This window comes from Bos indicus x Bos taurus, chromosome 2 (assembly GCF_003369695.1).
Source record: "Bos indicus x Bos taurus breed Angus x Brahman F1 hybrid chromosome 2, Bos_hybrid_MaternalHap_v2.0, whole genome shotgun sequence".
Lineage (NCBI taxonomy): Eukaryota > Metazoa > Chordata > Mammalia > Artiodactyla > Bovidae > Bos > Bos indicus x Bos taurus.
In genome coordinates, this window is record NC_040077.1 from 4595630 (window position 1) to 4882594 (window position 286965).

General features: G+C 46.6%; 5 protein-coding genes, 1 non-coding gene and 1 pseudogene across 19 annotated transcripts; 3 read left to right on the forward strand and 4 right to left on the reverse strand.

Annotated features, from left to right (window-relative positions):
- Positions 1-1995: 1995 nt before the first annotated feature.
- LIMS2 (LIM zinc finger domain containing 2) lies at positions 1996-46093 on the forward strand. 4 transcript variants are annotated; one of them, XM_027554795.1, is made up of 10 exons: positions 1996-2120; positions 28430-28589; positions 30638-30704; positions 30904-31024; positions 41858-42007; positions 42529-42679; positions 43598-43690; positions 44237-44285; positions 44462-44537; positions 45266-46093. In XM_027554795.1, the coding sequence occupies exons 2-10, from the start codon at positions 28434-28436 to the stop codon at positions 45411-45413; spliced, it is 1011 nt and encodes a 336-aa protein (XP_027410596.1). In that variant the 5' UTR covers positions 1996-2120; positions 28430-28433; the 3' UTR covers positions 45414-46093. The 4 variants fall into 4 exon arrangements, with proteins under 4 accessions (XP_027410596.1, XP_027410590.1, XP_027410605.1 ...); XM_027554789.1 differs by lacking the exon at positions 1996-2120 and adding an exon at positions 7357-7685; XM_027554804.1 differs by lacking the exon at positions 1996-2120 and adding an exon at positions 23061-23084.
- GPR17 (G protein-coupled receptor 17) lies at positions 32664-39518 on the reverse strand. Its single transcript, XM_027554816.1, has 2 exons — positions 38647-39518; positions 32664-34956 (listed from the first exon to the last, which is right to left on the reverse strand). The coding sequence occupies exon 2, from the start codon at positions 34926-34928 to the stop codon at positions 33909-33911; it is 1020 nt and encodes a 339-aa protein (XP_027410617.1). The 5' UTR covers positions 34929-34956; positions 38647-39518; the 3' UTR covers positions 32664-33908.
- A 546-nt stretch (positions 46094-46639) lies between the features above and the next one.
- Positions 46640-151055, reverse strand: MYO7B (myosin VIIB). 2 transcript variants are annotated; one of them, XM_027554777.1, is made up of 48 exons: positions 150705-151055; positions 133546-133587; positions 128110-128223; positions 126879-127031; positions 125081-125265; positions 116653-116774; positions 115522-115664; positions 113260-113373; positions 111643-111796; positions 109127-109203; positions 107568-107687; positions 107134-107276; positions 103106-103316; positions 102390-102525; positions 97963-98126; positions 95633-95770; positions 93631-93783; positions 92988-93086; positions 91276-91370; positions 77553-77637; positions 75806-76024; positions 74561-74731; positions 73496-73696; positions 73194-73361; positions 69421-69498; positions 69145-69272; positions 67740-67866; positions 66179-66298; positions 64717-64890; positions 63863-64090; positions 62304-62471; positions 57137-57254; positions 56924-57050; positions 55445-55611; positions 54296-54477; positions 53251-53381; positions 52572-52729; positions 52218-52371; positions 51639-51794; positions 50930-51035; positions 49859-49972; positions 49585-49672; positions 48941-49047; positions 48306-48491; positions 47983-48099; positions 47717-47800; positions 47422-47541; positions 46640-47012 (listed from the first exon to the last, which is right to left on the reverse strand). In XM_027554777.1, the coding sequence occupies exons 2-48, from the start codon at positions 133561-133563 to the stop codon at positions 46911-46913; spliced, it is 6423 nt and encodes a 2140-aa protein (XP_027410578.1). In that variant the 5' UTR covers positions 133564-133587; positions 150705-151055; the 3' UTR covers positions 46640-46910. The 2 variants fall into 2 exon arrangements, with proteins under 2 accessions (XP_027410578.1, XP_027410570.1); XM_027554769.1 differs by having other exon boundaries at positions 46920-47541.
- Positions 151056-172895: 21840 nt separating this feature from the next.
- On the forward strand, positions 172896-222390 carry IWS1 (IWS1, SUPT6H interacting protein). Of its 7 annotated transcripts, XM_027554859.1 has the most exons (15): positions 172925-173241; positions 175200-175318; positions 192064-193213; positions 194223-194415; positions 194965-195022; positions 200325-200422; positions 201526-201676; positions 203527-203609; positions 204616-204745; positions 205617-205734; positions 207888-207999; positions 208953-209009; positions 213757-213868; positions 214354-214512; positions 218625-218712. In XM_027554859.1, exons 1-14 carry the CDS (start codon positions 173208-173210, stop codon positions 214480-214482), a joined length of 2544 nt encoding a protein of 847 aa, XP_027410660.1. In that variant the 5' UTR covers positions 172925-173207; the 3' UTR covers positions 214483-214512; positions 218625-218712. The 7 variants fall into 7 exon arrangements, 5 of the variants coding, with proteins under 5 accessions (XP_027410641.1, XP_027410660.1, XP_027410675.1 ...); XM_027554840.1 differs by lacking the exon at positions 214354-214512 and having other exon boundaries at positions 172896-173241; positions 175203-175318; positions 218625-218992; XR_003513291.1 differs by lacking the exon at positions 214354-214512 and having other exon boundaries at positions 207888-208013; positions 218625-222390.
- On the forward strand, positions 212307-212378 carry TRNAE-UUC. The gene has a single exon. It is a non-coding gene; the product is annotated as a tRNA-Glu (tRNA).
- A 20775-nt stretch (positions 222391-243165) lies between the features above and the next one.
- On the reverse strand, positions 243166-244636 carry LOC113901041 (annotated as a pseudogene).
- Positions 244637-262746: 18110 nt separating this feature from the next.
- On the reverse strand, positions 262747-273318 carry PROC (protein C, inactivator of coagulation factors Va and VIIIa). Of its 4 annotated transcripts, none has more exons than XM_027554908.1 (10): positions 273214-273308; positions 272298-272434; positions 271808-271898; positions 270214-270380; positions 268623-268647; positions 268442-268504; positions 268131-268265; positions 265617-265765; positions 264563-264680; positions 262747-263432 (listed from the first exon to the last, which is right to left on the reverse strand). In XM_027554908.1, exons 1-10 carry the CDS (start codon positions 273257-273259, stop codon positions 262855-262857), a joined length of 1509 nt encoding a protein of 502 aa, XP_027410709.1. In that variant the 5' UTR covers positions 273260-273308; the 3' UTR covers positions 262747-262854. The 4 variants fall into 4 exon arrangements, with proteins under 4 accessions (XP_027410709.1, XP_027410700.1, XP_027410720.1 ...); XM_027554899.1 differs by having other exon boundaries at positions 268367-268504; XM_027554919.1 differs by lacking the exon at positions 272298-272434 and having other exon boundaries at positions 268367-268504; positions 271808-271894; positions 273214-273318.
- Between the last annotated feature and the right edge of the window lie 13647 nt (positions 273319-286965).

The window sequence follows — 286965 nt, forward strand, 5'->3', positions numbered from 1 at the left end:
AATGAACACCTTAATGCCAGACAATATTGAACCCATGTAGCCTGATTCCGTGGTTTATACTCTTCAAGTCACTATGCCCCACTGCTCTTAAGAGCATGGATTTGTCCACTTGTTGCAACATTTCTAAGCTTCAGAGTAACCATTAGATGCAGGCCCAGCCCTTTCCCCCCCAGGTGTCTGCATCCTTCTTGCCCAGCAGAATCCTTGGGTTCCAAGTGTCTTCATATGGACATCCTTTGGGTGGCCCTAGGGAAAAAGATGTACAGTTGACTTCTGCTTTGCCCTCATGCTACCCCACATTAATGGACTCACACCTAACTGATAGATGTGCAGGTGGAATTATGGCTTCTCTGCATGGCACTGGCCAGAGGCCTTGCCCCTCTCTGTAGCTGGTCGGTCAGTGAAGCAACATTAGTGCTGGTCAAAATTACTGTGCCTTATCCAGTGGGCGGGAGTGTCCCCAGACCTGCTTCTCCTGGGGCAAATCTCAGACCAGTGAACTGCTATGAAAATCCAGCATATGTAAGATGAATTTGAGCGTCAACTGCATTTTCAAACAGATTCCAGTTTTAAAAAAATACTTTCCATCAAGACTTCTTCAAATTACAGATTCACTTAGGTGTAAGTACACTTTTTTATTTATACAAATTCAGTTCAGGAATTTATGTCTTGAGTAAAATGGTATCTGAGATGCTTCCAGCAACAGGAGTGTGATACGCCGTTCACAATTAGGCAGCTTATCATATATGTACAAAACTTACCAAGAATATTCAAAATAGTGTTAATCTAACAGATATTTACTGAGCAGCTTCTCTGAGTAGAACCCTGCCCTTGGTTCAAGGGATAGAGCAGTGAGCAAGGCAGGAGTCTGTCCTTGGAGAGTTTACGTTCTGGTGTATAGCACATTCCTAGCATAAAGACAAGTCATTCTAAACAACACGGCAATAGGGCGTAACGTCACTAGCTCTGGAGAACAGCCGAGCGCCTGCTCTGTGTCTAGGCAGCCCTCTGCTGGGTGCTGTTTTGTGTACATGTTAAACAGTTCCAACCTTGAGGTGTGTTACATTTGACTGAAAAATGAAAACCCGTTATCCTCATAAAAGTTGTGAACACAGCGCACATGAATGCCGGCCCGCCCCTCGCAAGCAGACGAGTCCAGGGAGATCCCGGGGCAGCATTTTTGCACAGCACAGTGTGACTAATGCTCAGCGCTGGACAGCGGGGCAGTCCGGCTCAGGGCCAAACAGTGTGGACATCTGCCATGAAGACACAGAACGTGGAACTGGGAACACAAATGAATCACAAAATAACTGCAAAAGGGTCACAAAATAACTGCAAGGGGATCACAAAATAACTACCCAAATAAGACTGGAAGCAAAGCGTCATTCTCATCTTGGATGATGCAGCTCAAGGTAAGTTTTCTTCTTACTGCCTCTGGGCGGTTCCCGATACATGAAATTTTTATAGCAGAAAATTATAATTAATTTGATGTGGTAGAAATAATCCTAAGAATTCCCTTCTTTGGGGACAACAATAACTGACAGGGAGGTGTCTTAGTAACTTTTCTTAGCTTACTCCTAGTGATTGCAGATTCTCTCATGTCCTCGTAGGGGGCAGCTTTAGGGTGTGTGCCTGCTCTAAGCGTCAGGCTTCCCAGGGGCTCATTAACCCCATTTAGCGAATGCTTGGTTTAGTGGCTGCACGTGGAGGCCACTCTGGCTGCTGTACCTTTGCTGGCTCCTCTGATTTCAGAGGGCAGCTGTTGCTCCCTTTGTCCTGCAGCCCTAGCTCCTGGCTCCTGGCCTTCAATGGCCCGCCCAGCAGGCACCTCCCCAGGGAGGCCGGCCCTTCCTTCCTTGGCTTCCTCCATCCTCTTTGGCCCCACAAAGTGCCTCTGGCTCCGCCTCCAGCTCTAGCCCAGCCTCCTGTCCAGGGAGAGATGGGCCAAAATGCCTGGGTACCTGGTGGTGGCCGGACACTCCCAGCCGCTGCCCAGGCTTCTCCATGTGGCTGTGCCAAGAGGGCCGAGCAGCTGCTCTTCCCCAAAGAAGTGACTAGCAGCACTCCACTCGGGGCAGGGAGCAGCAGGAGGAGGCCGAGGGGCAACTCAGCCCTCTGAGGTAGAGATATTTCATAGTGCCCACTGAGTGGTGCTTGTTGCTCTCGAGATGTGCATGGGGCCCAGCCTGGTTCTCTCTGCCATTCTCTTTACGGCTTCTAAGTGGTCATGCTACTGTTGGGATAAAGGACCAGCTGCAGTGGGAATGCCTAGCTCATCCTGGCTGGATGCTGGGCCTCCTGCAAGTCTGGACAGGTTGGGGGTGAGGGTGGGGAGCAGCTGATCTCTGTTGTAGACACAGGCTGGAGATGCTCCAATGGAAGGGTTAATGGTTGGCTGTCCTCATGAGAAAGGGGAAGCAATGTGAACCTTATCGTGCGGAAGAAAGGTGCTTTTGGAAGCAGGGGAGGCTGATGAAGAACTCTGTGGTCACTGTGCACAGGTGGTTTCTTGTTGGGTAACTGAGGCCAGGACGCTTTGAGGTGCAAAAATGTGGCATTGCTGCATGCCAGCTAGAGGCATTCTGGGTCCAAACTCGGCCACTCTTGGTCCAAACCTGGGAGTTGAGTGAAGTCTGTCCCAGAGCTAAGGTAAGAGTGAAATACATTTCTCTCTTCAAAGTTCAAGGCAGGCAGTCTTTGGAAAGGAAGCAGAGCCATGAGCGGTAAAGCTCCTGGGCTCAGCTCCACCCCTGAGTAAACAAGATCTGAATAAGGGTCCTGTGTTCTCTTTACATTGAAAAACATCTCTGGGTCTCAGTGGTAAAGAATCTGCTCTGCCATTCCAGGAGACGTAAGAGATGTGGGTTTGAGCCCTGGGTCGGAAAGATCCCCTGGGTGGGGAAGATCCCCTGGAGAAGGAAATGGCAACCTATTCCAGTATTCTTGCCTGGAAAATTCCATGGACAGAGGAGCCTGGTCCATGGGGGGTCACAGAAGAGTTGGACACGACTTAGCGACTAAATAACAACTTTGTTTTTCTACAAGTGTTAAAAGAATTAGTGGGTTATGATACCACCAGCTTCTTTCACTGAGTTCTGCATGGTCCAAGAAGTAAGTACATTTTGTGCCGGTCAGACGCTGTGTTCTGAGGGCATGCTCACATTTTAAAATAGAAAAACCTAGGGATTCCCTACAGTCAGAACTCCATACTTCCACTTCAGAAGGTGTGGGTTTGATCTCTGGCGGGGAAACTAAGACCCGGCATGTCGCGTGGCACAGCCAAAAAGAAATATTTAAAATAGAAAAACATGTTTGTTAAAATGACAGCTGTCCTGGTGTGTGTGGGTGCACGGAGGCGGGTGTGCCGCTCACTGTTTGTTTCTCTGCCTGGGGAGAGGCTCCCGCTGGAACAGGCCAGGTGCTTCCCCGCCCTTCCCCAGGGATTCTCACAGGCCACTTCGGAACAAACTTCAGGCTCGAAGCAGCTGGCTGATTTGAGTTATGTATCCCTACTCTACGAGGCTCAGTGTTGGACCATCCCCAACACCCTGAGAGGGAAATACCCAGACCAGTTAGAGGGAGGGGGAGCCCCTGGGGCACTCACATCACATTGGCCATTATTAACTAGGCATGATACTGGTCCTGCCTGCTGGGAAGGCACTTTGCTCCTGAGAGGGACCTGAGACCTCCTCCTCCTCCACCCACACCACAGCCCCACGTGGCTCTGGGGAAAAGGCCGTTTGCTCAAGGCAACTGGAGGCCCCAGTTCTCACTGCTGCTGCCATGGCCATGCAGGTCCAGGGAGGCCCAACCCCTCCTTTGGACCCCATGACCGCCTCCCTCTCCTCCTGCCGTGGGACCTCCAGGGAACTGAGTTAGCTCAGCTGTGGCAGCATGCTGGAGTGGGGAGTGAGAGGGTGGTGTGGGGCAGCCAAGGAAATCCCCTGGGAAGGGGTTGCTCACAGAGAACCTGAGACCCAGAGGGCATGGGGCCTGCACCTAGAGGGACCTTGCACCTCCCAGTCTCTTCTAGGACAGCTGTCACGTTGTCCACTGCTTGCTTTGTGGCCCAGCCTTGACCTCTGACATCTCAGAGCCTCATCTGTCCTGCTCTGAATCATCACATGCAGTGGGTGATTCAATCCTCACTTCTGAGTGTCAGCAGCTCTCTCCCTGTCAAACCCCAGCCTCCAAACTGCACCCTTTCCTCCTCCCTCCCTCACATGACAACTGCCCACTTCTCTGCTCTCTTTAGAGCAGGATTTCTCCAAGCAGTTATAAAGTTCTCTGCCATCTCCATTGCCCCCATCGGGTGCTGTGTTCCCCACCCCAGGGAGCGCTGTCTGCAGGACCACAGGACCGTGGGAGAGGGCATTGCAGGGCTCTGCCTTACCCAGGTGGCGCTAGTGGTAAAGAACCTGCCTGCCAATGCAGGAGACGTAAGAGATACAGGTTCAATCCCTGGGTCAGGAAGATCTCCTGGAGGAGGGCATGGCAACCCTCTCCAGTATTCTTGCCTGCAGAATACTCCCATAGACAGAGGACCCTGGAGGGCTACGGTCCATAGGGTTGCAAAAAGTCAGACAGACACGACTGAAGTGACTTCGAACACAAGCATGCCTTATCCTTCCAGCTTGTCCCCTCACTCCCATGGGTCTCCTCCTGACACCAAACCCAGGTCCCTCCCTGACCTGCACCTGAAGCAGCTTGCACAGGGAGCAGAGAGTGGTCGTGCTCTCTGGGCTTCTGTGACACCTCACCCCACCTCCACACCCTGGCTTCCCTCCCTCACTGGGACCCCTGACCTCTCATCCTTAGAGGGCTTCTGACTCAGCACAGACACCTTCAGTGACATGAGCCCCAGGGTTGAAACCCTATCTGCACAAAACCGTCCACATCTTTGCAGAGATGGGACCTCGCTGAGTTCCAGGTTCAGGGCACCCACTCCCCTCCTACCTTCCCTGGGATGCCCAAAAGGCTCTTCAGTGTTACATACCCCTCATCTGACCTGCCCCAGCTGTCCTGCCACATGGCCAATAAGCAGGAGAGAAAGAAAACCTGTCAGTCATCTGGACTCTAAAAGAAATCACATCCACGCCCGCCACAAACACCCCAGTCAAGCATTCAGCAAAGCTCAAAGAATTTTACCACGAATGCTCAGATACTCGGGCTTCCCTGGTGAGGTGGGTTCAATTCCTGGATGGAGAAGATCCCTGGAGAAGGAAATGGCAACCAACTCTAGTATTCTTTCCTGGAGAATTCCATCAACAGAGGAGCTTGGCAGCCTGAGTCCACGGGGTCGCAGAGTCAGACTCCAGTGAACGACTGACTAGAGCAGAAAAACTAGTCAGCGGTGGAAAAAATTCAGGATGGTGGCTACCTCAGGGAACTTCAACTAACGGAGCAGGCCTCTTTTGCTTAAGGCTTCTTTCCGAGTAATGTCTGGAGATTCACTCACGTTGGTGTCAAAGAGTGTTGTGTCCGGCGCTCAGACTCCGCGCCTGTGCCCTGACCCTGCCCTCTCCCTTATTTCCATGCCCTGCCCTCGTGTTCTCCTATCACCTTCTTTCTGACCTCAGGGTCCCTGCACTTGCTAACTTTTTTCCTCATTCAGTCGTCACCACCACTTGCCTCTCCACTCTACAGTGGCCCTGTACACTGCCTCTTCTTTGCAGTACTGTTGCTGACTGAAATCGTATTTATTTGTTTGCAGTTTGTCCCACATGCCAGCTAAACTCAGTGTGAACCTGGCCCAGGTCCTCTTGTTCACAGCTGACCCCCCAGTGCTCATAAACCATAAATATGGTTTGACCATAAATATGGTCTTGAATGAAGGGGTGATGAGTGATTGAACATCTGAATAACCACTGCCAAGCAACTGCCAGCTCTTTCCTGCAAATCTGACCTGTAGCAGCTCTGTAGGAGGCTGGCAGACAGCTCCTTGAGGCTCCACCTCTGAATGATGGCACAGTCGCCACCCAGCTCTTGCTGAGTTTGCCCAGGCCCAGGGAAGAGGCACTCTGCGTGACAGGTGAGCAGCAGAGAGCTCTGGTTTGGCCACAGGTAGATCCCCCCCTGCTCAGTGACCATACAAAAGGGGGCTAGAAGGCTGGAGGGCAGGCATGGGATCCCCAGGTAGGGAGCAGGTCCCTTTGGTGTTCTGCTCTCTACTTTTCATCCCCTTTGGTTCCCACAAAACCCCAATATTTGATTAAGCATCCAGTCCATTGCTGGTGCACAACCTCCAACACATTTGCATCTCTGTGTTGGCAATTATGAAAATCATTTCTATATCAACAGGCGGATGACCCAAGAAAGCATCCATACTTTCCACTTAATCATCAAATTGCAGTTAATCAGAATCAGCCAAGACACATTTGCAAAAAGAACTGCAAACCACAATAGTTTCAAGATACCAGCTACTTAGGAACAGGTGCCTTTCCCAAGCTTGCTCTGCAGGTATAATGCTGCACGTTACTATCAATTCATCGCTCTGAATTCCACTGTTTATTTGTGAGTTGCTACTTCGCATGGCCATTTCTAGATAGTTTTTGTCTGTTTCCAAGAAGTAAGGCAATGTTCAGTTGGTTTAACAGACCAGGCTGCTCAGTTTTATTCCAGCCTTGGTATTTGGGCTGCCTTGAATTATGAGCTACACTCCACTGCCTCGCTAGAAATTTCTGCCTTTAGGTGGAGTAAAGGTTTTGTTTATTTAACATTTTTATTCAGAATATGTTCCCTAAATTTTTATATTTCTCCAGGTCAGTTTAATGACTCCCCTCTAGCTTTCCTTGGTTCTCCTCCTCAACTTCTGGCGTTTGGTTCATCTTTATAGAGTAACTTCTGCTAGGTTAGGGGGCGGCTCACAGACTCGGATGACTTGGGTATCTCCGGGGGAGGGCACTGGCCTGTAAGTATGCAGAATCAGGCTCCTGACTCAAAGGGGGCGCCCCTCGACCTTGACTTTCCTGGAAGCGGGACTCCGTGGACTGGGAGTCCCCAGTGCCCGGGGAGGGAGTCGGTGTCCAGATACGTCTGTCTGCAGAATTAAAGCGTGAAGGTGGCCCCTTCTCCTGCCCGGGGCCGCAGCGGGGCCTCGGGGTTGGGGGCCAGCGAGGAGGTGGCTTCAGCATCTGTCCCCGTTGCTCCTTCCCCCGCACGTGTTCGCGTTCCAGGGCAGCCTGGGACAGCCGGGGCGGGGGAAGCTCCGGGCGGGGCGCCCCAGCGGGGCAAGGGGGCTCGTTCGTGTTTATTATAACTTCACTCCCTTTTAAAGGAAAGCTATGCCCGGAATCCGGGAGGTGGCGAGAGAAGCCGGCGGGGAGGACGTGACCCGCGCGCTCCGCAGGCCGTGTTCGGGTGTCCCCAGAGGCGAGGCTGCGAGGGTGGCGCGCGCCCCCTCCTTGCCCTCCGGCGCGCTGTGCCCACCGCCCCCCCCCGCCTCCCGCACCCCCACCTCCTGGGCGCGGCGGGCCCACCCCACCCTGCCCTTCAGAGCGAGCCCCCACCTCCGGCTCGCCCGGCTGGGCGGGGCGGGGCCGGGCGGGCGGAGCGGCTCCGGCCTTTTTTGGGCGTCTCCTTGCTCCGGGCGCGGACCTGCCGGCGGGCGCTCCGCGAGCGGCGGCGGCGGCTCAGGGGTCCCGAGGCGGCCCGGGTTCGGCGTGCGCAGCCACCATGACGGGAAGGTAACTGCCCCTCCCCGCGCCCCTGGGCGGTGGGCGCCGTGGGCCCGGGAGGGGGCGCCTGGGGCGCCAGGCTGGGCGGGGCTGCGGGGCAGGACCCCGGCCAGCCCAGACCCCTGCGGGCACCCCGGTCTCACCAGGCCCCTCCCCGGGTGGCAGCGCTGGTCAAGTCAGGGGCGCCTGCCCCGCTCCCGCGTGTCCAGCCCTCTGGCCGGCCCAGGGCAGCGGCAGGTGAACGGTCTGTGCTGTCCCGGACGACGGAGCCATTACCACACCCGCCCTCTGCTCCCGAGAACTAGCGCTCCGAGGGGCCAGGGACTTGCTCAAGGTCACTACCAACTGAAAGGCACGGCGTCAAAATCCAGGCGGTCGGCTCCCGCCGGCTTCCCTGTCCCCTCGCTGGGTGACCCTGGTGACAGGTCACCTCTGGAGCCTTCTGTTTCCTGCTCTGTAAGATGGGGTGGTAAAAATGGTAAACGGTCGGTCTGGGGACCTAGCCAGACCTGCCCCCAACACAGGCTGCACAGGGATGGGTTGAACCCCAGAAACTCCCCCAGGCCTGGCCCGGTTTCCACTTTTATATCCCTTGTGGCCATTTCACAGATGAGATGACTGACGCCCCATAGGCCAAGTGACTCACCAGGCCAGTCACATGGCCACCAGTGTCTGGCTAGTGCTGGCCCCCGCAACCCTTTCTGGAACCTGGCTGGGTACAAGTGCATGACTCAGGGGTGGGAGGGGCTGGTCTCTGAGGCCCACAGGCCCCCTTCCAGCCAAGCCCTGGGAGGAGGATGCTCTTCTTTATGACCCCTTGACTTGGGGCTGGAGGCTAGAGGGGACCCCGTGGCTTTGCTGGGGAAAGGAGCTTGGAGAGGCAGTACTCAGAAATGGGGAGCAGCCACAGAGGGCAGAGTGGTGGCCCCAAAACCTAGGCGATGTGCAGGACAGTCACCCAGCCTTCAGGGTCACACAGATCGCTATGAAGGCTATGGCCTGGAGTCCTAGGGCAGTCCCAGGAGCCAGCACAGATCCTGTTAATGGGGAGTCCTGTGCTTCACATGCAGTTTACTGCCCACTTCCCAGACCTCCCACCGCAGCCCAGGTCTGCCGACAAAACCCGCTCCCAGTGCTCACCCCTCCTAGTGTGCTCTTGCCTTCCTGTCCCTCGCAGGGCACCCCTGCCGGCTACCTCACTCCCCACCCTCTAAGCTCCCGAGGAAGAAAAGGGGGAGAGAACAGGGACAGAATCAGGAGCAGCGACAGATGGGTGTTGGTGTGGGGCTGGGATGCGTGACAGGTGGTTTTCCAGGCAGAGCGGAGATCGTGTAAGGCCGAGCTGCAGGATGTCAGCGTCTATAGTAGCTTCAGCTCTGATGCTCTGGGGTGGGGAGAGGCAGAAACCAGATGCACCTCTGTTCCCTCAGCAGGAACTCTTTCCCCCCTGAACCCCGGGGGTCTTCCGGGGAGAGGGGGGTATCAGGTTGGCCAGAGGATAGCGCCGCAGGAGAAGCTGGGAATGCAGGCCAGGGTGGGAACAGGGGCCAACCTGCTCCAGCTGCTGCCCGGCTCCAGTGGGCACCCTGAGCCCAAAAGATGCTAGTCATCAAATGACACAGGGACTGGAGTGAGCCTTGGAGAACTCTGAGTTGGGTTAAAAGTAAAACTGCTTATCTTAGAGAGTTAGGGAGTTAGTAAAGAATCTGCCTGCAATGTGGGAGATCTGGGTTCTATCCCTGGGTCAGGAAGATCCCCTGGAGAAGGGAATGGCTACCCACTCCAGCACTCCTGCCTGAAGAATTCCCTGGACAGAGGAGCCTGGCAAGCTACAATCCACTGAGGTTGCAAAGAGTTGGACACAACTGAGCAACTAATACTTTCACTCCCTCACTAGGAAAAACCCAGAAACAAAGAGGTAACAGAAACGTTAACATAAAGAAAGAAAGAAAATAGCCTGTGGTTCCACTCTTCAGAAAAGCCCTCAGTAACATTTTGGTGGTTTTCTTCTCTTCTTGTGTATTCTTCTGCTCTTTTCTTTTTCACAAGCTGGGAGTGGTCTGTGAGCCCATGCTCCCATCCTCCTTTGAAGTTGGCCTACCACATGTGGCATCCATGCCAGGAGCGGCTGATCTCCCTTCCACATGCAGGCATAGGGGCCAGCCTGGCAGAGGAATGGACGTCCGACCCAGCCTTTGGGGTGGGTGAGGTTTTTCCTGTCCCAGAAGCTGTGGAGTTTCCTTTTCATTCTGTTTCATGCCACTGTGCCCTCTACACATCCACTACCCCCATGAGATGCCAGGGCAGTTCTCACACCTGGATGCTGGTTTTCCCCACATTATCCCTTGCTGCCCAGACCAGACTGATTTTTGGAAATTACCCTCTCCTTGTACACCTCCTGCACCTTCTGGGCTCTCCCTGGCAACAGTGTAAAGCCCCAGCCCTCCAAGCAGGTGAGACAAGAGGGAGGTCAGTGGGGGAGCCGCTGAAGTGACCTGGAGTGCCATGCATGGCTGGGCACTTTGGAACTACTCCTCTGAGTACTGTTAGGAAAGGGGCTGCTGAGGAAGAGACAGGGAAGGAGACCAGCCAGGTGGCAAGCAGTGATGAAGCCTCTCCTTGGCAGCCATGGGGCAAGAGAAGAGGAGAGCGATTCAGGAGACCTGGGAGGTGGAGTCTGGACCCAGGGCAGGTGCCCAGTTTGTGGTGGCAGGTGTGGGAGTGGACACAGAGCTAGTTTGGGCCATGAAGCATTTGGAGAGCGGTGGTAAGTCTCAGGGGAAACCCTGAAACTGGACATGAGGGTCTGTAGCCCAGGAGAGGGCTGAGCTAGGCCAGAAGAGTGAATGAGGCCTGGGACATGGGCGTGGTTATTTAGGGAGCCTCCATGCTGTGGGAAGAGGCTCAGCCCTGGCTGCAGCCCCGAGAACTCTGGACTTAAAAACACCGTGTCTTTGTCCCAGCTGAAGGGACCTTTGACGTCAACGTTTTCCAACCTTGGGCGGGTTACCTCCCCTGCCCAGGGAGCTGACCTGTCAGCGGCTGTCCTCCAGAGGGAGCCTGGGGCACCATGCACACAGCTGTGACTCAGTGGCTTGGCCTGTTGGAGGGGAGGCCCACCCACCACATGACCGACACCCACAGAGGCCGCCAGCTCACAGCCGGGCCCCATCCTTGGCACAATGCAGAGTGGGGCTGCTGGATCCCTGTCCTCACACCTACCAGCCCCCTCACCCTGTCCACCACACCCCCTCAGTGCTCCCAGATGCTCCCCACCCTCCTCAGGAATATGCCCAGTGACTCCCTCAGCAGAGGAGTTTGCCAAGGAGCAGCTAGGGTGGCAGCCAGAGGCCCTGGGACAGCACATGGGGCTGTGATGGACTCAAGGGTTTAAGCAAAGTGTGAAGCAGGTGACAGGGGATGTGCAGCTGGGCCCTGAGCCCCAGACTGGGCCCCACCCATGGCCCTCACCTCCTCCCTTTTCTTCTTCTGGTGGAGACTCCCCTCTCTGGCTGGCCAGGGGAGTGCCATGGGGCCTGATCTATAGGGTGTGCACAGTTCCATGCTGTAACACCTCTTACTTCAAGAGGTGTTGGGCTCACTTCAAGCTACCAAGGTGATGTGAACCAGTTCCCAGAATTCCTGAAAACTGAGGACTCGGCACTTGTGAGCTGGCCTATTGCTTGAGGAGGGCCTGGGCTCTCCCTGCACAGCAGTTGACCTACCTCTCCAGCCACACGTCCGCTCTCTGCTTCCATCTACTACGTAGGGTCACACTTAAACCATCCTTAGGGCTTCATTTCTGCCGGGGGGTGGGGGAGGAAGGGAGGGGAGCAGAGGGAGGCACCTGAACAGTCCTTCTTGTTCTGTTTATTCAGATCTTCTAGATTTTGGATGATGACTATTTATTCGAGATGACCTGATAAGATGATCTTAATGAGACGCTCACGTGAGATGACTGTATCTCACTAAGATGAGATGTCTCATATGCGTGTATATAAAACCAAACATACATGCACCGTAAGAAAATACAATCACTCAGAATGTCCTGATGAAATTATCATTCATCTCAGCCATGCCAAAGGATCTGGGCGAGTTGTCTTCAGTCCCCCAGTGAAACTGGCTCTGGCAGAGAGGCTGCGGTGGTATCGCTGGCTGCCCTGGGGATGGCACTCACCGCCCAGAAAGAGATAGCAACCCCGCCTCCCAGCTTCGTGCTGCTTCTGGGGCTCTTGTCTCTTAGTAAGCAGCATAGTTGCATTCTTCACTATGTGTGTGCTGCTTTAACATTTGAGATATGAATCCCATGCCATGAAATTCACTATCAGAGTGTGCAGGTCAGTGGTTTATAGTATATTTACCAGGTTATGCAACCATCACCACCAATTCTGAATATTTTCATCACCCCCAAAAGAAACCCATTTGCAGCTAATCCCTTCTTCCCCCAGCCCCTGGCAATCACTAGTCTGCTTTCTGTCTCTACAGGTTTGCCTGTTCTGGACATTTCATATAAATGGAGCCATACATTATGTGGCCTCTTTTTTTTTTTTTCTGCCTAGCTTCTTTCATTTGGCATAATGTTTTCAAGGTGCATTTATATTGTTGTATGAATCAGTACTTTGTTCCTTTTTTGACCAAATAATATGCCCTTATATGGATAAACCACATTTTATCTGTATATTCATCTGTGGTGGAAATTTCGTTTCCACTTTTGGCTCTTATGAATAAGTGCTGCTGTGAATATTCCTACATATATTGTCTACTATCTGGAGAATATACCTAGGAGTGGAATTTGGGGGTCCTATAATAACTTTATGTTAAACTGAGGAATTGCCAAGCTGTATTCCAAGTAACTGCATCAATTTTACATTCACATCAAGAATGTCTGAGGGTTCCGTTTTCTCCACTTACCGTTATCTGTTTTTGTAGGTGTAAAGTGACACCACATTATGGTTTTGACTTTTATTTCCCTAGTGACCTGTGATCTTGGACACTTTTTCAGGAGCTTATTGGCTGCTTGTTGATCTTATCTGGAGAAATGTCTACTCAAATTCTGTGCCTGTTTTAAGATTGTGTTCTTTTTATTGCTGGATTGTAAGAGTTCATTATTCTGGATACTAGATATTTATCAGATATATAATTTGCAAATATTTTCTGCTGTAGGTTGTCTTCACTTTCCTGGTAGTGTCCTTAAATACACAGAAGTTCTAAACTTTGGTGAAGTTCTACTTATTTCTTTGTGCCTAGAGTCTGAGCTGCAGCTGCAGGGTCTTTTGTTGCTGTGTGTGAGCTCTCCAGTTGTGGCACATGGGCTTACTTTCTCTGCAGCTTGTGGGGTCTTACTTCCCCTACCAGGGATGGGACTGCACCCCCATGTTGCAAGGCAGATGATTAACCAGAAAGTCCCTATTTATTTATTTCTAATGGCTTGAGTTTTTTGGTGTCATATCTAGGAAACATACCTAATTTATAAATATTTACACATATGTTTTTTTTTTTCCCCCTGGAGTTTTTCGTGTTAACTCTTTAATATTTCAATTTTCAGTACCTGAGTCAGTTTCTATATATGAGTCAGTTTTTATATATGACCTGAAGTGGAGGTTTAAAATCATCCTTTTTTTTTTTTAATTTTTAATTTTATTTTATTTTTAAACTTTACATAATTGTATTAGTTTTGCCAAATATCAAAATGAATCCGCCACAGGTATACATGTGTTCCCCATCCTGAACCCTCCTCCCTCCTCCCTCCCCATACCCTCCCTCCTCCCTCCCCATACCCTCCCTCTGGGTCGTCCCAGTGCACTAGCCCCAAGCATCCAGTATTGTGCATCGAACCTGGACTGGCATCTCGTTTCATACATGATGTATAGAACAGTCTTATGGACTCTGTGGGAGAGGGAGAGGGTGGGAAGATTTGGGAGAATGGCATTGAAACATGTAAAATCATCCTTTTGCATGTGACTATTCAGTGGTTCTAGCATCATTTGTTGACAAGACTATTCTTTTATCATTGAATTGTCTTGGCAGGCTTGTCAAAAGTCAGTTGACCCATAATAAAAGCCATATATGATAAACCCAGAGCAAACATTATCCTCAATGGTGAAAACTTGAAAGCATTTCCCCTAAAGTCAGACACAAAACAAGGGTTCTCTCACCACTACTATTCAACATATTTTTGGAAATTTTACCCACAGCAATCAGAGAAGAAAAAAAAACAAAAGGAATCCAGATTGGAAAAGAAAAAGTAAAACTCTCACTGTTTGCAGATGACATGATCCTCTACATAGAAAACCCTAAAGACACCACCACTGATCACTAGAGCTAATTGATGAATATAGTAAAGTTGCAGGATATAAAATTAACACACAGAAATCCCTTGAATTCTTCCACACTAACAATGAGAAAACAGAAAGAGAAATTAAGGAAACAATTCCATTCACCATTGCAATGAAAATAATAAAATAGGAATAAATCTACCTAAAGAAACAAAAGACCTATATATAGAAAACTATAAAACACTGATGAAAGAATTCAAAGATGACACAAATAGATGGAGAAATATACCATGTTCATGGATTGGAAGAATCAATATAGTGAAAATGAGTATACTACCCAAAGCAGTCTATAGATTCAATGCAACCCCTATCAAGTTACCAATGGTATTTTTCACAGAACTAGAACAAATAATTTCACAATTTGTATGGAAATACCAAAAAACCTCGAATAGCCAAAGCAATTGAGAAAGAAGAATGGAACTGGAGGAATCAACCTGCCTGACTTCAGACTATACTACAAAGCTACAGTCATCTAGATAGTATGGTACTGACACAAAGACAGAAATATAGATCAATGGAACAAAATAGAAAGCCCAGAGATAAATCCACACACCTATGGACACCTTATCTTTGACAAAGGAGGCAAGAATATACAATGGAGAAAAGACAATCTCTTTAACAAGTGATGCTGGGAAAACTGGTCAACCACCTGTAAAAGAATGAAACTAGAACACTTTCTAACACCATACACAAAAATAAACTCAAAATGGATTAAAGATTTAAATGTAAGGCCAGAAACTATAAAACTCGTAGAGGAAAACATAGGCAAAACACTCTGTGACATAAATCACCGCAGGATTCTCTATGACCCACTTTCCAGAGTAATGGAAATAAAAGCAAAAATAAACAAATGGGACCTAATTAAACTTAAAAGCTTTTGCACAACGGAGGAAACTCTAAGCAAGGTGAAAAGGCAGCTTTAAGAATGGGAGGCAACAATAGCAAACGAAGCAACTGACCAAGAATTAATCTCAAAAATATACAAGCAGCTCATGCAGTTCAATACCGGAAAAATAAACGACCCGATAAAAAAAGTGGGCCAAAGAACTAAGCAGACGTTTCTCCAAAGAAGACATACAGATGGCTAACAAACACATGAAAAGATGCTCAACATCACTCATTATCAGAGAAATGCAAATCAAAACCACAATAAGGTATCATCTCACGCTGGTCAGAATGGCTGCTATCAAAAAGTCTACAAACAAACAAACAAACAAAAAAAAAAAAAAGTCTACAAACAATAAATGCTGGAGAGGGTGTGTAGAAAAGGGAACCCTCTTACACTGTTGGTGGGAATGCAAACTAGTACAGCCACTATGAAGAACACTGTGGAGATTCCTTAAAAAACTGGAAATAGAATTGTCATATGACCCAGCAATCCCACACCTGGGCATATACACTGAGGAAACCAGAATTGAAAGAGATACCTGTACCCCAATGTTCATCACAGCACTGTTTACAATAGCCAGGACACGGAAGCAACCTAGATGTCCATCAGCAGATGAATGGATAAGAAAGCTGTGGTACATATACACAATGAATATTACCCAGCTATTAAAAATAACACATTTGAATCAGTTATAATGAGGTGGATGAAACTGGAGCCTATTATACAGAGCAAAGTAAGTCAGAAAGGAAAACACCAATACAGTATATTAACACATATATATGGAATTTAGAAAGATAACGATGACTCTATTTGTGAGACAGCAAAAGAGACACAGACATAAAGAACAGACTTTTGGACTCTGTGGGAGAAGGCGAGGGTAGGATTTGAGAAGATTGCATTGACACATGCACATTACCATATGTGAAATAGATCACCAGTCCAAGTTTGATGCATGAAACCAGGCACTCAAAGCCGGTGCACTGGGACAACCCTGGGGGATGGGATGGGCAGGGAGATGGGAGGGGGTTGCAGGATGGGGGAACACATGTACACCCATGGCTGATTCATGTCAATGTATGGCAAAAACCACTACAATATTGTAAAGTAATTAGCCTCCAATTAAAATAAATAAATAAATTTTAAGAATCAGTCAACCATGGATGTGTGGGATTATTTCTGAATTCTCAATCCATTCAGTTGATGTATCTGTCTGTCCTTATGCCAGTACCTTACTGTTTTGATTACTGTAACTCAGTAGTAAGTTAGGAAATTGGAAAACGTGAGTCCTCTGGTTTTGTTCTTCAAGTTGTTTTCAATAACTATTCTGAGTTCCTTGTGTTTATTTCCATGTGGATTTTAGGATTACCTTGTCCATTTCTATTAAAAAGGCAGTTGGAATTTTGATAGGGATTGTGTTGAATCCATAGGTCATGTGTGGGAGGGGGAAATATTGCTGTCTTAACGATGTTAGGTTTTATAATCCATGAACAGGGGATGTCTTTCTGTTTCTTTAGGTATTCTTTAATTTCTTTTAACAATGTTGTGTAGTTATCAGTATATATAACATGTGTGCAGGCTCAGTCATGTCTGACTCTTTGCAACCTCATGGGCTAGCATCCTCTGTCCATGGAATCTTCCAGGCCAGAATACCAGAGTGTGTTGCTTTTTCCTACTCCAGGGAATCTTCATGACCCAGAGAGTGAACCCACGTATCATGCGCCTCCTGCATTGGCAGGCAGATTCTTTACCACTGTGCCACCTAAGGCTGACACTTCTTTGGTTAAATTTATTTCTAAGTATTTTTTCCTTTTGATGCTATTTGATCCCATGGACAGAGGAGCCTGATGGGCTACAGTCCATGGGGTCACAAAGAGTCAGACACTACTGAAGCAACTTAGCATGCACACATAGCCATTCCTGTCTTCTTTTGGTTGCAGTTTGTATAGTATATCTTTGACATTCTCTTACTTTCCATCTTTTTGTGGTTTTGAATGTAAAGTGAGTCTCTTGGAGAAAGCATATAATTGGATCACCTTTAAAATATTCATTTAAAGAAAGTTAAAAAACTTTCTGATTGGAAAGTTTAATACATTTCAATTCAGTTCAGTCGCTCAGTCATGTCTCACTCTTCGTGACCCCATGGACTGCAGCACGCCAGGCTTCCCTGTCCATCACCAACTCCCGGAGCTTGCTCAAACTCATGTCCATCGAGTCAGTGATGCCATCCAACCACCCCATCCTCTGTCGTCCCCTTCTCCTCCTGCCTTCAGTCTTTCCCAGTATCAGGGTCTTTTTCGATGTGTCAGTTCTTTGCATCAGGTGGCCAAAGTACTATTGGAGCTTCAGCTTCAGCATCAGTCCTTCCAGTGAATATTCAGGACTGATTTCCTTTAGGATTGACTGGTTTAATCCATTTAGTTAATGTAATTACTGATAACTGGGGTTTACATCTGCCACTTTGCTATTTTTTTCTATATATCATGTCTTTTTTTGTTTCTCACTTCCTACACCATTGCCTTCTTTTGTGTTAAATTATGTCATTATGCAGTCATATTTAAGCCAAATGGGAAAAAAGGTTTACAAGCAAAAAATACATTTGTATTGTCTTTTATATTTATCTTATGGTTAGTGTTACTGCTCTTAGTTTCTTCATGTAGATTCGAATTGTTGTCCAGCGTCCTTTCATTTCATCCTGAAGAAATCTCTTTGGTATTTCCTTTTAACTCTAGGATTTCTATTTGGTTCCATTTTATCATTTCTATCAATTGATATTCTACATTTGATAATGCATCATTTTCATGCTTTTCTTTAGGTTTTTAGACGTGGCTTCCTTTAGTTCTTTGAACATATTTAAATTAGCTGATTTGAAGTCTGTCTAGTAAGTCTAACATCTGGGCTTCCTCAGGGCTTCCTTTCTACTCATTGCTTTTCTTTTTTTCCCCTGTGTCTAGGTCATTTTTGTTGTTGTTTTTTTTGCATGTATTTTAACTTTTGCTGAGAATGGAACTTCTCAAATAAAATAATGTGGTGTGGCAGCTTTGGAAACCAGATTCTCCCTAATCCCCTGGTTCTGTTGGTGCTGCTTATGATTTGTTTGTTTAGTAACTTTCCTGAACTTACTCTGTAAAGTCTGTATCTCTGTCATTTGTGGCCACTGCAGTCTCTGCCTGATTAGTTTAGTGGCCAGCTAATGACTGGACAGAGATTTTCTTTTTTTTTTTCTTCAACCATGCTGCATGGCCTGTGGGATCTTAGTTCCCTGACCAGGGGTTGAACCTGAGTCCCCTGCATCCCTGCATAGGAAGCTTGGAGTCTCAGCCACTGGACTATTATGGAAGTCCTTGGATAGAGATATTTTTGAATGCCTGAAACTGTTGACTTAAAAAAATGCACAATGTGTGAGTTGTGAGTTAAGTTTTATCTGGGTCAAAGTGTGGGCTATACCCCGGGAGACAGCATTTCAGATAGCTCTGAGACGTTGCTCTCAGTGGGGTAGGGGGGAAGGTCAGTATACTTAGGATTTTGGTGACAGGATAACACGTGCAATTAAGCACTTTTTTGGGGGGGGAGGGCAAAGGGTTTCTGCTAGTCATGAGGAACTGCCGTCACCATGAAGGATTTTAGTGCTTTTCTCGATATGAGAAGATATCTAACTATAATACCTGTTCTACCAGTTTTTCTCAGAGCACAGAGTGCCTCACTTCTGCTCTCCATCCTGATCTCCTTTCAGAGAGTATTAAAAGTTAGCAGATACAGCAGCACCTGATTTAACCCTTGTAGAAGTAGATGGCAAGTGCCGATGGCAAATGCCAAAATTTGTAGTTGACAAAATCAGTGTCTCCCAGCTTTTACAGAAGGCTCTGAATGTATTTTTGGGCACGTTTTCAACATTCAACCTGGCATTTTACAACTCTGCCCTAGTCCTCATTTCCTGCTGTATGGAGCTAAAAGGATCTGTCAGAAGTGAAAGCTTAGGACCTTCTAAGGTCTTTCCTGAGCATACACACAGCCCTGGGCATGTGCATGGCCTTCTAGTTTCCCAGAGATATGTCAGTTCTTTTCAGAGCTCCTAAGCACATCTAATTCCTTGGTTTTTCCTTTTAAGCTTGTTTAAGTTAGTCATCTGTTTGCCCAACTGTTATCCATTGTCTGTGACAATGACATCATAGGTAGTTTTGATAGTAATATATTTGAAAAACTCTCCCTAGGAGAGGCTTTCAGCCCTGGGTTGATATGACTGAGGTCACATAAAGAAAAGCCTTCAAGTGTGATCTTCAAGGGAAGACCAGGTCATTCTTTGGGAATGAAGCCTTGAAAGAATTTCAGCCCTCTTCTCCCCCATTACTGGGAATGTCGGCAGTTACTTTTCTAGGTAGCTATGGAGTTAGGAATTGGGGATTAAGGTACTAAGATAAATTAAAATACCATAAAAGTGTTTTTATGAAGATTCAGCTTTTTTTTTTTTTTTTGCTTTTATTCCCTCCCAGTTATTATTTTTTTATTTTTTCTCCCAGTTATTTTTTAGCTTATGTATTTTTATTGAGATATAATATTAATTTTAGAAAATGCGCAATATAATGATTTGATGTTTGTATATATTGTGAAATGATCACACAGTAAGTCTAGTTAACACCTGACACCATAATTATAAAAATTTTTTTCCTTGTGATGAGAACTTTTAAGATTTATTCTCTTAGCAACTTTCAAATATGAAATACAGTATTATTAACTATAGTCACCCTGCTATACATTACATCCCCATGACTTATTTATCTGATAAATGGAATTTTGTACTGTTGATTCCCTTCACCCATTTTGGCCACTTCCCATCCCCCACCTCTGGTAGCCATCAAACTATTCTCTGTATCTGACCTGGGCTTTTGTTTCTAAAATTCCACATGTAAGAATAAATAAATCCACACATAAGTGTGATCATGCAGTATTTTTCTTTCTCTGACTTATTTCACTTAGCATATGCCCTCAAGTTTCATCCACATTGTAGCATATGGCAAGATTTCATTCTTTTTTTTTTTTGCTGCACTGAGTCTTCATCGCTGCTCGGGGGCTTTCTCTAGTTTTGGGGAGAGAGGGGCACTCTTCATTGCGGTGTGCAGGCTTCTTATTGTGGTGGCTTCTTGTTGCAGAGCATGGGTTCTAGGCACAGGGGCCTCAGTGGTTGCAGCACACGGACTCAGTGGCTGCAGCTCAAGGGCTCAGCGGGTGTGGCTTGCAAGCTGCAGAGCACCGCCTCAGTAGTTGTGGCACACAGGCTTAGTTACTCTATAGAATGCGCAATCCTCCTGGACCAGGGATCAAACCCGTGCTCCCTGTGTTGGCAGGTGGGTTCTTAACCACTTCCACCAGGCAAGTCCCTTTTGTTCTTTTTTATGGCCAAATAGTATTCCATTTCATTTGTATACCACATCTTCTTTATCCATTCATCCATCAATGAACACTTTAGGTTCTTTCTATACCTTGGCTTTTGTAAATAATGCTGCAATGAACTTAGGGGTGTGTATATCTTTTCTAATGAGTGTTTTTGTTTCCTTCAGATAAATACCCAGAAGTGGAATTGCTGGATCATATTGTAGTTCTATTTTTAAATTTTTTTGAGGAAACTCTATACTGTTTCCATGGTGGCTGCATCAATTTACATTCCTTTGAACAGTATGCAAAGGTTCCTTTTCCCCACATCCTCACCAATACTTGTTATTTCTTGTCTTCTTGGTAATAGCCTTTCTGACAGGTGAGAGGCGATATCTCATTGAGGTTTTGACTTGCATTTTCTTAACGATTATGATTATAATATATTGAGCATATTTTCATGTACCTTTTGATCATGCATATGTCCTCTCAGCTGTTTTTCTTGCTGTCTGCTTACTGCAAGTCTTTGGTTAATTTATAGAGTTCTGACAAAGGGGACTCTTGACAGTTTGTGCTAGTTTTTTCATTGCTTTTGTGGTTGTTGTTTAGTCCCTAAGTTGTGTCTGACACTTTGCGACCCCATGGACTGTAGCCTGCCAGGCTCCTCTGTCCACGGGATTTCCCAGACAAGGATACTGGAGTGGGTTGCCATTTCCTTCCCCAGGGTATCATCCTGATCCAGGGATTGAACCCATGTCCCCTGCATTGGCCAGCGGATTCTTTATTGCTAAGCTACCAAGGAAATCCTTCATTGCTTTTACGGAAGGACAGACTTTCAGAGGTCCTTATTCTGCCATTTTTGCTGACATCATTTTTGCTGTGTTTTTGCAACTGTGTTCTCTGGAGCCAGAATGCTAGACAGGGAGGCCTGCATGACTGGCAGCCTCACCCTGCAAGAGAGGCTGCAGAATGGGAAAACAAGGCTATGCAGAGATTTGGGATTTGGACTCAGTCACTAACTTTCTCTCAATTTCTAGCCTGTGGTGCCCCTTTTACAGTAAATATTTGTTGAATCAATCAGTGTTTGGTAATCTTGGACTTGAACTTCATTTAAAATGGTGATGTGCAAAACAGTTGTGGCTATAGCCTCCCTCCCAGGTCTATCCACCATTGTGGACGTGTTCCCTCATTAAACGTGACTCTGACTCTGGCTGAGAGCTCTGGGTTCTAGAGATCAGAATTTCCATATGGGTCAGGTTGAATGGAGGCTGGTAAGAGGGGCCTAGGCCCTGGGCCATCAACTTGAAGCTGCCCTAGGAAAACTCTATACCCTAGCTTTCTTAAGCATTCAGCTCTAAATCAGAAGGCAGGAGGTGATCCTTCTAGTTGTCGGCTCCAGGCTCAGCTTCTCTATGCCCTTTTAGCCCCTGGTGCCACCTTTAAGAAAATATTTATTGAATTGATCAGTACTTGATACCTTTGGAATCAAGGTGTATTGACAAACTGTACTGCACACGGTGCTTGTAGTCACCTGGCTATGTTTGGGGGTTGACTCCCAGAGCGGTTAAGGAGCACTTACTTCCTCGAGTTTGAATTTATTGGGCGATGTTCGTTCTTTGATGTGTAGGCCCAGCATCTGAGTGCTGATCGATCCCCTCTAAAGTTTCCTCCTTTCCCAGTGTCAGAAGACCTTGCTGTCTGGAATGATGGAAGGCAGGGGAAGATACTGCTCATGCTTTCTGACCTCACTAGAGAGGTTTTTCAGGGAAATGGAATCAATGTGATAGATTTCTGTGAGTGCTGTGGATCCTTATTAAATGCTGATCGTGGTTCTTCCTTGGCCATCAGTGGCCACAGTTCAGATGCTGGTCATGGGTGTTTGCACATAGATCACAGTAGCCCCACCAATAAATACCTTTAGATAAAAATGCATGGAAACCATGGGGGTCTTCCATCAGAACCTGCTGCTTCTGCTCTCCATGAAGAGCTGGGGGACTGCATGCCCTCCAGGTTTTGACCGTGTGAACTTCTTTTGGAGTAGATGGTTATTTGTTGGCCAGGTCCAGGGACTGGGCTGCCCTGGTCTGGGTCTCCTGTGCTGTACTTAGTAGCTCAGTCATGACCAACTCTGCGACCATGGATTGTAGCCCACCAGGCTCCTCTGTCCCAGGGATTTCCCAGGCAAGAATACTGGAGTGGGTTGCCATGCCCTCCTCCAGGGGATCTTCCCAACCCAGGGATCCAATCCAGGTCTGCCGCATGGCAGGCAGATTCTTTACTGTCTGATCCACCAGGGAAGCCCAAGAACACTGGAGTAAGTAGCCCATCCCTTCTCCAGGGCATCTTTCTGATCCAGGAATTGAACTGGGGTCTCCTGCGTTGCAGGCAGATTCTTTGCCAGCTGAGCTACCAGGGAAGCTGGGTCTCCTGGGTCTCCCTGGGTCTCCTAGGTGGCTGCACTTTCTCAGGGAAGAGACCAAGGCAGAAAGTGGGCACGTGTGTGAATCTCTCATCAGCTTCTTGACTGCAGGATTCGTAAGCTGGCTCAGGTCCATACTGCCCTCCTCAAAGGAGGACATACCATCCTCAGGGTGTTCAGGGGGCTTAGGATTTCCTCGGAGGCTCCTGGCAGCCCGGGATCTCTAGGCAGCCTGCCCTGCCACTGTGGACTCACCTCTGTGCTCGTTGGGATCTTCCCAGCGCGTCTCCTCCCCAGCCGGGACCCAATCCTGCTAGCCTCAGCTTTCACTGCGCTGCCCCCGCGGCGGGAACAATATCCTTTCTATTTGGAGTTGACTCCGCTGCCCTTTGGAGATCGCAGTGCGTAACGTGAGCTCCGGTGCAGACGGGTGGGTGCCGAGGGAGCCCCCTCCTGCAAGCCGGGCGTCCGGGCCCCGGTGTCCGGTCGTTGGTGGCTGCCCGTGGCAGCACCCGCCCTCCGAGCCTGGGGTCCCTCGACCCGGCGGAGCGGGCGGCAGGAGGGAGGGAGGCCCGTGCCATGGCCACCCGGCTGGGCGCGCTCGCCGCGTCGGGGCTGTACCGGCGGCGCCAGCACCGGCAGAGCCCGCCGCCCGCGGCGCCAGGGTAGGTGGCCCGGGGGGCAGGGCAGGGGCGCGGGGGACAATGGCCGGAAAGCAGCGGCCGCGGGCCTTTCCTCGGACACCCTGCCTGGCCCTTCCGACGGCGGCGGCCGCCCGGCTGCCCGCAGCCCGGGGCGTGGGGGCAGCGCCTGGCTTGGCGGCCAGAGTGGAGGCAAGGCGCGGCTTCATCCAGCCGGGGTTACTGATCTGGGATCAGCACTCTTGGGCAGGGCGCTGAGCATGGGGCGCTCAGATAAGTTGTCGAAGTAACCGCCACTACCGCTTTCAGGCTCCTCGGAACTTTTTGGCCGCTTTCTAGCGGATGGAACTGAGCGGTCAAGGAACCTGCCGGACATCACTCATCTATAAAGGGGGCTAAGCGGTGAATTGAAGCCAGGCTGGACTGACTCAAAAGCCTGAACTGCTCTATCCTGGGGAGAACTGCTGGGGTAGACCAATGATGAATGCTTCCTTTGGGACTGGGAGGAGGAGCCTCTGGGGCTCAGAATGGACCTCAAGGTGTCTCTGAGGATGAGTTAATCTGGCGTGGAGAGAGTCTGAAGGGCACATAGATAGTGGAGCCCTCCGAGTGGGGGCTGGGGGAGGGGATCCTGGACTCCTTGCATTTGCAGCATCTCAGGGGCCATCTGGATGGAAAGATCTGCTAGAAATTGGGGCAAGAGAGCAGTGGGAGCTGTGGGTTTGTTGTCTTTTGCATCAAAGTAGCAGGTGGGAACCCTGGGGGTGTGGGGGCAGAGTGTGGGGGAGGACATGAAGGTTGGGAGGAAGGGGTAGGGATTCAGGGATGAGACAGAGCAGCAGTCATAGAGGTGAGGTGCCTGGAGGACCTGGGGAGAAGAGGAGGTTTAGAGGCTGATGCTCAGCGGTGACCACAGAGCACCGTGGTGGGTGCCTGGGAGGGGAGTGAGCCCGCAAAGATGTCTGGGAGTATGAACGCAGCAAGCAAGAGGCTGTCATGTGGGGAGTGGAGAGCAGAGGCTGCAGAGAGGCACCTGTGGGATACCTGTTGCAGCTGGACTTGTATCCGCACCAGTGTTGCAGGTTCCTCAGCAGGGGCCACACCAGGGCAGGAACTGGATAAGCCCACTGCTCCGGTGGGGGACTCGGGGCTTGGGAGGCCAAGTGACTTCCCTGAGTGAACAGGAACCCTCACCGGTTGGTCTCCGGATGACCCTAGATGTGAGTGGAGGGAGCCATGGGGCAAGGAGTGGGTGACAGGGCACTGATGGGCCAGAGGCCCGTGTGGAGGCTGGTTTCACGGTATGAATGCAGCACAAGAACTTGGTCTAGATGCAAGGAGGACAGGGCTGATAGTGAGGATCAGGCATCAGGAATGTCCCCCACACGCACGCACGCATGCATGTTCATAGGCTAAACTCAACTTCCTATTGCCTTGAGCTTCTGGCTTGTGACCTGGCCTCACCAACACTGACTCACCCTTGAGTGTGGAAAGTCCCCTATGGCTGGCCCTGCCTGTGCCCAGGCCCTTTAGCTGGCTTTCCAGGGTTGGGTGGGTGGGAGGCTGCAATGGAGGTTGGTCTGAGGTTGTAGGAAAAACAGTTTTGCATGGTCGTGCCTGCGTGATGCCACCAGGAGCTGAGGGGACAAGAGAGCACAGATCCAATCCCGTGTGACCTCAGCAGGTTTCTGACCCTCTTGGTAGGTCAGTTTCCCTATCTGAAACCAGCAACCTCCCCTCATGAGGACCTGGCTCAGAAAGGACCCCACCCACCACACCCCAGGCTAGAGCTCCAGATGTCTTGCATCAAATTCTTTTATGTTGGGTATCAAGACAGAGTATTTGGGGATGCTGGGGAGGGTTGGAGAGGGGGACAGGGTGGGGTGACCACCTACCTCTGGCCCCACTGGCTGCCCCAGCTCGTCTCAGGCAGTGTGCACATCTGTGGGTGAGTCTCCACGCCCGCCCCCCGCCCCCCACCCCCAGCAATGGGGTTTGGCTTCTAGGTGCTGGTGGGGCGGTGGTGTCTCCCTGATGTTAACTGGGCAGACTGCGCTCCCTGTTCTCGGGCAGAATGTGAAGGAGGACATGGAATCCCTGCCTCCCCCCTTTGCCGTCTTGCAGGGAGCACTGCTGGGCTGGGCGGGAGGTCCCTGGGCTGCTGGAAACAACAGCTCTTTTATCCAGCGCTTGGCCTGTCTGGCCCTGTGCTCCGCGTGCTGTCTGCTGTAGGCAGCAAGTTCTTTACTTCAGTTCTGAGTGGCAGTTCCTGCTCCTCTGGCCACCTCCTTGCGGATGAGGAAACGAGGCCCCAGGGAGCTGGTACCTTTCTCCAGGGGCACAACTGGTGGCTAGAGCTGTCAGGCCTTAAACACAAGAAGTTGAGCCTGGAGCGGCTGCCTCCTGCAGCTGGCATCGTCTCTTATGGGGCTGTGATCCAGTTATCGGGCACATGGGCTTGTCTGTCCATCCCCCGTCTTTGGTCAGTGGGTTGGAGTACTGTGTTCCCAAGCAAGGACCATGGGGATGCAGACATGGAAGTGCCATTGGGGGTGCTACTGACCAAGACTTGGGTTGGGGCCACCAGCGGGGCGGGAGGTAGGTGGTCTCCCCCATGCCCCACCTACCTGAGAGGCGTGTAGGGGACAGATGGCAAAATTGTTGATCTGAGCCTCCTAGGGCCCCAGCCAGGGAGCTGGACCCAGGCAGAGTGCAGAGCCAGCCGCTCTCTTAGGGGCCAGCTGCTGTGGCCATCACGTGGAGATGCTGTCTCCGAATGTCTGCCCTGGGGTAAGGCTGGGGCTCTGTAGGGGCAAACTGACAATGGGCCTGCTGCACGCTCACTCGGTCAGGGTCCAGACGTCTGGAACAATCTGAAAGCCTGGGGCTGGACTTGAATATGTGTTTTGGCTGCATTTTCTGGGTTCTTTGGGTGGGGAATTCCAGGCCCAGAGTCACAGGATTTCCTGTTGATTTCTGATTTCTCCAAGACCCGCCAAGGTCTTGTTCATGGCCAGGCATTGGAACTTCCTCCCAGCTACCTTGGGTGTGTGTTTTGGGAGGACAAGGCCTCCAGGTTCACGGTGACCTTGGGACAGGAAACTGTGCCTGTGTTGAGAGTCCAGCCCAGCTCCTGAGGGCCTGGGTGATCAGTCCCTGTCCTGTCTGTTCCTCTACATGGTGACCAGCAGTGAGCCGGAAAGGAAGGTGGTGGCCGCTGCGTGCAGAGCCTCCCTGTCGACTTGGGCTCTGCCCAACCCCTCCTGCGTCTGTCCTGCTTCCTCACCCCTTTGGCCTTAATGTGGACATGGGAGGTGGCTTTGGTCCCCCAGGGATGCCTGAGGGCAGGCGGAGGTCTGCTTGCCTGACAGGGCTTGCTGAAGAGCATTCTGGCCCTTTGCCTGCCATGAGGGCTCCTCTGGCAGAGCAGAGAGGAAGTTCTACCTGGGTGCCCCAGCCCAGCTCCCCTTCTGTGTCTGTGGCAGCACCTTCTGCTAGATCCACTGTCCACAGCCCCCACCTGAGAGGCAGAGCCCTAGCCTGCCTCCCGGGCTCATCCTGCCAGGGGACTCCAGCACGAGCAGTGTCACTTGAGACTTCTCATGGCGCTGTAGCCCTGAGAGAAGGCTGGGGTTCAGCATGGCGGGAGGCAGAACAGGCTGGAAAGACGTCCTCCAAAGATGGGCCGAGCGCCACTGCACGAGTCTACATGACACGCCGATTGGTTGCGTCTCTCATCGCTGAGCCTGACCTCCCTTCTGCGCCCACCCTTCCAGGCAGCCACCACAATCCACTGGAGCTGACAAGAGACAAAGTCTGTTTGCCGCCTTGTAGTCAAGGTCGCGGGCATTAGGATGCTGGGAATTTGTAGAGGCTCTTGTGGCTGACCGCAAGGTTTGTCCTCCTCTCTGAGATGGGGCCCTAGGCTGGAGCCAGCGTGTGTCTCTGTAGCGATTTCCCCTGGAGTTCAGTTTGGCTTTCACACCTCACATAAGGACAGCCATCACTTGCCCTGGGGACAGCAGTTGCCCGCTTCCCATCCTGCTCCCATTCCCAAATATTCATAGTCTCACCTTCTCCGTGGTAGGGTGGTTTTGTGTTTGGAGGGGGGTGGGGCAGGGATGAATCTAACTCGTGGTGCAGGGGAAAGAGTCATTGAACTCGGTCCAACCTGAGTTCACATTTGGACTTTGTCATCTGCTCTGTGAGTTTGCTCAAGTTACTCAATCTCTCTGAGCCTTAGAAAAGCAGGGTGACCTCAGGGATGAAATAAGTATGTGAATCCCAGGCTGCTCCCCTGTGCCTGGATGATGCTTTGTACCCGAGACACTCTGGTTCCCTGAGTAGGAGACAGGAGGCGCAGGAGGGTGCCCGGGTGTCCCTGATGCCCTGAGAGATGGCCCAGCTCCACAACTGAGTAGCTTGGGGGCCAGGTCAGTGACAATGACAACCACAACCCTGTCCTCTGCAAGCTTACAGTGGGCCACGCACCCCATAGAGAGCTTGTATGTCCGCCATCAAAAGGCCAGAACACACGCTCATGGCCATGATTAGGGTCCTTCTCTGGCTGGGAGCCTGGGCTTGGAGCACGAGGGCCAGCCCTGGCTGCACCACGAGTGAGGGCCCGGACTGGAGCCCTGACTGCTCTGGCTGGCATGAGCCCAGCGGTGGCCTGACCTGCACCTGACCCTCCATGAAGGGCACTGGGGGCTGCAGGGTATAGGGAGAGACGGGGCTCCAGGGTGAGGGGCTTTGCCTCTGCCCACTGTGGCCCGGGGGGGTCACTCTCTCCAGGTGTCCGCTCGTCCGTCTGTGAGCTGGACACGCTATGCAGGGCTCGCAGGGTTGTCATCGGGGAAGGCCACTGCATCCTGGTACACACTGGCACCTGGTGTATCCTTGGCACACGGTGGCTACAGGGATGGGGTGTAGACAGCCACCCGGGGTGACCCCAGCCGGTGCAGGGCAGCGTGGACCGACTGCGTGACTGAGTCTCCAGGGCGCCAAGGCCAGCCTGGGGTGGGGATGGTGCTGTCCTCTGCCCTGGAAAGCGTGTCCCTTGAATGTGGCCCGCAGGTCCTGACCTCTTCCTTTTTCCTGCCCAGCAACATGTCCAACGCCTTGGCCAACGCCGTGTGCCAGCGCTGCCAGGCACGCTTCGCCCCTGCCGAGCGGATCGTCAACAGCAACGGGGAACTGTACCACGAGCACTGCTTCGTGTGCGCACAGTGCTTCCGGCCCTTCCCCGAGGGGCTCTTTTACGAGGTGAGCGTGCTCCCTAACCCTTGCCTCTGCTTCCCGGAGCCCAAGCCCCTGACCCAGCTCAGGGTCTGCCCTCTGGCAGCCTGCGGGCCTCGCCTGGCCACGGCCCTCCAGTGACAGACTGGCAGACGTGCCGGGCCGTGAGCTGGTGGTGCTCCTGCCAGCCCAGAACCTTGCTGGCCACCCCGCGGGGGCCCAGCCCTCACCTCTGTGAATGGTGCTCTCCTGGTGTGCGTGGTGCTGAAGGAGTCACCGTTCATCCTGTCATCTGGGAGGCCCTGGGGTCCGACAGTAAACACAACCAACATACACCTGATGCTGCTAAGTGCTCAGGTTATGAGGAATCCTGGGGGTGGGGGCCTGAGCAGGGAGGTAATGTTTGAGCAGGCCTGAAGGAGGTGAGGGAGCGTGTGTGCACCTACAGGAAGAGCTCTCAGCAGAGGGCACAGCAAGTGCAAAGGCCCTGAGGTTGGGGCGTGTGGGTTTTGGAGCAGTAGGAGGCTGACGTGATGGAAGCAGAGGAAATGAGAGGGCACGGTAGAAGATGAGGGAGGGCAGGCAGAATCGTTTAACCCTGTGGGCCTTCATGGGGCCTTAGGCTTCATCCTGGGAAGGGCAGGACCCATCCTGTCTGTCTGTCAGTAGAAAAGGGCCTCCCTGGTTGCTATGCAGAGGAGACACTGTGCAGGAGTGGGGACAGAAGCTGGGAGAGCAGGTGAGGCCAGAAGCCAGTTATTTCTTTGGTAATCCAGATGGAAGGCAAGGGACCTAGGCTGAGCTGCCCTCGGTCCCAAGAGCAGATGGTTAAATTTTCAGCAATCCTGCAGGCTGGTTGCTAAATACAGTCATTATTAAAAGTTAAATGATGTATACATACAATGAGATAAAATTTTATTAAAGACAAAAATAGCAGATACTCAAAACTCATCACTTCCTAACTGTTTTATTACATTTCACTACCTGTTATTGTGTTTAGGTGCTGGAAACGCAGTACCGTGGTGGCTACTGACATCTCTTCTCAATTCCATGTCAGCGTCATTTTGGTAGCTTCAAACTGACCACGGTGGGACTATTTACACCACAGAAATTGGCAAATGCTGCCAGGCTGCCTCAGGGCTGCCTGTTAAGCGTTTATAGGCACACCACGGCAATGCTCAGAGGCTGGCTAGATTTTGAAGCTGAGGGGACTGGCCGACAGACAGTGTGTGATCTGCCTGACTGAACAGGAGCTGCCGTTCCCCATGGTGCCTCCTGAGAATTGCTGGCCAGTGGTGGAGGTGGGGTAAAGGGGTGGAGTGGTACCGGGCTCTGTGGATGTGCCTATGATGATTTAGATTCCCGCTGCCCCTGCTGGGTAGGGCTCTAGCCAGGTGCAGCTTAACAAGACACTCTCAGGGAACAGGGGACACCCAAATAAAATTGTCAAGGGCGGAAAGGCAGAGGCAGGTGTTGCCTTGCCCAGACAGATGGGGACAGCGTGCAGGGCTCGGGGTGCTCTGGTGCACCCCATTCCTGTGCCTCTTCTTCTGGGTCCCTTCCCTACATCTTTTGTGGTCCCTGGGGGAGTGTACCTCTCACACACGAAACAGGGCCAAGGGACACACAGAATTCAGCCTTGATCCCTGGGCTTCCCAGCATAAACATCCACCCCCAGCCCGCAGCCTGCCCCTGGAACCAGCAAGGCCAAGATCTTCAGCAAACAGCGGAGGCCCTCTGAGGGGCCAGCCTTGCCGAGTTGCCAGCTTCCTCGAGGTCCCTCACTTTGCACTGTCCCCAAGTCAAACAGGCCAATCCCGTCCCGCCCTCAGGCCTTGCACTGACTGCTCCCTGTGTGGAAATCCCTCTTCTTAGTACCCTCCTCCCCTTCTGTCTTTCCACTCCTTATCACCTCCTTCAGGAAGTCCCCACCCTTGCTTCCTGTGGTGGTAGCAGGTATACAAAGTGGGGTGCTCATCCAGCCTCCCCGAGGGCAGGTCCTCACCCCACCGACCGGTGCAGCTCAGAAAATGACAGTGCCTTCCTTGTCCTTTCTCTGCTGGCCCCATTTGCAGTTCGAAGGTCGGAAGTACTGCGAGCACGACTTCCAGATGCTGTTTGCTCCGTGCTGCGGGTCCTGCGGTAAGGCTTCCACGATGCCTGGGAAGTGGGGATTCGAGAGTAGGGGGCCCTGTCTGAGCACTGGCCTTCGGGCCCCTGTGCTCATCATCTTCCCAAGCTCTGGGAGCGGCGCCCTGGGGCCAGGCAGAGCCAGGCGGGCTCCAGTGCAGGAACTCTGGAGGGGGAGGGCACAAGGCCAGCAGGGACATCTCTCCTCCAGGCGAATTCATCATTGGCCGTGTCATCAAGGCCATGAACAACAACTGGCACCCTGGATGCTTCCGCTGTGAGCTGTGCGACGTGGAGCTGGCTGACCTGGGCTTTGTGAAGAACGCAGGCAGGTGAGACGGGCATCACCATAGGCCCAGGCCTGGTCCAGGCGCCTCGGGCTGCCAGTGGGGCTGCCACCCCCGCCGTCCCTGTGAGGCGGGCAGGAGAACTCTCTCTGGTTTACGGGTGACGACGGAGGCTGGAGAGTGAGGGGTCAGGAATCGGGGCTGCCCCAGGCTCAGGGCTGCTTCCTGGAGCAGGCTGACAGTAGACAGCCAGCAGGCAGGCAGCCGAAGCCGGAGCTGTTGGTGCAGTGTGAGAATGAGGAGTTGTGAGTTAAGCTCCTGCCTGCCTGGCCACCCAGGCTGCAGCCGTCCCCCGTCCTCAGACCCCACAGGGGCTGCTGGGAGAAAAGCACTCAGTTGGGGCCCAGCGGTGCTCCAAACTTCAGGCCCGGGTTCCCTTAGCAGGCTAAACTGTCACCTTCCACGAAGACCTGCTCTTTCTCCTCTTCCTCCCCTCCCCTCACTGTCCCTGCACCCCACCCCCGCAGCCAGGACCTCCCTTCCCCCTGCCCTGCCCTGCCCTGCCCTCCCCTGCACCTGTGTTTCCCTCCCTTGTCGCAGCGGAGGCCGTGTCCCTGCACCCAAAGGCCTGCTCACTTCCCGCTCCTCCAGCGGGGCTCACAGCTCTGGACCTCTCTGGTCCCTTTCTAATGGCTCAGGCGAGGTGGCCCCTGGTTCAAGGCACCCTGTCAGCCTTCACTGCACAGCGACTCCCTGCAGCCCTTCCCAGTGCCCAGCCGGTTCCTCCACCTCCTCCCGCCACCCAAGCTGCTCAGGGCTCCCGCAGCCTGCACTGCCCTTCCCACTTCTCTCCGGGTGCCCAGGAACCCATGGGGTCTCCTACCGCATGGCTGTGCTGTCCCGGTTCCCCTTTTTCCACCCGTCTCTCTATGGCGGGCTCCTTTGGGGCTTTGCATTTGGCCCAAATGGCATATCTGTGCTGGGTAATCCAGATGTAGGCCTCTACCCTAGACCTCTCCCTCGGAATACCCCATTGCCCACATGCCATCTCCACAGTGTCTGGCAGGCATCCCAAATGCCATAGAACCCAACAAGCCAACTTTGAGTTTCTCCTCTGCTGGCAGTCAGGCCTCACAGAAGCACACACCTGCCTTGCTAGCAACACCTCAGTTGTCTGTCTGCCTCCCGCTTCCTCCCTTATCTGGGCGCTGGGCACCATCTCCGGCCCTGTTGGAGCCCCACTTCCTAACGCTGCTGTAGTGACCTTGTCCGTCTGCCTGCTCCTCCAGAGACATGTGTTGTTCATCCTGGTGTCTGCAGGGTGCTCACTAGGAGCCTGAGTGTTGAGTGCTGATATGAGTGGCCTTGAGGGGCAGACAGTGCAGCAGGGTCCCTGAGCGTGGGCCTAAGCTGCAGCTCACGCTGGGACTCCTGCTCTAGTGTTTGCTGGAAAAATCCAGAAGAGGCTGGACTTGTTCAGGAAAGTAAAGTATTGCTGTGGTGACAGGCAGGTGGGGCACCCTGAAGCCCACAAGGCAGAACGTCAGCGTCTGTGCGGGGCGGGCCGGCTGTGGCGCCACCAGAACCACAGTGCACACTGCTGCCTGCGCCGCCACTTTGCCGTTCTTGGGTCGGAAGGGAGAGAAGTTCTGGGGAGGGAGTTGCATTAACCAAACAGAATAACTTTCAGTTATTAAAGTACAGTTATGTTTATGATCAGTATGCATGCATGCTAAGTTGCTTCAGTCGTATCCAACTCTTTGTGACCTGGACTGTAGCCTGCCAGGATCCTCTGTCCGTGGGACTTCTCAGGCAAGAATCCTGGAGCGGGTTGCCATTTCCTTCTCCAGAGGATCTTCCTGACCCAGGAATCAAATGCAGGTCTCCTACATTGCAGGCAGTCTCCTGCATTGCAAGCAGATTCTTAACCAACTGAGCCACCAGGGAAGCCCTTATGATCAATATAACCAAGTACATAAAAGAAACCGTGAGGGGCATACAGGCCACCCTCTAAGCAAAACACCTCACAGCTTGGCCAGCCAGGCGAAGACCTCTTGGGGAGGAGTGGGACCCTGCCCCTGCTGGGTCTGGGTTAGGGGGAGATAGACTCGTGGGCCAGTCTGCGTGCCCCCCACAGCCGGCAGTGACGAAGCTGGGCTTCCCGTGATGGCGCCCCATAGTCTGTGCTCGCCCAGGACTCAGGAGGGACAGGGCAGCTGCTGAGAAGCACTGGGGATTGTCGGCACATGCAGGTCTGTGTGTGGCAGGAGGGACCAACAGGCCCTGTGTTGCTGGACGTCACCTGCAGATCACCCTGAAACGTGCTTAGAGTGTTCGGCTCTCATGTACTGCCTGTGTCCCCTAAACACAGGGGCCTTTGGGAAAGGGGGCACAAAGGGAACTCAAAGCACCTTGCACTTGAGAGGAAATCTCTAGACACCTTCTCCTGACCCTCCACCGAGCGCCGTCCCCACCCGTGCCCCCTCTTCTGGCAGGCCGTTCCCCTGTCTCCTGAGTTCTCTCTGCCAAGCTTCGCAGCCATGTGTTTCTACTGTGAGGAGGCCCAGAGCCTCGCAGAGGGCACTTGGGAAAGAAAGACGCTCATTGTTCAGAAATGTTCCTCTGGCCTCCTTGCCCCTCACCGGGGGAGGCGGGGTGGGGTCCAAGTCACTGAGTGTCTCGTGGCTGTGAATGAGCAGGGTCAGCCCAGTCCCCGCAGAGGAGCGGCCGTCTGGGCGCTTTGGTGCTGCCTCGCCAGGGATCTGCTGACAGCCAAGACAGAACTCGGCGCTGGGTGATGAGTTCGGACCTGGAGCAGGTGATGGTGACCGGCCGAGGTTTCGGTTTCTTTTCTCAGAGGAGGTGGGCTCCTCCTCGGTGACTCTGCGGGGTGGTCCTTGTGGGGTTGGGGAGGGGGCGGGGCCCAGGCTCACAGCTCCGACCTGGCGCTCAGCGAGCTCTCGTTGGTCCTCCCGTCGGCACTGGGCGGCGGCCCTGGGAGCCGCTTGCCACACAACAGGCTGCACAGGGCATCTCGGAACTTCTCGGCCACGAAGAAGTACATGACGGGGTCGAGCGCGCCGTTGAGGCTGGTGAGGCAGGAGGTGATGCGGTTGCCGAGCGCCAGCGCGCGCTGGGCGGCGCACGAGGTGCGGTGGCCGCGGTAGCGCAGCACGTAGACGGAGCGGTGGACGTGATACGGCACGAAGCAGATCAGGAATATGGCCAGCACCGCCGCGATCATGCGCACCGCCTTGTTTTTGAGGCGCCGCTCCACGCGTGGGCCCTGCCGCAGGCTGCGGATGATCAGCAGGTAGCAGGTGACGGTGGTGACGAACGGGAAGGTGAAGGCCACAGCCAGGGACGCCAGGGCATGCTGGGAGGCCTTTTCCCTGTACAGCTGCAGGCAGACCACCGTGTTGTTGGTCCGCACGGTCTGCGGGCTCACCAGCAGCGGGGCCATGGCCACGGCCACCACCACCCAGAGGAAGGCGCAGGCCAGGTGGGCGTGGAGCGGCCTGCGGAGCTTGAGGGACTTGACGGGGTGCACTATGGCCAGGAAGCGGTCGGCGCTGATGCAGGTGAGGAAGTAAATGCTGGCATACATGTTGAGGTAGAAGAGGAAACCCGTGAGCCGGCATGGGATCTCCCCGAACGGCCAGTGACTCCCTGAGAAGTGGTAGACCAGGCGGGTGGGGAGGACCAGCACGCAGGACAGGTCGGCCACGGCCAGGTGCATCAGGAACACGTTGGCCGGGGTGCCGGACTTGTGATCCCGGATGAAGAGCCACAGGGCCAGGGCGTTGCCCACAAAAGCGAGGATGAAATCCAAGAGGTAGAAAGAGGCGAAGAGGACGTTCTCCAGGGGCGTCTCTTGGCCGCATTGCTCCATAGGGGCCAGGGAGGAGTTGGCCAGTAGCCCTGGGGAGGCCACCTCGAGGCCATTCATGCTTCAGCCAGAGGCAGAGGCACTGAGCCTGGAGGGAACAAGCAGACACCCCAGCTTCAGAGAGCCTGGGACAAGCGAGGCATCACCCTCTGTAGACATGAGCTCTTGGAAGCCTTTAGTACCTGCTGACCCCTAACCCCTTAATAGGCTGTTCCATGCTCAGCATTGCCTCAGGGGCTACAGAGCACCTCCTGTGTCCAGCTGGGGGTGGGCAAGTGTCACAGTTGTGTCGGACTCTTTGCGATCCCATGGACTGTAGCCTCTGTCCATGGAATTCTCCGGGCAATATTGGAGTGGGTTACCATGCCCTTCTCCAAGAGTTCTTCCCCACCCAGGGATGAAACCCTTTCTGTTTTATGTTTTGATTTTTTTTTTTAACCTCAAGGCATGTCTTAGCTCCCTGACCAGGGATCGAACCTGCACCCCCTGCTTTGGAAGGCTGCAGAAAGCAAAACCAAAACCAGGGCCTGGGTGCCAAACTAATGCTGGGGTCAGCTCCCCACTGTGCGGCCGTGTCCCTGTAGAGCATGGAGAGCTCTGGGCAGAGCCCTGGTGTTCCTGAAAGCCACCTCTCAGACCTAGGGGATAGAGTCAGCACCGCAGGGAGAGAGAGCATGGTGGCCTGTCTGTCTGTCTGAGGCCCTGGGGGGTGTGAGGGCTGAGGGAGGGGCCCTCATCTTCTGTCCCTCTCCCCTGTGTGCTGTCTAACCGGTGGGGTGCATGAGTCCCCTGAGCCCTGCTTCTCGTGGGTGGGGCACTTTGGCCTGAGAGCCCAGTGCGGGGGGCTTGGCCAACGCCTCCTCAGCATCAGGTGAGCCCTGCTCAGCCTCCCTGACCCGCCTGTCCACTAGGTCCCCCATGCTCCCAGCACCAGCCACGGGAGGGCCTCACGAGCAATGCAGTGTCCTGCTCCGTCTACAGCACCCGAAGGCTGTCCAGGCCAGCAGCCAAGGTCGTGAGCTTTTTGAACTCAGCCACCAGCCCTGCTTTGGGCATATTAGTGGGCGGAGACTTGTGTCTTAGAAAGACAAGTGTCTTAGACTTGTGCCTGTGGGTCCAGGCCTGCATTGGGTGTTTTACTACCTGGAGTAGTTTAACTAGAGCTTCCCTGGTGGCTCAGACAGTAGAAGTATCTGCTTGCAATGCGGGAGACCCGGGTTCGATCCCTGGGTGGGGAAGATCCCCTGGAGAAGGAAATAGCAACCCATTCCAGTATTCTTTTCTGGAAAATTCCATGGATGGAGGAAGCTCATAAGCTACAGTCCATGGGGTCGCTTTAACTATCAGGAGGCAGATTCTTTTCCAGGAGAGGAAGAGCCATATGTCCCAGAGGTGGAGAGACTGGCCGTGGTTTTCTGGCCAAGATCTGCAGCCCCAGAGAGGCCAGGACCCAGGGAGGCGGCCTGTCTCTGCCCAGCCTTGCCCACCTGGTTTACCCTCAGCATAAACCAAGGGGCGTGGCTCGGAGCCCTCCTGACCTTGGAAACAAACCGTTTCTGTCTGGTGACCCCAGTTCTGAGTGGGTCACCGGTGGTCCCTCCCCAACAGACAGAGTGACAGATTTCCCATGTTGATTTTGGTCGACTCAGGAGATTCACAAAGGAGAGGAAAGGTCCAAACGCCCTGCCTCCCCCAGGCCTTGGACAGGTGTGGGCAGGAGAAGGCCAGACGGCACGCAGCCCGCAGCCCCACGTTGGCTTGGGGGGCAGCTGCCCGTTTCTTCTCAGGGCACCTCTGCCTACAGTGCAACTTCAGGGGCTCCCCTGAACCCTGCCTCTCAGCAGCCACACTCCCTGCCTGTGGGCCACAGAGGGGGCAGGAGAGGGGCTCACAGGAGCAGCGGGGATGGACCGGAAGCAGCAGTTGCATACACGAGCCACAGGGGACCTGGAGCAAGTTCTCTGTAAACTCCTCCTGTCCTCGGGTCCTCTCCTTTTAATGACCAAGATAATAGTCCTGGCGGGGGCTGGCAAGTGCTCCGGGAGCACGGGGACGTTAGCGCTGGCAGTCCCTGAGTATGAGGCTGGGCGCCATCCCCAGGTGTGGGTTCCCGAAGTAGACGGAGCAGGGCCAGTGGTTCAGACTCTGGCAGCTAGGAGGGCAGGAGGGCAGTGTGGGTGGTGAGGAGCTGTCGGGCCAGGCAGCAGCTTGACCCTCCGCTTCATGCCTCATCAACCACCACTGGGGTCCCTGGGCACCCCTGGCACCCCCGCTGCCCCACAGGTGGCTGAGCAGGAGGAAGTCAGGGGTGGTGAGCATCTGGCCAGTCATTCTCAAGCCAGCGGAGACGCTCGCCTGATCACATCACGTTTTGATTATTGGAGAGATCCAGGGATGTCCCCTTGCCCAAATCTCTCCTGGACCCAGAGTGGTTCAGGTTCCCTAAATTTCTAATACAGAGATTATTTCTTGTTGCTCCCAAGTGTGTGCGACCTGAGGCAGTGGGGGAAGTGGGGGAGGCCTGGAGGCCAAGTGAGGGAGGGGTCTTGATGGGGATGGGGAGGGGCTGAGCTGGGTACCCTCCACTCTGGGCTGCTCTGAGGCCCAGACTCTGCCCACCCCCCTGGTGGTACAGTCATCACCCAGCCCCTCCGTGAGGTCTGCTCACAGGTACTGACCATCTTCTCTGCCTGTCGCGAGGCAGGCCTGCCTGGGCACTGCCCACCAGTCCTCAGGGGCAGATGTCCACTGCCTCATTTTACAGATGAGGAGGCTCATTTTACAAATAGAGGCTCAGCATCAGCTAACTTGCCCAGGGTCGTTTGGCTAGGGCAACAGCCCAGGGGTAGGAAGCCAGATCCGGAAGACCCAGCAGGGACAGCCAACACCTCTGCCTGCTTTTCCTCCAGGGGCTGATGGGTCCCTGCTGCCAGGGCTGGTGTGGAGCTGCCTCCCAGGCTCAGTGCCTCCCCCGCGGGCCTGGCCCCAGGCACAGCGACACAGTCTGCACCACCCTTTGTTCAAGAAGCAAGGCTTTCCAGATGGTGACAGTAGAGCAGTGGCCTGAGCGTGGGGCCCTGCGTGTGCGCAGGTGGCACCCGTGGGCTGCCTGGCACCTGGCTTTCTGCTCTTGCCCAGGGCCTTCTGAGTCCCACCACTAGGCCGCATGCCCCGTGCTCTCTTTGGGTGCAGACTTGATTTCAGAATGCTTTCAGGCTTGTGTGAGGTCTGTTGCGTTTTCTCCACCCTGCCCCTGTGTTACGAGTTTTGGTGCTGGTTTTGGAGTAGGTCTGCGGGGGCTCCTGCTCCTCTCCACGTGTCCCTAGAAATGCCTGCTCTCACTGTCTCTCGACGTCTCACTCTGCTCGGAGCAGGGCGGCTGGGGGGCGTGGGGCCCCCGACCACGGAGCAGGTGCAGGGCTCCGCCTCTGTGAGGGAACATGGGCGGGTGTGTAGTGGGAGGAGGCTGAGGTGGCAGGAGGTCTCTTGGTGTTGCCGGCACCTGTCCCTCCTGCCTCCTCGTTGGGCCCCTCCAGGTGCCCTGGCTAGAGGAGAAGAGTGTAGGGGCATCGCTGCAGCCATGGGGCCACAGACTGGGCACCCACTCTTCTTTTAAAAGCCCCCACAGTGAGACAGGAGCACCGCCCATGGGCTGCTCTAATTCAAACCAGGGAGGCCTCGGTAAATAGGTTGAAGCGAGATGGCAGAGATGGCCCTGCTCTGCTGGGCCCGCGCTTGCCCCGCACCCCCGTGTCCCGCTCCCCAGCCCTGCCCTTACCTCTCACAGCAGGTCTGGGGCAGCAGGTGGGCTGCGGCCTGTGGGTGGGTGGTGGCTCCGTGCGGCCGTGGTAGAGGCCGGCTGGCTATTTAAGGAGAGGCGGGGAGGCTGCACCCCCTCGGGCCCTGAAAGGCTGCTTCATTCCTGAGGGGTCCCCTGTGTGGTGGGCCACTCCTCTGGCTGCCTCTGCTGCCGCTGGGCTGTGAATATTCCAGTGTGTCCCAGCACCCCCCCCGCCCCCCAGCTGGGCCGCCAAGCATCACAGAGGCCGAGTGTGTGACTGTCTGCGTGTGACTGTCTGCGAAGCCGTGGAGTGGGCGCCGGCTGGGTGGGGGGCTTGGCTGGGACCGACAGACAACAGGACGTTTCAGAACAGGGTAATTTCCTATCAAGGGGAGGGGGCCTGGGAGGGGCTGGTTGCCATGACAACGGGCCTGGGCACCCAAGCCTGCACTGGCCATCGGCGGCGGGGGGGTCTTGTGAATGGGGAAGGGTGGGAGGCCGAGGAGTCTTGTTTGGTCAAATGAGAGGGGATTCTTTCAGGACACTTGCTGTAGGGTCCTTGTGTCCTGCCCTGTATAATGAGGCCCCCTTTGGGTGTGCGGAATAAATCATGGCCTTTATCTCCAGCAGGGCCCAGCTGCAGGCTGCCTCATAATGGGGCGCTGTCTGTGCCTGTGGGGACCCGGAGGCCTGGCCCTCGTCTGTGCAGGCTCCTCCTCTGGACAGGAGGCCTGGGAACAGAGCCACTGCTGCCTGCCCCGTGCTGCTCCCCCAAGGCTCCTCCTGGGAGTCTGGGGGGTGGCTGTTTGCATGTCACCAATGGCTACTCCAGCAAAGTTGGTTCTCTCTGTCTTTCCCAAAATGATACACCCAGTAGCACAGGTCACCAGACCACTATTACTTGTTTCAAAAGACTTTACAACTTTTTAGTTAAGATGTTTAAAGATGTACATGCTATCACTGGGAGGAACCTCCCACAAGTACTCTCTGAAATGTCTTCTTTCATGCAGTCCTGTGCACTTGGGATTACTGCCCATTTTACAGACGAGGAAACTGAGGCTCAGAGAGGTGACCTGACTGGCCAACCACAAACCAGTGAGCCAGGATTTGGACTCAAGCATGTGTCGCTCTAAAACTTAGGCTGCATGTGTGTGTGTGTTGTTTTGTTCTCTTCTTCTGTTGCACCTCAATGGTAGAATTCCTAGGTTCTATCTTCATTCTACCTTGGAAAAACTCTACTGGTTGTCCTTAGATCTGGTGCTGGGATCAGGTCCGTTGAAAAGATATTTCACATCTGAGGTTCCTCTGAGAGAGCGGGGTTCCTCAGTTCTGTCTTGCTCCGGAGCTGGTGGGGTGTGAGGCTCCCTCCCCACTGTGGCCCAAGGTAGCTGTCTAGGAGAACTGGCTCATGGTGGCTTGAAACACGGGAATCTGGCCGGCTTCCCTGAGTGCACATGTCTGTTGTTGGATGATTGATGACAGTGTTTAAGGGCACAGGGTGTTGCAACCAAATTTTGGGGAGTTGCGCTCATTTCTGTAAACTTTGAGGCAAAAATCTTTCCATATGGGTTGAATGTTGTCCTGCTGCTAAGAGGACTCTGAATCTGAGAGTTAATCTTTTAAGGAGACTCCCTGTGCGTGCTCAGATGCTCAGTTGTATCAGACTCTTGGCGATCCCATGTTCTGTAGCCTGCCAGACTCCTGTGTCCATGGGGTTTCCCAGGCAAGAATACTGGAATGGGTTGCCATTTCTTCCTCCAGGGGATCACCCCAACCCAGGGATCGAACCCGAGTCCTCTACATCTCCTGCATTGGCAGGTGGATTCTTTACCTGACCTGCCTCTGAAAGAGGCCAACGCTGGTATCAGGTGGGCAGGAGGCTGGTGGGAGGGTTGGGGGCCTGGAAAAGGGAGGCAGGAAGGCCCAGATGCCGAGAGCACCGGCAGATCAGGTGGCAGGTGGGGGACGGGAGCAGGTCACTGCAGCCTTTGTATGAATGCATCTTTGCCCAGGGACCCTGAGTCTAAATCCGTGCTGCCTGTGAGGCCCAAGGAGACAGAAACCATGTTGATTTCTCTCAGTAGAGACCACAGCTGTCGCCCAGAGGAGAAAGTACCATCAGAAATTACTCGGAGGTCTTTACAAAAAAGACTCTGTAATGACAGTTCCTAGGTCTGGGGGCCTCCATCTGGCACAACCGTGCTTGTCTTTGGAGACAGAGCGAGCCTGTAGACGTCTGGGTTCCTCTTTGTTGGGAGGACCCCTGAGGAAGCAGGCCCCGAGTGCCCGACGGGCCTGGCACTCCTTGGCTCCTTGACTGGGCACAGTGGGATGGTAACACACTGCACAGTTACTCGTATGTGTTCAAAGATATTTGAAAAATAAAGCGAATTTTTGAGCTGCTCTTGTCCACGTGATGTCCTAGGTTCAGGAAAAGCATAAAGAAGAAAAACACCACGTTTGCCTTGCTGTCCAAAGACGTCAGCTCCAGCTTGCTGCCGTGTCTCCTTCTGCTCTGTCCTGTGCCAAGGCTCCTGTTAGAGGGCTCACCTGTGGCCTTCCCAGCAGCAGGATTGTTGGCTGACTTTTCTGGGCCACTGGGCTGAACCCTCAAGGCTTCCTGGCATTTGTTCGGGCTGTGGGGGTGAGGGTGTTGTTGTTCAGTCGCTCAGTCGTGTCCGACTCTTTGTGACCCCATGGACTGTAGCATGCCAGCCTTCCCTGTCCTGCACCAACTCCCAGAGCCTGCTCAAACTCATGTCCATTGAGTCGGTGATGCCATCTAACCACCTCATCCTATGTCGTCCCCTTCTCCTCCTGCCTTCAATCTTTCCCAGCATCAGGGTCTTTTCTAATGAGTCAGCTCTTTGCATCAGGTGGCCAAAGTATTGGAGCTTCAGCTTCAGCATCAGCCCTTCCAATGTATTGATTTTCTTTAGGGTTGACTGGTTTGATATCCTTGCAGTCCAAGGGACTCTGAAGAGTCTTCTCCAATACCACAGTTTGAAAGCATCAATTCTACAGTGCTCAGCCTTCTTTATGGTCCAACTCTCACGTCCATACACAACTACTGGAAAAACCACAGCCTTGACTAGACCTTTGTCTGGGGTGTTCAGGGATGTCTTCTCCAGGGAGGTGGCCCAGCTGTCTGGGGGAGGGTGCTGCGGAGGGGCGGCTGTATTCCTCACACCTGCCTCACTCCCCACAGACACCTGTGCCGACCCTGTCACAACCGCGAGAAGGCCAAGGGCCTGGGCAAGTACATCTGTCAGCGCTGCCACCTGGTCATCGACGAGCAGCCCCTCATGTTCAAGAATGACGCCTACCACCCTGACCACTTCAGCTGCACCCACTGCGGGTAGGGGGAGAGCTGCGTGGAGGTGGGACAGCCACCCAGGGCAGTTATGGGGCTGGAGAGGAGGACCAGGTGGGCAGAGGAGCGACGGGAGAGTGGGGTGCAGGGGAAGGTAGAATGGGGGCCCGGGGGCAACCGTGCAGGAGACTCCTCTCTTTGGGGCTCCGTTCAGGGAGGACTGGAGACTCAGAGTTGCACGAGGGACGAGAGAGGAAGGAGAGGCTGCAGAGCCCCACCTGGGGTCTGTCCCAGATGCCCAGTCTGATCTAGGGGCGGAGGGGCCGAGAACAGATCTGTGCCAAACACAGGCCTCCTTCTGCGAAAGCTGAACGGGAATCCCATGCCCCGGGGCGTGTCTGGGGCACAGGAAGTCTCCAAAGAGAGCAGAGATGAAAGCACCCCCTGCCTGAGGGGCTCTGCAGGGACAGAGCTGGAGGTGGGGGCTGTCTGGAAGCTGCTTCCTTGGGTCTGCAGGAGCGGGAGCTGGGCAGCGCCCTTACCGGGGGCTCTGCATTGTCTTCCAGGAAGGAGCTGACCGCAGAGGCCCGGGAGCTGAAGGGCGAGCTCTACTGCCTGCCCTGCCATGACAAGATGGGGGTCCCCATCTGCGGGGCCTGCCGCCGGCCCATTGAGGGCCGGGTGGTCAACGCACTGGGCAAGCAGTGGCATGTGGAGGTGAGTGAGGCCGGTGTGGACAGCAGGTGGGGGCCCCAGCTCACGCTCACACTCCCTCCCAGCCCTGGGCCGTGCGGCCGGCTCCCAGAACTGACCTTCCTCTTGGGTGCTGCCCTTCCTGGCCCCTGGACGGGGACAGGTCAGTCCCTGGGGCCCAGAGACCTGGGCACACAAAGCATGGTCAAGCAGGCACACCACCCCCCAATCTTCCTTTCCCTCCTGGCCTTCTAGAGGATTCCAAAGTCCTGAGACACCCCCACCCGTCCTCCCTTTCCTGGTCTTCTAGAAGATTCCAAAGTCATGAGAACGCCTTGGGGACACAGGTCCGGGGCGCCCTGTGGGATTGTGGTTGATGGAAGTGGCTGTGTGTACTGTGCAAACGGGAGCTCAGCCCACCTGCGGGCAAGATGGTCAGGTGTGTCCCACTGGGTCACACTGGGGGCTCCACTGGGGGCTCTGGCACTCACAGTCACTATCTGGAAGAGAGGCATGCAAGCCCGTGGCTAGGCCAGCTCTGTGTCCCACAGGCTCTGCCTTGGGTGGCCCCTCTGTGAGGGTCCTGATGTGGCCCCTGGCCCCCAGCCCCCCATGGGAAGGTGAGTCATCACACCCAAAAGCCTCCCTGAGTAGGAAGATGTGTCTGGTGACTCTGGGCTTGTAGAGACAGAGGAGTCTGCGGGAGTGCAGCCCTCTGTGCTCCAGGCACCTCACCAGCACCTGACCCCTTGGGCTGCGGGTGCCTAGCAGCGAGGAATGAGGTCTGCTGAGCAGGGTCAGCTCACGGAGGTGTCGGCCCCACGGCCCTCCTGTGGGTCCACCCCATCAGCCTCTGGGCTGCCTCCTGGGGTCACTGCCGTCTCCTGGGGAGGTGGCTCCTGCTCCGACTCTGCCATCCCTGCCCCTCGCCCCCCTCCCCAGCACTTCGTCTGCGCCAAGTGTGAGAAGCCGTTCCTGGGGCACCGGCATTATGAGAAGAAGGGCCTGGCCTACTGTGAGACCCACTACAACCAGGTGCGGCTTGAGGCAGGGCAGTGGGATGCGGTGCTGCGGGGAGCCAGTCAGGGCGGGCTGGCCGGAGAGGGTATGGGGCAGCCTCCTCCCCTGGGAGCCCCCGTGGTGGGTGCTGAGTGGGGGCTGTGCCACAGGCCTGTGTGCTGAGTGTCTCAGGACCTGGGCAGCCCCTGTGACCTCAGTGTCTCCGTTTGGGAAATGTGCCCTGTGGCCAGGCCTGTCGTGGGGACTGAGTGAGATGGCATGTGGAGTCCTGGGCTCTCGGGGTGACCTGCGGCAGGCCCCCTCCCTCCTACCAGGCCCAGAAAAACCGCCCAGACCGCGCCCCTCAGGACACCAGGGCGGCGGAGGGGGCAGCACCTCCACCTGTGTTTCCTGGGGTGGCGGTGATTCTGACCAGCCCTCAGGCCCGGGAGGCCTAGGACGGCCGGGAGGCCCTGGCAGATGACAGGAGCTGCCCTTTGGGGTGGGGTGGGGCCACACCCCTGGCCCAGGGCCGGGGGCATGAATGCCAGCAGCCTGTTTAAGCCCCTGCTCTGTCCACAGCTCTTTGGCGATGTCTGCTACACCTGCAGCCACGTGATAGAGGGCGATGGTGAGGCCCGCCCCACCCCCCGCCCCGTCCCTGTGCCGACTTCCTGCCCCAGCCCCTGTCCCCCGCACTCTCTGGGCTTGTGGGTCTTGCAGCTGTGTGCCCAGCTGCCCCTCCCTGCGCACAGGGGGCCCTGTGGCTGACCTGTGGGGTCACTGAGCCTGCATCTGCCCCCACAGTGGTGTCAGCCCTCAACAAGGCCTGGTGCGTGCACTGCTTCTCCTGTTCCACCTGCAACAGCCGGCTCACCCTGAAGTAAGTGGCGTGCCCACCTGCCACCGCAGCCTCGCCCCGCCCCACCCCCACTCCCGCGCCCCGCCCCCGCCCCACCCCACTCCCGCGCCCCGCCCCCGCCCCACCCCCACTCCCGCGCCCCGCCCCCACTCTCGTCCCCCGCCCCCCCCTCCCCCTGCCCCCGGGCGGGAGAGGAGCCACACAGCGGAGACCCACACAGCACCCCTCTCCTCCCCTTCCCGCTCCTGGAGCCTGCTGGGGTCTCCTGTTGGAGTTGGCTTTCCGTGGTTTCTCCCCTTCATTGGGCCTTACCCTGAACGCCCACTGACATCGGCCCCTGGGGATGCAGTGGGCACAGGGGCAGCCCCCACCCCGAGCAGGGAGGTCCAGGGACCCTCAGGGCCCAGTGGGAAGAAGAGTCACACTGAACTTTGGGGAAGGAAGAGCCCGGAGCAGCACGCTCAGAGCCAAAGGAAGCAGACCTCCTCGGAGAATGAAAGGGGCAGGACAGCTGGAGCTGGAGCCTGGTTTCCCTGGACAGCAGGGAAGGTTCTGGAGTGTCAGCATTCAAGAAAAGTCTCTGGGCAGAAAGGGAGGCCTGGAGGCCCATCTCCTACCTCCAGAGGTCTACCGTGACCTCTGGCCACAAAGTCACGCCCAGGGCGGGGGACAGGCTGCTGTGTGGGAGGCGGCCTGCTCCGGGCCCAGAGGAGACCCCACCCCTCCTGACCACTGCCCGTCCTCCCCAGGAACAAGTTTGTGGAGTTCGACATGAAGCCCGTGTGTAAGAGGTGCTACGAGAAGTTCCCGCTGGAGCTGAAGAAGCGGCTCAAGAAGCTATCGGAGCTGGCAGCCCGCAGGGCTCAGCCCAAGTCCTCGGGCCTCCACCCTGCCTGAGAGGCCCGCCCACCTGGCTGCTTCCTGCTGGGTGCTCCTCTGCTGCCTGAGGCTTCACTCTGCACTTGGGCTCCCTGAACCTGCGGCATCTCGCTCCTGTCTCTGTGCTCAGCATCCCTCCTCCTCCCCGCCACCTTCGAGCATCCCTTCTCTCCCTCCTCCCAGGAGGCCATGGGGCAGGGGCCTGGGTGTAGTGAACCTGTGACAGGCCCACATCCACAGTTTCGGCCCAAGGTCCTCCAGGGCCAGGAACAGATAGGGGCCGGTGCCACCTGACTCAGCCTACCCTGCCCTGGCCTGTCCTGTCCCATCCCTGCAGGAGGCCTCCTGGCAGCGTGGCCAGCCTCCGCCCCTCGTGGCACAGATGGAGCCCCCAACCGGGCAGCCGCCCTGGGCCCTAGGCCACGTGGGTGAGGGCCCTCCGGTAAACTGTCCTATCCCCACCACGTGCTCACTCAGTCAAGGAGGATCCCAGGACCCAGACCAGGCCGGCACATCCTGCACTTCACCCCACACAGCAGCTGGAGGGGCCTGGCGCACCCCGCCTCTGGGGCACATGCTGACTCCCTGGGTGCAGTCTGGAGCCAGGAGGCAGTGGGCCCCAGTGGGTGGTTTGTTCCTGCCCTCCAGGAAGGATGTTACACTCGCACAATGAATGAAGGCTTCTTTACACCACCGCAGGGCCTGTGTGGTTTGTGGCATCAGGGTGGACGTGCTACCTCAGTGAGAGAAAGACAAAGACCAGACTGGACGGGCATCCCAGGGCCAGGCTGCAACAGGGCCTGGAGACAAGCTCAGCAGAGACCCTCAGTCCTTGAGGGCTGGCCCCGTGGGTGGAGTTGGGGGACAGGCCGGCTGGGGCGGTCCAGGGCGAGCCCAGGCTCCACAGCCCTGCATGCAGGTCTGCCCTGTGTGTGGGCAGAGGGGCCCACAGCTCCTCCAGCAGACCCCCCGGCAGCCTCCCGTGCTCAGAGTCCTGCTGGGGACGGGGGAGAGGTGTGCCAAAGGCCCATAGGGAGTCTGAGAAGCAGGAAGGGAAGGAAGTGGAAAGAAGGGTGAGACATGAAGGAAGTCATTCTCTGAGGATGAAGCTGTCCTCCCTTGTCCCTGGGGGGATCATAGTGCTTTTTGCTTTTTGCAGAAGGAACTTTTCCTGGCCAGCACCTCCTGGATCTCCTGCCCATCTAACCCGCAACCCTCTTCTCTCATCGACACACACACCCCAGTGCTCCATGAACGTTTATTGAACACTTCTACGGGGGTCCTCTCCATCATCCACCCATCAGCTGGGAGGCCTACCACTCCCAGTGCTGCCCTGGGCTCCTGCCTTTGCCCCTCATAGTCAGCACCCAGGGGAGGGACCCACTGGGGTGCCAAAGGGTGGGAGGGGGTGTTCTGGGGAGAGGGCAGGCCTCAGGCCCAGAGGAGGGCCCTGGGTAAGCCCCACAATGACCCCTGACTGGGGAGGGCGGCTGAGTGGGCCAGAGGACCCTGCTGCTACGGGTGGCTTGGGACTGAGCCGCGGGGGGCCCGCTGCCGGTTCACGGCGCTTATCAGCTGCTGCACATATGAGGTCAGCAGGTCATCCATCTTGTAGCCCTGCGTTAAGGAAAGGTGGGTTATAGTTAGGCAGGGCGTGGACCAGGGCTTAGGGGGCCCAGCTGCCTCAGTGACACCCCAGGCAGACGTGGTAAAGAGAGAAGCAGGACTGTGTCTGGGCCCTGAGTACTCATCCCTCCTGGGACCACAAAGGCCCCTGCCAGGCCTTGATGCCCCCGAGTGACATGCCCAGCCCTCCTCGCACTGCACCTCCGTCGAGTCCTCCACCAGCCCAGCCTGGCCTGTCCCTGCCAGGCGTGGGAGCCGGGCCCTCCCATGAGCAATTCACCCGGTGGCATCAGGGGTCAGGCTGAGGGAAACCTAGTGTCCAGAGCCTCTGGGCGCTTTGTGTCTGGGCTAGGAAAAGGGACCTGGGGCACTTGGAAGGCCCCCCAGGCCTGGAGCTCACCAGAGAGGTCTCACACAGCAGGCGGCTGCCCCGGCCCAGCCCCGCCAGCACCATGTGGAAGTAGGTGCTGCCGCTGCTCCAGCTGGCGATCTTGGTGAAGGGGTAGGTGGTGAGCAGGTCCTGTGGCCACAGCAGGCGGGTGGGTCAGAGCCAGCCCAAGCCCAGGAGGTCTGAGGGGCCCCGGGGCTGCATTGCTGCCCCGGATCCTCTAGAGCCCAGGGCCGACGTGTAGGAGGACGGGCACCCAGCCCCCCTGCACGGGGGCCCCCCCGGTCCTGCCAGGGCCCTCTGCTACCTTGGTCTTGGGGTGGATGAGCAGGACCCCGTGCCGGTTGATGGCAATGAGGATGATGTCCGGGTGGGAGGGCTCCGAGGTTTGCTGTGGAGGGAGGGTGTCACGGGGATCACAGCCCCTCCCTGAGACGCAGCCACGCATACGTGCCCTCCCAGACCTGGCTGTGGCCCTCCCTGTGGCCTGTCTGCAGGAGAAGCTCAGGCTGCCGGGGCCAGAGCTGTGTGGGGCCTGCTTGGCCAGGACAGCGGGTCTGGGGTGCCACCTACCTTCACCTCAAAGAAGGCAGACCCAAAGGTGGGCCACCGGCAGATCCACTTCAGGAAGGCCACCTTGGCCTCCTCCACCGTCTTGTCCTTGTGCTTGTTGCAGGCCAGGAGGATGTTCTAGGGGAATCCAGGACCAGTGAGGTCTCAGTGGAGACCACAGCTTGGCTGGCCCACCACCCGAGGCTCTGCGGCCCCAGCCAGAGCAAAAGCCGCTGCCCGAGGCCGGGGGTGGCAGACCCAGTCCACCCTCCCACAGCCACACGTGGGCAGGACCCCTACAGGGGCAGCAGCCAAGGGCCCCCTCCCCAGCCCCCAACAAGGACCTTCTTCCATTCCTCTGGGGACATTAGGCGCGTGAGGTTCTCAGGCACGAGTTCCCGCAGGATCTTGGGGATGCTGGCTAGCTGGGGCCGGTCATCACCAAACCTGGCCTTGTAGATTAGGCCGGCCAGGTGGATGGCATCCTCCCTGGAACACTTGTGGAACCCACGCAGGTACTTGGGCAGCTCCTGGGTGAAGGAAAAGCTGGATTTTAGGCTCCTGCCACCCCCAGCTTTGCGCTCAGGTGGTAGCCCAGTAGAATGTAGGAAACGGAGCCTGCAGAGAGATAAGGTCCTCAGGGTTAGGTTTCCAGCAGAGGGAAGATGGCTGAGCGCCTCGCTGGAGAGCCGGGCCTGCTCTACCCCTTCGGGGCAAGGCCTAGCACTTGGCAGGCTCGGGACCCTCTGGGTCCTCCCCTCGCCGGTAGGCATGTTGCAGGTGAGGGTACAGCCACTGTCTGCAGGTGCCGCTGCCCCAGGCAGTGCTCTCCATCTGCTCCTGGCTCCAGAACCCTGACCGACCACGAGGCCCTGGGCAGGAGGTGGGTGGCCCTGGGCAAAGAGGCCATGCCCCACTCTGAGGGCAGGTGTGACTGAGAAGAGTGGCCCCAACACCCCCAGGAGGGGCAGCCCGGTACCTGGTGGTAATGAAGGATGGTGTCTGCCTTCACATCTTTCCCAGGGGCCACGTTGAGCCACAGTTTCCGCATGAAATATACCTGATAGGGGATTGTCACAGGGGCCCCTGGGCAGGGGCAGCAGTGAGCACAGAGCCTGTCCCTGGCCAGCCAGGCTCTGAGGCTTTACCCCCCACTCCTGCACCCTGCCACTTGGCCCTCCCATGTCGCTGCTGTGTCTGCTACCATGACCTCCCCTTTGGAAAGCCCCCATACCTCTCTCCCTGGCCCCCAGCCCTTCCTCAGCCTTCAGGATGAGTGGGCGCTCCTGGATCTCCCTGCGGGGTCAGACTCCCTTCTGCCCCTGTGCACCCTTCATCACCCCAAAGTCCGGCCATGTGTTCCAGGCCTGCCCCAAGCCCAGCCCCTGCCCGAGCTGGTAGAGTTCTCAGGGCAGGGCCTCACTGCCTGGCCCCAGGCCTGGCCACACCCATGAGCCAGGGGACCTGAGGAGAATGAATGAATAAATGGGCATAGGCCATGCGGGAGGGTCCCGGGGAGCTGTCTGACCCTGGTCCAGGAGGCAGACAAGCTCTGCTTCACCTCATATCCCAGCAACACCCTCCTTTGTGGCCCCAGCCTGGCTCTCAGAGCCTTCTGCTCACCTTCCTTCTGGGGCTTGTTCTTCTTTACCCAGTCGGACACATGCCGCAAGGAGTCAAAGAAGAAGTCTCCCTCCTTCTGGCTGATGACCTGGGGCAGGTGGAGAGGAGGGTACAGGCAGGCAGGTGTGCAGGAGGCCAGGTGTCACCCTGGGGCTCTGTGACCCCTCTCGCCTGTGTGCCTGTGAACCTCGGCGGGGCTGGCCCAGTGCTGGTGGGAGACCCCCACCCGCCTTAACCGCCTTCCTTCCCGCCCCCTGGCCTGCGGGCCACACACCTTGTCTGCGATCTTGATGAAAAGGCTGCAGCCCTCCCAGGAGGCAAGCTGCAGCCGGGCGGCGATGCTGTCACAGGCGTCCCGCACCCGCGTGTTGGCACCCACCTCCAGCATCTGGGCAGAGAGGCAGCCCGGCTCAGCTCTGGATAACCCTCTGAACCCTGCTGGCTAAGGCTGGGCGTGCCCTGTCCTGAGAAGGGTGAGACTACCCCTCTAGAAACCTGGCCAGATGTGTGCACTATTCTGTCACAGGGCTCACTGTCTCGGGGTACCCAAGAGGCCTGGCTGTTTCAACTTGCTCTGAGAGCCTGCAGCCAGACTGGGAACTTCCCATCATGGGCTCTGCCATCTCTAGGCCACAGTCCACTTGGGGAGGGCCGTGAGGTCATCACCCCCACTTCCCCTCCCTCCACTGCTGCCATTTAGCCAAGGTCTCCCACTGGAGGAATGGATGGCAACCCACTCCAGCACTCTTGCCTGGAGAATCCTTTGGACAGAGGAGCCTGATGGGCTACAGTCCATGGGGTCGCACAGGGTCAGACACAACTGAGTGACTTAGCACGCACGCACACACTCCCAACTCGCACCTGGCTCTTCCGCTGTCCCCAACAGCCAACTGGGCTCCATCCATAGGCACCTCATGGGCTCCCTGCTCACTGTGGCCCCAGGGCTGGGTGGAAGCCCCAAGGGGCCTCTAGGCCCTGGAACTCAGCCTCGTTGCCCAGCCTCCTGGCCTCCTCACTCCTGTGCCTGGCCTGGAAGGCCCCCCACGCCTTTGGGACATCCCAACTCCCCGCCATACTACAACCTGCCCAGGGCCAGTAGTCCCCTGCATGGCGCGGAGCTCCTGAGGGCACCCAGCACTCAGTTCATGCTGGTGGGGGCCAGCAAAGCAGAGCAGTATTTTCACAGGAGAGGGGCTAGGAGCGCACAAGGGGAGACAGTCCATTCGAACTCACACAGCTGTGTCTGTAGGCGTCTCCCAGCCCTCCTAGAGTGACCCCAGTGGGGAGGTGCCTTGCTCTGGCTGTGAGCCCCTGGTGGTGTGGGGGGCGGGGCGGGGAGGCTCACCTCACTTGTGTCGTTGGGCAAGTAGACCTTGTGGCAGATGCGGGAGACGTTCTGCTCAGCGGCCTCCACCTCCACCTGGTGCGGCGGCTGCTTCCGGGGCCCTGTCCTGGAGCCAAGTGCGTGCTGCATAGGCCACCCACCACCCCCACCCAGGCCGGGCCCCAGCACCAGCCTCTGAGCTCAGCTATGTGCCATGCACACAGCAGAAGCTAACCCCAGAGACATGCACAGTGGTGCCCAGGTCAGGGCGGGGAGCTGCCCTGTGGAGGCGCTGGGCACATGGCCCATAGGAGGCGGCAGAGGCCAGCCTGGCCTCATCTCCCAGGAGCCCCGAGGTTTGAGGACACGTGGGGAGAGGACCAGGCTGGGCAGGCCACCAGTGGGCAGGGCGGGTCGTGTTCCCATCTTCACATAGCTGGGCATCGGGTATGGGCCTCTTCATGACCCAGGTGGCCACTCGTGGCCAGGAACTCTGCCAACCCCTCCAGCCTCCCCACAGCCCTCCTGGGCCTCTCTTGTGTCTTCCTCCCTGGTGGCTAGGACCGGGTCCTATCTCCCCGGACTGACACCACTTCAGACAGGAAGCTGAGTCTGGCTCCTCTGGCAGGTGTCCCCACTGGAACATGATCCTGGGAGACTGGAGGCTCCCCGCCTCGCCCGGCACTCCCAGACCAACGTTCCAGGGGCACCTAGGAGTTGGTAGGCTCACCTCAGGACCCTCTGGATGCGGCGGCTGCAGTCAGGGGCCAGCACCTTCCTTCTCCGCGTGTCTATGAACTTCTGGGCGTGCGGCAGCAGCGCCTTGCCGGGTGGGAAGAGGCCGGTGCAGAGCCATAGCAGCTGCCAGCCCCGCTCCTCGCTGTACCTGTGGGCGGCAGCACAGGTCAGCCCAGGAGGGGCCCCTCCTGGAGGCCCGGCCCGCCAGCACTGCAGGGAGATGGGGCTCTTTGTAGGATTATCATGTGAGCAGAGGCCTGCCTGAGGCCCTGGGCAAGGAGGCCACTGCCCTGCTGCCAATGTCACCAAAGCCTTCCTGCTCACAGGAAGGGAGGGAGTGCTATCATGCCCATTTTGTGAAGGAGAGCACTGAGGTTTAGAGAGGCCAGGGGACAAAGGAGACAGGGTCGGAGAGGCATGGCTCAGGGCAAGAAGTCCCAACACCCCCCCCGCCACAATGTTACAACGAAGGCTGCCTTTACGAGGTGGGGGCTGGGGGAAGGACCAAGGGGGCCCTGGGCACAGCAACCCTGTGCCCACTGCCTTCCATCCCTCCTTGCTGCCCACAGACCTCTTGGTGTTGTGCGTCAGCTGCTTCAGGATCTGGCAATAAACCTCATCCTGCAGGACGGCCTCCTGGAGGGCTGATGAGAAGATCTGGTCGGTGAGCTCCAGGGAGGTCCAGGCCTGCCGAGAGGGGTAGTCACCCATGTACCTGAGGATGGGTGCAGCCGTCAAGGAGCAGCGCCTCTCACCACTGATCCTGAGTCTGGCCCGGAGCTGATCCCGCGCCCCTGCCGGGGCACTTCACTGCCTCCGGAGCAGCCCCCTGCCCTGAGAGGCCTGGCCCTCGGGTGGGCTGGCCGTGGGGCCCGTGCCCACAGGCTTGGCGTGGGGTTGGGGCAGGCCGGCCGGGAAAGGATATCGATGAAGATCTGACAGGCAGCATCCCGCAGCTCAGCGTTGGCGTGGACACGCCGGAGCAGTGGCTGTCGCAGGGGCTCGGCCGAGTGGGCCCACAGCTGCCCGCGGGTTCGGGCGAGGGGCAGCACGGCTCTGCTGACGGTCTCCTTCTCTGGGACCCTGTGGGGGTGGGGGCCAGGTCAGGGTGTGTGCTGCTGACAGTCTCCTTCTCGGGGACCCTGTGGGGTGGGGCCAGGTCAGGGTGTGTGCTGCTGACAGTCTCCTTCTCTGGGACCCTGTGGGGTGGGGCCAGGTCAGGGTGTGTGCTGCTGACAGTCTCCTTCTCGGGGACCCTGTGGGGTGGGGCCAGGTCAGGGTGTGTGCTGCTGACAGTCTCCTTCTCTGGGACCCTGTGGGGTGGGGGCCAGGTCAGGGTGTGTGCTGCTCCTTGCTCCAACCCACCATGGGCCGTGCACACACAGTGCAGAGAGAGCCCAGGGTTCCAGGGTGGGCCCCCACGGGGATGCCCTCTGCACCCACAGCACTCCGCTAAGAGACAGGTGGGTCATGTCAGGGTCAGAGGGCCCCCTCCCTGCCCAGGGAGCCCACGTGGGCACTGCTTCTGCTTTCATGGACCTGAGTCCCCAGGGAGCACAGAAGGGCTGGTTGGGGTGGGGCCTGGGATGGAGCAGGGTGGGCACCTAAAAAATTCATAGGAGAATTCCTCCAGGGTGTGCAGGTTCTCCTCGGGCTGCTCCTCGGGGGGAGCCTCTGTGGGCCTCCCCTCCTGGGCCGCCAGCTTCCGCTTCTCCGGTGACATGGCCAGCAAGCTCTGGGGGTGGGGGTGCACAGGTATGGTGTCCAGAAGGCCCCACCCATGGGCTCCTCCTGGCCAGGTGTCCTCAGAGACTTGGGAGGGGCCGGGCCACAGGGCTGGACAGGCCTGGACCTACCCGTCCTGTGTCACCTGCTCTAGAACCCAGGACCAGTGACGCGATGTTTCTGAACCTGTTTCCTTTTCTTCAGGGGGCGCTCAGGCCCACCAGGCTCCCCTCTCCTGGGGCACTTCTCTTCAGGGGTATCCCTCACCCTGGCCCTGCTGGCCTGGCCCCCCACCTCCTTCGGGCCTTGTCACTGAAGTGTCTGTCCCTCAGGGAAGTCCTCCTGGACAAGGTGAGCCCCCTCCTAGAATCTGCTCCTGTAACAAGTGCTGCTTCTTGGTGGCACTTTGCACACTTGCCATCAAGTCGTCATTCATCCAAGTCTCCTTGAAGGTGGAGATTCTACGGTGTTTGATACTGTATTGTGGTACAGGGCATGCAGTTGGCACTCATACATGCATTTGGGAGGCCTATCTGTCCTGTCTCCCTGGGCGGGGGCTGGGGGCGCTGGTCTTGGGGGTTAGGGTGGAGTGGTTGTCAGGGGTAGGGAGACTTGAGCCCCCTTGGGTCAGGGTTTTTAAACGACATTGAGGCAAGATGGGTTTACCCCCAGGATGCTCCCTGGTGGGAGGGATGCGCACTGATTGAGCACCTGCTGAGTGCCAGGTGACGCCCCAGCCACTCACTGCACAAGCACTTCCTGCCTCTCCCAGAGGGGCGGCAGGGCTGGCAGGGCTGACATGACACCCAGGCTTTCTGGGGGGTAGGCCCAGGCACCTGAGCTAGGACCCCAGGCCTGGCCTCTCAGCCTCTTCCACAGGTGCCCAGGGGTGCCAGGCTGAGGGCAGGCGAGCACGTGAGTTACCAGCAGCTGTGCTGAGGGCTTGGTGACTGTCGGGATGGTGTAGAGGCAGGAGGTAGGCACCAGTCCCGTCTTCTCGGTCCGGTCATTCTGGGCCAGGGTCCAGTTCTCAGAGGCCAGCAGCCCCTGCTTCTTTGTCAGGATCAGCAAGTCCCCCTTCTTGAAGGGCAGGAGGGTGGAATCCTCTACAGTCACATGGACACACACAAGAGACAGAGAAGACAGTTTCCCCAGGGTTCAGTGGAGGCCAGAGGCCCTGCTGGCATCCTGTGGGTGGTCCCCTCTGACAGGTGAGGAAACAGGGACACAGAGCAGGGGGCCCAAGGCCACCCCGAGAGTGACTGGGGGTGGGATTCCCTGAGCTCAGGCACTCGGGGGGCCTGGACAGGCACAGCTGGGCAGGCAGAAGCTGGGGAGACCTGCTCAGAGGCCTGACCAGGAAGTGGCCAGGGAGCCGTGAGGCAGATGGACCAAGGGGACAGAGGACTGGCAGGCTGTCACCACACCTGCCCAGGAGCTAAGTGACCCGTCTGAGCTTGTTTCCTCAGCTATAAGATGGAGAATATCACCCTTCCCTCCTAGGGCGGCTGTGAGGATGGGATGGGCCATGGGGACAAAGCTTCTGCTGATGTTTCCAGCGCAATTAAGACCCTATGCACAGCCCTCCCCTGCTCCCCTACTTTCTGAAGCCTGATTTCCAGCTGTGCTGAGGGAAGCTGTGGCCATCAACGAGACCACCAGGGCTCACCCCGCTCCCATCCCCACCCGCAAGCTAAGCGGCCCTGGACAAGCTGCGTTCCTCCTCTGAGCCGCCAATCCTTGTCTGCAACACTGGATAACCGTGGCTGTGGGGACGGTGTGCACTGCACGGGCTGGTGACCTGGCTGGCTCTCCCCCTGCTTCCAGAAGAAGGGCATCCCTCAGTGCCCTTCACTTTAGAGGGGCTGAGAGCCCTCCTAAACTCCCTTATCTTGGAGGAGGGAGGGCCTTGCCCATGGGTGACCCTGAGTGCTTTGTGGCCTCTCCCTCTCTCTGCTCAAGTCCCTGCCCTCTGCCTGCTTCATGACCACCAGGGCCTGGCACAAGCAAGCCGCCCTCCAACCAGCCACATGAGTAGCCCCTCACCAGCCCCCTCCCCACCTGGCTGGGTACCTGTGGCCTTCCTGTCCTGCAGGGCCATGGCGAACACGGACCTCTCCTTCAAGCCCTCCAGAAACATGGCCACCAGCTCGGCGACGGCCACACTGCTGGGGGACCGGAACTCATACTCCTCTTCGTGCAGCGTGGACAGCATCAGCCTCTGCCCACCCCGGGCCTCCCTGAGGGGGAAAGAGGGCAATGTGACCAGAGGCCTGCCCCACCCTCCCCCTGGGTCAGCCCCTCAACAGCCTGAGGGGTGACCTGCCCAAGTTACAGAGTCCAGAGTGCCAACCATCACACCATGAAGCCCTCTTACAGATGAGGAAACTCCAGTGTGTCTGGAGCCATACAGGGCCTGGGGCTGAGCATGGATCTGCCCTAGGCCCGGACTCTCTGTGTGCGTGGGCAGATGAGCCAGAGCTTAGGGTCCTGTTCTACGGGCTTCAAAGGCAGTGGTGGTGCCAAGCCTGTCTGTGGAGTCAGCTCTGGGCAGGCAAGGTGGTGGCCAGCGTGCAGGGCCACCATGGGGCCACTGCAAAGAAAGTTGGTGCTGAGATGGAGCTCCAGCCTGGGTGAGTTTGGGTGAGCTACCCAGCCTCTGTGGGCTTCCCTGGTAGCTCAGCTGGTAAAGAATCCACCAGCAATGCAGGAGACCCCGGTTTGATTGCTGGGGTGGGAAGATCCCCCGGAGGAGGGCATGGCCACCCACTCCAGTATTCTTGTCTGGGAAATCCTATGGACACAGGAGCCTGGCGGGCTACAGTCCATGGGATCGCAGCGTAGAACGCGACTGAGCAACTAAGCACCTACCCTCTGCATGCCTGTTTATTCATCTGCAGAGTATGGAGTGATGGGGGGACTTATTGGAATAGAAGAGAGCACCTAGCACAGTCTGCCTCAGTAAGTGGTACCAGCATGTGCCCTGCACACACTGGGAATGACCTTAATGGTCATGCCACACTAGGGTGTGTTTTAACCAAGGAGGGGCTCTGGCAGGGCACAGGCAGGCCTTCCAGAAGGGCGTGGAGGCCTTCTCAGTAGATGAGAGCCGGGGGCAGGGTGTCTGGGGCACGCCTGGCATGCAAGGTGGTCCTCACTCTGCTCCATGCTCTGCACACACAGGCCTGTCCCTTGCTCCCTCTCCCAGACTGCTGGCACCTCCATGTGAGCAGTACCCACCAGCGAGAAGAGAAGGAACCTATAAGTGAATGGACGCCCCAAAGGCTGCAAGCTTATGTGCCTCTTTCCAGGGGAGCTGGGCTCTAGAGGAAATTTGAGAGGGCAATCGGTGGTGTGTGGACACATTGCTGACCACAGGACAGTAGAGGGCAGGGCCTGAGCCAATAGCCATTATGCCACACATATGATGCAGTGTGAGTCAGTCGGGCCCCCAGTAACAGTGTGCCCCATCCCTCTCCTGGTCTCTCCTGGAGCCCCAAGGACTGAGGTTGTGGGAAGGAGCAGGTTTGGGGCTTCCCTCGGAGCACCCACCTGTTGGTGATCAGACTCATGACCTCAATGAAAGAGAGTTCTAGGAGCACCTTCTCTTTCTGGTCCAGGAAGTACAGCCCCTTCCAGTTAACAGCCAAGATCAGCTGAGTCTTGGGCAGTTGGGGGCCTGGCAGAAGGAGAGAGGGGTATGAAGCCAGGGCTGGTCCAGGGTGGGGGCCCACTGGCACCCTCTTACACATCAGACACCATTACCTGAGAGTGTGGTGACTTCAAAGAGCCGAGAGAAGAGCAGCGGCCACTTCAGGCAGGCAGTGTCCACCACCTGCTCCTGCACAGTCAGTGGCCTGGCCCGCTTCTGGGTATAGGGTGCCTGCACGGAGGTTGCGATGATGAGTCACCTCCATCACTTATCCCTCAGCTAACTCCTCACCCGGTGCCCAGGGAGCTCATTTGCTGGATCATTCTGTGAAGTCTCTGCCTAAAGCCAGGCCAGTGTCCGTGAGAGTCAGGTGAGGGACTCTGGTGGGCTGGGGAGGGCCCATCACTGGTGGTTCTGATCCCTGCTTTAGAATCAGAGCTCCCAAGGGCCGGAGGGCCAGGCTGCTGCTCGCTGCCTGAGCCTGGAAGACAATGAGGGGCACGTGCAGCTATCTGTGGGCCCCCATCTGCGGGCTCAGACGGGCTCTCAGCAACACCGGCCTCCTGGGGCTGCGTGTTGCTCCGTGCTCAAGGCCCGCATTGGTGTCTGTGTCTGTGTGTTGGTGCTCCACTCTGCCTCTCTTCTACACTTTGGGAGGCATCTTTCAGGGACCTTCACCTCAACCCCACTCCCCAGTCCTGTCTCACCTTCCTCCCTCCCTCACCCTTGGCTCTATCTGACCTTCACCCTTTCCTCTTCCCATCTCCACAGATCTGTAACATCCAGCTGGAAAATCGCCGGCTGTAACATCCAGTTGAGCCTTCCTGTTATGATTTGTTGGATAAAATGTTGTTTCTCTTGTTCCCTCTTTAAAAGGTGGTTGGGTAACATTCATATACTGAATCAGGGGATGTAAACGGACACATCCTGAGATTTGGTGCTTTGCAACACATATCAAGGATTTTAGAACATTCATGCGTGCTCATTCACTTTAGTCATGTCTGACTCTTTGCAACCCTATGGACTGTAGCCTGCCAGGCTCCTCTGTCTATGGAATTCTCCAGGCAAGAATACTGGAGTGGGTTGCCATGCCCTTCTCCAGGGGATCTTCCAAACCTAGGGACTGAATCCAAGTCTCTTATGTCTTCTGCATTGGCAGGCTGGTTCTTTACCACTGGCACCACCTGGGAAACCCAACATTTGTACACTCTGAAATCCCTTTTCAAGAAATCAATCTTGATGAAATAACCATCAAGCATATAAAAGGTGTACAACGAGATTCACTTCATCGGTTTAACAGTGAAAATGGGACATGACCTTAAAGTTCACCAGTGAATGAATTGTAGCTCATGAATACAATACTATTCAGCCCTTAAAAACAGACTGGTATTTAGTGACACAGAAATAAGGGCCCAAACTATTAAGCGAAGTGAAGAAGTAGGTTTAAAGCTGTCTAATGATGATCCAATTTTTATTTTTAAAAAAGGTGTGTTTCCTAACAATGAGAAAACAGAAAGAGAAATTAAGGAAACAATCCCATTCACCATTGCAATGAAAATAATAAAATACTTAGGAATAAATTTACCTAAAGAAACAAAAGATCTATATATAGAAAACTATAAAACACTGATGAAAGAAATCAAAGAGGTCACAAATAGATGGAGAACTATACTATATTCATGGGTTGGAAGAATCAATATAGTGAAAATGAGTATACTACCCAAAGCGATCTACATATTCAATGCAATCCCTATCAAGCTACCAACAGTATTTTTCACAGAACTAGAACAAATAGTTTCAGAATTTGTATGGAAACACAAAAAACCTCAAAAGCCAAAGCAGTCTTGAGAAAGAAGAATGGAACTGGAGGAATCAACCTGCCTGACTTCAGACTATACTACAAAGCTACAGTCATCAAGACAGTATGGTACTGGCACAAAGACAGAAATATAGATCAATAGAACAAAATAGAAAGCCTAGAGATGAATCCACGCCCCTATGGACATCTTATCTTTGACAAAAGAGGCAAAAATACACAACAGAGAAAAGACAATCTCTTTAACAAGTGATGCTGGGAAAACTGGTCAACCACCTGTAAAGGAATGAAACTAGAACACTTTCTAACACCATACACAAAATAAACTCAAAATGGATTAAAGATCTAAATTTAAGACCAGGAACTATAAAACTCCTAGAGAAAAACATAGGCAGAACACTCTCTGACATAAATCACAGCAAGATCCTCTATGACCCACCTCCCAGAGTAATGGAAATAAAAGCAAAAATAAACAAGTGGGACTTAATTAAACTCAAAAGCTTTTGCACAATGGAAAAAACTATAAGCAAGGTGAAAAGACAGGCTTCAGAATAGGAGAAAATAATAGCAAATGAAGCAACTGACCAATAATTAATCTCAAAAATATACAAGCAGCTCATGAAGCTCAACATCAGAAAAATAAACGACCCAGTCAAAAAATGGGCCAAAGAACTAAATAGACATTTCTCCAAAGAAGACATACAGATGGCTAACAAACACATGAAAAGATGCTCAACATCACTCATTATCAGAGAAATGCAAATCAAAACCTCAGTAAGGTACCATCTCACGCTGGTCAGAATGGCTGCTATCAGAAAGTCTACGAACAAATGCTGGAGAGGGTGCGGAGAAAAAGGCACTCTCTAACACTGTTGGTGGGAATGCAAACTAGTATAGCCACTATGGAGAACAGTGTGGAGATTCCTCAAAAAACTGGAAATAGAACTGTCATATGACCCAGCAATCCTACTGCTGGGCATACACACCGAGGAAACCAGAATTGAAAGAGACACGTGTACCCCAGTGTTCATCGCAGCACTGTTTACAATAGCCAGGACATGGAAGCAACCTAGATGTCCATCAGTAGAGGAATGGATAAGAAAGCTGTGGTACATATACACAATGGAATATTACTCAGTTATTAAAAAGAACATACTTGAATCAGTTCTAATGAGGTGGATGAAACTGGAACCTATTATACAGAGCAAAGTAAGTCAGAAAGAAAAACACCAATACAGTATTTTAATGCATATATATGGAATTTAGAAAGATGGTAATGATGACCCTATATGTGAGACAGCAAAAAGAGACACAGACATAAAGAACAGACTTTTGGACTCTGTGGGAGAAAGCAAGGGTGGGATGATTTAAGAGAATAGCATTGAATCATGTATATTATTATATGTGAAATAGATCACCAGTCCAGGTTCAATGCATGAAACAGGGCACTCAAAGCCAGTGCACTGGGATGACCCAGAGGGATGGGATGGGCAGGGAGGTGGAGGGGGGTTCAGGATGGGGGACACATGTACACCCATGGCTGATTCATGTCAATGTATGGCCAAAACCACCACAATATTGTAAAATAATTATCCTCCAATTAAAATAAATTAATTTTTTAAGTGTGCTTCTTGCATTCCAATCATATGCACATGTCAATTGTGTACATGTGAGTACAGCAGTCTAGAAGGATATGTACCACAGTGTTAAGAGGGATGAGCTCTTTGTTGTGATACTATTGGTGGTTTCCCTTTTTTCTTTGTGTTTGTCTTGTTTTCTGATTTATTTGTTAATGTCCACATTTTAGTGTTTACTGAAAAAAAATCAGTGAAACTTATGTTCCCTTTGGAAAAAACAGTGGCATAAATTTCCTAATTCTTTATTCTCACCCTATCTCCCCTTTCCCCAAATGATGATGCCACTTCTTACTCAAGTTCATTCGGGTTCATGTGCATCTCTTGTCTCCTCTGCTAGCCCTCGTACTAGCCCTAAAAAGTCCATGGCCTCTCCCCTGTAAACGCATCCACTCAGGCTGGGAAACAACAAAAATAATCCACAAGGTTTGCTTCCCCAAATTCCTGTCCAAGGATTGTCCCCAAGAAATGATAGCGACCGCCTTGGGGAACAAAGCTTCTGTGGTGAAGCTTGTGTGAGGAATATTAGGCAATACAATTGGGTTTCTCTCTTGCAGGACTCCTCGGAGCCTTTCCTCAGGGCTGTGCACTGTGATTCCTGAAGAGCAGGACAAAGCAAGCTGCATTCCCCCACTGCAGACGTGCACAGGACCCTTGTCTGCAAACCCACACTGAGTACCTCCTTTCCTGTGGCCGGAATGCAGACTGCATTGGTCTACCCTCCCTGCCCCGCTCTGAACTCGGGCAATGCCTGCTATCTGAGCCATGCACCTGGGACTCATGTCCTGCAGCCAGGCTGTCAATCCCTGACGAACCAGCACTGCATTGCCTTTGAACTGCCCACTGCTTGTCCTGCTGGTTCTTGGCTCCCAGTGCCACAGGGTAATTGAAGCCGGGAAGGCTTCCCTGGTGGCTCAGATGGTAGAGAATCTGCCTGCAAAGTGGGAGACCCGGCTTTGATCCCTGGGTTGGGAAGATCCCTTGGAGAAGAAAAGGGCTACCCACTTCAGTATAATTGCCTGGAGAATTCCATGGACAGAGGAGTCTGGCAAGCTACAGTCCATAGGGTGTTAAAGAGTCAGACAAAACTGCGTGACTAATACACACACAAGCATTAACCAAAGGGCTTTATCCTCCCCCTTCCACGCCCCCTCACCCCATGCACAGCTCTTCTGCACCACCAGCTGCAGCACGGAGCCCACCAGCCCTTAGAGATCCCTTTGCACTCTCAGGACACACTGCAGAGCAAAGCACCCTATGAGGAAGGAGGCTCTGACAGAGGGGTGGTTTGGGACAACCCTGTGGGGAGGGGAAGAGAAGCAGGGGGACCAAGTCAGAGGGCTGTCTTCTTGGGGAAGAGGCTGTGAGCCTTCAGGAACCATCTTCACTTGCTGTGGGCTGACCAAGCAGGGGTAGAGGAGGGGCAGCCCTCCCTGCCGTCCAGGCCAGCATCGGGCATTCAGGGCCCAGCAAGGGGACACCAATAAGGCCCAGGGCGGAACTGGGGCCAAGGTGAGGGTGTGCGCGTGGTCAGCAGCTGGGGATGCCTTCTTGCACCCAAAAGCCAAGGCCCAGATTGAGCCTGTAGTAGAGACCAGTGGAGGACTGAGCTGCCCAGACCAGCCAAGATACCATCTTGTGAGGGGGGTGAACCTGAACAAGATTGTTTAAACCTAGAGACTTAGGGCTATGCTGACCGGGAGGTTAGTCTCTATCCCCTCAGTGAGTAGGGACTCATAATGGGATCTCCAGCCCCTCTAAATACCAAGGGGCCCACCACCCCCAAAAAGAGCTTCATAGCCAGAGTACACAGGCTCTGGGGAGGCTGACCTTGGCATAGGTGGTGGTGACCAGGCTGGCCCACTTCTCTGGGGTCTTGGTCCTGTACAGCTTGGAGGGGACACAGCTGGGCAGCAGCTCCCGGATGGCCTGGCTCCCGGCCGAGGCACCGAGCTGCACGTAGCAGTGCTGGGCCAGCAGCTCCACCAGCTCTTCCTCCTGCACAGCCCAGGCACACACACGGGAGCATGTGGGGTGTGCATGTGCGAGCCCACTCTCCCCCAGGAAGCCTTGCCCCTGCTGAGCGCTCACCCCCCACAGCTGAGGTGAGCAGCCGCCTCTGCTAGGCAGGACCTGCCCCTCCCCCAACATGGCAGAGCCCCTGGGTGCCCTGACTGGGCCCAACACGGGCTGCGCTCCTGTTGGCAGGCCGGAGTGTCCCAGCAGCCCAGCCTGAAGACAAGGCGGGTGTCCTGCATGTTCCTTGTTCAGCCCTCGTGAGCCAGTGAGTGTGTGGGATTGAGCTCTGGGGCCTGGAGCCCCAACACTGCTGAGTGAGGTGAGTGCTGTTGTTCAGTCACTGAGTCATGTCCAACTCTTTGTGACCCCGTGGACCGCAGGACATCAGGTTTCTCTGTCCTTCACTTGTGGACAAGGCCTTTACCCTGTCTCCCCCAGTCCTCACTGGGCAAAGGTGATCTCCCTAGCCATTCCTGCAGAGCCTCTGCTAGGATTCATGTGGGCAGGAGCCTGTGTAAGTCACTAGCACGCCCAGCACACAGAAGGTTCCCTGCTCCAGGTGCCCTACAGGGACAAGCTGCCCTGTTCTTTCCAAGAAGACAAACCTTGCCCAGCCATCTATTTGCCTGCCGTCTGTCCCCACGACCCCTTTGCCCCCACCTCTCCCTGCCCACTGCCCTGCTCCAGGCAGGCCTCCAGGACTGCCACAGTTTCCTCCAGTCCCCAGCTCATCCTCTGGATTCAGGCCCAGGGAGGTCTGCACCCGCTGAACAGGCACAGCATTGCCCAAGGAGGTCAGGTGCGTGAGCTCCCCTACCCTGAGTCTCACAACCACACAGAAAGCTCTGGTGACTGCACCTTCCAGGAGAGAGCCAGAGGCTCAGAGAGGTGACCTAATGTTCCAAGGCCACACCGCCAGGAAGAGGCGTAGGTGGGACCTGAATTCAAGCGCTGGGACTCCAAGGCCGTGTTCCTGACCCCCAGGCCCTGCTGCCCCATGAGCAGCTGCTGTGGTGAGGCTAGGTGGGCCTGGGGCTGATTGCAGGGGCAGGGGGCTTTGCTGCCGGCCCAGGTGGCTCAAACCCCAGAAGCTTGAGTGAACCTCTGGCTAAAGGAAGGGATGGAGGCTACTGGGCAGGAACAGCTGCTCCCAGAGGGCCGCAGGGACCTGTACTCACAGATACATCCTGGGCCCACTCCTCTCCCTCAGCTTCCTGCCCTCCATGACCCACACGGGCTCCCCAGGGACTGCCTGGTGCCCAGCCCAGCTGCCCTTGTTCTGTCCCAAAGTCCCTGCCCTAGAGCAGGGCCCTTCCCCAGGCAGTCTGAGAGGGGGGTCTTTGGGGCCCTGAGCGCTGTGGTCCCCTCACCTTCTCGAAGGGGTACTCGCCAAGCCAGACTCCATGGAGGACTTGGCGGTAAATGAGATGGGTGCTGACCGGGTCCTCCTGGGAGTCGTGCCATGGGGTGAAGAACTCCTTCCGGAAGTAGATGCGCCAGGGCGCCTGGCGCTCACTCTCGCCCCTCTCCCGGGCCAGTTGCTCACACTGGGCCAAGGCATCCATCACGTGGTCACGCCCGCTGCCCAGGGACCAGAACTGAGACCAGAATCAGAGCGGCAGGGGTGAGCGACTGCTGCGTGTCAGCCCCCCAGGGACACCTGCCTTTGCCATACCCATGTGGAGGTGTGGACATCAAGAGGACAGGAACCCTTCAGACTCCTCCCCATTGGGCGTGGCCTGTCATTCACCCCTAAACACGCCTACACTCTCCCCCTGCCGGCCCCTCTCACAGGAGGCTCATGCCCATGTGACTGGGTTCGAATGCCTTGATTCATTGGCCTGTGTATACCTGGTTCTGAGCGTAGGAATCAGGGCATCTGGGTGGGGCGACGATGTGGGGTCAGGATGGGGCAGTGCTGGTGTGACCTCCACATGGATGCATGGGATTCTGAGCTCCTCAGGGTGAGGGGCTTGGCGCAGGATGTAGGCACAGCAGGGGACCTTCCAGGTGTGTGTGTGTGAGATACTAGGCTGAGTGTGTGAGTGTTTGGCCAGGGGGCAGGCTGCCTGGTTAGGAGGCACGTCTGTAAGCGGGAGTTTGTGCTCGCATCTGTGTTTGGCAGCTGGGAAGGTGAGTGGTGCCTAGGCTGGCATGATACAAGGGCTGGTGCTGCCCTGCGTGTGTGAAGGAGGCGGGCGGTGGACGGGACCCTGGCCAGTACCTTGTCGTACACGGCGACCTGCAGAGAAAAGCCCAGGTGGTCGCTGAGGCCCTGCTTGCGGGCGATGTGCAGGCAGACTTCCCGAGACGTTGAGGCTGAGTCCACCATGACCATCAGGCTCTCTCCAGTCGCCAAGCTGATATGGATTGGGATGTGCTTCTTGGACTTGACAGCCTGGGGACGGACGAAGACTCAGGTCCTCTGCCCAGGAGGCCCCTCGGCTCAGCTGCCTGCGCTGGAGCTCCTGGAACTCTGTGATGGGAGGCTGGCCCACCAGCCCCTCTTTCCAACCCACTGCCCCTGCGGGCGCATTCCCATGGGTTCTGGGGGGCGGGGCCTTCTGAAGCCCCGCCCAGCTCGGCAAAGCGTTTACACAGTCCTGGCCAGCAGACATCGCTGCTGAACTGAGGGACCCACCAGGGCAAGAGCTGTTTAAGCACCGTGTCCATGGGGTGCAGCCTGTACTGGAAGGCCCCATTTTAACATGAGTTCCCTGAGCTTTGGCGAGATTGGGTGACTCAGGATCACTGAGAAAAGGTCTCGGAGATGTCTGAGTCTTGGACTCTGGAACCTTTTGGGTCAGAGGAAGCCACTGTTATTCTCTGTGTACAGCAGGGCTTGGCACAGGCCACACAGCTGCAGCAAGTTCACTTTCAACTCCAAGGCTTCTGGGCAGAGCAGGTAGATGAGGTGGAGGAGGGAAGTCCCGTGGATGTTGGTGGCAGAGTGAGAACAGGACGGGGTGTGGTGGGAGGTGCTCTCTGTGTCCTGGTATAGGGCACCACAAGGCATAGAGCATACCTTCCAGGAGCCACGGGTAGAGTGGGGGCCAGACCCTACCTGTGTCTGAAGTACCGTTCCTGAGGATCCTGCAAGAACTCACAGGTTCCAGAATGCCACCTAGGTAGACAACCTTGCATGACCATATAAAATGCAAGTGTCTTTGGGAGGGGTAAGCTTTAGGCAGTTAGCAGCCACTCACACCCTGCAGCTAAGGAACTAAGACTGATTTTCCCCTTCAGCTAGAAGGGCCCTAAATGAAAGAGAAAGTGTTAGTTACTCAGTCATGTCTGACTCTTTGCAACCCCATGTAGGCCGCCAGGCTCCTCTGTCCATAAAATTCTCCAGGCAAGTATACTGGAGTGGGTAACCATTCCCTTCTCCAGGGGATCTTCCCGACCCAGGGATTGAACCCGGGTCTCCTACATTGCAGCAGATTCTTTACCATTTGAGCCACCAAGGAATATCAATTTAGATGTGGGGGAGGTGGCACTTCTGAAGCCTGGACTGGGTCTGGGGAGGCTGAGCCCCAGCTGGGGCTCCCAGGGACCACTGGCCCAGAAGAGCGGGGAGAGGCCCAGAGCACATACTTCCTGTTGGCAGCCCCATGAGCTGAGCTGGAGGAGTTACGGGGGCTGCCACCACCCCACACTGGCTGCCTCCCATCCCCTCCAGCCCCTACCTGCAGCTCCAGCCAGGAGGGGGGCTCTGTGCGCACGCCATTGGCACAGGTGCGTCTCAGGCGCTCAGCGCAGAAGGGCCCGTAGCCGACTGGTCCTTGACCAATGAAGTTCAGCAGATACTGGTGGATGAGGAAGGGAGCGGCACGAAGATACTTAGAATGGAGGCCACTTTCTATTCACTGTCCAGATTCTAGGAACTATGATACTAATTGTAATTATGGATGATGTATTACTTGGCAATCATTTTACAATACACACCTATATAAAATCACAACACTGTATACCCTACATTTGAACAATGTTATATGTCAATAATATCTCAATAAAACTGGAAAAAAGCTAAAAAATGATAATAGCTGTGGCAAAGGTGCATTAACATGGGGCTGTCACACTATGAGGAGTATCAGTTGCACAGCATTTCTGAGGACCCATTTGTCAATATGTTTTAAATAGTACATAATTTTAAAATGTGTTCACTCTTTGACCTAATTTGGTAAAGGTAAAAATAATTTGGTAAAGGTAGATGTATAGTTTTTAATCATAGTGGTGTTTATGGTGATGGGCAATTGGAAGATAGATCCTAAGTGTCCATCAAAAAGTGAAATATGCATTAGGAACACTAGCAAATGGCATTAGCACTGCCATTTGGGGACAGTTTATGACGTGAGAAGACGCTTATAAGTGAAAGCTGCAGGAGAGCCGATGTTCAAAATATGTTCCATGAGATGTTGAAACAAGGTGTTGAAAAGCTTTTTGTCTCTCAGAGAGATTCTTTGAGAAGATGCAGCCTGGAAGGATTTACTGCTGTCAAGGCTGCCCCAGGGCACATGGCCAGGGTGATCAGACTTCCTGCTGTCCCTGGAGGCATGAGAGATAGTGAGATTGTTTTCTGTGTGATCACAAGTATGATTCTCTCACATCACAAAAGGTCAGAAACCATAAGGCAAGTTGCCTCTGGGTGTGAGGATGACTTTTATCTTCTATATAGACTTTTTACATTTCCTATACATTACTTTTTTCTCCCTCTTGGCTGCAGGCATATGGGACCTTAGTTCCCCAACCAGAGATTGAACCTGTGCTCTCTGCAGTGGAAGAGCAGACTCCTAACTACTGGATCACCAGGGAAGTCCCCCCTACATATTACTTTTATATTCAGAACCAAAAGGTGTATTAGAGTAGCGAAGCCTGGGGCCTCCAACACTTGGAAACATCTCTCTTGTTAGTTCTTAGGCCTAGAGAGAGATGCTGCATCCAGCCTCTCATTGGTACCCATTCCTCAAACACTTTTGTCTTTTCAATGCCCATTTCATCCACCACCTCACTGTCTTTTGGTGATGGAGCCCAGGTGAGATGGCCCTGCAGATCCTGATTAGGGGCCAGAGGAGCATCCTCTTTTATAGACGTGAAACTGAGGCCCAAAGAAGGCCAGGCACTGCTGCCCATCCTGGCCTGCACGAGCAGAAGAACCAGGCCATGGGCTGGGGTTTCTCCATCTGCTGCAGGGCCCTGGGCCCACCCATGCTGCCCCTGCCCTCAGCTCCTGCCCCTACCCCTCCCCACCTTCAGGAACCTCTCAGAAGGCGGGAAGCAGCCCAGGCACAGGCCAAGCAGGATCCAGCCCCGGGCCAGGCTGCTTGTTTTGTAGTTCTCTGAGAGCTGCTTGCAGATCTGGCAGTAAATTTCGTCCCTGAAAGACACAGAGCGCTGGGAGGCCAGGCTGGGGGCTGGTTCTGGGGGAGGGGAGGAGCCCTATACTTTGTATATAAACTCTTCCTAAATCTCTGACTCACCCCTCATCTACACATGTCTGAGGCAGACTCCAGGCAGCGCAGCAAAGGCTAAAATAACTGCACAGGGATTCCAGCTGCTGCTTACCACAGGGGGACAGAGTTTGAATCCAACCAAACTAATTGCCTCCCAAAATGAAAAGTCTTTGAAGGAATGTAACAGATTCCAGAGTCTTCAAACATATCATCCCCAAAGGTCTAAGATAACAACCCCAAAGTATTAGGCTACTGAGAAAATAATAGTCAAGGATCAGACATATGAGGAGACAGGAAAACATGACTATTCTCAAGAGAAAAGGCAGTCAATGGAAACTGACCCCAAGATGAACCAAATATTGATTTATCAGGAAAGGTTTTAAAATTACCATGACTATGATCAAGGATATAAAGGACATTATGCTCATAGTGAATGAACAAACAGGAAATCTTGGCAAAACAGAAACTATTTTAAAAAAAGAGTCAAGTGCAAACTCTAGAATTGAAAAATATAATATTTGAAATTTTAAAAAATAATTGGATGGGTATAACAGCGTACTGGAGAACACAAAACAAAAATCAGTTAATATGAAGACAGATTAATAGAAAATATCTAACCTAAAGAACGGAAGGGGAAAAAAGAAAGCACAGATGAACAGACCCTTAGGGATGTGACAGACAATATAGAAGTCTTCTACAGATTTAATTAGAGTTCAAAGGAAAAGAGAGAGAGTGAAGTAGAAAAAAAATTTGAAAAAATTATGACTCAAATTCCTTGAGTTTGGTTAAAAATATTAATAATAACTTAAAATATGTGAACTCCTGAAATACAGTAGTCTGTCCTTGTAAGCAGTATATATAGTTCTTAAAATTTGTATAAAAACACAATTTCTGTAAAGCAAATTATATATAAAGCAAAACATATATAGAATAAATGAGGAACTTGCCCATTTACAGGGTCTTGCAGTAAAGCTGGTTATAAGATGAATCAACAGCCCATGATAAGTCTGTCTTCCTAAAACTGGGTTTTACCCAGGGGTTTTAATGCAGAGCATTAGAGAACCCCTGGTGGTTGTACCATCTGCTGTCCTGAGAGCCAGCCTGCAGGCTCCAGGGTGGGGAGCAGGTTAGGGATGGGGCCCTGGGCTGAGAGCTAGTGAGGGGCTGTGTTCTCAGGGGGCGTGATGGGGGTGGGGACTGACCTGAGGTCGGGACGCAAGATGGCGTAGCCCACAATGAACTGCACCTTCTCCAGGTTGGACATGGGTCGGTCTGAGAGGGGGCTGTCCTCTTCAAATGCCTCTTCTCCAATATTCAGCTGGTTGGCCACCTTGAAACCCAAAGGTGGCAGTCAGGACAACCAAGATCACTTCCATTTGCAAAGAAGGAAACTGGGTGAAAGCCTGGAACGCTGCAGCCGGCCGGCCAGTGGGCAGCAGAGCTGGGAGCAAGCCTGGGCCCCCTGGCCCTGGGCTCACCTGGCCTGTAACCCAGGAGGACCGCTTCAGCTTCATGGAGGAGATGTCCTTGGTCCCTCTGTCCCTGCGGCTGGGCCTCTGTGGAGGGAGACAGCTCCTGAGGGAAGGTGAAGCCTGGGCAGCACCTCCAAATCTAACCCAAGACCCGCCTGGGTGGGGCTCATCTCTAGCTCCCAAGCCTTTTCCCAGCCTGACTCATAAAGCAGCGTGCACTCCCTCATCTCCACCAAGCCGTGCAACGCTGACAGGTGTGCACCGCCATTCTCACTGCGGGACGAGGAAACAGGTGAGAGAACGTGAGAAACTGGACAAAAGCCGCTCGGCCAGACACCGGTCCTCCAGGAGGGTTCAGGGCTGCTCCGATTCCAAAGTCTGGACCTCTCACCAGCCGAGTGGGCTGGGTCTGAACCCAGGCGCCCAGGACAGCCACAGGCTACAGTCATTCTCTGTGACGATGTGGTAGATGAACCGGAATACATTCTGCCCACTGCGAGGTCAGAGTTTTGCTAGAGACTCAGAAGACTAGACTTTGGGGCCCGGGCCCACTCCCAGCCATCAGGATCCGATGGTCTCTGTAAGCAGGGGTCACAGCCTGTCCTGATGGTGTCATGAGAAGTTGCTGCCAAAATGAGCTCAGTGTGGGACTGGGCTTGGGCTGGGATGAGCCAGGTCTGGAGCTGAGCACGGGCTTCTATGTGTGCATTCTGTGTGCTCAGCTGTGTCCAACTCTTCGCCGTCCCATGGACTATATAGCTTGCCAAGCCTGTCTGTTCATGGAATTTTCCAGGCAAGAATACTGAAGGGGCTGTCATTTCCTCCTCTAGGGGATCTTCTCGACCCAGGGGTCGAACCTGTGCCTCTTACATCTCCTGCACTGGCAGGCAGATTCTTTGCCACTAGTGCCACCTGGTTTGCCACACAGGGACCAAACTGAAAATATATTAGCTGGTGAACGAGGGTGGGCAGGGCTCACTAAGCCCCCTCCTCCTCCCTGGGGGCACACACACTTAATAAGCGTGCAAGAAGGAGCACTGGGGATCTGACTCTGTGCTTACCTTCCAGAGGTGCCGGCAGCTCAACCACCTCTCAATGTCCCCTCCCTGAGTGGTGGCCAGCCTCCAAGGTGACCCCCAGGGACCCTTGCTTCCTGACATTCTCACCCACGATGGCATGCAGGCAATGAAGCCTCCTTCCTGCTTTCTCTCTTAAGTCACTCGTCATGGAGGAAGCAAATTGTGAGAACACTCAGGCAGCCCGGTGGAGAGGCCAGGGTGGCCAGAGCTGAGGTCTCCCACCAGCAGCTATGTGAGGGAGCCATTCGGAGGCAGATCTTGTGGCCCTGGTCAAGCTTTAAATGACAGTTTGGCTGCAACTTTGTTAGAGACCTAGAGCCCGAACTAACGAACTAAGCCACTCCTGATCCTCAAAAACTGTCTGAGATAATGAATGTGGGCTGTCTCATGCCATCACATTTAGGGGTTCATTTGTTGCACAGCAACGGATGACATTACACTAGGCAGAGTCCACGTCTCTAGAGGTCAGGGAGTCAGGGCTTGAGCTTGGGCAACTTCCATGTAACCTCTGGACCAGATTTGACCATGTGACCCCAGGCTGCAGACCCGCTTAGATGTCTGTGCAGTTGCTCTGCTATCTGAGCACCTGATGCTTGGGGGCCTGTGATATTTCAGTTTATAATAAGAAATAGATACTTGGTCTTTGTCCCCATTGCTGGCACAGAGCTCCTAAAACCCTTGGAATCATCTGTGATAAAGATGTCTTTTTATGTTAATGAGGTGACTTTTAGAAAGCACCTAAGAATGGGGGCAAAGCTTTGGTTTTTCCAGTAGTCATGTATGGATGTGAGAGTTAGATGGTGAAGAAAGCTGAGCACTGTAGAATTGATGCTTTTGAACTGTGGTGTTGGAGAAGACTCTTGAGAGTCCCTTGGACTGCAAGGAGATCCAACTAGTCCATCCTAAAGGAGATCACTCCTGGGTGCTCATTGGAAGGACTGATGCTGAAGCTGAAACTCCAACACTTTGGCCATCTGATGTGAAGAACTGACTCATTTGAAAAGACCCTGATGCTGGAGAAGATAGAAGGCGGGAGGAGAAGGGGACGACAGAGGATGAGATGGTTGGATGGCATCACCGACTTGATGGACATGAGTTTGAATAGGCTCTGGGAGTTGGTGATAGACAGGGAGGCCTGGGTGTGCTGCAGTCCATGCGGTTGGAAAGAGTCAGACACGACTGAGATACTGAACTGAAGGATGGGGGCTGGTGGCTAGTGGTCAAGGGGAGGGGGGAAGGGCGTGAAACTGAGCTCAGCTGGCTCAATGGCCAGTGATTTATTTGATCATATCAATGAAGTGAGGCCTCTGTAAAGACCCAAAAGGACAGGGGTCAGAGTTTCCAGGCTGGTGAACACGTGGAGATTTGGGGAGAGCGGTACCTGGAGAGGGCATGCAAGTTTCTTAATCTTTTTCATATCTTGCCCTGTGCATTTCATACCTTGCCTCTTTCATCAGGCTGTAGTGACTTGTATCCTTTATAATAAACCAGTAGGCTAGTGAGTACAATGTTACTCTGAATTCTCTGAGCTGCTCTTGCAAATTAATCAAACCCAAGGAGGAGGTGTGAGAATGTCTGATTCAAGCCAGGTAGTCAGCAAATAAAGACCAATCTGAACTTGCATTAAAGTAGGGGTAATCTAGAAGGACCGGGCCCTTTGTGGAATCAGACACTATCTCCAGGCAGACAGTATCCAAACCGAGTTGAATTTTAGGACACCCAGCTGGTGCTGAGAAGTTTTGGTGGAAAAAACCCATATACATTGGAACTGGTGTCAGAATTACAGGCCGTTGTGGGGCTCCCGTTGCTGGTGGGCCCAAGTGCTGTCACTGGTGTGTCATTCCTTTGAACTATTCTTGGTTAATTCCACTAGGATGACATCATGAAACTGAGGCCTTAGGAAGGGCTTCTGACCAAAAATGGATATAACAGCCTTTCATCAGAGGGCAGTGTAGAAAGATTCAAAGAAAATTCAAAGAAAAATTCAAAGAACTGGGTCTTTGAATTCAGTGGAGTGGATTCAAAGCCCAGCTGTGTAACATGTATTCACTGTGATTTGGGGGCAAGTTACTTAACTTCTCAGTTTCGTTAGCTACAATAAATTTAATAATCCTACTTTGTAGGGATGGCTCCTCTGGAAATTAACTGAAGAGAAGTAGCCGGCATACAGCATGTTGACAGTCGGTAACATTTGTTGTTATTATTACTGGTCTATGCATTTGAGTCCTGAAGGGCTTCCCTGGGTGCTCAGACAGTAAAGAATCTGCCTGCAATGCAGGAGACCTGGGTTCGATCCCTGAGTCGGGAAGATCCCCTGGGGAAGGGAATGATTATCCACTCCAGTATTCTTACCTGGAGAATCCCATGGACAGACGAACCTGACAGGCTACAGTCCGTGGTGTCTCAAAGGGTCAGACACAGCTGAGTGACTAAGCACCAAGTTTGACTAAGTCAAACTCAGTGTTCAGCATCTGAAGGACCTTCTCCAATAATGACTGTATAATTCACAAAGTCCTGGGTATAATGCCTGACTCATGAGTTCCCGAATGCAGTTCAAGACTGAAAACCCTAGGGGTCCCTAGGTCCTGCGGCCGATGCTCACTCCACACTGTGCCTCCCCTTTCTGGTCCAGCTTCTCCAGGCCCTGGGCCTGGGGACACCGGGAGGGCATCTCCCCTTGGCACCGCCCTCATGGCGCACCTGTGCTGATCTGCTGTGTTGTGGAGGCTGGGTGCTGCCCTCCTTGCCCAGGGCATCGTGGATCTGCCGCATCACTGAGCCGCCACGCAGGGTGTTCCTGGTGAAGAGAACTGGCTCCGGAAGGTCGCCCATGAACCGCAGGATGATGCTCCATATAGCCAGGGCAGCCTGGGAAAACGGAGACAGAGCCCCCGCTTGGAACCCAGCTCCATGCAGCACAGAGCCCACAGCATCCTGCCCCTTTGTTGCTCCCGCAGAGTCAGCGGGAGGCCTGAGCCACTAGAAAGCACGGGACCAGGCACCGAGCAGTCAGTGTCATCCTCGTGGTAGAGCAGAGGGTATCGGAGGGGCCGCCGGATGTGTGTGTGGCTGGCTGATTTCTGGAAGTAGGTCACAGCGAACTTGGGAAAGGTGTACTCAGCCAGGTCATCCTCAGGCTCCTCCATCATGGGGACCGTGTCTAGGTCAACCTCAGGCAGCTTCTGGGTCATCTCCTTCAGATCCTGGGACAGAGACAAGGGTCCACTCTCGTCTGAGATGTGATCTGCCAGTGTGCACATCCTGGGGCCAGGGAGCCCCAAGAAGGGCCTGCCTGGTTTGTGACAGGGTGCAGAATGACCCACTCCCCCTTGTGTTAGGGATCGCCCCCTGCCCACACCCTCAGTGCGTCCCTAGTGGGCTGCCAGGTGCTGGGTGGGCCTTGATATGAGAGCCCCAGGTACCTGGCGGCTTGCCCTCAGAGCCCTCCGCCTGTAGACCTCAGCTCCCCAGACACCCCCACTCCTTGCTGCCTCCTCTGCCTGTAGACCTCGGCTCCCCAGACACCCCCACTCCCTGCTGCCTCCTGCCTGCCTCCCTTAGGTGCCCCTCCAGGGGAAGTATGCTCAGCTGCTCCCACAGCACAGACGGTTTGTGGGTGGGTGGAGCTTGGAGGAGCAGGCATGATGAGCTCCTGAGGGATGCAGTGAGAGTCAACAGGACGGCCCTGGAGCTGCCCTCTCTGCCCAATCCTCCTGCTCTGCTCCCCACCCCTAGTCCCGCAGGTCTCATTCTGCAGAGCAGCAGCCAATGAGATGCTCTGTGACAGCGGCCAAATACAGGTGGGAAACACTGCCCAGTTGAAAGCCCAAGAACATTTGCATAGTAAAGGCTCTAGGAAGCCTTGCAGCTAAGACACCTCCTTAACTTGAAAGGGGCTGACCACAGAGACCCTCGCTCCTCTTTTCTCTGCATCTTCACCCACAACCACAGAACTCACTCCTCGAGCCAAGTCGTGGCTTTTCAGTAAAGCCTAGAGGTTGGCTGAAGCCTGGGACTGGGCAGGCACCCCACAAGATCCCATGCTGGGCTGGCAGGGCCCAACTTACCTCAATGTCCGGTGTGGCCGGGCTATCCTGCCCACCAGTCAGGGAAGGCAGGAAGCCAAACACCTGCTCCACCATCTCCGTGTCAGTGATGGTGTCATAGATGGACTTACGCTTCCTTTTGGGTACAGCGCTTGGGCTCTTCTGCTCTTCAGCTGGGATGACGAGGGGCACCTGCACAGATAACCCATGGGGCCACAGTTGCCACCAGCCCAGCTGGGGCAAGCCCCTCACAAAGCTGAATAAACCTTCTGCTGCCGTATTTGTCAAAATCAATACGTTTCCTTTTAAAATCCTAGGTTTCAATAGCTAGAGGGACTGGAGATCAACCAGCCTGGGCTTCCTGTTTCAGAGAAGATGTAAAGAAGGGACATGCTTGCTTGTCCCCACATGGGACCACACCAAACCCCACAGATTCCCAGAACCTAGTTGCAAAACCCACTCAGGCCCACGTGGTCCCTTCACTAAAAGCAGGGAGAGGGCCCTGGCCCGCCTGGTCTGTTGCTTGTCCAAGGCCATATAGGTGTAGGAGCATCTGCTGACATGTCTGAGGCTCTGCACTCTTTCTCGCTCTGGCCACTGTACCAGTACTGTGCTCAGGGGACCTGTATTATCTATGGAGCAGGAGAGAATTTCACCCTAGCCCCCTTCTTTATCACCATTGCCAATGAGTGAGTTCTGAGGAGTGAGGTTGAGTCTTGGGTCCTCTCTGGATGGAGGGAATGGGACCACCCAGGGGTGAAATGTCACAATGCAGGGATACACATCTCAGTGACATTTGTTTGCCCCCTGCCCTCCCATCTCTCCTGCCCACACTCTCTTGAAGGCTACTCTTGGTATTTCTCTGCCCTAAGCTATCAGACCCGCCCAGGAACCAGGCACCTCCACCCTCCTCCATGGAGCTGTGGCCTCCCATAGCTCAGCTGACTCTGGTTTCCTGAGCCTTCCTGTGGACTGATCAGTGCTGCTGAGAAATCATCCCCAAAACTAAAGGAAGGGGACCAAAGAACTTGAGTTCCAGATTCCAGGTATAAGACTGAGATAATCCATCTCCCATGCTGCATCCTCAGCACCCAGGGTATGAGCTGGGTGTGCCTGATGGTGGGGGCCAGTACAGTAGTAACTTTGGACCCAGAGGGGTCAGGAGTGTCTGATGATGGTCTTATGTTGCTGCCCACTCCTTCTGCATGCCCTCCTTCATCTGCGCCCAGCCATCCCCACCTGCCCGAGAGGGCAGTGACCACCTACATTGGCTTTCTGCTGCCGGAAGTTCCGTCGAGCAGCCATGCCCCTGGCATGTGCCTGGATGACCACCACAGCCCTCCTCTTGGCCTGGACTTGCTGGCGCACCAGGTAGCCCCTGCAGAGGGCCTGCAGCCTGACCATCCTCTGTCGCAGGGCCTGGTACTGCTTTGCCAGCAGATGGCTCCGGGCAATGGCCTGCAGACGCTCAAAACCCAGGAGGATCTGCAGAGGCAAGAAGGGCGTACACTCTCAGAGGGGCCTGGGACTGGCAGGGCACAGAGCAGAGAAAGGCTTCCTGAGGGGACAGAGAGCGAGAGGTAAGGTGTTCTCGCAAATTAGCTTTACAGTTACATGCTTTTTGGCAAAGTGCTGGTGCTAAAATTTTGCACACCTGTGAGCACAAGCAGATTAAGTGACTTATACTTGTAAAGCAGTTAGAGCCTGGCATGAAATTGGTGCTAAAGAAGTACTTTTACATGGCATAAATGATAGAGTGGTCTTCTGATGGCTGCTGCTGCTACTAAGTCACTTCAGTCATGTCCGACTCTGTGCGACCCCATACACAGCAGCCCACCAGGCTCCCCCGTCCCTGGATTCTCCAGGCAAGAACACTGGAGAGGGTTGCCATTTCCTTCTCCAATGCATGAAAGTGAAGTCGCTCAGTCGTGTCCAACTCCTAGCGACCCCATGGACTGCAGCCTACCAGGCTCCTCCATCCATGGGATTTTCCAGGCAAGAGTACTAGAGAGGGGTGCCATTGCCTTCTCCCTTCTGATGGCTAGTGACAGAGAACTGGGCTGGAAGTCACGTGGGTGGCAGGATTGCAGAGGTCCTGCTTTTCACACCTGCAGCCAAGTACAGTCAGCTCGTGTGGGGCTGTGACCTGGTGGAGGCCTTTGGCCTGCTCCATCAAGCAACTCCCTCACAGGGAGCTTGAAAATAAAGAGGAAATAATAAACTATGAGCACGCACTTCTATGCTGCAAACACACTCTGGGCCAGAGGTCTCTGAGCCTCTGGGCTGACTTCTATTGGCTTTTCAAAGACCAACCCTGGTGCATGCTGTCTGTGTGGGGTCATGCTTCATTTTACAACCGTCAAGTCACACAGACCTGCATCTCAGCTCCAGCTCTGCTGCTTACTGACTGCGTGCTCTTGGGAAAATGACTTAATTTCTTTATGTCTCAGATCCATGACATGCAGTGTCGGTTTAATAATAAATAAAATGATGCACATAGAGCAACAGGCCCCATGTAGCCTTTCCATCTGCGTGTTCCAGCCATAGTCATGGCCATGACCAAGGCAAGCAGTCAAGGAGGCTCAGCAGGGCATGTTAAAGGTGCCCCTGGTTTGTTTGCTTAGCAGACACTCATTACCAGTGCCTGTGGTCAAGGAAAAAATTTGGAAGAAGTGCTTGAAACAGAGAATAATCAATCCGTTAACTTCTATTGCTGCCTGCAAAGTAGGGGGAAAAAACCAGCCACCGTCTCATTTCAGAGCAGGACATCTCATTCTAGCTCTGGAGATGCCTCAGATCCTGCAGGAGAACACTTGAAACCCACAAACACGTGACCTGACACTGCTAAGAAGAGTGTGGGGTGCTGAGGTTTGTGACTGGTGATGCTCCTTGCCCCAGCGCTCACATTCATAAATAAATGTCTCACACTCACAAACAAAGGTCAATATTGGTTTCTAACTGGACAGGTGTCCCCTGCCCCTGCAGGTTCCACCTCCCACATGAGTTCTCTTACCAGCTTGAAGTTCTGCTGGCTGTAGTGGCCTCTCCACCAGGCCTGGAGGGTCACAGCTGCCCGCCTCTGCCTCAGGAACTCCTTCCTAGAAGGGGAAATGCAAGTCAGTGGTAACAACCACAGGTATTTTAAAAGCCTCCGGGGCTGGGGGTGGGGCGGGGAGGGAAACTGATTTTGAAGGGAAGAGAGAAAACAAAATTTGGGTAAAAATGAATACACGTGGTATTTCTTTTCCAGAAGACTTTATAGGCTGAAAGGTTAGGAACAAAAAATCTACTGCCAACAAATAAATTTGTGAATGAGGACAGTCTAGTTTCTGTTATTTATTAAATTTATCTTATATCTTTTATTTATTTATTTTTGCCATGCTATGCAACATGTGGGATCTTAGTTCCCTGACTAGGGATCAAACCTGTGCCCCCTGCAGTGGCAGTGTGGCGCTCTAACCCCTGGACTGCCAGGGAATTCCCGAGGACAGTCCAGTTTTTAGAATGAGGAGGAATGATTTCCTCATTACCCCCAAAGATCTGTGAAGGTATAAAACTGGTTTCCAACTTTTTATTCCTTGCCCCCTCCTCTGGCCACTAGCCCAGGAGTCTACTGAAATCAGGTCAGAAATCTTAGTACCAGAGCTCCTTTCTGGGGACAGGTCAAACCAGAGGGCAGCACCCAGGTGCTGGCAGCCTGGCAAGTGCCATCTAACTGCTCCCTCCACAAGGAGGAAGTGCTAGTGCTAAGTCACTTCAGTCGCGTCCGACTCTGTGCCACCCAATGGACTGGAGCCTGCCAGGTTCCTCTGTCCATGGTTTTCTCCAGGCAAGAATACTGGAGTGGGTTGCCATGCCTTCCTCCAACAGAGAGGGAAGTGGGCTGAAAATGGAGGGATGATCTGAAACCTGGCCTTTGGAGAGTCAGAGGTGCATATGGTTGTATCTCTCTTCCCACACTTAACTGAGTTTTCTTATCACTTCTAATAATTTTTCAGGGTATTTTCTTAGGTTTAGAACAGTAGATTTCGATCATATTAAAAGTCACCCTCAGGGAATAGGGGAGGGGGATTTAGATGAAGGTCATCAAAATGTGCAAACTTCCAGTTAAAGGACAGAAATGGTATGGACCTAACAGAAGCAGAAGATATTAAGAAGAGATGGCAAGAATACACAGAAGAACTGTACAAAAAAGATCTTCACAACCCAGATAATCACAATGGTGTGATCACTGACCTAGAGCCAGACATCCTGGAATGTGAAGTCAAGTGGGCCTTAGAAAGCATCACTACGAACAAAGCTAGTGGAGGTGATAGAATTCCAGTTGAGCTATTCCAAATCCTGAAAGATGATGCTGTGAAAGTGCTGCACTCAATATGCCAGCAAATTTGGAAAACGCAGCAGTGGCCACAGGACTGGAAAAGGTCAGTTTTCATTCCAATCCCAAAGAAAGACAATGCCAAAGAATGCTCAAACTACCGCACAATTGCACTCATCTCACACACTAGTAAAGTAATGCTCAAAATTCTCCAAGCCAGGCTTCAGCAATATGTGAACCGTGAACTTCCAGATGTTCAAGCTGGTTTTAGAAAAGGCAGAGGAACCAGAGATCAAATTGACAACATCCGCTGGATCATGGAAAAAGCAAGAGAGTTCCAGAAAAACATCTATTTCTGCTTTATTGACTATGCCAAAGCCTTTGACTGTGTGGATCACAATAAACTGTGGAAAATTCTGAAAGAGATGGGAATACCAGACCACCTGATCTGCCTCTTGAGAAATCTGTATGCACGTCAGGAAGCAACAGTTAGAACTGGACATGGAACAACAGACTGGTTCCAAATAGGAAAAGGAGTTCGTCAAGGCTGTATATTGTTACCCTGTTTATTTAACTTATATGCAGAGTACATCATGAGAAACGCTGGACTGGAAGAAACACAAGCTGGAATCAAGATTGCCGGGAGAAATATCAATAACCTCAGATATGCAGATGACATTACCCTTATGGCAGAAAGTGAAGAGGAACTCAAAAGCCTCTTGATGAAAGTGAAAGTGGAGAGTGAAAAAGTTGGCTTAAAGCTCAACATTCAGAAAACGAAGATCATGGCATCCGGTCCCACCACTTATGGGAAATAGATGGGGAAACAGTGAAAACAGTGTCAGACTTTATTTTTCTGGGCTCCAAAATCACTACAGATGGTAACTGCAGCCAGAAAATTAAAAGACGCTTACTCCTTGGAAGGAAAGTTATGACCAACCTAGATAGCATATTCAAAAGCAAAGACATTACTTTGCCAACAAAGGTTCATCTAGTCAAGGCTATGGTTTTTCCTGTGGTCATGTATGGATGTGAGAGTTGGACTGTGAAGAAGGCTGAGCACCCAAGAATTGATGCTTTTGAACTGTGGTGTTGGAAAAGACTCTTGAAAGCCCCTTGGACTGCAAAGAGATCCAACCAGTCCATTCTGAAGGAGATCAGCCCTGGGATTTCTTTGGAAGGAATGATGCTAAAGCTGAAACAAAGTGGTACTTTGGCCACCTCATGCGAAGAGTTGACTCATTGGAAAAGACTCTGATGCTGGGAGGGATTGGGGGCAGGAGGAGAAGGGGACGACAGAGGATGAGATGGCTGGATGGCATCACTGACTCGACGGACGCGAGTCTGAGTGAACTCTGGGAGTTGGTGATGGACAGGGAGGCCTGGCGTGCTGCGATTCATGGGGTCGCAAAGAGTCAGACACGACTGAGTGACTGATCTGATCTGATCTGAGGGATGAAATGCACGTGGCGACCCGAGTGAACACGGCTCCAAGGCACATATGAGAGTTGTTAGAGCAAACCCTAAGAAGGATTCTCATCAAAAGGAAAACAAATTTTCTTTTGTTTTTGTATCTATATGAGAAGCTGGATATAATAATAACTCTGGTGGCCCAGTGGTTAAGAACCTGCCTGCTAGGAGGCGGTCCTAAGATGGTGGAGGAATAGGATGGGGAGACCACTTTCTCCCCCACAAATTCATCAAAAGAACATTTAAACGCTGAGTGAATTCCACAAAGCAACTTCTGAATGCTGGCAGAGGACATCAGGCACCCAGAAAAGCAGCCCATTGTCTTTGAAAGGAGGTAGGAAAAAATATAAAAGACAAAAAAAGAGACAAAAGAGGTAGGGACGGAGCTCTGTCCTGGGAAGGGAGTCTTAAAAAGAGAGGTTCCCAAACACCAGGAAACATTCTCACTGCCGAGTCTGTGGCGAGCCTTGGAAGCACAGAGGTAACATAACAGGGAGGAAAAATAAATAAATAATTAAAACCCACAGATTATGAGCCCAACAGTAACTCCCCCAGTGGAGAAGCAGCGCAGATGCCACTAGTCCCGCCACTAGCAAGTGGGGGCTGGGCAGGGAGGCCCGGGCTGCATTGCTTAGAGTAGGAATCTGGCCTGAATGCCCCGAGGGCAATTTGAGCAAACTGACTTGGGCTAGCAAACCCGACTGTGGGATAGCTGCCATGCGAAAAGCCCTAAGACACCACCAGGACCGCTCATGGAACAAAGGACTGAACAGAACTAGCCAGCTGCAAACCATCCCCCTCCAGTGACAGGCAGCCAGAGCCGGAAGGGGGCAATCGCAGCCCCAGAGAGACATTATCTACCAAACTGCAAGCAGGCTTCTTTGCTAGCCAATACTTCTTGGGGTTCTGGACAGTCAACATCCGCCTGTGAAGGTGCGCCGGTTGTACATCCAGAAAACCGAGAGGCAGGGACGGGGGAGGCGATAAGTCTCAGTGACCACGCTCGCCAAACACCTCATCACCTGAGCTGCTTGGACCTGGGAAGGGCACAAAACTCAGGCCCAACTGAGTCTGCGCCTCTGAGGACTACCTGTGTGCCTGAACCTGAGCGGCTTAGACCCGGGAGGTGCATGCAGCCCAGGGCTGGCCTCAGATGGTTCCCGGTGGAGCAACCTAGAGCCTGAGCAGTGTGGGCAGGGAAGGCACACGCGCCGAGAGCAGGGGCAGACCCAGTGTGGCTGAGACACTGCGAGCACACGCCAGTGTAATTTGTTTGCAGCGTCCCTCCCTCCCCACAGCACGACTGAACAAGTGAGCCTAAAAAAGTGTCCACCACCACCCACTATGTGTCAGGGCAGAAATCAGACACTGAAGAGACCAGGAAACAGAAGAAGCTATAACAGAGGGAACCGCCTTGGAAGTGACAGGTGCAATAGATTAAAACCCTGTAGTTGGTACCAACTACATAGGAAGGGCCTATAGATCTTGAGAAATATAAGCCGGACCACGGAACTATCCAAAAATGAACTGATCCCACACTGCCCAACAGCAGCAGAGAAAGTCCTAGACATATTTTTACTATTTTTATGATCATTCTTTTTTTTTTTTTAAATTTTTAAAAAATTTTAAGTCCTCTATTACTCTTTTAATTTTCACTTTTATAACCTACTATTACTTTGCAAAAAAAAAAAGACCCTATTTTTTAAAAGCAAACTTCATATATATATATTTTTATAATTTTTGTGACTTTTTTTTCTCTTTTTTTTCTTCTTTTCTTTAATATTGTATTTTTGAAATTCCAAACTTTACTCTAGATTTTTAATCTTTGCTTTTTGGTATTTATTATCAATTTTGTACCTTTAAGAACCCAATCTTCAGTACCAATTTTCACTTGGGAGCGAGATTATTGGCTTGACTGCTCTCTCCCCCTTTGGACTCTCCTTTTTCTCCACCAGGTCGCCTCTGTCTCCTCCCTCCCCCTTCTCTTCTCTACCCAACTCTGTGAATTTCTGTGTGTTCCAGACGGTAGAGAACACTTAGGGAACTGATAACTGGCTGGATCTGTCTCTCTTCTTTTCATTCCCCCCTTTTATCCTCCTGGCCACCTCTTTCTCCTTCCTCCCTCTTCTCTTCTCTGTATAACTCCGTGAACATCTCTGAGCAGTCCAGTTGTGGAGTGCACATAAGGAAGTGATTACTGGCTAGCTTGCTCCCTCCTCTTTTGATTCCACCTCATCTCATTTGGGTCACCTCTAACTCCCTCCTCCCTCTTCTCTTCTCCATGTAACTCTGTGAACCTCTCTGGGTGTCCCTCACTGTGGAGAAACTTTTCATCTTTAACCTAGATATTTTATCAATGGTTCTGTATAGAAGGAGAAGTCTTGGGACTACTGTAAAAACAAGACTGAAAATCAGAAGCAGGAGGCTTAAGTCCAAACCCTGAGAACACCAGAGAACTCCTGACTCCAGGGAATATTAACTGACAGGAGCTCATCAAACGCCTCCATACCTACACTGAAACCAAGCACCACACAAGGGCCAACAAGTTCCAGAGCAAGACATACCATGCAAATTCTCCAGCAACACAGGAACACAGCCCTGAGCTCCAATATACAGGCTGCCCAAAGTTACTCCAAAACCACTGACATCTCATAACTCATTACTGGACACTTCATTGCACCCCAGAGAGAAGAAATCCAGCTCCACCCACCAGAACACCGACACAAGCTTCCCTAACCAAGAAACCTTGACAAACCACCTGTACAACCCCACCCACAGTGAGGAAACTCCACAATAAAGAGAACTCCACAAACTGCCAGAATACAGAAAGGCCACCCCAAACAGAGCAATATAAACAAGATGAAGAGACAGAGGAATACCCAGCAGGTAAAGGAACAGGATAAATGCCCACCAAACCAAACAAAAGAGGAAGAGATAGGGAATCTACCTGATAAAGAATTCCAAATAATGATAGTGAAAATGATCCAAAATCTTGAAATCAAAATGGAATCACAGATAAATAGCCTGGAGACAAGGATTGAGAAGATGCAAGAAAGGTTTAACAAGGACCTAGAAGACATAAAAAAGAGTCAATATATAATGAATAATGCAATAAATGAGATCAAAAACACTCTGCTGCTGCTGCTGCTAAGTCGCTTCAGTCTTGTCCGACTCTGTGTGACCCCATAGACGGCAGCCCACCAGGCTCCCCCGTCCCTAGGATTCTCTAGGCAAGAACACTGGAGTGGGTTGCCATTTCCTTCTCCAATGCATGAAAGTGAAAAGTGAAAGTGAAGTCGCTGAGTCTGCGGCCCACCAGGCTCCTCCGTCCATGGGATTTTCCAGGCAAGAGTGCTGGAGTGGGGTGCCAAAACACTCTGGAGGCAACAAATAGTAGAATAACAGAGGCAGAAGATAGGATTAGTGAATTAGAAGATAGAATGGTAGAAATAAATGAATCAGAGAGGAAAAAAGAAAAATGAATTAAAAGAAATGTGGACAATCTCAGAGACCTCCAGGACAGTGTTAAACGCCCCAACATTCGAATCATAGGAGTCCCAGAAGAAGAAGACAAAAAGAAAGACCATGAGAAAATACATGAGGAGATAATAGTTGAAAACTTCCCTAAAATGGGGAAGGAAATAATCACCCAAGTCCAAGAATCCCAGACAGTCCCAAACAGGATAAACCCAAGGCGAAACACCCCAAGACACATATTAATCAAATTAACAAAGACCAAACACAAAGAATAAATATTAAAAGCAGCAAGGGAAAAGCAACAAATAACACACAAGGGGATTCCCATAAGGATAACAGCTGATCTTTCAATAGAAACTCTTCAAGCCAGGAGGGAATGGCAAGACATACTTAAAGTGATGAAAGAAAATAATCTACAGCCCAGATTATTGTACCCAGCAAGGATCTCATTCAAATATGAAGGAGAAATAAAAAGCTTTACAGACAAGCAAAAGCTGAGAGAATTCAGCACCACCAAACCAGCTCTCCAACAAATGCTAAAGGATATTCTCTAGACAGGAAACACAAAAAGGGTGTATAAACTTGAACCCAAAACAATAAAGTAAATGGCAATGGGATCATACTTATCAATAACGACCTTAAATGTAAATGGGTTGAATGCCCCAACCAAAAGACAAAGACTGGCTGAATGGATAAAAAAACAAGACCCCTATATACGTTGTCTACAAGAGACCCACCTCAAAACAGGGGACACATACAGACTGAAAGTGAAGGGCTGGAAAAAGATTTTCCATGCAAATAGAGACCAAAAGAAAGCAGGAGTAGCAAGACTCATATCAGATAAAATAGACTTTAAAACAAAGGCTGTGAAAGAGACAAAGAAGGACACTACATAATGATCAAAGGATCAATCCAAGAAGAAGATATAACAATTATAAATATATATGCACCCAATATAGGAGCACTGCAATATGTAAGACAAATGCTAACAAGTATGAAAGGGGAAATTAACAATAACACAATAATAGTGGGAGACTTTACTACCCCACTCACACCTATGGATAGATCAACTAAACAGAAAATTAACAAGGAAACACAAACTTTAAACAATACAATAGACCAGTTAGACCTAATTGATATCTATAGGACATTTCACCACAAAACAATGAATTTCACCTTTTTCTCAAGTGCACACAGAACCTTCTCCAGGATAGATCACATCCTGGGCCATAAATCTAGCCTTGGTAAATTCAAAAAAATTGAAATCATTCCAAGCATCTTTTCTGACCACAATGCAGTAAGATTAGATCTCAATTACAGGAGAAAAACTATTAAAAATTCCAACATATGGAGGCTGAACAACACGCTGCTGAATAACCAACAAATCACAGAAGAAATCAAAAAAGAAATAAAAGTATGCATAGAAATGAATGAAAATGAAAACACAACAACCCAAAACCTGTGGGACACTGTAAAAGCAGTGCTAAGGGGAAAGCTCATAGCAATACAGGCATACCTCAAGTAACAAGAAAAAAGTCAAATAAATAACCTAATTCTACACCTAAAGCAACTAGAAAAGGAAGAAATGAAGAACCCCAGGGTTAGTAGAAGGAAAGACATCTTAAAAATTAGGGCAGAAATAAATGCAAAAGAAACAAAGGAGACCATAGAAAAAATCAACAAAGCCAAAAGTTGGTTCTTTGAAAGGATAAATAAAATTGGCAAACCATTAGCCAGACTCATCAAGAAACAAAGGGAGAAAAATCAAATCAATAAAATTAGGAATGAAAATGGAGAGATCACAACAGACAACACAGAAATACAAAGGATCATAAGAGACTACTATCAGAAATTATATGCCAATACAATGGACAACGTGGAAGAAATGGACAAATTCTTAGAAAAGTACAACTTACCAAAACTGAACCAGGAAGAAATAGAAAATCTTAATAGACCCATCACAAGCACGGAAATTGAAACTGTAATCAGAAATCTTCCAGCAAACAAAAGCCCAGGTCCAGACGGCTTCACAGCTGAATTCTACCAAAAATTTAGAGAAGAGCTAACACCTATCCTACTCAAACTCTTCCAGAAAATTGCAGAGGAAGGTAAACTTCCAAACTCATTCTATGAGGCCACCATCACCCTAATAACAAAACCTGAAAAAGATGCCAAAAAAAAGAAAGAAAGAAAGAAAACTACAGGCCAATATCACTGATGAACATAAATGTAAAAATCCTTAACAAAATTCTAGCAATCAGAATCCAACAACACATTAAAAAGATCATACACCATGACCAAGTGGGCTTTATCCCAGGGATGCAAGAATTCTTCAATATCCACAAATCAATCAATGTAATACACCACATTAACAAATTGAAATATAAAAGCCATATGATTATCTCAATAGATGCAGAGAAAGCCTTTGACAAAATTCAACATCCATTTATGATAAAAAAAAAAAACTCTCCAGAAAGCAGGAATAGAAGGAACATACCTCAACATAATAAAAGCTATATATGACAAACCCACAGCAAACATTATCCTGAATGGTGAAAAACTGAAAGCACTTCCCCTAAAGTCAGGAACAAGACAAAGGTGCTCACTGTCACCACTACTATTCAACATAGTTTTGGAAGTTTTGGCCACAGCAGTCAGAGCAGAAAAAGAAATAAAAGGAATCCAAGTAGGAAAAGAAGAAGTAAAACTCTCACTGTTTGCAGATGACGTGATCCTCTACATAGAAAACCCTAAAGACTCCACCAGGAAATTACTAGAGCTAATCAATGAATATAGTAAAGTTGCAGGATATAAAATCAACACACAGAAATCCCTTGCATTCCTATACACTAATAATGAGAAAATAGAGAAATTAAGGAAACAATTCCATTCACCATTGCAACAAAAAGAATAAAATATTTAGGAATATATCTACCTAAAGAAACTAAAGACCTATATATAGAAAACTATAAAACACTGGTGAAAGAAATCAAAGAGGACACTAGTAGATGGAGAAATATACCATGTTCATGGATCGGAAGAATCAATATAGTGAAAATGAGTATACTACCCAAAGCAATTTATAGATTCAATGCAATCCCTATCAAGCTACCAATGGTGTTTTTCACAGAGCCAGAACAAATAATTTCACAATTTGTATGGAAATACAAAAAACCTCAAATAGCCAAAGCAATCTTGAGAAAGAAGAATGGAACTGGAGGAATCAACCTGCCTGACTTCAGGCTCTACTACAAAGCTACAGTCATCAAGACAGTATGGTACTGGCACAAAGACAGAAATATAGATCAATGGAACAAAATAGAAAGCCCAGAGATAAATCCACGCACCTATGGACACCTTATCTTTGACAAAGGAGGCAAGAATATACAATGGATTAAAGACAATCTCTTTAACAAGTGGTGCTGGGAAAACTGGTCAACCAGTTGTAAAAGAACGAAACTAGAACAACTTTCTAACACTATACACAAAAATAAACTCAAAATGGATTAAAGATCTAAATGTAAGACCAGAAACTATAAAACTCCTAGAGGAGAACATAGGCAAAACACTCTCCAACATACAGCACAGCAGGATCCTCTATGACCCACCTCCCAGAATATTGGAAATAAAAGCAAAAATAAACAAATGGGACCTAATTAAACTTAAAAGCTTCTGCACAACAAAGGAAACTATTAGCAAGGTGAAAAGGCAGGCTTCAGAATGGGAGAAAATAATAGCAAATGAAGCAACTGACAAACAACTAATCTCAAAAATATACAAGCAACTCCTATAGCTCAATTTCAGAAAAATAAACAACCCAATCAAAAAATGGGCCAAAGAACTAAATAGACATTTCTCCAAAGAAGACATACAGATGGCTAACAAACACATGAAAAGATGCTCAACATCATTCATTATCAGAGAAATGCAAATCAAAACCACAATGAGGTACCATTTCACGCCAGTCAGAATGGCTGCGATCCAAAAGTCTACAAGCAATGAATGTGGAGAGGGTGTGGAGAAAAGGGAATCCTCTTACACTGTTGGTGGGAATGCAAACTAGTACAGCCACTATGGAGAACAGGGTGGAGATTCCTTAAAAAACTGGAAATAGAACTGCCTTATGATCCAGCAATCCCACTGCTGGGCATACACACCAAGGAAACCAGAATTGAAAGAGACACGTGTACCCCAATGTTCATCACAGCACAGTTTATAATAGCCAGGACATGGAAGCAACCTAGATGTCCATCAGCAGATGAATGGATAAGAAAGCTGTGGTACATACACACAATGGAGTATTACTCAGCCATTAAAAAGAATACATTTGAATCAGTTCTAATGAGGTGGATGAAACTGGAGCTGATTATACAGAGTGAACTAAGCCAGAAAGAAAAACACCAATGCAGTATACTAATGTATATATATGGAATTTAGAAAGATGATAACGATAACCCTGTATGTGAGACAGCAAAAGAGACACAGATGTATAGAACAGTCTTTTGGACTCTGTGGGAGAGGGAGAGAGTGGGATGATTTGGGGGAACGGCATTGAAACATGTACAATATCATATATGAAACGAATCACCAGTCCAGGTTCGATGCATGGCACTGGATGCTTGGGGCTGGTGCACTGGGACGACCCAGAGGGATGGTACAGGGAGGGAGGAGGGAGGGGGGTTCAGGATGGGGAACACGTGTATACCTGTGGCGGATTCATGTTGATGTATGGCAAAACCAATACAATATTGTAAAGTAATTAACCTCCAATTAAAATAAATTTATATTAAAAAAAAAAAAAAGAATCTGCCTGCCAATGCAGGAGATGTGGGTTCAGTCTCTGGGTTGGAAAGATCCCCTGGCGAAGAAAATGGCAACCCACTCCAGGATTCTTGCCTGGGAAATACCATAGACAGAGGAACCTGGCAGGCTGCAGTCCATGGGGTTGTAAAAGAGTTGGACGTGACTTAGTGACTAAACAACAGTCTCACTGTGGTAATCGTTTCATGATATAAATCAAATCATTACGTTGTTGTTGTTCATTTGCTTAGTCATGTCTGACTCTTTGCGACCCCATGGACTGCAGCACTCCAGGCCTCCCTATTATGTGGTACACCTTAAACTTATATGGTATTGTATGTTAATTATACCTTAATAAAACTGGGAGACAAAAAAAAAAAAAAAACAAGAAAAAAATCTTCTGGAGAGCTTCAATATTTATTGATGTCTGGGTGCCACCCAGTCCAATTAAGTCAGAATCTTTGTTGATGGGCAAAGAATATATGCATGCACATATAATAGTTTTAATGCATGTACACACACACGTACATGATGATTCTAATATAAGGCCAAAGTAAACAACCGAATAGTCTAAAGAAAATTTTGTCTCTTTTCGAATGTACCAGTGGTCCTCAGTTGGGGGTGATTCTGCTCCCCAGGCACATTCAGCAATGTCCAGACACATTTTTGGTTGCCATGACTGAGGGGTTGGGGAGGAGAATGCTACTGGCATCTTAGTAAGTAGAGTTTAGATGCTGCTAAACATCCCACAATGCCCAGGATGGCCCTCTATAATGAAAAGTTATCCAAGCAAAATGTCAATAGTGGGACTTCCCTGGGGTTCCAGTGGTTAAGAATCCATCTTGCAATGCAGGGGACATCAATCCAATCCCTGGTCTGGGAAGATTCCACATGCTGAGGGGCAACTATGCCCATGTGCCACAACTACTGAGGCTGTGTTCTGGAGCCGGCAAACCATGCTCACCCACCCTAGAGCCTATGTTCCACAACAAGAGAAGCCAGTGCAGTGAAAAGCCCGTAGACTGCAACCACAGAGCAGCCCCCAGTGAGAAGCCCGTAGACCGCGACCAGAGAGCAGCCCCTGCTCACCACAACTAGAGAAAGTGTGTGTGTAGCAGTGAAGATCCAGCACGGCCAAAAATAAGTAGATAAAGAAAATAAATATCAATAGTATTGAAGTTGAGAAACCCTGATTTCTATTTATACCTTTTGAAAAAAGTTCTTGTCTAATTGCATTGGCCAGAACAGCAATAACACTGCAATTATCAATAGTGATCAGTTCTGGGTAGATGGAGTAAATATAGTTTTCCTTACCTCTCCTGCTAACTATGACTAAAAACCCTTAGACATTATACATAAAACAAATATGAAGAAGACCCTGAAAGATGGAGGATGAGAAGGAAGACAAGCTAAGGATCTCAGACAGTGGTAACTTCTCTGAGCTTCTTTTTGTCTCATGAACCCCAGACTAGGAGCTAAAGAAGTAGAAAATCCAGATATAACAATGGGAACAGACCAAAAAAAGCCAAGAAAAGCCTTCTCTCTCCAGTAAAAAGACCAGAAAAAGGACAGTTTAGCAAGACACAAAACTTTTAGATAATAACCAGTCTGCTCCAGTGAAACACCATTTAAACAACTGTGGTTCTCACCCCCAGTTACACCAGAAAATGCCCAGTGGGAAGCCTAGATTCCCACCCTCACCTGTATTGTGTCAGAAAAGGCTAAGCAGGAAGTCATCCTCAATGGGCAGCAATGAGTCCATCCCCCACAATGTCACTGGAGACCACTGGGGACTCCTGCACCTGTATGGCCTTCCAAGCCACACTGCTCTGCCTCCTGACACTTCTTACAGGTGCCCACAGCCTCTGTTCCTGTGACTCAGCCACTTCCTCCTATTTTGTCCTGTCTGGGTTTCCAGGCTTTCCTGTGGTTGGTAACAGGCCAGTGGAACAGCAGGGAACAGCATCGTGGTATCTGCAGAGTCCTCTGAACATGGTGAGGGTCCCCTGGAGAAGGGATAGGCTACCCACTCCAGTATTCTTGGGCTTCCCTGATGGCTCAGCTGGTAAAGAATCCTCCTGCAATGTGGGAGACCTGGGTTTGATCCCTAGGTTGGGAAGGTCCCTTGGAGAACGGAACAGCTACCCACTCCAGTATTCTGGCCTGGAGAATTGCATGGACTGTATAGTCCATGGGGTCGCAAAGAGTGGGACATGACTGAGCAACTTTCACTTTCACTGGACATGGTGAGGGTCAGGGAGGCAGTAATATGGCTGATTGGCTGAACCTGGGCTGAAATTCACACGTTACCTATTTACTGACCAGGGAACTGAGTCAAAGATGGTTCTTTTCTTCCCTCCAAAACCAACCACCTCATAAACCCAAATCCATATGTTTTCTAAGATAATTGAAGGAGAATCAAAACACAGTCGAGACCACACTGGTAGATTCTGCCCTTCACCCCTAAACATTCAAATTGTGTATTAGAAATTCTCTGCCAACACAGACGGCAGTGTCCCTGGTCAGCAGGTCGCAAAAGCTCTTCTGCCTCAGTCACCCCCAGAGAGAGACCAGTGGGAACATGTGACCCTGGTTTAAGGGGTACAGGCCTGCCCAGGGGACAGGGCATGTGGATGTGTGGGTGGGGAGGGGCTTGGGGCAGGGCCTGCACCTGTGTGTGTAGCCCCGCAGGACTCTCTGGATTCTGATGGCAGCCTCGTCCAGGGCCTGGCTCCTCTGTACCTCCAGCAGGGTGTCCTGGTTTTCCTGGAACAGAAGAGTTCTCATCGCATAATTGCCCTGCCTCACCCTCAAGCCCCGACCTGCAGCCAGGGCTCTGTCTCCAGAAGTCAGGAACTCTCAGACTCTTCCCAGGAGAAGCAGGCAGGGGTTGAAAGACATGAGGTTGAAAGATCTGCTCTTAAGTTGCCACTGATGTGGCTCTGAGCCCAGAGCCGCAGCCCAGCCCTCAATCCAAGAACTTCCCATTTTAGCTCTTTCTTCTTGTTAATTCAATCTGGAAAATTTCATTTCTGCTCTGAAGAACCCAAGAAGGGGGAAAAAACTGTCCCCGAAGCTGTGCTTTATTTCCTAAAAATCATGTGAAACACGCATTCAGCTATAATATAGACGCATGCTTGTTTCAATATTAGCATGTTTCCCCAGCTTTTGCAGAGAATTCAGTGTGAGGTGATGGACTGTATTCATCCCTGAGTGGTGACATTCCCAGGCCCACCTTGATGCTCCCCCTGGATCCTGGTTTCATGGAAAAGACAATTTTTCCATGGATTGGGTTTTTCATGGACTGAGGGGTGGGGGTGGTTTGGGGATGATTCAAGTGCATTACATTTATTGTGCACTTTATTTCTATTATTATGATTATATCAGCTCCACCTCAGATTATCAAGCATTAGATTCCAGAGGTTGGGGACCCCTGCTTTAAACCACACCTTACTGGGTAGCACCCTGGGATTCCCCAGACCTCTTCCCTCTGTGGAGTCAGCTGCCCCAGTGGAGTCTGAAGCCCCTCTGCTTCTTTCCTTTTTAAGCCCCACAGTCCCAGCTCTAGCCTAACTAGTGATGGGTCGACAATAGGCCCACTGGAGAGCTGGGGCTGGGAGGACAGACAAGGATTGGTGGGCAGGCTCCATGGGGTAAGAGGAGAGAGTGGAAGCCTCAGGAAGGGGCAGTGGGGATGGGGTGTGGTGCCGGGTGGGCTGGCAGAGCCCTGATTCTGGCCCTGATCTTCTCTTGTTCCTCCTCCGCACCCTGCTGACCTACCCAAGGTGTGTGGGGCTAGGAAACACTGACACTCTCTCCTTTAGACCCAACTCAAAATCTTGCAGGGCCCGAAGGCCAGCCTCAGGGGCTGGAGGCTGCCTCAGCTGTGACCCTGGGCCTGCCTGTAAGTTGATGGAGAGGGAGGTGGGAGGTGGGAAGTGGTGCTGCTTGCCCGACCCTGCCAAGGATGAGCTGTCAAAGGGCAGGGTCCGCACTGCCACCTTCCCTGAAGCTCCGCCTCCCCAGGGAGGCAGGGGCGGGGCTTCCCCAGGACTGACTGCAGACTTCGCTTCGGCTCCGGCTCCGGCAGCAAAGACTGCTCCGGGGCTGGGGGACAGTGGAAGACCTCCCTCAGGTCCTGTTTGCTCTTGCCCAGTAGCTTGGAGGCAGCCCCTCTGTCTCCTTAGGTCTTGTCCTAAACGTCCTCTCCTAAGAAGCCCCCTGGGCTTTCGCAGGCTGGGCTGGGCTGGGCCCTTTCGGTGACTCCCTGCCTCCCTTTCCCCTAGCATGGCTTTCTACGACCAGGCTCCTTGAGGGCAGGGGCTAGGCATGCAGCAGGCACCCACGGGCACCAGACCAGCCACACAGGCTTCAGGTTCTCACCTTCAGAAAGATCTTGGTCTTTCCCATCTTCCATTCTTTATCTGTCCCCAGCCACCTTTCGGCGATGCGCAGGGTCATTTGGCGAAACTTGTTCCGGAGCTGCCAGGAGGAAACGAGTGGCTCAGTGGAGTCACGCAGGAGGCTGAGGTCCCTCCTCAGGGCCTTCGTAGGGATCGGGGTCTTTCTGCTCCCACAGTGGTCACCTTCAGGGGCTGCTGGGCCAGGGCACAAGCCCCCAGCACCCTGGATCAAGGATGGGGTCCAGAGGATTACGAGACCACAATGCCCCAAGGGTGTGGGGTCTCAGTGTGGCCCTTGGACACGGGCAGTCCAAACTTCAGGATGGCTGAGTGTTTGGGGGAAGGATAGGACGACCACACATCACCTCTGTGACATTCTGCCCTAAAAGGGAATATTTGCTTTAAACTTTGGTTGCTCCTAGAAGCAACATATTCAGCCGCTAGCCTCCTCCAGAGAAAGGAAGCAGGAACAGGGGTCATTTCAAAGCTTCGGCCCCTGGGCATCAAGAAGGGGCCCTGAGCCCTCTTGGAACTGGGAGGTTGGGGGCGCCCAGGGGCGCCCCGGTTTTCAGGATGCGCACGCAGCGTCTTGCGGCCTGCGGCCAGGCTGCGGGGACACACACCTCCATGCGCACGGCACTGGGCAGCAGGACGCGGAACCTCTGTGAGAACTCCTCGAACGAGTAGCGGATGGGGAAGCCGGATTTGCGGATGTGCACGGTCTCCATCATCCCCGAGTAGCGCAGCTGCTGGATGCACAGCTCCCGGTCGAAGAGCTGCGGGTGCAGAGGCGAGGGGCTGATAGCACGGGCCGCCCCCTTCCCAACCACTCGCCACCAGCTCTGAGCCACCACCTCTGCCGCTGTCCTCAAATGCAGGAGAACGAAACAAACACTTGGTTTCATAAAAATTCTATTCTGAAGAGATATATTTGGTTGAAGAAGCTGAAAGTCCTGGAAGTGTTTCCAAGGAGATAAAAGTCCATCACATACAAACTGGGACATCCATAAGAAGAGCAAAATTTCCCTCATTTTCAGGATATGCAGAGTATGAGGAATAGAAAATTTTTTTGCATATGTCACATTTAAAATATTGTTAAATGCCCCCAAACAGTGATCCCAAAGAACACGGTTTCCTCCTGACCTTGCCAATGTTGGGGTGACCACTGCCCCTGGGGTCCTTCCGGCAGGGGCACCATTATGCCTCCCACTCTAGTGGAAAGAAGAAGTACATTCCCTACTTAGACTCAGAAAATATTGTAATGGATTTAGTCTCTGCATCCTCCAGAGATAGCTATTTGGAGAGGAGTTTGGTCACAATGCTTTGCACAAGGGTATGGGGTCTCAGCCATGGCTGGCACCCTAGAGGGGCCCCCTCCACCTGGAAGCAGGAGTGTCTGGGGACTAGGTGCATGCCCTCCAATCTGGCAAGCCTACCAGCAGGCAGTCACCCACTTGGAAACATGGAGGGCCACCGAGGCAACTGCTAATGGGGTCAAGGACCACCCAGCAGTTTTGGGAAACTAGATTTCTTCCATTTGTCCAGTATTTCTGGTGCACCTGGTATTTCTTGTTTAATCTTTACAACAGCTCTACCTGGATGGGGCACTTAGCTCCAATTTAAAGATGAGGTGCCTGAGCCTCAGAGACATATTCTTAAGTGGCAGAGCCAGAGTTTCAACCTTAAGCCTGCCTGGCCCCTCAGCCTGGGTTCCCCTATACCTGCACAGGAGCTGCGTCTCCCAGGGGTGTTTCAGCCAGGGGCACCCACAAGACCTGAGCATGACCCACAAGCCTCTGTGGCAGAGGGCCTTTGGGAGCACTGTTACTATCTAACATCTGTGCACTGTGATTTAAGGAAGATGCATTTTGGATTTCCTGGGCCAGCCTGAAACTCATGTAATTTTATACTTTCAAAAAAGAAACTTTATTTAATGTAATATTATTTTTTTCTTTTATAAGACATTTAAAAAAAAATCATTTTATCTCCTTTCAGATGGCATCTTCCCATGTCTGGAAGCCTTTAAATTTGTGGTCTCTGGGTGGGATTCCCAAGCTGGAATCCCAGGGACTGGGTAGGCAGCAGGCTCCCACCCAGCACATAAGTAGATACAGTCACTTTCCAAGGGTTTAATGGCCTCAGGTCTCGGTGACCAGTAGTTGGTGTCAGCCTCTAAAATCACAGTACTGGTTGCTGCCCTTATGGAATGTGGCTTAATTATGCAGATATGGTGCACGCACACATACATACACACACACACACACACACACACACACACACACAAAGTCATGTGCAACCCTTGCTGCTCCCCGCAGGCTGGCAGATCCAGAATTTATGGAAGAGAAAACTGAGGCTCAGAGAAGCAACACACTTGGCCAATGGCAAGCAAATGGCAGTGTGGAAACAGTTGAGGTCTGGGAGATCCAAAGCCTTGAAGGTCACCAACCTTCAAATGGTCTAGACTGGCCACCTTGCCTCAGTGTCCCCATCTGTAAAATGGGGGCAGATAGCTTCAAAGCTGCCCAGGCACTGGTGAAAGGAGAGACATGACTCCAGATGCCATCAGATTCATTCCCTTAGATACCTCCCCTCGTCCTGTGCAGGTCCCCAGACTCCCCTCATTACCAGCGGCTTCTTGTAGTCATTAGGTTTGATGCAACGGATGAAGTAGGGCTGGCAATTGGTGAGGATTTTCATCAGCTGGTCCAGAGACTGCTTGAACTGGCCAGCCAAGGTGGAGGGCCGCTTGCTGGAGTCTGCAGACTAGACAGAGCACAGGGCACAAGTGGAGCTCGGTCCAGGGCACAGCTGACTCAGGGCACAGCGAGGGCTTCTGCTGAGGTCCCACAGGTGGGCAGGGCTACATTCATCCAGTAGCTCATCCATTCGTTTAGCATAGGTTCCCCAAGTGCCTACTGTGTGCAGGCACCCAGGAGACACTGGGAACCCAGAGGCAAGTAGAGCTGGGCAAGCCTCCTGTCTAGGAGTGGGGACCCCAGAGTGAGATGCACCAGGGTGAGGAGACAATGTCAATTTTTACCTTGCCATTCTACATTTTTCAGTTTTTGTATAGATTTTGTATGCTCTTTTTGAATGTTATGTACTGTACATTGTAAGCATTACTGTAAATGTATACAGTATTTTTTTTAATGTATTAAAATGATGGATGCAAGAGAAAACAAAAAACCCAGGCCAAGAGTGCGTAAGTGGGTGCTCAGTCACTTCAGTCACGTCCGATTCTGTGAACCCATGGACTGTAGCCCACCGGGCTCCTCTGTCCATGGGATTTCTCAGGCAAGAATACTGGAGTGGGTGGCCATGCCCTCCTCCAGGGAATCTTCCCAACCTAGGGACCGAACCCTAGTCTCCTGCATCTCCTGCATTGCAGGTGGATTCTTTATCGCTAAGCCACTGGGAAAGCCTTGGGCCAAGAGTAGTGTGTGCTTTTGTGCCATACTGATCTTGGTGATGCTCCTTGATCAAACTTTTTCCAAGGTCAAATGCGCTTGGCAAACATATGTACTGACAAATTGCATCAGTTTGGAGACTCAAATTCATGGTTTAACGCCTCTGAGAATAGGATGCAATCCCTGGCAGGTATAACAATGGGCAGCATTCTCCTGGGTTTAAAATAATGCATTTTCCTCCTGTTCCGGCTCCCTGAAACCTGTGGACATGCCTTGGAGGCCCTACAGGGCCAGGATCAGGCTGTGCTCCGGCCTCAGCTGTGGAGTCCAGCCTGGCTCCACGAGGGCAGAGGATCTGGCTCAGCTTCAGCTGGTTCCAGACCTGGGTAGTTCCTGCAAGCCTCATAGCTCCTTGGTGCCTCTCTGGGCTGGCTCTGCATGTGGTCATGCTGTGGGCCCTGGGCACTAAAGTGTTAGGAGCTCCTGTGGGGGTGGGGGTGGGGTGCCTCAGTGTGGACTACAGCATGGAGTAGGGGGCAGGAGGTTCCTATGCCTGCACCCACAGTTCCTGTGCCAGTGTGCCGACCCCGTCTCCCAGCCCAGGGGTTGGGGAGCTCCTCATCAGATGACCGACAGGGCTCTTCTGGAACAGTCACTGTTAAGGGGTGAAGGGAGACCCCCACCCTGCCAGGATGTCCTAGGCTGCTCTGAGGTGCACCAGGGGCTCTCTGCCCCCTCCTCTCTGGTCAGCAGGCCCAGCGCTGTTGCCACCACACCACACACACACACACACACACCCCACCTACCCACACCCACACACCCACAAAACACACAAGTACTCCACATATCACACACACACCACACCACACACACACACCCCACCTACCACACACACACCCACAGAATACACAAGTACCCCACATACCACACACACACCACACACACACAGCCCACATACCACACACACACCACACACACACAGAATACACAAGTACCCCACCTACCACACACACACCCACAAAACACACATGTACCCCACATACCACACACACACACACCCTCCACCTACCACACACACACGCACCCACAGAACACACATGTATCCCACCTACCACACACACACCCACAAAACACACAAGTACCCCACATACCACACACACATACGCCCCACCTACCACACACACACACCCACAAAACACACATGTACCCCACATACCACACACACACACACTCTACATACCACACACACACACACATACTAGACACCACACAAAGCACACACATATACCACATACACCACACCCCCCCCCATAAAACATACACAGAGACCAATATAGAAAGAAATAACACAAACAAACTCAGTGAGCCCTACAGAGACCACTGCTCACTGGAAGCAGGCAGAGCCCCATGCTCCCGCCCCTGGGCACTACCCCCACAGTACCTCAGCCCCTTTGCAGTCACCTCTGCACCCCAGACTCCAGGCAGCGGGGCTTCTCCATGCCTGTCTGCCCCCCAGGCCCTGGGCAGAGCAGGGCCACCAGAGCCCACCTTGAATTGCTGGCTGCTTGACTTCACCCGGACGATGCTTCCAGGGCCCCGCCTGCTTTCCTCCGACTCCAGCCCAAATATCTCCCGCAGGAACTTGTTTTGGGAGGAGTGGACCAGGGCGAGGATGTCCCTGTTCAGCACATCCCGATTCTTCTCCAGGAAGCCTGTGGGGAAGCAGAGCCCCCAGCCCCCGCCAGCTCAGACCGGGGAGGGGAGGGTGAGGCGCAGGCAGAAGGCCACCATGCCCACCTCCACCTCCCCACGTCTTGGCATCCAGTGCCTCCGCTCAGCACCAAGTCATGTCACATCCACACCCTGCAGCCCCCACAACCCACCATCCCCACCCCAAACTCCCCCATCCAAGCTTGCACCCCACCCCGGGGGTCTCCTCTCCCCTAGTACCTGTGCCCCACCCCACGGGTCTCCCCTCTCCTGATGGCCTATGGCCCCCAAGAGATCTCTGGGGCGTTCTTCCCTTCTAAGCCCTCCAGGATAATGCTGGCTTGTGCTTCAAGGACAGCTCGAGCATCATCTATTCCGGGAGGCCCTACTGACCCACACGTGGCTCCCACCTGCGCCGTGTGGCCCTTCACCTGGGCCCTGTCATTCAGCTCAGGGAAGCCTGAGGCCTTCCCCTCTGTTCTGTCAGCCGCAGCTCCCCGGGTGGACTACGGGTGGGAGCGAGCCCCTTCCCCTCAACATCCTGGCCCTCCCAGCCCCCGCTGTCACTCCCGCGTCCACGTAGGAGCCCACTAGCAGCACAGCAGACGGACTGTGCAATCATTGTGCGGTTTGGACCTCCCGAGGGTGGAGCCTGTGGATTCTCGTCAGGGCTCTGAATTTCTGGGGAACCCTGGGCAAATCTGATTGAGCCAACCGCTTGTCTACATAAGGGAGCAAAACAGAAGAGAAGGAAAAGGAGAAAGCGAAGAAGGCTGCCCAGCCCCGTAACTTCCAAAAATCTGGCAACCTGGTTGCGTCCAGGGAGCTTGCAATCTGGACACTCCTGCTGGGAGGCCCACCCTTCCCCAGCAGCCTGTCTGAAAAGGAGCAGCTGCTTCACATGTCCCTGTGGAACCAGCAAGGGGGAGAAATCGCTGCTTTGCTCTTCCTGGAAGCCCAAAATGGGGAAAGGAAAGAAATTAAACATGACTTGGCTTCCTGGCTTCAAGGATAGGGGGCAGGGGTAGGTGACTTGCTGATTATGAGGTCCTAAAATGTATTTCTTTCCTCATTATAAGTATAAACTGCATTGGTCTTGGAACTGAACGTGTGCCCACAGGCAGTGTGTGCACATACACGCGAGCACTTGTGTGAATGCACATGTGCAGGCACATGCGTGGGCCTGGACCCAGTAGGTTTGGGAATGAAGCATGTCTGCCGCTCACTAAGGAGACCCTGAGGGCCTGGGTGCCCCAGGGCCCTTCTCTAGCAACATGCTAGAGTCGGAGGGCCCTCCAGCTTAAGGAGTGAGACTCTAGAAATTAGGAAGGGGGCTGTGTATGGGCTGAGCTGTTTGCCCCCCAAATCCATATGCTGAAGCTCTAATCCATAGTACCTCAGAATGTGTGTGGAGAGAGGGCCTTTGAAGAGGTCAGGGAGGTAAAATAAGGCTGTTAGGGTGGGCCTTAACCCAGTCAGAGTGGTGTGCTACAAGAAGAGGAGATTAGGACACAGACACGCATGGGAACAAGAGAGACGCCAGGGAGAGACTTCAGAAGGCTCCAGTCCTGCTGACGTTTGTCTTGGACTCCTGGCCTCTGGGACCATGAGAAAATGCATCCCTGTATCTATTTGTGGAACGTTGCTATGGGAGTGTTGGCCAGGGGACACAGCGTGCGTCTGGGGATGAGTGGACAGCCCATCTTCCCTCCCGCCGTGGGAGAGAGTGGACCTGTCTGAGGCAGGGCATGGAACGGCAAGAAGAAGGCGCCAGAGGACGGTTGCTTCTCAAAACCAGGCCAGACGATGACTGGGGGCCTGCTGAAGGCTGCACCCCACAAGCGCCTGACTCCAACTTGTCTTCTCCCTTTAAGTCACCCCTTTTTAGTGGGGTGCTCTGTGCATGCCTGCACAGCCTCGTGTGGGGTCTGGGAAGGCCATGTCAATGGTGGAAGAGGAAGCTTGATTCCCTCTCTGCCAGCAGGTGCTATGAGAGGGGAAGACTGGACCAAGAGCTCAAACCGAGCCGCCCTCACCAAGCTGAGTGTGGTGACAACAAGCTTGCTTTCCCAGGCTCCAGGGCCACCTGACGAGGAGGCTGGCACATAAGCCCCTCTCTCAGCCCTATGCTGGAAGACAGCCTTCTGCAGACGGGGCGAGCAGGCACGTGATGTTACCCTGTGCCCTTCCAGGCTTAGACAGAGCCTCCCAGCCCCAGGTGCTTTTGGGGGGATGATTGAGGCACACCTGGGCCCAAACCTCCCCCCACCCCATCCCCGCCAAAAGACAGAGTAATGGGCTTAGGTCATGAAGATAGCAGAGCACTGAAAAACACCCAGCAGGCTCAGTTTCCAGGAGCATTAATGGAATTCTGTGCTCCGAAAGCCTAGAAAGAAGCGACCTTACTCTTAGCATACATGGAAGTTGCAGTTCACTTCAAAAACTAAAACTTGGCCTTGAGTAGCCCACGGAGGTTGATGTGCTCAGTGTCTCTGTGTTCTGGAATTCTGAAGTCCCACTAGCTCTGGGCTCCCCCTTTCGGAAAAGCCCCAAAGCCAGGATCTGGTGGGAGTTATAAAGGAGCCCCCCCTTACCTCCTCATTTCTCCAACAGAAATAATACCCTGGTCTCAGAACACCTCCCTTCCTCCATGTGAAAACAGCAGCCCCTCCTGCTGCCTTGTCCCTCCACCTGAAAAGTGTACTTGGAGCATCCCTGACTCCAAGTTTCCAGTTAGACCACAGTAGCTCCTCAGTTCTCCTTACAAGCCACACAGAGTCACCCTCTGGCTTCCCGCCTCATTTTCCTGATCACAGCACCCACTGGCCACCTCTCCCATTTTTCTAAGCACACCAGCAGCTTGACCACCTCAGCCCCTTATTTCTCTAATCAAAACTAGGCTTGGGACTTCCCTGGTGATCAAGTGGTTAAGAATCCACCTGTCAATGCAGGAGACATGGGTTATATCCAGAGTCCAGGGAGATCCCAAACGCTATGGGGCAGTTAAACCCAAGCACCACAACTACCGGGGCCTGTGAGCTCTAGGGCCCACAGGCCACAGCTACTGAGCCCTAGTGCCGCAGCTACTGAAGCCCTTGCTCCCTAGAGCCTGTGCTCCGCAACAAGAGAAGCCCCCACACTGAGAAGCCCTCACACCACATGCAACTAGAGAGGACCCCTTGCTTGCCACAGCCAGAGAAAGCCCACGTGCAGCAATGAAGACCCAGCACTGCCAATAGATAAATAAAATCTTTAAAAACATGCCTGACCTTATCTCCACATATACACTTTCACTACCAAGAGAGTGAAAAGATATCCCAAAGAAGAGGAGAAAATATTTGCAAATTCTATATCTGATGAGGTAATTACAATAAAAAAAAAAAACAATTAACATATGTTGGTAAGGAGCTGTAGGAATTGGAAACTGCATACATTGCTAATGGGAATGTAAAATGGTGCGGCCACTTTGAAAAACAGTTTGGTGCTTATCCCAAAAGTTAAATAGAAATACCACATGACCCAGCAATTCCTCTCTTAGGTATGTGTCCCCAGGAAGTGAAAACGTATGTCCACATAAAAACTTGTACATGAGTGTTAATAGCAGCGTTACTCATAATGGCCAAAAACATCCATCAGTTGATGAAGGGATAAACAGAAAGTGGCATATCTGTGCTGCAGACCGTTGTATGCAGTGTGAAGAACCAGTACAGAAACACGCTACAGTGTGAATGAACCTTGAAAACGCCATGCCAAGTGAAAGAAGCCAGTCACAAAGGCCGCACGATGCACGATTCTGTTTATGTGAAATGTCCAGAACAGGCAAATCCACAGAGACCGAAGTTAGCAGTTGCTGGGGTTGGGGAGAATTAGGAAGCAATGAAGAAAGACTGCTAATGGGAGTTCCTTTTGTTTTTCTGAACGCAAGAATGGAGTCTTAACCTTTGGACTGCCAGGGAAGTCCCTAGTGGGGATTTCTTTTGAGGGGTGATGTAAATGTTCTAAAATTGTGGCAACAGCTACGTAAGTCTATGAATATACTAAAAAACCATTGAGTTGTAGACTTCAAATGAGTGAATTCTATGGATGTGAATTATCTCTCAGTAGAACTATTACCAACAAAACAAAACACAAACATACATGCCTGGTCCATTCCATTCCCTCTGTCCCATTGCTGGCTCTGCAAAATGACCTAGCCTTCTTTCCATGGCCTCCCTGGGGTGCTCCAGATTTGGAAGGAAGGGACTGTGGAGAGGAGCTTCACCTACCTTCTACATGGTAGTGCACCTCGCCAGCAAAGTGGGCAATGCCAAATTGGGCATCGTGGATGTTCTTGGGCTGCAGGAAGCCTTTGTTGTTAGCGTGGACACTCTTCAGTTTTTGCAGCAAGGTGGTATCTGTCCCCTGGAAGAACGGATGCCCTATGGGCCAAGGACCCACAGCCCAGCCACTGGGTACACCCCCAGGTCTCAGGGGCTCCCTCAAAGGGCAAAGCAACTGGGTTCAGAATGACTGAGGGCCTTTCTACAGACAGCAAGAGGATGTGTCAGGGGCAGGGGTTTGTTCCCTGAGTGAGGGCCGAGGCAGGACGAGAGGCTGCCAGCTCGCTGGCTGTAGCCTTCCCCGGGAGCAGAGCATCTCCTTTCTCTGGATCAGAGCTCTTACTGACTCCCTGAGAGTCCATCTCCCCAGAGACATGCAGAGTCCCCCAAAGCAAGAAGGAAAGTGTTGCCTCGTCTTGCACTCCATGCAGCCCTTGGCCCACAAGGCTCAACTAGCCCTCTCTGGGGGTGTGTTCCTGAATCTAAATAATCTATGCTGAGGAGCAGAAGTGAGGGCGGACTCAGGTGCCTTCCTCCAGGAGGCGAGCCTTGAGGGAGAGGGAGGCTGGAAGGCGGGGGCTCCTCTGCCAGCCCCCGCGGTTTCCGGGCAGTGGAGTTTCCCAGGCAAGGGGTCTCCCCCGAGGTGGGTGGGCCCAGGGCACCTGTGGGAAGCGGCTCTCCTCATCCAGGAGGGAGATGACGCTCATGGGCTTGAGGGCCAGCAGGTCCAGGGTAGGCCGGTTGTCGGTGTAGTGAATGTAGTCCCAGGCGATGCTCTCCGCGCGGTACTCCTCCTGCTCCACGGTGAACACGTGCTGCACAAACAGCTGCTGCAGGTGCTCGTTGGCCAGGTTGATGCAGAGCTGCTCGAAGCTGCAGGCGCAGCACCGCCCCAGGGGGGCAAGGTTGGCCTGGCTGCCACTGTAGCCAACCCCTGGCACACAGCCCCACACATGTGTACCCACAGAACACACCCCCAAACACCATACAGGCCGAGAGATAGCCTCCCTCTTCCCCTGCCTCTGCCTCCATCCCCTCCTCCATCCCACAGCAAACAGATTCAGAGAAATGTGGAGGCTGCACTTAGCATCAAGCCCTGACTTTGACTCCATAAGGTCCCCAGCAGGATCCTCTGCCAAACTAGGCTGTCCTGACATGGAGACAATCTCTGGGGGCCAAGGGTCCAGTAGCCACCCTGCCCCATGGGCAAGTGGCTTGGGTATTAAGACAAGCTTCTGGAGACCCGTCATTGATGGCTGGGCTCCTTTGCATCAGTCAGACATACCCCTTTCCCCTCCCCGAGTCCTCCCACTCGTTCTTCCTCCTGGGCTCCATTTCACCTCCTGAAGTGGCCCCTCCACTCATCACCCCGGCTCAGGTCAGAAACCAGGCCGTCATACCTGACACCTCTCCCTCGTTCCCAACTCCAACCCGTTGCCAAAGTCCGGCTGCGCTCTCTCCAACACAGCGCCTAACCTGTTTACTTCTTTTCACTCCCACTGCTGCTCCCTTAATCCAGGTCACCCTCTTTCTCACCTGGAGTGCAATAACAACCGCCTCATGGCTCTCTCTGCCTCCAGCCTCACCCCTCCAACCATTCTCTGTGGCCACCAGACAGAGGTTTCGGACGTGCAGAGCAGGGACCTGCTCTCCCCCTGCCTTGAATCCTTGTGGACCTGAGCTCCCATTATTTTCATGATCCAGACAGACAGTGACACAGTGGAAAGCCTGCCCAACACAGCCAGGGAATGGACGCAGGGGACTCTGTGAGTGATAGTTGCTCAGCCATGTCTGACTCTTTGTGACCCCATGGACTATAGCCTGCTAGGCTCCTCTTGTTCATGGAATTCTCCAGGCAAGAATACTGGAGTGAGTTGCCACCTCCTTCTCCAACAGGGCGCCCTGCCCTTCTCTAATTCTAAGTCTTCACACATGTGAGACCCTCCTTTCTCTGACCTGCTCTTTTGGTTCATCCTTTGGGTCTCACTTAGGCATTTCTTCCTCAGGATGGGTTGCCCATTTATGCAAAACCTTATGGTTCCTCAGGCTGGTTGTTCAGGTCTGTTAACCCAAGAGAGTTAACACACTGCCTGGACATCGTGGAGTGATGCTGTAGCCATCAGCGATTGCAGCCACCCCGGACAATGAGCCCTGAGGGAACTCAGGATGGAGACCAGGAATACTGGCCACCTAGCAGTCATCAGACTGCCTGTGTGCTCAGTCACTCAGTCACGCCCAACTCTTTGAGATCCTTTGGCCTGTAGCCTGTCAGGCTCCTCTGTCCATGGGATTTTCCAGGCAAGGATACTGGAGTGAGTTGCCATTTCCTCCCCTAGGGGATCTTCCTGACCCAGGAATCGAACCCACGTCTCCTGCATGCAGGTGGATTCTTTACTGCTGAGCCATTGGGGATGTCCCATTAGATTGCAGCCACTCACAACAGTAGAGCTTGAAGAAACTCAGGATGTGAAAACACAGAATGCTGGCCCCAGATATCTGAGATACATATCAAAGGAACGATTTCAGTGAACCCAGACTCTTGCATCTTTCCATACACAGAAAAGTGCCAAATACCTTAACTTGGGATATCTAGTTTTCTTTTATTAACAATAATCTTTTGATGTTCTACCTGCCCTTTGTTGCAAAAAACTCCTATATATCCTGGCTCTACCCTCGCCTCCTCGGAGCATTTTTCTCAGAATTATTTGAGATGCTGTCTCCTGGGCCTGAAGTTCTAGGAATGTCTGCTGAATAAAACACAAGTCTCAACTTTTAGGTCATGCACTTTGTTTCAGTTGACAAGAGTACTCGGTGCACCCTTGCAGAAGGCAGTTCGGGTAAGTGACTGGGTGCTGAGTGACATGGCCCTGCTCCTTCAGGTGGCCCCCAGACTGCAGCCCTGCCACAAACCCAGCTTGTGGCTTCTTCACAGGGGGTGGAGGGGAGGGCGTCCCTTAATAAATGGCCAGATCCCCCAAAATAAACTACTCATCCAGCTCCACAGTGGCCAAAGATATGCTTGGTCTGCTTAGCTGCCCCTCTCAGGGCCAGAAACCAATGATCAGAATCATTTTTTATTTTTCTGCTCCTTAGAGCTTCCGTCATGTTGGGCTGAGTTCTGCCAGCCCTGCCCCATTCCACCTGCCCATGGTGAGCTGGTCCTAGGAGCCTGCAATCCCAATGTACATGCACTCAGAATGGCTTGCATCTTGACCAAGGGGCCTTCTCAGCCTTCAGCTGGAGACAGGGCCTTGGGCAGGGGCATGCCAAGGTCAGGACAGCCCTTTGGCACCTCTGACAGTGCCCGGAGACCTCCACTTGGGACTGAAACCAAGCAGAACCCTGTGGGGCCCTCCTGAATACAAAACTCCCTCCTTGTCCCCCATTTCTTATTTGTAGCAAAAGGCTTTAGTCTCCTATGACATCTCTGAGTCCTAAGAGCAGACTCAAGACCAATTAGGGAAGTGAAGAAATGCAGTCAAGAAGCAATAGTGCAGTGATAAAACAGAGTCCTAGTTCTTCCTCAAGGGATCTCTTAGAGTTGTTTTGCAGAAACTAAGACCCCTGCCCAGGTGGAGTATGGTGACTACATGCTGGTCACAAGCATGTAGACCCCAGACTGGTTGGAACCAGATGTTGATGATTAAGATTCCCTAAACATCACCCCATTACCTCACCACCAACCAATGAGAAGAAAGTCCACAAGCTGATTGTGTACCCTGTGACTCTCACTCCTAAAACTGCCTTTAAAAAACTTTACTTGAAAGCCATCAAGGAATTTGGATTTTGAGCTGCCTCAAATTTGGATGAGCTGCCTGCTCTCCTTCTCGGCCCTGCAATAAGTGTTGTGCTTTGCTTCACCACACCCTGGTGTCAGTACACTGGCTTTGGGGTACTTTGGGTGAGCAGACCTGAATTCCATTTGGTAATGGAACTAGGCCTAGGCTCTGTCTCACCGATGCTTTAAACGAGCCAGGCTCACGTTGGGAAGCTAGGTTGCACTTCCTGCTTGCTTGTCCCCCGTCCTTGTGTCCTCTTCTGGCCCTTTGATGATACTTCCGCAGAGCATCACCTGCCCTCGTCCAGCTCCACGGCCTGGCTCCCCTTGCTGCCTCTGTCTACTTCCACCCCAGTCTTCATCACAGTCTTTGCTGGGAATTACTTTTCTGACCTGCTTCATTTCTCTAGCTCTTCAGCCTCCAGGCTGGGACACTGGGTCAGAAGTGTCCTGCCTCACCTTACCCTTGTCAGACTGAAAAATTGGGGATGGGCCACAAATCCCCTGCCTTCCCCATCACCTAGTATGATAGCCCACCCAAGGATGCAGTCACATTAGTGTCACTGATTTCCACTTTCGCCTTAACCACACGTGATAATTCACTCTAGTTTGTGAGAAGGAAGAGTGGATAGCTCGAGATGGGCAATGAGTGCTGGAGTGTCAGCCTGACTCTCATGATGCTCTTAGCTATATGGCCTTTTCTAGACATCTTGTGGATGCCAGGGGATGAGCGTAGACTGCCTCACTGAGGAAGGACACAGTCTTGCTGAGGGACTCACCCTGGCGTCTGTGAGCGGAGGCGAGGCCCTGCTCCCAGCCAGTCTGGGGAGGAATGGCTGAGTTCCAGTTGGCTCAGGGAGGACCTAAGCTTATCTCTCATTTTTCTGAAAACAGGTGCGGGGACCTCCATACCTATTTTTCTGGAAGTTTTCAAAACCAAATATGTCCAGGAGGCCGATTGTCCTTTGCACATTTTTGGGGTCCTGGGCAGGTGGGGTGAAGATTGCAGCATTGATCTTCTTGACAATCCACAGGAAGAGATGCCCATAGATGCCCTGTAGAGACATGGGTAGAACCCACAGGCTTTGATGCACGAGAGGAAGGTGGCTGCTTTCTCCAAGTTTACCTGGAAAGGCCGCAGGCACACTGGACCAACTGAGGGAGATTACCCCTACTTTACGGCAAGAAACCACCCTGGAGAGCCTGGGCAGCCCACGGTCACCAGCCAGGGGACTGGCAGAGTCAGGACTTGCCCAGCTCTCTGCCCTTTCCTGCTGTCCACTCACCAGGCAAGGAGCTACACTCAATACCTAGACACGTAGGCCCCTTCTCCCACAGCTCTGCACCTTGACAAAGGCGTCCCTCCGGTCTGCAGCCTGAGTGATGTTCAGGGGCCTGGTGACAAACTCCCCGCGGATGATGATGGAGTGCTTGATAAGACAGTCTCGGAGGGCCTGGTCCTTCACCTGGAAGGTAGGTAGGGGCTGGCATCACAGCTGATAGAGCAGGGCCTGGTGCCAACATGCTCTCTCATAACCAAACATCCCGTGCCCAAAGCCTGAGGATGGGAGATGCCTGTGACTAGGACCAGAGTCAGGATGCTGGCAGGACTGGTCCAGCGTCAGTCTGAGCATGGGGATATCAGTGTCAGGGAAGGATGCGCCAGTTGGGTGGGCCCTGAGCATGCTGGCTGCTTGGTTGACCAGTCTTGTGCTGGTCTCCTGGTACTGGGCCCACCATCCGGTGGACCCTGGAAAACAGTGGCCATGGAGGACTCTGAGGCCTGGCCACTGACATCTGAATACACCTCAACCGAAGGCACTCCTGCCTGGAATCTGGAGGCCCAAGTTAACAAGAGGAGTCTGGATGAAGTGCCTCCCACATGCAGAGAAGACTTGGCTGGCAAACCCCCAAGGTTTCTAAGAACCCTGCGACCACATGAAAAACATTAGCAGCAAAATGTGCCTACCTAATGTGATTGCCTTCCCCCCCCCCTTTGATTCTATTAATTTCCCACTGAACCTGTTAGTGGGGTGTGATTACAAAGTCCCATCACTTGTCCTCCAAGTCAAGGCTCTATCTGATCTCTTTAATAATGTGCAGGGGAATCTTCCCTGGTGGTCCAGCGGTTAAGACTCCGTGCTTGCAATGCAAGGGACACAGGTTCTATCCCTCATTGGAGAACTAAGATCCCACATGCTGTGTGAAAGTGAAAGTGTCAGTCGCTCAGTCATCTAGCTCTTTGCAACCCCATGGACTATAACCCACCAGGCTCTTGTGCCCATGGAATTCTCTAGGCGAGAATACTGGAGTATGTTGCCATTTTCATCTCCAGGGGATCTTCCTGACCCAGGGATTGAACCTGAGTTTCCTGCATTGCAAGTTATACAGAAAGTACAAGTATCAGCGGTCACAGCCTAAATGCCTACAGGGCCAGCAGGTGTGGCAAAGCCAAAAACTAACAGCAGCAGAAATAACACTCAGGGGGAATGGTCTGAGTACATTCCGTCAGCCCAGAAGAGCACAACTCATGGAGAAGCCCTGGGGACCAGGATATGGGGCGAGGATGTCTTGCTGTATAGGCATCAGATTGGTTGAGTGGGGACAACCTGGGGAATGGGTGAGGTAAAAAGTTGAGCAAAGGCCCTGGAAGAGCAAGAAGGTCAGGGAAAGGGCAAGAAACACATGTTCAAGCCAAACTGATCATTTCCAGGACTTTGTTAATGATTAGCTCCACAGGCCTGATTCCCATGCCTAGGGCCTGCAGTGCTCCACAGGGGAGTTGGAGGTGAAAGGGTGAGCGAGAGCCTGGGAGGCAGGAACTGGAGACTGGCAAGGGCTGCCAGCCCAGGCCCTGGGGCTGCTCACAAAAGAAGGAGGCTGGCGGACAGAAGAGCAGAGTTACCTCCAGTAACTTCATCACAGTAGGAAAGGCAGGGGTCTCCATCACATCAGAGGAGTCCAGGTTCTCAAAGACTGCAGCTGCAGAGAGAAGCAATTGACCCTGAGAGGCAAAGTGGCCTGAAGGGATGGGACAGAGGCCCCGGGGAGGCTGTTCCAGATGCATGGCTCAGAGACAGCCATCCCTGGGTGCCAGGCACTGCCTCTCCCAGGCCCCCTCTGAGAACCATGGCCTCTCTGGGGACAATCAACACTTTGCTTCTAACCACTGTTCACAGGGTATGTCCCCCGCTGCCCAGATTGAGATCCTGACTCAAAGGGGAGTGGGAAGCTATCAGAGGGAGAAGTCTGGTGCCAGTGGGGCGGGTGGAGTCTATCAAGGGAGAGGAAGACCCATTGGTCTCCTTCCATCCACTCTGCTGTCCTTAGAAACCCAGGTGTGTTCAGGCATTCAGCAAAGGAGGAAGCAGGGCCCAGCTCTGCTGCAAGTCTCCTGACCCACCTCCTGGTTCAATCCCTCCCCTTTGAGTCCCTCCCTTTAGGGCCGCTGAGCTGCAGGGACGGAAGAAAGCTGTTTCTGTCATTTTTTTTCCTTCTTTAGACTTACAAATTGTAAACTAACGCGTATGGATAAGAAATGCATAAAACCCAAAGGTATGTTATAAAGGATAATTATTATGTCAATATTGTGAATCAACCACTAAAGCCAAACCCAGAGCTTCACGAACAGCCGGGGCCTCCCACGACCTTTCCTGCTCAGACCAGTTCCTCCACCGAAGGCAGTATTCTCCTGACTACCACAGAAACCACTTCCCTGGTTTTTCCTTATCTTTTTACTGCCTATATGTTAATCCCTGTTGTTGTTCAGTCTCTCAGTCGAGTCTGACTCTTTGTGACCCCACGGACTACAGCATCCCAGGCCTCCCTGTCCCTCACTGATTTAACCACTAAGCTGCATTTAATTTTACCCGTTTACTTATGTGTCATCTAACTACCTGCATTCCTTTGTAGCATTTCATTAAAAAAAAAAATGTTTATTTATCTATTTTTTGCCATGCCGGGTCTTGGTTGCTGCACCGGCTTTTTCTCGTTGCAGAGAGTGGAGGCCACTGTCTAGTTGCAGCGTGTGGGCTTCTCTTGCTGCGGTTCCTGGGCTTTAGGGCACAGGCTCTAAAGCTGTATTTTAGTTGCCCCGCAGCATGTGGGATCTTCCCAGATCAGGGACCGAACCTGAGTCTCCTGCTTTGGCAGGCAGATTCTTTACCACTGAGCCACCAGCGAAGCCCTGTAGCATTTAATTTTATCTGTGTTTAAATTTTGTGTGTGAGCTCTCTGCGTTCTTTTGCCTGGTTTCGTCTCCTCAACATCACATTTGGTAGTATCCCACGTCCTGACGCGCCCTGCTTGTCAGCACCCCTTTTTACCAGCAGAGGTGCCCGGTTTGGTGGATAGATTACATGGTCACCCAGCTGCAGCTTGCTGGAGTAGATTTCCTTATATGATCTGAGATAGTGGTTCATGTTTTCTACATGAATACCCAATCGCTCTGGAAGAGTTTATTGAAAGGTCTGTCTTTTCCCCACTGCTGTGTGAGTTGGTGTCTTTCATTAGCTCTAGAGCCAGCCATAATCTCTTCAGGTGCTGTTGAAGTCCCAACCCTCTCTTATCCTTTAGAACTCTAATTAAATGTATTCTACATCTTCTCACTCTATCTTTGAGGTCTCCTACTCTGTGTTTTATATTTTCCATCTTTAAAAAAATATTTACTTATTTATTATTTGGCTGTGTTGGGTCCTTTAGTTGTGGCGTGTGAACTCCTAGTTGCCATGTGAGACCTAGTTCTCTGACCCAGGATCGAACCTGGAAACTCTGGATTGGTAACATGGAGTCTTAGCCACTGGGCCACTAAGCAAGTTCCCATTTTCCATCTTTCTTGCCTTTCCATGCTGCACACACAGTTTCTCTTTCCCTTTAGAACTCTAATTAAATGTATACTTTATCTTCTCATTGTATCTTCTAGGTCTCCTATTTTCTCTTTTATATTTTCCATCTTTTTTGTCTTTCTGCGCTGTACACACAGTTTTTTTCTGACCTTTTCTCCTTTTTCACATTATAAAACTGGTGGTTAAACTCATCCATAGAGTTCATTTTGGTTTTAACATTTTTAACTTTAGAATTTTGATGTGGTTCACTTTAAAATCTGTAATGTCACTTTTTTATACTTTGCAGCTTGCAAGTTCATGCATGGCTTTGCTTACTCCAAGGTGTTTACTCTTTGGGTTTCCAGCCAAAAGTTAGGGATGATTGATCAATACCCTCACCTTTGGAGGGCCCTAAGCTTTGGCATCTTCCCCCTAACTCCACAAGACCCCCAAAATTACAGCTAAAATTCCTAATGCACTTTGCCAGCACGTTGTGACTTTGATGGGCCCTTTGGATGAGAACCCACAGGGATTTCTTCCTCCTCTCATCCCCATTTTTCCTCCCCAGGGGGTGTACTTTGGCTGGAAGCAGCATTACCCATGAACTCCACATTCCCCAGGTGGAGAATAGTGGCCAGCAGCTTGCTGAGGTCCCAGTTCTCCGAGTCAGAGAACATGAGTATCTTCATGGCCGAGCGGACGTGGGCATAGTCCTTGGCATCATTGCGCCCCTCACAGGAAGTACAGTTCCCCTGAAAGATTGAACACATCAGCTTTGGGGGGCCTTCTCCACTGTAGGGCCAGCAAGGCAGGGATGTATCAGGGACTCAGCCAAAGGCCCCTGGTAAGTGATACTTCACTGGCTCTGGGTGGGTCCCATGGGACCACCTGGAGGACCACACTCATAAAATACACAAAGGTATTTCCAAAGGCAGAATTATGGTGATATAGACCCAGAATTCTATAGTAGCTTGATAGCTGTGTGGCCATAGCTAAGTCACTCAGTTTCTCTGAGCCTCTGCTTGTCAACCATCCATGGTAATGCCTGCCTCAGTCTCTCGGGGGAATACCTTGGGTTAATTCCTTTAACAAACACCTTCTAAGGCTCACTGTGTGTCAGACCCTGGGGTACTTACTGGGAATTCATTAATGGAGAGAGCGGGCCCTGTTCTGCATGCTGTTGCATCCAGGAGAGGAGGCAGAAAGATTATGTCATAGGCTTTTACAGACGCTGAGACAAAAGGGGGCTTGGCCAGCCCTCCTGGGAACTGGGGAAAGGCTTCCTGGAGGAGGCACCTGAGCTGGTTCCACAGGTTGAGCTTTATAGTAGCACAGGGAGAGAGGGTTTTGGCAGATAACAGCTTGAGTTAGGCTGTGAGATGGGAGGCAGGAAGGTTGCAAAGAGGCTGGGGTCATGTGGAGGAGGAGAGATTGGCAGATGGTGGGATCTGGAGGGACTTGGAAACCTTGCCAAGGAGCCACAAGGAACTTCCAAAGAGCTGTGACCAGGAATATGGTCTGCCAGGCGCCCTGTATGGGAGATCTGGGGGGTGGATGATAGATTGGGGCTGAAGTCTGGGGAGAGGGGGCACCCAGTAGGAAAGTAGCACCATGGTCTAGGCAAGAGATGATAAAGTCCTCAGGCAGAGACAGGGGAGACAGGGGTGAGGCAGGAGAGAACGTCAAGAGGTGGATCTCATTCATTTTCTTGTCAACAATGCAAGCCCAACTTGTGAGACTGCTTGTGTGACAATGTTCCAGGCATGGGGACACAACTGAGCAAGGCCTCTGCTCTCCTGGAGTTCAAGTTCTAGGGGCACCCAGGAGGACGGTGACTGGGATGAAATGAGGCAGGGGCTACAGGGTGGCCAGGAGCCTTCTGTCCATTAGGAACCAAAGGAAGGTGAGGCTTGTGGGGCAGGACTGTAGGCTCTGCAGAAGACAAGGAAGCACATGGACAAGGGTAGGGCTCTGATGGTCAAGAGTAATCCTCTGGTGGTTGTAACGTGGATGTCAAACACAGAAGGGAGGGGTGGAGAAGGGGAAAGGGAGCCCCCAGTCCCCGCCCAGGGGCCTACCCGGAGTCTGGGCTTTTATGAGGCTGTAAACCAACGCTGAGCAAGAACTGGCCCTTCTTACTTCTTCCTCATTGTAAGAGGCAGGGCAGGGAGAGGTGGGAAGGGGAGGAGGGTCGGGGAGGGGGCAGGCGCCTCACCATGGTGAGGTAGTGGTACTCCGAGGGCGTCCCCAGGCACAGCAGCTTCTTCTCCTCGGCGCTCATCCCCAGGAGCATGCAGTAGAAGATGTGGTAGTTCCGCTCCTCCGGGGCCTGGCAGGCAGGGAGTTCAGGAGCTTGTCAGCAGCTTCCCTGAGGCTCTGGGTCCTCAGGACTGTCTCCTGGCTCCAGCCCCGTCCCAGTTTCTTGCTCCCCAGCCAGTAGGGCTCTGGCATTGACCCAAGGGATGAGCACGCTCAGTTGCTGTCCTCACCCAAGGCCAGTTCATCCTGACAGCTCCGTGCAGAAAGTCACTCCCTGGCACTTCCCTGCAGCCTGACTGCCCCCGCAATCCAGAGTCACAGGCAAAGCAAGGTGTCAGGATTCAGATCCAGGCTCTCTGACTCAGAATTCCCAACTCTACAGTCTAGGGAAAGCCTTTCCTGGTGGCTCAGTGGCAAAGAATCTATCTGCTAATGCAAGAGATGTGGGAGACACAGATTTGATCCTCCAGGAAGATCCCCCAGAGAAGGAAATGGCAACCCACTCAGTATTCTTGCCGGGGAAATCCCATGGACAGAGGAGCCTCGTGGGGTCGACTTAGCAACTGAGCAACAATAAAAACAACAAAGCTTTCCTATCACCTCGTGACCCCCAGGGACCTGACTTCCACAGGTTTACCTAGCTGGGTCTTCTGCATTTTTAAACATTATTTATGAGCACATCTCTGTTGTGAAATTCAGGCAGTTCCAAGTATAGAGTGTTAAAGGGGGAGTTTCTCTTCCCCCCGCCTTCCCACTCCTCAGACGACCTCCTCTTCTTCCTCAGAACCATTGGATGTCCTTTCTACACATCACTAGAACGTTTACTGAGAGTGCGTGCATGCCTGCTCCATTGGCGTGTCCACCTCTGCGATCCCACTTACACACCAAAAAAATTTTTTTGACGTGGACCGTTTTAAAAGTATTGAATTTGTTACAATATTGCTTCTGTTATACATTTTCTGGCTCCGAGGCATGTGAAATCTAAGCACTCTGACCAGGAATCAAACCTGCATGCCCTGTATTGGAAGATGAAGTCCCAACCTTTGGACCTCAAGGGGAGTCCCTCCACCACCCCCCATCCCCACAAAATTTTTAATCTTATCATGGACAGGACTTGTCTCTGATCTGCTTTAGAAGTCTCCTGTTCATTCTGGGATGCCTCTATGAGGACCAAGTTCCATGAATTCACCAACCACTATGTGAAGAACTATAAGCTTCTGGAAAGGGCAAACTTTGGAGTCAGAGAGATTCTACCTTCTACTAGTTCTGGGACCTAGATAAGTTACCCTGGACTCGGTTTCCTCATCTATGCAATGGGGACAAAGAGACCTGTCTCCGTGGTTGTTGTGAAGATCTAATGAGATAACACAGGGGAAACCCCTGGCATCAGGCAGGGGTCACTAAAGGTGAGCTTCCTTCTTCAGCTTGCCACAGTGTCCAGGTGTCTGACTGTCCTCATACACATCTCCAGCCCCTTCAGTGGCATGGCCCCATTCTGAAACCTCATGAGCATGCATACACACGCTTTAGGGGTTATACCATTACATGAGAGGAGTATCCTACCCCCAACAAGGCTGTGTTAACTCTGCTGATGTGGCTGTCATACTTTGGGGTCTTTGTCAGCCAGGACTGTCTACTTGATCTGTGGGGCACAGTGCAAAATGAAAACATGGAGAGTCTCTCTAAAAAGTTATTAAGAATTTCAAGATGGTGACAACAGAGCATTAAACCAAATGTGGGCCCATGTGAGTACGAGGCCCATGTGACGACACAGACCATACGCCACCTCATTTCCTGGCCAGCGGTCTTTTGGACGGTGTCATCTAGGTCCTTCTGACAGGGCCCCCTATACATCTGAAGACACACCCACCCCCAGATGAGGACTTACCTGGCCTCAGAATTAATTCTAATAGAGGTGAGGAGTAGTAAGCACCAAATAATGAAGGCAATTGTATAGAAGGAAATTTCAAAACAGAAAATCCTATCATTTCCTTGAATATTGGGAAAGAACCATCATTACCCAATTCTAGGGGTCCCTGGCCCATCTCAGGCCAGAGTTCAATGGCAGTGAGACAAGGCCTGTGGGAGTCCCAGGAGGAGGGAGAGAGGTATGAGAGTGATGGAAAGGAACTCTCTTGGAAGCCTCCCCAGTCCCCGGACTCCTATCCTGGGGCAAGGGGAGGTTCCCCAGGACCAGGGTAGTGGGCAGAGGCCTTACCTGCCGGCAGACCCGGGATTTCTCCAGGAGAAACTGCTCGATGCGCGCCCCCTCGATCACCCCACTGGCGTTGAAGTAGATGTCAATGTACTTCCCGAAGCGGCTTGAGTTGTCGTTTCGGATTGTCTTGGCGTTTCCAAAGGCTAAGGGCCAGAGGATGATGCCCACGATGGGAGCAGAGAATAGAAATTTTACTTTTAGTGAGATCTTCTGGGAAGGTTTCTCAGAGGAGGTAGCTAAGCCCAGAATTGAAGGATGGGTAGGCTCACACCAGACAGTGGTGGCGGCCAAGGGTTTGCTAAGAGGAAGTCAAAGGGCAGCTAAAGGTTAGGAGGTCAGAAAGCATGAAGTGTGCTTCAGGAAGGGAAATTCGGCTGGACCACAGGATACAGGAGAAAAGCAGAGGACGATGGATGGAACCATTCCCAGGTGGGGCCAAGTAGCAAAGAACCTTCAACGTGAAGCTAAGAAGTTCAGAATTAGCCCCAGGGGCAATGAGGGAAGCAGGAAGCCTCCGGAGGGAGTTTGGGTGCATTTGAGAAAGATTGCTCAGGCTGCAGGGTAGAGACTGGGCTAGAGAGGGCCGGCTTGCAAGGAGAGTGACAAGGGCTGGTACAAGCCAGGGCGTGGATAGGAGGTTAGACCAGATGGCATTTGGGTTGCAGTATGATCTGAAGTGCATTCCATAGAGCTGTTTGATGATGCGACTGCATAAAGAAAGATCTTTTTGTGCACACATCCTCACTTGTATGGGTAAATGAAAAAAAATAGAGGGTCTGGCTACTTTTATTAGCATAATACATTTGGGATCCTTCTGTGTATCAATAATCCATTCCCAGAATCTCCCAAATTGATTTTATCTTGGATTCTTTTTTAAAGGAATGCTTAAGATCCCGTGTGTGGAAAACACACCTGTGAAAGCTAATAAGGTTGTCAGTCTTTCTTTTCTGTGCTTCCTGGCAGCCACACTACCATCCACCCCATCCTTGTCTTTCATGTCCTGGCGAATCCTGAGAAGTTGCTGAAAGTTTATGGCTCACCCTCTCCTTCTTCCCCACGAGCACCACCTGGCAGGAAGGTACCAGCCTGCAGAGCCTGGGAAGGAGGCTGGTCTGGTGGGTGACTGCTTACCTTCCAGGATGGGGTTGGCTTCCAGGACCTGCTGCTCAATCCACGAATGCTGGCCGCTGATGGTGGCCAGGAACTGCAGGATGAGCTTGGTGGTCTCTGTTTTCCCTGCCCCAGACTCGCCACTGCAAAGAGGCGTACAGGTACATCAGTCAATGAAACAACTATTTTTCAACATCTCTTGACTCTCCTGCAAACCCACCACAGGTCCACTTTCTGAACAAAGATGCTCTCTCCCTGTGCAGAAATCGCACTGCGTCCGCCCTGACATCCCCTGCTAACTTTGTGCTAGTTATTGGTGTGTTCATCTTTCCTTCTCTGCTCAACTGCACAGTCCTGCTCATATCTGCTTCATCCCAGGGTCACGGCTCAATGTTTAGTCACCTAGATGAATGAATGAGACTGGGCGATGCCACGCCCCGATGTAACCTTGTCTCCATGAGCAGCAAGGTCATGCTGGACAAAAGGGAAATGGCGTCAGTCCTTCAGGAAAGTAATCTGGCATAGTTGCAAGCCCCTTCAGAATGATGTCGCCTTTAGTCTAAAGAGTTACCTTTTTGTTGACAAATTTAGTTTACCTTAAACCTAGGCATAATAAAAGTATTATATAATGTTGATGACTTAAGACATCTTAATTAGATTAGCAAACAATTATATTTATATTTAAATAAACATTATATTTAATACTGAATTTTTTTTTTTTTTTAGTTCACGTGAGTTTGAATTTAAATAGTGCTCATTAACTTCATATTATCTAAAAACAAAGCTAGTATATCGAGGGCAGCACTGCCAGATGTTGAGGGTTTCAGGTAAAAGATGGAATTTGCCCCAGGTTTTTGCTGAAGGGAACTGGGGGGTCCCCTGCTTGGAGTTTCCTGGAATAGGTTTTCCTTCAGTGTCAAATTTAGACTTACAATCTTTGGCTCAATGTATTTCTCTATGGCAGCGAGGGCAGATTTTTGGAGGTTTTTTATTTTTATTTTTTCCTTTTTTCTTTTTTTTTTAGCTTTCTTAGGGCAGTCCCTTTTTAAATGGTTCTTATTTCCACATGTAAAGCATCCTTTAAAAAATAATTGTATTTTTAGTAGAATAATCTATTTTTATAATCTAAAATAATCTCTTAGGATTGGGATAACTTAAATTTCTAGAGTTGTACTAAACTAAATAATAAAAGTTTATTAAATAACTAGGTCATTTCCAAATAAAATAAGATTTTAAAACATTAATTACTAAACATTAACTTCCTCTTACAAAAAGTTTTTCTTACAGGAAAACTAAAGATATTTTAAACTATTAATAAGTATATTATATAATGTATAATATATTGATATATATAATAAATATATATATTATAATATGATATAATAGGAGAAGGCAATGGCACCCCACTCCAGGACTCTTGCCTGGAAAATCCCATGGACGGAGGAGCCCTGCAGTCCATGGGGTCGCTAAGAGTTGGGCATGACTGAGCGACTTCACTTTCACTTTTCACTTTCATGCATTGGAGAAGGAAATAGCAACCCACTCCAGTATTTTTGCCTGGAGAATCCCAGGGACGGGGGAGCCTGGTGGGCTGCCGTCTATGGGGTCACACAGAGTTGGATACGACTGAAGCAACTTAGCAGCAGCAGCAGCATGACATAATAAATATATTCACCAATCTATAAAATGCTAATATAAAAGACACTTCATAGTTGCTAAGGAAAAGTAAGATATACGCTTTTAATAAAAAGATATAAGATATGGCAAGCTCAGATATACATTCCACATTTTTCCTGGGGGCCACTGCTCATTTAACAAACAATACAATTATTAAAATAACTTGGAAGAATGACGAGCCTATTTGGACAGAGCAATGGCCCCTCACAAAAGAGAAATTACAGGTGGAGAAGGCAATGGCAACCCTCTCCAGGACTCTTGCCTGGAAAATCCCATGGACGGAGGAGTCCTGCAGTCCATGGGGTCGCTAAGAGTCAGACACAACCGAGGGACTTCACTTTCACTTTCACTTAGTCTAAAGAAAGAATCTTAAAATCAGAAAAAGCTTTCTCCACAAATACTTCCTGCTCTATAAAGCATTATTTTTTGTCATTGCAATTGTGGAACATTGGAAGTAACATAAATGTGGGAAATTATGGTCCATCTAGTCAGAGAATATAGTGCAGCCACTTAATCCAGGTCTGCACAGAGCAGCAACATGAGCAATGCTTACTAGTTAAGTGAAGTGATAAATGTAGGCACTGTTAAGTAAAATTTATCCAAGAGAGCTGCAGATGGAGATTGCAGCCATGAAATTAAAAGACACTTGTTCCTTGGAAGGAAAGTTATGACCAACCTACACAGCATATTCAAAAGCAGAGACATTACTTTGCCAACAAAGGTCCGTCTTGTCAAGCTATGATTTTTCCAGTGGTCATGTATGGATGTGAGAGTTGGACTCTAAAGAAGGCTGAGCACCGAAGAATTGATGCTTTTGAACTGTGGTGTTGGAGAAGACTCTTGAGAGTCCCTTGGACTGCAAGGAGATCCAACCAGTCCATTCTGAAGGAGATCAGTCCTGGGTGTTCATTGGAAGGTCTGATGTTGAAGCTGCAACTCCAATACTTTGGCCATGTAATGTGAAGAGCTGACTCATTTGAAAAGACCCTGATGCTGGGAAAGACTGAGGGCAGGAGGAGAAGGGGATGACAGAGGATGAGATGGTTGGAAGGCATCACCGACTCGATGGACATGGGTTTGGGTGGGCTCCAGGAGTTGATGATGGACAGAGAGGCCTGGCATGCTACGGTTCATGGGGTCACAAAGAGTCGGACACGACTGAGCAACTGAACTGAACTGAACTGATCCAAGAGAGTGGAGGAAGACTTCTCTTCCAGAAATGTCTAGCAATTTGTTTTCTGAGAATATTTATTTTTCTGAAAATTTTGGAAATTTTCATGGTGAATATATATTAATTTAATAATAGCGAAATATGAAAAACAGTTTTAAAAATTACTTATGGCCATGGACTAGCCAAGATGGTGATGTATAAAGACCCAGAGCCCACCTCCTCCCATGGGCACATCAAAGTTACAGCTATTTACAGAGAAATTATTGATGACAAAAACTGGAAGACTAACAGAAAAGAAATGTGTAAATAATACGTAAAGAAAGAACCATAGCACAGGGAACTCTACTCAGTATTCTATGATAACCTATATGAGAAAAGAATCTGAAAAAGAATGGAGAGATATATATATGAATTACTTTGCTGTATACCTGAAACTAACACAATTTTGTAAGTCAACTATACTCCAAGAAAGTTAAAAAACCAAAAACAACAACAACGAAAAAAAGCAAACAAAAGACGTTTACTTCATTGTCTCAGGACTAAATGTTAAATGGCATTATGTTTATATAAAATATATTTAATTCACAGCTAAAATATATCAACAAACAAATAAAAACAACAGCAAAAAAGAAGGACCCACAAGGAGACAGTCGGAGGAGGGGCAGAGATGCAGTAAAGTCGAGACACATACCCCCGGTAGGTGACCCACAGATGCGAGAAGAACAACCACACAGGTTCTCCCCAAGGAGTGAGGAAGCTTTGAGGGTCAGTGGGGCCTACTTTCAGGACAACCAGAGGGCTGTGGGAAATGGAGTGTCCACTTGTAAATAGTGCACATAAAATCTCACGTGCCCCAGGACCCAGGGCAGAAGCAGGGATTTGAAAGGAGCCTGGGTCAGACCTGCCTGCTGATCCTAGTGAGTCTCCTGGAGACAGGAGGCAACTGCAGCTCGCCCTGGGACACAGACACTGGGGCAGCCTTTTTGTGGAGCTTGTTGACCACATGGCCCCTGGTGCTCGTGAGTGCCAGGGTGGAATCCCCCCTCTAGCTTATTCAGCCTGGATTCAGCCCTGGCCACCAGCCTGTTGGTACCAGTACTAGGACACCACATGCCAAGCAATGAGCAGGGCCAGGCACAGCTCCACACATAGCAGGCCTCCTGCCTTAAGGCCCCCAGAGCACACCGCTGGACAGGACCTGGCTCGGTCCACTAGAGGACCCAGAATACAGCCTCACCCACCAGTGAGCTGGCACTACCCTCAGAAGCCTCTGGACTCCAGTCCCCACCCACAATCAGGCCAACACCAACCTTGAAAACCCCTGGACCCTGCCTACCAGCAGGTTGACACCAGCGCTGAGACAGCTTGGAAGCCCAGTTCTGCCCACTGTGAGCCAGCACTTGCGCCAGGACACCCCAAGGCACAGCCCTACTTGTCAACAGGCCAAAGCTAGATTTGGGACATGCCAGACCCTGCAGCGAGCCATGTCAGGAGCCAGCCCTGCCCATCTGTGGGCCAACACTGGGTCTGGGATTCCCGGGCCTGCCACCACCCATTCCAGAACCCTGCCCTGCTCACCACTAGTCCCAGGACCCCTCAGGGTCCTGCAGCCTGCAGCCTTGTGACAAGGCTTCACCAGCTGTCAGTAGCCTTCATATGAGGCGGGGCCTGGCAACAAACTGGACCAGGGGCCAGTCACACCTATTAGACCACCTTCGGCAGGCAGCCCACCACAGTGGATGACCCAAGCCGCTCACATAGAGGGTACCGCCAGAGCACAGAGCTCTGGTGATCAGAGGGGAGTGTGCTGTCTCCTATAAAACGCCTCTTCTCCAAAGTCAGGAATTGTAACCAACCTAACAGATACACAGAAATAAAAACAACAAATTAGGCAAAAGGAGGCAGCAGAGGAATGTGTTCCAAACAGAAAAACAAGAAAAAATTCCAGAGGAGCCAAGTAAAGTGGGGACAAATAATCTGCCTGAGACCGAGCTCAAGGTTATGATTGTAAAGATGCTCAAAGAACTCAGAAAAAATGCATGAACACAGTAAGAAGTTTAACAGAGAGTTAGAGCATATAAAGAAGAACCAAACAGATCTGAGGAATACAATAACCAAATTGAAAAATACAAGAGAAGGAAACAGCAGTAGATCAGATGATACATAGAAATGCATGAGCAAGCTGAAACTGCAGTGAAATTCACTGATGCGCAACAGAAAAAAAGAATGAAAAGAAACGAGGACAGGTTAAGAGACTTCTGGAACAATATCAAGAATACTAACGTTCACTTTATAGGGGTCCCAGAAGGAGAAGAGGGAAAGAAAGGGGGCAGAGGACATATTCGAAGGCATAATAGCTAAAACTTTCCCCAACCTGGGAAAGGAAACAGACATCCAAGTACAGAAGCAGAGTCCCAATCAAGATCAACCAATAAGGACCAAACCAAGACAAATTGTAGTTAAAGCGGCAAAAATTAAAGACAAAGAGAAAATACTAAAAGCAGTAAGAGAAAAACAGTAAGTGACATACAAGGCAACTCCCAAAAGGCTATCAGCTGACTTTTCAGCAGAGAGTCTGCAGGCCAGAAGGGAGTCGCACAATATAAAGTAGTGAAAGGGAAAACATACAACACAAAATACTCTACAACACAAAATACTCTACAACACAAAATACTCTACAACACAGAATACTCATGCAAAGCACAACATGATAAATGTAATTAGCACTGCTGTACGTCACATATGAAAGTTGTTAAGAGAGTAAATCCTGAATTTTTATCACAAGGAAAAACATTTTTTTCTGTTTCTTCAATTTTGTATCTATAAGAGATGATGGATGCTCACTAAACTTCTTGTGATAATCATTCCATGATGTATGTCAATTAATTATGCTATACACCTTAAACTTAACTTATAATTAACTATATGTCAAAACTTAACTTATAATTAACTGTATGCCAAAACTTAACTTATAATTAACTGTATGTCAATTATATCTCAATAAAACTGGAAGAAAAAAAGCATTAATATATGCCATAAAATAGTAATCAGAAAAAACAGCCAAAACACACACTGTGTTCACACAGAGTTTGGGGAAAAAACAAATAATCCAAAAATAGCCAAAATACTACTACAAAATATAACAAGGAAAAAAAGCATTCATAGAAAAAATAGGGCATTACATAATAAAAGAAACCATTCCCAGAATATCAATATCACAAATTTGTATGCACCTAATAACACAGCCTCCGAATACACAAAGCCAACTTTGGAAACTAAAAGGAGGTTTTAAAACATTTTTTATCAGAAATCTAAAGCATATAAAAAGCACTAATAAACTTAAACTAATAATTATTTATAGACTCTTGAACTAACAGAGAACATATAAATGTCTTGAAACTCACATAAAATAGTCACAGATTTGACCAAGTAATAGGGCTGTAAAAGAAGTCAATGTATTTCAGAGTCAATAACATATAGAACATACTAATCATAATGTGATTAAATTAGAAATTGAGTTAAAAGGTGGAAGTATTTTTATATTTAGAAATTACAGGCGCTCTTCTAAAATATAATGAATTAAAGAGGAAACCAAAATAAAACTACATGCTTTAAACCTTAACAATAAAATAATTAATCAGTATAAAGATAAAAATTGCTTAGAGTGTTTAAATTGAAAACTATACTTATGTCTGGCACATAGCATACACTCAGGGTTGCAGTAATTAACACTATTATTATTATAAAGGGAGAAATGTTGCTTTTATGAACTTTTTTAAATTATAGAAAGCGTCAAACATTACAAATGAAGGCAGAATGCTGCAGTATGCTGCTAATAAAAGTATGGCCTATATGCCAGCAGCGCGTGCTGCCTAGTTGGAAATGCAAACTTCAAGGCTCCCTTGCTCTACTCAGCCAAATCTGCATTTTCACAATGCAGATTGTGAAATGCCCCCCCAAGGGGCTCCTGCACCTTACAGTCTTCTTAATGAACTCCTAGCGTCCCATTCCCAGCTGCAACTCCTGACCAATTTTGATCCCATTCTGTACAGATTTTCCCCCCACATTGTGCAGGATGCTAGTTCCTCGAGCAGAAATTACACCTGCAGCCCCTGCACTGAGAGCACAAATTCTAAACCCCAGGACTGCCAGGGACATCCCTCTTGTACTACACTGAAGCAAATTCCGGACAAACAAGGTTTCATCTGAAAGTATTAAGTTTTTAAAAAGTTTTGATCCAAATGTCCATCTTCTCTGAAGGTGTGTGTGACATAAGCAGTGACACTTCACATGATGCCCCTGCGTGGCGAGGTGGCTCTGAGGGCGGAGGACTCAGGGCCTCGCCCACGTCCCAGGTGCCCTGGGCTCTTCTGCAGGCACTGCTGTCCAGGGGATATCGCTTCCTGGCCAGGCCACCTCTCCGTCTTCTCTTCCAGAGCTCTGGGTTTGCTGCTCCTGCTTGACAGCTGTGTGTCACTAGGAAAGAATATCCACCTCTCTGGTGGGAGGTCTCCCCAACAGTAAACCGGGAATAGGAGTACCTACTTGAGAGAGTTGCTGAGAACATGAAACAGGATAACCTACACTGTAGGACCTCATCTAATCTCTGCTCCAATGGCCCCTCCTCGGAGAGGCCAACCCAATCTGCCCTTCCACCTAGGGCAGTGACCCCATCGCTCTCTTTCCTCTTTCCCTGCAGTGTTTTTCTTCAAAGTTCTTATTATCTGCCAAAACAATTTGTCTATTTATTGCCTGTCTCCCCTTCTAGAATGTAAGCTCCATGAGGCAGGGATTTTAGTCCCTTTCCTTGGCTGCTGTCTAGCCATCTTAGGACAGAGAAGGACACACAATTGGAGCACAGCAGAATCTTGAATGAATAAATGAATGAATGAAGAGATGACTTTACTAGAGCCCCAAGCAAGGGGCCCTGAAGCCAAATTCCCTCTCCCCCTTCCTTTCCTGCTCAGCCTCCCTTCCATGAGTGCTGGGAGGGCAGGAGGCAGAGAAGCCAGGCCAGGCAGTGAGTCTCTCTCTGAGTCAGGATCAGTGTCTGGACTGGAGAGGGACACATCCCTTCTGGGTCCAGCAGCCTGAGAGCCATCCTCTCTGAGATCTGCCTAAAGTTGTTCCATTTTTGTTTTTTATTTTTGGTAGCAGCATATGAGATCTTAGTTCCCCAATCAGCAGCTGGATCCGAGCCCCCTGCATTAGAAGCAGGGGCTCTTAACCACTGGACCACCAGGGAAGTCCTCCTGAGGTTGTTTTTCAGGGATCTCACCTGTTTGATCCTTGCACCCCAAGTGCCTATCCTGGGTCCCATTTCTAAACCAACCCATCCCCATTCTTCCTTTCTTGTCTCAGGAAACATTCACAGAAGGCTGGGGCTATTCAGGCCCTGATGATAGGAGAAGAGTAGGTTCTGAAGGAGGACACCTCGGAGGGACCTTTCAGGGTGGAGGAGCCGCAGGCGCCAGACGCAGGGGGAGCTCATTGATTGGGGGTCTCTAAGTCGCATGCTGGTCTGGAGAGGTTTTGGGAGAGGAGACGCTCCCTTCTTTACGAGATGCTCAGAAATGGTGGGTGGCCCACCCAGAACCTCACCTGATAATGCAACACTGGTCCCTCTTGTTCTTCTTCATGTTGAAGTAGCAGCTGTTGGCAATGGCAAAGATATGCGGCGGCAGCTCGCCCACATGGTGCCTGTAGTACAGCTGGACCTGCTCCACGGTGTAGAGGGGCAGCACCTGGAACGGGTTCACCGCCACCAGGATGGAGCCTGTGTATGTCTGGGGAAGGGAGGAGGTGGTTAGTGGCCCCTAATCTGAGGATCGGTGCTGACTTTGGATGTCACGATGGCACCCCACTCCAGTACTCTTGCCTGGAAAATCCCATGGGCAGAGGAGCCTGGTGGGCGGCAGTCCATGGGGTCCCTAAGAGTCGGACACGACGAGCGACTTCACTTTCACTTTTCACTTTCATGCATTGGAGAAGGAAATGGCAACCCACTCCCGTGTTCTTGCCTGAAGAATCCCAGGGACGGGGGAGCCTGGTGGGCTGCCGTCTATGGGGTCACACAGAGTCGGACACGACTGAAGCGACTTAGCAGCAGCTGCAAGGGCACCAGGCATGGCTGACTCTGGCAGGGAGGCGGGGACTGATTCTGGGCTGAGAGATGACACTCCTGGCAGCTCAGATCCTTCCCCTGGAAAGGATGCTCACCAAGAACAAGAGCTCCTGGGTGAGGATGCCTTCACAGGAACATTAAATGAGGTGGTTTATGTTTAGCACTAACATTAACACTGTGGTTAATGTTTAGCGCTCTGTCTGGGATTTAGAAGAGGCTCAATGAAACTAGACTGAATGTATGAACCAAGTCTTCACCTGCCTCCCACAGGGGCCTCAGTGAGGCTGGGCCACCATCGGAGCCCTCAGAGTCCTCCTGGACCTTAGTTCAGGGTCACTTGCCCACGTGCCAGCCCCTCTGGATTGGGATGGGGACAGTCATCTCAATAGTCGTGTACAGTGCCTTCGTTTTCATTTTAGGGAAGGAGAGGACTCAGGACTATGACAACCAGATAAAAGAATGCAAGCGTAAGCTCTTCGGTAAAGGATAAGCTGCAATTCAACTTAATTTATTGCTGTTATTAGTCCCAGGAGCCGAGGCACACTCAGCCAGTATGAACTCTGAGTGCCTGGTCCCTGCCCTCCAAGGCCTCTCTCCTCCTCTCCCACCCTGCCCTCTATTCAGAGGCCCCTGCTCTGAGCATCCCATGATCAGGGCTGGTCAGAGGTCAGTGAGCCGCCTCTCCCTGTGAGAGGCCCAGGTAGGTGGTGACACCCCTGGGTCACACCCACTCACGGCAAGGCTGGTGTCAGTTTTGGAATACCACCTCACCTGGTAAGTCTGCATTGGAGCAGGGATGCTAGCTTTGCATCCATCACAAGGCCTTGGGAGAAGCACCTGCATCTACCTACACGACCCTCCTGGTCATCACTTCATAGAAGGGCAGGGCTCTTCTGCTTGGTGACCCTGGCTCTGCCACGTAACCGGAAAGAAACCAGGCAGAAAACTACTCTCCCACAGCCTCTGATCCCCTTGGCCATCAGAGCAGGCCTCTTCCTCAGCCACGGATGCAGGAGAGAGGCAGCACTTAATCTGTATACTGCATCCTGTGCACTGTGCTGGCACATGCAGGTCAGCTTTCTGCAACCTTGAAGCCTTTATGCCCCTGCTTATTTCGGATTGGGGAGCAGGGATTGATGAGCATCCTCACACCGTAAGGGTGTGGGGCTCAGGGACTAAGCCAGGCGTGCCTGGGGCACGGTTTGCTTCCCCAGCCGGCGCAGCATGTGTGGCCCAAGCATGCCGTGGGGGCACACATGGCCAAGGGAGACTCACGTAGATCTTGTGCTGCTGGTAGCGGATCAGGAGGTTGTGCACCATGCCTGCCTCATTCAGGTCCCCCAGGCGGATCATGTCATCCACGCCCTGAGCTGAATTGGGGTGCATGGAGCTGAGAGTGCCAAGGTCCTCTGCTTGGATCCAGTGTTCCTGCAACAAAGGGCACAGGCTCTCCTGAGAGGTGACCTCTGCCAGGGCCAAACTCTCCTCCATGTCCTCAATGGACTGGCTGACCTGGTGGCCCGCACCTGGCCAGGGCTGGTCTGCGGTGAAGGTCAAAGGATCAAGTCAAGCAAAGGCTGGAGTCAGCACGTGTCTAGGGCCAGGGGTCAGTGTGTACTGGGGCTAGGGGTGAAGTTCAGACCAGGGTCAGAGGAGTGTAGAGCCGGGAGTTAGATATGGCTACAATTGTGATCGGGGCAGCTTGCAGCTGGGGTCTCACAGATGGCTGGGATAAAAGTGTGCAAGAAAGTGTTTTTAATATAAATGATGTTATGTCATTTTGCAAATAGGAGACATTATTGTTAATATTTGACTGACTTACATACTATAGGGTTCACAGGTCACACTCTAGAATTTTCTCCTCGGAGGCCAAGTCTCTACATGCTTCACTTTGCAGATCCTCAGCAAAGAGGGCTGCCCAGGGAGGACCTCAGTGACCAGCTGGAGGCCCCAGTCTGCAAGTCCTTCCCCTCTGCCCCTCCCCTGCTCCTCCCCAGCTTGCCAGGTGACCAAGCTGATTCCCCAACAGGTCACCCTGAGCTTCCTACTCTCTCATCTGGGCTGCTTTGCTCATGTGAGATGGGTCTCCTTCTCCTCCTCATGTGCTGGGGGGCCCCCATCCAGGCATCTTTCTCATGCACCTTTCTCTCCCTCGCTTCTCCTGTCCTTCCTGCTCGCCTTGCATTACTTTGAAAACAAGTTTCTGGCCCTTCCCCTTCTCTGCCCCCACCCTTTTCCCACTTCACTCTTTCCTGCTCCCCTAATTGTCCTAATTTTCCGTCTTCCAACCTGCTCCCTGCTTCTTCCCTATAGAAACAGTTCCCTAGACAGACACACAATGCCCGCCGTGACAGGACTCCCCTGTGGTCTATCCTGCCACGTGGTTCCCAGACTTGGGCTCTAGAATCCCTGGTGTTGGGAGCAGCACCAGAGAAGGGAGGGGGCTCAGGGTTCTGGACAGGAGCTGAGACGGCTGAGCCTCTGAGGAATGTATAGCCATACTCACCTTGCCCTCATCATCTTCAACCAAAATTTTGCCAGGCTTGGTTTCTTTGATGATGCCCCCAATGGCCACCCTGGTCTTGTCAGAAGGGGTGGGGTTCAGCCACACGTGGTCACCCTAGAGGGCAGAGAGGTCAGATCCATGTTCCACCTTCCACTTCCTGCTCAAGATTTACCTCCCTGGGGGCTGTCCCTTCAACCAAGAGATGCCAAGTGACTGGGATGTGCTCTCTCTCCCTTGCCCTCCCTGCTTCCCCTTCTCCTCCTCTTGTTTTTCCTTCTTCCCTCTCTGCTACCCACCCCTCCCCAGTCCTTTCTTGTTCTTGTCAAGATGTTGATGGGTGATGGCAGGGGAAGCCCTGTTGGCCTGGTTTTTGCAGGAAAGTGTCCCCCGTGAGGTGCAAAAAGAGAGTCTCTGCCCTTTGACTAGCCCTATAGTACCCAAACCCAGTGTCTGCTGCTGCTGCTAAGTCACTTCAGTCGTGTCCGACTCTGTGTGACCCCATGGACGGCGGGGAAAGCAAAGACTAAAATCTCACTAGGTTTCTTCCTGGCCTGCAACATGGCATTAACCCACGTGAACCTCTTTCTGATTCAAGAAAGCTCACCCTACTCAAAGAGGAGTAATCCCAAAGGAAAAAGCACAGGTCTACACACAAAGATAGTGAAATGTAAAATGAGGAAAGGAGCATGAGTAACACTCACCAGGGGAAAACCAAATGCCACAGAACAGTGCAAAGTCATACCCAAGTATCTCACCACTATTTCCAGAAATTTACTGAGCTCAGATATTAGACACCGAGACAGCTGAAAAGGATGAGACATGAATTCGCAGAGCTCAAAAGAGAAATGGAGGAAAACAAGTAAGCATGGGCCAGAGGTGAAAGCAAACTGGAAGCAACAACAGGGAGATAAGCACTGCTAAAATCAGGGTAAAGGTCACGGGTGACAGGAGAAGAAAAGGGAGCAAAGTGACAAAGAAATGCAAACAATCAGGATGAGGCAGAAGAGCATAGATATGGAAGGCAGGCAAAAATACAAATAACTTAAGTGCACAAAGAAGGAAAACAGGGGGAAAAAAACAGAAAAATCACTTAAAGATATAATTCAAGACAACTTTCCAGAAATTAATGAAGGTTTGGATCTATGGGTTGAAGACACACCATCCTTTCTTTGAAATGATGACAAAGAAAAATCAACTCTAGGACAGATACTGATCCTAGAGTTAATTTTTTGAGGGGTAGGCAGATAAAAAGACAAATGCCCTTATAAGGAGATAATTCAGGACAAATTCAAATCATATGAGGGCTGAACAACTCATACAAAGACCTCAGGAAAAGAGCAATACAGCTATCAGAATGGCCGTTATAAAAAGAACAGAAAATAACAAATGCTTGTGAGGATGCAGAGAAACTGGAGCCCTTGTATAGTGTTGGTGGAAATGTAAAATTGTGACACCACTGGGGAAAACAGCGTGAAGGCGCCTCAGTACACTAAAAATAAAATTATGATCCAGCAATTCCACTTCTGGGTAAATTTCCAAAGAAATCAAAGCAGGATCTCAAAGACATATTTGCATTTCTATGTTAACTGCAGCATTATTCATAATAGCCAAGAGGTAAAAGCAACCCAAATGTCCCTCGGCAGATGAATAAATAAAAATGTAAAATACACAGTCATCGTTCAGAATCATCAGGGGATTGATTGCAGAAGCCCCTGCAGATACCAAATCCATAGATGCCCAAATACCTTATATGAAATGATACAGCACAGCAAATAGTACACTATGGAATATTAGTTCAGTTCAGTTCAGTTGTTCAGTCGTGTCCGACTCTTTGCGACCCCATGAACCACAGCACGCCAGGCCTCCCTGTCCATCACCAACTGCCAGAGTCTACCCAAACCCATGTCCACTGAGTCAGTGATGCCACCCAACCATCTCATCGTCTGTCATCCCCTTCTCCTCCTGCCCTCAATCTTTCCCAGCATCAGGGTCTTTTTCAATGAGTCAGCTCTTCACTTTGAGATTGCATGCAGCCTTAAAAAAGGAGGAAATTCTGTCATATGCTACAATGTGGGTGGACCTCAAAGACATTATACCAAGCAAGAGAAGCCAGTCACAGAAGGACAAAACTGTATGATTCCATTCAGAGAAAGTGTCTAAAGCAGTTAAAATCACACAAACAGAGAGTAGAAAGGCAGTTGCAGGGGCTAGAGGAAAACAGATGGAGAGTCATGTTTAATTAGTGAAGAGTTTCAAGGGCACAAGATGAAAATGATCTCACATCTGTCACACAGCACTGTGAATATATATAACAATATTGAACTGTATACTTAAAAATGGTTCAGATGGAAAATTGAATGTGATATTTTTTTTTTAATTTTTTTTTTTTTCAATGGAATGCTATGGATTTATTTCACGTTTTCAAGGCTATTTATAACATGGAAATAACATGTGAATGTGATATTTTTTTTACCACAATTACAAAAATAGAAAAAAGAATCCAATAATTTTTTTACCCAGCCCATTTGTCATTTCTGTATAAAGATAATAAACATTTTTAGATGAATATTTTCTCATAAGTCTTTTAGAAAAAATAATTAGGGGACAAATTTAAGTCAACAGTACCAAGAATGAATGTAAATCCACACCAACATACACAATGATGAAGTTTCAAAATATTTGGGATAGCGAAGAGATCACAAAAACTTTCAGAGAGAAAAATTAAGTTTCATACAAAGGCTCAAGAATTAGAAGGGTTTCCAACTTCTCCATAGCAATGCTGGAAATCAGAAGGAGTACATGTTTTCACAATTTTCAGGGAAAATTATGTCTAGTATGGAATCCTAAGTCCAGCTAATATTCAAATGTGAATAAACATAGTTTTAGACGTGCAAGTTGTTAAAAATGTTTACTTCATATGCAGCCTATCTCAGGAAGCTATTACAGGTCGTACTTGATCAAACCAAGGGAGTAAACCAAGAAAGAGAAAAACCTTGGATCCAAGAAAAGGGACTCAGGTAAAGGAGAGGTGAAAGAAATGTCCAGGGTGGTTGTGAAGGAGACCCCATGATCCTGAGGCGTGTGCCTCAGAAGTATGAGATGCGAGTTTAGATATGGCATTGGCAGCTCTGGGAGAAAGCTCCTCCTGAGGATGACATTGACTGAACTCCCAGATGAATCATTTTACAAGAATGTTGACATACCTGGGAGAGAGCTGGGTGGGGGTAGGGTGAGGCGTGGTTATGTTGTGATAAGTACAGAGAAAACAAAGCAGATAGGGAACAAGATAATTACAGTCTAGCACTTAGAGTACACTTCAGGTCTCAACTGAGAGGAACATTTTCTTTTTTTTTATAAAAACATTTTCTTTTATATTGGAGTATAGCTGATTAACAATGTTGTGTTAGCTTCAGGTGTATCACAGAGTGATTCAGTTATACCTATACATGTATTTATTCTTTTTCAAATTCTTTTCCCATTTAGATTGTTACATAATATTGAGCAGAATTTCCTGTACTATACACCAGGTCCTTGCTGGTTATCCACTTTAAATACATCAGAGTATACATGCCAATCCCAAACTCCCTAACTAGAATAGCCTCTGCTCACCACAACTAGAGGGGAAAAAAAGCCTGCACAAAGCCACGGAGACCCAGCGCAGCCAAAAATAAGTAATAAATAAATAAATGATTTAAAAAAAAAGAAGAAATAGAGCACGAGGGACTTCCCTGGTGGTCCAGTAGTTAAGACTCCACACTCCCAAAGCAGGGGGACCAGGTTCCATCTCTGATCAGGGAACTAGATCTCAAACACTGCAACTAAGAGTTTGCATGACGCAAGTAAAGATCCCACATGATGCAACAAAGATCTTGTGGGCTTCAACTAAGACCCAGCACAGCCAAATAAATAAATAACATTTTTAGAAAAGAAATAGAGAATGAGTCACAGAAAGCAGAGGGGTCTAGGTCTTCACTGCTCTTTGTGATAAGAAATACCCGACAACTGACTTCTGCCCGTGATGCAGAACTCCTGCCCTAGCCTGAGACAGAAATCACTACGAGGAATCTCAAAGACACAAAGAATCCACTTCCGAGAGACCTGATCCTCAGTCTTCCGAGGTGGGCTGGCTATTCCAGCCATTGGCTGAAATGCTCACTGTGGCTTGTCCCATGCGCCTACCCACCAGGCTTTTCTTCCCACAGGAGAAAAGATAGGCCTAGAAGTAGCCCTGGGCTGCCTTTATTTAGGTAAGTGGAGAAGTTGACAAATAAAAAATACTGTTGTCAAGATATTTTTTTCTAGATTCTTTTATTTTTCATTTTATTTTTAAAAATTTACTGAAATACATTTGATTTACAATGGTGTACTAATTTCAGGTGTGTAGCAAAGTGATTCAGTTATATATATATTCATGTAGTTATATATATATTCATGTAGTTATATATATATATATATGTATATGTATATGTATATTCATGTACGGATGTGAGAACTGGACCATAAAGAAGATAGAGTGCCAAAGAACTGATGCTTTCAAACTGTGGTGCTGGAGAAGACTCTTGAGAGTCCCTTGGACTGCAAGGAGATCCAACTAGTCCATCATAAAGGAAATCAGTCCTGAATATACATTGGAAGGACTGATGCTAAAACTGAAATGCCAATACTTTGGCCACCTGATGAGAAGAACTGACTCATTGGAAAAGACCCTGATTCTGGGAAAGACTGAAGGCAGGAGGAGAGGGGATGACAGAAGATGAGATGGTTGGATGGCATCACCGATTCAATGAATATGAACTTGGGCAAACTCTAGGAGTTGGTGAGGGGCAGGGAAGCCTGGCATGCTGCAGTCCATAGGGTCACAAAGAATCAGACCAACTGGTGACTGAACAACAATTCTTTTTTTACATTCTCTTCCATGATAGGTTATTACAAGATATTTAGTATCTTATCTTACTGTGCTACAGAGTACATCCTCGTGGAACACCTATTTTAAATATAGTATGTGTTTTGTCAAGACATTTTAAGCCCTGAGTACAAGTGAAGGATTACTCTGTGCATGTGGCCATCCTGCCAAGGCCAAGTTTGGCCAAACTCATTTTCTTTAGGTAATACAATCTGGTGGTTCAGCTGGTAAAGAATCTGCCTGTAATGTGGGAGACCTGGGTTCAATCCCTGAGTTAGGAAGATCCCCTGGAGAAGGAAACAGCTACCCACTCCAGTATTCTGGCCTGGAGACTTCCATGGACTATATAGTCCTTGGGGTGGCAAAGAGTCAGACACGACTGAGTGACTTTGACTTTTCCCTCAAACTCCCTGTGTCTGGTATTTTCCTTCCAAGGTCACATTGCCTTACTTCTTCTTTCCTTGGGAGTGGTTTGAGTCAGCATTTGGCAACTCCCATGAACAACCCTTTGATGGAAGAGATGCAGTTCTTACCAGTCTCAACCCTGACATCCTGAGGCAGCAGCTCCCGACAGCCTGTGTGCAGAGAGAAAGCAGAATGTCAGTCTTTGTGACTATGAGTTGGAGCCCTGGCAGGTAGGGGCCAGAGTGCTTATCAGTGTAGCTCTGGGTGCCTGGCATGGGGCCAAGAAAGGACTCTTGAAAGAATGGATGGGTGTGTCATAGCCCCATGGCAAGTGTTGGAGGAGACTCTCTCAGTTTCTTCAGTCCTATCTCATCTTTGAAGTGAAGTGAAAGTCACTCAGTCGTGCCCGACTCTTTGCGACCCCATGGACTATACAGTCCATGGAATTCTCCAGGCCAGAATACTGCAGCGGGTAGCCTTTCCCTTCTCCAGGGGATCTTCCCAACCCAGGGATCCAACCTAGGTCTCCTGCATTGCAGGCGGATTCTTTACCAGCTGAGCCACAAGGGAAGCCCTATCTCATCTTTACTGAACGCCTATTTTGCACTCAGCACTCGGCTCAACATAGGGAGTGGGGTGGTTCTGAACAGCCTCAGAACAGCATCTCTGCCACCCAGAAACGCAGACTGTGTCTGGTCAGACATCTGTGAACATCAGGCATTACCACACGCCACACGGAGTGCTGAGGGAACCAGCCAGCAGAACTTGAGATGCAACATACTTGATCTAAACCTCATGCACCCACAAAACACTGATACCCCCATTTCATTCATGGGACTCAACAAAGGAAAGGTGACCCATTATCAGTAGCACAGCTGGAAATTCAGTCTGGACCTGCGTCCTTTCAAACCTGTCTCAGCGCCTGGCTACTTCCGGTACCCTGGGAGCATCAGGCAGGCCTGAGTAGCTGCCCCCTAGTCAGGGAGGGAAGGCGGGGCCCTGATCTCAGGGGGAGCCCCGCCCACCACCAGCCCCGCCCTCTCTGCATCGAGCATCCTGACACAGAGGCTGGCTTTTTTGCTGGTCACATACTCCCTGCTTGTAACGCAGACCTGCCCCTGGGAGGAACTTAGGAAATATCTGTTCAGTGAAACAGAGAAGGAAGCCCTTGGAGAGGGTGTCCTCTGACGTTGGCTTTGTCAGATGAGCAAGAATTCACAGTGGAAAGAAAGGGGCATTCTCTAGGGATGCTGTAACTTTAGCAAAGGCAGAGGGAAAAGTACAGAGGATGCGCGGTCAGCATGTTTGGGTTGAGTGGACTGTGGGGAGGTGAAAGAAGTGTCTCGTTGTAGGCAGCGGGCAAATGTGACAGAGAGTCTTTGCCTCTCTGTTCTGCTGAATAAAGAATTTTCTCATTCCATTTTTACTTAGTGCATGGGCATTAATATGTTTATGGCAATCTATACCTCCCAGCCTTTGCTGAGCACCTAAAAAGTAAAAGGCGATAATCAGACTGAGATTCCTTGAAAGAGGCTACAGCTCTTTCAAAGAGAGGCTGGTCCATCTTTGGGGTAACCTCACATACCCCAGTGAGGTGGCAAGTGGGGAAGAGGCAGGGGGCATTTTCTACCTCTGACTACCCACTGTGGCCTGGCCCAGGCTCCTCACTTCTCCCCCCAGCTAGGAATTTGAGGCCTACCTGTGTTCTTCAGTGCCCTCACCCATGGCACTGGCCTCCGTGGACATCTTCCCTCTCCAGCCTCCAGGATCTGCCCCACAGGCGTTCCCCACCAGTCCTGCCATCCCTGGGGGTTGAGCCAGCCGTGTGTCCTGGACTCCCAGACTCCACTGCCTCCACTTCCCACAACTTCCCCTGGTCTTCCCGTGTCCCAGAACTTCTCCACTCCAAAAGCCACATCCTCTGAGGGGTTCCCTGGCAGTCTCCTGGTTAGGACTCCATGCTTGCAGTGCAGAGGCCACATCCTCCAACTGCCACTCTCTTGCCACACCCCAGACCAGCACTGGGCCCTCTGCCCATGGCAACTGTTCCCTCATTTCATCACAACTCCTCAGCTTTTGCTTTTCTCCCCAGTCTGTCAACTATCCTAGCTTCATTTCTATCTCAACCAGCCTGGAAACGGAACTTAAATCTGTTTTGGAACAGAGTAGTTTTGTAAGTACCCATAAATGGAATACAAGCAGTACAATGAGCTGCACACTCTGTGGACCCCTCTGTCCACCTTCACTCCTGTCCTGTGAATGTTGTTGAGTCCTGCTCTCACCTTGCAAAGTCCGAGCACTGAGCTGAGCATTCCAAGAATGGGTCACACCATCTTGACAACAGGGGCCAGGGAAATTTCATGACCTGTACCTCCCCTAAGACTCTAGAAATGCTTGGGGATCCTTGAGTGGGCTCTAGTCAGCTCTTTCTGAAAAAAAAAAAAAAAAAAAAATCCCTCCAATTTCAAGGCTCCTTCCCACTAATCACCCTGCAGAACTTGATCTGCATCACTGAAAAAAGAAAGAAGTCACCCTCAGCTTCCAGCTCTGTTCAATCCCTGCCTTCTCCTATACCTGTGGGCACGTAAGGGATGCCCTGGGGAGGGGCCGCTGACAGCTCCACGCTAACCCTTCCAGCCCTGCCCTCTCTGGCCTCCTCCATCAGGGCTTTTGCTTTATCGATTATTGTGGTGATGAAAATATGCCCACATATTCTTTGACTCCGCCCCCTTCCAAAGATGGATTCATTCGTTCTCCCTACCATGGGTGTGGACGTAGGGACTGCCTTTTAACAAATAGAATAAGATGGGAGTGATAGAGTATAGCTTCCAAGACTTGGGGCTTCCTCCTTGTTCTCTCTAAGATTGCTCGGCCTGGTGAAACTTGCTGCCATGTCATGAGGACACTCAAGCAGCCCCACGGAGGTCTCTAGTTAACAGCCAGTGATCTTGGAAGCAGATCTTTCAGCCCTGATCAAGGCTTCAGATGACCAGAGCTCCAGCCAGTGTCCTGACTGTAACCTTGTTGAGTATTGAATTGTGTTCACTCCCCCTCTCAAGTTCATAAGTTGAAGTCTTAACCCCAGCATCTCACAGTGGGACTGTATTTGAAGATAAGGCCTTTAAAGAGGTGGTGAAATTAAACTGAAGTTGTTAGGGGGGGCGTAATCCAATCTGACTGGTATCTTTGTAAGAAGAAAAAGAGATACCAGAGCTGTGTGTGCAAAGGGATGATCATATGAGGACAGAGTATGAAGAGGGTAACTGTCTGCAACCAAGGAGAGGGGCATCAGGAAAAACCAACCCTGCCAGCATCTTTGGTCTGGGACTTCTAGTTCCAAAATTGTGAGGACAGAAATGTCTGTTGCTTGAGCTGCCTAGTCGGTGGCATTTTGTTATGGCGACCCTAGAAAATGAATACAAATCTCATGAGGGGCTGCCCTGGAGGCCCGACAGCTAAGGCTCTGAGCTGTCAGTGCAGTGGGCCTGGGTTTGTCCCCGGTCAGGGAGCTAGATCCCACATGTGGCAACTCAAAAAAAAAAAAGATCTTACATGCTGCAAATATGCTGGCTTACATGCTGGCTCAGAACCACCCATCTAAGCCACTCTTGGATTTCAGAAATTGGTGGGAAAATAAATATTTGTCATTTTAAGCTGCAAAATTTTGGAGTAATTTGTTATGCAGCAGTAGACAACTAATACAATCACCCCTCTCTCTCACATCTTCATTCGTTATTTCTCTTCTGACCTCCTTCTTACATAAAAATGCAAATTTTGTCTATCTTTTTTTTTTAGGGACTAAGGTGGAGTTTGTTTTTATTATAAAAGAAAAAAACTCGGGAATCTTAACCAAGGAAGGGAATATTTTGTACTCAGAGAATAGATACCAGAATACAAAATTACAAGTGTTTGGACTCCAGACCTGTTCCCCTCTCCTCCAAGAGTAGAGATGGGAAGGAGACAGCTGAAGCAAACAAGCAATTCTGTAAAGCAAAACTTGGGAATCCTATAAATATGATTAAAATCTAAACTTCTGTTTTGCTTTAAAATTTTTTAATGTATCAAAAAGCCTGCTTTAGTGACATGATAATTCCACCAGAAAATAACTCCAATACCCCCTTGTCAGTAACATTTTCAAGCTGAAGTTTTGATTATCTTAAAATGAATTTTCTTGGCCTCCTGACCCCTCCAGATACTGCCTTCCTCTTGTTCCTACTCCACAGCTGAACTGCCTGAAACAGTTGCCCTGTCTCCACCCTCTCGCCCTTCACACCTTCCCAAGCCTTGGGTTGCATGTGCATACCCACCAACACTGCACTGATCCCTCCAGGGACACCACTGCCCACGTTAGTGCCAGGACTCTCTCAGCCATGCCCTGTCCCCTGAGCTCGCCCCTGTGACTTCTGCAGGACTGCACTTCCCTGTCTTTCCTTGTATTCTGGGGTTGCCCTCAATCTCCTCCCAGGGCTCTTTCCCCTCACTTTGATCTCTTGATGTCTGAAGGAGATGCTGATGCTTTCAGTCTGCCTGATATGCTTTCCTCTATTTTCTTTCAGGGAAATTCTCCTCCCTTTGCCCAAAATGCTTCTGAGAGACGGGGTGTGATGCAAGGAAGGGCCAATCACAGGCTTTCCCTTGAATGTTCTGAATTGGAACTGGGGATTGATGTTCCTCTCTAGTCGCAAAGTTTTGAAATATGATTCCAGAACTGCCAGGGGCTATGGTTCTAGTGTCCCAAAAATAGCTGATAGGAGAGAATAAAGTTGGCAGGCCAAGAGGGAATGAGACAAAGACAAAATGTTGTCTTTGCAGTTTGTTGCTTGAGTGAAGCCATCTGGACTCTGTCATTGAAATCAAAGAATTCTATCAACCTAGTGGTCCTTATTCTGTTCTCTCTCAGTCTGCCCACTCCCCTTGTGCATGCCCATCCTTTCCCAGGGCCACTGACAGGATCAAAGCTCTCGACTGTATTCCACATCTCTAACTCTCATCTCTGTCCTGAACTTTAGATCCACCAAGACTCGAACCCCTGGACATCTCCAGCAGATAGGCCATGGGCACAGCACACTCAACATGAATACACATCTCCTCTGTCTTCTATCTGCTCCTGCCTCTTCATTTTTCATCTCAGTGAACGAAACTATCAATTGTTGAAGAAAACATTTGAGTCATCCTTTAATCCTCATATCCGAATGATCGCTAAGATCCAAAGATTTCATCTTTTAAAAGCGTGAGGCTTCCAACCATATGTTGTCTACAAGAAACTCACTATAAATATAAAGACCCAGATAGACTGAAGATAAATAGAGAAAAATATACCATGTTAAAACTAATCAAAAGAAAGTTGGAGTAGCTATACTTAATTAAGACAGTGTGGACTTCAGGGCAAGGACAATTATGAGGAATATAAACAGGAACAACCTAATAATAAAGTGGCCAACTCCCAAAGAAGATATAACATTACTTAACATGTATGTGCCTAACAGGGAATCATAATACATGTGGCAAAAAACTGGTAAACCTACAAGGAGAAAAAGGTAAATCCAATATCATAGTTGGAGACTTCAACATGCTTTTATCAGTTATTAATGTATTTGGCAGGCATAAAATCAGCAAGGACATAGTTGAAATGAATACGATTGTTAGTCAACTGGATCTAATTGACATTTATAGAATACTTCATCTAATGAAAACAGAATATACCTTCTTCTCAAGTTCACATGGACCATTCACCAAGATAGAACACCTTCTGGGTCATAAACACTCCTGAGCAAAATTTTAAAATAAAACCCATACAATGTCTGCTCTTAGACCACAAAGAAAATAAACTATAAATCAAAATAGCTGGAAAATCCCCCAATATTTTGAGATTAAGAAACATAAATAATACAAGTCAAAGTCTCAAGAAAAATTCTTAAAGTGTTTTCAATTAAATGAAAATGAAGATACAACTTATTAAAAGTTGTGGAATGCAGTGAGAACTTGCTTAGAAGGAAACTTATACTGCTGAAAGACTATATTAAAAAAGATGAGCATCCAAACCAAGATGGCAGAGTAAACTCACCTCCCCCCACGAACACACCAAAAATACTTCTATGTGTGGAAAAATTCTCACAGAAAACTAACTGGAGACTAACAGGAAGACTCCTGTATGACCAAGACTCTAAAAAAGATATACACAGAATTGGGTAGGAAGATAAGAGAAGTGATCAGGTTGGAATCTGTGCCCCTAGGAGGGGACTCAGAGGAAGAGAGGTTGCATAGGCAGAGACCCTCCCTGGAAAGGAAGCAGTTTGAGCCACTCATTGGGTTCCCCAGCCCTGGGTATGACACAGGGAAGATGAGCCCCCTTGGCTTGCTGGCGGCTCAGCGGGACTAACAGGAGGGCTGTGGGAAGAGTGGACTCTGCTTGTGAAGAGCACATTAACATTTGCCTGCTCCCAAAGCGGACGGGAGAGGGCAGACTGAGATCACGCAGTCAGCTGACGTGTTTCCCAGCACCACTCCAGAGCACGCCCTGGCCTGAGCAGAGTGAATGCTCCAGCCCTGCTCCCCTCCTGTCACAGCTCCACACAGGAGGAAGGGCTGCCATAACCAGGGCAAAGGCTTGGCCGTGAGACTCTGGCAGCTCCAATGCTAAGCAGCTTCCTAGCAGGGAGGGGGCCGTCCTCACTGGTGATTGCACAGGTGTTACGTGAGAGCCGGTCCAGGGCTCTGACTGCGGCCGTATCACCATACTCTCTGCCCAACCTTTGTTGAATGCCCACACCTGCTCTTGCTCCAGGGCTGTTCCCTTCTGGGGCTGAAGGTGCTGGTGCTGGGAAAGGGAAAACACACACGCTGAAAGGGGACTCAGCCAGATCACACCTGCCACACGGGGCTTCTGTTCCAGCAACTCGTTACCTAACCTCACCCTCAATAAGGCAGTATTAGCCACTGAGCAAAGGGGAAGACCCACTTCGCACCTGGCTCTAGCCCTATCCGATCTTTCTCCAGTCCCGCCTAGCACCACGGTGATAGCTGCCAGCACACCCTGAGGAAAAATGCCACTTGTGCTCATATCAAATCCAAATCTCACAGCAAAGCCACTGGGCGTAGGCAAAGTGTGCAGGGACACTCTCCCATAAGAACACCACTTCAAGACCACCATGTGTAACAATTTCACCTAAATTCATAGAGACAGAGAAAGATAATTAAAATGAGAAGAGAGAGGAATTTGTCTTTATTGCAAGGGCAAAAGGAAACCCCTAAAAAAATACAACTAATGAAAGAGAAATAAATAATTTACTAGATAAAGAACTCAAAGCATTGGTAATAAGACTCCTAAGTGAATTAGGGAAAAGAATAGATGAACACAGGGAGAATTTTAACAAAGAACTAGGAAATATAAAAAGGAACCAGTCAGAGCTGAAGAATACAATAACTCAAATGAAGAGCACACAGGAAGGAATGAACAACAGACTAGATATAGAAAATGCGTAAGTGATGTGGAAGGTAGAATGATGAAAATCACCCATAAAAACAGTGAAAAGAAAAACGAATTGAAAAAATTGAAACAGAGTAAGCGATCTTTGGGATAACATCAAGCATACCAATATCAACATCATAGGGGTCCCAGAAGACAAGATAGAGAAGAAAGTTAAAAAAAAAAAAAAAAAGCATTTAATAAAATTATGACTGAAAACTTCCCAAGCCTGAAGCAGTAAACAGATATCCAGGTACAGGAAGCATAGAGTCCCAAACAAGATAAACAGAACAAACCCACACCAAGATTTAGCATAACTGAAATGGCAAAAGTTAAAGAAAAAGAGAGAATTCTAGAGACACAGGAGAAAAAACAAAGAGTTATGTACAAGGGAAACCCCATAAAACTATCAACTGATTTTTCTGCAGAAGCTTTACAGGCCAAAAAGAAATGACATGATATATTTAAAATGTTGAAAGGGGAAAAAACCATGAAATCAAGATACTGTATCCACCAAGATTATAATTTATGATTTAAAATTGAAGGAGAGGTAAAGAACCTTTCAGATAAGAAAAAACTAAAACAAGTTCATCAATACTAAACTAACCCGAAAAGAAATGTTAAAGAGTCTTTTCAAAGAAACGGAAAAAGTTATAAGAAAAAGTAAGTACCTATAAGAAAGGAAAAAATCCCACTAGTAAAGACAGATATATAGTAGAGGTTGAGTATCAACCATTTAAATAAGTTATTATGAAGATTAAAAGACAAAAAAAGGATAAAACTAAGTATAACTACAATAATCAGTGAAGGTATAAACATGAAGATGTGAAATATGACACCAAAAACACAAAATGGGTTGGGGGGGGGAATTTTTAAGCATAGATCTTTTACCGTAAGGCAGTCAAAATGTTGGAGAAGGCAATGGTACTCTTGCCTGGAAAATCCCATGGACAGAGGAGGCTGGTAGGCTGCAGTCCATGGGGTCGCTAAGAGTTGGATACAACTGAGCCACTTCACTTTCACTTTTCACTTTCATGCATTGGAGAAGGCAATGCAACCCACTCCAGTGTTCTTGCCTGGAGAATCCCAGGGACGGGGAGGCCTGATGGGCTGCCGTCTATGGGGTCTCACAGAGTCGGACACGACTGAAGTGACTTAGCAGCAGCAGTCAAAATGTAAAAACTTCCAGTTATAAGATAAATAACTCTGTACAGCATGGTAACTACAGTCAACAACCCTATATTGTATATTTGAAAACCTCTTAGAGAGTAGATCTTAAACGTTCTTATCACAAGAAAAATCTTTTGTAACTATGTGAGTGATTGATGTTAATTAAACCTGTGGTAATCGTTTAAAAAAAAAAAGAGTAGATCTTTTAGAATGTGTTTGAAATCAAAGGGCTACCTGTTTAAAACAGATACAGTTATAGGTCAACATGCATGAACCCTATGGTAACCACAAATCAAAAGCCTATCATAGATACTCAGAGGCAAGAAAGAAAGAACAGAAGCATACTACTAAATAACATCGTCAAACTACAAAGGAAGAAACTAAAGGGGAAAAAAAGGAAGAAGATTAGGGAAAGACTACAAAATCAACTGGAAAATAAACAATAAAATGGCAATGCTCCAATCAAAAGGCATATGGTGGGTGATTGGGTTATAAACCAGACTCATCTATATGATATCTGCAAGAGGATCACTTCAGAGATAAACACATACAGAGACTGAAAGTGAGGGTAGGGGAAAAGACATTTGTGTAAATGTAAATAAAAGACAGTGGGACTAGCAATACTCATCTAAGAAGAAGGAGACTTTAAAAAAATGTCTGTAACAAATGACAAAGAAGATCATTATATAACGGTAAAGGGATAAATATAAGGAGAGGATATTACATCCATTAACATGCATGTACCCAATACAGAAGCACTTAGAAATGTAAAGCAAATATTAACAGACATAAAAAGAGAAATTGACAACGATACAATAATGGTTGTTGTTGTTCAATCACTCAGTAATGTCCGACTCTTTGCAACCCCATGGACTGCAGCATGCCAGGCTTCCCTGTCCTTCACAATCTCCCAGAGCTTCCTTAAACTCACGTCCATTGAGTTGGTGATGCCATCAAACCACCTCATTCTCTGTCATCCCCTTCTCCTCCTGCCTTCAATCTTACCCAGCATCAGGGTCTGGCTCTAGGTTAGTAATCAAATCATCACTATTATCTGGGTCATGAAGATCTTTTTTGTACAGCTCTTCTGTGTATTCTTGCCACCTCTTCTTTAATATCTTCTGCTTCTGTTAGGTCCCTACCATTTCTGCTCTTTATTGTGCCCATCTTTGCATGAAATGTTCCCTTGGTATCTCTAATTTTCTTGAATAGATCCCTGGTCTTTCCCATTCTATTGTTTTCTTCTATTTCTTTGCATTGATTGCTGAGGAAGGCTTTCTTATCTCTCCTTGCTATTGTTTGGAACTCTGCATTCAAATGAGTATATCTTTCCTTTTCTCCTCTGCCTTTTGCTTCTCTTCTATTCGTAGCTATTTGTAAGGCCTTTCTGCATTTTGGAGAAGGGAATTTTGCCTTTCTGCATTTCTTTTCCTTGGGAATGGGCTTGATCCCTGCCTCTTGTAAAATGTCACAAACTTCTGTCCATAGTTCTTCAGGCACTCTGTCCATCAGATTTTATCCCTTGAATCTATTTGTCACTTTCACTGTATAATCATAAGGGATTTGATTTAGGTCATATCTGAATGGTCTGGTGGTTTTCCCTACTTTCTTCAATTTGAGTCTGAATTTGGCAATAAGGAGTTCATGATCTGAGCCACAGTCAGCTCCTGGTCTTATTTTTTCTGACTGTATAGAACTTCTACATCTTTGGCTGCAAAGAATATAATCAGTCTGATTTTGGTATTGACCATCTGGTGATGTCCATGTGTAGAGTCTTCTCTTGTGTTGTTGGAAGAGGGTGTTTGCTATGACTAGTGCGTTCTCTTGGCAAAATTCTGTTAGCCTTTGCCCTGATTCATTCTGTATTCCAAGGCCAAATTTGCCTGTTACGCCAGGTATTTCTTGACTCCCTACTTTTGCATTCCAGTCCCCTATAATGAAAAGGACAGCTTTTGGGGGTGTTAGTTCTAGAAGGTCTTGTAGGTACTCATAGAACTGTTCAACTTCAGCTTCTTCAGTATTACTGGTCAGGGCATAGACTTGAATTACTGTGATACTGAATGGTTTGCCTTGGAAATGAACAGAGATCATTCTGTAATTTTTGAGATTGCATCCAAGTACTGCATTTCAGACTCTTTTGTTGACTATGATGGCTATTCCGTTTATTCTAAGGGATTCTTGCCCACAGTAGTAGATATAATGGTCATCTGAGTTAAATTCACCGATTCCAGTCCATTTTAGTTCACTGATTCCTAAAATGTCGATGTTCACTCTTGCCATCTCCTGTTTGACCACATCCAATTTGCCTTGATTCACGGACCTAACATTCCAGGTTCCTATTGCTCTTTGCAGCGTCGGACTTTACTTCTATCTCCAGTCACATCCACAGCTGGGTGTTGTTTTGCTTTGGCTCTGTCTTTTCATTCTTTCTGGAGTTATTTCTCCATTCATCTCCAGTAGTATATTGGGCACCTACCAACCTGGGGAGTTCATCTTTCAGTGTCCTATCTTTTTGCCTTTTCATACTGTTCATGGAGTTCTCAAGACAAGAACACTGAAGTGGTTTGCCATTCCCTTCTCCAGTGGACCACATTTTGTCAGACCTCTCCACCATGACCCGTCCAACTTGGGTGACCCTACATGGCATGGTTCATAGTTTCACTGAGTTAGACAAGGTTGTGGTCCATGTGATCAGATTGGTTAGTTTCCTGTGATTGTGGTTTTCAGTCTATCTGCCCTCTGATGGAGAAGGGTAAGAGGCTTATGGAAGCTTCCTGATGGGAGAGACTGAGTCAAGTACTGTGTCTCTGTACTTGATCGGAAATGAGTTAGGAACACATATACATGCAGACATGTACTCACACACAGGCACACACATCTCACATGCAGCAGCTCTTTCTGTATCATCACTTACTTCTGCTTTTTGTGTCATTGTATGTGTTTCTCCCACATTTGTGAGATACTTAGGAGCAAAACCTTGCCTTACTCATTCCATAAAGAATTCACAAAATGTTTGCTGAATGATGGATGGATGGATGGGTAAATGTATGGATAAATGTGTGGGTGAGTGGATGGATGGATGAAGAGATGGATGGATGGGTGAATGGATGTATGGATAGATGTGTGAGTGGGTGGGTGCATGGATGGATAGATGAGTGGGTGGGTGGATGAATAGCTACCAGGAGGATGGAAGCAGCCTGGTACCCATCCCAGGAAGGCAGGTAAGGGGTTGCCTATGAGGTGAAGCCCAGGAGTATTTGCAAGTCCCTGCCCTTTTGAAGTGAGATGTTTCTTCTTAGCTCAGGCCCCCTTGTCCAGCTCTGAGGCTGGTCAGTATGAGAATGTGGGGATCAGTGTCCTGCACTGGACCCAGAGTTTGCCTAATCTTAAGAATCAGAATGGCATTGACTATAACTTGAGGGTAGAAGGACAAGCTGCTGGTTCCCAAAGACCTCCTCAGAGCTTTTGGAAGTCTAAAGCCACAGGACTCACATGCATTTCTGGGGCATCATTGAAGTGGATTGTGTGTAGCGGGAGTGGTAAGCAACGCTAAAAGGTGTGTGGGAAGGTAGATCTGGGGAGAAAATCAAAGTGCTGCAGGGACCAAAAAGGACAAAGGGCTGTGTGCTAGGTGGTGTGGGCGGCATATTTCAGGAGATCAGGGTCTAAAAGGCAAAACCCAAATGGAGACTCTGGTCTATGAGCTGCCAGTCCAGAAGGAGCCCTCTCCTGGAAGACTAAAAAGCATTTCCCAAGGCAGGGATGTGAGCATTTTGGGGCAGAAAGGATTGGGTCACAGAATGAGAACCTTGGAAGGTATGCTATGCCACCAGCTAACTGCCTATTCTCCACTCCTCCCCCCCAACCCTGAGCCTAAGGTCCCTAGCCTGGAATCCATCACTCCAAGGAAAACAGAGCCTGCATGGGCTGGTGAAGGCAGAAAGGGCCACTGCTCTGGAAGTCAGAACCATCCAGCAGGCGATAAGGAATCTGTGCTGGACCACCCAGTCAAGACGTCAGGAAAGTCAAATATTGGCAGTTTCATATGGTTCCATCTACATACATATTGATATATGACTATGTAATAGAAACAAGCTATATTTTATACAATTATGCCATTTTTGCCGTGGACTTCCCAGGTAGCTCAGTAGTAGAGTCCATCTGGCAATGCCAGAGATGCAGGCAGCTTGGGTTCAGCCCCCAGGTTGGGAAGATCCCCTGGAGGAGGAAATGGCACCCCACTCCAGTATTCTTGCCTGGAGGATCCCATGGACAGAGGGGACTGGTGGGCTACAGGCCATGGGGTAGCAAAGAGTCAGACACGGCTGAGCATAAGCACAAGACTGCCATTTTTGTTTTAAAATATAAGATATATTTGGGGGAGATACATCCTTTTTAAAGGTAATTACGGTAAGCCGTTGACAGTGGTTTTTCCTGGAAGGGGAATCGGGATAGGGAGCAGAGAGAGATGGGCTTTTCCATATCCAGAGATCGCTTTCCATTATTTATTTCACTGTTCACAGGATTGTCCACGGGCCTGAAATCAGCTCCACCCCTTTCCCACAGTGATGACTCCCTGCAAAGATCAGCCACCAAGCTCAGTGACAGAGGGGCATGGAGGAGCTGATGGCAGGATGCCAGGAATACCTGTGACTGGCCACCCAGGAGGTGTACGGAGGTGCCCCGACCTGGAGACACGATACTCCTGGGTCCTTTCTCTTCTGCTCAGGTGGCCCAGGGTGAGGATACAAAGTTTCAGTCCTCCTTCCCATCTTCCTCTAGTGGGCACAGGGGCTGGCCACCCCCACGGCCAAAGCCCCTGAAGTGTGAGACCATGCAAGAACTGGCTCCCCCAGAGCCTGGGTCCTGTTCCCTCCCAGGAAGTCAGAGATGGCAGGCTGACTCTGGTGAAGAGTCGCTCCCAGGGGAATCTCTCTTCCCAGCAGGGCTCTGCTCCCACTCTTGAGGGCCAACGCACTTGTGGGGAACTTGACAAGCCTGCCAGTCCTCTGCAAAGTCATGAGTAAGTGAATTAAACCACGTTTATCCCATCCCTTCTCACACCTGGGTTCAGGTGCTTTCTGGTTCCCTGCAGGTATAGGTGAAGTCCCTGCCTCTCCAGCCTCATCTCCAGCCCACTATTCCAGATCTGGCTTAAGAGTCCCCTTGCAGATAGTTAAGGGCTTTCAGAAGGTCATGTACATACTGCTATATTTAAAATGGATAACCAACAAAAACCTATTGTATAGCACAAGGAACTCTGCTCCATGTGCCAGTTATGTGCCAGTCTGGATGGTAGGGAGGTTTGGGGGTGAACGGATACACGTATATGTATGACTGAGTCCCTTCACTGTTCGCCTGAAACTATCACACTATTGTTAATCAACTATACCCAAATACAAAATATTTTTGGTGTTAAAATAAAAATAATATTTTTTTTAAAAAAAAAAAAGAGCCCCCTTGCAGCCTCCCTGATGCTGTTCTCAGCCACCCTACCTATTATCTGTCGCTCTCTGGTCCCGGAAGACCCTGGCCAGCCCTCAGGAAGGGCATTCACCACCCTGAATTGAAACCCATCGTTTATACCTGTCCAGAGAACATTTCTTTTCTTGAGATTCACTTTGGCAAGGTGCTGTCAGCCTGCCTGGAGAGATCTTAGCAGGGATGGCTCTTGAGAAGCCCTCCTGAATTTACTTTTTTTTTGTCAATAGCATGTCCTTATTTGATATCCCCTTCCTGGTATCCCATCAGTGCTTCTTCTCAGAAATGGTCTTGTTCTTAACTTGAGGATGTTATTATTCTTGTCACTGCTTGTATTTTATTTTTGATCATCTGCCAGAAAGCCCAGAATACATTTGGTAGCTTTGTCTAGCAAATAGATGGGAACTTTGTATGAAACTTTTTCCAGCTGCATCACGTTTACCTTAATTTTCCTTCATCTTAGTTTCTCATTTCAATTTTGATTCCTCTGCCTTACAGGTATCTCTGTAAGCTATCTCAAAAGGCTCTTGTTTACCTTTAGAATAAGGCAGGAGATGGATGAGAGAGAAGTTGACAGATACATCCACATGTACATGCCAGTACCCCACTGTGCCATGGCACCTCTCTGTACCCCCTCAACACTCCATCCCTGGCCCCCAAAACAGAGTAGGGGTGCATAATATACTTACTTAGAGTTTTGAAATAGTAGTTCATTAGTTTAATCTGTACAGTAATGCTGCAAGGTAAGTGATGTGGTTCCATCTGACAGTTGAAGAAACTGAGGCTTCAGGTACCACCCTTGGTAAGTGGCTGAGTCAGGATTTGAACCCACGCCTGTTGGGCTCTGTTTGTTTATTATACTTCACCTCTCTGCCAAGTCTGACATGCTCTGCTCTCTAGACCTGTGAGGCCCAATATGGTAGCCACCAGCCACATGTGGTGCAGTGGTAAAGAACCTGTCTGCCAGTGCAGGAGATGCAAGAGACACGGGTTCTATCCCTAGGTTGAGAAGATCCCCTAGCATAGGAAATGGCAACCCACTCCAGTCTTCTTGCCTGGAGAATTGCATGGACAGAGAAGCCTGGCGGACACAGTGCATGGGGTTGCAAAGAGTCAGACACTTTGAGCACAGCACAGCACACAGCCACATATGGCCATGGAAATTTAAATTAGTCTTAGTTAAAATTAAAAATTCTTCAGGCCTGCTGGCTGCACTTTCAGGGCTCTGTAGCCCTGTGTGGCCAGTGGCTACTGTATTAGTACAGAAAAGAGTGCCATTCTCAGCACGGAAAGAGCATTTCCTGCAGCCTCCTTACACCTGCACTAGGGTCCTGCCAGGAGCCAGCAGTGCCCAGGCTGGACTTGTACTTTCTTTCCTCTGCATCTTTAGGATGTTGTTTTCTTAGCCTGGGCATCCTAGCCCTCCAGCATCGTCATCAAGCCATCCTTGCCTTTGCAGCCTGCTTCAATCCCTCCCCTTCCCCACCCGTCCTCGGCCCCAGACATCTCCACCTCTGACTTCCTGATGCCTGAGGTCTGTGCCCCAAGGTGGGTGACTTTTCTTTGGCACAGCCTCACCTCACTCACCCAACAGTGCAGAAAAGAGATACACGCTGCTTGATTAATTGAGGGGGAAGACAAGAGAGTGTAACATGAAAATCGACTAGAAAACATGACTTTGTCCCAACCTCTATTTCTGCCACTCATGACTCCACTCCCCAATACAGCTCTCTGTCCAGGGCCTCTTCTCCTCCAGGCCGTGGGTGGGTGCAGGGGCCTGAGAAACTGTGAGCAGTTCCAACCTGTGCCCTCACGGAGCTCATCTCCAGTGGCTTTGGGTGAAGGATTTTACCCTCCTTCATCCCAATGTCCTATGAAAAATTTCCTGTATTGTGAAAAATGTCCTGTAATTCCTGCTGTTCTTCCCTGGAGGGCTTGTCACAGGGACTGAGAATGCAGAAGCCAGGGCCTTCATATGACATGAAAAGCACTCAGTTATAAGAATGTAGCTGGGAAATTGGGAAATGTTCAACCCTGCTGTGTCACCCTTACATCGAGCTGTAACTCCCACCCCCACTGTAAGCCGTTTTGAAGTGGGGGTGCAGCAGGGCCCAAGACCCACACGGACAGCTCCCCTGGGAGAAGGCAGTGGGGCCAGCGTTCAGCTCCCAGTGGGTTCAGAGAGACGGGGGTGCCACTGAACTGAGTGGCTCTAAACAAAAGTTCCTTGGGGGCTTGTGCTCCAGGCCGATAGCTGCACACAGAGTTTTGGTTTTCTTCAAAATAAAACCCTGAATGGAGTTCAGGTTGGGACAACGTTTAAGTCCAGAGTTAGAGAGTGGAGACTGAGGGGAAGGCCTGGCTGTGGGGTTAGGAGGTTCAGGATGGGCCCCACCCCAGCCTGTGTCTGTGTCAGATTCCCTCCTGTGAGAAGTGAGGACGGTGCCCAGCACCCTGACAGCTCGAGGGAGAGCCGGGGAGTGTTCCTCCTCTCAGAACGCCGTCCCGCCACAGCCCAGCACCCCACCCAGGGGAGGCTTTGAGGCCTGGCAGGCAGGGTCCTGCCTCACTCTGGGGCCCAAGCTGTTCAGAGATGATGAACACACTTGTCCACAACTGTCCAAGAAGGTAGGTGGTAACTCAGGTCAGCCCAGACCAGGGCATCATGTCCCCCCTTTGCTTCTTCCTGTGGGCACTTCATCTTTCATGGACCTCAGTGTCCTCGTCCATGAAACAGAGGCAATAACACCCCAAGTGCGGGGAAACGGCACATATGACACGGCTGACATTGCCCAGTACCCGGGCCTCGGGGCCGAGGCTTCACACCTCCTGAGGCCACCCGGAGGCCCCCCTTCTGGGGGAAGGCAACCCCACACTGCCACCCCCTCTACTCTTGCACCTGCCTTCCTGGAGCAGAGGCCCAGCACACCCCCTCCTCCTGCTTGGGCCCCACCAGCCCTGCGGCTGCTGGGATGGCTCTCTGGGCTGGAGTTCCAGGCTCCTGAAAGGGCTCTCACGCTCCCTCCTCATCACCTTGTTCCCTGCAGTGCTTTCCCAAGGCTGTGACTCCCAACCCACCCCTGCCCGAAGACCCTCCTTCCACCCTCCCAGCTGGCAGAACACAGGTTCGGGGCAACCAGCCCACAGAGAAGGCCCCAGAAGTGCCCTTACCTTGTCAGGGTAGGGGTCTTGTTGCTTGCCTTCCCCTCCACCCAGGTTCTCTGAAATGAGCTGGGCAGAAGACAGTGCCAGGACTCTGGGTGTGTTGGAGCGCACGAAAGAGTAGGAAGAGGAGGAAGGGCCCCAAGAGGAAATGGCCGAGTCCTCTGGGCCCACGTAATTTATGACAGGACTTTGTCCTTGAGCTCCAGGCACACCCACTCCCACAGGGCTCCTGCGGCCCCAGCTAGCAGAGCCTCAGAGCGGTCCAATCTTTAACCCTGGCCTCTTCGTCAGAGAGTCTCCGTGGGCCGTGAGAGCTTGATTCTGTGCACCTGTTGCTGCTGCTACTGCTAAGTCGCTTCAGTTTTGTCCGACTCTGTGCGACCCCAAGGACTGCAGCCTACCAGGCTTCTCCGTCCATGGGATTCTCCAGGCAAGAACACTGGAGTGGGTTGCCATTTCCTTCTCCAACGCATGAAAGTGAAAAGTGAAAGTGAAGTCGTTCAGTCGTGTCTGACTCCTAGCGACCCCATGGACTGCAGCCTACCAGGCTCCTCCATCCATGGGATTTTCCAGGCAACAGTACTGGAGTGGGCACTTACAACCAGCCAAATCCCCTGGTGCCCATCCATCCAGGGAGCTGAGCATCTTTCCAGGGATCACGGGAACTCCAAGACTGCCTATGCAGGAGTTCTACTCCCAAACCCCCTGTCCTAGTTGAGAGCACCCACAGGAGAGGCCAAGGAGCCTTGCACCAGAGCTGAAGGCCACTGGGGCACCTAGATTCCCAATACAGTCTCTGGGAGCAGAGGGGGCTGACTTGGGCTGGGACTTGAATAAAGGGGGATTTTTCCGATGAGGCAAATACAGATCTTTCAGAAGTAAAGAGCATGCAGCAGTGCACCCTGGGAGAGGCCAGGTTGGAGGGGACAGGCAGTCCCTGGAAGCGATGGTGAGGTCTTTGAAGGTGGATTAAAAATGAGTCCACAGGAGATGCCTGCTGACTGCAACACTATCCCTGGGCAAGGAGAGGCCTCAGGGGTACTACTCAGTGACCCAGCAGGAGCTCATCGGGTTCCCTCTCTTTCCCAGGACTTGGCAGGCAGAGGTGTGGGAACTAGCTGTCATATTTATTGGTTTATTTGGCTGCACTCAATCTTAATTGTGGCATGTGGGATCCTTAGTTACGGCATGTGGGATTTTTCACTGTGGCATGCTAACTCTCAGTTGTGGCATGTGGGATCTAGTTCCCTGACCAGGGATGGAATCCGGAACCCCTGCATTGGGAGCGCAGAGTCTTAGCAACTGGACCACCAAGCAAGTCCCTGCTGCTGCTGCTGCTGCTGCTGCTAAGTCACTTCAGTCGTGTCCAACTCTGTGACCCCATAGACGGCAGCCCACCAGGCTCCCCCGTCCCTGGGATTCTCCAGGCAAGAACACTGGAGTGGGTTGCCATTTCCTTCTCCAATGCATGAAAGTGAAAAGTGAAAGTGAAGTCGCTCAGTCGTGTCCGACTCTTAGCGACCCCATGGACTGCCGCCCACCAAGCTCCTCCATCCATGGAATTTTCCAGGCAAGAGTACCAGAGTGGGGTGCCATTGCCTTCTCTGAGGAAGTCCCTATCATCTTCTAAATAGGACTGAGGCCACAGCAGGGTGACAACCCTGACCTTGAGCCTCTTTGAGAGATGGGAACCAAATGCTGGTGGAAGGGAAAAAGATAAAGTTGAAGAGCCATGGGGGAGCAATCATGTGGCCCTGGAGAGAGACAGTGGCCACTGCTGTCTGAGCTTTCTGTGGGTCCTGCTGTGGGCTCTGCAGAAGCCCAGCTTCCTGCTGCTACACACTCCATTGTTGAGACAGCTTGAAGGCATTTCTGTTCTTGCAATCAAGCAGCCCAGGACAAAGGTTCAGTCTCTCAGTCGTGTCTGACTCTTTGCAGCCCCATAGGCTGAGGCCTGCCAGGCTTCCCTGTTCTCCAGCATCTTCTAGAGCTTGCTCAAACTCATGTCCATTGAGTTGGTGATGCCAGAGGTAGGAACGTGAATTGGGAGGTGACTTAGAAAGGGCCATTAGGAGGAGGCATGTGCTCTGAGGCATCCAGTCAACTTCCCACCCACTCCCCAAAAGTGCTGTGCTCAGGTTCTGTCCGGCTCCAAATAGCTTCCTGGCCCCTAAAACCTCATCCAGTTTCTGGGTCAACACTTGCTTTGGGAGGGTTTCACATGGCAGTTGGCTGTTCTGGTTTAGAAAGGAAACATTTCACTCCCACAGAATGGGTGCTGCTAATTCTGGCAGCTCCTGGAAATGATAAGCCCCCTACTTTGGGACTCCTGAGACCAGACTGGGTCCTTTGTGGCTCTCATTCCACTGTCCTCTTCCAAAAAAAAATAGTGGAACAGAATATTTGTGTAGAACAAAATGATTCATAAGACTTTTTTATTCCAGAGCCTGTCTTAAAATTTGATAGAAACACATTTTGGATACTTACAGACTTGTCTCCTGCTTTTTTTTTTTTTTTTTACTAGTTTGACATTAAATCATAAATATTTTCTTACACTATAGCAGATATTAACCATGAGTCTTCAAGTCAGCATGGTCAAAGACAAATATCGTATGATACTTCTTATATGTGGAATCTAAAAAAATGGTACAAATGAACTTATTTACAAAACAGAAGTAGAGTCACAGATGTGGAAAGCAAACATACAGTTATTAAGGGACAAATGAAAGTCAAAGTGTTAGTCGATCAATAGTCACTCTTTGTGACCCCACAGACTGTAGCCCGCCAGGCTCCTCTGTCCATGGGATTCTCCAGGCAAGAATACTGGAGTGGGTTGTCATTCCCTTCTCCAAAGGATCTTCCCAACCCAGGTCTCCGGCATTTCAGGCAGATTGTTTACTGCCTGAGCCCCCAGGCGAAGAGAGGGGGGGTTAAGTTGGAAGATTGGAACTGACACATTCCATGGGTGCTAAGTTGCTTCAGTCATGTTCAACTCTTTTTGACCCTATGGTCTGTAGCATGCCAGGCTCCTCTGTCCATGGGATTTCCCAGGGAAAAATACCAGAGTAGGTGGCCATTTTTGTCTCCAGGGGAACTTCCCCACCCAGGGATCAAACTCACATCTCCTGCATTGGCAGGTGGATTCTTTACCGCTGAGCCACCTGGGAAGCCCCACTTTGCTGTATAGAAGAAACAATTACAACATTGTAAATTAACTATACTCCAATAAAAATTAATTTTTAAAAAAGGCAGCATGGTCCATGCTACAAGTGGTCCATCATTTATGTAACCATCATCCTTGGACGGACACGGGGTGGCAGTCAATCCATCGCTACCACCCACAACACTGCAGTGTACAGACCTGTGCTCACAGCTCTGTTTGCAATATGTCATTACAGGGAAATTCCAGAAGGGAACTTACTGGGAACTTACTGAAACAAGGGGCCTGAATGCTTTGTCACTAACCTTTCTCAAGCAGCACATCAAGTTGTCCCTCCCAGCAGACAGTGTCCAGGAAACCTGAAGGACCTGGCCTGACTGCCACATCAGTTGGTAGAGCTCAAAGGGAACTCCTGAGGGGCAGTCCTCTGAGAGCCTCGGGTTTTCTGTTGCTGAGGGTACCCCAAGTTCTGGGAATCAAGGAAAGAGTCTGGGAACTCAGCCTGCCGCAGCCTAAGAACTCTTATCTGTCACACATGTGGCCAGACTTGACTGTCCCACAGGCTAATGTTACTTCCACAATTCTCCTCAAGATGCAGAGTCCGCTAACCTTTAAAAATATGTTTCTGACTTGAACCAAAAGGCCTCCATGAGACAACCTATGTTCCATTCCATTCTATCCAAAGGTCAAGCCCACTGTAGTATCTGCATAGCAGCTAAAAGAGAGCGCAGTGAGCATTGCTTTTTTTTTTTTAAATAAACTCTTTATTTTGTATTGGGGCACAGCCGATTGACAATGTTGTAATAGTTTTAGGTGAACAGTGAAGAGATTCAGCCATATGTATACATGTATCCATTCTCCCCCAAATTCCCCTACCCTCCATCTGTCATGTAACTCTGAGCAGATATGAGAGTTCCATGTACAGAGAGTATTTAATTTCAGCTCTGCCAAACCCATCATAGAGAAACCGGAAGCAGCTTGTCTCCTAGTGGCCCTGACCTTCCCATCCAGCCTACCGAAGCCAGAGTTACCCATTAACACTATAAAATGGCACAGCTGTAAGCACAGGCCTCCAGGACTGAGTTACTGTTTACAGAGTTTTACAATTCTCCATCTCAAAGAAAATGAGCATTTAATAACTGCTTTCTGTGGTGTTGGAGAAGACTCTTGAGAGTCCCTTGGACTGCAAGGAGATCCAACCAGTCCATTCTAAAGCAGATCAGTCCTGGGTGTTCTTTGGAAAGAATGATGCTAAATCTGAAACTCCAGTACTTTGGCCACCTCATGTGAAGAGTTGACTCATTGGAAAAGACTCTGATGCTGGGCGGGATTGGGGGCAGGAGGAGAAGGGGACGACAGAGGATGAGATGGCTGGATGGCATCACTGACTCAATGGACGTGAGTCTGGGTGAACTCCGGGAGTTGGTGATGGACAGGGAGGCCTGGCGTGCTGCGATTCATGGGGTCGAAAAGAGTCGGACACGACTGAGCAACTGAACTGAACTGAACTGAACTTCTATGTAATGGGTTCATTGCATATGCCACTCATTCAACTTTCATCAAAACCCTACAAATTAGAGGTGCTTATCTAACTCTTTTCACAGTAAGGAAATTAAAACCAAAGAAGTTAAAAAACTTGCTTAAGTCACGTGGCTAAAAGTGGTGGAGGCAAGATTTGAATGGAGGTCTGCCTGACTCCAGGGCCAGGGCTTACCGCACTATATTACACCACACCAATCTTCAAACAAACCTGGACTCCCTCAAGTTTGAATAAGACATCCATTTTTAGAGATTTTCGGGGAAGGTGCTTCTCCAATTTGCTCATCCTAGCATAGGATCCCGGAGAAGGCAATGGCACCCCACTCCAGTACTCTTGCCTGGAAAATCCCATGGACGGAGGAGCCTGGTGGGCTGCAGTCCATAGGGTCGCAAAGAGTTGGACACGACTGAGCGACTTAGCAGCAGTAGCAGCAGCAGCATAGGATCCAAAGAGAATTTCTCCTTTAATTTCTGTGATCACCAACGTCCTAGGACAAAATTATCCGGGAAGAAACCAGGCCTAAATGCTTCCCTGGAAACAGTTGTGTGTAGTATGGAAGACATTCTATCTTGTGGGTCAGACTTTCTTGACTTTGGCATTATTGACACTTCGAACTATACTATTCCTTATGGGTGTGTTGGGAGGAGCTGTCCTGGGCACTGTAGTATTTTTTTAGCAGCATCCCTGGCCTCTACTCACTATGTGCACTCCCCAAGTGGTGCAATTAATTGCTTCCAAGTATTTCCAAATGTCTCCTAGAGGGGAAAATCAGCTCCCATTGAGAACCAATACATGGCTCATAGGTTCGAGTACAATTAAGGCTGGAACAAAGAGGAGGCCAGCAAGGGCTAGATGGAACGGCTTCTTGGAAGAAGTGATGCCAAAATTGGCCTCCTTGAGTGGCAAAAAGATCCAGCTCAGAAGATACGGGAGATAGAGGGAAGGGGCTGGTGCTCCCTAGAGGATCTTTGTTCTGACACACCAAGAAAATGCCTGTATCGACAGAGAAGTCTTAGTGCGGCCTCCTCCCTGGATCAGTACCATCACTAGACTGGGCAAAGCCTGGAACCCAAGTCCTGATGGGTTGGGGGTGGGTGGGGGGCGTCCACTACCCCTATCCAGGAGAAATGACTCATTCTGATTGGGCTTTATCATAACCCATCTGAAGGACCCACCCAGAGGTTTGTCCAAAGGTTGGGGTTAGAGTTAGGCAACAGGAGGGGCACAATTGTGTTATAACCTGCTCTAAGGCCCACACTTGCCCGGCTTTAAGACCAAAGAAAGAGCTCGGAGTCAGCGACAGTGATATCAATGGTTTAATGGATGACAGAGTCAGAGCGAGGTCCTTGAGTGACACCCCCACTGGATGTGGCTAACAGCAGGCAGGACATGACAGCCAGTTATACGGTGAAATTGACATCAGTTTGACTTATTAGTTACCAGGGAAACCAGCAGAGGGACACGCCCCTCATTGCCTCTTTGATAAGAGCGATCACTAGCCAGGGACTGTGGCAAATATGTAGGAAGGTCAGTCCTGTGAGTAGGATATAGGTGAAGGAGGCCCTGGTCCAGCAGGGGATGTACAGAGAATAAGAAAACAGTCGTCTTGAGTAACCTGACCACAAGGGCACAAAATATGTCACTCTCTGGAAAACCGTGGCAGTCCAGTGAATAAATCTCGGTCTTGGGCCCTGGCACTTAAAGTCCAGTTACTGGTCATAAACAGGGGGACCTGTGCCCCATGACCAGAGTCAATAGCATCTCAATGACTAATATGATTGCCCTGGGGAGTTGAAGTAGTGGAAGGAACAGCAAAACCTGATTACGTGGCAACTCAATAAACCAGCTAAATGATGCTGATGATGGTGATTGTGATAATGATGATCATACTTTGTCCAGGTCTTGGAAAAGGTTAAGGGTGAAAGGTCCTTTGTTAAAAGCTATATTTCTAAAGAAAAGAAGAAGAAGAAGCATTAGGATAGATTTCTTACCACTGACTGGAATGCTTTGTGTACACCAAGGTTAGTTTCTTTTCCTCCTGGTTCCACAGCTGGAATACTCTTTTCAGCCTCACTCATGATTAGGATCAACCATGGAATGAGGGTAAGTAATATGCTTCACTTCCCTGCCTGCCCCATTTAAACCTGCACTAGCCTGCACAGTCTCTCTTCTCCTCTCTGTTGGTGGCATGCGGAGCTTCCAAGAGTGGATTCTGAGGCCCTAGGGGGTGGTGGAGCCACAATATGGAAAAACCTTGGGTTTCTGAATGACTCTGGGATGCAGAGTTCCACCACTGACCCCAGTACCCATTTACAAGGACAAGAAATAATTTTTTTATTTCAAGTCACTTAAATTTGTTGTTGTTGTAACAGTTAATCTACCATCTTTAAAACATGATCCTTCTGCCATCCAAATCTGCCTTTGTCTTCCAAACACCAGCACAAGCACTCCTCCCAGGAACTTGGCCCTGACTGCCACTCTAGTCTTGCCCCCCTTTTAATTTCTAAGGCACTCATTACACACATCACATAACTCATCTGTTAGCATGTATTTTTTTTCAGAGTAGGACTTCCTGATGGATGGTAAGTTTCTCAAGGCAAGAATCATATGGTACAGTTTTTTGTATCTTCACAATTCCTAACAATAACAATTCCTAATAATAATTAATATATATATTATGTCCCAGGAATCATTATTTATATATAAACACATTTCATTTCATAACAACACTATGAGATGAATATTACTATTATCCCCAGCTTATAGATGATGTTTAAGCACAGAGAGGTTAAGCAGTCTGTCCAAGGTCATCATAAGTTAGAAGGGGACAGAGCTAGGATTCACACCTAGAAACCTGAGTACTGAATGAGTGTCCAATAATTATACCATCTTAACCATAATTGTTAAAGGACTGTTAGCTTGTATGTCCAGTTAAATTGCACCCTGGTTGGACAGGGAACATTGGTACTGATCTCACTTGTTCTTATATCTGAAGCTGGCCAGGTGCAGAGGAACTGTCATCCCCTCACCACTGCAGGCCAGCCGGAAGCCAGCTGTGTGGGCAGGGCAGGATTTGCTCTTATGCTGTCTGTATTTACCACCGAGAGCCCTGGAAAAGGTGTCAAATAATTCAGGAAAACTCACTGCTGCTTTAAACTAGTTTTGGAAAAAAACAACTAACCTTTTTTCCTGCATAGTCCCGAAAGCAGAGATTATAAGTTTTAGCAACTTCTCCTAAATCTTTTTTAAATATGGTTAACTTTCCAGCTTTGTATCTCCTGTTAAACCCTGACTATTAGAGCCAAATGGAAGTCTAGGGTCTCGAGGTAGCCCATTATGGAACTGCATTTGAGATAGGACCTTTAAAGAAGTAATAATTAAGGTTGTGTGTGTGTGCACGCACACTCAGTTGTGTCCAACCTTTTTCAGCCCCGTGGACTGTAACTGCCAGGTTCCTCTGTCTATGGAATTTTCCAGACAAGAATACTAGTAATTAAGGTTAAACAAGATCATTAGGGTAGAGCCTTACTTGGTCCCATCTGACTGATGTCCTTAGCAGACTGAGACATAGAGATGAGGAGGGACAAGGCAGTGACAGGGGAAAGGCAGCTGCCTACAAGCCAGGGAGAGAATCCTTAGGAGAGACCAGCACTGCTGGCACATTGATCTTGAACTTCCCACTTCCAAAACTGATAGAATAAATCCCTGTTGTTTAAACTGCCCAATCTGTGGTATTTGTGCAGCATCACTATCAGACTAATATACCAAGTGATCAAGTTTATCATTTCCTGAGATACATCATATTCACAGGCTGTGATGAGAACAGTATTTCATCTCTGTGGTATTCTTCCCCCAAACCCACAATCCCAGTCTAATCATGAGAAAAACATCAGACAAACCAAACTGAAGGACATTCGACAAAACATTTTTCCAGGATGCCTCAAAACTGTCAAGATCATGAAAAACAAGAGAAGTTTGAGAAGCTGTCATAGACCACTGGAGACTAAGACAAACATACAATACTATATCCTGGTTGGGGTCCTAGGACAAAGGGAGGACACTAGCAGAAAAACTGTTGAAATCTAAATAAGGTCTTCTTGTGTTGTTGTTTAGTCGCTAAGTCATGTCCAACTCTTTTGCAACCCCGTGGACTGTAGCCTGCCAGGCTCCTCTGTCCATGAAATTTCTCACTAGAGTTTAGTTAAGAATATGTATCAGTGTTGGTTTCTGGCTTTTGAGAAAAGTGATGACAAATGGTAATGTAGGTTGTTAATATTAGGGAAAACTGGATGAGGGATATATGGAAATTAAACTTCTTTGCAAATTTTCTGTAAATCTAAAATTATTCCAAAACCTAAAATGTATTAAAAGACAAAGAGTCCATTTGAGTTTCTGCTTTCAGTTCTTTGGTATCCATACCTAGGAGTAGATTTGTTGGGTCATATGGTAATCCTAGGAGAAGGCAATGGCACCCCACTCCAGTACTCTTGCCTGGAAAATCCCATGGACAGAGGAGCCTGGTGGGCTGCAGTCCATGGGGTCGCTAAGAGTCAGACACGACGGAATGACTTCACTTTGACTTTTCACTTTCATGCATTGGAGAAGGAAATGGCAACCCATTCCTGTGTTCTTGCCTGGAGAATCCCAGGGATGGGGGAGGCAGGTGGGCTGCTGTCTATGGGGTCACACAGAGTCGGACACGACTGAAGCGACTTAGCAGCAGCAGCAGCATGGTAATCCTATGTTTAACTTTTTGAGGAATGGCCAGGATTTTCCACAGTGGGTGCACAAGTCCCACCAGCAACTGTACCAAGATTTCAATTTCACTGTATCCTCACCAACACGTGTTAGTTTCCGTTATTTTGATTACAGCCATCTTAGTTGGTGTGACATGGTGTCCCACTGTGGTTTTGATTTGCATTTTTCTAATGACCAGTGATGCTGAGCATCTTTTCATGTGCTTATCGGCTACTTGTATATCTTTGGAGTAATGTCTATTCAAGTCCTTTGCCTGTTTTTAAATTGGGCTGTTTGTCCTCTTGTTACTGAACTGTAGGAGTTCTTCATATGTCCTAAATATTAAGCAATTATCAGCTACATGATTTGCAAAAATGTTCTCTTCCATGGATTATCTTTTCACTCTCTTGGTAGTGCTCCTTTACAGATGTTTTTCATTTTATGAAGTTCACTTTATTACTGTTGTTACCTATGCCTTTGGTGTCATATTTAAGAAACTATCACTAAATCTAAGGTCACGTAGATTTGCTTGTATGTTTACTTCTAAAAGTTTTATAGCTTTAGCTGTTACATCCAGATCTGTGATCCATTTTGAATTAATTCTTGTATACGGTGTTAAGATAAGGGTCTAGTTTTTTTGGTATGTTGATGTCCAGTTTTCTGTCACCATTTGTTGAAGGGACTGTTCTTTCTCCACTGAATGGTCTTGGCATCCTAGTCAAAATCAGTTGACTGCAGATGTGAGGATTTATTTCTGGATTCTCATTTCCATTCGACTGGTCTATATGTCTGTCCTTATGCCAATACCACACTGCTTTGATTTATGAAGGTTTTTAGTAAAATTTGAAATCAGAAAGTGAAAGTCTCCCAACTTTGTTCTTATTCAAAGTTGTTTTGACTCTTCAAGATTTCCTTGTGATTGCATATGAATTTTAGGACTGGTTTTTCCATTTCTGAAAAAAAAATACTGTTGGGGTTATGATAGGGATTGCATTGAATCTGAAGATCATTTTGGGGTAGTATTACCACTATAAGTCTTCCAATCCATGTACATGAGATATCTTTTTATTTGTATATTCTTTGTTTTTAGAAATGTTTTGTATTTTCAGTGCACAAGTCTTTCACTTCTTTGGCTAACTTTATTCCTAAGTATTTAATTCTTTTTGATGCTCTGATAAATAGAATTGCTTTCTTAATTTCTTTTCAGATTGTTCATTACTAGTGTATAGAAAAAAACTAATCTTTGTGTGCTGATTTTGTATGGCAATTTTGGTCTGCATAGAAGTATTATTCACCGTAGCCAAAAGGTGGGAAATATGCAAGTATTCATCAACAGAAGAATGGATAAACAAAGTATATCTGTGCTTTGTATATATGGATAAATATGGATATCCACATATATGTACAGTTGAATATTATTTAACTGTTAAAAATGAAGTTCGGACACGTTCTACAACATGGGTGAACCCTGAAAATACGCTAAATGAAATAAACCAGTTACAAAAGGGCAGACATTGTATGCAATATAAAGAATAGGCAAATTCATTGAGAAAACAGATTAGAAGTTATCAGGGGCTGTGAGTAAGGCAAAATGAGGAGTTACTGCTTAATGGGTGCAGAGTTTCTGTTTGGGATGATGAAAATTTTTTGAAATAGTAGTGACCGCTAGGTAACATTATACATATAATGAATTATACACTTAAAATGGCAAATTTTATTATGTTATATATATTTTACCAATATTACAAACATTTAAAAAAAGACTGTGAAGTTCAGTTGGTCCAACCATGATTTCACAGCTGACCCCCTTTATGACATACTGACGGTCTCAGCTCCCACACTTCCGAGGAGGCGGTGCTCATCACAAACCAAAACCAAAGCCAACAAAAACAAAACAAAATAAAGAGTCATTTTGTAACTTAAAAAAAAAATTCTTTTAAGTTGATTAAGTCTTTATTTATTTATTTTGATGGCATGGCATGTGGAATTTCCCGACCAGAACTCCAACCCACGGCTTCTACACTGGGAGAGCACAGTCTTAACCATTGGACCATCAGGGACGTCCTTCCTTTTGTAACTTGGATAATTATTCAGCCACATACATAACTGCATGTTGAAGAGGCTGTGCTCAGGACAGGGCACACATCTATACAAAGATGGTTTCTATACAAAGCAAGACCAGAATCCGTGAAGATACCTCTGCCTGATCCCCAAGCATAGCAAATTGGTCTGGTTAGCTTCCACATCATGATCAACTGGAGACTGGTACTTCTGGTTTTCAGGTTATGAATAGTCAGCCCATTAGTGGGGTGTGAAGTTAATTTGATATGCTGACCTAAAACAATCAGTTATTTTACCAGCAAAATAGTTTATTCAGGAACAGCAAAGAATTGCAGTTCACGACAAGCAATCTATGGTGAACTGCAGGTATATCCAGAGAACCAAAGAGAGGACCATTTTCTTTATAGAGGAAGGGGTATTGGGAGAGGCTGTTAAACAGAGTCCACTGAATGAAACTTCTAATTTGAAGTGTAGCAGCTTTTCACTGGCTAAGTTGTGATGGCTTCTCATTGGCTGATGATTGCCAGCCCAGGAAAAATTCTTCCTAGCTCCTGCTGGGTAGTAGAGCAGTAATCTTCTTCCTGTTGGAGATGTTAAGTTACTTCTCTCTCTGTTGGGTCTGTAACTGATGTGAAGCGGTAGAGCATTAGAGCTCCCCTTTCTGGCCTACTGACTCCATTGAGGCTTCTGCTTATCCATTTCACAGGTATAATATGACAAAATCAGAGCTGAGTAGAAGTTATCATGTGGAACAAGAGTAAGTGTTTCATGCTATTAACAACCTTAGAAGCTTATTTGCACCATTTTCCCTTGTCCTCCCTTTCCCCAACAAAAAACCAATGTTTTGTTTCTTATACAATCTCAGATTAAAAAAACATAGTTAAAAGCAACAACAAATATATGTACTCTTCCCCTTTTCACAAGCAATAGCATATTCTGTTCTGTGCTTTGCTTTTTTTCACAGTTTAGAAATCTTTTTATGTATCAATACATAATAGAGTTTCTTTGCTTTTCACTATAGCTATATAACATTCCATTGTACAGATGTATCATAATATTGTGATCATTCCTGATTAGATATTTAGGTTATTTCCAGCATTTTTCAATTAGTGCTGCAATAGTTAATTTTGTAGATACATCATTTGTACATCAGATCAGATCAGTCGCTCAGTAGTGTCCGACTCTTTGCGACCCCATGAATCGCAGGACGCCAGGCCTCCCTGTCCCTCACCAACTCCCAGAGTTCACCCAGACTCACGTCCATCGAGTCAGTGATGCCATCCAGCCATCTCATCCTCTGTCGTCCCCTTCTCCTCCTGCCCCGAATCCCTCCCAGCATCAGAGTCTTTTCCAATGAGTCAACTCTTCGCATGAGGTGGCCAAAGTACTGGAGTTTCAGCTTTAGCATCATTCCTTCCAAAGAAATCCCAGGGCTGATCTCCTTCAGAATGGACTGGTTGGATCTCCTTGCAGTCCAAGGGACTCTCAAGAGTCTTCTCCAACACCACAGTCCAAAAGCATCAATTCTTTGGCACTCAGCCTGCTTCACAGTCCAACTCTCACATCCATACATGACCACAGGAAAAACCATAGCCTTGACTAGACGAACCTTTGTTGGCAAAGTAATGTCTCTGCTTTTCAATATGCTATCTAGGTTGGTCATAACTTTCCTTCCAAGGAGCAAGCATCTTTTAATTTCATGGCTGCAGTCACCATCTGTAGTGATTTTGGAGCCCAGAAAAATAAAGTCTGACACTGTTTTCACTGTTTCCCCATCAATTTCCCATGAAGTGATGGGACCGGATGCCATGATCTTCGTTTTCTGAATGTTGAGCTTTAAGCCAACTTTTTCACTCTCCACTTTCACTTTCATCAAGAGCCATTTTAGTTCCTCTGCACTTTCTGCCATAAGGGTGGTGTCATCTGCATATCTGAGGTTACTGATATTTCTCCCGGCAATCTTGATTCCAGCGTGTGTTTCTTCCAGTCCAGCGTTTCTCATGATGTACTCTACATATAAATTAAATAAACAGGGTGACAATATACAGCCTTGACGTACTCCTTTTCCTATTTGGAACCAGTCTGTTGTTCCATGTCCAGTTCTAACTGTTGCTTCCTGAACTGCATACAGATTTCTCAAGAGGCAGGTCAGGTGGTCTGGTATTCCCATCTCTTTCAGAATTTCCCACAGTTTATTGTGATCCACACAGTCAAAGGCTTTGGCATAGTCAATAAAGCAGAAATAGATGTTTTTCTGGAACTCTCTTGCTTTTTCTATGATCCAACAGATGTTGGCAATTTGATCTCAGGTTCCTCTGCCTTTTCTAAAACCAGCTTGAACATCAGGAAGTTCACGATTCACATATTGCTGAAGCCTGGCTTGGAGAATTTTGAGCGTTACTTTACTAGCGTGTGAGATGAGTGCAATTGTGTGGTAGTTTGAGCATTCTTTGGCATTGCCTTTTTTTGAGATTGGAATGAAAACTGACTTTTTCCAGTCCTGTGGCCACTGCTGAGTTTTCCAAATTTGCTGGCATATTGAGTGCAGCACTTTCACAGCATCATCTTTCAGGATTTGGAATAGCTCAACTGGAATTCCATCACCTCCACTAGCTTTGTTCGTAGTGATGCTTTCTAAGGCCCACTTGACTTCACATTCCAGGATGTCTGGCTCTAGGTCAGTGATCACACCATCGTGATTATCTGGGTTGTGAAGATCTTCTTTGTACAGTTCTTCTGTGTATTCTTGCCATCTCTTCTTAATATCTTCTGCTTCTGTTAGGTCCATACCATTTCTGTCCTTTATCGAGCTCATCTTTGCATGAAATGTTCCTTTGTTATCTCTGATTTTCTTGAAGAGATCCCTAGTCTTTCCCATTCTGTTGTTTTCCTCTATTTCTTTTCATTGATCGCTGAAGAAGGCTTTCTTATCTCTTCTTGCTATTCTTTGGAACTCTGCATTCAGATGTTTATATCTTTCCTTTTCTCCTTTGCTTTTCACTTCTCTTCTTTTCACAGCTATTTGTAAGGCCTCCCCAGACAGTCATTTTGCTTTTTTGCATTTCTTTTCTATGGGAATGGTCTTGATCCCTGTCTCCTGTACAATGTCACGAACCTCATTCCATAGTTCATCAGGCACTCTATTTATCACATCTAGGCCCTTAAATCTATTTCTCACTTCCACTGTATAATCATAAGGGATTTGATTTAGGTCATACCTGAATGGTCTAGTGGTTTTCCCTACTTTCTTCAATTTAAGTCTGAATTTGTCAATAAGGAGTTCATGGTCAAGTGTATTTGTAGGATACATTTTCTGAAGTTCAATTACTAAGCTAAAGAGTATATGCATTTGTAATTTTTATAAATATTGCCAGCTTACTTTCTGGCAAGTAGTAAGAAAGTAAAGGCTTCTGTAATATACTCCCATTAGTACCCTGGGAGAGGGCCTCTTCCTCCATGGCCTCACCAGTGGAATGCTCTCAGATTTTTGCAATCTGAGAAGTGAAAAATAATATCTCAATATAATTTTAATTTGCTTTGATCTTGTTTTAAGATATCTTTTATGAATTTTAGAGCCCTTAATATTTTCTCTTTTGTGAATTGTCATATCTTTTGTCCATTTTTCTACTGGTTTATTGGTCTTTTTCTATTGAGTTATTGATTTCTAGGGTCTCTGTATTCATTAAGGAGATTAACCTTTCGTTCTATAAATTTTTTTAAGATTTTTTTTAATGTGGACCATTTTCCCCTTAATTTTATTTTTTTATTGAAGTATAGCTGATTTACAATGTTGTACCAATCTCTGCTGTAGAGCAAAGTGACTCAGTTATATACATATAGACATTCTTTTTTTAATATTTTTTTCCATTATGATTTATCACAAGATCCTGAATATAGTTCCCGGTGCTACACTGTAGGGCCTTATTTATCACAAGACATTTAAATTCAACAGCCTGAGGCTTGACTTTTCCCCAGTCCTTGCTCAGCACAAGTGGAAATGTTAAACATCATCCTTAGTAATAGATCTGTTGATGTTTATAACTGAGTGAATTGTACCATACTGTTCTGTTAGTAATAGAGCAGAACAGTACTGAAGACCTGAGCCAGGAAATTCCCTTTTATCAAATGACACAAAGTCCACCCTCTGGTTTAAAAGTTCCAGGTAACAAAATGGAAAATAAATTCATATTTAAAACATAGCCCACCAGGCTCCTCTCTGTCCATGGGATTTCCCAGGTAAGAATATTGGAGTGGGTTGCCATTGTCTTCTCCAGGGTCATGTGGACCATTTTAAAAGTCCTTATTTAATTTGTTACAATGTTGCTTTTATTTCATGTTTTGGTTTTTTGGCCAGGAGGCATGTGGGATCTTAGCCGCATGACCAGGGATGGAACTTTACCTAGAAGGTGAAGTTTTAATCATTTCTCTTAACCACATAGAGAAGGCTCTATGATAGTTGAATACACATTTTTTAAATTCCTAGTCATTTATCTTTTGGTTTTGTTAATGGTGTGTTGTTTCTGCCATGCATATGTTTTTACAATTGTTTTACTATTGTGTTTAATTTTTTGTGTGTAGTCAAAATTTTCAGACTTTTATGGCTTTTGGCTTTTCAATCTTTGTCTGAAAGTTTTTTCCCTCTATTTTTGTTAGGGAATTCTTAGGTGGGGTTTTGGTTGTTCACACACAGTTTTGCCATTTATAGTGTTCTATGACTATTTTGTTAATTTCATATATTCTGGCCATCCTTCCATGTGAGGGCTAAAGATTTGATTAGCTAGTATTAGTGGCGGTGTGGTGTGCCATGGTATTGATGTTTAATGATTCATTATCCTCTACTCATGGGCTTTCAAGTGGGTCCAACTTTTCAGTATTCTGAACGATGTGGCAAGGACAAATCTCGCATGTGTCTTAGTGAGTGGTGAGTCTGGGATGTGCGAACGCTGCACAGAGCTGGAAAGCAGGCTTAGAACGCACTTGTTTCTTTTGTTTCTTCACCTGCAGGGACCCCTAGCGGCTCAAGCACAAGAAGGCAGGTCAGACTTGGAGACAGCTTCTCTCACAGAGAATAATAAGATAATAAAGAAACAGAGATTAATGAAAATAGTGGTCACTCACCTAGAGCCAGACATTCTGGAGTGTGAAGTCAGGTGAGCCTTAGGAAGCATTACTACGAACAAAGCTAGTGGAGGTGATGGAATTCCAGCTGAGCTATTTCAAATCCTAAAAGATGATGCTGTTAAAATACAGTATGTCAGCAAAATTGGAAAACTCAGCAGGGGCCACAGGACTGGAAAAGGTTAGTTTTCATTCCAATCTCAAAGAAAGGCAGTGCCAAAGAATGCTCAAACTACCGCACAATTGTGCTCATTCCACGTCCTAGCAAAGTAATGTCATTTAAAATCCTTTCAGCTAGGCTTTAGCAGAATGTGAACTAAGAATTTCCAGATGTAGAAGCTGGATTTAGAAAAGGTGGAAGAATCAGTGATCAAATTGCCTACATTCGTTGGATAATAGAGAAAGTAAGGAAATTCAAAAAAAGATCTGCTTCACTGACTATGCTTAAGCCTTTGACTGTGTGGATCACAACAAACTGTGGAAAATTCTTAAAGAGATGGACATACTGAACCACCTTATCTGTTTCCTGAGAAATCTGTATGCAGGTCAAGAAGCAATAGTTAGAACCGAACATAGAGCAATGGACTGGTTCAAAATGGAGTACGTCAAGGCTGTATATTGTCACCTGGTTCATTTAACTTCTGTGCAGAATATGCCGTTAAAATACCAAGTTGGATGAATCACAGCTGGAATCAAGATTGCCAGGAGAAATATCAACAACCTCAGATATGCAGATGATACCACTCTAATGGCAGAAAGTGAAGAGAAGCTAGAGCCTCTTGATGAGGGTAAAAGAGGAGAATGAAAAAGCTGGCTTAAAAACTCAATACTCAAAAAACTAAGATCATGGCATCCAGTCCCATCACTTCATGGCAAATAAAAGGGGGAAAAGTGAAAACAGTGACAGATCTTATTTTCTTGGGCTCCAAAATCACTGTGGACAGTGACTGCAGCCATGAAATTAAAAGACACTTGCTCCTTGGAAGGAGAGCTATGACAAACCTAGACAGTGTACTAAAAAGCACTTTACCAGCAAATGTCTGTATAGTCAAAGCTATAGTTTTTCCAGTAGTTAAATGTAGATATGAGAGTTGGACCATAAAGAAGGCTGAGTGTCAAAGAGTTGATGCTTTCAAATTGTGGCACTGGAGAAGACTCTTGAGAGTCTCTTGGACAGCAAGGAGCTCAAACCAGTCAACCTTAAAGGAAATCAACCCTGAATATTCATTGGAAGGACTGCTGTTGAATCTCCAATACTTTGGCCACCTGATGGGAAGAGCGGACTCATTGGAAAGGACCCTGATGCTGGGAAAGACTGAGGGCAGGAGGAAAAGGGGGCAACAGAAAATGAGATGGTTGGATAGCATCACCAACTTAATGGAGATGAGTTGGAGCAAACTCCGGGAGATAGTGAAGGACAGGGAAAGCTGGCATGCTACAGTCCATGGGGTTGCAAAGAGTCAGACATGACTTAGCAACTGAATAACAACAACAAGGGTCTTGAAATCTTCTGATTCAACTGCATCATCTAACACAATAAACTCAGAGCTTGACACATAACCCAGATTTCTGACCCCCGAGTCTGAAGTTCTGCCAGTGCCAGGCTGCTCTTGATATCGTATGACTTTTCACTCCCAGAAATATTCAGCAAGTTGCAGTGTCTCAAAAGACTGGGAGGATAATTCTTGCATGGTTATCAGTCAAGGGAAACAGTGTTCAGGACTGCCACAAGCTCATTTCTCCCATGTCTCTTCTCTGTCTTTAGTATCCTTAGGGGGAAAAAACAGCCTCCCTTCTGAGTGGCCTCTCTACCACCAGCTGTGCTGGGACTAGAACAAGGAGTGGAGAGAGATGGTGGTCTTCAAAATGCAAGGCAGCCAAGACTCAGAAAGTGTATCTGTTCTGCTCCAAGATCTATCCTTTGGAGGCTCTGAAAGACAGCCACCTGGTGGAAAGGGGCTCTGGAAAACTCTCCCGGAGCTGTGTTTGCATTTGCAACCACAATGCTTTAACTAAGACATACACTTATTTCAAAAAGCCTGTCCTATCTCACTAAGTTAATGGCTTCTTGAGTACAAAACATAGATCTGACACTTCCTTAGACCCCTCTGGCTCTCTGCACATTATGGTGTATTTGGTCTGCTTCTATTTCTCCATTCTCTAAACCATCAGGACAGTTAGAATTTTTATGTTAAAATTCAGTCATTATCTTTTTGTAATTGCATTGCTTAGGCCAATTACTTTCATAGCTGTTGGTTATGTATGTTTGGTGAAACTACAAGATCTTTATTGACAGGATTTTCAGTGTGTTCTCTTCTGGATTTCTGCCCTATTCACTCACCTTATTACACAGGTACAACCTCTTAGAAGAGAGGTTGATCTCTTTGGAAGAGAGGTGAATCCTGAGCCCTTTTCTACTAAATGGAAGGGAATGAATTTTAAAATTTTCTACCTTTAGTTCTAGGCACTGTTAATTCCTTGCTCTTATGATTCTCACAATAGCTTAATAAGATGTCATTCCTACAGCTGAAGGGGTAGACTGGGATTTCAAAGCTGTTTTCCACTGTATGTACAGGGGAAAGACTGCCTATGAACTCTCTTGCAAGAAAATGGTAATTTCTAGAGAAACCATCCCTCTCTCTTCCTTTCCATGTCCTTTTCTGGAGCCTAGAACTGGGTTCTGCCAGAGTATTCTGACTGCCTAACAATGGTTCCAGGATTATCAAAGCTGGGATGTGGCTTCACTAATGACATTCTGAGAATTCACAGCATAGCTAACATCATAAAATTCATAAATCTGAACTCCAAGGTAGAATGTGGACTTTTCAGGGCACCACATGGGTCCTTACAGCAGGCGAGATATGCCTTGAAATCCAGTCCAAGATGTATGCTTTACCAACTAACGAACGAAATGCCCTATTTCTGCAAGTCTTCCAGAAAAACATCTATTTCTGCTTTATTGACTGTGAAAAGCCTTTGATTGTGTGGATCACAATAAACTGTGGAAAATTCTTCAAGAGATGGGAATACCAGACCACCTGACCTGCCTCCTAAGACATCTGTATGCAGGTCAGGAAGCAGCAGCTAGAACTGGACATGGAACAACAGACTGGTTCCAAATAGGAAAAGGAGTACGTCAAGGCTGTATATTGTCACCCTGCTTATTTAACTTATATGCAGAGTATATCATGAGAAATGCTGGGCTGGAAGAAACACAAGCTGAAATCAAGATTGCCGGGAGAAATATCAGTAACCTCAGATATGCAGATGACACCACTCTTATGGCAGAAAGGGAAGAGGAACTAAAAAGCCTCTTGATGAAAGTGAAAGTGGAGAGTGAAAAAGTTGGCTTAAAGCTCAACATTCAGAAAACGAAGATCATGGCATCTGATCCCATCACTTCATGGGAAATAGATGGGGAAACAGTGGAAACAGTGTCAGACTTTATTTTTTGGGCTCCAAAATCACTGCAGATGGTGACTGCAGCCATGAAATTAAAAGATGTTTACTCCTTGGAATAAAAGTTATGACCAACCTAGATAGCATGTTCAAAAGCAGAGACATTACTTTGCCAACAAAGGTTCGTCTAGTCAAGGCTATGGTTTTTCCTGTGGTCATGTATGGATGTGAGAGTTGGACTGTGAAGAAGGCTGAGTGCCAAAGAATTGATGCTTTTGGACTGTGGAGTTGGAGAAGACTCTTGAGAGTCCCTTGGACTGCAAGGAGATCCAACCAGTCCATTCTGAAGGAGATCAGCCCTGGGATTTCTTTGGAGGGAATGATGCTAAAGCTGAAACTCCAGTACTTTGGCCACCTCATGCGAAGAGTTGACTCATTGGAAAAGACTCTGATGCTGGGCGGGATTGGGGGCAGGAGGAGAAGGGGACGACAGAGGATGAGATGGCTGGATGGCATCACTGACTCGATGGACGTGAGTCTGAGTGAACTCTGGGAGTTGGTGATGGACAGGGAGGCCTGGTGTGCTGCGATTCATGGGATCGCAAACAATCAGACACGACTGAGCGACTGAACTGAACTGAACTGAACACCTCCTGCAGAATATTTCCTATACTTCCTCCAATCTAAAGACAGTAATATTGTCCTCTCTGTTTAAGACAAAAATAAGCAAGAAAATAGACTTTATTCAGGGTATTGCAATAGGGAGAATACACCAGATATGAAGATCAGAGTATCTAGTTCAGGGGAGATGGGGTTGTCTCAGACTTTCCTAGAAAGGAATGTGTGATGACTTATAGTTGTGATTGATCTGCAATCAGAAGTTTCAACTGGTAATGAGAACAGAAAAATGCTTATTCCTGCATCTAGTTATTTTGGGGCTTCCCTGGTAGCTCAGCTGGAAAAGTATCTGCATGCAATGCAGGAGACCTCTGTTCAATTCCTGGGTCACGAAGTTCCCTTGGAGAAGGGACAGGCTATCCATTTCAGTATTCTTGGGTTTCCCTGGTGGCTCAGATGGTAAAGAATCCACTAGCAGAACTGGGTTCCGTGCCTGGGCTGGGAAGATCCCCTAGAGGAGGGCATGGCAACCCATTCCAGTATTCTTGTCTGGAGAATTCCCATGGACAGAGGAGCCTGGCGGGCTACAGTCCAAGGAGTCTCAAAGAGTCAGACACGTGCACAACTAAGCACAGCACAGCACTAGTTAGTTTTAGAGGGGCAAAGACACAAACAGAAAGTTGCAAGATCTGAGCAGGTTCAGAAGAAAGGGGAAAGGTCTTCTGCCTTGTCATGGGTAAACTAGGGGGTCATCTCTAAGTCTTACAGTTCAGTTCACTTCAGTTCAGTTCAGTTTCTCAGTCGTGTCCGACTCTTTGCACAGAGTCGGACACTACTGAAGCGAATTAGCAGCAGCAGCAGCAGACGGTAAAGTCTTACAGGTTTCATAAAAGAGTGGAGAATAACTTTTACTTGAGAGATAGGAAGAAGGACGGTTCTTTACAGTCAGCTTTCTGACAAGTCAGGTAGTTTCTCAACCATTGTTGATTCTCACAAGCATGTAGTGCTCAAGTTTAACAATGTCACTTTAGCAAGATTTCATCCGGGAACCCTTCTGGAAGCAAAAACCTGTACTTCCCAGTGTAAACCAAATGGTTTCTTAAGATGGAAATTAAGTCGTAATTTTTAAAAAGAAAGGAAGAAAAATGCCTTGAAAAGAGGCTCTTTTGATCAGGCCACTTAGTAACACATCATAGCTCGCTAGGCTTCGAACTACAAGTCCCAGAGGGAAATGCGCCACTTCCCGTACTAAGGGCGGGAATCAAGAGCCTCGCTGCATGATGGGGACGATAGTTAATTTCCGTATGATGGAAAATTTAATTTTAGCGAGTCTTCATTTTTCGGAACAATAGTCCAGAAAGTATTCAAACAAAGCGCGGGCGGAGAACCCATAAAGTAACACTATCATCTCCATGGGGAACAGACCAGGTTCCTCCAAGGAGAAGATTGTAATTGCAGTCGCGGCTCCCGCTCAATTTTCCCACTAGTCTCCTTTCCGGCCATGCCGTGCGTCATTAGCGTTGTGTCTTCTCATTGGCCAGATGACATGAGCTAGCGCCTGCGCACTGCATTCTTTTGAGGGTCGTGGGCAGACGCCATTTTGGTCCAGAGGTGCTTCTGGGAAGTAGATTACCGACCCGCGCGCCTTGGTCGCGAGCAGGGTACGGCCTTTTCTGCCGGCGTTTGTAGGTCCAAGTGTGGGCGTCTGCCGCCGTTGCTGCCTTACTCTCCGCAGTCTCCCAAACCTCCAGTTGGGCGGGAGCCTCTGAGGTTTGTTTGAGTACCTTCTGGAGCCTCTGAGGCGCAGGCAAGCGCCGGCAAGGAAGTGACGGGGGCGGCGCGGGGCCCAGACACTCCCCGCCGAGAGCCGCCTGCCATGGACTCGGAGTATTACAGCGGCGACCAGTCAGGTGAGGCAGGGACGTAGGGGACAGGGCTGGGGGGCGGTGCGGTTACTCGACCGGGCTTGGCCACGCACTCCCGCGGGGAAGAGAAGGAGGCCCTAGAGACGTTCTCTCCCGGGACTGGGTCTGATGTTGACTGAGGCGTAGCGGGAAGAGCTGGCAGCCCGTCTGCGGACCCAGAAGTTAGAACCTTGGAGAGGGAATTCTGGACGGAAAGCCGTCTTCCAGATTGGCGAAGGATGTTGCTGAAATGGGAGCCACTTCCGTATATCAAATGCTTACTGTGTGCAAAGTACTAGGAATGGCCTCTCCTGATAGGGAATGTCTTTGAGGAGTTGAGAGTGATTTTCGAGAATCCCGGGGAGCTAGCTGTTCGGTGGGGGTGCAGGATCTTACCTAGACTTTTCACTTGGAGTTGAAACTGGTTTGACTATGCCTGCAAACTAGTTTCTCCCATTAAAGATAACATCGGAGTTGAGTTGTATACGTATTTTAGAATAAGATGTGTACCTCTGGGGCTTACTAGTGTTTTTTGTGCCTTTCCTTCACCTTGAGATCTTTCCCCTTTCTCCTCCCTCAAGTTCTTTCTTTTCCTGTTTATAAACACGGGACCCCACTTTGTTAACACAGTGCTGGGCACTTGGGAACCAAAGACGAATAAGGCAGAACCTCATGGGGAATAAAAACATTACTTTTGCTTTCCTATTGTGTTCTAGTTCCAGTGAGTATTCTCTGTCAGAAGTGCTTAAATAAATTTCTAAGCATGAACTACCTTCTTTTCTGTTTTGCGTTCACATCGATTCTAGTATAAGACGACGAACAGTAGTGACTGCAAACACGTTTCCAAACATATTCTGCTGTTTGGCTTTAAACGTTTTCCTGATGTTTTCAAAATAGTTGTCAGTTTGTTTGTGTTTTTAAATTTAACATGCTGAAAGACATGAAAAGTTAGCAGTTCCCTGACTTTTTTTTTAGCCGTTTTTGATGTTTATCCCTGTATTCCTAACTTATGCTATCTTGTTGCATCATTTTTAGGCATTCTGTAATTATTTCCTATTATGCTAGGACAGAGTTTTAACCTCTTCTGCCCCTCCCCACCCCGATTCTGACCGTTGAAGCATAACTTTTCATTACACTTCAAATTTTTTTAATTATGACTATATAAGAAAAAGGTTAAATATATGTATATTCAGTACTCCTTAGCTGAGTAGAATAGTTCATTAGTAGGATAGTGATTTCATTCTTAAACTCTTCCTGTAGTTGGCTGGTTCATATTTTAAATTTTATTTTTATTAAACTTTTAACCAAGGCTTCCTGTATCCTCCAACAGCTCTGAATTCCTCTCAGTACAATTTTACTTTGTATTTTTAAAGTATTGGTTAAAAATAGGTAGCTTTGTTTTATAATAGTATAGTAGTATATGCTTTTACTTCAAGGAGTTTACACTGTTTCTGGAATGGAATTCTGTATGCTCTTCATTCATAAACAAATACTATACCAGGTAGTGTTCTCCACTCCAGGGATTCATCACTGAACTAGAATCTCTGCTCTTTTGGCACTTTTATTCAAGTGAGGAAAGAATCACGTTGAACAAAATTAACTTGGAAACTCATGTAGTCCTTTAGTAGGTGGTAAGTAAGTGCTGTGGAGAAAATAGACTTTGTTATTTTAACAAAGTTGAAAGTACACACTGTTATTTAGAATTTGTTGACTTGGTTCTTAGTGGCATTTCTTAAGCTTCACATTCCTTTAATGATATATTTTCACTGCCAAATGTGCCAACAGTACAGGGTATGACTGTGAGTATTTATGTATGTATTGTACTTGTTCCCAAATTAGTAGTATTAGTTATGCTTCATCAGTGGTAACCTTTGCTCTTACATTATTCTTGATTCATTGTGTTCATTTCAGTTGAGGATGTCATCCATCTTACTCCTTAAGTGGGTTTTTGTTTTATTTTTAAGCAGATGATGGTGGCGCTACCCCAGTGCAGGATGAACGGGATTCAGGGTCAGACGTTGAGGATGATGTAAATGAGCAGCACTCTGGATCAGACACTGGAAGTGTAGAACGTCATTCAGAGGTATTGGCTAAACAACATCTTTGGGGAGGCTTTTCCCTTGCTTATTCTGTGAGACTTGTTTTATTTAGGAGATGTAGAGACCCTGTCACGGGGTCTAGGCTGCAAACCCTTCAAAAATAATAGAGAACTGCTTTAAAAATAAATAGGGATAGTCTGGTTACGTATGAAATCATAGGGAGTAAGGACTGATTGAGTCTCATTTTGGATAGTAGGCAGTCTCAACTGTGCTTATTGATTAAGAAAACAGGTCAGGTATTTGATATTTGACTGGACTTCCTCATTCCCAGAATGATGTCCTAATCCGATGGTGAGGATTTGAAGTCTGAAGAAATACCAGTTGAAACAGAAAGTTATGGGGATTATCACCTGCTACCTTTGTGTCATTTTAATTTGCTTGCCTGGTTATACAGTCCTGTACTACACAATGTTAACAAAATAAAATTGAGGCTTTTAAAAAAATTCAGCTGTAAGTTTGCAGTAAAACAAACTGAAGTGTAGGAATGATAAAGATGGCCAATATGCCATATATTTTGCACAGAAAATTGCCCAGTTTTAGGTTATTACATGCAATAATAGATGCAGTTGTTAGAGATTGTATTATTGACTTTGTCCTTTGATATGTCTCTAGTTTAGCCATATATCCAACAAATATTTATTGAGCAGCTGCTATGTGTCAGGCTCTTTTGACATATCAATGACTTAATGAGGTTCCACTGCCACGAAACTCCTCCTTTTAGACTTGTTTTCCAGTAGCAGAAGAAAGACATTAAACAGTATACTTTAAAAAAAAGAAAATTGTATAGTTTGTTAGAAGATGGTAGCTGCTGTGAAGAAAGAAGAAAGAATGGAATGGAGGGTGCCAAGATGGAGGGCAGGCTTGAATGTTGAATAGGGAGGTGCATGTAGGCCTTATTAAGAAAGTGACATTTGAATCAAGATGTGAAAGGAGGTGAAGGAATAGCTACATGGCTATGTGGTGAATGAACATTCCCAACAAAGATCTAAGGTGGGAGCCATTGTGGCTGCAGTAGAATGAATATGGGGCAGACGAGATCAGAAGTGGGAAGAGGGCTTATCTTTTAGTTATTTTGGTGTCATTTTGGTTTTTTGTATACTATTAAGCATTTAGACTAAATTCTAAATGATAGGTAGAAATTACTTGATAATGTAAACATTGTTTTAGTATATTTAGTGTGTGACGTCTTAATTTCCCATTTTGGAAAACCGCATCAGGAGATTGACTCATGGCTTCATGCTTCAGTTATAAGTGTGTTATAAATGTAGTGTTGACTTTCTTTTTTTCAACTACTTTTATTTTTTTAATGAGATGGGTTCTAAATAAATAAATGTGCATGTTGTAAATTTAGAGATTATATGAAAGTTTAAAAAAGAAATTCAGCATACTCCTGTCACAGAAATATTAACTTTTTATATTATTATATAAAAAATATATTTCTCCTGCATTTTTATTCTTATATAGAATGTATGTATATGTTTTAAGTTACTTGAAATATATATATATGTCTGTATAACAGTTTTATCTCTTCACTTAAGATTTTAAATACTGCCCCATGTTATTAAAGATTCTAGCTAAGTGTAATTTTTAATGGCTGCTTAATATTTCATAACATGGATGAACTATTACTTATTCAGCAGTTTCCTAATTGTTAATATTTAGACTGTCTAGCTATTGTCAGTGAAGTCTGCCATGAACATACTTTTGTGCTTTTCATAGATTTTTCCCCTCCAGAAAGGTTATTCTAATTACTAGTAGTTTTGAGTAGCAGTTGTACCCTTGAAAAAGTACAGTTACATTATATGGAGCAGTGCAGATTATAGCCCCATAATTTGAAAGATGTGTATTAGTTTCCTATTGCTGCCATAACAACCAGATACAAATTTAGTAGCTAAAAATAACCCCAGAGATTTGTTTCTTAAAATTCCAGAGGTCGGAAGTCCAAAGAGGATCTCACTGGGTTAAAATAGGGTGTCACTGGGGCTGTGTTCTTTCTCTAAGGGAGAACCTGCTTCCTTGCCTTCTTCAGCTCTACAGGACACTTGCACTGGTTGGCATGTGGCTTCTTCCATCTTTAAAGCTAGAGCTGTAGCATCTTCAGATCTCTCAGACCTTTGCTTAGTTCCTCATATGTCAGTTTCTCTGACTTTCCTCCCTCCCCTGCATAAAGTGAAAGTGAAAGTGAAGTCATTCAGTTGTGTCCAACTCTTAGCGACCCCATGGACTGCAGCCTACCAGGCTCCTCCATCCATGGGATTTTCCAGGCAAGAGTACTGGAGTGGGGTGCCATTGCCTTCTCCAATGCATGAAAGTGAAAAGTGAAAGTGAAGTTGCTCAGTCGTGTCCAACTCTTTGTGACCCCAGGGACTGCAGCCCACCAGGCTCCTCCGCCCATGGGATCTTCTAGGCAAGAGTACTGGAGTGGGGTGCAAGGATCCCTATAATTATTACTATATTGGGCCTACTCAGGTAATCCAGGATAATCTCCCTATCCTTATTTATATCTATACATTACTTTTGCATATTTACAAGTTCTGTGGTCATCTTTTGTGGGGCATCATTTTGCCTGGTGCAAGATGGTACTCACAACTTGATTTTCCAAATAATGTTTTTCCCATTTGGATTTTGGAGTTCTACAGGCCAGGTTTTGTTTGTTTTTTAGTTCATTTTACCTGTAATACTCACTCTGCCTGTATTTCTTTAGATCTCTAAGGAAAGTGTTGAAGAAGATCAAGATAATATTTTAAAACTTAAAGTTAATACAATCAATATGATGAAAAAAATAGCAAAATCTTAAAGTCAAGATTAGTAACAGTGCTTTAGTGGTCCATATTGGAGCCTGAAGCAAAGAAAAAATAAGTAATACATATCCCAGTGTTTAAATTTTGATACTATGTTCATGGATTTTTTTTATATGTCAAATTTGACCTTTAAAAATAACACCTTTTTTTTACACAGCTTTATTAAGATAAACTTATATACCATACAATTCACCCATTTAAAGTGTGCAATTTAGTGATCTTTAGTATATTCACAGCAGTACAACCATCAACATAGTCCTTTTTAGAATATTTTAATCACATCAGAAGGAAACCCTTTAGCTGTTACCTCTTTACCATTCCCACCCCCCAGTTAGTCATTCAGTTCAGTCGCTCATTCGTGTCTGACTCTTCGAGACCCCATGAATCACAGCATGCCAGGCCTCCCTGTCCATCACCGACTCCTGGAGTTCACCCAAACCCATGTCCGTTGAGTCGGTGATGCCATCCAGCCATCTCATCCTCTGTCGTCCCCTTCTCCTCCTGCCTCAATCTTTCCCAGCATCAGAGTCTTCCAGTGAGTCAGTTCTTTGTATCAGGTGGCCAGAGTATTTGAGTTTCACCTTCAACATCATTCCTTCCAATGAACGTTCAGGACTGATTTCCTTTAGGATGGACTGGTTGGATCTCCTTGCAGTCCAAGGGACTCTCAAGAGTCTTCTCCAACACCACAGTTCAAAAGCATCAATTCTTCGGTGCCCAGCTTTCTTCACTGTCCAACTCTCACATCCATACATGCCTACTGGAAAAACCATAGCCTTGACTGGAGGGACCTTTGTTGGCAAATTAATGTCTCTGCTTTTTAATATGCTATCTAGGTTGGTCATAACTTTCCTTCCAAGGAGTAAGCGTCTTTTAATTTCATGGCTGCAGTCACCGTCTGCAGTGATTTTGGAGCCCAAGAAAATAAAGTCTGCCACTGTTTCCACTTTCTCCACCTATTTGCCATGAAGTGATGGAACCGGATGTCATGATCTTAGTTTTCTGAATGTTGAGCTTTAAACCAACTTTTTCACTCTCTCACTTTCATCAAAAGGCTCTTTAGTTCTTCACTTTCTGCCATAAGGGTGGTGTCATCTGCATATCTGAGGTTATGGGTATTTCCCCCAGCAATCTTGATTCCAGCTTGTGCTCCCGCCCTTGAGCCCCTCCTTATTTTGGACATTTCATATGAATAGGATTATATAACATATGGTCTTTTATGACCGGCTTCTTTTCACTTAATGCTTTCATATTTATCCAAGTTGTAGCATGTGTTAGTATTTCTTTCCATTTTGTGATCAGTAGTATTCCATTCTTTGGATAAATCACATTTGTTTATCCATTTGTCAGTTAATGGGCATTTATATTGTTTCCGCTGTTATTTTCACAGTTGCTGCATCAGTTGACATTCCTACCAACAGTGCAGAGGTGTTCCCTTTCCTCCACATCTTTGCCAACACTTTTTATTTCTTGTCTTTTTGATAAGAGCCGTTCTGACAGGTGTGAGGTGGTACTACTGATACTGTGGTTTTGATGTGCATTTCCCTGATGATGAGTGATCTTTTCATGTGTCTGTTGGCCATCTGTATGTCTTCTTTGGACAAATAGCTATTTAGATCCTCTGCACATTTTGTTTTTGGGTTATTTGTTTTCTTAATGTTGTGTTGTGTGAATTCTTTGTGTATGTTGGATATTAACCCCTTAACAGGTATGTTTTTTGCAAATAATTTTATCCCATTAAGTAGGCAACTTTTTTGTTTTGTTGATAGTTTCTTTTGCTGTGCAAAAGCTTTTTAGTTTGATATAGTTCCATTTGTTTATTTTAGTTTTTGTTTCCCTTCCCTGAAGAGATGTGTCCAAAAAAATTTTGCTAAGACTGGCATCAGGAGTGCACTACATATGTTTTCTTTAAGTTTTTAATCCATTTTTAGTATATTACTATATATGGTGTGAAAGTAATCTAGTTGGAGTCTTTGCATGTAGCTGTTCAGTTTTCTCAACACCATTCATTGAAGAGACTGTTCTTTCCCATTGTATATTCTTGACCCCTTTGTTGTAGATCACTTGACCACAGGTGCTTCTGTTAGTTTCTGGGCTCTCTATTCTGTTGTGTCGATCTGTGTGTCTGTTTTTTATGCCAGTACCATACTGTTTTGACTACTGTAGCATTATAATATAGTTTGAGATCAGGGCATATGATATCTCCAGCTTTGTTCTTTCTCACGGTTTTGGCTATTCAGGTTCTTTTGTGGTTTATTTTAGGATTATTTTTTCCTAGTTGTGTTAAAAATGCCATTGCAGTTTTGAAAGGGATTGCATTGAACCTGTAGCTTGCTTTGAATAATATGGTCATTTTAACAATATCAATTTTTCCAGTCCATGAGCATGGATTAGCTTTCTTTTTATTTGTGTCTTTGGTTTCTTTCATCAGTGTCCTAGTTTTCAGTGTACTCTCCTTGTTGGTTGAATTTATTCCTAGATTTTTCATTCTTCTTGATGCAGTTATAAATGGGATTGCTTTCTTAATTTTTTCTGTTTTATAGTTCATTTTTAGTGTAAAGAAATGGAACAGATTTTTTGTTTGTTGATTTATACCCTGCAACTTTACCAAATTCACTGATTAGTTCTAGCAGTTTTCTGGTGAGTCGTTAGGGTTTTCTTTATATATTACGTCATCTGCAAATAATGACACTGTTGCTTCTTTCTGTTTTGGATGCCTTTTATTTCTTTTTTACTGACTTCCAATGCAGTGTTGTGTAAAAATGTTGAGGGATGGCATTTGTGTCTTTTCCTGATCTTAGAGGAAATGCTTACAGCTTTGCACCATTGAGTGCAAAGTGATATTGGCTGTGGGCTTGTCCCATGGTCTTTATTATGTTGAGATACATTCTCTCTTTACCCAGTTGGTTGAGAGTTTTTGTCGTTAATTGATGTAAAATTTCGTCTGCTTTTTTTTTTTTTTTTTTTTGCAGCCATTGAGACGATCATGTGATTTTTAGCTTTCATTTTGTTAATATGGTGTGTCACATTAATTTGTGGATATTGAGCCATCCTTGCATCCATGGAATAAATCCCATTTGATCATAGTGTATGTCTTGCTGAATTTAGTTTGCTAATAATTTTTTGAGAATTTTTACATCTATGTTCATCAGGGCTATCGGTCTGTAATGTTCTTTTCTTGTGTCCTTGTCTGGTTTTGGTATCAGGGTAATGCCGGTTTCATAAGATGATTTTGGAAATGTTCCCTCCTCTTTGGTTGGCACCATTTGAGAAGGACTGGTATTAGTTCCTCTAAACGTTTGGTAGAATTCGCCAGTGGAGCCGTCTGGTCCTGAGCTTCCTAATGCTGGGAAGTGTTTCAGTACTGACTCAGTCTCTTCATGGTGATCCATCTGTTCAGATTTTCTGTTTCTTCTTGATTTGGTCTTAGTTTGAATGTTTTAGGAATTTGTTTCTTATAGATTGTCCGGTTTCTTGGCATACAGCTTTTTAGTTTTTATGATCCTTTGTATTTGTGTGGTGTCAATTGTAATGTTGACACCTTTTCTTTCCTTTATAGTTTAACTTCTTTCCATCCTCTTTTTTTCCCCCCTTGGTAAGTCTGGCTAAAAGTTTGCCTATTTGTTTATCTTTTTAAAAAACAATTCTTAATTTTATTGATCTTTCTGTTGTCTTTTTAGTCTCTTTCATTTATTTTTGCTCTAATCTTTATTACTTCTTCTAATAACTTTGGGCTTAGTTTATTCTTTTTTTCCAGTTCCTTGAGGTATAAAGTTGTTGTTTAAGATGTTTCTTTTTTCTTAATGTAGGCATCTATTGTAACCTTCCTTCTTAGAACTACTGTACTGTTTTCCATAAGTTTTGGCATATTGTATTTCCATTTTCATTTGTCTCAAAGATATTTTTTGAGTTCTACTTTGACTCATTGGTCATTCAGTAACATGATGTTTGATCTCCACATATTTGTGAAATTTTCTGTTTTCTTCTCATAATTGATTTCTATTTTCATACCATTGTGGTTGGAAAAGACGTTTGGTATGATTTCAGTCTTCTTGAATTTATTAGGACTTATTTTGTGGCCTAACATCGATCTATACTGAAGTTTGTTTTATGTACACTTGAGAAAAATGTGTACTTTGCTTCTGCTGAGTGAAACATTCTGTAAATGTCTCTTCAGTCCATTTGGTCTAACGTGGTTTAAGCCCAGTACTTCCTTATTGATTTTCTGTTTGTTCTGTCCATTGTTGAAAGTGAGAGGTTGAAGTCCCCTACAATTATTGCATTGGTATCTTATTTTTTTTTTCAGGTCTGTTAATATTGAGGTGCTCTGATTTGGGTGCGTAAATATTTACAAATGTTAAATTCTCTCGTTGGAGTAACTCTTTTGTCATTATATAATGATTTCCTTTGTATCTTATAGTTTTTGCTAAAAGTCTATTTTCTCTTATTATAAATATAGCTAATACCATAGCTACCTTTGCTTTCATTTGGTTTCCATTTGCCTGGAATATCTTTTCCATCCCTTTTTTCCTCAGCCTGCATGTGTTCTAAAAGCTGAAGTGAGACAGCACATAGCTCAGTTTGTTTTTTCCCCAGCCATTCAGCCACTCTGTCTTTTGGTTGGAGAATTGAGTCGATTTACCTTTAAAGTAAATATTGATAGTTCGGGGCTTATCATTGCAATTTTGTTCATTGTTTTCTTACTGTTTTGCCATTCCTTTTTTCTTTCTCCTGCTCTCTTCCTTTGTGATTTGATGATTTTCTGTAGCAGTATGCTAAGATTACTTACACCTTTTTGCTTTGTGGCTTACCATGAGGCATATGTAAAATTATCTTTTACCAGTCTCTTTTAGGCTGATAACTTCAAGTACATGCTAAAGTTATTCCTTAATGTAATACAACTTTATTCCCATCCACCTTCTTTATACTGTCATTGGGAAGCGTTAAATCTTAGTCGCTCAATCGTGCCCGACTCTTTGCGACCCCATGGACTGCAGCCCACCAGGCTCCTGTGTCCATGAGATTTCCAGGCAAGGATACTGGAGTGGGTTGCCATTTGGTTGTCATTGGGAAATGCACATTATATTCTTATATATTGCAGGTTCAGCAATACAATATATACGTATTTGTGCACTGTTGTTTTAATCAATTACATCAAGAAAGGAAAAAATACAGATTTTATAATCACACAGTTACCTTTACTGGTGGTTATTGTTTTTTTCATGTAGATTCACTGAGGTCACTTGCTTTCAGCCTGAAGAACTTCATTTAGCAGTTCTTGTATGGTAGGTGTGCTAGACAAATTCTTTCCTCTTTTGGTCATCTGGAAAAGTTTTCTTTTTTTTGTTAACTTTTTGAAGAAAGAAAGAGAGAAAGTGAAGTTGCTCAGTCGTGTCTGACTGTTTGCAACTCCGTGGACTGTAGCCTACCAGGCTCCTCCGTCCATGGGATTCTCCAGGCGAGAATACTGGAGTGCGTTGCCATTTCCTTTATTCAGTTTTTCTTTGAGCTCTTTGAATATGTTATCCCACTGCTTTCTGGCCTCCACTGTCTCCGTTGAGGAGTCAGTTGTTAATCTTACTGTGTTGTTATTTTATGTGATCAAATTTCTGTTTCTGTATATATTGTGTATTTGATATGATATTGTCATCATACCTTTATTTTTTTAAGCATGTTTATAAATGGCTGCTTTAAAGTCTTTTTTGATAAATCTGGTATCTGGTTGCTATCACAGGCAGTTTCTGTTGTCTGCTTTTTTCCTGGTTATGGGTCAACTTTCCAGTTTCTTGGCATACCTTTTCATTTATTGTTGGAAACTGGATGTTTTGAATTGTTTAATGACTGGCTGGATTATTTTAGTGAATTCTGTTTCCTCACCCACAGCTTTAAATCTCTAATGTTGCATCCTCAGATGTGCAATTTGGGACATGCTGACTGTCACCTGAGATGATAATAGTATTAATAGGGCTCTTTTTTTCCTCTTTCTGTGACCGTCATCAGCTGTTAAAACTCCACAAATAGCTCTGTTTTTTTCAGCATTGCCCTATGGCATAAATTGCTCAACAAGTTAGTCTGGCTCCTTCCAGCTATATTATTACCTGCTTATCTCCTGCAAACTAGCTGGCCTACAGTTTATCTATATTTTGAATCTCCTCCTAAGTGCATTTCACCACAACTTCCTGTGAAAGTGCCTTAGCCTGAACTTCCCTAAGCTTGGTTACAGATGAAGTTGGTTTCTTTTGGGAAAAATTAGAAGCTATCTGGTTTACTGCCTGCTTTTTATTATTTATGTATATATTTGGCTGTGCTGGGTCTTCGTCTCTGCGTGCAGGCTTTCTCTAGTTGCAGTGGATGGACTTCTCGTTGTGGTGGCTTTCATCTCGTTGCAGAGCACGGGCTCTAGGCACACAGGCTCAGTAGTTGTGTACGGGCTTAGTTGCCCCACAGCATGTGGAATCTTCCCAGACCAGGAATCAAACCTGTGTCCCCAGCATTGGTGGGCTGATTCTTAACCCCTGGACCACCAGAGAAGTCCTACTGCCTGCTTTTTCCCCAAGCAAAATCTCTGAGCCAGGGATCTGGAGTTTGGGGCGGGAAAGGGTGATGGCACATTTCTCTCTGAGTGACATCCCAGTTCCAGAAGCTGAGCTCGCAGTGTGGGGTGGGGATTGGATAGCAACCTGAAGTGCTCCTGGCTTGCCTCTCTTGGCATGGAACCACTGTGCACAAATTCGGGCAAAGGCGATAAGGCCTCCAGCACTCTCAGTGTGCTCTGCCCCCAGTAGAGCCTTCTTACTATGATTGGGAGCCACCAGTTTCAGCTGCACTTGCTGGGAACTTACCTACAGCAACAGGTAGCTGGAGGCAGAATGAGAAACACTGACATCATGCTTTTCCTGGGAAGAAACCCCACCCTCGGGAGCTAGAGGAAGAGAGTACCCTGGTTTTGACTGCAGCAGCCTGGAGTAGAATCATTTTCTTGTTCATCTCTGAGGGTGGAAGTAAGGAGTAGTATTGGTTCAAATACCAGCTATTTTTGCCTTTCTTACCAAATTTTTGTAGACCTTCTTGGATAGATGCTTCTTTATTTGCTCTTTGTCTTTAGTACCATTTCCAGAGGCTTTGAATGGTTGTAATAATTTTTTTTTAATTTACACTTAAAGGTGTGTCTTTTTATTTCCTCTCAAGTTTTCTTTTTTTGGCCACACCCCATGGCATACAGGATATTAGTTCCCTCCCCAGGGATCAAACCCTCACCTACTGCAGTGGAAGTGCTAAGTCTTAACCACTGGACCCCCAGGGAAGTCCCTGAATGGTTGTTTTTAAATACTTGTAACAGATTTCACTGTTAGATGGACACACTGTTAGTGTGTCAGCAGAGCATACCAGAAGTTTTCACTTAGCCTCATTTTTATCTCTCTTTACTAGTTGGTTGAAGCTGTGTTTCCCAGTTCACATTCCAGAAGAAGCCAGGCTGCTTTACTTGTTACTCTGGTAACACAGTCTCTGCTGGGACCTTTGGCTCTTTCATCTCATTGGTTCTCCTGCTGTGTGTGGATGTGGCCTCCCCTCCACGGAGAGCCGCCCAGCTAAACAGATGATTCTGAGTAAGCCAGCTGTTGGCATTTAGAGGCAGTCCTTTATATTGCAGGACATTTAGTATCTTGGTTCCAAAGCATTAAATAAAATGGTAGTAACATACCCTCTCCAGTCATTGCTAACCAAAGGGCCTTTGCATTCACAAACGCCCCCTTAGGGGAGGACTCAGAACCACCCTCAGGTTGAGAACACTGAAATGGACAAATGAGGCAAAGAAAAATAAGAAAGGAAGCAATACGTGTCCAACAAAATGAAAATTAGTAATTAAAATATAAAGAGAACATTTCTAAGAATGACAATGCAGCCATTACAGTTGTTTCCAAAAAAATATTTTGTGAAATGGGAGAATTCAGTGTGTTACTTGAAAGATACCAGCCATTAAATTGTGATTCTAGATCCTTATTTACTGTTTTAAAGTAAATTCACACAGAGAAGAGATTGAGAGGAAATTTCTCGTAAAAAATGTAAATAATGGTGATCTTTGGGTTGTGTTGTTGAAGGTGATTTTAATATACTTTTCTGTGTTTGCACATTAATATTTGAAATCATAGGAAAATAACTAGAATAACTGTCCCATCATTTTATATAGTTACCTATTTTTATTAGCATGCATCAAATAACTATATTTAAAAATTACATAAAGGGCACATACAAAGGACTGTAGGAGGATGGGAGGGTGGGCTAAGTAGACTCTGAGGAGTGACTGACATTACCAGATAGAGAAGCCAGTTAGAGGTGGTGGTGATAATTCTAGCTGGAGAGAACCACAGGTTTAAAGGCCTAGAACTGAGAAGCACTTGTGTTTCAGGAGTATTATGGCTGGAAAGTAGGTTTACTCCTAGGTGTTGTATTCTTTTTGATGCAGTGGTAAATAGAATCACTGTTTGACGTTTCTCTTTCTGATCTTTCGTTCTTGTGTATAGAAAGGCAACAGATTTTCTGAGTATTAATTTTGTAACCTGCAAATTTACCACATTCACTGATGAGTTCTCGTAGTTTTCTGGTAGCATCTTTAGAATCTTCATGTCATCTGCAAACAGTGACAGTTTAACTTCTTTGGAAACACAATTTTTTAAATAAAGCAATTTGAGCATGAATGCAACCTAGTTATAACTAGTTGCCAGTTCTAATTTTTGTTGTTTTATTTGAATATTCTCTTGAGCAGCATGAAATTAGTTGTGGATTGTGATCAGCTGTTTTTTGTTCCACAGAAAATATATGGAAAGTAATGTGCATTTTTAGAATCCACTTTAAAAAAAAAAAAAAAAAAAAGAATCCACTTTATAGGTTTTATCTACATAGAAAAGTAATGTTCCCCTCTTGAGGGTCTCACAGGAAAAAATAGTGTATGGGGCTATTGAGAAAGAGGTTGTTTGGAAATAGTGCCTGGCTTCTCCTTTTTTGCTGACTGTAGGCAGAGGCTAATGGGCACAAGTATCCATCTTTGGTTGAAGTTGGTGACAGCCCCATTAGCCCCAGCTTTACTTTGAATTGAGAAGAGATAGCAGTCTGCAATCATTTGGGTCTTTGCACAGAAAGGTTGTGCTAATATAAGGAAAGCGTTCCTATGAGGAGTACACTGAAGCCCGTAGAAGATTCTTTTCAGACATTGCTCTCCTTGTTTACCCTATTTGATAGCACTTCTTTCAATTCCATTTATGTCCTTTCTTTGTGTTAGGTTTCAGCCTTTGTCTTTGAGTCTACCAAATTTATGAGAAAAACATTTTGCTTTGGTTCTTTTTTGTTAAGCATTATCTTGTGGGGTTTGTTTTATTTGTATACTGAAGGTAAAAGATAGGTTTTGGGTTACTTTTCTTAAATGGTCTCTTATCTTAAGGTCATTTGTTCATTCATATTATGAAGATAAATGTAAAAACATCACCTTTTAGTGAGGTAGATGCACAAGACGCTCTGGTGACATGAAAGGAGGAGTGACTGACCAGCTCAGCCTGCAGAGATGATGCATCTGAGCTCTGTCTTCAAGGGTGAATGTCTTATAATTAATCATTGGTTGTAGATGATTAGCAACATACAGTGAGTGCTCACAGGCACATGCATTTGGTCCTCTCAATAGACCGACCTCTAAGTTAGAAATACTATTTCTGACTGTCAGATTGAGGACTTTGGGAAGTTAAGGTAATTTCCCTAAATTTTACAGAAGAAGATGAGCCATGAACCTAGATGGCCTAGATCTTATAGACTCTTAAGTCCACATTGTGAACTCATATTGCTCAGAATCCATTCTACCTAGAGAGAAGGATGAAAGAGGCTTCAGGAAGGGGGTATTTTTGCCTCATGTTGAGATATGAAAAGGACAAGCTGAGGTGAAAACATGGAGTAATGTAGTGAATCTGTAGTTCCATGTGTCTGCAGTAAAATTTTAATGTGCAGTTAGAGTCACTTGGATTAGATGTCAAAATGCAGATTCTTTGACCCCCTTCCCCAGATTTACTATCTAAATACCTGGAGAGGAGAAGCACAAAATCTGTGTTTTCACCAAAGCTTCCCAGGTGATTCTTAATGCAAGAGTTTGGGAACTGCTGGTGCAGTGCATAGAGTTGATGCTGGTGAAAGGGCAGAAGCGAGTCTGGAGAGGTAGACGGGAGTTTGCTTCATCATTATAAACTTTTTATTTTTAGTTACTTATTTGTTTTTGGCTGTGCTGGGTCTTCATTGCTACGTGGACTTTTATCTAGTGGCGGCCAGCAGGGGCTACTTTCTGGTGTGCGGGCTTCTTACTGCACTGACTGCTCTTGTGGAGCATGGGCTCTAGGGGGCGCGGGCTTCAGTAATTGTGGCTCCCAGGCTTTAGAGCAGAGACTCAGTAGTTGTACATGGGCTTAGTTGCTCTGAGGCATGTGGAATCCTCCCAGACCAGGGATCAAACCTGTGTCTCCTGCATTGGCAGGCAGATTCTTTACCACTGAGTCACCAGGGAAGTCCCATCATTATAAACTCCTAAACTTTGTGTAGACATTTTCTTTTTCTAGTACCCAGCAGAAGTGTTTTTGTTTTTGACTGATTCTAAGATCAACCAGCTTTTGACAAAAGACACTCAGGTATATATCTTTTTTTTATTATGTGTATGATTGCTGTAAAGCTGGAGTTTCACAAAGTCAAAAGCCTTGCAGCCCTTCAGGAGCTACACTGGATTAACAGCATTGTGTAATAAAAACTGGATTTCTCAGATCCTTCCTTATGCTCTTACAGTGATATGTATTGTCAAAGCTCCACAATGAGGATTTAAAATTTATCTTCTTGAACTAAGATCCAGTGAAATATGTTTTGGAAAATGTTCCTGTAAATACTTCCTCATGGAATTTACTATGTGACTTGGTGTTGAATGTTTTACCAATTTATGATGAAGGGTTGGTCTGCAAGTTCAACTCTTTTGAGTTTAATTCTTTTAATTAATAAGGAGGAAACAGTTGTCCTCAGTTTTTTGGTTCTTTACAAGGAATTCTATTTGACATTCTTATACTTCTTTGAAATTTACAAACTGATACTTGCTTTATATCATTTTGATTAATTATTTTTAATTTAGGGTGTTAATTATCTCTGCATATTGTGGCACTGGTCGTAAGGAATCTGTTACCATTTGCTGAGACGAACAACCAATTCATCAACCAATTCATTCACTATGGGTAACCACTATAGTGTAAATGATTTTAAGAGCGGGATATGAGGCGTTATAGACATGTCTAAAGCCTCTAAGGACTGTTAGAGAGCTCAGTTTCTCTGAGAGTTAAAATTGGGGATCCTTTTATATTAAGAAATAGTGTTTAAATGGCACGTGTTTGCACTGAGTTGCTCAGTTGTATCGACTCTTTGCGACTCTATGGACTGTAGCCCGTCAGGCTTCTCTGTCAGTGGGATTCTCCAGGCAAGAATACTGTAGTAGGTTGCCATTTCCTATTCCAGGGGATCTTCCAGACCCAGGGATTGAAGCTACATCTCTCTATCTCCTGCATTGGCAGGCGGATTCTTTACCACTGGGCCACCTGGGAATCCCACTGTTTATTTGTTGATATCAAATATGACTTTTAAAAAGCATTTTTTAAAATATTTTTTTAAGTTTACAACTTACTTGCTGAAACCAGTCTAAAGTTTTTTTTAATATCATTTTGATAACTTCTAAGTTTTACCATATAATTTCTAATGTACTCTTTTCCTAAGTCTTACAATGTATTCGCCGAAGTACATTGTCTACCTTGATTCTATCCATCAGTACTTTCTTACCATGGTGACTTCCCACTTTCCCTCCATTGTGCCACACCTGATGGGTAGATACTCAGATTCTTACAAATCTCCTCAAAAATTGATGAGAATTCACAAGTTTCACAGTCGTTATCACATGTCGTGTCCTTGGTCGGGAAGTCCAGGGTAAAGTGTAATAGATGCGTTTTGGAATGACTGCTCAGTTCATGGCCTCTCTTCTATCTTTGGGAGTCTTTCTGTCTTCTTCCTTTCTCCCAGCGCTGCGCCTCTGCTTTGGCTATAACCTGTTGGACATCCTCTATTGCCATGACCTGTTAGATCATCTCTTCTGGGCACTTAAAATTGAGGTCCAAGGCACCAAAATTTATCAGTGGTGAGAGCTAAGTCTCTAGTGAAAGGTCCTTGAGTTCCCTTTCTGAGCTCTCTGAACTGCCCTGGTTCCTACCCTTCTGGAGCCTTTAACCATTCATCCCGCTGTGATTCTGGAAAGATTGTTCTGGAGTTAGCCTGAAATGATTTGTGTTGTTTGCAGCTGAAATAAATTGAGTCATAAGAACATGTCATGAGTATGTTATTGAAAGCATTCCGAAAGGCAGTTAACAATTTTCCCTTTTGCCTCCTGCTTTAGTTACCTCTGCTGGTACCTGTATCTTTTGCCTTCCACCCTCAATAATGTAGTTAACTTCTTAACTCTGTCATCACCAATAATTAAATACCTGTTGTCTGCACACCTTTTATGGCTTAGTTTCGTATAAATCACTACCTGGCTTTCAGAATATCACCTTTGTAATAGTGTATGTTATACTATTGTTACTGTATATGTGGCCAGCTCACTAGATAAAACTTCCTTAAGGTCAGGCACTGAGACGTGTTCAGCCTTGATTCTTAGCACCTTGTACATGGTAGACTTGAAGCAGATACTTGTTGAGTTAATTATTCCTCACTTTAAATTATTAACATTTAATTCTTATTATTCATTCAATGAATTCTTCCTATGATTTTGTGTATACCAGACACCCTTCTGCGCTCTGAAGCACAGAGTGTGCCTTCTCAGTGACGACAACAGGCCAAAAAATGCCTGCCTGTTTAGGCGTCACACTCTAGATAGTTAATTTTTTCATCTATATTCTTTTAAAACATAAAAAATTAAATTATGAAATACAGCCAAAAGTAAGCTTCTATCCATATATGGAGTACTATATCTTGTACAGTATGAAAAAATTCTGTAATTTCTCCTGTCCTAATTTAATAGATAAATGCCAGTTTTATTGGGGTAACAGGGTGTATGACTGACAAGGAGTACAGTGCTATGCTGTGAGTGACCCATGATAATAAAAGAAAAATACCTTTGGGAAATTTGAAAAATTTATGATTTTAAAAAATTTCTTGAATATGTTATATTTGAATGAATATATTTATAGCAGTTACTATGTCTTTGAAACTTTGCTGTCAAGATGGCAGTGAAATACAGAGGGGAAAAAGCCCTCAATTTTTTATATTATAAGCTTATTTTATAAGCCTTTCATCTTGTCACTGAATTGTCTTACTACTTAATTATTTCATCCCATGATATGGTGGGCTTATACTTTGTTTCTTTGCTGCTTGAGAATTGGTTTGTGCTAAAGTAAGTCCAGGTAATGTTCGTCATATATTATAAAGAAAAATACCGGCTCAACATATTTTTAAGGAGGGAAACTCAAACACAGAAGTACTTTACTTTTTAAGCCAGAATATTAATTACCGTATTACGGAGAGTTCAGATACTAGAAGGGAAAAAATTCCCCACATTTTAGTTGTTAGTATTTTGACATGTTTAATTTTACATGTTTTTCTCTGCATTTACAAAAGCACAGCTATAATATACTTGTATCACCTTTGTACCCTAGAGTTTTCAGATTACTTCATGTGATGTTATATGTTAGTATTGTTAGGTTAGTCAGTGTTTTCCCTAAAACTTTTTTTTTTTTTTGTGCCAGGGTTACTTGGATGTATGACCAAGACTGCTCTAAACCTCAGTTTTTTTTTTAAAAAAAAAATAGCTGAAAAGTTTAACATTTTTACTACCAAACTTTTTTTTTACTTTTCTAATTTTTTCTCCCTTAATTTTTCAGAATGAACCTAGTGATCGAGAAGATAGCCTCAACAAAAGACATCAGGTGACAGACTCTGACAATGATGACCCCTCCAATCTTAATGCCAGTGACTCTGAAAGTGAGGAACTCCAGAGACAAAAGGACAGTGACTCTGAATCTGAAGAGCACGCAGAGCCTCCTGCCAGTGATTCTGAAAATGAAGATGTCAATCACCATGGGAGTGACTCTGAAAGTGAGGAGACCAGGAAATTACCTGCGAGTGACTCTGAAAATGAGGAACTGCTTAATGGACATGCAAGTGACTCAGAAAATGAAGATGTTAGGAAGCCTCCTGCCAGTGATTCAGAAGTTGAAGAGCTCCCCAAAAGTCCTGCCAGTGACTCGGAAACAGAAGGTGCTCCAAAACCTCAAGCCAGTGACTCAGAGAGTGAGGAACCTCCGAGGAACCAAGCCAGTGACTCTGAAAATGAAGAGCTCCCTAAACCTCGAATTAGTGATTCTGAAAGTGAGGAGCTTCCCAAGCCTCGGATCAGTGACTCAGAAAGTGAGGAGCCTCAGAGGACTCAGGCCAGTGACTCTGAAAATGAGGAGCTTCCCAAACCCCGAATCAGTGACTCAGAAAGTGAGGACCCGCCAAGACAACAAGCCAGCGACTCGGAAAATGAAGAGCTTCCCAAACCCCGTATCAGTGACTCAGAAAGTGAGGATCCCCCACGGCACCAGGCCAGTGACTCGGAAAATGAGGAGCTTCCCAAACCCCGAATAAGTGATTCGGAAAGTGAGGACCCCCCAAGGAACCAGGCCAGTGATTCTGAAAATGAGGAGCTTCCCAAACCCCGAGTCAGTGACTCTGAGAGTGAGGAGCCTCAGAAGGGACCTGCCAGTGATTCAGAAACTGAGGATGCCTCCAGACACAAACAGAAACCAGAGTCTGAGGAGGACAGTGATGGGGAGAATAAGGGAGAGGATACGGAAGTGCAGAATGACTCCCTTCCTGCAGATGCCCATGTAGACAGAAAGCGGTTCAACAGTTCTGACAGCGAGGAGGAAGAACCTAAAAGGGCCAAAATTGACAGTGATGAGGATGAAGAAAAAGAAGGGGAGGAGGAGAAGGTAGCAAAGCGAAAAGCTGCTGTGCTTTCTGATAGTGATGATGAAGAGAAAGCATGTAAGGAATTATTTTGGGCTGTTTATCAGTAGTTTTACTTATTGTCTAAACTTATAATATGAAGCATAGTTCTGGCTTATGCGATCTTAGTTCCCCAACTAGGGATTGAACTCAGGCCCTTGGCAATGAAAGTGCAACGTCTTAACCACTGGACACCAGGAAATTCCCTCATTGGCAAGTCTTAATATTAAATTTCCTTTGAATTCTTTGAGCAGTATTTGTTAAGTTCTGACTGCTTCAGGTTGATAAGATAGATTGCATGATAATGGCAATATGAAAGATTTACATGAAAATTTTTTGTTTGTTTTTTACTAGAAAGGGTAATGTTCAAGGAAATATGATTACATGAAAACTCAGCTGTATCCAGAGTTAGCGGTGGGTCTCTTTGACAGCTAATGCACTGCATCCCATCCATACAGTGACTGAGCTCCCACGGGTACCTGTCTTCATTTGTTAAACATCATTGAATGCTGGGAAGTTTGTGAAGTACTCTTATTTAGAGACTCAGTGTCTCCACAGAGTATTCCAATCTTTACTACTTGATTACTTTTTGATGAAATATCTTCTTTGGAAGAGACATTCCCCAATACCTGACAGTTATTAAAGGAGAAGGGAAAAGAGCAACATATGTGCAGTTTGAAATTCCGGATTGAGCAGTGATGGATAATTGAGAAATGGGGATTCCACAAAAGAATATCCAAGCCTTAAGAGTTCTGCTAATACTAGGCAGCATGAAAGAGATTCTAGTCTTATTTTCTTCGTTCCCCCAAAGGAAAGGTAGCTATTGATGCCCACTTTATTTTGGTGAAAAACTTCATCTTTTGGCCTCTTTTTCCTAACATCTTCTTAATTGTAAGATGACTCTTGAGTGAATCTTTAAGTTTTTTTTATTCTAAACTGTGTTATAAGACCTTTCATTTTTGCCACATACTGCCATTTTAGAGCATCTGTTGTACGTTCTAACACAGTGACCATGGTGAATAAGATTAATGATGGTTTTCTTTTTCAGCAGCAGCAAAGAAGAGTCGTGTTGTCTCTGATGCAGATGACTCTGACAGTGATGTTATATCGGACAAATCAGGCAAAAGAGAGAAGACGATAGCATCTGACAGTGACGAGGAAGCGGGGAAAGAACTGTCTGATAAGAAAAATGAAGAGAAGGATCTGTTTGGGAGTGATAGTGAGTCAGGGAATGAAGAAGAGTAAGTGACCGTGTAACCCGAACTTCCCAGGGTTCATATAAGGTGGTAGAGAGGAGTTTGTCTTTCAAGTTATTTAAACTTACATTAAAATTCTGTGTTGAAGCGTAATACAGTATACCCTGCCTAATTACATGGCTGTGGGAGATGAAGGATTTTAATTCTTCAGCTACTGCTGCGTAGTACAGCATGGATGAATCTCAAAAACACTCTCTTACAAGTGAAGTACAGGGGACATGTTATCTAATTCCACTTATATGAAGTGCAGAACAGGCAAAACTAATCTGATGGTAGGTAGAAAGGTGGCTCCCTCTGGGACATTTATATATTGGGCTCACTAGAAAGGGTCACAAAGGAACTTTCTGGGAGATGCAATTGTTCTATTAAGGTAATGGTTACATAAATGTGTGCTTTTGTCAAAACCCATTAAAGTAGACACATGAGACCTACATGTCTTACTATATGTAAATTATACCCTAGTAGAAAAAGGTTTCATGATTCCTATGCAAATGAGAAGAAAACAAATGAAAATTGTTTATATTTTTTTTCTAGAAATCTTATTGCAGACATATTTGGAGAATCTGGTGATGAGGAGGAGGAAGAATTTACAGTAAGTATAAGATGGAAATATTTCCTCTTTATGTTTTTTTTGTTTGTTTTTATGGCAGTGGTTCTCTATTAAGAGATTTCAGTAAGTAAAAATAAACAACTATGATGTATCCAGCAGAATAATCTAGAAAAAAGGTATTCAGAAAGTGAAATGAAATGGTCTACAAAGGCATAAAAGGAATATAACAGGCAAATTGTATTAAGGACAGGAAGGAACACATTAAAGTACAATGAAAAGGCACTTTATAATGCTAGAGACTCACAATAGTTATGGAGCTTCTGATTATAGCAATGGCAGGCAATGTAATTTGTCCTTCTGCTAAGGACATCTACAAAAGCTAGACAAAATGTTTCAAAAAGTTGCTCATCATCATAAAAATGAGATAAAACCCAGCAGAAGGTAGGAACCTAAAGAGGTAAGCTCAGCATTTAGAATTGCTTTCTCTGGGCTATTCATCTAGTCAGGCTGAGAGGATAAGTTTATTTTCAGTTGCCTCAAGGCTCAAGAGACAAAACTTTGAGGTCAGGGCCTGTTGAGGTTAGGTGACCCTGAAAACCCAATGCTCTGAATTGAGACTCCTAAGATTAAGGGTGAACTGGAAGTTAAAATAGCCTTTGCTCAGATTTTAGGCTACCTTTGAGTCATCTAGCAACATGGTTTGCTCAGTCTCAGTCTCAGAAGTTTGATTACCGTGATTAGCCTGTTGGCTGGCTCTCAGGAACCTGATATATTCAAACAGAAATCCTTTCAGGACAGGGACTTCCCTGGCAGTCTATTGATTAAGATTGTGCTTCCACCACAAAAAGCTTGGATTTTATCCCTGATCAGGGAACTAAGATCCCATGTGCCAAAACGTTAAAAAAAAAAACAACCTTTCAGGACAAAGTTAACATAATCATAGACCTCAAATTATTTCTGTAGTTTTTCAAATACATAATATGCACTTCACAATTTAAAAGAAAACAGTAGTAACAACAGATGGTAGAAATAGACCTAAGGGCTCTAGATATAGAAATTTTAGATAGTATCTGTGTTCAGCAAGATAAAAGATTAAAAAGTTTCTTAGAGCAAATAGTTGTGTGTGTGTGTGTGTTTAAATATTTGGAACAGAACCAAGTTGAGATTCTGGGGACTTTCCTGGTGGTCCACTGGTTAAGTGTTCACCTTTCAGTGCAGGGGAGGAGGGTTTGATCCTTTTCCAGGGAACTGGGATCCCACGTGCCGCAGAGCAACTAAAGCCTGTGTGCCGCAACTCCCAAGCCTGCGCACTCTGGAGGCCGTACGCCGCTACTGGAGAGTCATTGGCTGAAAGGAGAGATCCCGCGTGATGCAGCACGGATCCTGTGAACCACACTGGGATGGTTAAATACCAGTGATGGTTAAACCACCACAACCAGGGTGGTTAAATACATTAATTATTTTTTTTATAAACTCTGAAACTGTGAAAATACAGTAACTGAAATTTAAAACTTGGTGGGTGAGTTTAACAACAGATTAGACATATTTGACAAGAAAATGAGTGAATTGGAAGGTAAGTTAGAAGGAACTATGTAGAATGAAATACTGAGATATTAGTGTAGAAAATGTAAAAAACATAATGAGAAGGTTTAACAGGGTGAATTGGAATCCTCGAAGGAGAAAGGAAAAATATACGTATATCAGAAGCAGTATTTAAAGAAACAATTCATAAATCGTAGAGTCTAGAAATTCTACAGATTACAGGTAGGATAAATACAAACCAATCTGCCCCTAAATACATCACAATAAAATTGCAGGAAAGACTTGAAAGCAGCCAAAGGGTAATAAACAAGCACATTCAGAGAGGAGTGGGTTGCCATGCCCTTCGGGTCCAGGGGATCTTCCCAACCCAGGGATTGAACCCAGGCTTTCTGCATTTCAAGCAGATTCTTTACTGTCTGAGCCACCAGGGAAGCCCTCAGAGAGCAAGTTATTTTAATAGCTGACTTGTCAGCAGAAGTAAGAGAATCCAGTAACTAAAACTTACGAGTTTTTTGTATTCTACAAAAATGAAGATTCCCTTCTTATTTCATCTTATCAAAATGCCAACTGGAAGAAATTGTAAAAGCAGAAAGAATATCTCAGGCAGAAAGTCAGGGATGCAGGAAGGAAAAAAGAGAAACAAAAGCATGTGGCTCAGTCTAAATGGGTAGTGGTCATGCAAGCCAGAGTCACGTTTGGTATGGTTTAAAATATGTTTAAAATTAAAACATGATGGCAGTAGCAAATTGGGCATTTACGTGAAATTGAAATGTTCACAGGTCTTTGCAAAGGTATGTAAAAATACATTAGTAGTCTTTGGTAAGTCAGGATACACATTGTAATCTCTAAAAATACTATTGGAGTGTGTAACTTCCAACCTAATAGAAAGGAAAAATGAAATAGTAAAAGCTAGTCAATCCAAAAGAAGGCAAAAAAGAGAAAAATAAAGGAAATACAGAACAGGGGGACAGTTAGAAAGTAGTACACGGTAAGATAGCAGATAACAAACTTTGATAATATCACACTGAAATGTATTGAGTGCTCCAGTTAAAGAACAAATTTAAAAAGACTAGATTTTTAAAATGAGTATATTTATACTCATTTCAAAATTTATCCAAAACAGAAGATAAAGAAACATTGAAAATAAAAGAATGGAAAAGGATACTCTCTCTGAACACTAACCACAAGAAAGCTGATGTAGCTATATGAATATCAAAGAGTTAGACTTTAAGGCAAAACCCATTGTTTGAGATAAAGAGGGTCACTTTATATTGGAAAAAGGTTTTAAATTGTACCTAGCCATGTACTTAGTAACATGGCTTTAAATACATATAACATATGCAAAGCAAAAATTGACAGAACTGCAAAGAGAATGCACAATTCTGTAAGTGAAATATAAACAATAGAACCATCAGACCAAAAAATACCACCAAAGATAGGAAAGAGTCTCTTTTTTTTTTTTTTTTTTTAATTTAAAATTTTTGTTTGAACTGGACCTTCGTTATTGTGTGAGGGCTTTCTCTGGTGCAGAGAGCAGGGGCTACTCCAGTTGTGGTTTGTGGGCTTCTCACTGCCTTGGGTTCTCTTGTTGGGGAGCACAGGCTCTAGGCACATAGGTTTCAGTAATTGCAGCATTCAGGCTCAGTAGTTATGGCGCATGGGCTCAGTTGCTCTGTGGCATGTGGAATCTTCCCAGACCAGGGACTGAACCCACGTGCCCTGCATTGGCAGGCGGATTCCTATCTGCTATACCACCAGGGAAGTCCGAGAAGTTTCTCTTTTTATATAATCCAGACATAGAAACCCTTTGGAGATTATAAAAGATAAAAATATCTTCTATTCAGTGGCTTGCCTTTTCACTTTCTTAATGGAGTCTTTAATGAGCAAAAGTTTTTTATTGTAAATCTGCTTTACCAATCTTTTGCTTTATGTTGAAGGTTTTTTGAATTGTCGGAAAATTTTACCTAAAAACATTCTTGTGAGTAATTCTTTAGAATCTTGCTTATCTTTTCATTTAACTTATATAGTCTGTCTAGAATGAGTTTTTATGTGCAGTGTGTGGGCTTTCCTGGTGGCTCAGTGGTAAAGAATCTGCCTGCCGATGCAGGAGACACAAGTTAGATCCCTGGTTTGGGAAGATCCCCTGAAGAAGGAACTGGCAACCCACTCCAGTGTTTTTGCCTGGAAAAATCCCATGGGCAGAGGAGCCTTGTGGGCTGCAGTTCATGGAGTTGCAAGAGTCAGACGTGACTCAGTGAATAAAAAACAAACAAGTTCAATATGTATGAGATAGTCAAGATTTCTGCCCCCCCACCCCCTAGTTGACCCAGATTATTCTTTTCACTACTCTGTAGTGACATCTTTGTCATAAATCAAGTGTGTATCTTCTAGTCTTTTTCTGAATTATCTTTTCTGTTCCATTGGTCTATCCTTGTACTGTTAATGCATAACTCTGGATATTTGGTTTTTTATGTCCTTTAAGTTTGTTTTTCTCAAAGGTTGCCTTGACTTTTCTTGGTTCTTTGCATTTCCAAATAAAATTTAAACTTTTGCCAAACATAGAAACTATAGACAGCATTTTCTGAATGCAATGTAATTAAAAGTCTGAAACAAAATTGGCAAATAAAACAGCCTTGCCATCCAGAGAAAATTAAAACTTGTTAAACAGTTCTTATGTTGAAAAAGACGTCAGTACTTTCATTACTAAAGCAAGAGAGAATGAAAGTAGATCAAGGTGGTAGAAAAATAGCAAATCCAAAGAAAATAGAAAAGAATTCACTCAATGAATGCCAGAGATTGTTGAACATTGCCCTCATGGGGCTTATACTCAACATTAAGCCACATTTACAAGGACAAGATATATTTTTCTAGTGTGGAGAATGGACATCAGCTGATAGGTTCAGTCCAGTGAGAAAAACAGCATACTAGGGAAGGCATTGGGAAGGCTTTTCTAAGTATAATGTGAAAGTTACAAGCTATGAAGAGAAGACTGGCCATTTAAGTTAAAAAATTGTGCCTGGAAAACATTACCATAAACAAAATCAAACTGTGTTTGCAAAACTGTACAGGTGTGAGGATTGTGCTGTTCCTGTCACATAACAAGGGCTGATTTCTCTCATTTTTAAAGAGATTTTCTATACCAGTAAGACAAAGATCCAGTGGGAAAATGGCCACTGGATATTGAGAGTTCACAGAGAAATAATAACAGATAGCTTTGAAACCTGAAAAATGCCCAGCCTTACTCATAATAAGTGGATGCAGAGAAAACTACAGAGATGTCTTTTGTTTTTCTCAGTGCAGAGATTGCTAATGTCAATGCTTGATAACCTGCTGTAGTCATGAGAAGGTGAGGAAACAGGTTCACTTGTGCTTTGCTGGAAGGAGAGTTAATGGTATAACCAATTTGCAGACAATTTGCAGATATTTCTCAAGATTTCAACTACACATATCTAAATGTCAATAGGGAAATATTTAAATTATGGCTGCAATTGTTTGATGAAATCAAAGCCTTAAAAACAAAGGTAGTTTATACCAATATCAGTTTGACTCCAGATTCTTTTGTTAGATGTGAAATGTGCACAACAGTATACCACACTCAGTGTGTATAATAAAAGAATGTAGTAAGTAGAAGTGCTTCTGTAAGCATAAGTGTTTCTGGAAGGAAACAAGAAAACCAGTAATGCTAATGGCTGGAGGGGAAGGAGCTTTTTTGCTATATATCTTTTGGTATCCAAGAGCAGGCAGTTACACGGAAGAGTCTGTAATGAGGTTGTGATAACTGACTAACTTACCCTGCATTTAGGGTTTTAACCAAGAAGATTTGGAAGAAGAAAAAAGTGAAACACAGGTAAAAGAAGCAGAAGATTCAGATTCTGATGATAACATAAAGAGAGGAAAACAGTAAGTTTGTTTTAAGGACTTTGTTAAAGAGAACTTTTAAAATGAGATGAAGACTAACAAACTTTGTTTTTCTTATTTTGGTTCCTGATTAAGTGTAGGAAAGAATCTTCCATTTTTGTTCTCCTGTCTACTTCTCTATATACAGTTGCTATCTTAAAATTATTTGTACTTGCTATTTTTCTTTCATTTGCCCTGTGCTTAGCTATCTTTGTGGAGCTATTTGGTTGTCAGGCTTTTTTAATTCATATCTCAGCTTACTTTTCAGTCTGAAAAGTAGCCCAGTAAAAGTTTGTTGAGAAAGAGAAAGTTGATTTAGGAGTCCCGGAGGGGAAAGTTTTAGGTACAGAATACTGCTTGATTGTATTTCACATACTTTTGTTGAGATGATAGGAATCTGTGCAGAAAAATCTGGTGTCTTGAAAGGTGCCAAACATAGAAAGATTTATTAGTTACTGTTAGGGTTATAAAGATGATACTGTAAATAATAGTTTCCTTCTTAATTCCTAGTGACATGCAAGATTTAAGCTGAGAGTTTCCAATACCTTTGGAAATTAAATTATATAAACCGTATCATCTTACTTGGCAGAGAGCATATTAGCTTCCTTGTTAAGTGTAAAGATTCAGGTGAACACTTAAGATGGCTTTTTGAGGCTCTTAGCAGATTTGTCGGAGAAGGCAGTGGCACCCCACTCCAGTACTCTTGCCTGGAAAATCCCATGGACAGAGGAGCCTGGTGGGCTGCAGTCCATGGGGTCAGACATGACTGAGCGACTTCACTTTCACTTTTCACTTTCATGCATTGGAGAAGGAAATGGCAACCCACTCCAGTGTTCTTGCCTGGAGAATCCCAGGGACGGGGGAGCCTGGTGGGCCCCCATCTGTGGGGTCACAGAGTCAGACACGACTGAAGCGACTTAGCAGCAGCAGCAGCAGCAGCAGTATTGTGTTCTGTTAAAAACAATTTTAAAAGTACTTGTACTTTAAAAAAAAAAAGTAGTACTTCATTGAGTTAGAATTTTAAAAATGGTGGTTCTTAACTCTTAAAAGAAGATGTGTATTTAAAAGAGAATTTATATTCTACTTGCTTTTGTGTTACTGCTTAGCATGGACTTTCTGTCAGACTTTGAGATGATGTTACAACGGAAAAAGAGCATGAGTGGCAAGCGCAGACGCAACCGCGATGGTGGCACTTTTATTAGTGATGCTGACGATGTTGTGAGTGCCATGATTGTCAAGATGAATGAAGCTGCTGAGGTGGGTCACTTCCGGCTTCATCCTTCTTTCTCTCACATAATTGGTTATATAGCCTATTTTGTTTTTTGGCCACACCTTGTGGCTTGCAGGATCTGAGTTCCCCAACCAGGGATTGGACTCATGTCCTTGGCAGTGAAAGCACCAAGTCCAAGCCACTTGAGCACCAGGGAATTCCTGCCTTTAAAAAAAAAACTTAATTCTTGCTTAATTTACATTAAAGATACTTAATTTTTTTTTTTATGATAAGCGTTTAATGTTCCAAATGTTAAACATGGAAATTTTTAGTAGTATGTTTTAGGGGAAAAAAATGAAGACTTGATTATTTAGTAAAATGAGCCTTTTTAGCTGAATTGGTTTGCCTTTTTCATAATATTTTGCTATTTTATTTATTTGGCTACACAGTATGTAATTCCTCAACCAAGGTTCAAACCTGTACCCTCTGCATTGAAAGTATGGCATGTTAACATCTGGACTGCCAGGGAAGTCCCTGGTTTGCTGTTTTTATGGAGGAATGATTTTGCTCTCAGGTTTGGCTAGTTTACCACAAAGTGACGTTTCTTCACATACAAAAAAATTATAAACTTATGTCTAATAGGTTTTAAACTCATGCGTCATGCTTTTGCCTGTGATTAAAAGATTACATTTTAAAATTGTGCTCAAATTGTAAAAATTGGCCAAATACAATGATTAAAAACAAGTCCTGCTCTTTTAGAGGCACTTGCTGAGGTATTTTGCTATGTGTATAGGATTTGTTCCAGATTTGTTCCCCTTCAAGGGTGAAGGGGAAAGCAGCTAGAGAGATCAGTAAGCAAGATTGGCCATGTGTGTTTAATCATTGAAATGTGTGTGTCAGGAGTGTGTCATTTTGTTTTCTGTGTTTGTAGAATTTAAATTTTCTACAGTTAAAAAAGCAGAGGAAATTCCTTGGTGGTCCAGTGGATAGGACACCAAGATTTTGTTGCCAAGGGCCTGGGTTTCAATCCCTGTTTCGGAAACTTAACGATTCCTGTGAGCCTTGCAGTGCAACCAAAAAAAAAAAGTAGGAAAAAAAATACCCAAATATCAAAGACTAAAAGTTTTTAATAACATATTCTTTTTGTTACAAACTGCATAGGTAGAATATTATTCTTGATGATAAACTAAATTTTTCCATGTATAATTTGTACATTGAATGAACTCTGAAAACCTGACATTTGTGCCAGTATTTTAAATTAAAATTGTTACTCTCAATTTGTAGATGTTAAAACTAATTATTCTAACAATTTTGTGGGTTTTGGCACTACTAAATGCCTATACTGTATGTAGTTCTTTCTTGTAGGAGAACCTCTAGTGTCTCAGAGAAGTTGCCACTTTGTTATATTTAAAGCTTAGAATTATAGTGTTAATAATTTGCTATTAGCAATTGTTCTCTGATGAATATGGTATATTAACACATATATATGAAATCTAGAAAGATGGTACTGATGAATCTATCTGCAGGGCAGCAGCTGAGACAGAGAGCAGGCTCGTGGGCATGGAGGGAAGGAGAGGGTGGGACAAATTGAGAGACTAGCATTAAAACATATACATTACCATGTGCAAAATTAGATAGCCAGTGGAAATCTGCTGTATTACTCAGGGAGCTCAAATCCAGTGTTCTATGACAACCTGGAGAGACAGGATAGGGTGGGAGGAGGGAGGGGACATATGTATATCTATGGCTGATTGATGTTCATATATGGCAGAAACCAACACAGTGTTGTGAAGTAGTTTTCCTCCAATTAAAAATAAATTATTTTAAAAAGTTAAAAACAAAAAGCCATTGCTTTCTTTTTACTTTTTTTTTTAGAAAAATCTTTTTCTTCCTATAGGAAGACAGACAGTTGAATAATCAAAAAAAACCAGCACTGAAAAAATTAACATTATTACCTACTGTGGTCATGCACCTTAAGAAGTAAGTGTTCTGTTTTCTTAAAAAAGTGCTTTCCTTTTAATGGAATGATATTCAAGCTATGTACTGGTGTTCTAGAGATGTTAAAGAATGATCAACTTCTATCAATTTACAGAAAAATAGTAATGAATAGAATTTCCTAAATTATTACTTTCTCAGAGATTTTTCTTAAACTTTTATGCCTGATAAAAACAGAACAGATAGCAAGCTGATGGTAATGAAAGAAAATTTGGAAACTACTAATTTTGTTCTTTATACACTATAAATTGGGTCTGTTTTCCCAGTATGATTGAGAGCAGAGCAAATCCTGGAAGACTGCTTGGAGGATGTATTGAACAAGACTCCTGCGACCTGTTATATCATGAATTTTATCTTTGAATTAGTACACCAATGAGCCAAACACATGGTCTAGGACTTTATACTAGAAAATTGCTACCTCTATGCCAACAGAGAAAATTATCTGTGCCAGACTTCATATATATAATATCATGTTCCCTGTTAACATAATTGATCTGGTACATAAAATGGAATTTTAATAATAATCAGTATTTCGTTTTGATTTTTTTCTGCTGGGAGAGTGGTGGTATTCCTGCCTGCAAAGAATAGCATAATTCTGGGTTCTCTATTACTTGAAACAGTTTAAGGATCACTGTTCTCCTAGGTTCAACATAAGTTTTTTAGATGTGATAGTTGAAGCTCATTATGTCTGCACCACTCATACCAGCATTAGCCTACCCTCGTGTAAGTTGATGTGTTTTCAGGGGCGGGGGGGAGCAGGTTACTGTTAACAAACCATCTTTCTTTGCGTATCATGTCTGTTTCTTGAAAACAGGAACTAAATTTCATAGAGCTGTTGAAATCTATGAATAGGGGCTCAGTAAATAAATGCGTAATTTTTTTTAAGCAGTTTTTTGAAACATCACTAAATATATAAGAAAATCAAAGGAAGCTACAGTAGAACCAGCGTTCATTGACTTGACCTTCTTTTCCTTTATTGTTATTGTTTTAGGCAGGACCTTAAAGAAACATTTATTGACAGTGGTGTGATGTCCGCCATCAAAGAATGGCTCTCTCCTCTACCAGATAGGAGTTTACCAGCACTGAAGATTCGAGAAGAGCTGCTGAGGATTCTGCAAGAGGTGAGAGGCAGATAATCTGACTTGTTTGCATTAATTATTTGACATGGCTTGTATTATCATAACCTCTGCATTTTACTGTGTATTTTTGTATTCTGTCTGCCATAGCCTGTCAGAAGAGTTGTATTAGGTATGTTTATTAGGAGCATACCAAGTAAAATGAACTTAAAAGGAAGGCCTTTTAAAACTTCTTGTGACTATGGTATTGAAGAAGAAAGATCTTGCAGTAGCTCTGGTTTATCTGAGAAGAGTAGTATGGTGGTGGGTGTGTTTATAGGGAGGCACTTGATGTAGAAAGAGCACCGACTTCAGCCTCAGATGTGCCTTTAAATCTTGGTCTGGGCCACCTTATGTGGCTCTTACACCTTGGGCAAGCTGCTTAACTTCTGAAGGAATCCCGAGGAACCTGCTATGTGCTAGGTGTTTTTTAAATGTATAGGTTCATTTATTCCTCACAGCAAACCTGCAGCATAGGTGTATTATCTCCATTTTACAGATGAGGAAATTAAGACTCAGAGAAGTTAAATGACTTGTCCAAGGTCACAAAACTAGCAAGTGGCTGTGGGTTCAGATGTAGGTCTGTTTGGTTCAGAGACCTGAGAGGGCCCTTGATTTGTTAAACTGGCAACCTCCGAGGGTGCTTAGTTTACACTTTCTCACACTGTTAAGTTTTACTTCAACTCAGTGGTAGTACTGAACTCTGAACTCCTCACAGAGTATCTTTGTGTTCAATGACTATAGATACTGAAAATAGAACTTTTTTGTCGTTTGTTCTGTTGTGAATGAACCAGGTGTTGCAGGCCCGCTAGAGTAGATTGGCAGGACTCCCAGCTTCTTAATGATTAATGTGTGTGTATGTGTTTATGTTCCCCAGCTACCTAGTGTGAGCCAGGAGACCCTGAAGCATAGTGGGATTGGACGAGCAGTGATGTATCTCTATAAACACCCCAAGGAATCAAGGTCCAACAAGGACATGGCAGGGAAATTAATCAGTATGTACATTTTGCTTTTTGTTTCTTGTGTTTATGTTTATAGAGAGACATGTATATATATGTGTATATATATTTGTATATACATATATGTATATATATTTGTATATACGTATATGTATATATGTATATATGTTTTTATATATATATATATATATAAACTAACTATATTTCTACCAGTATTCTTTTAAAATGAGTCTATGAAACGAAGTAGAAAAATTTTTGATACCTTCTTATAGATACCAAGCTTTTTGTCCTTAGGCTTAAAATGCTTCTCAGTATATTTAAGGATGCTATCCCAGTGTATAACAAATAAAATGATGTGTTTTCTAATTATGGATCAAGAACATGTAGAGAGAGGGAGATTAGAATATAGGCCCTAGAGTTCCCGTTTACCACCTGCCTTACTGCATATCCTTGGGCTAGTGATTTAAACTCTAAATCAGGTTTCCTCCTCTGTAAAACAGAGAACTGTGTGTTTAACTTAGGTTGTCGTAAAGATTAAACAAGATATATATAAAGCATGGTGCCTAGAATACAGTAAATCCTCAAGAAATGTTAGCTGCTGCTGCTATTGTTGTTACTTTTATAATGATCTCCAAAGCCTTTTGTGTGTTATTACTTAATGATACCAGAGAAATCCTGAGAAGTCTTAACTGAAATTCATCTAATCAGTTGCTATATTGAACACCATGTGTGTCTTCATCCCCCTCCTTAATTCTTCCTGTGCTTTGTGTTGGAAAGATTTTTAAACTTTAAGGCTAGATTGAAATGGTAACTACTTTTATATCTGAATTGGAGAAGGAAATGGCAACCCACTCCAGTACTCTTGCCTGAAAAATTCCATGGACGGAGGAGCCTGGTGGGCTACAGTCCATGGGGTCACAAAGAGTCGGACAGGACTGAGAGACTTCACTTTCACTTTGACTTTATATCTGAATACAGTAGTTACTTGCCTATTGCTATTTTAAGATTATCAAAAACTTTTAGAAGAAATTTAATTTTTTAAATAAACTAGAGGAGTATTACATCTTACTAACCTGCAGTTTACTGCCTATTAAATAATGAGCTTTTGATGCTTTGATGCAGTGGTTTTCAACCTTCTTTTTGCCCTAGGCAGAGGGAAGCAGGCTGTTCCTACTGATACCCATGATGTACTACAAGTAATTCTGAATCCAGAGATGGGGAAGGCATGTCAGTTTTTAAAGAGATATAGACCCCCAAGACTCCTTGCTTCCTTCTTAGTTTGATGACACCTGTGTTCTGTCTGTAAAGGTCCTTTATTGTACCAGGGGAACCAGATCAGACAGCAGGAGGTGAGCAGCTGGCAACCAAACAAAACTTCATTTGTATTGACAGCTGCTCCCTATCACTTGCATTACCACCTGAGCTCTACCTCCTGTCAGATCAGCAGTGGCATAATAAATGTAATGCACTTTAAATCGTCCCAAAGCCATCACACTCACATACATGTCCATGGAAAAATTGTCTTCCACAAAACTGATCCCCTGGTGCCAGAAAGATTGGGGACTGCTAGCATATGGAGTGGATAGCCATTCCCTCCTCCATGGGATCTTCCTGACCCAGGGATGGAACCCAGGTCTCCTGCATTGCAGGCAGATTTTTTACTGTCTGAGCCACCAGGGATGTCCATATAATGCAGCAGTAAGAACAAAAACATCAAATGGCACCTCTGGCCTTTTGCTGGCTAAACAGTGTGCATGTAGAACATTTTTGTGTGTGCACTTTTGTTAACAGCTTTCTTAGACTTGATGAATACAGGCCCAACGTCTGCACTATCAAAAGGTAATTTTTAAAGATTTAAACCAATTTGACAACTAAGTAATAAAGGAGCTTGTTTTTGGTTAGAATAAGAGCATAGAGAATTTCAAGATTTTCTGTTTTCAGTATTTGTAAACAATGTGATCAACAAGGCTTAATATCCAGAATATACAAACAGTTCATACTACTCAGTATTAAAAAAAAAAAAAAATCAGAAAATGGGCAGAAGACTTAAATAGACATTTATCCTATAAATGGTTCTGAAATAATGGTGTCTTTAAGGAGAGAATATTCTGATATGACATTCCCATAGGGTGTGATTATTTCAAGAATGCCACTCTGTTGACTAAATAATTAATTTCCCTTTGTTGTAGATGAATGGTCTCGGCCTATATTTGGTCTTACCTCAAACTACAAAGGAATGACAAGAGAAGAAAGGGAGCAGAGAGACCTAGAACAGATGCCCCAAAGGCGAAGAATGAACAGGTATGAGGGAACAGGTATGAGTAAGTGAAGTAAATACTATTGCTCTGATAACTCAGGGTTTTTGTTGTTGTTGTGTTTTTTTTTAAATAAAGATGATTAAGAAACCCATAAGATGATAGGAGTTTGTCTTTCCGCTTGCTGTCTCTTGTAGTTCATAATACCGTTTAAGTTTAAATGTGGGTAGTGTCTAGTGACTAGACACTAGTCTAGTCTTATTCAAAGCCTCTGTTATTTTATTGCATACTAAACTAGTGAATTAGTTGGAGAAGGCAATGGCACCCCACTCCAGTACTCTTGCCTGGAAAATCCCATGGATGGAGGAGCCTGGTAGGCTGCAGTCCATGGGGTTGCTAAGAGTCGGACACGACTGAGCGACTTCACTTTCATTTTCACTTTCATGCATTGGAGAAGGAAATGGCAACCCACTCCAGTGTTCTTGCCTGGAGAATCTCAGGGACGGGGGAGCCTGGTGGGCTGCCGTCTATGGGGTCACACAGAGTCGGACACGACTGAAGCGACTTAGCAGCAGCAGTGTCTAGTGAAGCTTGTTACCTGCTCCCCTCCCAGAATTTCCTGGTTGCATCTGGCCTCTTCTGCCGTTTTGGAGGTTGCTTCTGTTGTTGCAACCACTTACAGGAACGACTTTCTTAGTCCCATTTCCAGATTCTTAGTGGCGGGGCGGGGGGGGGTGGGGGTAGGGGGGATATTACTGGTTAAATTTGTATCCATAAACTGGATACAGTTGCATCTAGCAGGATCATTACAGGTGAGTGAAACCTGATGTGCAAATGATGAGTGAAATAAATAGCACTTTTATAAGATGAGGAATTATTTTCTCTGATCCAATATAAAAGACCTAATTATGATCTGAGTTTGATATTTCACTTTGCTCTTTTCCCCTTAATTGTAAAGTTCTAACATTCCTAATATCTCATCAATTGCTTTTCTCCCAGCACTGGTGGTCAGACACCCCGAAGAGATCTGGAAAAGGTGCTGACAGGGGAGGAAAAGTAAGATTTTTTTGTATTGATTTTCTTCTTACACGATATTGTGAATGTTCTTCTTGCTGCCTTAAGAAAAATAGCGAATGAAATGATGGTTCAGAGTAGTGGGGGATGATTTCTAGTGTAGCATTTATTGAATATCCACACTGTATTGGTGCTCTGGAGGCTACAAGAAAATTGAAAAATAGTTCAAGTAAAGATTTTGTTGCCACTTGCTATATAATATATAATAGAACTTTACAATTAAGGGGAAAAGAGCAAAGTGAAATATCAAACTCAGATCATAATTAGGTCTTTTATATTGCATCAGAGAAAATAATTCCTCATCTTATAAAAGTGCTATTTATTTCAGTCATCATTTGCACATCAGGTTTCACTCACCTGTGTTAGGCTCCAGAAATACAGAATCATATTAAAAGTAGTCCATTCTCTCAAAGTCTTTAGAGGGATCAGAGGCAAAGGGGAGAGCTTAAGCAAAGATGTAGGATAAACACTCAAGGCCTATTTTAGGATTGCTAGTAGCCGAAATCAGATTGATTGTATTCTTTGCAGCCAAAGATGGAGAAGCTCTGTACAGTCAGCAGAAACAAGATGGGACTGACTGTGGCTCAGATCATGAAATCCTTATTGCCAAATTCAGACTTAAATTGAAGAAAGTAGGGAAAACCACTAGATCATTCAGGTGTGACCTAAATCAAATCCCTTATGATGATACAGTGGAAGTGACAGATAGATTCAAGGGATTAGATCTGATAGAGTGCCTGCAGAACTATGGACGGAGGTTCGTGACATTGTACAGGACGCAGTGATCAAGACCATCCCAAGAAAAATAAAGGCAAAATGGTTGTCTGAGGAGGCCTTACAAATAGCTGATCAAAGAAGAGAAGCTAAAGGCAAAGGAAAAAAGGAAAGATACACCCATTTGAATGCAGAGTTCCAAAGAATAGCAAGGAGAGATAAGAAACTTTTCCTGAGTGAAATAGAGGAAAATAATAGAATGGGAAAGACTAGAGAAAATTAGAGATATCAAGGGAACATTTCATACAAAGATGGGCACAATAAAAGTCAGAAATGGTATGGACCTAACAGAAGCAGAAGATATTAAGAAGAAGTGGCAAGAATACACAGAAGAACTATACAAAAAAGATCTTCATGACCCAGATAACCACAGTGGTGTGATCACTCATCTAGAGCCAGACATCCTGGAATGTGAAGTCAAGTGGGCCTTAGGAAGCATCGCTACGAACAAAGCTAGTGGAGGTGATGGACTTCCAGTTGAGCTATTTCAAATCCTAAAAGATGGTGCTGTGCAAGTGCTACACTCAATACGCCAGCAAGTTTGGAAAACTCAGCAGTGGCCACAGGACTGGAAAAGGTCAGTTTTCATTCCAGTCCCAAAGAAAGACAATGCTAAAGAGTGTTCATACTACTGCACAATTGCACTCATCTCACATACTAGCAAAGTAATGCTCAAAATTTTCCAAGCCAGGCTTCAACAGTACATGAACTATGAACTTCGAGATGTTCAAGCTGGATTTAGAAAAGACAGAGGAACCAAAGATCAAATTGCCAACATCCGTTGGATCATCGAAAAAGCAAGAGAGTCCCAGAAAAACATCTACTTCTGCTTCATTGACTATGCCAAAGCCTTTGATTGTGTGGATTACACCAAACTGTGGAAAATTCTTCAAGAGATGGGAATACCAGACCACCTGATCTGCCTTCTGAGAAACCTGTATGCAGGTCAGGAAACAACAGTTAGAATTGGACATGGAACAACAGACTGGTTCCAAATAGGGAAAGAAGTACCTCAGGGCTATATATTGTCACCCTGCTCATTTAACTTATATGCAGAGTACATCATGTGAAATGCTGGGCTGGATGAAGCACAGGCTGGAATCCAGATCACTGGGAGAAGTATCATTAACCTCAGATATGCAGATGACACCACCCTTATGGCAGAAAGCAAAGAACTAAAGAGCCTCTTGATGAAAGTGAAAGAGGAGAGTGAAAAAGTTGGTTTAAAGCTCAACATTCAGAAAATGAAGATCATGGCATCTGGTCCCATCACTTCAGGGCAAACAGATGGGGACACCATGGAAACAGGGAGAGACTCTATTTTCTTGGGCTCCAAAATCATTGCAGATGGTGACTGCAACCATGAAATTAAAAGACACTTCCTCCTTGGAAGAAAAGCTATGACCAACCTAGACAGCATATTAAAAAACAGAGACATTACTTTGCCCACAAAGATCCATCTAGTCAAATCCATAGTTTTTCCAGTAGTCATGAATAGATGTGAGAGTTGGACTATAAAGAAAGCTGAACACCAAAGAATTGATGCTTTTGAACTGTGGTGTTGGAGAAGAGTCTTTAGAGTCCTTTGGATTGCAGGGAGATCCAACCAGTCAATCCTAAAGGAAATCAGTCCTGAATATTCATTGGAAGGACTGATGTTGAAGCTGAAATTCCAATCCTTTGGCCACCTGATGCGAAGAGCTGACTCATTTGAAAAGACCCTGATGCTGGGAGAGATCGAGGGTGGGAAGAGAAGGGGACGACAGAGGATGAGATGGTTGGATGGTGTCACCAACTTGATGGGCATGAGTTTGAGTAAGCTCCAGGAGTTGGTGATGAACAGGGAAGCCTGGTGTGCTGCAGTCCATGGGGTCACAAAGAGTCAGATATGACTGAGCAACTGAACTGAACTGAGTAGGCCGAAGTGATCGGGCAGTAACTGTGGTGCCTGAAGTGGTGGAAGATAAGGTTGGAAATGCAAATATTGACCAAACTCTGAAGTGCTTTAAATCAAGATGAGGGATGTTTACTTCTCTGGTTTCCTAGAAAGTTTTTGAGCATGGATGTGAAATTAAATTTGATTTGGAATGCACTGCTGGTGGCATGCTGTGGGATGGGTTGCAGGGCAGAAGAACTGAAGGTGGTGATACAGGTCAACTGAAACTGTAATGGAGAAGCAGAAAGTTGAGAATTCACAGGTGCAAAACTGCCAGGAGTTGGTGACTTGGTGGGCGAAGAGCTGGCTAGAGTTGAAGATACCAACCAGAATTTTAAACTTAACTAACTGAGATGATGGTGTTACCCTTCACTAGAGTGGAGAGAAGTTGATGTGAAGTCATAGGTGAGTTTTTTCTTGAACATATTAAATAGAAGGTGAATGAGAGAGTCCTGTAAATATCCTGGGTCTGGTGCTGGAGTTTGAGCTGAGACACTGATAGTTATCTCCCTAGCAAAGACTGTTGAACCATGAGATTAACAGAGTGAAAAATAATCTCAACGGGGAATTCCCTGGTGGTCCAGTGGTTAGGACTCGGTGCTTTCACCGCAGTGGCCCAGGTTCAGTCCCTGGTTGGGGAACTAGGATCTCGCAAGCTGCACAGTACAACAAAACAAAAAAACCCACTAAATGCATCAAAAAATAAACTGAATGCTTTGAAAAGGGGTGTAGCCACCGAAGGCCAGTGAGGAGCTGTGATCCTACACATTGGACGAGAACCTAGAGAAGGACAAGGCTGCCCTGGAGGGGGCTATGGTGGAGAGTAGACTTCAGAGGGGCTTTGCAGTGAATGCTGGCAATTATGCAGCACCCACATCACAAAAGGCAAACAGGAAATCAGTTGGAGGGAGCACATGTCATTTACTTGTGGATAGGTTTGCTGATAGTGGCTTCAGGGGGAAATAAGAGTTGTGGGAAATTTTCTAGTCCGTTGATCTATTCACATATATGAAAGTTATAGAAGCTTGATATTTAAGAACAGAGCAAACCATACAAGGGAATAGAAGAGAGTTTAGAATCTTTTAGCCTTCTCTTCCACCCCCCACCCCAACATACACACATATCCAATCTCCATTTTACCAGTGGAGATAGTTACCTAAAAGTTGAGTGATTCGAATTCCCAGACACTGAATAGACTTTACTTTTGAAGGATGGCAGTCTTACTTGAGCATGGTAGTTCTTAAATTTGTATGTGAAAGTTACCGTATGTGACACCATTAAATGCTGGCAAGGATGCAGAAAAACTAGATCACTCATCCACTGCTGCAGGTAAAATGGTACAGCCACTCTGGAAAATAGTGTGGTGGTTTCTTATGTAGAAACACATGCACAGAGATTCATGAGTGCAAGCCAAACGGGAAAATGTAAATAAAAATTGATGAGTTACAGCAACATCAATATCCTGCTTGCCATAGTGTGCTGTAGTGGTTTGCATGTTGTTTTTTGAGAGACACACTGGATCTCTCTGTATTAATTCTTAAAACTGCATGTGAATCTGTATCTCAAGTTTTTTTTTTACAAAACAGGAAACAGACCAAAAGATTACTGTATGAGTTGCATATGCACAACCATGTAAACCACTTTATGGTCATACTCAGTTTGGGAGGTCATTTGACTGCCTGACTTTCCATGTCACAAGTGAACACAAGTGACTCCATTAGACCAGAGAAATTGAGATTCAGAGTCCTCATGGAGGAACCAGCCTTAGAAAGGAGAGAGACACGATTATATCTGAAGCTGAGAAGAGGGGATAAGGAATCCTGCAGAGGAAGCTGGCTTTGTGGGGAAAGTTGAGCAGTTAATAGAGCAGCATGAGTGATGATGCAGCCGTCTAAGACAGCAGGGCATGGGTGGGTGACATCGGGAGGGCAGAGGAGATCTGACACAGATGTGCGGATGAGTGCATGGGCCCGGCTAAGGCTGGCTACATAAGCAGCGTGCTCTTCTTCCCGTTCTCAGGGCTCTTAGACCTGGAGATCCTGGATTCTGCGCCCGGGCAAGGGTCCCCATGCCCTCGAACAAGGACTATGTTGTCAGGCCCAAGTGGAATGTGGAAATGGAATCATCCAGGGTAAGTAATCAGTCCAGGGACAACAAGGTGGATCTGAAACGCAGATTACTGTCTGTCTTGTACTTCATGTTTGAGAACCCTTAAGCAGCTCTTAGGGTTTATCTGATTTGAAGAGAGCTATTTTTCTCTTTATCTAGCCAGTTTATCTGGTTATTATTATTACTGGTTTGGTTATATTTCTGACCATTATTACTGGTGAGCATTACTTCTGACTTAAAGAAACATTATCAGTTGGGAAGTTTCTTCATATTAACTCCTTTTATTTCAACTGAAGCTTGAAGGCTAGAGTGTTTTGGTGTTTTATTTTTTTTAGAACCCTGAGGAACAGAACTCACCTTTTGCACCCTACTGTTGAGCTGTTTTAAGTCAGTTGTTATGAGGTGTTTAGGGTAGACACTGTGCTCCATCACTGTAAATACTACTCGCTGATCCTCATTGCTGCTCAGTAATCTTTTTTTATTCTCCATTCAAACTACTCTTTCTAGCCTGGTATTCTTAAAAAGGGCCTAAGCCGATTGGAAAAGCATAAGAGGAGATTTGCAGAACAGAAACGACTCAGCAAAGTGCACCGTGCTGTCAAGTTCAGCATTGAAGGCAACAGGATGCCCCTGTAGGCCTGGCCCTGCCCGAGCCTTATCTGGGAGGTATCCCCAAGGAAGCATGCTCTGTGCATGGGCTTGAGCAGCTAGAGGGGAAACAAGCGTGTGTGTGTGCTTTCCTAACCAGAAAAGGCCAGAACCACTTTTAGTTCTGAAATAATGACTGTGACAGGCACCTAGTGACATTCTGGTCATCTTGAATATTTAGAAATTGATATGAGGTTCCCTTCCTTTATCAGTACCCCAGTATATAATTACCTCACTGATAGATATTTTGGTCTTTCTGCCTGGTACCCTTTTTATTAAAAAGGTTTTTGTCAGGGCCCAGAATCATAGTGGTTGGTCTGCCTTACAGGCATATAAGCTGGTTAGTAACATCTTGGTGGAAGGGACGTAGCTTTGTGTTATCAGTGGCTCAGTAACCTGCCTTTGAGGGCTCATTGCATAAATCCTAACACTGAATATTTAGGAGATAAATTTAATTAATATACATTTGGAAGTCCAAGCACACAGTCTTACTTTATTGAGAATAAATAAAGGGTAGAAGAGCACTGGTTCAGTGCTAAGAACTCCTTCATCTCTACTTCCTTCACTTTTTTCTCCCCACTACCCCTCTTTTTGGTCACACCTTGTGGCTTGTGGGATCTCAGTTCTCTGACCAGGAATTGAACCCGGGCAGTGAAAACCTGAAGTCCTAACCATAAGACCACCAAGGAAGTCCCCTCCTTCCCTTTTCTCTTCTATTTCTGTTTCCCTTGATATCCCTCCTTCCCCTCCCCACCACCCCTGTTTTTCTTTACCTTTACTATTCTCACTGTCTCTTCCTTTCTTTTATTCTTCTCTTTCATAATATATTTTCTTCCCCAGTACACTTATTTCAGAAAATCAGGATCTACAATAGGGCAGAGAAAAATCTAGTAAAAAGTGGTAATGGCCAGTCTCTTTTGGAAGGGCATGTGCCTGTCTGCTGGTGTTGATAGTCTGGATCCCACCCTCCCTGTAGGTGTTGGGGAGGGGGGAACAGGTGGCCCAGCCTCCTGCTAGACTGAGACATGACCAGCATGACGAGAGGGAAGTTCAGAGTTCTCCTTTGTCCAACATTCCCAAATCCAAATGGACTGTTATTGGCCTGTCTGGCTTATAGAGCTCTGTCCAAAAAATAATAATAAGGCATGTTTTGGGAGCTGGCCTCGTAGCTAAGTTGGTAAAGTGTCTGCCTGCAATGCAAGCAGCCCAGGTTCGATTCCTGCTTTGGGAAGATCCCCTGGAGAAGGAAATGGCAACCCACTCCAGTGTTCTTGCCTGGAGAATCCCATGGACAGAGGAGCCTGGCAGGCTACAGTCCATGGGGTCGCAAAGAGTCAGACACAACTGAGCAACTAAACTACAAACCAGCACATCTGTGTTACACTGCAGTGGACTGTCCTGCACTGTCTCCCTATTAAGACTCCTCACATGTCCCCTCAGGCTCTCACACTGTACAGACACTATGAGTGTTACTGGAAAACACGCTTCCTAAGAGAAAACTGAACTGAATTAATGGCTTTCACATGAAACTCTTTTTATTTTAAGTGTAATTCTTATTTTTGAAATTACATGAGTAAATATACTGTAGAATAAACCCCATTCCCCAAAGTTCTATTCTTCCTCCATGTAAAGCACCACTGTTAACAATTTTGATGTATTAAATGTATTTTCAGTAATGTTTTAAACTTAGTTTTTCCTGCTTATAATTGTAGAAAATTTTGAGATTATAAAAAGAAAAATCACTCACCACTCAAAAGCAATGTGACAAAAATTTTGCCTTGTTTCCTATTGATATTTTAATATAATTAAAATTATATTTATATAATCTTGATCACTTTCTCTCATTAAACCACCTTATATATTCATCATTTGTAATGGCTGCATAAGTCTATCATGTAAAAACATATTAATAATTTGTTCATTCTTCTATGGTTTCTGATTTTTCACTTCTAAATAATTCAGTAACTTGCACTACATTGTATGTTTATATGCTAATTTATTCCATGTAATGCTTTTAAAATAACATTAAAATGACAAAGCAGTGCATGTTTTTATATAAATCTTTAAATACAAAACGCACAAATAAATTTAGTGTCACTTGTAATCCCACCACACCTTATATTAACATTCTGGGTTATTTCTTTAATCCTTTATATATGTGTGCATAAACATATTATTACTGGTTTGGGGTTTCTTTTGTTGTGGTAGTAGTGTTTGAACTTTTAAGCAAAATTGTGATCATATTCTTTTATACCTTGTTAGGTTTGTGTTTTACTTAACATGGTAAAAATTCATTTGAGTGAACATTCTTCAGTGACTAAATATTGTATTATAATATGATTGACCGTATTTTTTAAAGCAAACCCATCTTGCTAATCTTTTAGGCTGCTTTTGATTGTTCACTGATAAAGTGTAGTATACAGTTTTACTGTCCTAGGTGGTGTAGGGTTAAGAAATCAAGAGAGAAGTTATTCAATGTGACATGCTAGGTGTTCAGTTTTGTGTGTTTTCAGACTTGGGGTAACCAGGCATTTGCCAGCTACGGGACTTATGATCTATAACAAGGGGTAGATCAGCGCAGCCTGGGCGTGTCCCAGTTGCTGAGATTAGAGGGCTCAAATTGTTACAGAAGGGGCTGGGAGTGGACAAGAAGTGCAGGCTGATGTGGAGAGCTGCTGGGAGCTGGGCAGTCGGCAGAGATTTGAGCAGGCAAGGCTTCCAGTGTGCACTGACTCTGCACATCCTAAAATCGGGGCACACTGTCTGAAAGGAAGGGACTCCAGAAATCTGGGGTATTGCGTAGGGTGATAGTGCTTTCTCATCTGATAATGAATTTTTACACCCCCTCACAGGACTAGTGCCAAATACTAAAATTGATGTTAATATAATATTTGTAATTGGGATGTACATAGAAAATCTAGGATGGATATCAATGTAGCTCTTATTCAAGAATGATTTTATTAGAGACCCTTGCTTATATCTGAGGTAGAAGCTGAATCTAAAGGTGAGCTAAGCCTAGGAGGGGTTCCCCAACTCAAAAGAACTTCACCACACTAGTACCAGCCCTAAAGTATCTCCAGTCTCTACCTTATTTTAGCATTCTTTGAATTAAGCTTCACAGGCGATTCAGTAGTAAATATCTGGGGAAAAGAACTGAAAAAACTCATCTCTTTTTAACTACTCAACATTCATGAAGATTGGGATTGCTGGCATTACTGTACCAAACAAGAAGAGTTTGCCCTGATCCAACATAAATGGCAGACCTTTTCAGCATTTCTTAAAGGTGTGAACTTCTTGGAGACCACGCTTTTTCAAGACATAACAATCTTTTCAAAATATAGAAGAAATTACCTAACAACAAATCTTTAACCATAAAAGGGCAAGTAGAAAGAGAATGCAAGAAGTAGTAAGCCTCTTGGATCAAGAGACTTAACTTACTTTTCTTTTTGTGTCAAACTGATTGCAAAGTAGTAGTAATAGTAGTAGTAGCTGATGTTTATTTTGAGCCATGATTGTGTGCTTGTATTTGTTATTATTACCTGATCACTTCTCCCAGCAGTCCTGGAAGTCTTTCAGACAAGGGGCATCATTTGCACAGGTTTATAGAATCCTGACTATTTCTAATCTGAAACTAGAGCTCCAGCAAGCACTTAGCAGTTCTGATCTCATTCGTTACGCTTAGGGTTTTTTCTCGATGACTTTCCTTGCCTTAGAAGATAATTTTTTATGCCAGCACTGTTTGAACTTGTGTATGTCAAGTGGTCACCTCCATATTTGGTCTTTGAAAGGAAAAAGCATACAGTCAAAATGTAATCTGATGAATCAGGGGGAATGTAGTTTCAGTCCTCCCCCGTTTCTCTCTCCTAGCAAATTTCTGTGGACTTGAGGCAAAATTTTAAAATACGGCGCAGATAACAACAAAATTATTCTTCTCTGAGAGAGCTTAATATACATTTCTGACACTGCTGTGTATACTTGCTCTGTTGTTCCTGAGGTCACCAAAGCTTATTTTGGTTATTCCAGAGCTGGGAGCTCTTCAGTCTGCTGACTTTCAGATAAAAGAAGGTGAAAGACAAAACTAAATATATGTGTTTCAGTAATTTGCTCTTTAATTTCTACCCCACTCTTAGTTTCAGGGGACCTCCAAGAAGGGTATCAGTCGACTGGATAAACAGATGAGAAAGTTCACAGACATCAGGAAAAAAAGCAGATCTGCACACGCAGTAAAAATCAGCATCGAGGGCAATAAGATGCCCTTGTGACTGCCTGGGAGGTTCCCCGTCGCTACTCTTCAGAAATGCGCGATGGACTCTTTGGAGAAAGATGATATTTTAAAAACTTTTTTAGTGTACCTGTAAATGATTCAGCTTGTATCAAATGTCATAGGATTCGCAGTTCTCTCAGTTATATTTAAAACCATTTGTTGTGCACTTTGTACAGAAGAATACTAGTCATACTTCTATAAACTTTACACAATAAAATTCCATTCTGGTTTTGGGGGGCTGTGTCTTCATTGTCTTCAAGGGTGCATTCGCTACCAGGGTGAAAATTGGTTCTTGGTGAGTGAAGAAAAACTGTAGCTGTTACAGTGGTTTGACCCTTAAAAGTTCAGCCTTCCAACTCTGGTATGGTTTGTCTGGCCTCCATCCTTGGTTCCTCACTGTGTACTTCTTAAGGCCCTTGGGATTTCCTGGGTACTAGGAATGTCTTTATGTTGCTAATGAGGCGAGTCCTGGTAGACCCCTGGATAACTAGGATTGGGGGCTGGTCACCAGAAAGGACCTACCACACAGAGGGTTGGAATTTGGGGCAGGCCCCGTGGTGGGTGGGTGGGGACCCTGGAGATTGACCTGACCTAGTTGTAATGCCCCATGTTGTAATCAGTCGTGCCCAAATAATGAAGCCTCAGTTAAAAACTCGGGACACTGAGGGTCAGTGGAGCTTCCTGTGTTCCTCCGTGAACACACTGATGTGCTGCTATGGCTATGTGCCTTGATTCCACAAAGAGTGCAGAAGCTCTGCGTTTCCTCCCAGACCGTACCTCATCTTCCATGTGTCTTCATTTCGTTGATCCTCATTTGAATCCTTTATAATTAACTATAAGGGCTTCCCTGGTGGCTCAGATGGTAAAAGCGTCTGCCTACAATGCGGGAGACCTGGGGTTCCATCCCTGGGTCGGGAAGATCTCTGGAGAAGGAAATGGCACCCCACTCCAGTTCTCTAGCCTGGAAAATCCCATGGACGGAGGAGCCTGGTGGGCTACAGTCCATGGGGTCGCAAAGAGTCGGACACGACTGAGCAACTTCACCTTCACCTTCAAATTCGTTTTCTCCTTGGGGGAGGAGGGTCCTACAATTTGAAAAAAGATTAAGAAGTACTATCTAAGAGGAAACATGGGCATAGTTGAAAATCGCTATAATTGCTGATGAGCAGCCAGGCAATTGAGACAGAGAATAGTATAACTTACAGCTGTATAGTTCTATTTTTGTGATACTTTAAAGTCATTTTTATAGTCTCTGCAGACTTATTTGTGAGAAATCTCATTAATCAAGATTAAATCCAAGAATAAGTCATTGATTTTAATTATAGAAATCTTATGTTACAAATTGGGGAAGTGTTATCTGACTGTTGATATTCAGAAATACATGAGATTGTTGGTAAAAGTCTTTGAACAACCAAAATATGAAGTTTGTGCACTTGGAATCTCTGAGGATCTCTTTACCCTTACTTTCAATAAATTTAAAAGTACAAATGTGATCGTTGTAAAAAGCAGGTAGGTAAAGATAGAGGTAATAACTAACCACTAGGTGGAGATAGAAGAACAGCTGTTATCTGCAGCGTCATTTTTGTATCATATTCTCAGAAACACTTGGAGAACCAGCACAGCCATCTACTGAAGCAGATGTTGATGACCTTGATCATTAAAAATTCTAAACAAGAAAAGTAAAGTAGCACTTTACACTATGACTTCATCCAGTTTTTAAAAATCATTGTATACCTAACTATAAACTGAAGAAGAAATAAAAATAAGTTATTTAAAAAAAAAAGACTTGAAAGCTATTCATGCACCATTCTAGCATTTAAAGTAGTAAGTCCCAGTCACCTAAAACCTTTCACCTATATAGGGTTAAAATTCGTGATGGTGCCAAGTGTTAATGTGATAATCATACCTGAGAAATTTTAAATGTCAAAGTACTATTTTCTGTATAAATGGCCATTGCTGCATGGTTTATTTTAGTCTCAAAACTGGCCAAGAATAGCCTTGTTTTTCAAATTGGAAATAGTTCCAATTTACAGTAATGTTGCAAGAATGGTAAAATAAACCCCATATACATTTCACATATGTACAGCGAGTGTGAACGTTGTGCCACGTTTGCTTTGTCACAGAAGTGTTAACTTGCTTACGCTTGCCTCTTGATCCCCAAATACTTAAGCATATTTCTTCCTAAAACAAGGACCTTTAGTTTGTCCCAGTGTTGGTACTGGCAACTTTGACCACATGGATGCAGTGATGCAGAATCACATTTAATTTTTTCAGTTAACAAGTTTTAATTGTTGATTAACTTTGGGAAATTGTGTGTGAATGTGTAAAATACCCATAAAATTTGCCATCAAAAAGGACAGTTTTTAAGTATGCAGTTAGTGGCAATACAGCGTTCACTTTGCTGTGCAGCAGTCACTACTTTCCATCTCCACAAACCTCAGCCTGCAAAGCTGAAACTCCCCTTTGGACAGTAACTCCTTTCTCCTCTCCCCTTAGCCTGGCAAGCACCCTTGTGCTTTGTCTCCCATTTTGGCTGCTCTAGGTATCTCACGTAAGTGGAGTCATGCATTACCTTTTTTGACTTATCACTTAGCATGCTGTTCTCAAGGTTCATCCATGTTGTACCATTCATTTTAAGGCTGAATAATAATCTGTTGTCTGTAGATACCACCTTTCGTCAATCCATTTTGTTGACAGACACTTGGGTTACTTCCACCTTTTGGCCGTTGTGACTAATACTGCCATGAACATGGGTATACAGATACTTCTTTTGAGACCCTACTGTCAATTTTTTCAAGTATATCCCAGAAGTGGAAATGGTGGATCATATGGTAATTCTGTGAAGCACTGCCATGCTGTTTCCCATAATGGCTATACCATTTTACATTCTCACCAACAGGACCAATTTGTCCACGTCCTCACCAACACTTATTTTCTATTTTTTTGATAGTAGCCATCCTAATAGATGTGAGAGTGTATTATACTGTAGTTTTGATTTGTATTTCCCTAATAATTAGTGATACTGAACATTTGTATTCTTTCGGGGGCTTTGGATATCTTCTTTGAAGAAAGGTCTGTTCAGATCCTTTGCCCATTTTAAAAGTAAGTTTTTCCTTGTTGAGTTGTCAGAGTTCTTTATGTATTCTGGATAAGTTTATTAGATTTGTAATTTTTTTCCCCATTTCTTGGGTTGCATTTTCACTGTTGTACCCTCTGACACATAATTGGTTTTAATTTTGATGTAGTTCAGTTTATTTGTTTCCTCTTTAATTGCCTGTTCTTCTGTGGTGTCCAAGAAATAATTGTCGGATCCTGTCATGAAGCTTTTCTTAACATTTTTTTATAAGCATTTTATCTCTTATATTTAGGTCTTTGATCCATTTTGAGTTAACTTGCATTTGGTTTAAGGTAAGCATATACCTTTTTTTTTGACGTGTGAATATCTAGTTTTTAAAACACGTTTGTTGGAAATACTGTCCTTTCCCACTGAATGATCTTGGCAGCCTTGTCAACAATTATTTGACCATGTATGTCTATTGTGTCTTTTTCTGGACTCTTGTCAGTACGCCTGTCTTTGTGCCAGTATACTGCTTTGACTACTGTAGCTTTGTATTAAAATTTTAAATCAGAAAGTGTGGGTCCTTATACTTAATTATTTTTTGAGACTGTTTTGGCTATTTGGGGGCCATTTGAAATTTTGTTTGAATCTTAGAATGAACTATATTTTTCTGTAATAAACATCATTGGGATTTTGATAGGGATTGAATTGGTTTGGTAGATCACTTTGGGTAGTATTGACGTCTGCAGAGTCTTCCAGTTTATGGACACACAACGTCTTTCTGTGTGTTGTCCTCGGTGACGTCTTTCATCAACTTTGTGTAGTTTCCAGTGCACAAGTCTGTCACCTCCTTGGTTAACTTTGGTCCTAAGTATTGTATTCTTTTTGATGCAGTTGTAAATGGAATTGTTTTCTTAATTCCCTTTTAGGATTTTTCATTGTTAACATATAGAAATACAACAGATTTTTACATATTAATTTTATATCATTCAACTTTGCTGAATTTGTTAATTCTAACGTGTGTGGGTATGGGATATAGAATCTTTTGGCACATCTACATATAAGATTCTGTCTACCAATAGATTTTATTTCCAATTTGGTTAACTTTTTTTTACTTAGGTAATTGCTCTGGCTACGACTTCTGGTACTCTTTGATTAGAAGTCTCAAAAACAGGCATCCTGGGACTTTCCTGGTGGTCCAGTGGTTGAGAATCCGCCTGCAATGCAGGGGATGTGGGTTTAACCGCTGGTCAGGGAGCTAAGACCTCACATGCCACAGAGCAAGGAAGCCTGCGCACCACAAGTAGCCTGTGTGCTGCAACGAAAGATCCTGCATGCTGCCGCTAAGACCGGAAGCAGCCACTCAGTCAATCCAATAAATATGTTTTAAATGGGCATCCTTAATTTTTCCTGATCTTAGAGGAAGAGCTTTCAGTTTTTCACCACAGAGTATGATGTTATCTGTGGGCTTGTCATGTATGGCCTTTATTATCTTGTTACAGTTTCCTTCTGTTCAGTTTGTTGAATGTTTTTTTATCATGAAAAGATGTTGAATTTTGTCAAACACTTTTTCTGCATCAATTAAGATGGTCATGTGGTTTTTATCCTTTGTTCCATTAATGTGATGTATCACACTAATTGGTATTTGTGTTTTGAACCATAAAGTACACAATTCTTTTATGTACTATTGAATTTTGTTGGCTAAGATTTTGTTGAGGATTTTTTTTAAAAACATTTACTAGGGAAAACACCATGATTTTGTTGCTGTCATTAACATTAGTCACAAGGTGATTAAAATTTGTGTTTACCTCTATATTAATCAAATACTCTCTTGTTTTAACTGTTGAAAGCATTGAACACCTGTGATACCCAATGATCCTACACTCTTGTTTATATTGTATGCTGTAGTCATATGATTCCTAGACGATGGTCTTGCTCTTACTGCTCATTGAAAGTTCTTACCTAACAAAAAGCAACTGGTGTTTTAACTTTAAAGTTAACTTTATTTTTCTGGCTATGCTGGCAGTGTGGCCTAATTCAACTGCTTAAATTGGTGTAATATACAATGGTAGTATATGTGGCAAGAGAATTATCATAGCATGGTGACTGTTACCTGCCTCTTGTATAATAATGGGTTAATTAGCCAAATACCTGTAATGGAGACAATTCAGAATTTTAAGGGCAGTCTGTAATTGAATGTTTTAACATTCAGTTTGACAGGTTATTTTTGAAAATATGGTAATATATACAGTTTATCCATATATAAAGTTATCTCTTAACTAAAGTGAAAGTTGAGATAATTGTTTAGTATCTATATAACTTTTTTATTGCTAAGAGCTTTTTTTCTTAGTCATAATACATTTTTGAAAATAATTCAAAGACACTGTCTTTTTAGCTTAATAAATTTTATTTTCCTAGAGAAAATAAAAGGCTATCAACTTATGCAGAAATTCGACTTAACAAACATTTATGTTTAGACCATGATACTTAATAATATAGGGAATCTTAAAGTGTGGAACGTATGAACCCAATTTTAAGAAGTTTATAACCTTGGAAATTATTAGAAATGATAATTTCACTCTAATGATAATAATAATTATCACTCTAATGATACTAATAGCATCAGTTAGAGATTTTTAACTTAAACAACCTCACAGTCACCTGATACATAATCATCTTTGTCATACCAATATTCAAAAAGTCATTCTGAAGAGGGCCTTCACTGGATTACGTATGATTAATGTAGGCTTATTAGCTTTATTTACTTTGTTATATGATTCTCCTGTGTAGAGGATGTTTCCACCTATCTTGTTCAATATCCCCATTTAATTTTTCTTGTAACAGTTCTTTTAAACATCTGACTCTTTTAAAGAATTGATATACTTCCTTAAGCTGAATTGTGACAATGGTGGGGGGGTGGGATACGGAGGGGTGAATTACTGCAATTAAAGGTTATTTTCAAATAGGTTTTATATCACAGTCTGAAGCAGTGTTTTTTTTTGTTTGTTTTCATTGAGATATAATTGACATGCAGCATTCTACTAGTTTCACATGTACAACATGATTCAGTCTTTATATTGAAAAGCCACTGCAATAAGTCTAGTTAATATCCATCACCATACATAGTTCAGATTTTTTTCTTGTGATGAGAACTTATAAAATTTACTCCCTTAGCAACTTTAAAATATGCAATACAGTATTATTAACTACAGTTGGTGTGCTTGCTGTACATTACATCCCTATGATTGAATTATCCTTGAAATTTGTACCTTTTGATCCCCTTCACCCATTCCCCCTGCCTTTGTTGAGAATTTTTGAATCTGTATACTTCAAGGATATTGGTCTGTAGTTTTTCTTGTCCTGTACAATCTTTCTCTGTTTTTGGCATCAAGATAATGCTGGCCTCAGAATTTGGAGTTTGGAAGTGTTCCCTCCTCTTCAGTTGATTTTGGAATCATTTGAAGAGGATTCATGTTAATTGTTTTCATGTTTGATAGAATTCACCAGTGAAGCCATCTTGTCATGGGCTTTTCTTTGTTGGGTGGTTTCTTTTAATTACCATTTCAGTCTCTTTACTAATTACAGGTCTATTCATATTTCTCTTTTTTCATGTTTTTATTTTGGCCCATTGTGTTTCTAGGAATTTGTCCATTTTTATCTAGGTTATCCTGTTTTGATATACAGTTCATAGTAGTCCCTCATAATTCTTTTTATTTCTGTAAAGTTGATAGTAATATTCTTTCTTTGATATCTGATTTTAGTTATTTAGAGTCTTTTTTTAGTCAGTCTAGCTAAAGTTCATTTTGTTGATCTTTTCAATGAACCAACTCTTTTGTTTTACTGTTTTTTTCTTTTTTTTCTATTCTAAATTTTATCTCTGCTCTAATCTTCATTACTGCTTTTGCTCTGCGTTTAGTTTGTTATTCTTTTTCTAGTTTTTTAAGGTGTAAAGTTAGGTTACTGACTTAATGTTTTTTAATTAAGAATTTATAACTATAAATTTATCTCTTAGCATTACTTTTGCTGCATCTTACAAGTTTTCATATGTTGTGTTTTCATTTTCATTTATCTCAAAGGTATTTTCTAACTTTGCATGTGATTTCTTTGACCCATTGGTTGTTTAAAGATGCACTGTGTAAATTCCACATACTTGTGGAGCTTCCAGTTTTCTTCTTGCTATTGATTTCTTTAGTTTTATCCATTATGATTAGAATAGATGCTTTGTATGGTTTCAGTCTTTAAAATTTATTAGGACTTATTTGTGGCAGTCTTACATATCATCTGCCCGAGAGAATATTCCATATGCACCTGAGAGCTACTGTCCAGTAACACATTTCTGTATATGTCTGCTAGGTCTAACTAGGCTCTAGTGTTATTCAAGGCCTCCATTTCCTTATTGATCTTCTGTCTTGCTGTTCTATCCATTATGGAAAGAGGGTTTTGAAGTTTTCTTCTATCTTTATAAATCTATATCTCCCTTTAATTTTGCCAATAAGAAATTATTGCTTCACATATTAGGAGCTCTGATGTTTGGTACATATATGTTTATAAATGTTTTATCTTCATGGTAAATTAACCTTTTATCATTATATAATGTCCTTCTTTGTCTCTTATGACAGATTTTGACTTAAAAGTCTACTTTGTGTATGAAGTGTGTGAAGGTTCCCTTTTCTCTGTATCCTTACCAACACTTGTTATTTGTTGTGTTTTTGATAATAGCTTTTCTGACAGGTGTGAGGTGGTGATATCTCATTGTGGTTTTGATTTGCATGTACCTGATGATTAGTGACATTGAGGATCTTTTTGTGTGCCTGTTGGCCAGCATGGTGTTTTGTTTGCAAAAGTGTCTATTCAGGTCTTCTGCCTGTTTTTTAATCACATTGGGATTTTTTTTGTTTGTTTTTTTGGTTAAATTTATTCCTAGATATTTTATTCTTTTTCATGTGGTTGTAAATGGAATTGTTTTCTTAATTTCTCTTTCTGACAGTTTGTTGTTAGTGTATAGAATTTCAACAGATTTTTCTATATTAACTTTGTATCCTACAACTGAATTCACTTATGAGCTTTAGTAATTTTTGGTGGTGTCTTGAGGGTTTTCTATGTAAGTATCATGTCATCTGAAAACAGTGACAGTTTTGCTTCTTCCTTTCCAATTTGGATTTTTATTTCTTTTTCTTATCTAATTGTTGTGGCTACAGCTGCCAATACTAAATTGAATAAAAGTGCCAAGACCAGGCATCCATGTCTTGTTCCTGATCTTAGAGGAAATTATTTCAGCTAATCATTGTTGTGTATGCTGTTAAGCTGTGACCTCATCATATGGCCTTTATTTTGTTGAGGTATATTCCTGCTGTGCCCACCTTTTGGAGACTGTATCTTAAATAGATACTGCATGTGTGTGTGCTAAGTCACTTCAGTCGTGTCCCAACTTTTTGTGACCCTATGGACTATAGCTCACCTGGCTCCTCTGTCCATGGGATTCTCCAGGCAAGAATACTGGAGTTGATTGCCATGCCCTCCTCCAGGGGATCTTCCTGACCCAGGAATCAAACCTATGTCTCCTGCAAATTTTTCAAAGAACCACTCTTAGTTTCATATATCTTTTCTAGTATTTTTTAAATCTCTTTTTCATTCTTTTCTGCTCTGATCTTTATCATTTCTTTCTTTCTGGTAATATTGGGCTTTGTTTGTTTTCTTTTTCTAGTTTCTTTAGGTGTAAAGTTGTTTATTTGAAATTTTTCTTGTTTCTTGAGGTCAGGACTTGTACTGCTATAAACTTCCCCCTTAGAACCACTTTCATTGCATCCCATAAATTTTGGGTAATTTTATTTCTTTTCATTTGTTCCCAGGTGTTTTTTGATTCCCTCTTTGATTTCTGTTGTGCTTCATCAGTTGTTTAGTAGCAGATTGTTTATCCTATGTGAATGTGATTTTTCCAGTTTTATTCTTGAAGTTGATTGCTAGTCCCATAGCACTGTGGTTGAAAGTGATGCTTTGTATGGTTTCAGTTTTCTTAAATTCACTGAGAATTGTTTTGTGACCTGGCATGTGATCTGTCCTGGAGAATGTTCTGTGTGTACCGGAATGTATTCTGCTGCATTTGGATGGAATGGAGTGTGTGTATATGTAACGTGTGTATCTATCTGGAATAATCTGTTATTTAAGGCCAGTGTTCCCTTAATTGATTTTCTATGTAGATGATCTGCCCATTGAGTAAGTGGGGTTTTAAAGTTCCCTTCTATCTTTGTGTTACTGTCAGTTTCTCCCTTTATGTGTGTTAATATTTGCTCTGTGTATTCAGATGCTTCTATTTTGGGTGCATGTATATTTGCAATTGTTATATCTTCTTGGATTGACCCCTAGAGTATTATGTAATGTTCTACCTTTTCTCTAGATACAGTTTTTGTCGTAAAGTCTATTTTGTCTGATACAGGTATTGCAATCCCAGCTTTCTTTTTGTTTCTATTTACAAGGAATACCTTTTTCCATCCCCCTGCTTTCAGTCAGTTTGTGTCTTTAGCTTTAAAGACACAAATATTATCTCTTCTAGACAATATACATATACCTTTTGGGTTTTTTTATTCATCCAGCTACTCTGTATCTTTTTATTGGTCCATTTAGTCTATTTACATTTAAAGTAATTATTGGTAGGTATGAAGCAGAAGATATTAAGAAGAGATGGCAAGAATACACAGAACTGTACAAAAAAGATCTTCACGACCCAGATAATCACGATGGTGTGATCACTGACCTAGAGCCAGACATCCTGGAGTGTGAATGGGCCTTTCAAGTGGGCCTTAGAAAGCATCACTATGAACAAAGCTAGTGGAGGTGATGGAATTCCAGTGGAGCTATTTCAAATCCTGAAACATGATCCTGTGAAAGTGCTGTACTCAATATGCCAGCAAATTTGGAAAACGCAGCAGTGGCCACAGGACTGGAAAAGGTCAGTTTTCATTCCAATCCCAAAGAAAGGCAATACCAAAGAATGCTCAAACTACCTCACAATTGCACTCATCTCACATGCTAGTAAAGTAATGCTCAACATTCTCCAAGCCAGGCTTCAGCAATATGTGAACCATGAACTTCCTGATGTTCAAGCTGGTTTTAGAAAAGGCAGAGGAACCAGAGATCAAATTGCCAACATCCACTGGATCATGGAAAAAGCAAAAGAGTTCCAGAAAAACATCTATTTCTGCTTTATTGACTATGCCAAAGCCTTTGACTGTGTGGATCACAATAAACTGTGGAAAATTCTAAAGAGATGGGAATACCAGACCACCTGATCTGCCTCTTGAGAAATTTGTATGCAGTTCAGGAAGCAACAGTTAGAACTGGACATGGAACAACAGACTGGTTCCAAATAGGAAAAAGAGTACATCAAGGCTGTATATTGTCACCCTGCTTATTTAACTTATATGCAGAGCACATCATGAGAAACGGTGGGCTGGAGAAGCACAGGTTGGAATCAAGATTGCCAAGAGAAATGTCAATAACCTCAGATATGCAGATGACACCACCCTTATGGCAGAAAGTGAAAAGGAACTCAAAAGCCTCTTGATGAAAGAGGAGAGTGAAAAAGTTGGCTTAGAGCTCAACATTCAGAAAACGAAGATCATGGTATCTGATCCCATCACTTCATGGGAAATAGATGGGGAAACAGTGGGAACAGTGTCAGACTTTATTTTTGGGGGGGATCCAAAATCACTGCAGATGGTGACTGCAGCCATGAAATTAAAAGACGCTTACTCCTTGGAAGGAAAGTTATGACCAACCTAGATAGCATATTCAAAAACAGAGACATTACTTTGCCAACAAAGGTTCGTCTAGTCAAGGCTATGGTTTTTCCTGTGGTCATGTATGGATGTGACAGTTGGACTGTGAAGAAGGCTGAGCGCCAAAGAATTGATGCTTTTGAACTGTGGTGTTGGAGAAGACTCTTGAGAGTCCCTTGGACTGCAAGGAGATCCAACCAGTCCATTCTGAAGGAGATCAGCCCTGGGATTTCTTTGGAGGGAATGATGCTGAAGCTGAAACTCTAGTACTTTGGCCACCTCATGTGAAGAGTTGACTCATTGGAAAAGACTCTGATGCTGGGAGGGATTGGGGGCAAGAGGAGAAGGGGACGACAGAGGATGAGATGGCTGGATGGCATCACTGACTCGATGGACGTGAGTCTGAGTGAACTCCAGGAGTTGGTGATGGACAGGGAGGCCTGACATGCTGCGATTCATGGGGTTGCAAAGAGTCGGACACGACTGAGCAACTGAACTGAACTGAACTGATGTACATGTAGCATTCTGTAAATTGTTTTGAGGTTTGGGCTTTTTTTTTTTTTTCTTTTTTGTTCTTTTGTTCTCTTCCTTTGTGATTTGATGTCTATCTTTAGTATTATGTTCAAATTCCTTTCTTCCTGTATCTTTGTCTATTACAAATTTTTGCTTTATGATTACTGTGAGGTTTCTATATAGCAATCTCTACACAGTATGTGGTTGTTTTAAGTTGCTGATCTTTTAAGTTCACATGCATTTTTAACAACCCTGCATTTTTACTCCTTACCATGTTTACTGTTTTTGCATCATGTTTTGTTTGTGATTCCCTACTTATGGATATAGATGCTTTTACTCCTTTTGTCTTTAACCTTTTAGCTCTACGTGTGTTGAGGGAGAGAGCAAATGCCAAGATGGCATGTTCAGGCTCTGTCACCCCATGTTTTGTAAATAATGACTGTGTAGCAGCTGAGATGACTTACAACACTGCACACGCATGCTATGAGGTGCTCGCCTGGTCATAAGCTGCTTTGTGCTGTAGGGACAGGAGCTCCACCTGGAAAGTGGTGTCATTTACTCCTACATTACAGCTGTGTCCACGGGGTCACCCACGAGAGGACAGAATCCCGGTATGCCTTCTGTGCCAGCCAGGAGAGAATAAACGTGTTTGTAGTTCCTACGGCTCTTTATGTCTTCTTCCAGCCTCTTAGTTCACACCTTGCCTACCCTGGGTTTAATGAACAGTGTGCGCAGTGTGAACAGTGAGACAGTTGGCACTGTGAGCAGGATCAGCAATACAATTAGGTTAATTTGCTCCATTTACATATATTTGCATTTACCAATGAGCTTTTTCTTTTCATAATTTTCATGAATTGTGAAATCATGAAAGACAAGCCTTTTCTTTTTCACTTAGAGAAGTACCTTTAACATTTTTTGTAAAGTTGGTCTGGTGGTGATGAACTGTCTTAGCTTTTGCTTGTCTGTAAAGCTTTTGATGTCTCCACCAGATCTGAATAAAAGCCTTGCCAGTATTAGTTGTATTTTTTCCCTTCATCACTTTAACCATATCATGCCACTTCCTTCTGGCCTGCAGGGTTTCTGCTGACAGCCTTTGGGAGCTCCCTTGTAATTTAACTGCTTTTTCCCTTGCTGCTTTTACTATTCTCTCTTTGTCTTTAACTTTTCCCATTTTAATGGCAATGTGTTTCTGTGTAGTCTTCTTTGGGTTGATCTGGTTTGGGACTCTGCTTCCTGGACCTGGATGTTGCTTTCCTTTCCCAGGTAAGTTCCCTATCTCCACTTCGCTTAGTTCTTGTATTTTATCCTGTGCCTTCATTTGGAATATATTCCTCTGTTGTCTCATTTTGTCTAATTTGCATTTTTATCTCTGTGTATTTGGTAGGTTTGTTAGAGTCCCAACCAGGATAAACCCTAGGAGAAACACACCAAGACACATTTAATCAAACTAACAAAAGCTAAATACAAAGAAAAAATATTAAAAGCAACAAGAGAATAGCAAAAAAATAACATAAAAAGGAATCTCCATAAGACTGTCAGCTGCTTTTTCAGCAGAAAATCTCCAGACCAGAAGGGAGTGGCAGGATATATTTAAAGTGATAAAAGGGGAAAACCTACAACCAAGGTTACTTTACCCAGCAAGGATCTCATTCAGATTGGATCAAGAAAAGCTTTACAGACAAGCAAACCTAAGAGAATTCAGCACCACCAAATCAGCCTTACAACAAATGGACATGAGTCTGAGTGAACTCTGGGAGTTGGTGATGGACAGGGAGGCCTGGCGTGCTGCAATTCATGGGGTGGCAAAGAGTCAGACACGACTGAGCGACTGAACTGAACTGAACTGATCCTTCTCAAACTCTTCCAAAAAATTGCAAAGGGAGGAACACTCCCAAACTCATTCTATGAGGCCAAAGACCAGGGGGAAAAAAAAAGGCAATTACAGGCCAATATCACTGATGAATATAAATGCAAAAATTTTCAACAAAATACTAGCAAATAGAATCCAACAACACATTAAAAGAATAGTATGCCATGATCAAGAGGGGTTTATCCCATGGATGCAAAGATTCTTCAATATACACAATAATGTGTAACACCATATTAACAAATTGAAAGATAAAACTATATTATAGTCTCAACATACAGAAAAAGCTTTCAACAAAATTCAGCACACATTTATGGTAAACTAGAAAACGGGTGTAGAAGGAAACTACTTCAACATAATAAAGGCCATATGTGACAAACCCATAGTAAACATTATTCTCATGGTGAAAAACTGAAAGCATTTCCTCTAAGATCAGGAACAAGACAAGGATGATCACTCTTGAAACTGTAATTCAACCTAGCTTTGGAAGTCCTAGCCATGGCAATCAGAGAAGAAAAAGAAATAAAAATTCAGATTGGAAAAGAAGAAGAAAAACTCTTTGTTTGCGAACATGATACTACCTTAAGATACCATCAGAAAAATTACTAGACCTAATCAATGAATTTAGTGAAGTTGCAGTATAGAAAATTAACACACGGAAATCCCTTGCAATCCTAAACACTAACAATGAAAAATCAGAAAGAAGTTTAAAAGTCAATCCCACTCACTATTGCAAGAAAAAGAATAAAATACCTAGGAATAAATGTACCTAAGGAGACAAAAGACCTATATGCAGAAAACTAAGACACTGATGAAAGAAATCAAAGAGGATCTAAACGGAAAGAATATATCATGTTCTTGGATTGTAAGAATCAGTATTGTGAGAATTACTATACTACCCAAAGTAATCTACAGTATCAATGAAATCCCTATCAAATTACCAATGGTATTTTCCACAGAACTAGAACAAAAAATTTTACAATTTGTATGGAATCAGAAAGATCCCAAATAGCCAAAGCAATCTTGAGAAAGAAAAATGGAGCTGGAGGAATCTACAGTTCTGACCTCAGACTACAGTACAAAGCTGTAGTCACCAAGACAGCATGGTACTGGCACTAAAACAGAAATATAGTTCCATGGGACAAGATAGAAAGCCCAGAGAAAAACCTACACGTCTATGGGCACTTTATCTTTGACAGAGAAGAGAGTAGAGAAAAGACAGCCTCTTCAATAAGTGGTGCTAGAAAAACTGGCCAGCTCATGTAAAAGAATAAAAATAGAACACTTCCTAACATCATACACAAATATAAAATAGATTAAATACCTAAATTTAAGGCCAGAAACTATAAAACTCTTACAACAAAACATAGGCAGAACACTCTTGATGTAAATCATAGTTAGATCCTCTTTGACCTACCTCCTAGAGTAATGGAAATAAAAACAAACAAATGGGACCTAATTAAACTTGAAAAGTTTGCACAGCAAAGGAAACTATAAGCAAGATGAGAAAACAACTCTCAGAATGGGAGAAAAGAATTGCAAATGAAGCAAGTGACAAAGGATTATCTCTAAAATATATGAGCAGCTCATGAAGCTCAATATCAGAAAAACAACCAAATCAAAAAATGGGTGGAGGAGCTAACAGACGTTTCTCCAAAGAAGACACACAGATGGCCAACAAAGACATGAAAAGATGTTCAATATCACTCATTATTAGAGAAATACAAATCAAAACTACAATGAGGTATTACATCACACAGATCAAAATTGCCATCATCAAAAAATCTACAAACCAATCAAGAATAAATAAATATTTTAAAAATCTACAAACAGTAAAGACTGGAGAAGATGTGGAGAAAAGGGAACCCTCTTGCACTGTTAGTGGGAATGTAAATGATACAACCACCATGGAGAACAGTATGGAGACTCCATTAAAAACAAGGAATAAAATTACCTTTGATATGGAAATCCCATTACTGGGCATATACCCTGAGAAAACCATAATACAAAAAGGACTCATGTATCCCATGGGACTTCCCTGGTGGCATAGTGGATAAGAATTCACCTGCCAATGCAGGGCACATGGGCTCAGTCACTGGTCGGGGACGATTCCACATGCTGTGGAACAACTGAGCCCATGCACCAGAACCCACAGGTGACAACTGCTGAGCTCACGTGCTGCAACTACTGAAGCCTGCATGCCTAGAATCTGTGTTCCACAACAAGAAAAGCCACCACAGTGAGAAGCCCATGAACCACAACACAGCAGCCCCCATTTGCCTCAACTAGAGAAAACCTGCACAAATTAACAAAGACCCAGCACTGCCGAAAATAAATAAATTACAAAAAGACACATGTACCACAATACTCACTGCAGCACTATTTACAGTAGCCAGGACATGAGAGCAACCTAGATGTCCATCAACAGATGAATGGATAAAGGAGTTGTGGTGCATATACACAATGGAATATTGCTCAACTGTAAAAAGGTATGAATTTGAGTTAGTTGAACTGAGGTAGGTGAACCTAGAGCCTATTATACAGAGTGAAGCAAGTCAGAGAAAAACAAATATCATATATTAACTCATATATGGGTTTTAGAAAAATGGTACTGATGAATCTATTTTCAGGGCAGGAATAGAGACACAGAACGGACTTGTAGACATAGCAGGGGAAGAAGAGGGTGACACAATTAAGAGAGTATCATTGAAATACATACATAACCGTATGTAAAATAGCTAGCTAGTGGGCAGTTCCTGTATAACAAGGAGACCAGCCTGTGATGACCTAGAAGGGTGGGATGGGGGTAGGCTTGGAAGGGGGGCTCAAAAGGGAGGGGATATATGTATACTCATGGCTGATTCATGGGCTTCCCAGGTGGTGCTAGTGGTGAAGAATCCACCTGCCAATGTAGGAGACATAAGAAATGCAGGTTTGATCCCTAGGTCAGGAAGATCCCCTGGAGGAGGGTATGGCAGCCCACTCCAATATTCTTGCCTGGAGAATCCCAAGGACAGAGAAGCCTGGCAGGCTGCAGTCCGTAGGGTCCCACAGAGTTGCACACAACTGAAGTGACTTAGCACACATGCACACACACGACTGATTTATGCTGTTATACAACAGAAACCAACACAACATTGTAAAGCAATTATCCTCCAATTTAAAAAGACGCAGATACCGTAATTCTCATCGCAGCACTATTTACAATAGCCAGGACATGAAAACAACCTAAATGTCCGTCAACAGATGAATAGATAAAGAAAATGTGATAGATATGTATATATATGTATACATATATGCACACATATATATCTGTGTAATTGAATATTACTCAGCCATATAGAGGAATGAAATTGCATCATTTGTAGAGATGTAGATGGACCTAGCGGAGAAGGCAATGGCACCCCACTCCAGTACTCTTGCCTGGAAAATCCCATGGATGGAGGAGCCTGGAAGGCTGCAGTCCATGTGGTCGCTGAGGGCCGGACATGACTGAGCGACTCCATTTTCACTTTTCACTTTCATGCATTGGAGAAGGAAATGGCAACCCACTCCAGTGTTCTTGCCTGGAGAATCCCAGGGACAGGGCATCCTGGTGGGCTGCCGTCTATGGAGTCGCACAGAGTTGGACACGACTGAAGTGACTCAGCAGCAGCAGCAGCAGATGGACCTAGAATGTGTTATATAGAGTGAAGTAAGTCATAAAGAGAAAAACATATATTGTATATTAACATATATATGTGGTATTTAGACGGAGAAGGCGATGGCACCCCACTCCAGTACTCTTGCCTGGAAAATCCTAGGGACGGGGGAGCCTGTTGGGCTGCTGTCTATGGGGTCGCACAGAGTTGGGCACAACTGAAGCAACTTAGCAACATCAGCAGCAGTGGTATCTAGAAAAATGGTACAAATGAACCTGTTTGCAAGGCAAGAATAGAGATGCAGACATAGAGAAGGGACATGTGGACACGGGTGGGAGGGGAGGGTGGGATGAATTGGAGTTTAGGATTGACATATAAACACTACCACATATAAAATAGATGACTAGTGGGAGCCTGCTGTATAGTACAGGGAGCTCACTCGGTGTTCTGTGATGACCTAGATAGGTGGGATATGAGGGTGGGAGGGAGGTCTAAGAGGGAGAGGATATATGTATACATATATATAGCTTATTAACTTCATTGTACAGCAGAAATTAACACAACATTGTAAAGCAATTATACTGCAATTTAAAAAAGAATAAGTGTAAAACACTTAGCACAGTGCCTGTTGATATTATAGAAATTTAATAAATGTATTATGGAGAAATTAGATATCAGTTCTCTCCAAAATTGATCTATAAATTTATTGCAATACCAATAAAAATACTAGCAGGCTTTTTCATAAAATATGACAAGCCAATTCTAAAACCTATATGGAAATGAAAAGCCAAAATACTTTGAAAAATAATGTTTAATTAATTTTGCTTTACAGTAATTACATCATTTAAAGGCTTATTGTAAAGCCATAGTAATCAAAACTGTGGTATTGGCATAAAGAGGGACAATTAGATCAATGGAGCAAAATAGATTCACACATAGGATTTTTGGCAAGGCAATTCAATGAAGAAGAGTAATCTTTACAAGAAATAAATCTTTGCAAGAAATATTTTCAACAATTGGATATGCAAAAAATTAAATCTCTTGCTTTACCTCACTACCACTTACAAAAAATAACCCAAAATGGAGTGCAGAACTTCTTCAGGAGATCTTCCCAACCAGGGGTCGAGCCAGGATCCCCTGGCAATGCAGGCAGGATTCTTTATTATCTGAGCCACCAGGGAAGCCCATAGATAATCGCTAAAACTACAAAATTTCTTGGAGAAAATTTTAGTGACCTTGAGTTTGGCAGAGATTCTTAAACATAACACACACAAAAAAAAACACACACTGTAAAGGAAAAAAATTAATAAATTGGACTTTTTCAAAACAACTTTCAATCTTCAAAAAACATCATTAGTTTTCAACTTGGCACGTAAGGAGTTTGAAAGTCATCGTTGCTGACCTCAAGAAAAAAAATGTGAACAAACTGAAAATCAACAACTATTCTCAGATCCAGCAGAGTTTCGAGATCACAACCTCTGCCCACAAAATTAAAGTGACAGGCAGATACAGAGAATCATAATGTATAGGAGCAGTATCTCTAAGGAATTAACACCAGGGCAGGAAAAGCTAAACTGTAATTGATTTGCTAGAGGCTAAGTAAAAACAGTTTGAGAATTACCACCCACCTGCCCCTTCAACGCTACCCCACCAGTTTTCTGAGGTTTATCTCCAGAAACCTTACCAAGTCCTCAGAGAAAAAAAAAATCCCCTCGTGCTTCTGGCAGGCAGAGGGAAAATGACCATTTTGCACTTGATACTGGTCGAAAAGACGAGAAGCAATGAAAATGGCCATTTTGAAGTATGCTGAGAGCACTCTGTTTGTCTTAAGGCCTGCCCTCCAGAGAAAGTGGTTTACCAGAGCTCGACTGACTTGGGGGAGGGGAAATACCTAACTACAGCCTCCTCTAAGCTACTATCTGGGTGAAGAAAAATACCCAAACCACCGCCCTCTGGCCTTTGTCTCTCCTAACAGAGAAAAAAGCAACTGAAAAGCACTTGTGAAGATCACAATCCAGGATCACAAGCTCATTAAGAGGATGACACTTAATCACAGTACTATAGAACATTCCCCTCTTTCCACACTGTACAACCACGTCAATAGAAATCCTGTTTAATGATGGGGGATACATCATTATGTATGGGTCTCAGAGGTAATGTAAGAAGGCTCTAAGGAAACCCAAAGGCAACAGGGGAGCCAAAGCCAAGACTCCAGAGGGAATTTTATCCTCTGACATCTACGTCTATGTGTGTGTGTGTGTGCTCAGTTGTGTCTGACTCTTTGTGACCCCATGGACTGTAGCCCGCCAGGCTCCTCTGTCCATGGGATTTCCCAGGCAAGAATACTGAAGTGGGTTGCCATTTCCTTCTCCAGGCGCTCTTCCCCACCCAGGGATCAAACATGAGTCTTTTGCTTCTCCTGCATTAGCAGGCAGATTTTTTACCACTGCGCCATACAGCCTAACCCATAGCTAGATAAACATAAAGCCTCACATAAAAGCCTATTTACTTCAATTCATTTTTACCCAGTACCTTACACTGACCTTCAACAAAAAATTACAAATCATACTCAAAGACAAGAAACACATTTTGAAGAGACAGAGCAAGCATCAGAATAAAACTTGGATATGAGAGAGGTTGAAATTACTAGGTTGAAAAAAATTTTTTTAATTTGATTCATATGCTAAGGATTCCAATGGAAAAAAGGGTACAACATGCAAGAACGGATATGCAATATAAGCAGAAAAGTAGAAACTAAGAAAGAATCAAGTGGAAATGCTTGGAATCAAAAAATCTGTGACAGAAGCGAAGAATGCTTTTGAACTTATCAATAAACTGTACTAGCCCAGGAAAGAATCCAGAGCTTAAAGATATGTTAGTAGAAATTTCCAAAACTGAAAAGCAAGGAGAAAAAGTAATGGAACAGAATATCCGAGAATGATGAAGCAGTTTCAAAAGGTGTAGCATGTGTAATTGGAATACCAGAAGAAGAAAGAAGAAATATTGGAAGTAACAATGACTGAGAATTTTCAAAATTAATTTCAGACAACAAATCACAGATATAGGAAGCCTAGAAAACACCAAGTATGATAAATACTTAAAAAAAAAACTAAAAAAACTTACGTCAATGTATAGTATATTCAAACTACAGAAATCAAAGGCAAAGAGAAAAGTTGAAAATCCAAAGGGGGAAAACACATTACCAATAGAGGAACCAGGATAAAAAATTACATCAAAATTCTCTTCAGATACCATGTGGGCAAGAAGAGAGTGATGTAAAATATTTAAAGTATTGAAAGAATTAACCTAGAAAAACCACCAACCTAGAATTCTGTATCCAGAAAATCATCACTGAAAAGTGAAGGGGAAAAAAAGACTTTCTCAGGAAAAAAAGAGAGAGGGCTTCCCTGGAGGCTCAGTGGTAAAGAATCTGCCTGCCAATGCAGGAGACACAGCTTCGATCCCTGGTTGGGAAAATCCCATATGCTGTGGAGCAACTAACCAGGTGCACCACAATATTGAGCCTGTGCTCTAAAGCCTGGGAGCAGCAACTACTGAGCCCATGTGCTACAACTGCTGAAGCCTGTGCTCCACAACAAGAGAAGCCGCAGCAATGAAGACCCAGCACAGCCAAAAGTAATTAATAAAATTGTGGGAAACTGTTGCCAGGAGATCTGCCTTGCAGGAAATGTGAAAAACAAATTTTTCAAAGAGAAGCAAATGTATACAGGTCAAAAACTCATATCTGGGATTTCCCTGGGGGTCCAGTGGCTAAGACTCCATGCTCCTAATGCAGGAGGCCAGGTTCGATCCCTGGTCAGGGAACTAGAACCCAGATGCCATAACTAAGAGTTCATATGCTGCAACTAAGACCTGGCACAGCCAAATAAATAAATGTAAATATTTTAAAAACTTAGATCTGCAAAAAGAAAGGAAGAGAAGAAATAAAGGTAAATTAAAATATTTGAGTTTTCTTATTTTTAATTGATCTAACATTTTGTTCCAAATAGTAATAGTGATTATAGATTATGGATAAGTGAAGTGAATGACTGCAATGTTATAAAAGATGGAGAGAGCAATCGGGAACACTGTATTATAAGATATTTACTTGCACTATCCATGAACTGGTATAGTGTTAACTTGAAAGAAAACTTAGATTGAATGTAAATGTATATTGCAAACTCAAGGGAAACAAAAATTCTAATTTTTTTCAAAAGTATAGTTGATATGCTAAGTGGGGAGAAGAAGAAGAATACAATATAATATGCTCAGTTAAGACCAGAGAAGGAAGAAAATGTTGGAAGAAAATAACAGGGACAATGAATAGAAAACAGGAGTCTACATAAAACATTAAGATACAGATAGATTAAAAGTAAAGGAATGGAGAAAAATATACCATGCTAACACTAGTCAAAAGAAAGTTGGAATAGTTATATGAAATTCAGACAAAACAGACTTCAGACCAAGAAAAAATATCATGCTTATTGTGAATGAAAACTAGTACAGCTGCTTTGGGAAGACAGCTTGGCAGTTTCTTACAAACTAAACATACATTTGAATCAGTTCTAATGAGGTGGATGAAACTGGAGCCTATTATACAGAGTGAAGTAAGCCAGAAAGAAAAACATCAATACAGTATACTAATGCATATATATGGAATTTAGAAAGATGGTAACAATAACCCTGTATACGAGACAGGAAAAGAGACACTGATGTATAGAACAGTCTTATGGACTCTGTGGGAGAGGGAGAGGGTGGGAAGATTTGGGAGAATGACATTGAAACGTGTATAATACCATGTATGAAACAAGTCGCCAGTCCAGGTTCGATGCACGATACTGGATGCTTGGGGCTGGTGCACTGGGACGACCCAGAGGGATGGTATGGGGAGGGAGGAGGGAGGAGGGTTCAGGATGGGGAACACATGTGTACCTGTGGCGGATTCATTTCAATATTTGGCAAAACCAATACAATATTGTAAAATTTAAAAAAGGAAAAAAACTAAACATAATCATACCATACAATCCAGCAGTCATGTTCTTTGGTATTTTTCCAAATGTTAATGTATGTTACCATAATTTGAAAACTTACATTCATACAAAAACCTGCACACAGATGTTTACAGCAGCTTTATTCATAATTGCCAAAACCTACAAGCAATCAAGAGGTCATTCAATACAGAAATAGATAAACCATGGAACATGCAGACAATGAAATATTATTCAGCAAGAAAAAGAAATGAGCTCTCAAGACATGAAAAGACATGAAGGAAACTTAAATGCATATTGTCTAGTGAAAGAAGACAATCACAAAAGGCTCCATACTGTATGACATTCTGGGGGGAAAGGCAAAACTATGGAGATAGTAAAAAGACCAGTGGTTGCTAGGAGCTTGGAGGAAGGAAGAGAAAGATGAGTATGTGAAACATGGGATTTTTAAAACAGTGAAAATATTTTGTATGATATTGTAATGGATACATTTCATTATACATTTGTCAGAACCCATACAAAGTAAAACACAAAGATTGAGCCCTAATGTGAATTATAGACTTCAGTTAATAATGGGCTTCCCTGGTGGCTCAGATGGTAAAGAATCTGCCTGCAATGTGGGAGACCTGGGTTAATTAATAATAATTTGTCAATACTGACTCATTAGTTATAACGAACATATCACACCAAAGCAAGTTGTTAATAATAGGGGAAACTGGTGGTGGTGAGGGGGTGGGGGGGATTCGTGGGAACTCTGTACCTTCCATTCAATTTTTCTGCAAAACTAAAACTGTTCCTTAAGAAGTCTATTAAAATTTTAAGTGTAGCAGCCATTCTGCCCCTACCCCAACTCCCACCCCAATGAATTTGCTGATTAAAGAAACTAGATCAGTTCAGTTCTATTGCTCAGTCGTGTCTGACTCTTTGTGACCCCATGGACTGCAGATGCCAAGCTTCCCTGTCCATCACCAACTCCCAGAGCCTGCTCAAACTTATGTCCGTCGAGTCAGTGATGCCTTCCAACCATCTCACCCTCTGTTGTCCCCTTCTCCTCCCACCTTCAATCTGTCCCAGCATCAGGGTCTTTTCCAATGAGTCAGTTCTTTGATCAGGTGGCCAAAGTATTGGAGCTTCAGCATCAGTCCTTCCAATGAATATTCAGGACTGATTTCCTTTAGGATTGATAGGTTTGATCTCCTTGCAATCCAAGGGACTGTCAAGAGTCTTCTCTAACAACATAGTTCAAAAGCATTGATTCTTTGGCGTTCAGCTTTCTTTATAGTCCAACTTTCACATCCATACATGACTACCGGAAAAACCATAGCTTTGACTATATGGATCTTTGTTGGCAAAATAGTGTCTCTGCTTTTTTTTTGTTTTTTGTTTTTTTTGGAGTAAATACATTTATTAATACCCATTTTATATAGTTCAATGAAATAACCTATAAATATAAAGGCATTTTTCTTTTGGATATCACCATGGTCCATGTAAATACTCAACAGTCAGAATCACCTGCAGGAAGCACTCAAGTCACACAGTTGGATTTACAGACCTGAATACACACACTTCATGGGACAGTGGCACTTATGCACTCAAGTGGTCCAGTGGCTTTGGAATATATGACAACTGGGCGTGTGGAGTAAAAGTAACGTATAAGTTTAAGTCAATGGAAAGGGTATCAACTTTCAACAAACAACAACCAATTATAAATCAATATCCTAGGTGAAGAAAGTACCACAGTTGACACCTGGTGTCGGGACACTGGAGACGAAGCATGCTCACCGACACGTCGTGGTGCCGTAGGCTCTTCAAGCCCCAGGGCAGTCCACCAGTGCCTCCGGGTCATTCAGAGTCAACAACACAGCACTTCTTAAAAGACTCTCACCAGCTGAGAAAAAAGGTATGTGGAGACTGGTATCAAGTTTAAAGAAAAATGAGCTAAATATTTCAATGACATGATGAGTTTTTCTCCTAAGAGGAGGAAGAGATTGTGGGGAAAACAACTTTTTTAATTCCCCCCCTTTTTTTAAAAAAAACAGTGATCAGAATCATTTCTCAAATGTGAGGGAAGGAACCCAGGTATCTGGTATCCAAAACACAGGTGCAAAAATCTTCTGTCTCAAAGTTTGTTCCTCAACACTTCTGAGGGAACGAACGCAGCAGCCACTGTTGGAGACTTGCTCTCGACTTAATGCAGCATAAAATTTTCTCATTTCTTCAGAAACAAATACAGGAATGTCCTTTCTTGCTGCAGTCAGACCATGTGTCTTCCGAGTTAGCAAGCAAATGCGTTTAGAAGGTCTGAGGTGTGCAAGGTCCAAAACTGAAATCTGAGAGGCGGTGTTAGAACTTAAGCGAGGCAGGATTTTTAGAAACTACTCAAATGAAAATCTAAGTGAAGCATATAAAAATTCAGTTCTTTCTATTATTTTCAACTGGTATTTGATGGAGACATCCCCTGGTAAGGACGGGTTAAGGGCTGTTATCTCCAGGTCCAAGATGTCCCAACTACTTAAAGTAGGGCCCCCAAGAGGAGAAAGACACACACTTCTGTGGTCTCTGGAATTCTTTTTTGCCTTTTTTTTTTTTTTAAAGAAATAGTAGCTTCAGTTGCACACCACTGGCTGAAGGTGTTTGCATCCAAATGAGAAACTACCCCTTGTCTCTAGTGGGACAGGCACCAGGTTCCCACAAGTGGCAACTCCTATGTCCTGTAGCACATGGCACCTGACCCTGGAGTGAAGAATAAGCTGGCACAGAGCCCCGATTGCTGGTGTCCAGGCTAGATGGCATTTCGTGGCGTGCCGTTGTGTGTCAACGCTTTCAGGCTGGGGGCACTGGTCTGGTGACTACAGCTCCTGTGAGAAGTCACACCCACCTCAAAAACCTCATGAATAGCTTTTCGGAAACAATGGAAATTATAGTCTATTAAACCTCTTCTTTCAAAACTTTCTTCCCTAAGGATGCAAACCAGTGCCAAAAATTTAGTCACCTCCTTTAAATACAGGACAGTTGTGTTATTCAGCTTGATGATGGCCATGGACTCTTTGTCATAAGCACTTCCACTTCCATCTTCCTTTAGCCCATATATACAAGACACATCAATTACAACATCAATCATGTCACAGCAAAGTTCATATCCACAGGAGAACTGTCTGTTGCAATGTAGATTTTGCTGACAACATCGAAGAGAAAAGCTTTTTCAATGCCTGAATTTGATATAAAGATATTTAATAGGTTTTCCAAGGTCGGTAGCTGTGGGATAAGTTTCTGCACCACCTTACTAAAGGCTTCAAATATTGAATGGTCATAGATACTAGTCAAATAAAAGCTAAGGTGGAGTTTTTCTAGCCCAGCATCTGCAAGGTCATCATTGGCCCTTTGATGAATGTCCCTCTGTGTTTCTATTTTGTGATCATCAGACAGACCATCAACTTTGTGAATAAAAACCTCAAAATTCATGTCTGGGTTAACTTTGTAGGCTTTAGAAACAGTAATGTGAAGTCTTGTTAAAGCCTCCATGTAGTCATCCTGTGCATCAATGACATATACCAACGCTCCTGTTCCCCTGAAGATCATCTCGTAGTCAAAAGTTGGGTCAAAAAAGTCCATTTGCCCAGGAAAATCCCATATTTGGAAATTCACAAAGGAGCTATTAGAAATGTCATCTTTGTAAATCTTGTTGGTACTTTCCAAAAAGAGAATCTCATTGGGTGACATTTTATGAAACACCACCTTCTGGATGGAGGACTTGCCGCTGCGCCGGAGGCCCATGAGCAGAATCCTCGGCTTGGAGCTGTCAGCGCCCCCCGGGCCACAGCCTCCTCCGGCCCCCTCCCCAACCCCGCCGCCCGCGGCTGCCGCCTCCTCTTCCTCCTCCTCCACGCCGTAGCCGAAATCCTTTGGGAACGAATCCGCCGCGCGCCGTAACTGCCGGCGAGGGGCGTCTCCTCCGCCCCGTACTGCAGGGACATGGTGCTGGAGCCGCCGCCGCCCGCTCCCTGACAGGCCAGGCCAGGCCAAGCCAGGCCGCCGCCTCCCCTGTCTCTGCTTTTTAAAGATTAAAGAGACTAGTGGGGTTCTAAATGGTGGAGCATAGTTTCCCTTACTCTTAGGTATCTAGGAGACAAACTTCTAACCAGAAAAAGGACCTGACTCTTAACCTTCCAGTCTCCTTAAGATACTTGCTAAATTTGGAAGGAGCATTGGTGGGCGTAGCAGTGGGGAGAAGACTGAAGAGAAGTTTAAAATTGCCAAAGGGAAAAATAACCTCCTGCATCTTTGGGGTGGACAAGACAGACCTGTCAGGCTGTCAGTCCAAAGCTGAGAATGTCTCCCTAGGAAGTACTTGCAATCTGGTGGGCTCTGATTTTAACTAAAGCTGCCATCCAGCTTCATCACAGCTTAGTTCCTCCTCCTCCTTTTCTTTATTTTATTGAAGTATATTGATTTACAATGTGTTCATTTTTGCTTTTTAGCAAAGTGATCCAGTTAGATAGATACATTCTTTTTCATATTCTTTTCCATTATGGTTTATCACAGGATATTGAATATAGTTCCCTGGGCAATACAACAAGTAGGACCTTGCTGTTTACCCATCCTATAATAATAGTTTGCATCTTCAGCTTAGTTATTGATTGAACTAGAAAGGGAAAAGATTTTTTGATAGGAAAAAACAAATTCTTCAGTTGCTGGTTCCTTTACAAACAGTTTTCAGCATAATTTTAAAAATTATGAGACAGGCAAAGAAACAGGAAATTGTAACCAATGATCAAGAGGGAAAAAGCCAATATATATAGACTTATCAATGATCCAGATGTTGGAATAGATGACAATGTTTTAACGTGATTATAACAACCTAAGATAGAAAAGAATTAATGAAAATTTTTTCAGAGAGATGTAATATGCAAAGAAAATTATACAGATGTTCTAGAATGGAAAACGTTGATATCTGACATTAATAGCTCATTGGATAGCTTTCACAATGGACACAGGAGAAGACAGAATTAATGAGCATGAAGAAAGAATAATAAAATGTACTCAAATCAGCACAGAGGGGGAAAAGGGAGTAGATGAGGAATGGGATGGCAGATAATGACTGCTCATACTAAGTCTATTGTACTAGTTGGTTGTTTAATCATGTGCATGTATAATTTTGGGCTTTTTTTTTAGCATGTGTGACAGCATGTGTAACATGCTTCTGCTTGAGGAAAGATCCTATGGGACCTCAGTGCCCTCACTCTGGCCCTTACATTCATAGTACAAACTGAGCTGGATTTAGAAAAGGCAGAGGAACAGAGATCAAATTGCGAACATCTGTTGGATCATAGAAAAAGCAAGGGAATTCCAGAAAAACATCTACTTCTGCCTCATTGACTACACTAAAACCTTTGTGTGGATCACAACAAATTGGAAAGTTCTTAAAGAGATTAGAATACCAGACCTCCTCACGTGTCTCCTGAGAAACCTGTATGCAGGTCAAGAGACAACAGTTCGAACCAGACATAGAACAACAGATCGGTTCAAAATTGGGAAAGGAGTACATCAAGGCTGTATATTGTCACCCTGCTTATTTATTTAACTTACATGCAGAGTACATCATGAGAAACACTGGACTGGGTGAATCACATGCTGGAATCAAGATTGCCTGGAGAAATATCAACAACCTCAGATATGCAGATGGTACCACTTCTATTGACAGAAAGTGAAGAGGAACTAAAGAGCCTCTTGATGAGGGTGAGAGGAGAGTGAAAAAGTTGACTTAAAACTCAGCATTCAGAAAACTAAGATCATGGCATCCGGTCCCATCACTTCATGGCAAATAGATGGGGAAAAAGTGGAAACATTTTCTTGGGCTCAAAATCACTGAAGACAGTGACTGCAGCCATGAAATTAAAAGACGTTTGCTCCTTGGAAAAAACACTATGACAAACCTAGACAGCATATTAAAAAGCAGAGGCATCACTTTGCCGACAAAGGTCCATATAGCAAAGCTATGGTTTTTCCAGTAGTCATGTATGAATGTGAGAGTTGGACCATAAAGAAGACTGAGTGCTGAACGATGCTTTCAAGTTGTGGTGCTGAAGAAGACTCTTGAGAGTCCCTTGGACTGCAAGGAGATCCAACCAGTCAATTCTAAAGGAAATCAACCCTGATTATTCATTGGAAGGACTGATGCTGACGCTGAAGCTCCAATACTTTGGTCACCTGATGCGAAGAGCCAACTCACTGGAAAAGACCCTGATGCTGGGAAGGATTGAGGGCAGGAGGAGAAGGGGACGACAGAGGATGAGATGGTTGGATGGCATCACCGACTCGATGAACATGAGTCTGAGCAAATTCCAGGATATGGTGAAGAACAAGGAAGCCTAGCATGCTGCAGTCTTTGGGGTTGCAAAGAGTTGGACATGGCTTAATGACTAAACAATAACAAACTGAGCAGGTGCAGGGGAAAGAACACGGGCTACAAACCAGGGGTCCTGGATTTCAGGCTGAGCTCTACCACCAACTTGCAGTGTGATCTGTGTTTTCTTGCCTTTCAAGTGAGGGACAACTGATGACTGCAGTGGCCCAATGGGGTGAAGTGACTGGCCCCCAAACAACACAGGAGCCGTTAGGCTTGTTACAACCCAGTTACTACTATCTAGTTCCAGCTCACGTGCCTTATCTCAGGAGGTCTGTTGTCCCTGTCTCCCACACCTCACTTTGTGATAGAATCAGAACTCCATCTATGGAGACCACACAGCAGGGATGTGTCAACCATCAGGACCCTGCCCTCCCAGGGCTGGTCCCATTTATCTCTAGCCTTTGTATGTAGAGTTCCACCTGCCCTCTGCACCCTTTCCCAGTTCCTTACTCTGCTGAGGTCTCTCCAGGACTGACAGGTCCTGAAAGGTCCTCGCTTGAAGTCAGAAAACTTGGGGGCATATCCTCATTCTCTCCATACTCACTGTGCATTTCGAAAGTAATTTCACTTCTCTGAGCCTCAGTTTCCTAAGATGGGTAAAATGGGAGTGCATATATCTTTTAGAATGGCTAATAGGGGTTAAATCAAACAGTGCATATGAAGGGCCTAGAATAGTCCTTGAGCTTCCCAGGTGGCGCTAGTGGTAAAGAATCCACCTGCCAGTGCAGGAGATGTAAGAGACGCGGTTTTGATCCCTGGGTCCCTGGAGAAGGAGATGGTAACCCCCCAGTATTCTTGCCTGGGCAATCCCAGGAACAGAGGAGGCTGGCGGGCTACAGTCCATAGGGTTGCAAAGTTGGACATGACTGAACACACACACAGAATAGTCCTTGGCCCTTAGCACAGGTCAAGGTGAGCACAGCACTAGAAAGATCCTGCTGTGCTTTCTTTCCCCACATTTGTAATTTAAAATAAAATAATACTAAACCACAAAATAAGTGTAGTAAAATCCGTCAAAATTCTGACTCCTATGACAACTACTTTCAAAGCCTTTTTTTTTCACTTGATAGGGTCTTTTCAAACTCATTTCCCCAACTGATTTAGCACCCTAATCACATGTTTATTTAGCCCCTATATCAAGACTGTAGCCCTGTGGGTGGGGACAAGGTGGGGAACCACCTATCATGGGAGAAATTTCCTGATCAGAGGGTGCTGCCACCTGCCTGCTCCTCCATGTCCAATCCTGTTGATGCCCCATGGAGCCCCCAGCAGGCAGGCAGGCAGGATGGGACTCGGGGCTCCAGTCCCCAAGGGTGGGCTAGGTCTGGCCCAGCACCTGCCTGAGGAGAGCCTGCCAAAAAAGAAGGCTGAGTTGGTTAATGATTGAACCATCCCAAATATTGACAGAGCCCAGGTCCTGCCACTGCCCAACCATAAATGACTCCTCTTTCACCTGCGACCTGGCTCCATGTCACTTGGAGGGAGCGGGGACTTTGGAGCCAGGCACATCCCCAGCTGGACTCCCCCAGTAGGGACAACTTAGGCATCCCCCTCAAGCCTCTTTCCACCTCATCAAAATGGGGAGAGTCAGCAATTCGCCCCTCTGGTTTCTGTGAGATTTCCATCACACAGTCAGCTGTAGTGAAGGTGTTCAGACCGGCCATTGTCACCCTGACCTATAGTCTATTCCAGGACAGCCCTGGAGCCCATCTCACTGCCCAGCCTCCCTTGGCCTCCTCTGAGACTTGGCCTGCCTGTTCCTGGAACTTTGCCTACCAGTTCCTGCCACCACTCACCACCTCCTCCCAGGTCATTCTGGTCCTCTTGGCTCAGTTTAGTTAGCAGTTTCCCATCTGTCCTTCCAAGTGAGTCTGGGAAGAGGGCTCCTCAGGAGGCAGTGCCCCAACCCCTCACCCCAGCAGCCCCAGCATGGGGCTCTCTGCATGGCCAGCTTCCACTGGAAAATTGAACTTTTCTGCTTTCATTGATCTCTGTGTCTGTTTTCATGCCAAAACTGTATAGTTAAAAATTAGGAAGTATGATGCCTCCAGCTTTGTTTTTCTTTCTCAAGATTGCTTTGATTTTGGGGGGTTCTTTTGTTGTTCCATATGAATTTTAGGAGGTTTTTCTTTTCTATTTCTGTGAAAAACATCTGTGAAAGATTTCTGTGAAATTCCTATTGGAATTTTGATAGGAGTTTCACTGTGATAGGAATCTGTAGATTGCTTTGAGTAGTATGAACATTTTAACAATATTAATTCTTCTAATCCATGAGCTAGCTCAGAGTATCTTTTCATTTACTTGTGTCTTCTTTAATTTCTTTCATCAATGTCTTATAGTTTTCAGTGTATAGGTCTTTCACCTCCTGTGCTGTGCTTAGTCGCTCAGTTGTGTCTGACTCTTTGAGACCCCATGGACAGTAGCCTGTCAGGAACCTCTGTCAATGGGGATTCTCCAGGCAGGAATACTGGAGTGGGTTGCCATGCCCTCCTCCAGGGGATCTTCCCAACCCAGGGATCAAACCCAGGTCTCCTGCATTGCAGGCAGATTCTTTACTGTCTGAGCCACCAGGGAAGCCTTCTGGGTTAAATTTATTCCTAAGAAATACTCTTTTGATATACTGTGAATAGGATGGTTTTCTTAATTTCTCTTTCTGATAGTTTAACATAGTGTATATAATTGCAACAGGCAACTATGTTAATTTTCTAGTCTGCAACTTTATTGAATTTGTTGATTAGTTCTAAAAATTTTATTTGGTAACGTCTTTAAAGTTTTCTATGTACAATATCATGTCATCTGCAAATAGTAATGGTTTTAATTTTTCCTTTCCAATTTAGATACACTTTGTTTCTTTCTCTTGTCTAATTGCTCTGACTAGGACTTCCAATACTATGTTGAATAGAAGTGATGAGAGTGGGCATCCTTGTGTTGCTCCAAGTCTGAACAAAAAGCTTTCATATTTTCACCCAAGTATGACATTAGCTGCAGACTTGTTACATGTGACCTTTATTATGTTGAAGCACACTTCTCCTATATCCACTTTGTTGAGAGTTTTTATAATAACTAGATATCAAATTTTGTCAAATGCTTTCTCTGCATCTATTAAGATAATCATTTATCCTTCATTTTGTTAAAACATTGGTTTGTAGATGTTAAACCATTCTTACAACCTAGTATTAAATCCCACTTGATAATGGTGTATGCTCCTTTTAATGTATTACTGAATTCAGTTTGCTAATATTTTGTTGAAGGTTTTGGATCTGTGTTCATCAAGGGTATTTGTCTGTAATTGTCTTCTCCTGTGGTGTCATTGACTGGTTTTGGTATTAGGATAATGCTGACCTCATGCAATGAGTTTGGAAGTGTTCTCTTCAGTCTTTCAGATGAATTTCAGACGGATTGTTATTCACTTGTCTTTGAGTGTTTGATAGAGATAACTTAAAAGTCATCTAGTCTTGGACTTTTCTTTGTTGGGTGAGTGTTGATTACGATTCAATCTCCTTACTAGTAATTAGCCTGTTCATATTTTCTATTAATATTTCTTCATCAGTCAGTCTTAGTAGTTTATATGTTTCTAGGAATTAATTGACTTCTATGAGTTGTCCTATTTCTTATTGAATAACTGTTCACAGTAGTGTGTTATGTCCCTTTGTATTTTTATAGTAGCAGTTGTAACATCTTTTCTTTAATTTATAATTTTATTTATTTGTGTCCTCTCTCTTCTTGGGCAGTCTACTTAACAGTCTGTCAAATTATTTTTTAAAAAACCAGCTTTTACGGTTCTTTGAGAAGATAAATGAATAGACAAACCATTAGCCAGACTCATCAAGAAAAAAAGGGAGAAAAATCAAATCAACAAAGTTAGAAATGAAAATGGAGAAATCACAACAGACAACACAGAAATACAAAGGTTCATAAGAGACTATGATCAGCAACGATATGACAATAAAATGGACAACTTGGAAGAAACGGGCAAATTCTTAGAACAGTATAACCTTCCAAAACTGAACCAGGAAAAATAGAAAATCTTAACAAACCCATCAAAGCACAAAAATCGAAACTGTAATAAAAAATCTTCCAATAAACAAAAGCTGAGGGCCAGATGGCTTCACAGTTGAATTCTACCAAAAATTTAGAGAAGAGCTAACCACTATCCTGTGAAAGTGCTGCACTCAATATGCCAGCAAATTTGGAAAACTCAGCAGTGGCCACCGGACTGGAAAAGGTCAGTTTTCATTCCAATCCCAAAGAAAGACAATGCCAAAGAATGCTCAAACTACCGCACAATTGCACTCATCTCACATGCTAGTAAAGTAATGCTCAAAATTCTCCAAGCCAGGCTTCACCAGTATGTGAACCATGAACTTCCTGATGTTCAAGCTGGTTTTGGAAAAGGCAGAGGAACCAGAGATCAAATTGCCAACATCTGCTGGATCATCGAAAAAGCAAGAGAGTTCCAGAAAAACATCTATTTCTGCTTTATTGACTATGCCAAAGCCTTTGACTGTGTGGATCACAATAAACTGTGGAAAATTCTGAAAGAGATGGGAATACCAGACCACCTGATCTGCCTCTTGAGAAATCTGTATGCACGTCAGGAAGCAACAGTTAGAACTGGACATGGAACAACAGACTGGTTCCAAATAGGAAAAGGAGCACGTCAAGGCTGTATATGGTCACCCTGTTTATTTAACTTCTATGCAGAGTACATCATGAGAGACGCTGGACTGGAAGAAACATAAGCTGGAATCAAGATTGCCGGGAGAAATATCAATAACCTCAGATATGCAGATGACACCACCCTTATGGCAGAAAGTGAAGAGGAACTCAAAAGCCTCTTGATGAAAGTGAAAGAGGAGAGTGAAAAAGTTGGCTTAAAGCTCAACATTCAGAAAACGAAGATCATGGCATCTGGTCCCATCACTTCATGGGAAATAGATGGGGAAACAGTGGGAACAGTGTCAGACTTTATTTTTCTGGGCTCCAAAATCACTGCAGATGGTGACTGCAGCCATGAAATTAAAAGACGCTTACTCCTTGGAAGGAAAGTTATGACCAACCTAGATAGCACATTCAAAAGCAGAGACAGTACTTTGCCAACAAAGGTTCGTCTAGTCAAGGCTATGGTTTTTCCTGTGGTCATGTATGGATGTGAGAGTTGGACTGTGAAGAAGGCTGAGCGCCGAAGAACTGATGCTTTTGAACTGTGGTGTTGAAGAAGACTCTTGAGAGTCCCTTGGACTGCAAGGAAATCCAACCAGTCCATTCTGAAGGAGATCAGCCCTGGGATTTCTTTGGAAGGAATGATGCTAAAGCTGAAACTCCAGTACTTTGGCCACCTGATGGGAAGAGTTGACTCATTGGAAAAGACTCTGATGCTGGGAGGGATTGGGGGCAAGAGGAGAAGGGGACAACAGAGGATGAGATGGCTGGATGGCATCACTGACTCAATGGACGTGAGTCTCAGTGAACTCCTGGAGTTGATGATGGACAGGGAGGCCTGGCGTGCTGTGATTCATGGGGTCGCAAAGAGTCGGACACGACTGAGCGACTGATCTGATCTGGTCTGAACCACTATCCTATGCAAACTCTTCCAGAAAATTGCAGAGGAAGGGAAACTGCCAAACTCATTCTATGAGGCCACCATCACCCTAATACCAAAACCAGACAAAGGTGCCACAAAAAAAGAAAACTACAGGCCAATATCACTGATGAACATAGATTCAAAAATCCTTAATAAAATTCCAGCAAACAGAATCCAACAAATATTAAAAAGATCATACATCATGACCAAGTGGACTTTATCCCAGGGATGCAAGGATTCTTCAGTATTTGCAAATCAATCAGTGTGATATACCACATCAACAGATTGAAAGATAAAAACTATATGATTATCTCAATAGATGCAGAGAAAGCCTTTGACAAAATTCAATACCCATTTATGGTAAAAAAAAAAAAAAAAAAAAACACTCCAGAAAGCAGGCATTGAAGGAACATACCTCAACATAATAAGAGCCATATGTGATAAACCCACAGCAAACATCATCCTCAATGGTGAAAAACTGAAAGCATTTCCCATAAAGTCAGGAACAAGACAAGGGTGCCTACTGTCACCACTACTATTCAACATAGTTTTGGAAAGTTTTAGCCATAGGAATCAGAGAAGAAAAAGAAATAAAAGGAATCCAGATTGGAAAAGAAGTAAAACTCTCACTGTTTGCAGATGACATGATCCTCTACATAGAAAACCCTAAAGACACCACGAGAAAATTACTAGAGCTAATCAATGAATATAGTAAAGTTGCAGGATATAAAATTAACACACAGAAATACCTTTCATTCCTCTACACTAACAACAAGAAAACAGAGAAATTAAGGAAACAATTCCATGCACCAGTGCAAAGAAAAGAATAAAATACCTAGGAATAAATCTACCTAAAGAAACAAAAGACCTATATATAGAAAACCATAAAACACTGATGAAAGAAATAAAAGATGACACAAATAGATGGAGAAATATACCATGTTCCTGGATCAGAAGAATCAATATAGTGAAAATGAATATACTACCCAAAGCAATCCATAGATTCAATGCAATCCCTGTCAAGCTATCAATGGTATTTTTCACAGAACTAGAGCAAATAATTTCACAGTTTGTATGGAAATACAAAAAAAAACTCAAAAAACCAAAGCAAACTTAATAAAGAAGAATGGAACTGGAGGAATCAACCTGCCTGAATTCAGACTATACTACAAAGCTACAGTCATCAAGACAGTATGGTACCCAAAGACAGAAATATAGATCAATGGAACAAAATACAAACCCCAGAGATAAATCCACGCACCTATGGAAACCTTATCTTTGGCAAAGGAGGCAAGACTATACAATAGAGAAAAGACTCTCTTTAACAAGTGGTGCTGGGAAAACTGGTCAACCACCTGTAAAAGAATGAAACTAGAACACTTTCTAACACCATACACAAAAATAAACTCAAAATGGATTAAAGATCTAAATGTAAGACCAGAAACTATAAAACTTCTAGAGAAATACATAGGCAGAACATCCTCTGACATAAATCACAGCAGGATCCTCTATGACCCACCTCCCAGAATAATGGAAATAAAAGCAATGGAAATAAAAGCATTCCAAAAAAAAAATAAACAAATGGGACCTAAATAAACTTAAAAGCTTTTGCATGACGAAGGAAACTATAAGCAGGGTGAAAAGACAGCCTTCAGGATGGGAGAAAATAATAGCAAATGAAGCAACTGACAAAGAATTAACCTCAAAAATATACAAGCAACTCATGCAGCTAAATATCAGAAAAATAAATGACCCAATCAAAAAATGGGCCAAAGAACTAAACAGACATTTCTTGAAAGAAGATGGCTAACAAACACATGAAAAGATGCTCAACATCACTCATTATCAGAGAAATGCAAATCAAAACCCCAATGAGGTACCATTTCATGCTGGTCAGAATGGCTGTTATCAAAAAGTCTACAAACAATAAATGCTCTAGAGGGTGCAGAGAAAAGGAACCCTCTTACAATATTGGTGGGAATGCAAACTAGTACAGCCACTATGGAGAACAGTGTGGAGATTCCTTTAAAAACTGGGAAAAGAACTGCCATGTGATCCAGCAATCCCACTGCTGGGCATACACACTGAAGAAACCAGAACTGAAAGAGACACGTATATCCCAGTGTTCATCACAGCACTGTTTATAATAGCTAAGACATGGAAGCAACCTAGATGTCCATCAACAGATGAATGGATAAGAAAGTTGTAGTACATATACACAATGGAATATTACTCAGCTTTTTAAAAGAATGCATTTGTATCAGTTCTAATGAGGTGGATGAAACTGGAGCCTATTATACAGCGTGAAGTAAGTCAGAAAGAAAAACACCAATACAGTATATTAATGCATATTTATGGAATTTAGAAAGATGGTAATGATGATCCTATATGCGAGACAGCAAAAAAGACACATATATAAAAAACAGACTTTTGGATTCTGTGGGAGAAGGCGAGGATGGGATGATTTGAGAGAACAGCACTGAAACATGTATATTACCATATGTGAAATGGATGACCATCCAAGTTTGATGCATTAAACAGGGCACTCAAAGCCAATGCACTGGGACAACCCAGAGAGATGGGATGGGGAGGGAGGTGGGAGTGGGGTTCAGGATGGGGGACACAGGTACAACCATGGCTGACTCATGTCAATGTACGGCAAAAACTAATACAATATTGTAAAGTAATAAACTGTCAATTAAAATAAATTAATTAAAAACAAAAACAACTTTTAGTTTCATTGATCTTTTCTATTATCTTTTTAGTATCTGTTTCATTTATTTCTACTCTGATCTTTGTTATTTTCTTCCCTTCCTTCTACTAAATTTGGGCTTTGTTTGATTTTCTTTTTCTTGTTCCTTGAGACATAAAATTAGTTATGAACTTCCACTTAAAAGCTGCATCCCACAGTTTTGATGTTTTATCTCCATTTTCATTTGTCTCAAGGTAGTTTTTGCTTTCTCTTTTGGTTTATTTAACCCACTGGTTGTTCATTGGCATGTTGTTTAATCACCACATAATTATGAATTTTCCAGTTTTCCTCTTAGAATTGACTTCAAGTGTCATATCACTGTGGTTGGAAAATCTGCTTGGTATGATTTAAATCTTCTTGAATTTATTAGGACTTGTTTTGTGGCCTAACATATGATCTATCCTGGAGAATGTTCACTTGTACAGTGGGGGGGAAATGTGTATTCTATTGCTTTTGGATGGAATATTCTGCAAGTATCTGTCATGTTCATCTTGTCTAATGTGTCGTTTAATGCCAGTGTTTCCTTATTGACTTTCTGTCCAGAGTATCTATTACTTTAATGAAAGTGTGGTATTAAAGTCCCCTACTATTATTTTATTGCTGTCTCTTTCTCTCTTCTGGTCTGTTAATATTTGCTTTATATATTTAGAACCTCCAATGTTCATGCAGAAATCCTTATAAACATTATATCCTCTTGTTGGATTGGCCCCTTTACAAGCATCACTACGAACAAAGCTAGTGGAGGTGATGGAATTCCAGTTGAGCTATTCCAAATCCTGAAAGATGATGCTGTGAAAGTGCTGCACTCAATATGCCAGCAAATTTAGAAAACTCAGCAGTGGCCACAGGACTGGAAAAGGTCAGTTTTCATTCCAATCCCAAAGAAAGGCAATGCCAAAGAATGCTCAAACTACCGCACAATTGCACTCATCTCACACACTAGTAAAGTAATGCTCAAAATTCTCCAAGCCAGGCTTCACCAGTGTGTGAACCATGAACTTCCTGATGTTCAAGCTGGTTTTGGAAAAGGCAGAGGAATCAGAGATCAAATTGCCAACATCCGCTGGATCATGGAAAAAGCAAAAGAGTTCCAGAAAAACATCTATTTCTGCTTTATTGACTATGCCAAAGCCTTTGACTGTGTGGATCACAATAAACTGTGGAAAATTCTGAAAGAGATGGGAATACCAGACCACCTGATCTGCCTCTTGAGAAATCTGTATGCACGTCAGGAAGCAACAGTTAGAACTGGACATGGAACAACAGACTGGTTCCAAATAGGAAAAGGAGAACGTCAAGGCTGTACATGGTCACCCTGTTTATTTAACTTCTATGCAGAGTACATCATGAGAAACGCTGGACTGGAAGAAACACAAGCTGGAATCAAGATTGCCGGGAGAAATATCAATAACCTCAGATATGCAGATGACACCACCCTTATGGCAGAAAGTGAAGAGGAACTCAAAAGCCTCTTGATGAAAGTGAAAGAGGAGAGTGAAAAAGTTGGCTTAAAGCTCAACATTCAGAAAACGAAGATCATGGCATCCGGTCCCATCACTTCATAGGAAATAGATGGGGAAACAGTGGAAACAGTGTCAGACTTTATTTTTTGGGGCTCCAAAATCACTGCAGATGGTGACTGCAGCCATGAAATTAAAAGACGCTTACTCCTTGGAAGGAAAGAAGACCAACCTAGATAGCACATTCAAAAGCAGAGACATTGCTTTGCCAACAAAGGTTCGTCTAGTCAAGGCTATGGTTTTTCCTGTGGTCGTGTATGGATGTGAGAGTTGGACTGTGAAGAAGGCTGAGCGCTGAAGAACTGATGCTTTTCAACTGTGGTGTTGGAGAAGACTCTTGAGAGTCCCTTGGACTGCAAGGAAATCCAACCAGTCCATTCTGAAGGAGATCAGCCCTGGGATTTCTTTGGAAGGAATGATGCTAAAGCTGAAACTTCAGTACTTTGGCCACCTGATGGGAAGAGTTGACTCATTGGAAAAGACTCTGATGCTGGGAGGGATTGGGGGCAAGAGGAGAAGGGGACAACAGAGGATGAGATGGCTGGATGGCATCACTGACTCGATGGACATGAGGCTGAGTGAACTCTGGAAGTTGATGATGGACAGGGAGGCCTGGCGTGCTGCAATTCATGGGGTCGCAAAGAGTCGGATACGACTGAGCGACTGATCTGATCTGGTCTGAATGACCTTTTAAACCTCTTATTACAGTTTTTGTCTTAAAGTCTATTTTGTTGGGAATTCCCTGGTGGTCCAGTGGTTAGGACTCAATGCTCTCACTGCAGAGGGCATGGGTTCAATCTCTGGTCAAGGAAATAAGATCCCACAAGCCACTCAAGTGCAGCCAAAAAAAAAAAAAGTCCATTTTGTCTAATATAGTAAAGCTACCCCAGGTTTTTTCAGTCTCCATTTGCATGGAATATCTTTCCATCCCTTCACTTTCAATCTGTGTTGGGTCTTTAAAGCTGAAGTGTCTCTTGTAGACAACATATAGATGAGGCTTGAGTTTTTATCCATTCAGGAATAGGTACACGACACAAAATAGACTTTAAAACAAAGACTGTAACATAAGACAAGGACATTACATAATACTCAAGGGGTCAATCCAAGAAGAAGGTATAACAATTGTAAATATATATGCCCTCAACTTAGGAGCACCTCAATATATAAGGCAAATGTTGACATACAAAAAAGAGAATTTGGCAGTAAAACAATCATAGTGGGGGACTTTAATACTTCACTTATAGCAATGTACAGATTATCTAGACAGAAAGTCAATAAGAAAATATTGACCAAACAATATATTAGATAAGATGGACTTAACAGTCATATACAGAAAATTCCATCCAAAAGCAGAATAGACATTCGAATTTCAAGTACATATAGAAAATTCTCCAGGATAGATCACATGCTAGGCCACAAAACAAGTCTGAATGCATTTAAGAAAACTGCAATTATACCAAGTGTATTTTCCAACCACAATGCTATGAGACTAAAAATAATTTTAAGAAAAAGTAAAAATACAAACATGTGAAGACTAAACAATATGCTCACCAACAGATCACTCAAAAAGTCAAAGAAGAAATTTTAAAATATCTGAAGTCAGATAGTCCAAAATCTATGCACATAAAGGTCCCTCAGTCGTGCCCGACTCTTTGCAACCCCACGGACTATACAGTCCATGGAATTCTCCAGGCCAGAATACTGGAGTGAGTGGCCTTTCCCTTCTCCAGGGGATCTTCCCAACCCAAGGATCTAACCCAGACCTCCCACACTGCAGGCAGATTCTTTACCAGCTGAGCCACCAAGGAAGCCTAAGAATACTGGAGTGGGTAGCCTATCCCTTCTCCAGTGGATCTTCCCAACCCAGGCATTGAACCAGGGTCTCCTGCATTGCAGGCAGATTCTTCACCAACTGAACTATCAGGGAATTCCAAAATCTATGGGATGTAACAAAAGCAATTCTAAGAGGGAAGTTTATAGTGATACAAGCATACCTCAGTAAAAAAGATCTCAAATAAGCAAATTAACCTTACACCTAAAGGAACTAGGAAAAGAAGAACAACAACAACAAAAAAAAACCCCAAAGTTACTAGAATGAAAGAAATAAAAAAGGTCAAAGCAGAAATAAATGAGACTTTAAAAAAAATAATAAATCAATGAAACTAAAAACTAAACTTTTGAAAAGATAAATAAAACTGATAAATCTTTAGCCAGACTCACCAAGAAAAAAAGAGGGTCCACATCAATTAAAACTTTTTGTTATTAATTTCTATATTCATTGCCTTTTGTCTAGAGGATATGTTTTATATCATTCTGAGCCTCTGGAATTTATTGCGGCTTTTCCTTCATGGACCAGTAAATTTTTGTGAATGTTCTTACTGTGCTAATCAGTGCAGATGGTGACTGCAGCCATGAAATTAAAAGTCACTTACTCCTTGGAAGGAAAGTTATGACCAACCTAGACAGCATGTTAAAAAAGCAGAGACATTACATTGTCAACAAAGTTGCGTCTAGTCAATGCTATGGTTTTTCCAGTGGTCATGTGTGGATGTGAGAGTTGGACTGTGAAGAAAGCTGAGCACCAAAGAATTGATGCTTTTGAAGTGTGGTGTTGGAGAAGACTCTTGAGAGTCCCTTGGACTGCAAGGAGATCCAACCAGTCCATCCTAAAGGAGATCAGTCCTGGGTGTTCATTGAAAGGACTGATATTGAAGCTGAAACTCCAATACTTTGGCCACCTGATGTGAAGAACAAACTCATTTAAAAGCCCTGATGCTGGGAAAGATTGAGGACAGGAGGAGAAGGGGACAACAGAGGGTGAGATGGTTGGGTGGCATCACCGACACAATGGACATGGGTTTGGGTGAACTCTGGGAGTTGGTGATGGACAGAGAGGCCTGGCGTGCTGCAGTCCATGGGGTTGCAAAGAACTGGACACGACTGAGTGACTGAACTGAACTTAGTGTGCTAAAAAAAAAAAAAAAAGCTTATTAATTTTATTGTCCAAATCTTCTATATATCAATTTGCTTTTAATTGCTTATTTCTCCCTGCACTTCTGTCAATTGTTGGATTATATATTTTGAGGTTATATTGTTAGAGGCACATATTATTTTATCATGATTATATCTTTATGCATGATTGATTCTTTTATCATTATTTGATGTCCATCCTTCTTGTTTGTGATATTTTTCATTGATTTCCATTTTATCAGTTATTGAAATCACTATCTTAGCTTTCTTTTCATTCAAATCAATGAGGAATTTCTAACATTCTTTATTTTCAATCTTTCAGTGTTTTTTGATTTTATGTTGTCTGTAAATAATATATTGTCAGATTTATCTTTTATTCTGAAAGAAAAAGCTTTCTTATTAAAAAAATTCTTCTAATTGGTAAGTTTAACCCAGTTACATTATCTTTATTATTTCCATCTTACTCCATAGTTTTCATTAACTATACTTTCTTCTTGTTTCATTTTACAGTTTTTATATTTAAGTCCATATGGAGTTAATTTTTGTCTATTTTTTCTGTGAGACTTAGATTGGGATTATTTTTTAGCCTAAGGATGCCACACTGTACCAGTACCACATGTTGACAGGGTCTCCTTCCTCTAACAAATTGCTTTTGCACCTTTGTCAGAAATCGGACAGCCATGGCTGTGTGAGTCTGTTCTGGATTCTCTCTTCCCTTCCATTCATCTGTGTGTCTCTCCCTGCACCAGTGCCGCACAGTCTTCATCACTGCAGCTAGATCATCATCCGTGACGCTGGGTGGAGTGCCTTCTCATTCTTTCTTCTTTTTCTAAAGTATTTTAGCTATTCAAGGCATTTTCCACATACACACACATAAAATAGTAAGCTTGTTTACAAAAAACCTGTTGGGATTTTTATAGGAATTGTGTTAAATCTACAGCTTAACTTTGGGAAAACTGGCATCTTCGCTGTGCTGAACCTTCTGTTGTCCATGCATTTAAGTCTTCTTTAATTTCTTTCATCAGCACTTTGTAAATATCATTACACAGATCTGGTGCATGTTTTATTAAACTAATATCTAAGAGCTTCATTTTCTTTAGAGTGATTGGAAGTGGTATTATGACTAATTTTGGTTTCCACATGTTCACCATTAGCATGTAGAAATACCATTAATTTTTACATGCTGCTCATTTACTTTTATTTTCCTTCTTTGCCTTCTATGGACAGATCAAGTTTACTTATACTGGTTTAAAAGCTGTAATTTTGTTCTTACTTTGTTTGCCCCTAGGGCCATTTCTAGAAACTTTAAATGTTTAATAATTTTCACCAGTTTCACTATAGAGCAGGTCAGCAGGTCTCCTCCAGCTGGGATGCCAGAAGTTCTCTCTACCATGCTAGTTAACCACCTTGACAGGAGACTCACCTAGGAAATCTTTTACAGGGGTAAAGACCTCAGCATGCTGTCACTCTCCCAATCTGTCATGTCCCACTGCGAGTGTTGGGAACACTTGCCTGAAGCACTAATCAGCAGATGGTACCAGCCCCGGGCCAGGCTTCCTCCTACCCCCAAGCAGTCCCACCTACCCTTCCCCAGGTCCTAAGGAGATGGATCCTACAGGCCTCTTCTCCACCATGCTTCTTTCCTTGTGTTTCACATAGAGAATTCAGTGGGTCCTGGTGTCCCTTCTGGTCTGTATGCAGCAGCTGTGATCCTGAGAAGCGGGGTGTAATCATAAGTCAAGGTTTCTTGTACCGTTGATTGATCTGTGCTATACTGTTGTTTGTTTTTATTGTTTCTTTTCTCTTTTTTTGGCTGTACCCTGAGACTTGCAGGATCTTAGTTCCCTGACCAGGAAGTGAACCTGGGGCACTGTAGTGAAAGCTCAGAGTCCTAACCACTGGACCCCTAGGGAACTCCCTGTGCTGAACTTTCTTTATATTCATTGGCCCTGAGCATCATGGCACCTACCCAAGTAGGTGATTAAAGACCATCTGGTCGGTGCTTTTCAAACCTAGTCACACATTAAAATGAGCTGAGGAGTTCTAAGTCTTGATTCCCCATCTAAATCATCTAAACCAGAATCTCTGCAAGTGAATTTGGATGGACATGTTTTTGAAAGCCCCCCAGGAGATTCAAAAGTACGGTGAAGGTTGAGAACCACTGCTGACAATCTAATCTTCATTTTACTAATGCCCAGAAAACAGAAGTAACTTGCCTGAGGCATACGTAGAGTTAGACTAATCTGATGACTTTAGACTAATTGTTTTGGCTTTATCTCACCACTATCCCTTTCTGTTGGGTGCATCCTAACTTACTTCTCTGTCTCATTCAGGTACGCCTATAAGGCCAGGTCAAGACAGAGCCTCTTGTTTATTGATTGTGTGACATTGTTCTTAAACAGCATCACCACTTACAGTATGAGCTCATTCTGGACTCAACCAACCCCTCTGGGTCTCTGGCTCCTCCTCACACCAGGCCGATGCTGGCCTCCATAGCCAGCAGGAAGAGAGGGGGGCAGCCCGATGGAAGTCAGACCAGTTTGGGTCTTGGCTTCACAATGCAAAACTTCCTGAACCTGTTTCTTCCCATACAGTATGAGCTGCAATCTCTACCTTCAGAGGTGGATTTACTCTGGATCAGGATCCCTGACTCACACAAGCTCCTTCCAAAGTCCTGGAAGGGGCTCTCACACTTTTGTAGTCCCATTTTGTGTTCTTTTTCATTAAGCGAGCTCTCCTATATGTTACCAGCTTCAGATGCCACAAACCTCGGATACGCTCCTTTCTACCCCACAGAGGTGCTGTAGGAGTTAAATAAGATTCTGTTCATAAAGTGTGGGGCACGCAGTAGATGCTCCAAAAATCCTTCCCTCCAGAGCAGCCCAGAAAAGGGTTGAAAAGACAGAGCCATAGCTGGTGTGCTTGCAGCAAGCCCTTTTTAATGTCCACCATCTTGCCATTCAACAATCCAGCCCCTATCCAAGGGTGTCCTCTGGGGCCCAGACACAAGTGACGGGGGATGCTAAGGCACCTGGCTCTCAAGAGGGGCCTCCTGAGCTTTGATGTGGCCATAGATCCAGTCAAGGTAACGGCTGACTTTGGTGTAAACGCCGTAGTTGTAGAGGCGCCCACAGCCCTCGCCCCAGCTCACCAGGCCCACCAGGAACCAGGTGCCACGGAAGAAGGTGACCATAGGCCCCCCACTGTCGCCCTCACAGGCATCCCTCGGGTCCCCGAGGATACCAGCGCACAGCATGTTCTCAGAGATCTTGTTTTCCATGGCATGGACACATGCATTGTACGGGACCACAGGGACCTTGATGAAGCTGAGGACGAAGGTGCGGTTTCTCTTGGTCTCGTCACGGTAGCCCCAGCCTGTCACCACAGTCTCCTGGCCGACCTGGGTGAGCTTGCGCTCAGAGAGGCCACTATCCGGGAGACAGATGGGCACAATGGTCTGCGAAAGAGTGGCAGGCTTGGCCAGGCGGAGCAGGGCGATGTCGTTGTCACTGGTGCTCTTGGTATAGTTAGGGTGGATGATGACCTCCTTGATGTCCAGGTCCACCTCCCAGCTCTCCCAGCGCCGCATGTCATACTCCCCTGCAGGGCAGTGGGGCTGTCAGAGTGAGCCTGGGGGAACGTCCTTCTCCAGGGGCCCCACTGAAGCTAGCAGGACTGCCCTGCTCCTGTGGGCCCTCGTGGATGGCAGGGAATGCGTCCACAGTGGGAGTGGTCACCATGCATTCCTGGCAGGTCCTGGGCCACAGGGCTGTGCCTCAGGTCCCTATCAAGGTTAACAGCCCACGAGTGTCCATCATAAAGGGGCAAACACTGGTCTGAATTCAGGACTGGCTCAGAGATGCAGCAGTGAGGCTTGGGCAGTGACCAGCAGTGGGCAGTCAGCAGGGAAGCTCCCTGGAAACCTGGGACATAGACCAGAGCCTCAAAGAGAAAATGGGGTGCCTGCTGAAGTGGGGGCAGGGCAGGAGCAGCAGGACCCAGAGGAGGGCCAGCTGCACACAGGCTCTAACCAGGGAAGAAAGATCTGGATCACACATAAGACACAAGGTCTTCTCAGGCGAGGCAGGTGGCGCCTAGTAAGTGGGGGTGGGGCTCTTATTCCAAGCCCAGCCCCATGGGAGCCCACTGGCCTTTGGTTGTGCTGGACATAATGGCAGAGAGTGTGGGTCTGGTCAGTCATTCTCAATACATATCTTTTTCCTTCTTTTTGCATGATGGTTGGAGTGAGAGCCGCCACCCCCAGAAATTGGTAGAGTGGGGCCCAGGCTTGGGGAGCCCTGGGCTGTTGCAGGGGAACAACTGGCTGCTGTGGCAGATGCCAGGGCTCCCACTGCACAGTCGATCCCTGTCAATCCGTGTGAAGTGCAGCCCTGAGGCCAGGCCATGTGGACACCTCCTGGGTCTCTGCACCCAAGGGTGCTGTAGATACATACACAGAGCCTGCTCCACACAGTGAGACTGAAGACACAGTATGTGTGTAACCCCCTCACTTGCAAACACACATATATAAACACCTGGCCACCAGATTCAAAGAGAACCCCTTACGTGCAAACTTACCTGGTGCTGTGGTGTCTAAACTCCCACCATGGGAGGGGCGGGCTGGGAGCACACAGCCCTCTTCCCACCAGATGCCTTCTGCATGGGTTCAAGCCCCCCAGAGACCAGGCTCCCCAAACCCGGCCACCCTCCCGCCTGCTTCCAGCCCGCACCGAGCCTGACGATGAGCTTCTTGCGGCTGTCCAAGCAGTGGGCCACCGTCAGCACCCAGGAGACGTGGATTAGCACTGCCCCACAGACCAGCTTCTTCTTGGAGTCCAGCAGCACTGCCTGGAAGAGTCGGGGTGGGGGGGGGGGTGGGCAGCAACTTCACAACACAGCTTTCTGACAGCTCCGCTTAGGCCTCTGGGGTCTTGTCACAGCCCTATGTATGGTTCTCAAGCTCAACACACTGGCTGCATAAGTAGGTCTTTCCTGGGTTCCCTGGTCACACAGCATGGACTTTTGGGCACTTTCTCCTCTGCACGTTTGATAAGAGTTTGCCTGCTCCAGGGTGTCTCCCCACGTTTGCCCATGCTGTTCCTATAATCACCCTCAGCAGCATGCAAAGAGTCTTTCCTACCCTTGATGGCTAAGGCTGGGCCTCGAGTCCCCCGGGTAGCCTTTGAGGCCCCCCAGAGCCCTTGGGGGTCCCCCTCCAGGTTCCCTCAGCCCCTGTCCTGCCAGCCATCCCAGCTCTGGTCCCATTGGGTTGCCGTGTGTTTAGGATCCTGACCTTCCTGGGGGTGAGATCCCCAAGACCTACCAGTCCCCAGGTTATTGATCTCTGGGGACCCTAACCCCCAGTGCCTGGGAGTCAGACATCAAGTAAGTGTTAGTTTCCATGGGGAAGCTGGAGAGGGACTCAGGGGTCAACCCTCCCTCCTAGCCTTTTGCTATGCAAACGCTGCTCCCCTCAGGCAGGCCCCTGCCTGAAACACCACCAGCACAGCATTATCTTTCCAGCTGATTTTTAAAGCTATACTTCTTCCTGATTGCTCTGCACCCAAGGGTGCTGTAGATACATACACCTGTGCCCACTCCACCCTGCCCAACTGCTCCTCTCTCATCAGGTTAGCACCATCTTTCTTTGGGACCCTCTACCCTTAGCACTGCCTCTCCCCACCCCGAGCAAAGGCTCACTTCCCTCCCCACTGGTGCCTCCAGAACAGGAACTGGGCTCAGTGACTCCTGACCCAGATGGTGGACTACTGCCTCTCCTCTCACCTGCCAGGGGCTCTCTCCCCATCCAGCCTCCTGCCCATCGACAATCCGTGGATCCAACTGGTCTTTTTGGTCGACTTGGTTTGTGTCACGTTTCAAGGTCTTGCGTTTCTTCTCCATTCGCTTCCCTAGCCTCCCACAAGGGAACGTCACTGAAAGCAGGAGAAAGCAGCTGAGTGCCTGCCAGGCACTGCTCCCAAGACTGCCCCCCATGTCTGCCCACCTCCTGCCAGCAGCCTCATTTGCTGCCTTGTAGGATAAATGGAGAAGGCAATGGCACCCCACTCCAGCACTCTTGCCTGGAAAATCCCATGGACAGAGGAGCCTGGAAGGCTGCGGTCCATGAGGTCGCTAAGAGTCGGAGACGACTGAGTGACTTCACTTTGACTTTTCACTTTCATGCATTGGAGAAGGAAATGGCAACCCACTCCACTGTTCTTGCCTGGAGAATCCCAGGGATGGGGGAGCCTGGTGGGCTGCCGTCTATGGGGTCGCACAGAGTCGGACACGACTGAAGTGACTTAGCAGCAGTAGCAGCAGGATAAATGATGCTTAGACATGTAGTTCTATCAACTTGCAAAGCCCCTCAGGTCAGTCAGTCGGTTAACAAACAGTGCCACTTAACGGCAAGAGTCAGACCAAGCAGCATCTCTAACCTGTGGCCTGTCCTGAGGCAGCTTGTTCAAGTTCTAGGAGTTCAGTACACACCAGGGCTGTTGGGAGTAATCCCTGGGACGCGCAGTGAGCTCTCACGCTAGGATGTTACCGAGCTCCTAACAGAGGTAAGAACTCATGGGTAGGTGGAGGTGGGCACTCCTGGAGAGCCTCAAAGTGGCTCTGAGCACAGTTGTGTGGTCCTCTGCCAGGAAGAGAGAGCATAGAACAGAACTGAGGCCAGGGCCCTTCACACTGGCTGGAGAGATTCAGACTTGCAGGAGCAAGAGGAAGCCATCAGCAGGGAGACTGAACAGTGACAGCAAATGGAGATGAGACAATAGCAACAAAGCTCCAGAAGCCGAGGGGCATTGTGACTGACGTGGTCGTCTGAGGAAGCCGAAACCTCAGCCAGTCGTAGGAGATGCAGTAGCAGGCTGCTTAGCCCCAGAGATGCCCAGGAAGCCTCCACGTGTGTCTGAGGAAGCTGTGCAGGTAGTATGGCAGGAATGTTGAGAGTTTGTCAAAGAAACTGCTAGAGCCCTAGGCTTCTGTCTCGACCCCTCATCAGTGACTTGACTGTCCTCTCTGATCCCCGCAGAAGACCCTAGGTATATTCTCTGAAGAGGGTGAACCAGAGACTGTGAGCTCAGGACTCAAGGAGACGCCACAGGAAAGACTGATACACAAGGCTGGCCAGAGAAAGTCACGCAGACACCTGCAGACTGGGCAACTGCCAGCTCCTCTCCCCTGCACCCCCACAAGGGGCTGGAAGCCAGGCTGGGACCACCCAAGCATGAGTTTGGATGATTCCTCTCAGAAAATGGCCTAAAGACCTAAGAATCTGAGCAACAGGGTTTTGTCAGTGACCTGAGCCTTCAGATGGTCTCACAGAAAAGGCCACTGGCCAACAGGCTCACCAGGCATTTCTTTGAAACTTCCTGTGACTCACTAATTGCTTCAAAAGGAAAAGTTAGATTTTCTGTTTTGTTTGTTTTTTTTTCTTCAGTAAAAGGACTATAAAAGGACTGGACTATAGAGTCCTGGTAAGTTCTCCGAACGAAGAACACAGAATCAAAGAGATGGAAAATAGAAGAGATCATAAAACTAGAAAATCAGCCCCAGGGGAAGAGATCCGATTAGAAGACGCAGAAACGGAGAACAGAGAAAGCAGGAAGGTCAAGCCATCAAGGAAATAACGAAAGAAATATTCCTAGAAGTAGAAGATGTGAATTTCCACATGAAAAAGGCGCTACACAGTGAATGAAAGAAGATCCACACTGAGGAACGACCTGCTGAAATTCATGGTAAGAGTCGCCAAACTCCGATTGTTGTGTAAGTATATAACTCTGATAGAAATTAAAATGTATAAAAAGGAAAACAGAAAAGAAGGTTGCGCTCTCTTCAGAGAAGCCAGCGGTAAAGGGAGGTGTAAAGCCATCCAAGACGGTGGCTCAGCTGGTGAAGAATCTGGAGAAGGAAATAGCAACGTGCTCCAGGATTCTTGCCTGGGACAGAGGCAAGATTCTTCCAGGGACAGAGGAGCCTGGTGGGCTACAGTCCACGGGGTCGCAAAGAGTCAGACACGACTGAGCACACACAGGATAGATGCGGAGGGTGCTGGAGGCGCGCCCTCTACATCCGCTCATCCGAGGAGCTACCTCTGTGCTCCTGCCCCAGGAGGCGTCCCCCAGGTGAGCAGTGGCCCCTGGAGAAAGTTGGGCAAGAGAAGGAAAGAGCGGGCAGGACACCCGCGACACCCGTCGGGGACACCCTCCGTCTCCCACTCCCTTGCCTAGGGCTCAGCCCGGTGGCTCGCTCACCGCCCGGGGATCCCGTGCGGTCCCCGTTGAGGGAGCTCACCCTTGGACACGCAGAGCTGGTGGTCGTCCTCCAGCCGGTAGCCGGGCGCGCAGCTGCAGTGGCGCCGGCCCTCCTCCTCCATGCAGTAGTGGGCGCAGCCGCCGTTTTCCGCCGAGCAGTTGGAGAAGCGCACCTCTGGGCACACACGGAGGGCGCCGCGAGGGCGCCGAGGCTCTACGCGCCCCGCCGTACAAGGGCCTGGGAAGGTCCCCGCCCCGCCGCCCCCGCCCCCTCACCGTGCAAGCAGAAGCGGCCCTCCCAGCCCTCCGCGCAGTCGCAGCGGAAGCCGCCCAGGCCATCGATGCACTTGCCGCGTCCGCAGCATGGGAGGTCGCACGGGCTCCCTGAGGGCCGGTCCTCGCACTGGTCCCCGTCTGCGACGAGGGGTGAAGAGGGCGTCACCCGGGCTGCCAGCCCGCTCCCGGTTCCCCAGCGACCCGGAGCCCCCCGAGGGGCACAGGTATGGCGGCCAGAGGACTGGAGCGCACTCACCGCTATACTTGGACCAGAAGGCCATCTGCGGAGAGAAGTGGCAGCATCAGGGGCCGTCAGCCCGCCTGTGTAAATGGGGAGCCCCTGGGACCCCTCCCCGCGCTGGCCCACGTCCAGCAGAGCAGCCTCTAAGCGGGCAGGGGAGCGATTATCCCACACAAGGAGGGGTCAACCCCCTTAGCCGAAGAGGGGCGGGGCGGGGAGGCAGCTGTATCCTGAGAAATGCCAGGCTCCTCCTTGCCTCTCTGGCGATCTCCACATCCCATACCTGACCCCCGTACCCTGGAAGCTTGCTCTGGGTCCTGGCAGCCACCAAGGCAGCCACTGCGGCAGAAGGGACCCAAAAGCTCCCCCACCCCCGGAGTGCCCTGCTCTCTCTTTCCAGCCCCTCCCTCCTTTCTCAGCCTGTCTGGTCTCCCTGAACCGGTGTGCTCAGAGCTGAGTGACCAGAAGGACATTGGAGGTGAGACACAGCTTGCTAGTTCAAGAAGTCTGCTTTTGTAACCAGGCTTGGGCTTCCCTGGTGACTTGGTGAAGAATCTGCCATGAATTTGGGAGACCTGGGTACGATCCCTGGGTCAGGCAACCCACTATAGTATTCTTGCCTGGAAAACCCCATGGACAGAGGGGCCTGGCAGGCTACAGTCCATGGGGTCGCAAGAGTTGGACAAGACTTAGTGACTGAACCACCATCCTGGTGGCACTTCTGCTGCTGGGCTGGGACCACCATTCCCTGAGATCCACTGCTTGATGCCCAGGCCACAAGCCCCCCGCTGGAGACTCGGGTTAGGTGGGTGTGATGTGCCCAGGCCATGCCTGCAGAAAGCCACCTAGGCGTCTGCTGAAGAGGCCATTTGAGGAAAGAGTCCGTGGGGATCTAATCAAGGACGTGGTAGAGGAGGGCAAGAGAAAAAGCCGCCCAGAGTTCCCCCTTCAGCCCTGAAAGCCCTGAGTGGGAGGGCATGCCTACAGACAGCTTGAGGGCCCCCCAGGTGATGGCACAGCCCCTAGGTCCTAGAAGCTAAAGTGAGCTCTTGAAGCTGGAGAGGGTCTGAGCCTTGTATCAGGAAGCGACCTCCCCTACCGAGTGCGCCTCAGGGTCTCCACCACGGAGCTCTGGGGTACAGAGGACAGACCCTTTCTTTAGATGCCCTGAGCAACCAGATTTCAGCCCTGGAGACTCTGAGGCACAGAGTGGGTGTGTGTGCAGAGACATCAGTCTTGGGTCGCCTGATGAGCAGTTAAGCAGGGGTGCGGCGTGGAAGCAGTGGTGGCCTTTTGGCCACAGGGAGAGAGGAGAAGGAGGCAGTGGTGGCCAGTTGCAGGTGAACTGGGGCTGAACTGCCTCCTGTGGGACTGAGTGGGAAACCAGCCCAAAGCTTCCCAGACTCTTCATGCTCATTGCAGAGTTGTTTTTTGGAGTCCTGTGTGCCCTGACCAAGACCGTAGGGCCATTTACGCCACAGCTGCACCCCAGCAAGCTGGGAGGGCAAGGGTCTGGCATCCACTGCCCACCTCCCAAGGACCCCAGCCTGCTCCTCCAGGTCCCACCCCTGAGCCTCATGCTCTGCACCCAGTCGGGCGGCCTTACTGTGTCTTCCGTGTTTTGGAAAATCTCCCGAGCTTCCTCGAACTCACAGACCTCCTCTGAGCACTCACGCTCCACGTTGCCGGGCCGCAGCTCCTCCAGGAAGGAGTTGGCACGTTTGCGGATCCGCAGCACTTGGTGGGCACGCTGGCTGCTGGAGAACACTGAGTCTGGGATGGGGACGGGGAGCTGACTTTGGTGGGGGGCCTGCCGTGAGGGGCCCCCACTGGGGAGAGACCCTGGGCAGGTTTGCATCTTGGTTCCCCTCCTCCCCTGCACGCCTCCTTCTCCCGAAGGAGGTGACAGGTCATCTGAGGACAGGACACTTGACCATTCGGAGTGCATGTGCTAAGACAGACAGACCCAACCCAATCTCCATGTGACCTTGAGCAAGCCTTTACCTCTCTTCACTTTGGTTTATTCATCAAAAGATGAGGATGAGATAATCATGTAAAACACTTAGGACAGTGCCAAGCGCAGAAATGAGCAGCCAGTGACCAGTGCCACGTGCTACTACTATTACTGGGCTTCCCTGGTGGCTCAGCTGGTAGAACCCGCCTGCAGTGCAGGATACCCTGGTTCCATTCCTGGGTCAGGAAGATCCCCTGGAGAAGGGAAAAGCAACCTACTCCAGTATTCTGGCCTGGAGAATTCCATAGACAGAGGAGCCTGGCAGGCTATAGTCCATGGGGTCACAAAGAGTGTGATGCTACTGAGCGACTTTCACTCCTCTTGGTATTGTTCAACTGCAGAGTTAAATGGGCCTCATTGTTCTCCAAGTACCCCTTGAGGCACCCAATCTTGACTCCCTCGCTCCAGCCTCCCTGCTCTCCCCTCCCCCACCCCATGATGACTTTCCAATGCCCTTCCCCTTGGGCAGGAACACCTGGACAAGAGCAGCGCAGCCACCCAGGGAGCACCATTATATCCCCAGGCTCTGAAAGGTGTCTGCCTTGGATGCAGGGGGATAGCTGCGGTGGAGGGACCGAGTTGGGGAGTGTAAAACAGAGACTCCAGGATGCCGTGGCCAGGAAGGGCATCCTTGGGGAAGGAAGATGTGCTGGAACTGAGTCTGGCCTTAGGAGCCACATGGACCAGGGTTGGGGGTGGGGAGGAAGGCACCCCAGGCAGACCAGCCACTCAAGAAGAGGCAGAAATGTAAGAAACAGCCTGTTGCGGCCCCAGGAGGTGGGGGAATGGCTCGCCTAATGAGCCGGGCAGCTCATTTCTCCCACAGGCCTCCCTTCCCCCTGCATTCTGGCCTCCAGTTCACAGGGCAGCAGATGAGCATTTTAGGAGGAGAGACTGCCCTGGGGTAGGATGGGTGGCAGCTGGGCCTGGAGTTTACAGTTGAGGTAGGGAGTAGTGGAGAGGGAAAGCCAGTGGACTGTGTGACCACTCTCCCCCAGGGAGGAGGAAGGGCGTGCCCCAGGGGCTCCGGGTCATCATCTCAGTACTCAGACCCTGCGTGCCCTGCTGCTCTTGCCCTCACTCAGGTCCTCCCTGTTCACACCTCACCCTGAGGTTCAGAGGAGATGGAGAAAGGTATGAAGACCCCGAGGGTCCCAGGGAGCGGGGAAGGGGAGCATGGCCTTACCAGGAGGAGCTGGTGTGCTGGAAATTCCCCAGATGGTCACGAACAGTAAGAGGCTTGTAAGCTGCCACATTCTGAAGCTGCAGCCACCTGTCTGAGGAGGACTTCTGAGCTTCCAGCAGCCCCACCAGGTCCCACTCTGCCCACCGCCACGCCCTGCCCCCACCGTGGGAGCTGAGTGAACAAGCCTCTGTGTGTGTGTGTGTGTGTGTGTGTGAGCGCGCTGGTCGCCAGGGCAGAAGCTGGGGTCAGAGGTCCCAGGGATCCGCTTCTCTATACAGAGCTAAAGTCACACGCCCTGAGTCTGCAGGGTGAAGAGAGGAAGTGGAAGGGGCAGCAACCTGGGGAAGATCAAAGGGGACTCGGCACTGAAGGGTTTGTGCCCTCCCCTGATGAGGGCTTGGGGGTGGTGCCTCTGCCAGTCTACAAGCCAGGCCAAGAGTCATAACTAACATTTACTGGACACTCATGGTGCCTTTCAAACAATTTGTACCTGGTTCAGAGGGCGGGTCACCAAGTCAGAGCGAATCCCAGCTCCAGGACAGGGTTGCTGGGCAAGACCCCTTACTGCTCCTCCGTCTCCTCGTTTGTAAAATGGATGGGAAAACTGTATTTCTGCCTTATCTGGTTCTTGTGAGAATTAAATGAGTTAATCTACATAAAACTGTTGAATAGGTTTGTGCATAGCAAATGCTCAGTAAGCTCGAGCTACTAGTATGTCAGCTGAGGCTCACCACTACTCAAGAGAGAGGTGTTCACGGTGTCACCCCATTTCACAGAGCGGGGATTGAGGCTCGCAGGAGAGAAGTCACACATCAAACACTCCCAACCAGGAAGTGGAAGAGTTAGTACTCAAGCTCAGGCCCGTGTGGCTCCAGACCTGGAACTTTAACCCCTGCCCCAAACCACCAGGCGAGCCCCAAGGCCACAGATTGGGGCCACAGACATAGCACTTCAGGCCAGAAACCTAGGCGCCCCGCTGCCCCCCAGGCTGAGGGGGTGCCCCACCAGCACCCCCTCCCTGCTGACCTCCCACCTTCCTCTCCCACCTTTGCTGACTCCCTCTGAAGCTAGTTCTGACTTTTGTTTAAAGGGTTTACAAGTAGAAGTGGGGGTGGGGCGGGCACCCCTGGTCACCCCGGGGCTCCAGCTGCCTCTGATGATGGCTCAGAACTGGAGGCCCTCAGCCAACTCCCACCTCCCTCAGAGTCTGGGAAGAAAGCCCCTGGGAACCATGGCACCCAAACCCGAGGAATGCCAACCAGAGCTTTGGCCTGGCTGCTGGCAGAGCTGCGATTTCCTTACGCCAAGCTCCAGCCAGCTTCTCGAACCCTGGCGAGAAGATCCCACCTTCAGGCCTGCTCCCTTCCTCCAGCCCCTGTCACAGACCTGCCCCGAAGGGGACTTACTGGGGTGGGCCACGGAGAAACTGCAAGGTTGCCCTCCTGCCGCCATGACAGCCTGGAACTCGAGTTAATCCACAACCACAAATATTTGCTTGGCCCTTGGTGCAGAGGCCTCCCCCTGCACAGATAAACAAACAAGTTCCCGGCTCAGGACAGCTCTGTTTGCCCCAAGCCCCCTGTGCCCCAGCAGTGGGAGGGAGGCGAGGGCAGGCACCTCCAGCCATGGCCTCGTTGTAGCCTCAGAGCAGCTGGCTAAAGGAGGGACACTGTCCCCTTTTCACAGGTGAGGACATTTTTACCCAGTGCTATTGTCGTTTGCCTCAGATGAGCACAACTGATAATGTTATTTCACCAAATCTAAGATGCCACTGGGCTTCCCAGGTGGCGCTAGTGGTAAAACACACACACACAAACCTGCCGATGCAGGAGACATAAGAGATACGGGTTTGATCCCTGGGTTGGGAGTGTCCCCTGAAGAAGGATATGGCAACCTACTCCAGTATCCTTGCCTGGAGAATCCCATGGACAGAGGAACCTGGCGGGCTACAGTCCACAGGGTCACAAAGAGTCAGACACAACTGAGCGGCTTAGCATGCATGCAGGATGCCATTAGTTACAAGGTGCGTCTATTTGATGTGTCAGCATAAGAGAAACATTGTTACTTATTCAATGGCCTGCCTTCCTGATAACATCATGATGTGATGTAAAAACAGTAAAAGATTTGCCTCTCAGGCTCTCTACCACATGGGTGCCAATACTCAGCTAAACCCTCAGCTCCAGCTGCTCCCGTAACTGTCACCCTCTCCCACCACACACAGCTGCACATCGCTACTTCCATAACCTCAGGTTTGCAGATGAGGACACTCAGAAGTCTTTTGACATTGGACCAAATTCACGGAGCCTGTAAATGGCAGGTCTGGATTAGAACTCAGGTCTTTCCAGCACTTCGGGCACCTCTCACCTACTTTTGTGAGCAAGTGAGAAAAGTCAACAGAATTGTGGAAAGTCTGCAGTCCGTTTGTGACCAGGATGTCAGAAAGGGCAGGAGCAGAAGTAAAGGGTTTGACCTGGAACCTTGGCCCTGGCGCTGCGGTCCATCAGCCCTTATCACGCATCTTCCTTCCTGTCCTAGAAATACCCCGCTTCTTCCAAAGCCCACTTCCTCCTTGGAGGACTTGACCACACTCCTCAGAGTCCAGCCCTTGCACAGCTCATGTGACTCTGCCCTGCTGACCTCTGGTGAGAGTACCAGGAAGTCCCCTGACCCAGGAGTCAAACAGATTCTCTCCCCAAGCCCGCAGGAGTGGGGCATCAGTCTTATTCCACTGAGCACAGGACTCACAGGGTTTGAAGCCAGAGCTTAGATACACATGTCTGAGCTTAAAGCAGAGGAGGCTGATGAGGAGAAAGATGTAGACGTACAGAGAGAGACAGACCACGAAGACCTGGAGAGTCAGGGCAAGGGGAGCAGTAGCAGCCTACTTCATCATGACTGGGGCACAACCTATGTTTGGCTTCATGGGGGTCTCCCTGCCCTCGTGGGAAATCCCCTCTTTCCTTAAAGTCTCCTTGCAACCAGACACCTCCTCCTGGGGTACAGCACTGTTCCTGGTTGTGAAGTCGAAGGCCCTTATGCTGCCCACACGGCCCACTGGAGAAAACCAGAGAAACAGGATGAACGTCTAACAAGGCAGACGCACTGTGCAGAGGCCAAGTGGCTGGTGAAGATGGCGATGCTTATGAAAGAGAGGGAAATCAGAGCGAGTAGGGTGACCAGGGAAGGCTACCTGAAGGAGTCCAGCTTCAGCTGGACATCAGAAGGCAGGCAGGGCCCAGGTAAGAGAGGAAGGGCCCTCAGGCGGGGAGGAGGAAAAGACAGAGTTTGGGATGGAGCTTCTGGCAAGAGGAGAGTCAGTGGCTGTTTGTAAGGTCTGGGGCTGCTGCATGGAGAAAGGAAGTCATGGTCCTGATGACTTGGGCAGGAAGCATGAAGACCATGTGCCCAACCACACAAGAGGGGCGGCTTTCACAGCCAAGGAATGTATAAAGATGCCCCCTGCACCCCCATGCTAGCCCCAGGGTCCTCCCCCATGAGTCTGCAGCATCACTTTTACCCCACAGCCTGCTATCCCTCATTTCACCTTCCAAGTGCAAGGCGCTGTGCTTGTTCACGGGGACTCCTGCCCGTCTTCTCTCCCCTGCCATCTCCTTGCCTCCCGCCTGCTCCCCAGCCTAGCCCAGAAGGTCAGCTCCGTGTGAAGTTTACTTAGGGTCCACCACAAACCCTGACCAAGAATAAGGGACTCTGCCAGAGGCGCCCACCTCCAAACCAGCCGAGATGCCAAAGCATCAGTACCTAGAAGAGCCAGGGCATCTGCAGCCAGCGCAGGAGACTCGGGTCGCCTCCTGAAGCAGAGAAGGTCAGTGCCACCAGCTCTTACCAAGTTCTGCTGACTCTGAAAGGCAGGCATCACCTGGAGTGTCCGGGTGAGTCCAGGTATGCGGCATCTCTGCTCAATTGCGACAGCCTTCCAGCAGGGGGCGCTGCCCTGGTCCCGCGGAAGGGTTCCGGCCCGGGCAGCTTCACCCGGCGTGGTGGACGTAGCCGACTGACCTTATCTGTCTCTGGGGTTGCTCTTCCTAGGTGTGAGTTGGTCCGATTCAGTCAAGTTGAGTCAGATGCTAGAGCAGAACTCAGGCATTCCGGTTAGAGACGGTTGAGAGACGGGAAGGAGTCTGCGTGCAGGGAATTGCCCGAATTTGTGAGGACGCGGGAGAAGGTACGGGAAGCCAAGGTGTGAGGTAAAAAACAAAAACCAGAATTATCAGGTGGCATCCAGCGGTGGGACGTTCAAAAACCTCCCCTTTGGGATCAGGCTCACACAGGTTTAAACCTCATCTTGGTTCTTTCCTGGCTGGGTTAACTTCCCTGGGCCTTAGTTTCTTTTCTGGAAATGAGGCCAAGAAGAGCATCCACCCAGGTGGTTGGTATGGGGATCAAATAGTGTGTGTGTATATAGATATATGATAATATGTATATAATATATAGATGTATATTATATATGTGTGTTTATAGTTTATTTCTGGCTGCACTGGGTCTTTGCTGCTTTGCGCAGGTTTTCTCGAGTTGCAGCCAGTGGGGGCTACTCCTCACTGTGGCGCAGGGGGTCCCCCTTGTGGTGACTTTTCTTGTCGTGGAATACAACCCACTCCAGTGTTCTTGCTTGGAGAATCCCGAGGGATGGTGGAGCCTGGTGGGCTGCCGTCTCTGGGGTCGCACAGAGTCGGACCCGACTGAAGCGACTTAGCAGCAGCAGCAGCAGGGTACATGGGCTTTCAGATCGTTTCTACAAGGTGGACAGGGCCTGGGACTTAACAAGTGATTGATTGAAAAGTCGAAGTGTTAGTCGCTCAGTTGTGTCCCGCTCTTTGTGATGCCATGGACTGCAGCCCGCCAGGCTCCTCTGTCCATGGAATTCTTAAGGCAAGAATACTGGAGTGGAAAAAAAAAAGGAATACTGGAGTGGGTTGGCATTTCCTTCTCCAGGGGATCTTCCCGACCCAGGGATCAAACCTGGGTCCCCTGCATTGCAGGCAGATTCTTTACCCTCTGAGCCACCAGGGAAGCCCACGTGACTGATTAACTGACAATTTTCTCTTCCCTGCTCCCCAAATATGTCAGAGAGAAGGGGAAGATCAAAGCCCAGCAGGAATGGGGTCCCCTTTCACAACTGCCAGTGGAGGCGGCGGTTAGCAGGAGAGGAAGAGCAGCTGCCATCTGTGTTGCAGGTTACCAGCCATCAGCTCTGAATGCTGAGTCACCCCAGATCCCCAAGGTCTGGCGGGCGTGCCTACCTAGTATCGGCTGACTCTGGAAACAGGTGTCAGAACCCAACGTGAGCTCACGTACTAGCGAGAGTGATTAGAGGTGTGAAGGCTTACAAGGAGCCTCTGCCCTCACCCCCTGCCTCTCCCCTTGCCTGGTGTCCATTGGTGTCTTCTGGCGTAGAAGCCAGGCTACTCAGGGCTCACCCTGGAAAGGGTGAAGACAGGAGACAGTCCTGGGTAGGTGGGTTCCCCGTTAAGAAGTGGAGATGAATAGATACAGTCCAGTGTCAACAGCACAATGGCACATTGGTTCTTTTTAATTTTATATTGGAATACGGTTAATTCACAATGCTGGGTTAGTTTTAGATGTACAGCTCATCTCACACGCTAGTAAAGTAATGCTCAAAATTCTCCAAGCCAGGCTTCAGCAATACGTGAACCATGAACTTCCAGATGTTCAAGCTGGTTTTAGAAAAGGTAGAGGAACCAGAGATCAAATTGCCAACATCCTCTGGATCATCGAAAAAGCAAGAGAGTTCCAGAAAAACATCTATTTCTGCTTTATTGACTCTGCCAACACCTTTGACTGTGTGGATCACAATAAACTGTGGAAAATTCTGAAAGAGATGGGAATACCAGACCACCTGACCTGCCTCTTGAGAAACCTATATGCAGGTCAGGAAGCAACAGTTAGAAGTGGACATGGAACAACTGACTGAATCCAAATAGGAAAAGGAGCACGTCAAGGCTGTATATTGTCACCTTGCTTATTTAACTTATATGCAGAGTACATCATGAGAAACGCTGGGCTGGAGGAAGCACAAGCTGGAATCAAGATTGCCAGGAGAAATGTCAATAACCTCAGATATGCAGATGACACCACCCTTATGGCAGAAAGTCAAGAGGAACTCAAAAGCCTCTTGATGAAAGTGAAAGTGGAGAGTGAAAAAGTTGGTAAAGCTCAACATTCAGAAAATGAAGATCATGGCGTCTGATCCCATCACTTCATGGGAAATAGATGGGGAAACAGTGGGAACAGTGTCAGACTTTATTTTTTTGGGCTCCAATATCACTGCAGATGGTGACTGCAGCCATGAAATTAAAAGACGCTTACTCCTTGGAAGAAAAGTTATGACCAAAGTTAGATAGCATATTGAAAAGCAGAGACATTACTTTGCCAACAAAGGTCTGTCTAGTCAAGGCTATGGTTTTTCCTGTGGTCATGTATGGATGTGAGAGTTGGACTGTGAAGAAAGCTGAGCGTCGAAGAATTGATGCTTTTGAACTGTGGTGTTGGAGAAGACTCTTGAGAGTCCCTTGGACTGCAAGGAGATCCAACCAGTCCATTCTGAAGGAGATCAGCCCTGGGATTTCTTTGGAAGGAATGATGCTACAGCTGAAACTCCAGTACTTTGGCCACCTCATGCGAAGAGTTGACTCATTGGAAAAGACTCTGATGCTGGGAGGGATTGGGGGCAGGAGGAGAAGGGGACGACAGAGGATGAGATGGCTAGATGGCATCACTGACTCGATGGACGTGAGTCTGGGTGAACTCCGGGAGTTTGTGATGGACAGGGAGGCCTGGCATGCTGTGATTCATGGGGTCGCAAAGAGTCGGACACGACTGAGCGACGGAACTGAACTGAACTGAAAGTGATTTAATTATACATATTCATATATCTGGGTTTCCCTGGTGGCTAAGGTGGTAAAGAATCTGCCTGGGTTCGATCCCTGGGTTGGAAAGATCCCCTGGAGAAGGGAACGGCTACTCACTCTAGTATTCTGGCCTGCAGAATTCCATGGACTGTATAGTCCATAGGGTCTCAAGAAGTTGGACATGACTGAGCATCTTTCACACATTCATGCATCTATGCTTTTTCAGATTCTTTTCCCATATAGGTCATTGCAGAGTGTTGAGTATAACTGCTGGGCTCTACAGTAGGTCCTTGTTGACCTGTTTTCATTTTGAAAGAAAGAAAGTGAAGTCACTCAGTTGTATCTGACTCTTTGTGACCCCGTGGACTGTAGCCTACCAGGGCTACGTGGGATTCCCCAGGCAAGAATACTGGAGTGTGTTACCATTTCCTTCTCCAGGGGATCTTCCTGACCCAGGGATTGATCCCGGGGCTTCTGCATTGAAGGCAGACGCTTTAACCTCTGAGCCACCAGGGAAGCATTCATGTGCCAGTCCCATCCTCCCAATTCATTGCTCTCCCCAGCTTTCTGCCTTGGCAACCGTAAGCCTTCCCTCTAAGTCTAGGGGTCTGTTTCTGTTCTATAAACAGGTTCATCTGCACCATTTTTTAAGATTCCACATATAAGTGACATCTTTTGCTATTTGTCTTTCTCTGTCTGACTTACTTCACTTCGTATGGTAATCTCTAGGTGCATCAGTATTGCTGCAAATGGCATTATTTCATTCCTTTTAAAAAAAAAATAGGTGTGCAGTATAATTTACAAGCAGTAAAATTCACTCATCTTGAATGAACGGATCTGTTCTGACAAATGTATGTAATAGTGTAACCAGCAGCACAAGCATTAAATGGGTCATTTTTAACACCCTCACAAAGTCACCCTGTGTCTTATCCCCAGCCCCTAGCAGTCACTGATCTGATTTCTGTTGTTTTCTATAGAATGATAGAAACATGGAATCCTTACAGTATGTAACCTTTTAAAACTGGCTTTTTCATTCACCATGAAGCTTTTCAGATTTATCCATGTTGATGTGTATATCAGTAGTTTCTTTCGGTTGCTGAGTAGTTTCCATTATACAGAACTGCCACATATTGTTATCTGTTTGCCTGTTATGGGCTATTATTAAATAAAACTGCTAGAACACTCACCGGAGAAGGCAATGGCAACCCACTCCAGTGTAATTGCCTGGAGAATCCCAGGGATGGGGGAGCCTGGTGGGCTGCCGTCTATGGGGTCACACAGAGTCGGACACAACTGAAGCGACTTAGCAACAGTAGCAGCAGCAGCATCACACTCACACACAGGGTTTTGCGTGGGTATATGTTTTCTTTCCTTGTAGGCAAATGTCTAGGAATGGGATTGCTGAGTCATATGGTAAGTACATGTTTACTTAAAAAAAAAAAAAGAGTGAAAGCAAAACTGTTTTCAAAAGTGGCTTATACCATTTTGCATCCCCACCAGCAACACTTTGTTGTTATTGTTCAGTTGCTAAGCTGTGTCTGACTCTGCAACCCCGAGGACTGTAGCACACCAAGCTCCTCTGTCCTGCACTATCTCTTGGAGTTTGCTCAAATTCATGTCCATTGAATTGGTGATGCAATCTAAACATCTCATCCTAACAGAAGCAGAAGAGCTTAAGAAGAGGTGGCAAGAATACACGGAAGAACCATGCAGAAAAGTTCTCAATGATCTGGACAACCATGGTGTGATCACTCACCTAGAGCTGGACATCCTGGAGTGTGAAGTCAAGTGGGCCCTAGGAGGCATCACTATGAACAAAGCTAGTGGAGGTGATGGAATTCCAGCTGAGCTATTTCAAATCCTAAAAGATGATGCTATGAAAGTGCTGCACTCAGTATGCCGGCAAATTTGGAAAACTCACAACATACACATGTTCTAATTGCTCTGCATCCTCCCCAGCATTTGGTGTGGTCAGTTCTTTGGGTTGTAGCTTGAATTTTTACTTCCTTAATTACTAATGATGGTAAGCATCTTTTTCATATGCTTACCTGACATTTAGGGCTTCCCTGGTGGCTCAGAGGTTAACGTGTCTGCCTCCAATGCGGGAGACCCGGGTTCGATCCCTGGGTTGGGAAGATCCCCTGGAGAAGGAAGTGGCACCCCACTCCAGTACTCTTGCCTGGAGAATCCCATGGACGGAGGAGCCTGGTAGGCTACAGCCCATGGTGTCGCAAAGAGTCTGACGAGACTGAGCGACTTCACTTTCACCTGACATTTATATACCTTCTTTTGGTTATGTGATGGTTTAAATCTTTGACCTATTTTTTATATTGAGTTTTGAGAATTTTTATATATTCTGGCACTAAGTCTTCTGTCACATAAAATTTTCTTTCAGTCAATGGTTTGTCTTTTATTACTTAACAGTGTCTTTTCATGAGCAAATATTTTTAATTTTGATGAAGTCCAATTATCAATTTTTTTGTGTGGTTTTTGTATCCTACCTAAGAAATCTTTGCCTTAGATCATGTAGCTCACAAAGGCTTTCTCTTGTTTTCTTCTAGAAGCTTTATGGTTTTAGCTTTTGCATTTGGGTCTCCAACCCATTTGGAATTTATTAATTTTTATATATAGTCTGAGGCATAGATTAGTGCTTTAATTTTTTTCTCTATATGGATATCGAGTTGTTCCAGCAGCATTTGCGACAAACTCTGTCACTTTCCCATCAGTGTCATCACTTGATATTTTGTTAAAAATCGACTAACCATATATACATGTGTCTATATCTGCACTATATTTTTAAAAAAGATTTTATTTATCTTTGTCAATGCCAGGTCTTTGTTGCTTTGTGGGGGCTTTCTCTAGTTGTGGCAGGTGGTGGCTTCTCTCCTTGCAGAGCACCGACTTCACTTAGTTGCATAGCAGCCCCGCAGCACGTGGAACCCTTTCACACCAGGGATCGAACCCACGTCCCTTGCCTTGGCAGGCGGATTCTCATCCACTACGCCACCAGGGAAGTCTATATTTTATTCTATTGATCAATCTGTTCCTCCTTATGCCTGCATCATATTGTCTTAATTTCCTGGTCACTGTTACAGGACTCTACTGAATTATGAAATCGGGTAGTGTAAATCCTCCAGCTTTTTTTTTTTTTCAAAATTATTTTGGCTATTCTAGGTCCTTTGCATTTCTACACACATTTTAGAATCAATTTCTACACACATTTTATTTTTTTAATTTTATTTTATTTTTAAACTTTACAAAATTGTATTAGTTTTGCCAAATATCGAAATGAATCCGCCACAGGTATACATGTGTTCCCTATCTGAACCCTGCTCCCTCCTCCCTCCCCATACCATCCCTCTGGGTCGTCCCAGTGCACCAGCCCCAAGCATCCAGTATCATCTACACACATTTTAGAATCAATTTCTACCTAAAGAATGCTTGCTGGAATTTTGAATGGGGTTGAGTTGACTCTATAGAACAATATGGGCAGAAGAGACATCTCAACACTGAGTCTTCTGATCTATTAGCATGGTATTTCTCTCTATTTTTTTTAAAGTCTTTGTTAATTTCTCACGAAAGTTTGATAGTTTTCAGTGTGCAGGTCTTAAATATATTGTTAAATTTATCCCTACTTAATTCATGTTTACTGCTACTGCTAACTCGCTTCAGTGTCCAGCTCTGTGCAACCCCAGAGACGGCAACCCATCAGGCTCCCCGTCCCTGGGATTCTCCAGGCAAGAACACTGGAGTGGGTTGCCATTTCCTTCTCCAATGCATGAAAGTGAAAAGTGAAAGTGAAGTCATGTCTGACTCTTAGCGACCCGGTGGACTGCAGCCTACCAGGCTCCTCCGTCCATGGGATTTTCCAGGCAGGAGTACTGGAGTGGGGTGCCATTGCCTCCTCCATAATTCATGTTTAAGATTTATTTATTTCCGGCTGTGCTGGGTCTTTGTTACTATGGCCTTCCTCTAGTTGCAGGGTGTGGGCTTCACATTGTGGTGGCGTCTCTTGCTGTGGAGCATGGGCTCTAGGGGACCCAGTTTCAATAGTGTGGCTCATGGGCTTCCCAGGTGGCTCAGGCAGTGACGAATCTGCCTGCAATGCAGGAGACCTGGGTTCAATCCCTGGGTTGGGAAGATCCCCTGGAGGAGAGCACTAGAACCCACTCCAGTATTCTTGCCTGGAGAATCCCCATGGACAGAGGAGCCTGGTGGGCTACAGTCCAAGGGGTCGCAAAGAGTTGGACACGACAGAGCGACTAAGCACAGCACAGCACATGGGCTCAGTAGTTGTGACACACAGGTTAGTTGCTCTGCAGCGTGTGGGATATTCTTCAACCAGGAAACAAACCCCTATCTCCTGCATCGGCAGGTGGATTCTTAACCACTGGACCACCAATGAAGCACTTATGTGATTCATTTTGATGTTTGGCAAAACTAATACAATTATGTAAAGTTTAAAAATAAAATAAAATTAAAATTAAAAAAAAATGTTATTATAAGTGGAATTCTAAAGATTACAATTTGGAATTGTTGGTTGCTAGTATATAGAAATACAATTGATTTTTTAATATGGAGACTTTTTTCAGTTTTATTGAAATACAGTTAACATATATTAGTTTAAGGTATACAATATGATCTGACATATATGTACATTACAAAATGATGACCACAATAAGTTTAGTAACCATCTATCACCTTATCCAGTTATAATATTTTTATTGTGATGAGAACTTTTAAGATCTAATTTCATTGCAACGTTCATACATGCAATACAGCATTGTTAACTATAGTTACCATGTTCTACATCACATCCCCAGAACTTATTTACTTATAACTGACCTCCTTCACCCATTTCTGCCCCCATTGCTTCTGACCAACCTGTTTCCTTAATCTATGAGTTGTTCTTTTTCAATTTAACACATTAGGAAGAAGCAAGAGAGTTCCAGAAAAACATCTATTTCTGCTTTATTGACTCTGCCAACACCTTTGACTGTGTGGATCACAATAAACTGTGGAAAATTCTTCAAGAGACGGGAATACCAAACCACCTGATCTGCCTCTTGAGAAATTTGTATGCACATCAGGAAGCAACAGTTAGAACTGGACATGGAACAACAGACTGGTTCCAAATAGGAAAAGGAGTACGTCAAGTCTGTATATTGTCACCCTGCTTATTTAACTTCTATGCAGAGTACATCATGAGAAACGCTGGACTGGAAGAAACACAAGCTGGAATCAAGATTGCCGGGAGAAATGTCAATAACCTCAGATATGCAGATGACACGACCCTTATGGCAGAAAGTGAAGAGGAACTCAAAAGCCTCTTGATGAAAGTGAAAGTGGAGAGTGAAAAAGTTGGCATAAAGCTCAACATTCAGAAAACAAAGATCATGGCATCTGGTCCCATCACTTCATGGGAAATAGATGGGGAAACAGTGGAAACAGTGTCAGACTTTATTTTTCTGGGCTCCAAATCACTGCAGATGGTGACTGCAGCCATGAAATTAAAAGATGCTTACTCCTTGGAAGGAAAGTTATGACCAACCTAGATAGCATATTCAAAAACAGAGACATTACTTTGCCAACAAAGGTCCGTCTAGTCAAGGCTATGGTTTTTCCTGTGGTCATGTATGGATGTGAGAGTTGGACTGTGAAGAAGGCTGAGCGCCGAAGAATTGATGCTTTTGAACTGTGGTGTTGAAGAAGACTCTTGAGAGTCCCTTGGACTGCAAGGAGATCCAACCAGTCCATTCTGAAGGAGATCAGCCCTGGGATTTCTCTGGAAGGAATAATGCTACAGCTGAAACTCCAGTACTTTGGCCACCTCATGCGAAGAGTTGACTCATTGGAAAAGACTCTGATGCTGGGCGGGATTGGGGGCAGGAGGAGAAGGGGACGACAGAGGATGAGATGGCTGGATGGCATCACTGACTCGATGGACGTGAGTCTGGGTGAACTCTGGGAGTTGGTGATGGACAGGGAGGCCTGGCGTGCTGCGATTCATGGGGTCGCAAAGAGTCGGACACGACTGAGCGACTGATCTGATCTGATCTGATCTGATACAGTATTTACCTTGAAGCTGAGTTCTTGATCCTGCAAGCATTTGCTATCATGAACAACCAACCCAGTTTGTCCGGGATTCTCCTTATTTTAGCAGTAAAAGTCCTACATCAGGTAAACTCTTCCCTGGGATGAGAAAATTCCAAGTTTTCAGTAATGGGCACAGAAGGTTGGGGGAAAGGTACAGCCCCCAAAGGTGACCCCAAAAAGAGAGGCTGAAAGCCATACTGGTTTTAGTACCAAATGAACATGGTACTCTCCCTAGTTTCTACCACTGCTGATGGCAACCACAATTTGCAGTTCCTGATAATGGATCATTCATTATAACCATCCTTCCCGACCCAGGGATTCAACTCAGGTGCACTGTAATCTAAAGCATGAACATCCACTTTGCCTGTGAACTGACTGTTGTGATTTGTGTTGAGACAGTGCTAGTTCAATTTTTAACACGGTGAATATTGTGGCCATGTTTTTTAATAGTTCAGTTAATGAAAATGAGAATGATGACAATACCAGTCAGTGCCAGCAGGAACCAGACATGATGATCATTTAGAAGTCTAAACAACTGTAACGTTTAAAAATTACATTTATTTATTTATTTGGCTGCATTGGGTTCCAGCTGTGCTACACGGGTTCTCTGGTTGCAGTGTGTAGGCTTAGCTGCCCCACGGCATGTGGAATATTAGTTTCCCCATTGGGGATTGAACTCATGTCCCTTGCATTGGAAGGTGGTCCACCAGGAAAGACCCATAACTGTGTTACTTTGCTGACTACTGGCATAACATTGCAACTGGTTTAGGGAGGTAAATCAAAAAGGGCATGCTTCACAATATGCAGAAAAGAATCTGAGGTTGGGCATGGTTGAGAAGGCTTCCCAGGGGGCTCAAGGCAACCCACTCCAGTATTCTTGCCCGGAGAATCCCATGGATAGAGAAGCCTGGTGGAATACAGTCCATGGGGTCGCAAAGAGTTGGACATGACTGAAGCGACTAAGCATGCACACAAGCACATGGTTGAGAAAGGAATGTGAAAGTAGAAACTGATATTCACAACTCTTCAGTGAGATAGACAAGGGCTTCTAAATTCATCAAAATTGTTTTTTTGTGTGTGTGTGTGTCCCCCAACCAATTTGCAGTTGAGTATAGCGGCCACTGGAGGAAACATGCTAACTTCAGACTATACTACAAACCTACAGTAATCAAAACAGTATGGTCCTGGCACAAATACAGACACAAATCAGTGAAACAGTATAGAGAGCTCAGAAATAAACCCATTCGCTTATGGTCAATTAAGTTCTTACCTGCTGAGTGTCTTGCAAAATTGTCCACAGCACAACTATTGCAGTGTGGGTTGTTCCCTGGGATACTGAGGCTTTCACAATAAAAGGTGTGGTGACTTCTGTTTCCCCAAAACACGCAAAAGCAAAAGTTTTTAAAAGCAAACGTTTCTAGAAACTCAAGCCACTTGGGTTTCTAGAAATGGAAGAAGAGGATCTCCTACAGACATATGCCTACAAGACAGCTCTGACTGTGGTCAGTCATAGACCACAGTTAACCTGCCATAGATGTGAACAGGTTTATACAGAATGGATAGACAACAAAGTCCTACTTATAGCATAAGGAGCTATATTCAATATCCTGTGATAAACCATAAGGAAAAGAACATGAACAAGAATATGTATATAAAACTGAGTCACTTTGCTGTAGAGAAGTAATTAATGCAACATTGTAAATCAACTAAAGATAGTGAAGATAGTGAAGTCACTCAGTTGTGTCCAACTCTTTGTGACCCCATGGACAGTAGCCAACCAGGCTCCTCCGTCCGTGGGATTTTCCAGGCAAGAATACTGGGGTGGGTTGCCATTTCCTTCTCCAGGGGATCTTCCCTACCCAAGGATCGAACCTGGGTCTCCCGCATTGTAGGCAGACGCTTTACCATCTGAGCCACCGGGGAAGTCTTATCAACTATACTTTAATTAAAAAAAAAACTTAGCCTTCTACAAAACCATCTTTTCAAAGTGTGGGACAAGAATAATGACTTTCTCTAACATGGGGATAGACTGAGAATGAGAATGGAGAAAAGGGTTGCAAGCAGAAATTTCTCAACTGTTCCTCTAAAACTGTTTGATCTTTGAAGAGGCCATACAGACACTAAAAATGGGTGAGCTGACTGCACCTGATTTGTTCAGTGTGATATGTAGGTAGT

Coding starts and splice junctions, on each gene's coding strand:
- LIMS2 (XM_027554783.1), top strand. CDS start 23,263: ATGGCCACCCGGCTGGGCGCGCTCGCCGCGTCGGGGCTGTACCGGCGG. Junction 30,705..30,903: donor TCCGTGCTGCGGGTCCTGCG/GTAAGGCTTCCA, acceptor TCTCTCCTCCAG/GCGAATTCATCATTGGCCGT. Junction 44,538..45,265: donor AACAGCCGGCTCACCCTGAA/GTAAGTGGCGTG, acceptor CGTCCTCCCCAG/GAACAAGTTTGTGGAGTTCG.
- IWS1 (XM_027554830.1), top strand. CDS start 173,208: ATGGACTCGGAGTATTACAGCGGCGACCAGTCAG. Junction 173,242..175,199: donor TTACAGCGGCGACCAGTCAG/GTGAGGCAGGGA, acceptor TTTATTTTTAAG/CAGATGATGGTGGCGCTACC. Junction 204,746..205,616: donor TGCTGAGGATTCTGCAAGAG/GTGAGAGGCAGA, acceptor TATGTTCCCCAG/CTACCTAGTGTGAGCCAGGA.
- GPR17 (XM_027554816.1), bottom strand. CDS start 34,928: ATGAATGGCCTCGAGGTGGCCTCCCCAGGGCTACTGGCCAACTCCTCC.
- MYO7B (XM_027554769.1), bottom strand. Junction 116,775..125,080: donor GACCAGTGTTGCATTATCAG/GTGAGGTTCTGG, acceptor GCCTCTTTGCAG/TGGCGAGTCTGGGGCAGGGA. Junction 67,867..69,144: donor ATCTTGCGTCCCGACCTCAG/GTCAGTCCCCAC, acceptor TGTGTCTTTCAG/GGACGAAATTTACTGCCAGA.
- PROC (XM_027554899.1), bottom strand. CDS start 273,259: ATGGCGGCAGGAGGGCAACCTTGCAGTTTCTCCGTGGCCCACCCCA. Junction 270,381..271,807: donor CAGCACACCAGCTCCTCCTG/GTAAGGCCATGC, acceptor TCCCCATCCCAG/ACTCAGTGTTCTCCAGCAGC. Junction 268,648..270,213: donor TCCAAAACACGGAAGACACA/GTAAGGCCGCCC, acceptor TTCTCTCCGCAG/ATGGCCTTCTGGTCCAAGTA.